General features: G+C 41.4%; 7 protein-coding genes, 1 long non-coding RNA gene and 3 other non-coding genes across 25 annotated transcripts; 4 read left to right on the top strand and 7 right to left on the bottom strand.

The window, feature by feature from the left end:
* Positions 1–6,469: 6,469 nt before the first annotated feature.
* Positions 6,470–67,001, top strand: LAPTM4B (lysosomal protein transmembrane 4 beta). Its single transcript, XM_072034443.1, has 7 exons — positions 6,470–6,712; positions 22,549–22,660; positions 29,914–29,987; positions 30,641–30,763; positions 39,169–39,267; positions 45,726–45,821; positions 64,955–67,001. Exons 1-7 carry the CDS (start codon positions 6,488–6,490, stop codon positions 65,027–65,029), a joined length of 804 nt encoding a protein of 267 aa, XP_071890544.1. The 5' UTR covers positions 6,470–6,487; the 3' UTR covers positions 65,030–67,001.
* Positions 67,002–67,494: 493 nt separating this feature from the next.
* On the top strand, positions 67,495–146,746 carry MATN2 (matrilin 2). Of its 9 annotated transcripts, none has more exons than XM_013106440.5 (27): positions 67,496–67,625; positions 88,287–88,451; positions 100,464–101,033; positions 104,730–104,852; positions 109,274–109,396; positions 114,125–114,247; positions 118,780–118,902; positions 122,736–122,858; positions 125,540–125,662; positions 127,241–127,363; positions 127,516–127,638; positions 127,993–128,115; positions 128,207–128,329; positions 128,540–128,662; positions 133,028–133,150; positions 133,245–133,367; positions 133,458–133,580; positions 133,759–133,881; positions 134,104–134,226; positions 134,368–134,490; positions 134,654–134,776; positions 136,561–136,974; positions 139,665–139,817; positions 143,954–144,025; positions 144,608–144,718; positions 144,964–145,050; positions 146,398–146,746. In XM_013106440.5, the coding sequence occupies exons 1-27, from the start codon at positions 67,511–67,513 to the stop codon at positions 146,448–146,450; spliced, it is 3,954 nt and encodes a 1,317-aa protein (XP_012961894.4). In that variant the 5' UTR covers positions 67,496–67,510; the 3' UTR covers positions 146,451–146,746. The 9 variants fall into 9 exon arrangements, with proteins under 9 accessions (XP_038029984.2, XP_038029986.2, XP_071890546.1 ...); XM_038174061.2 differs by lacking the exon at positions 67,496–67,625 and adding an exon at positions 79,803–79,938; XM_038174063.2 differs by lacking the exon at positions 67,496–67,625 and adding an exon at positions 79,906–80,038.
* On the bottom strand, positions 72,656–80,970 carry LOC106019364 (uncharacterized). 4 transcript variants are annotated; one of them, XR_011807407.1, is made up of 4 exons: positions 80,576–80,970; positions 79,383–79,599; positions 75,139–79,005; positions 72,656–75,048 (listed from the first exon to the last, which is right to left on the bottom strand). It is a non-coding gene; the product is annotated as an uncharacterized lncRNA (long non-coding RNA). The 4 variants fall into 4 exon arrangements; XR_011807408.1 differs by having other exon boundaries at positions 72,656–75,223; positions 78,831–79,005; positions 80,576–80,968; XR_001194120.5 differs by having other exon boundaries at positions 72,656–79,005; positions 80,576–80,968.
* Positions 142,763–142,844, bottom strand: TRNAS-AGA (transfer RNA serine (anticodon AGA)). Its single transcript has one exon. It is a non-coding gene; the product is annotated as a tRNA-Ser (tRNA).
* A 1,115-nt stretch (positions 146,747–147,861) lies between the features above and the next one.
* RPL30 (ribosomal protein L30) lies at positions 147,862–151,349 on the bottom strand. Its single transcript, XM_027452502.3, has 5 exons — positions 151,242–151,349; positions 151,099–151,149; positions 150,165–150,310; positions 149,312–149,442; positions 147,862–148,033 (listed from the first exon to the last, which is right to left on the bottom strand). The coding sequence occupies exons 2-5, from the start codon at positions 151,117–151,119 to the stop codon at positions 147,984–147,986; spliced, it is 348 nt and encodes a 115-aa protein (XP_027308303.1). The 5' UTR covers positions 151,120–151,149; positions 151,242–151,349; the 3' UTR covers positions 147,862–147,983.
* LOC113842986 (small nucleolar RNA SNORA72) lies at positions 148,243–148,377 on the bottom strand. Its single transcript, XR_003495892.2, has one exon. It is a non-coding gene; the product is annotated as a small nucleolar RNA SNORA72 (small nucleolar RNA).
* A 7,146-nt stretch (positions 151,350–158,495) lies between the features above and the next one.
* ERICH5 (glutamate rich 5) lies at positions 158,496–169,696 on the top strand. 2 transcript variants are annotated; one of them, XM_027452504.3, is made up of 4 exons: positions 158,496–158,650; positions 162,042–162,464; positions 164,420–164,536; positions 167,019–169,696. In XM_027452504.3, exons 1-4 carry the CDS (start codon positions 158,581–158,583, stop codon positions 167,039–167,041), a joined length of 633 nt encoding a protein of 210 aa, XP_027308305.1. In that variant the 5' UTR covers positions 158,496–158,580; the 3' UTR covers positions 167,042–169,696. The 2 variants fall into 2 exon arrangements, with proteins under 2 accessions (XP_027308305.1, XP_027308304.1); XM_027452503.3 differs by lacking the exons at positions 164,420–164,536; positions 167,019–169,696 and having other exon boundaries at positions 162,042–162,674.
* Positions 169,697–171,652: 1,956 nt separating this feature from the next.
* RIDA (reactive intermediate imine deaminase A) lies at positions 171,653–178,754 on the bottom strand. Of its 2 annotated transcripts, XM_027452506.3 has the most exons (7): positions 178,613–178,754; positions 175,749–175,854; positions 175,158–175,212; positions 174,290–174,358; positions 172,803–172,858; positions 172,320–172,419; positions 171,653–171,938 (listed from the first exon to the last, which is right to left on the bottom strand). In XM_027452506.3, exons 1-6 carry the CDS (start codon positions 178,675–178,677, stop codon positions 172,351–172,353), a joined length of 420 nt encoding a protein of 139 aa, XP_027308307.3. In that variant the 5' UTR covers positions 178,678–178,754; the 3' UTR covers positions 171,653–171,938; positions 172,320–172,350. The 2 variants fall into 2 exon arrangements, with proteins under 2 accessions (XP_027308307.3, XP_027308306.3); XM_027452505.3 differs by having other exon boundaries at positions 171,653–172,419.
* A 116-nt stretch (positions 178,755–178,870) lies between these two features.
* POP1 (POP1 homolog, ribonuclease P/MRP subunit) lies at positions 178,871–204,160 on the top strand. Its single transcript, XM_027452507.3, has 15 exons — positions 178,871–179,119; positions 181,006–181,188; positions 182,059–182,234; positions 184,778–185,026; positions 185,584–185,671; positions 185,985–186,160; positions 186,780–187,030; positions 187,150–187,243; positions 188,044–188,155; positions 189,124–189,243; positions 196,006–196,121; positions 197,444–197,635; positions 198,586–198,740; positions 199,622–199,963; positions 200,732–204,160. Exons 1-15 carry the CDS (start codon positions 178,882–178,884, stop codon positions 201,423–201,425), a joined length of 3,186 nt encoding a protein of 1,061 aa, XP_027308308.3. The 5' UTR covers positions 178,871–178,881; the 3' UTR covers positions 201,426–204,160.
* Positions 204,161–204,503: 343 nt separating this feature from the next.
* NIPAL2 (NIPA like domain containing 2) lies at positions 204,504–271,775 on the bottom strand. Of its 2 annotated transcripts, XR_011807405.1 has the most exons (12): positions 271,406–271,775; positions 255,482–255,550; positions 253,581–253,752; positions 243,998–244,057; positions 241,872–241,993; positions 236,407–236,503; positions 232,061–232,196; positions 229,604–229,692; positions 227,806–227,869; positions 226,401–226,495; positions 204,842–204,916; positions 204,504–204,636 (listed from the first exon to the last, which is right to left on the bottom strand). XR_011807405.1 is itself a non-coding variant. In XM_005027003.6 (11 exons), the coding sequence occupies exons 1-11, from the start codon at positions 271,481–271,483 to the stop codon at positions 225,981–225,983; spliced, it is 1,077 nt and encodes a 358-aa protein (XP_005027060.1). In that variant the 5' UTR covers positions 271,484–271,773; the 3' UTR covers positions 223,777–225,980. The 2 variants fall into 2 exon arrangements, 1 of the variants encoding a protein (XP_005027060.1); XM_005027003.6 differs by lacking the exons at positions 204,504–204,636; positions 204,842–204,916 and adding an exon at positions 223,777–226,075 and having other exon boundaries at positions 271,406–271,773.
* Positions 271,776–285,700: 13,925 nt separating this feature from the next.
* TRNAA-AGC (transfer RNA alanine (anticodon AGC)) lies at positions 285,701–285,773 on the bottom strand. The gene has a single exon. It is a non-coding gene; the product is annotated as a tRNA-Ala (tRNA).
* Between the last annotated feature and the right edge of the window lie 2,585 nt (positions 285,774–288,358).

Genomic DNA, 288,358 nt, shown 5'->3' with positions numbered 1-288,358 from the left:
ATTTAATTCGACAAAAAAGATTTGGAAGAAACTTTGTTGCAGAGTAGAAGTTACTAGACATTAGGTGCTAAAGGGCTTATATGCCCTGGTAGAGAAAGAGGTGATGAGTTTGAGTTGGATACAAGACATCTGGGCTTATCAAGGGGGTTGATATGGGGTTGAAAACAAGCTTCCAAGATCAGTGGGGGTGTCTCCATTTCTTTCTGTCTTTGGATGAAGACTGGTTTCTTCTGTTATAAATTCCAAGTCAATTTAGCTTGATAAGATTTTTTTATGGGGTCAATAAAAGGCACGTGAACAGCACTGGGTGCACGAGGAGTCTGGGCTCACACACGTTATATCAGGCAGCTGTTTTTTATGCTCCTAGGCTAATACATACATGTATTCATTACTACTTCTAGAAAAGGCAGGGTTATTATAATTAGTTCCCAGAATCCAAACCCTCCCTCTGGCGCGTGCATATCAGTTTCCAGTGGTCCAGCTGGGGCTCTCTTGTGCTGAAGGCTCGTAGTCTTCCTCCCAGGCTTTTTCCTTGTCCTTCTCCTTTGTCCATCTTGGCTGGATGTCCGAGACTTTCGCAGCGTCCCATGCAAGCTTTGTCTTTTAGTCGTCCTTCAGCTTTCCCGTTCTCCTTAATCTCTTGGCTAGATATCAGAGACATGCGTAGTGTCCCATGCAATAGTCACAATAGTTAGGGGTTATTCTGAAACCCCCCAGATATCAGAGACTCAAGGTTTACCCTTCAAGCCCTCTATTGACACAAATTGCTGAAACATTCCTTACACTTCTCAGCGAGCTCTCAGGAGGTGTGGGTACAAGTTACTGGTTTAAAGACAGGGGCAGCTAGATGAGGCTTGAAGGCTTGTGCAAGAGGAGCCAGCACACACTTCTGGCCATATGTTCTGCAAATGGGAGTAGTCCACGTGTGACAAGTGTACCCACAGAGGTGACTGAAGTGGCCATTGAACTGGGTTGGGACAGCCAAGCATTCTGAGCCAGTGAAGGGGAAAAGTCAAAGCTGTTCTTCTCCACTGGGCATGAGATGGGGCACAAGGTTCACTAGCTCTATTCAGCCAAGAGAAATAAAAATATTAGAGAAGTTCACAGACTTCCCCAAGGTAAAAGGAGAGAAAAATTGATGTTCTTTCTTGCTAAAGTACTAACAGCATAAAACCACTGCAGCATGGCAAGGTACAATGTGTAAACATTTCTTTTACATATTATTGTGCTCCATCTTTAGATGTACTTTTCAGACTTTTTTATTTATATTCTTAAATTTTATGTTGTGGTGATTTAACACCATGCCACTCTCTCGCTCCTCCTCCTCAACAGATCAGGGAGAAAACAGGATAAAAAGAGGTTCATGAGTTGAGATAAGGGCAGGGTGATTGCTCACCTACCACAGAGGCAAAACAGACTCAGCAAAGAGAGATTAACGTAATTTATTGCGTACTCCCAACTGACTGTAGCAGTGAGAAACTAAAAACAAACTAAAACACTTTCCTCCCATTCACCCTCCTCCCCTCGAGCAGCACACGGGAACGGGAAATGGGGGCTGTGGTCAGTCCCTGATGCTTCATCTCTGCTGCTCCCTCACGGTCCCTCTCTGCCCCTGCTCCATGCAGGGTCCCTCCCACGGGATGCCATCCTTCCCCAACTGAGCCTGAGGGGGCTGCCCAGAGGCAGCAGCTCTTCAAGCACTGCTCCCACATGGCTCCGTCCCACTGGGTCCATCCATCCCCCAGGCAAACTGCTCCAGCACGGGTCCTCCACGGGTGGGGGCAGCTCCCCCCAGACCCCTGCTCCTGCGTGGGCTCCTCTCCACGGGCTGCAGCTCCGGCCCGGGGCCTGCTCCTGCGGGGGCTCTCCATGGGCCGCAGCCTCCTCCAGGCCACATCCACCTGCTCCACCGGTGGCTCCTCCACCCATGGGGGGGCTGCAGCGTGGAGATCTGCTCCATGTGGGACCCATGGGCTGCAGGGGGACAGCCTGCTCCACCAGGGGCCTCTCCACAGGCCGCAGGGGAACTGCTGCTGCGTGCCTGGAGCACCTCCTGCCCTCCTGCAGTGACCTTGGGGGCTGCAGGGCTGGTGCTCACTGCTCTCTCCTTGCTGCTGATGCCCAGCAGGTTTTCTTTTTTTCCCCCTTTCTTCAATCTGTTCTCCCTGAAACACAACCAATGTTGCTCACTAGCTTGGCCCTGGCCAGCAGTGGGTCCCTTTTGGAGCCCCATGGAGGTGGCTCTGGTCTGAGCTTGGGAGACTGCTGGGCTGTGCTCACAGAGCTCAAACCACACCAGGTTGACCCACTTCTTCCTTGGTAGCTGGCATCAGGGGTCTCCCTGCTGGTGAGTGGGTTCTTGTCCACAGGCCAGCTGATGGAGAGTCTGAGTCCACACAGGGAGTAGGTGATTACTTCTTTTATACCTTTTCTCATGCCCCACCTTCAGCCCTTTCGAAACAGTTGAATGTGAATCTGGTGCTGGTGATCAGCTGGTGCTCAGCTCACGCTCCAGGCGGTGTCTAGAACCTCCTTATTCTTAAGATTATTTAACTCTTGCATTCCTTTGTTCCTTTTATCCCCTTTATCTCTGTTTGTGTGAGCCTGCAGTGTCACTGGAGATTTATGGGGGTGGGGGAGACCACCAGGCTTCTGCCTGTCACTGTAGGACTTTGGTCAGCCTACACGGTGCAGTGACATAGCCAGGAATCCTACCCTCTGAGGACACCCCAAAGGTATCTCCTTCTTTATGGCCATGCCACCCCTAGTCCTGCCTTTGCCTGTGCAGTGCACTGTCAGTGTGGCATCCTGTTGGTCAAGGTGGAATCCATGTATCTTATACTGGGGGAGCATGCTGAAGGAACGATGCACAGTAAGCTAAAAATAGTGTCAAATCGGGCTGAAAATTATCTGTGCTCCCATCATACGTACTAAGACTTACAGGTCTTCCAGAAAGAAGAAATGGAGAAACAGAATGGGATGGAAGGTCCTTTAGAGATCTGTCACTGTGAGCCAAAGATTTGTGCAGAAAAATGCCAGAGCTCAACTAATGCTGCTGAGGAACTGGAGCAAGCTATAAGAGATCAATTCTATCTGATGCGTAATTTAACTCCCCAAACAAGGAAATGCCCACACTATGTACTGCTCTTTTCAGGTCTGGATGAAGCCCTATACCTTTAGGATTTATGAACCTATTGGCACCTGCAGCAGTAATTTTCATCTTGCTCATACCGTCTGAATCATTTGCTTGCATTCTAAAATGTAGTAAATGACTTAAACAGCCATTATGCTCTTGTTTTTGTGTTTTGTGGGGACAAGAGATGAAGGTTGTGGTAGGTGCATGTTCTGTTGGTTATGGTGTTAACCCCTGTAGCCTTGTCAAAAGGTAAGTGCATATTCAGTGTGTAACAGGGCTGACCCTTTTCTTGGAGAATTTTTGGGCTCTGGGTTTTCCTGATTTACAAAGGCAACATATCAAAATATTTTAATGATGCATATTTTTTTGTGATTCTGTAATTCTAATTTTAAAACCAGTGACAGAGAGAGAGAAAAAAAAAAAAAAAAACAATAACAACAGGTTAATAAGCTTATTAGCCTATTATTAATTTTTTTGGTACTGGAAAGGGGAAATTTGGCTAGCTATGTGTAAGTGGTTGTACATCAAGCTGTGTTAGTGTGATGTCTCTCTTACATGTCTCTAAAATGTATAGTGAGTTGCAAGGTGTTGGAGACAAATACTGTTCTCACCTTGAATTGTTTTACTCAAACCAGGAGAATGAATGACCTTTTGAACTCATTTTGAATTGCAGCAGCAGTCCTGTTTTATTGCCTGTTGTCTTTTTGTCTTTCTCTGTGAAACAGAGATGGTGTCTGGTATTTATTGGAAGGTGACTTTTTTTTTTTTTTTTGAAAGTGGTGTTTTGTTTTGTTGTTGTTGCTAATTTTTTAAACTTTATTGCATTAATTATTTCTGTATCCCTGGATACTTGAACCATTTACAGCCATCCTGAAATTCAGGCTCTGGACCTGGCCAAACAAGAACTTGAGCAAAATTCCTCTTTAATACAATCAGCCAATTTCCCGATGTTGTCACTGCCCTGTGCTCAAGGACAATACCTAGACCTTGGTTTCTGGACAATATTTAACCCTTTTCTTATCTTGTCTTAAACTGCCAAATACAAAACAATTAACAACCTCTTTGCTCACCCCGGAGCACGGGGCTAATCCTACTGAGCATCATCAGTGCTCCTGAGAACACTCCCTTCAAACACCCCTCTGTGTATGTGCTGCAGGCAGCACCGGGTGCAGCGTGATTGAATTATTCAAGGCCAACTGAACCATGCTCCACCAGCTCTGTGGACTGCGAGCACAGACAGAAGGTCTGCAGCTTCCACGCCACCTGTCCAGAAGCAGATTTGCTCAGGAAAGTAAAAAGTTGGGAGGAGGAGTACCAGCAACTAGTCCTAATGAGTGAAAGAAAAGTGGATTGTTGTGTGTTGGAGCACAGTAAACCTCATGTTGTAACCTGTGTTGCCATGACCCCCACTTTTCCTTCTTTGCATCTGTTTTAATGCAGTTTGCAGCTATGTCCTTGCCACCATGGCTGGTAGCAAGGAGCATGAGATTGGGGTCACTTGGTGGGGTCTCTGCAAGTGCGCCCTGTCAGCTACTGACTAGAGCCAAGGACTATCAGTGCATCAAGGCAGGGACTAGGTCTTCCATCTGCAAAGTGTCTAGGATGCTACAGAAATATAAATAGAAAGGAGCAGATTGGGCTTCATCATGTCTCCAAAACCTGCCTACGATTTGTAGTTCTCTGGACCCCCTAGAGATGATTATAAATGGGGAGTGTGATATAAACCCTGATGTTTCCTGATCTTTCCTATCAGGCTATTTGAATAGAAATTTATAACTGCACAGGAAACTGCTTTGAAGTAATTAATGATCACTTTCTCATTCTTCCTTTTTCTTCAGAGGATATCTGGATTACAGCCATTGACGGGAAACCACGAGAACCCGCTGGCTCCAGCCACTGACACCGCAGGCCCACAGCCCCCCCTCGAATATCCCAGCTCCTCAGGTCCCTTTTGTTTCCCCTTCTTATCAGTCACAAAGTCCAGGGGCCCCTCTCCAAAGCAATGCTGGAGCTCCTCAATGGCCCATCCATTTGTAACTGGAGACTTTGGGTCTTCAGCATTGTCTCTGTTATCCCTTGTCCTCCGGGTTTGTGCCTGGGTGTCCTTGTTTATCACACACCTTTGCTTATTATCCCATTTGCTTTGAAAAGGTCCTTGCTCAGATAACCTTAATGAAGCAAATGCTTTTACCTTCCGCATACTCTCACAAGTCGCATACACAAGATTTTAATCTTTCTAACTTGCATATCTTTACCTTCTGGTATTAAAGACAGAGGTCTGTCAAGGCTGTTCGCAAGACAGAACAGAGCACATTGCTTGGGATTTTTCTCTGGTCTCTTGGATTTTATTTTTTATTTTTATCAATTATGGATGTTTCACTTTAATAGATTTTAGGGTCATCTTTGAATATGAATCTTGAAAATACAGTTTTTAGCTTATGCACATAATATAGTCCGAATTATAAAATCAGTGCCAGGTGGCTTTTCTATTTTTGAATAATAATATTTATGAATAAGTTTTTTTTTTTTTTTTTTGTAAGGACAAGCTAAAAACTGAGGTTATAGAAAATTCCCACTTAAGGGATTTTTAACTTAATTTACTACAGTGGTTTTACAAGTAGGGATGAGGCATAGTTAGAAACGTTCCTCTGTGCCAAGTTAGCTTTTATCTGGGAGTTACTGTTCGGTGCAGATGTATGTATGCAATAAAAAAGGGCCCCAAAGCAACCATATAGGGAAACATCTGAGTACTTTTCAGCGTTATATTTTGATGATAAACTGTGCAATTTGGGAAGTAGCCAAGATAAGATGTCAGCGACTGAATTATTCTCAGGGTCAGGCTAGGCGTGCAAACCTCCTGGCCGAATCTTCTCTATTTCCTCTAGAGAACAAGTCTGAAGAATAAGAATAAGAATAAGAATAAGAATAAGAATAAGAATAAGAATAAGAATAAGAATAAGAATAAGAATAAGAATAAGAATAAGAATAAGAATAAGAATAAGAATAAGAATAAGAATAAGATGATGATGAAGAATAAAAAGCTGTCTGCTAGGTAGGAAGCTCAGCTTCTACCTGCATGGGGGCTGCAGTTTGAGCACCAGAAGGGGGTCCTTTCTCCTGCTGCAGTTCCCCCACCACCAGTGCACCGACTACAGCCAGCAAGAGCGAGGTTGCTGCCACTTTTGTGCCAGTTAAATCTCCACCACAACGCCAACCCCTCGATGGCAGCAGCCATGGGAGCGGGTTAGGAGGACGCCGGGCAAACCCCAGCCGCTCCTGCCTTCACAACCCGGAGCCGATGCTGAGATTTTCCCCATCGTCTCCGGCCCTATCTAGCTGGGAAGGAGGGGGATGTTTCGTGCTGGGTGCCCGGCCAGGGGGGTCCCGCCCGCCGGGAGGGGCCGGCCCGGCCCCGCCTCCGCCCCCGCGGAGCGGTGCGGAGCTGCGCGGAGCCCGGAGGAGCCCGGAGGAGCCGCGGAGATGCTGAGCTCGCCCTGGGCACGCTTCTACTCCAACAGCTGCTGCCTCTGCTGCCATGTCCGCACCGGCACCATCATCCTCGGCGTCTGGTACCTGGTAAGAAGGGGTTTGGGGGGGTCCCGACACGGGCAGGCGCGGCTGAGCCCCGGTGAAGGTCCGGCGCTTCCCCGCCGCTCCTTGGCAGGGCTGGTGGTGGGAATCTGCCGACGGCAGGAGAGGAAATCCGTGGGTATTTAAGGGTCAGCAGGGGTCTCGAGCAAAAAGCAGGTTTGGGGGCGAAGATGCGAGAGGCGAGGGTTTGTCCCGGCTCCCCAAACTTCGGAGCAAGGGTTTGCTGCTCACTGCAGCGCTGGGGCCCCATGGATGCGCTGGGTCTGCCGAGGCTGCTCGGGCTCTGACCACGCTGCACAGAAAATCGTGTGCTCTCAAGATTTTTGAGACGCTGCTTTGCAGAAAGGGCAGGTGCTCTCGTCATTGCTGCTCCGCGTGTGCCAGATAACTGGTGGTCGGATAACTGGTGGTTGGTGGCATCTGAGCCTGGCTGACAGGGGGCTGGAAACTTGCAGGAGCCTCCACCACATATCAGGAAGACTTTTTTCCTCCACCAGGCTGGAGGAGTGAAGAACTGACCCTTGAGGCATAGCCTTAATGGGTCATCTCCCATCCATCCAGAGGCTGTTGGGCACCTGGTGTTGTTGGACACCCAGTTGTCCAGCTAGGGAAAGAGGAGGAGACGTGCCAAGACCCCATCTCCTCTCCCATCAGTGACAATCTTTCCTCAGCCCCTTGGGTAGCAGGGCAGGAAAAGCAGCTTTCCCAGAGCCAGCCCCATAGTTGTGGGGTTTGCAAATGTGTCACAGCAATAAAAAGAGCCGGTTCGTTGTTTTGGGTTATGTGGATGTGTTGCTTCTCAGCCTGTTTTGTCTTCCCAGTCTCTTGGTGCAAGAAACCCTGATGCCAAGGCCACACAGAGCTGTTTGCCAAGGGTCACTGCAGACGGAAGCAGATTAGACCCAGGCTTGTTTGCTAACTGCTGAAATTCCCTTCAGAAGGAAGTGAAAAATGCTCGGCTGTCCTCCATTGTAGGGCAGCTCATTAAATAAATTCAATCAGCGTAATTAAAATGCTAGGTTGACATCTATGTCCCAGAAATCACATAAAATATGATGTCCTATAAAATGCATATTTCACCACTGATAAAATGGTGTTTCAGTTCAGCTATTTCTTGCTCCCCATTTAATAGTTAAATGAAATATCCACAGCCTGTGGTATCCAGAATAACCACAGCATTGAAAAAGATGGCCTTTTTGCCCACCTACAACAGAGTTTCAGTGAGTCTGAATATGACCTGAAAGCTTTTGAACATTTCTTCCAGGATTCTTGTTATTTCTTTCTGCCTTCAGCTGAATGAAGGCTCTTTACATCAGCTCCACAAAGACAGGGATACAGACACTTTAGCTTTTCAGTGGACCTAAAAATATTCAAGGAAGAGGGAATTAAGTGCATTAGCTTAGCTTTAGTTACAAAGAAAAGGCTGAGGGCTTTTTTTTTTTTAGGCTTTACCTACCATGTTACTAACATTTAAATGCCAGTGCCCCAGTTTCACTTAGTACATTTCTGCAAAACCTCTTTAAAAATGTTCTATTCTAAGTATTGATTTTTTTTTTCCTGATTTATACCTCTTCCTATTTTGCTTCCTTCTCTTTTATACATGTTTCAGGGCAGATTCCTAAATGACTTCAAACTGACAACAGCTCATAACATGCCAGTTAACTCGTAACACTGCTTTCTACTCTTTCTCATATATCACACATATTTTTATTTTTAAGGTTGACTATTATGAACAGAAATTTTGCTGAATGTTGATAGTAAATACTAAACCTTTTTGCTAGCTTACCAAGTTAGGAGGTAAATAAAGGCTAGCCGCTTAAGTCAATAAGCCCCTTAAGCCCTTGTTTGTAAGTTCTAGTTTACAAAGTCATATAAGAAAATATCGTTTTATCTCAGATCAGTTGTGTTCTGATACCATATACATAAAAATTGGTGCTGTCCTGCTGGTGATTTTTCCTCTTCATTCATTCTGTGTGGCTGTATTACTCCAAACCACAAATGAGCTATGAGTGTTACCTCAAATAAAAGTTTTTTTTTTTTTTAAAAAAACTCTGATTTTTCACCACACCAGTATGTTTTCTCTATACTGTTTGCCGTTAATCTTTACAGGAAATTACTTGAGAAATAAAATCCCCCTAGAGAAAGAATAGTTTTCTTTTTTCTTTTTGCATATCTTGCTTCTTGTGAAGTGCAAGTCTTACTAATCCCCTGCCTATGAATATAATGATTCTGTATTGCAGAATGAGTTTCTTAAGAAGAAGAAAAAAAATAGTAGCTTGTAAGCTTGGGGAGGTTTTTTAAGTAACATTTTCACATGTTGAACAGGTTTTCAGTTAGGATAATTTCAGGAGGCAGAATTTCTGACTAAATGTGGAAAAAGCCGTGCGTGTCTCTGTGATGATGTTTTAGCTCTTCGGTTTTAATGTTTTAATTGGATGTTTGGGATCCTCCAAATAGTGGAGAGTGAAGGGAGGTGAATGCAGGTGGGGCTGTGGGGTGATCAGAGCACTTTCCTCTGCAGGCAAAGGGCAGGAACAGTGGTCTCATAAAATATCAATAGCTGGGAAATAAATATTTAACTTTGCTTCATTTTAGAATATAATGGATCTCAGAATGCTAATGTTTCTGCAGCTGTTGAGTTTCAGTAGTTTCTTTCTGGTAGAGCCATAGGCACCACATCTAGACTAATGTAATACAGCATTACATGACATTACACTATAGCATGCACCTTAAAATATACCATCAAAAAGCGTACTTCAATGTAAAATGTAACTTGTAAAGGGTGGAGCAGCCAAATATCAATCAGAAGAAAATTCCTGACAGCAATATCTAGTAGGGCTCCAGAGTGGCCTGCACTTCAGGAGCCGATGTGCTGCACTGGGGAGAAAAACTTCAGGCATGCTGTAATGTTGAAGATAAATGTAATGTTCATAAACTGGCAATAATATGGCTGGCTGGAGGGTAATATTTATTCAGAAACCTGGGGACCAGTTCAGTTCAGCTGGTTATTGATCTTTGTCTCTCACCCCAGTGGCATGGACTTTACACCTCTTTGTGTTATACCAAACACGAAATCTGAGGCCATAAGTAATAAAGCAGGAGACTTTGGGGCACAAAAGTCTTAAAAGTGTCATATATGTAGGGGAAAAAAAAGGAAGGACAATGAGAATGAAAAGCTGGCATTTTTGTTAGCTCCAAGTGATCCAGTGGGTAGCGGTGAGTCAGAGTAATATCCTCTTTGGTAACAGCACTTGTAAACACAGCATGTTGTCTTCCCGAGTAAATGCACTCCCCTTTCTTTATCTAAAAAACAAAGAAGAAACAGCGTCTGATGTGCTGACAGTGTCACAGAAGGGTTTTCCATTAGCTCGACACATGGCAGCAGGGGCTTTGTTTACACCCCGCGGCTCCGTCAGCACCATCTGGGACAGCAGCAATTATTTTCCATTGACTTGCGCGGGGCAAAGATGAAACTTTCATCTTTCTGGAAAAAAATAATCCGGGAGGGGTGGGGGTCAGGGGAACACGAGGAGAAGGAGCTTCGCCTCTGTGGATGCAGGGCAGCCGGGACCCCACAACCACCACGGGAGCTGTCCGGCACGGCCCGTGCTGAAGCTCTGCTCCGTTTCCTCAACCCAGGGCCCTGCGAGGGAGCCTAAAAATAAAAAACTAATGGAAGAGCAAGAGCCTTTTATGACTGCCAGTTATTCAGATTGCTGAGGCACTCTCTGAAGGACATGTGGTACGAACATAAATAGAGCAAGCCTAAGTTTTGAGCCGGGGTGGCTTCGACGTTCAAGCTATTTGTGGAAAGCTCAGGACGGATTGCTAGTCGTGATGTTTCAGTGCTGGATTTTTCTGAGTGGATGGTTGAAAACTTGAACGGTTTCTGTCAGCATTCCAGTTGTTTTTAATGAAGGGATAGAGTCCTAATGGATGAAAAAATGTATTGGTAGTATCCTTTCTATATGGTAAAGCAAAAGAGAAGTACTGCTTACTATAGTCTCATTGTGCAATGGATTTACAGGATGATCACTCTGCTGAGATCAGTAGAGTGCTCTTGGCCTGATGTCAAAAAGAGATTCAAGGTCTATGTTTTGTGACTGGGCCATGCTTATTGCCTTGTCTTTTCCAAGGCCTGTGCAAAACAGCATGTATGGCGATGTGCTTAAATACCCATTAGAAGATTACTGAAATCTTGGCAGGGAGCAGAGATCAGCACTGGCTGTTCATGTAAACAAAATATACCCACACTGAGGTTCTTCTAACCTGCTCTATCCTCACTCCTGTAACCTTTAGACTGTCTAGGACTGCTCACATCACCAAGGGTAAGTGTGGGTCACCTGAATGGTGTGAAAAAGTCTTTTCAAGGAAGGCAGAAGAAATTTAAAAAAAAAAAAAAAAAAAAAGAAAAAGTTATAATTTTCAAACCTGTGACAATTGGGAGATTTTGAAAAATGAAAAAAAAAAAAAAAAGAATTGTGAAAAGGGGAAAATTGCACGTTCAACTTCTCCTTGAGCTCCCCCAGGGACAGTGACTCCACCACCTCCCTGGGCAGGGGACTGCCTGACTGCTCTTTCTGAGAAGAAATTTCTCCTAATTTCCAACCTGAATTTAGATTTCTTTGTTTTTATACGGAATGAAATTGGCTAAGAATACAGTTTCCCCAATTTTATGTGCACACAAATGGTCATACTGAACTCCCTGTTCCTTCAGACCAGCCAGGGATGTCACTTTCCATGTTGTGGCAGTGTGATGTAGCTGGGCTGTTGGGTCGGGTTATCCTGCAGGCACTGCTAGTCCCTCTTCTACCTCCTCTAACAATACAGTACTGGTGGTGCTATCTTGCAGAATGGGGCTCGCTGTGGGTTCACCAGGTGATTACACCTCAGTGGCTCAGGCCTGGGCAGTGCATTCACAGGGAAGACATGGGTGGTGCCAGTGACATGGCTAATTCCCGTCCCTTAGCAGGAGATGCAGCGTCAGCAGCAGATGAGGGTTCTCCACCATCAGGCGAAGGGGTCAGCACATAATCTGAAATGACTCGAGCTGCCTGATTCTTGTAGTGGAAATAGCTGCAGTGACTGAATATTTATGCTCCAAGTTCCATGCCTACAAAATTATTGTTATCTTTTTTATTGTTTGTGCTTTCTTTCATAAAATGAGATCTTGGAGGGTGAAAAATATTCACAAGTAACTCTTGGAGCCTTTCTGCTTTGAAAAAAATAAAATTAAAAAAAAAATGAGTGCTACTTTCAAAGATTTCTACATATCATTGATGTACATGTTGAATACCCAACTGGCACTGGAATCAGAGTGGGATCAGGGTATTTACTTTTAGAGTGATTCAAGTCTATTTCATTATCTTCTTCAAGATGAGCAGGGAATATATTAATGATCCTGCACATAAATGCCTACTCAGGACCTGCATGGTACATTCATAAGAAAATATATGTCTGCATTTTAGATATGATAAAACAAAGAATAAAGATCAGCACTGGTCATTAGACAAACAAGATGCATCTGCTCTGGAGAACCTTCTAAATAACTACATTCTGATTGTAACTTGTATAAAGAAACAGTTTAGAATTATGTAATAGCTAATTGGCAGCTTCATGAAAGGCTTCTGGCGAAGTCCTTAAATAAATTCTTCCCACCATGCACAAACCTAGGCTGGTTTCTACTGTACAGGTCTTTATCCCATTTCCTTATCCCTTCTCAGGCCAATTCATTCCTTGGGACTCCTTCAATTAAAATACTGAATGAAGTGCCATGTGGGAGAAATTTAAATTGTACAATCAACAAGACAACTTGAAAAGACCCTAACCACTCACCTATGGGTGGTGGAATTAATGCATGAAGAGGACAGAAAGTTTATCCGAAACAAAAAATAAAAGGGTGGATTCATAGGTACCTGGCATCTAACACTACCTGTGCTTTCTGTCCTGAGTGAAAATCTCCAGGTTTGCTTGTTTGTTATAATGCATAGAGGAGCTGAAGCAGCATTTTGGCAGTCCTCCCCAGACTTTGTCACGTATCAGCATGTTGATTAATGTTTCTGTTTTAAAAACTTTTTAAAGCATTGGACAGCTAAAATCCCTTGTAAGTATCTTTTGGACAGCCCGTGCATTTACCGAACCCAAGGATTTCTAAACACTTCTTTAAGCAATAATCACATTGTGTATGCAGGTTTCCTTATATCCCCAGATGCCATGCTGGGATTTTTCACAGAGTATGAATTATTGCAACTAGAGTTGGTAATCTGCATCAGCTGTCCAGAATAATGACACATTTGTCTTTTCCAATTAACATAGCTATCAATTCAGAAAATGCAAACTTTTGTAAAATGCATTTTTTTTAGTAAGGCTTTCAATTGGGTGATAAATTCACTGAGATTACAAGGAACAGTTTTCTCCTTCCCATGAGAAAATGGACAGTCGAAAGAAGAGCAGAGATTAGATAAATGCTTGTTACTAGAAAGAAACACATTAAGAGTACAGTACACTATATTTACTTTCTTTTTAAAGATGGCATTCAAAAATCATGAACATATTTACAGAAAGGAGAGAAGGTATTGCATTAATCAAGTAAAAGTTGTTTAGCAGTTCCGTTGACAGTTAATGTATATTTCCTGTTGAGCCAGACATTAAGCTTTGTAAACTGATGATTGATTAGAGTGACGTCATTGAAAATGCAATTAGTCTTATATATTCCTGGACATATGGAACGGATGTTACAAAATAGGCAGGAATTAATCTCCTCTATTGCCTTCTTCCTCTCTCATTTTATTGTGAGGCTCATGACTTGACTATAAAGCTACGGATATTCAAAGTGGCCAAAACCTGAAAATGCATGCAAGTTTCTCTGGTGTAAGGCAGCTGAGCTTGAGGCTTAAAGGCCCATATCTCTGGACAGCAGAACAGGAAGGGAAGAGCAATGCTCATTACTGAAGGTACAAGAGTACTCCTCATCCATCTGAGGCATTGTCTCTGCCAGCAAGGCATCACTAAAGAAATAATTTGGCCTTGAGCCTAGTGCAATGTTCTGGACCTCCTGTGGATCTGCTCTCATTCGTGTGTCTGCAGTCAGCTCCGACTCCGGTGATCTTCGTCCTCTGGCTTAGAGAGCTTTTTAAAGTGCTGTGGCTGCTTTTCACTTCACTTCTGGCTTGTGCTGAGCATGGTCTTGTTCTGTCAGGAGATACTTTAAGTAGTTAATTCAGACAGGACAAATGCTTTTGGCAGAAGCACAGATTTGCAGGAAATTTTTACCTTGCAGAGGTGCATTTTCCAGCTGTGAAACAGCTGGGCCCAGGCAGATTGGATAAATGTAATCAAGTTGTTTACTACTTCAGTAATTATCTGTAGTGTACCATCCTTTGTGGTGTGCCTACTTCTTTTTTACACAACTAAATTGCTGCCTGGCTTGCAGACTGATGTGAGGATGCAGTGTGCTACCTGACAGCCCTTTTCCATTGCATGGTCTCTGTGGAAATTGCCTGTGGTGACTACGTAAGAATAATTGATCAAAGCTTTGGTGATTTTTTTGTTAGGTTGTTTGTTAAATAAGCAGGTGCGTGTGGCTTGCTGTCAGAAGCTGGGACACTCCTCTCACAATTGCAGTAGCTCATGCCCAGAGAGGCTGGAGGTCGGTCTGGGCACAGATGTCACCATGAGCTGGCATGGATAAGGTACTCCAGCTGCTAGCCAGGGTCTGTTGCCTCTGGCAATCCAGCCTTCTCATTTCCAGCTGCTGTGACTTGGTCATCCTCTGTCAAGAGTCCAAATTAAGGTTCAGACTCATGGGAGGTTCCCTAAATCACCCCAATGCTGACATTTGAGCAGGACCACCCTCAACCTTTCACAGTTTTATTTCCAAATCTGTGTTTGGAAGTCAAGGATGACTACAGAAACCAAACATATCCCAACTGACTATTTGAAACTCTTTTTCTAACAAAGTTTTAATGCATGCCAACTCATTTCTGGCTCTCCACAGCATCCTGAGCCAAGGTGTGTTTTAGTACAAATTGTGAGTTGTTCAGGCAATGTTGTAACCAGAACATTGCTATATGATTAAATTTCCCCCAGGCTGGGCAGAAGACTTCAGCAATCATTTTCAGGACCTTGATCAGATATAGTTTCAACTTTCTTTAAATGCAATGCAAAAGTAACAAAGAATCCACCAATAAATTTGAATGCAAATATCCCATTCCTCTAAACCACAATAGGACTAAGATTAAGTATATAACAAATTAAACTCTATCTCTAGGGAGGCAGAAGTCTCTAGTGTGCATCCTGTACTGCCTGTCCATCTATTTTTTCTTTTGTACATTTAGTCATTACCATATTTCATTAGTGACAGGCCTCTTGTGGTTTGGGTTTTTGGACTGTTTAAAGGCTGGCAGCCAGCAGCAGTTGAGTCATTTGTATAGAAGGGTGCTGATAAATTATGCTGGACTTCCTCTATCAATTTAATCAGCATAGACTTTAAAGTTCAATGCTTAGTGTCATTATAATAATCAAAGTTGAGATTGCATATAAAGTCTGATTAAAATATTTTATGCACCTTTCTGTTATATGCTGTCTATAATGGGCAATCTGTATTATGCTAATCTGAGCCTTCCTGGATCATTCTTTGAATTCTCATGAGTAATAAGAAAAAACAAGCAAAAAGAATTGCAGACTCTCTGCTGTCTTTTCCACATTGATGAACAACTTAGTTGATACTTCTGGTTTGACTAATGTTCTCCCTATTCCAGTGCAGTGTTTCAGGTAGCAGCCAGAAACCTGTGCTTTAAGAAACCACACAGGGAATTTAGAAAGAATTACTTGTGCAGGGAAGACATTTTCGTTTATTCCCCTACTATTTTTAAGTTAGGGCAATAACCTGAAGCGTGAGGGTTTATTTTATTTTATTATTTTTTTTTAATGTCTTGAAATATGACTGAACACATGCACTTCCTGAATAAACATCTCAACCTTTCTGTATTCCTCCTTCTAGTTTCAGTAGTAATGTCTGTGAATCGATATCACCGGTGAAAGGGATGAAGGATTTCCCTTTAACCCAACTTCACTTGGCCATCTTTGTTTCCCTTCAGGCTGTTACTCTTTTTGTGGGGTGAAAAGCTAGCCAAGTGTGACTGGGTTTCCTTCCTTGAACCGTTCATTATTTCACGCATCACTTGCAGCTTGTCCCTAGCCACATCACTGGAGAGTACATACATTTTAAATAGCATGAAGCAGAAGGCTTACAGAGTGGAAAAAAGAGCGAGAAGTATCTGCTCAGACAGCCAGAACTGTCCTGATCCTTCCTTTCCTAAGAGTTCAGGCCACCGCATGACGTGTGCTTAGACATGTGCTCAGACGTAGCTCCTGGCTTCTCTCTGCCCTGAGGGGGAAGATGATTGAATTGGTGCCATGAGATCTGTAATGAAACTTGGGCACATACCAACACACTTCTCGTCTTCTCACGTCATTTGCCTGCTTTCCACAGCAGTCAGACAGCTGTAAAAACTTAATTTCTAAAATTGCCTCCTTTTTTCCTCTTTAATCAAAATTCAGAAAAGAAAAACATAAACTTTGCCCAGCGGGGAGAGGATATAAACAGGTAGAAAATTCTGCCTGTAAGGTACTATAGATCATAAACCTTAACTCATCATCAATGCTAAAAAAGAAATTTGTGAAAGGAGCCCCAGATGGCACAAACCTACACCAAAATGTTGTTAAATCCTGAAGGTTTTTTTTTTTCTATTGTTGGATTCTTGTGTCCTCTTGATAAACCAAAGTTTTCCTGGTGATGTCTTTTATGCTAAAAGTAATATGCAACAAAAATGCAAAGAATATGCCCAGTGGGATGGTAAAAGTAGATAGAGAGAATTAAGGCTATTTGAGTTAACTTACCTATACATCTTCCACACATTCTAACTTTCTCTGATGGTAATACTGACTTCAAGTATCCAAGTATTATAAAATATTTACAGACCTGTTGTTAGTTTAGTTTGGAGGAGCAAAAATGTTGTTTCTGTTTCTGTTTTGTTTTTGTTTTTCTCTGGAGAATGAACACCATGGAGTTTTGCTTGAGACTCCCTTCATTTTTATCTAACACGTTTATAATTTCTTACTAGTGAAATTAAGGTAATCAGTGACTTGCTTCAATAATAATTCCGTAGAGAGCAACAAACTAAAACCTACCAGTTTTGTGTGTTTTTAAATGTACTCTAGAATTGTATTTTGAAGTCTTGGCCAGCAATGCCCTTCCGATGGCCCACTGGTCATAGTCCTTATAGAAACGCACTGTTAGTTGCTGCATGGTCACAACCATTTTAGTTTATAAGCACCGCCTTCTCTTTCACCTGGTAGATCACACTGTGTCGGACAGGGGATGTAGAGTAGACTACAACGGTGTTTTTGGTAACTAGCCGCTCAGATCTGTCCCAGCATTATAATTCATTAATACAGATCACAGAAATGTAACACAGGATGATTGTATTTTCCTGAAATCCAATTTTTTGTTATTTTCTACATCATAAAAACAAGGCTTAGCTTTGCAGATTTCTGTTTTTATTCCCTTATCTAAACATATGTTCTTATCCCTGTTAGGGTGGTGTTCACTGCCTTTACAGCCTCTGGAGCTGTAGGGCCCCCAGACAGGGTGCTGGTGCTTCACCAGAGCTGAGTTGCAGGGAATGTGCTGCCCTGGCTCTTCCTGGAGCTCAGCGAGGCTGCGAAAAAGCTCAGAATTAACAGCCTATGGGCATCTTTCACAGCACAGCGTGCAGACTTTTACATGCATGGATTCAGTTAAATTTAATTCTCAATATAAATAAAGCGAGCTTTTTTCTTTTTCCTGTAAATATAAGGAACTCTCTTCACTGCATCAGGAATTCTTGGGAGAAGTCGAGAATATTTGTAGAGCTGACCCTGTAGGGTTCAATAAAAACATCAGTGTGTTTTTAATACAATGTGCCAATTTAAAGTAAGCTTTATATTTCCTCTTCTAAACTCCTTTATCAGAGCAATTTTATTTCAACTCCTGACTGTAAGCTGGAGGAAGGCAAGGAGAAATTTCATTATTGTCACTCCTGACAATTCTGTTAGTATTTACAGGCATCTGTAAGTCACTAGCTTGAATATTGCTCCCTTTGCTTCAGTTAGGTATCAGCAGAAGATCTGCATTAATGGCATGCTTTTGGAGCTACTGGAGATATTTTTATTTTAGGTAAGCAGGGATAGATACCAATGCAAACTGCAGCTCTGTGAAGGGTCTGAAATTATAGCAGTACTCATTTTCTTATCACCTGTTGATACAGTGCTGATACTCAGTGATATACCTGCTCTCTCTCCTCTGCATTTCACCTCCATGGGTCACTGCAGATCACTGCTCATCTCTGGAGCAAATGGTGTGGAAGAAAGGACAACTAACTCACTGACGGCAGAGGTCTCAAAGTGTAGCACATTATATAGGTTCTAAACTCTGCATGCTGTCTGGGGTAAACACGAGGTTGGTTCCTTTCATCCTAAAACATTGCATGTTCCTTGTATCTGTGCTGCCTCACATCAAACACAAGCGGCTGGTTCCTTATCCCTGTACAGATGGGAGCAGTACCATGGCTGGTGGTGCTGGTCCTGATCTCAGCACCTGTTGCCTTGCTCCCTGCTACCTGTCTACACATTCTCTTACACAGTTGTTGCTATTTAAAATCTTCCACTCGTATTTGAAATTGTGTTTAGTTAGAAAAATCCAAGCAATGCTCCAATATTTGAGCTCCATACCTCCTCTAGAACATTTCCTGTTTTCGTTACATATTCTGGAGTCTCTATAAAGCGGAGTATTTTTATTTCCATACATTGAGGAGAAGGAGGAAATATTTAATCTGTTTGCCAGAGCAGCAAGATTTGGAGATTTATTAATTTTTATTTTATTTCTATTATAAGGTAGGAGGACAGTGGGACATTTCTAGGACTTTCTGTGGGAACTTTGTCCAATCTCTTGTTAGGACACCCCAGGTTGCCATCCTGCAGGGGCTGGGCCTGGGGCAGGGCTGGAGATTGGTAACAGGGTCCATCAACAGCCAGTGATGAACCAGGGCCAGTGGCCATCCAGGGAGCCCAACCAGGAGCAAAAGAGAATGAAACAGGGAATGCAGGTTGAGACAAGCTCCAACATACTTTGGAAGGGGTTCACTAAAGCTAGAAAACAGCTCTCCTGTGGTGTTTCTTAGGCAGGGACTGACAGTCCTGGGCTGAGCTGAAATGGGGTCCTCGGTCATGGGCACACATTGGGGCAGGCCCCAGGTGGGGTCATTAGGGCCAGCAAGGCCTGTTGGTGCCTCTGGGGTTCCCCTCCTATAACTCTGAGTAGAACTACGGCCATAACCAGCAGCAGGACCTCGTAGTCATAGCTCTGACTTGATAGTGGGAACTCTTGAATTTTATGCTCACCACCTAACACCAACCACCCTGCTGCGTGATCATCAACATGTTTCTCTTTCTCAGTCCAAAAAAAGGAGGATGATGTTTCATCAAGGGGGCACAGTATTTAGTTGCTGACTGAAACATTGCATAATGAAAATGTTTTCTAAGCATTAATTCATTGTTACATCATTTGTTGTTGAAGGAATTTAAAAAAATATATCAAAGAAATCTTGGCTCTATTGAGAGAGCAGTAAAACAACCTTTGCTTTTCCTATAACTGAGATTTCAACTCTTATAAAAACTGCATATGTCAACAGGGATTCACTTTATGCTCTTTTCCTTGATGATGTGTCCTTAGAAGATGCTACATCAGTAAGTTTTTAGGCACATTAAATTTAAGCAGTAAAGCATTATTCAAAATTCAATGGTTTCTTCACATTTGAAACAAAAGAAAAACCCTAACAAGGTATCCAACTGTGCATACTATTTTCTCCTGAGAAAAAGGTTGAGCAAATAAACACTTGGTGTAATTTATTTTTTTTAACTTTTTGTTGCTAACAGCACATTTGGAAGGGGCTTGGAGATCGTTATGAGGATCTCAAGACAAAAACCTGGTAGGTCAGGAAAGTGATGTACTAAAGAGCCTTGGAGAGATGCCCACTGCCTGCACTAGGCTTTAGATCAGACAAACACATCCTGTGTCTTTATACACAGACTTAACGACTATGCTGACCAACATGTAATCTGAATCTGGATATATCCATATGAAGAAAGTAGACTGCCTAGGTCAGTACTTTATGAATCTTCCTATCTATATCTGTACAAAAGATTAAACTGGCATGCCTTTAAAATAGCAACACTATGCATTTATAGTTTCCGATTGCTTGATTATTTTGAGTACTCTTTTTAAGTAACACTTATTTATTTATTGCTGATAGCTGTCCTCAAGCTTTCCACAGAAGAGTTTAAAGCAGTAACTGGATTGAAATATAAAGTTATATATAATGTTAAAAATTGAGAGGATTTATAGAATATTACTTTGAGTCCTGATGGTCATCTGATCTGCCTTGGAAGCCAAGCCAAGCCTTGAAATACAAGCCAAAACTATGGCAACAGCATTCCCAACACAAAGCTACCTAACTGCTCTGTGAAAAAAATGCAGCAATGAAGATTCCCAAACCCCTCTAGACAATATCCTCTATTGTTCAGCAAGTTGCATAACCTAAATTCCCTTTTCCTGTAATTTAAATTTGTTACTTTACTCATGTCTCAGTGGATCTGAAGGAGTTTATTGCCTCCTTTTCCTTGTCTTTCATATTCAGCATATGAAAGGCTGGGAGTATCTCCCTCCACCTTCTCCTCACTAGACTAAGCAATCCCAGTTTTTTCACTGTCAGTCACACATTCTGGATGTCTGATCACCCTCTGTTCTGTTGTAGGATCCTCCACAGGGTTTTTCTTGGTATGTTTTTGAAGGGCTTTGAACTGTGCCGTTCCTGCAGAGCCCCTGTGGAGGGCATGTAGGAGGTCAATTTGCATCTAATACCCGGGATCTTGCAGCACCTATGGGACAGTGCCAAATCATGTTCAGTTTATTCACGGTCACAGCCAGGACTCCTTTCTGAGGAACTCTCAGTTAGCTCTACTCTTGTTCTTCTGTAAGTGTTTGTCACAGATGAGGTGCTCTGCACCCTATTTGTCCGATTTCTGCCATAGTTGGTCAGTGTCCTTACATCTTGGCATTGGCTGAAATGGAAGAAAGACAATTCACAAGTTACTTGAAATACCAGGTATTTGAACAATACTGGAGAACCCCTAGCCAGTATATCTTCTGTGAGTCCTTGAGAGCTATTTTTCATTCCAACCATCCAGCTGGCTGTGTGCTCACCTCCCTGCACTTTCAACCTGACCAGGTTTTTCTAGCTCACTACTGGGAATCTCATCATGTCAAAAGGCCTGCTAAGGTGCAAGAAGTTACCTGCTCCTTTTCCCCTGCTCACAAAACCCACTTGCCTGTCAGGGAAGGTGAACAGGATGAGATAACGTGGATTGTCCTTGACAAACCCACGGGCATTGTCGCTTATGACCATACAAATTTTAAAGTGCCAACAAGGAGACCTGGGTTTATTTTATTCTCAAATTGCACAGCCTAGCCGGAAATTATTTTTATGACCTTTCTGCTTTGTGAAGGCACAAACTGGACGTGTTCCTTCCCTGTTTTGTAAACTCAATCTATTCTTAACAATTTTTCTCAGAACATTGTTAACAAATCTGATGTCAGCTAAACATAGCAGAATTTGCCCATCAAAAAGCATTTATCTTACCTAAGAAATTCTCTAGCCTGTTCACATCTTATTATAGCTCTTTTTTTACATCTTTTTATTGCTATTAGTAACCTGTGATCAGATTGAGGTGACTTCAAAGTGTGAACCAGGGCAATAAAAATCCATCTTTCCCAGCATATTCTATTATCAGCATTCTTTTCTTCATTTTTCCTGTTGATCAGTTATCTTCTCGCTTCTGTATAATAATCTTTTAGCCAGACGGTGTTATTTCATGCTGAGCAATCTTCTTCTCTGCAATTAGTCTCCTCATCACTTCAAAGAGCTATAAGAATTTTGTTCAGATTTCTTTTAAAGTACAGCTCTTCCCTACCTTTGCATTTCACTCATACCTGGTACCTGACAATCTGCTTCTAAATAATTCCTCAGTCAGTCTTATATTCTTACATTTAATTCACTTATTGAGCTTCATAGACCAAGTCTTACCGGGTGTGAACTTCTCCCTGTGCCACGTGCCACAAAATGTGTTCATCAGGCATTGGGCTCATGGTGCCACCTACTCCCGTCCCCCCAAGGCCTCCTGATTTAGCAGCTCACGTGAATCTTCTCGTTACACACAGCCTCTTCTCAAATTCAGCCTCTTCCAGCAAACGAGCTCTTCTTTGATCATCTAGCACATTAATGGGGCACATCACCAATTCCAGCACTGCCCTGCTAATAATCCTTTGCTGCAGCGCTCATTTGTAGTAATTACAAAGTTACTGCTTTTAATTGATTTGGAGTTTCTTGACAGAAAAAAAAATAATAAATGAAATGGCTGTATTAACATGTTTTGTAATCCAAAAGAACAGAGATAACTTGTCTGATGTTGTGAGAGAGAGTCCGAAGGAAAAGGAGTGATGCACGTTTTGTTTAATTTTCCTGCCACTTGGGAAAGAAATATATCCTGCCCACACAAACCTAGAAGAACTAATTCTGGTGTTAGTGAAATGCTACAGTTTTGCAGCTGGAAAACAGCCAGTGCCTCAGTCAGCAGCAGAGCCTGCAGTGGGACGTCCTGCCCAGAGTTTTATTACGGATTACTCTCACAGTCTGACCCTTCTCCTTTCTTCTTCTTCTCCACAGATCATCAACTCGGTGGTACTGCTGATTCTGCTGAGCGCCCTGACCGACCCTGACCAGTACCACCTCACCAGTGCCGAATTAGGGGGTGAATTTGAATTTATGGATGATGCCAGTGAGTACAAGCTGCCTAAGCACTAACATTTTTTGCTCCAGCATTCAAGTAGCTGTCCTATTGTTTCAGTAATTATTGTCCTTTAATTATTTATTCCTCTTGGTATCTTACAGATGCATTTTATTGTGAAAGGTGTATTTGTGGCACAGTTCAAGCTGGCTGCCCATTAAGTAGCCTTACCTGTTCCCTGTGCTGTTTCCTGCCTTACCAGGGCACAGCCAGCCCCCAGATGCAGACTTTATACCCCAGCACAATGCTGAGAGCCTTGGGGGGGGCTGCAAAATGCAATGAATGCTTGGCCTCTGATGTGGCTGCACACACGTAAGACCATGTGCTGCTGTTTCTGTAACCATCTGAATGCAGTCACTCATGTTGTACATTTACACCCCCACGTGCACACGGCATGACTTGCCCCAGCCTGTAGTGATAGATGCAGATATAAGTATTAACAGTACAGTCATAGATGTATAAGGATAACACAGGGCTGTTATCTCTCACCAAAGGCCATAGTAATCTTCAATGCCATTTATTTCTCCTGCAAAAGCCTCCTGCCCTTTACAAATGCTTCTTTCTTCCATAGCAGTTTTATTTCCAGGGCAATGATTTGGTGGCGTTTGGTCTGCTTGTTTGTTTTAACTGTTTGAGCAGTATCTAGAAAATTTTCCCTTGTATATGGTTCTGATAAAAAATGTCTACGTAATTGTTTTTCTGCTCACAAGATTGCTACGTTCAACATTTCCCACTGCAATCTGAAATAAGGGCTCCCATCAGTCCCACTGGTGCCTTGCTGCTCAGAGCCACACATCTACAGCGAAAGGTTCCAACTCATTCCTGCTGAAGCCAATAAAAATATCAGCAGGAAAAGGAGTAGCTCCACGCATGAGAAAAATAATTATGACCATGGTGTATCAGAGCTGCTGGGTTATTTGTTAAGGGATGCTTATTTCCACAAGTTCCTTACTGCAAATATGCCTCAAAGGCTTACATTTAGTAACAGGGGGCAATTGCTACTTTATTGTGTCTTCACTGACAAAACACCAACAACTTTGGACTAAAAATCTTTTTATATAACTGGATTTAAGGAAGTAGGGACCGTCATACATACAGATGGGCTCCTAGCTGATTCTGACATATTAAAACTGACTGCCGTGTCCTAATTCTCAGAGATTAACCTTGGTAATGACTGTCTGTCAGTGTGGTTTTATATAGCCGACATCAGAGGCCTGCCAGTGCCCAAGGCTTTAAAATAGTAATTCTGTTTTGTAATGCAATAGCTGTCAGATCAAGTACATTGGGGATTTCCATCTACACTTGAAAATTGTATTTTCTCTATTTTTTATTCAGGTTTCTGAAGTGAGCCCTGAAAGGCTGTAAAAGGATGGCTTGTGGGCCAGGCAACTTCATTTCCATTCGGTAGAGGGAACATTTCTCAAGCAGTTAAATTATGAACGAACATGTGAATTAAGGTCTCCTTTTATTCTTTGACTCCCTCTAGCTTAATGCCTTACCGAGTAAGGCAGCTGAATCAGGCTGCTGACTTTTATAGTCGTTGGAAATAGCTGGCATGAGAGATTTTTTTTATTTTTATTTTTTTAATATGACTATATTTGTTCAAATCAGAGGAAACATTTTCTTGTGAGGTAAAACATAAAACAAACTTTCACATGTTCTTCCCTTGTCCCAGTTTTGTTTGTCTATTTTTCAGTATATATTTCCTAGGCTAGGAAATATATGCTGAAAATTTCAGCATGTGCTGAAATTCTTAGATGTGAAAGCATGCATACAAAATGCAGTAAGATACTTTGACTTTTACACTAATAAATGTCCCAAAGTTATCTGCACTTGCAGCCCAGAAAGCCAACCATGTCCTGGGCTGTATCACAAGCAATGTGGCCAGCAGGGCAAGGGAGGAGATTGTCCCCCTCAGCTCTGCTCTTGTGAGACCCCACCTGGAGCCCTGCGTTCAGCTCTGGGGCCCCAGCACAAGGACATGGACATACTAGAATGAGTCCAGAGAAGGGCCATGAAGATATCAAGGGGCTGGAGCCTCTCCTGTGCAGACAGGCTGAGGGAGCTGGGGGTGTTTGGCCTGGAGAAGAGAAGGCCCCGGGCAGAGCTTACAGCGGCCTGCCAGTGCCTAAAGGGGGCTGCAGGAAAGCTGGGGAGGGACTCTGTGTCAGGGGGTGTAGGGGTAGGGCAAGGGGGAATGGCTTTAAACTGAAAGAGGGGAGAGTTAGATTAGGCCTCAGGAGAAATTCTTCACTCAGAGGGTGGTGAGGCCCTGGCACAGGCTGCCCAGAGATGCTGTGGATGCCCCATCCCTGGAGGTGCTCAAGGCCAGGCTGGATGGGGCTTTGGGCAACCTGGGTTGGTGGGAGGTGTCCCTGCCCATGGTGGGGGGCTGGAAACGGATTGTCTTTAAGGTCCCTTCCAACCCAAACCATTCTGTGATTCTGTGCTTGTACTGACAAATAATAATGATATTAGTAACTTTTATTCTCTGCTACTTTGGTTGCCCCTATCAATAGCAATCAAAAGAAAAAGAAAAGAAAAACAAACAAAGAAACAAAACAAACAAAACAAAAAAAAAAAGCAGATTTTGTATGTAAAATTGTCACTCCTTTTCCCTCCCTCCTCAAATAGACTTGTTGGTCAAACCTCTGCAAATAGTAGCTGGAAACAAACTTTTCAGCTGAGTCACAGTAGTGAAGGTAAGGCTCACCTGACATTGATGACAGATTTTCCCTTGGCTCCAGAGAAACCAGGATTTTGTATTCATATTTCTTTATGACTGTGCTAAGGCCTGCTTTATGGACAATTTTCAGTTTTCTATTCCAGCAGTGTCACAGCTGTCTGTCACACTTAGAGCCAGAGCCAGTCAACTGGGAAAGATTTGAAAATGCCAGTGCAGCACCAGTTCTTATGCAAATCAAATGGCCGCCTACCCTTAACTTCAGGGTTTAGGCTGCAGCACGGTTCCCAGGGCATTGCCAGAGGCTCTGCACCAAGTGGTCGATTAAGCAGAGGAAGTATCTACCTGAGCACTTGGAAAAAGCTGTAGGGCAGAGCTTTTTCTTTCTATTCTAGAAAGGGAAACAAAGGGGGAAAAAGCATCTGCCAGGACTTGCCTTGTGGCAGATGGATGTGCTGGGTGACAGGGGCGTGTGGCTTGGCTGCCGCCCCGAGGTGTGCATCTGGGAACCGGCACTGCTCTGGGCTTCCTCTTTGCTGGCTGCTCAGCTAAGCCCTTTCAGCCTCATCTTTCTTTCCATTATTTCCTCAGGACCTGGGGGAGTTTATGAACTTGAAGCTGGACTGGGAAAAATAAGAAAGAAACATGTGAGCTGCTCAGTGCAATGCTTTTGCTGGTAAAAGCATGATGATGCCTGTATGGGAGATGGAAAAGCCCTATAAGTCACTCTGGCTTCCCAGAGGGTTTCACCTGAGACTCCTGCTCAACTTTTACAATTGTGCAGGCTATGATATTGATGTGTTAAAGCCCAAATGAGCAAGGAGTGTTGCTTGTTCTCATTTACTGCCCTCATGGTGTCACAGGTGTGTGTGATCCTTCCTAACCCATATGACAGCCAGGACTGAAATCCTGCCGATGCCCTCTGGGAACCCATGGGAACTTTGACACTGGTGTCAGCAAATCAGGCCAAAATCAGCTGATATTCCTGTCCAGGATGTGCAGATGGGGTGAGGGGTGTCTGTACAGGGTTGAGTGGAACGGTGGGCAGGCTGGTGGGATGGTCTCCTTGCAGAACGTGACTTGCACCCCAGGGTGCAAAAAGATTTAATTCAGGTAGATGTATTTTTATAAGGAAACCTATAGATAGAAGACTTGGACTTCAGCTGGGAGAGTACAATGGAGCATGTACCCTTCCTGCCCCTCTGCATCAATATCACTGGTGTAGCATGAGCCCCATGTCACAGGGAGGGGAAAAAACAAGATCCTTGCCCCAGCACAGCATATTTGGGGCTACATCTTACCCTCTGAAGTAAATGAGCTGGGCTCAAAGGTGCAGAATGCTCTTTTCTTCTCTCTTTCCTTCTCACTGACCTCCTTCTTTTTCTGGAAAGAAAATGTCACTGATGCAGGGGTTGGACCCCAGGAGCAATGCTGGGAGCAGGGGCACAGAGCTCCCACAGGCGGGCTGGAGGAGGCAGAGAGGCAGTAATTCTCAGCAGGCTGTAACAAGGCCAGGCTGCCAGATAAATAAGGCTGGGAGGGCAGACAGAACTGCCTGGGGATCGTAGGCTGCTGCTCAGCATCTTCTTGGTTCCTCCAGGGCGGGCAGGGGAGGAGCTGGAGGATGGGAGGTCATGGCCTTGCTGCGGCTCCTCGCTGTCTCCCTGTGAAGTTTTCACAGGCAGAAAGATGTCTCCCCACAAGGCTCAAGAGAGAAAAATCCAACTTGGTTTCTTTAAAACCAAACAGAAAGCTCAAGAAGCCACGTAGAGCAGCAGGCTATGCAAACACCTCGGTGGTGCAGGTATAGCTCATCTAGTGAGTGCCACGGGATGTGCAGCGTGGCTGGGGAACAAATCACATGCCTCTGCTGGCGTCTCATTCAGCGCGCTACATATCTGGTTTCACTCTCATTAATTGAAGCTGACACAGCCCAAAAGGCCCAGTGAAGCCTTAAATGAGGAAGGATGAACTTGGGCCAACAAAGGCTTGGCACGGCCACGCACAGCTCAAGTGGCACCAGGGACCAGGCTCGCTGGGCTCTGGCCATGAACCAGAGCTGCCAGGATCACCAGCACAGCCAGGCCCTAACTGCTGCGTCTGCTGCGAGCAGCAATGACAGCAACTTCCCCTTGAGACAGGGAATAGGGACTGGGATTATGAATGAGCAGAATAAATAAGAACGCAGTGCCTTCAAACTGATGGCTAAAGTGAAAATATCGATCCAAGAGGCTCTTTTTCAAGAGGTTCAATTGAGGCTGGTGGCTACAGGCGGCCGTTCCCACGTCTCGCCTTTCTTTCATAATCTTGATTGCACCGGGAGTGCTCAACATCATTGTGATTTCACAGGAGGTATGGGGGGCAGTCAAAATAAAAACCACACAAATAAGAGCATACAAACAGACTGCAGTAACTGCTGTTAGCACAGGTTCATTTTTGTGCGTGCTTCTGTCTTGAGGACAGAATACCAACCACCTGCAACAGGTATAGCACGGGCCTTAACTCCTAAAAAGCTGGAATCTGCTCGTGGTAGTGTAGCTCAGGTGTCCAAGATGGATATATGAGATGAGTATCAGGAGAAGAAGGTGCCTCTGAAGATCAATTTGGGTTGAAGGGCAATTTGGGAAGCACTGAGATGTCATTCCCTTCTACATTACAGACGGGGAGCCTGTGTGCCCTCCCCGTGGCGTCCACAAGCCAGCATGTGTGAAGCTTTGGGTAGGAAGCACCATGAGTAAGGAAATGGGGACTCCAGGCCCTTGTCACACTACAGGGGCTTAAAAGTGCCCAGGAAAGAGGCTCCATCCATTAAATCAGGAAGCAGCCTGCCGTAGGGTCTCTTCTGCTGCACTGGAGTCCCTGTCCAGATCAGACCCCTTCAGGGACCTTCCTGCAGGCTCCTGGACACCTTTGCAGGGCCACATTTGGATGCAGACAGGGTGGTGAGGGACTGTCCCTTGCTGTGGGATGCTCTTCAGAAAGTGCTAGAGTGTCATGGCAACGCTGTGGTCAAATGGAGGCATCTTCATACTTCAAACGCCTCCAAAGTCAGGCAGTGAGCAGCCTGAACACAGCATTTCTGTGTCTCAAGTCCCCCAAATACCTCACGGAGGCAGGCAGTTTCCATGCACATGGTAACAGCACTGTGAGCAGCAGGTATCTCACGAATACTCGCAGAGCTGGGACCTCTACAAGTCATGTCCTAAATACCTTGCCTCCTCTCTCTTCTTTGTGCTTAGCTTCTGAAGAGCAGTAACAATGTTCAGTTGTGCTCCCAGACCTACTGTCAGGGCAGGGTCAGAAATACAGCCTCTCACTTCTTGCATCCTAAGGCCGGTGATTATATCTAGGGAGGTGTATAGGAAAAGACCAAACATACATGATTTTTACCCCCCAGGATCTCCTTCCAGCTGTCTGTGGCTTAGAAACTTCTTAAATCTAATGAAAAGTTAATTGAAAGCTCAGCAGCAATATAAGAAAAAAGACAGGAGTCCTGTAAATACTCCAATCAAATCTGTAAAGAATATTTTACTTCCTTTATTACTTCACCTTTACTGACAGTTATACTTCATTAATAAATCCTGTATCTCTGTACTATTCCTGGTTGAAATGAAAGTTCGGAGTACATTATTTCTGTTGTAAGATACCCCTACTTGCCTTGTCTATTTCTGCTTTTAAAAAATGTATTTCTGCTTCTCCAAAGTGTTTGTAAAGATGTGAGCAATGATACATGGCAGCTGTTACTGCAAAAACAAGCCACAGTATTCATTCTGTCCTTTCTTATTTTTTTTTTTTTTACAGACCCATGGGAGCTTGGTTATTCTTTAGGTTAGTTGCAGAGTAGGTGTGGCAATAATGAGAAGATCCTGATCTCCCCAAGGTTAATTTAAACTTATCTATCTAGTTCAATGCAGACATCCTTTCCAAGGCTGTAAACTTTTGTAGTCTGGGAGGCATGTCTGCAACCATGGGCGAAGATGTGACTGTGGTTCCTGCTGACTCACACAAGACAGATAGCCTTCAGCTGCCTGTCCTGATACCAAAAGCCGTCTCACAGCAGGCAGAGCAGGGTACAGGATGTAAAGGTACCCGAGGGGCTGGTATCAGCCAGGCATCCGGCTCCTGCTGAGCTCCATGTGTCTGGCAAGCTCAGATTTATCTCCAATGGTCACATTTTGATTTCAGCACCGACTCTTTCTGACTACGGACGTCATCGTCACAGGCAAAATATAGTCTTCTAGCCATTCTTTCCCGGTTGTTTGAAAATCCTTCAGGAAAAAAAAAAAGGAACAATTCACGGCATCTTCCCAGCCTTATCAGGGCTGCGTAGGCTTGTGCAGTGTAACCACTGCCTTAGCTTCTCATAATTTGGAGATTTCCCACAGGAGCCAGAGATTTCCTCCAGCAATGGCTGCGTGATGCACCTGGCTCATCCCCACCCACCCACGCTTCCCATCCTGCCCTTTGGGATGCTCAGCACTAAGCAGATGGCAAAATAACTGAACCAAGCTCTGATTTTTTCCTGCAATCACTTATTTGTGTTTCTTTTTTTTTTTTTCAGATATGTGCATTGCCACAGCAATTTCTCTTCTAATGATTCTGATTTGTGCAATGGCTACGTATGGCGCATATAAGGTAATTCATTACATTCCGTAAAGATGTGAAGCAAGCAAACTATACAACTCTGGAAATAAAATGAAGAAAGTTGCTTTCTAACGATTTTGTGTTTATCTGAAAACTGAGGGGAAAAAAAAAAAAAACACAAAACAAAACAAGAAAACAAAACAAAGAGGTGGCAGAGCTGGTTGTCTAGATGAGTGCTATGGCACAGCCCCACGCTGGAGGCTGCTCAGATGTGTTTGCTCTCTGTACTTTCAAACAGGAGTAAGCTCTGGGTGAACTGTAAATTCAGGGAACTGAATCTTGTTCCTACCAAATTTAATGGATTTTTTTTCCATTCCCTCCCACATGAGTGGTTTATCCCAATATTAATCCTATTTATTTGGGAAAAAAAAAAGTCTCATGTGGTTTTTAAATGTCTCAGTATAATGAGCTGCGGGGCTTGCACCACACACACTGCAGCAGCTCAGCAGCCAAGCTGGCTTGGCCAATCTTTTTGGCTGAATGTTGTATTTCTTTTAGCCTATTTTACAAGTTATTTCTTCTTACAGCTTCATGAAATGTAACATTGCATTCTGTCAAATATTCCTTAGGTTTCAGTGCAGAAAGATATATAACCTCCCATTTTAGCTTGTGGTTGATGTGTTTTTATTTTATTTCCTTTCTAGCAACATGCGGCTTGGATCATCCCTTTCTTCTGTTACCAGATCTTTGACTTTGCTCTCAACACATTGGTTGCCATCAGTGTACTTGTCTATCCCAGCACAATTCAGGACTACCTCCGCCAGCTGGTAAATTACCTGACTTTCACAAATCTTTTGGGGCGTTGGGGAGAACCGTGCAAGGTGCCCGGCTTGTCCCTTATTTCTAGTCAGTGGTTTACTGTTGACTTCCTATGCAGTCCTTGAACAGTCATCTCAGTTTGAGCTCGCTCATCTATATTCCACACCCTTGTGAGCTGCATTGCTAACTTACATTGCTTACACTACAGTATCTGTGCAGATACTGTAATTACACAGATACTGGAGTTTTGTGATGCTGTGGAAGCTCTCAGCACCATTTCATTAGGAATGAGGATGATAGTGCAAGAGAGAGATCCTAAGAGATTGCTTTTGGATTCAGAGTTACTGCGTTCATATCCAGTGACTTATTTTTGTTGCTATACCAAGGATGTTTTGTTGCTCCTTTGAATTTATGTGGTGGCTTTAACACCGATTTCTTTAGACAGGAGTTAGATTCAAGGTAGGTTTGTTTTTGCTAGAAAATATTATCAATCTGTCTCATCTTTGGGACAATTAGAGGCTCCCTTCTTGACAGGTTCTACTGTGGCCAAACATCCATAATCAGTACTGTGTGAGCTACAGTATGCGACTGCAGCCACCTACAGTGAAGACAAGCAAATCTTTCATCTCTGGTCCTGGGCTGTGTTTGGATGGGTTCAGATGGAGTTGCAGAGCTCTGGGACAACTTAACGCTGTGGCTGTCTCTGAAAACCTGCCTTGAGAACTTGAATGCAGATTAGTTTGGCTGTGAACTTTGTTATGTGGATGGAAAACCACCTAGGGCATTATAAATAACAGGTAATGAGCAACAGCAGGCAGATAAGTGGCTGCACAAATCTCTGGGAAGAGGCAATGTGTCAAGCCAGCGGGATGCATCAGGGGCCTGTTATCCTTCACCTTACTTAACACCCGCCCACAGTCACAGCTGGTGCTGCACTGGAAGAGAAGCAGAGGAACAATTCAAAAGGTACTCAGAGATAAGGGTGGAAAAGAACAAATAAAGGCTGGAGCCCTCCTCTTCACCCTTTTCCTGCAGCCTCTCACCATGGGTTGGTGCCAGCCCCCCTCCTGTGGCAGCACGAGGACCAGCTGCAGCTCTGGAGCTCACGCTCCCCATCCCAGGGGGCTCACTGTCACCAGTTTTTTTTAATCTTGGTCCTTGAAGGAAAACATGAGGGGGAAAGCAGCAGTCTGGGGCTGGGAGCTGCATGCTGAAGAGCTCTTGTTCTTGTTGGTGCCACATTTGGAGCCAGCTTACCAGGAAGGCAAAGGATGCCCAATTCCCTCAAAATGTCTGCTAAGACATCACTGCTTTTGGCCCTTCCATAGCCAAAATACAAAGAGCAGACCTTGGAGGACACTGGAAATTGTGTAGCAAAGCTCTTTGTGAGCCACATTCTTGTTTTGACCTACATTTCTAACAGCAACTCCAAGGTGTTATCAATAACTCCAGGAAGGACATGTTTTTCCCTCCCGGTCAGTGTAGCCACCATCTGCCTCACACGTATATTTGGGTTTTCTTCCATGATGCTTTTCCTGTGGTACGCTGAGGCATGGTGCTGACTTCAAGAAAGCTGGAGATTTAATGTCCTTATAAGAATTTTCCACGCTGTTGAGATGTTTTATTTCTGGCTAGCTCAAATTAGTGAAACCTTCATTAGAAGTTACCGGAGGTAAAAAAAAAAAATAACTAACAACCTCAGAGAAAAAACTATAACTGCAAAAAGGCCAAAAGACTACTTACAAGTATATTAGAAATGAAAAAGAAAAACTTCTAATGCAAGGAGAGGCCATTTGTTGGGCAGAGGTGATAAATATACTGATGCAAAGAAGGCAGGAGTGTTCACCAGCTATTTCTGCTCTGCATTTGGAAACAAGCAGTAGAACATGTTTATGTAGCTGGGGTTTTGGAAGTACTTTCTATTCGCTGACAGTCAAGAAACATATTAAAGAGTTTTCACTCTGAGCACACCGTTTTAAAATGAGCAAGCCCAGATAATGTGCACTCTGGAGTGTTAAAATGTCTGATTGCACAGATCCTTTCTTGCTGTTGTAAATCATCTTCTACGTGGGTAATGAAATTGCACAAGGCTTCATGAGCGCTAAACTGTCTGTGCTCAGAAGGGCAAGGGGGATTTTCAGGATAATTATAGGCTGATTAGCCTGACATTGCTACCAAGTGGAGTAACAGAAATGCTGAGATGAGAGTCAATTGACAAAGGATTAGGACAGAGAAATATGATTAATGACTGCCAGCATGGTTTCACAGCAAATCAGTCCTGCAGGGAAACTCATTTTCTGTCTCTGACAAGATTACGGACTTCGTCAATAAAACTGGGCAGGGGCACAGTAGACCTTTGTAAGACATTTGACTTCACAGCACGATACTCAGAACATCAGCGAAGCACTAGATCAATAAAGGATGTAACAAATGCATTAGATCACGTTAGACGGCAGATGGAATAGGTTTGTGGTGCCCAAGAGGCCATTCACAAAGGTAGTGCCAGCCTTGGGAGAGCTTCCCTAGGTCACTGTCCAAAGGGACCAAGTCCTCTAGAGGAAGGTTGAGAGCAGGAGCCTAATCTAGTACTGCTGTGACATCCTCTGAAAGACCGTACCCTGCATTGCCCAAAGTGAGCACATCTCTGCATTTCCCAGAGTCAGTACTTGTGGCTTTTCCCAGCAAAATCACTTCTAGTAAAACCTGTGGCTGACACAGAGACTGATGGAGATGTAAATAACATTATGGACAGAACCATTACTCAGAGTGAGCCACATTGATTAAGAAGCTGAGTTCATTCACCAACCTGTGTTACATTGCTAAATGTGAATAAATATTAAAAATAAAAATAAAAAAAATACAGATGAGCTTATACCATGGCAACTGCAACTAGAATGCAGTGACTTTGTAAGCAGCCTGGGGGGAACTAAGTGACAAAACAAGAGTTCACTTTTTTTTTCTTTTTTTTTTTTTCTGCTTGCAAATACTATTCATGAGATTTGTGGGCAGAAGAAAATAGAGCAAAGAATAGTAAGATAGGAGGCTCTCCTTCTCTGTTGATCACGTAGGTTGTGTCTATCTACTTCTGGTGTCTCCGACTTAAAAGTCAAAGTATATGCAGAGAAGCTCCTCTGTAAATCATATAAAAGCTAGATAAATTGTAGTATGATGACAGATAATCAAATTTCCTGCTTAGTTTGTCAAGGAAGGAGACCAAGAGGTGACGCCATCATGGTTTTTGTATGCATAGCATCTAGGTTTAAAGGCTGTTTAAATTAGATGAGAGGTGTAATGATAATGGGTAGCTAAAAGTTATTCCAGGTAAAGTTCACTAAGAAGCAAGATGTTTCTATTATACCATTTACAGCCTTGTAATCTTCCTTGTCTGGGCTGTGGTCCCTAGAAGAAGTAGCTCAGCAGGAATCCCTGGGACCCCCACACAGGAGCCCACGTCAGCTGGCAAAAGGTTGTCACGTTTGGTTCAGAGCAAATACTCTCTAAGTAGGAAAAAACAGAAACAATGGATGAAATTCGTGTCTGCTGGTATCTGATATTCAGAGATGCTGAGATGCTCTTGCAATGTAAAGGATTTAGGGGCAGAACAAGATGAAACTAAAAATAAACTTCTCCAGTTTTTAACAATAATATCACCAATGTAGCCATACAGCCCAGGTACTGCTATGCAGGCTTGCGCCCATGGACGTGTTCCCTTACCTTTAAATGATGTTCATGGTAGATATGATAAATACCACATTAAGAACAAGATTGCAGTTAATACCCGTGTCCCCACAGGTGAGATATGAGTCATGCCAATTGGGTGTGATTGCTCCTGATGATTTATAAATCAGCCCTAGGGACATCTTGCCCTCATTCCCTTTGCAGGGGGCCTGCCAAGCAAGGCAGAAAGTAAGGGAGTGAATTGTGTTTCTTCCTGGCATTCTCAGTTTTTGTGCTTCTAAAACTGCTTTAAATATGGGGTTTGGTGTTTTAGGGAGAACAGCTCCATAAGGGAAATGAAAAATCCCAAACATTCTTCAAATTCATTATTGAATATCTGGAAGAGCATATACCTCAGGTAATGGAATGTATTTGGCAGTCACAGAAGAATATGATTTCCTTACCAAAAGGTCAAAACCCAATATTTTTAATCACTTCTACTTCTCTATGCTAGTACCTGGAATTATTTTATCTATTCAGTTTGGTGCAGATCTGGCAGATTTAAGTCCGCCAATGGTGAGTTGCAAGCTGCTATAAAACCCTCTAAGTACTTTTAGGCAAATAGGATTCTATCAATAGGATAGGCAGAGCCCTAGCTAAAAGTGTTGCAACTCCAAAACACTGAGCATGGTGTTCACAAGCTGTTTTGTAACGTCAGCCTACGCTGACTGCTTCTTTCAGAGTTGCTAAGTGTCTTTAGAAACTTTGCATTGCCATTTAGTACCCAGCTGCACACAGATGTGTCCCTAAAATCCCATACACTGCAAGAGCATCTCAGCACAAAGGGTCATGTAAAGTAAGTAGATGTTACAAATCTGTCATTTGAAACGTTGCAGGGAGATGACGTGTCATAAAACTTTCTGAAGGTTATGTTGAACGTCTTGGTCATTATCACTGTCACTAGGGAAAAAAAAATCTTCACATAGAGCAAATGTTGCATGTATAAAAAAAAAAATCTTCTTGGTTCTTGGAGCAGCAGGGGTCTGAAGTAGTTTGACCTAAACCGCATTTGATTTCTTTACCCCAAATAACACTTTGATGTATGTGCTTTCTAAAACCTTAAAATTAAACACTTCATCTTCTGTCATCTGATAACAGTATACATAATGAATTGAACCAGAGGTGCAGAACAGGCTAGTCTGCAACTGAGTTACGCAATACTGTTTTTTTTTTTTGTCAAAGTACAGAGCTTTCTCAGGTCATCTAAAGAAAATTTCTAAGTATATTAAATAGCTGCGATGCTGCTGTCTACCAGCTCGTTGTGCCAGTCGCGCTGTGCCAGTCCTAGAGGTGAGGTCTAGAGAATGTAAAAGATTAAAACTAAAAAACTGATTCCTATAAACTAAAGCTTAAAAAGCGAATATTCTTTCTGACATTTTAATGACATTTCATAATTCCAAAGAAGTACAATTAACTTCCTAGCAGGGTTTTAAAAATTCTACAGATGCATTCCTGTTTTATTTCAATTCTGTAAGATCTAATTTCAGAGTATTGTAACTGTTGAACAAGAACCCACACCATCATATGAAGTGGATTATTTTGTGGTCCCAGAGGAAGGAAAGCACGGGTGGTTGTACAAGAGGGAACAAGAAGGAGCTTCAGGCTTGGGCTTTCTGTTGTTGTGCATTTGTACAATGTCAGTACTATATACTTACCATGCAAGATTAAGATTCTTTTGAAGTCTCTAATAGAGCTTTGCTACATATAAGCAGTAATTATTTTTAATTGAAAATTTAAGGGCATATTACCATGCATGCAGTGCACTCAGTGTCCACGACAAGGTTATGAATGACACTTTAATTAAGACTTCAGCATGCCAGTGCCACACCACTACAAGTACTTCTTGTCTGTGCATGAAATTTCACAACATCTTCCCGCAAAATCCCTCCTGCATTTCCAGTGACGGGCTGGATTTTTTCCCACCCAGCCATATTTCTGTCTGAGCCTCATCAGACCTTGCACAACATTTGACGCTGAGCTTTTCCCAGAAGTTATGGCACTCGTGCGTTTGCCAAACCTTTGGCCTGACCCTGGTGTTCAGGACCATCCCTGCGGCAGGCTTCCAGCTCCTGGTTTCCCCCATGGGTGACAAACCCCTTGCACGGGAACAGAATTTGTCTCTTCCCACTTTGTACAGCCACATCAGTGTTTGAGCTCATCACTTTTTGCATCAGCAGAGGGCAATGGGTGTTTGGTTCATTTGAGCCACTCTTGGCACTTGGTTACGGTGGGAATGAAGGAGACTTTCCCAGCACAGACCAACTCCGCAGCAGTACCTGCAATGGGCAGCCAAGACACTTCCCGTAATTTTTTCCTGCTTCTCTGCAAAATGAAGGTTTCATAAACTGTTTTTCCTACTGCACTGAGGGTGTTTGTAGTTGTGAGTCAAGATCAGGCGGCTTGTTGGCCAGCCTGGGCAAGCCAGCATTAAATATCTTCTGGCTGGCAGGTGCAACCAGCCTGGTTACCAAACAAAGTGAACTTCTTCCACGTTGACCCACAGCCCTGGGCCATCCATCACAGCTTCAGAAGCCTTTTGTCCCACACAGCAAGCAGGGAAGCCCCAGGAGGGGCCTGCTTTGGTTTTCACACAGCATGCTAAGATCTCCCAGGCACCACTTGGTGGGGACAGCCACCACATGGGGCTTGCTCCCACCTCACATCTCTCTAGGAAGGAAACTCCAAAACCTGAGCGTGGAGGACAGAAACCACAGAATGTGCTCCTCACGTACTCTCCCAGCTTGTTGCTTTCAGTGCTGATGAGGCCCTTTCACTTGAAGTACTGCTGACGTAAGGGATGTGCTGCTCCCAGACTTGGCCAGGTCTCTTGGCTCCAACAGATGTTCCTGCTCTTCAAGGTTGCAGGAACTTCCTTGGTCATTTTCCCACCCTCCTCTTGCCCCCATGCAAATCCCAGTTGCTTTGATGTTTGGAAACAGGCCATCAGGTTATGACCAAAACCCCAGCATACTGTTGTCTAGTCTTTGACTAGCGATTGGTTCCCCAAAACCAAGCTAGGAAGTTCCTATTACACTCATGAATTGGTTTGACTAGTTTTTAATGGTAGATCAGTACTAAAAGATAACCTATTTGGGCAGTTTTACTGGGACTGACCCTAACTGACTGGGCTTTCTAACCAAGCCAATGGCCTCACTCCTGCAAGCAGTAGGGTGGGGCTGTGGTCGTAGTACTTAAATGTTCTGTATATAAGGGGTTTGATTTTGCTTTGCAATGCATCTTTTCTTGGCATACACTCTTGCTTTCTTGGTCTCTGAGTGACCGTATCCACTATATTTAGCAATAACCTTGTGTGAAAAAAAAAAAAAAAAAAAGAAGTAACTCGTTAAATTATAGCAAGTTGGTTTCCTACAAAAGCTGTGCGTCGACAAAGAAGATAACACGATAAAAACCTCAGCCATGAAATTCAGTACATTAACAGAAACGTTGCTGTCAAGAAGCGGAAAATGTGCTTATGTAACCGTTATCTGCATCGGCTACAGCTGCAGCTGATGTTAACCACCCCGAACAGTTCATGGAAGCACTACATTAAGAGCTGTTCTCGCCAGCGGCTGTCCAAAAGGAGAATTTCCTGAAGCACTGCTCAGACTTCTGGTGTAAGGGGCATCAAGGGGTTACGCTGGGTTTTCACCACTGTTGCCAAGAGTACAGTTGTAGCTTGGGCTGTTTAATTGTCCTGACAGGGATTCAGAGCTGGCCTGCTTAAGTAATTAGACCTGTAAGGAAAAAGGGGGTTGTACGTGGAAGGAGCTAATGCATGCAGTTATAGTGAGCTGCTGCTGCTGCAGTGGAGCTATCGTGTGTGAAGAGCAGCTCTGTCTGCAAAGAATGGTTTCTTCCATCTGGAACAGGAACCCTGGTGCTGCCATGTTTCAAAACAATTCATTTTAAAGGGTGTTTTTTAAGCGATACTAGATATAGCAAAACATTTTTAGAGGTTGTTTTCAAGCCACTGATCCTGAAGTGTCCCACAATCCTAAATCGCTGCTCTAAAAAGATGAACGTTGTCACCTCGATTTCACATACAAGAAAACAGAAGGGCCTGGAGCACATTCAGATTCAGTCATGACTTTGCTCCCCTGGAAGGCCCAAGCCTTGGGGAACAGCAGCACTAACAAGTGGCCCTGGGAGAACTAGTCCAAATGTAGCCAAAAGAAGATGGATTTGAATACAGCCAATGTCTTTTAATCAAATATTTAGGTGAAAGGATCGTGCTGTCTGGACTTTTCCTCTTTGATTCTTGGAAGGAGCTACCACTGGTCATTGGCAGCCATGGCTAGAGTACTGTATCTTGTAAGATAGCGACCACTTCACAGGACCAGAATTTTCCTGCCTTTGCCCAAGAAGGCACGTTTCCTGCTGCAAAGCCCCCAGAGGGATGCCCCTTGTCAATCTGTGTCTGTTACAAAACCAGCATGCACAAAGGGAAAGAAAACCCACCACACATATAGAGCAAAAGCAAACCCCTCGGCCCTCTGGGGAACATTTGGCAGGCTGAGCCTTTGTAGCACATGTTCCAGACAAATTTACTGAAATTGGTTATTGGTGCAGAGAGCTCCCAATTTAGTAGATCACAGCAAGTTTTTTAAGCTATTAATTATAGACTGCACTAATTGAGTGGCTCTTAAATGACTCGTGAGATTAACTTGCAGTGTTTTGCTTATTTTTGCTTGTGCAGCCCAGCAATTTTCCCTACAAGGAAGAGATCATGTCTGTGAACCCCACATGTCTGGTTGTGATTATACTCCTTTTCATAAGCATCATTTTGGCTTTTAAGGTAAGTCCATTACTTGTATACCATCTACTTCTGGTCATGGGTGAAATGCTCCCTCTGGGAGTCCTGGCCCCAGAATACACATAGGGAGCTACTGACCAGGCAGTCTGACAGCTGCACAAAGCAAAGTGGTAGGTATTGTGGAAAAAAACGAAAACAAAAACAAACACCCCCTGAGAAGTGTAGGGACAAGAGCAAAGGTCTTCTTGTACATTGTAGCTGGGAAATAGAGGATTGTTGTGTTTTAACCTGGCCGGCAGCTTAACACCACACAGCTGTTCGCTCACCCTCCCCCCTCCCTCTCTGGGATGGGGGAGAGAAACGGAAAGTGAAGCCCGTGAGTTGAGATAAAGACAGTTTAATAAGACAGGAAAATAATAATAACAAAAAAAAATAATAACAATAATAATAGCAATGATGATAATAGTACTACTACTAATAATGTGTACAAACAAGTGATGCACAATGCAATTGCTCACCACCCGCTGACCGATGCCCAGCCTAACCCCGAGCAGTCCGGCCCCCTCCCCCCGGCTAGCCACCCCTATATATTGTTTAGCATGACGTCAGATGGTATGGAATACCCCTTTGGCTAGTTTGGGTCACCTGTCCTGGGTCTGTCCCCTCCCAGCTCTTACTGCACCCCCAGCCTGCCCGTTGGCAGGACAGAGCAAAAGGCTGAGATGTCCTTGGCTTGGTATAAGCACTGCTCTGCAACAATTAAAACATCGGGGTGTCATCAGCACCCTTCTCATCCTAAGCCAAAACATAGCATTCTACCAGCTACTAGGAAGAAAATTAACTCTGTTCTAACTGAAACCAGGACAAGGATAAAGGTAAATAAATTTTTACAAAAAAACCCCATGCTGTCCATTCACAAAAGATCTGGGGAAGGGAATGAAGATCTAGCGACAAAGGGAATGAAGATCTAGCGACAACATTTTTTGCAACGTCACCCAGAATAGGGAAGCAATTAGCTGAGAAGGCTTTGTAGAAAGGTCTCATGTCTCTGAGTTACTGAGCAATAAAACAGTAGAGAAACCCAATGGTGATATATTCTAATTGATGGGCAGAGAGAAAATACAATCCTGTTTCACAGACACTGCAGACAACTCTGAACTAAGCATGAGCACCTGAAAAGGAGTCTTGTAGATGTAATAGCACAGGTCCATGGAAGTACTAGTTTACTTCTCAGTTCTGGTCAAACAATTAAATCAAATAATAAGAATATTAGATTTTAATAAAATATCATATATATAAAACCTGAAATAAAGAAATAAATAGGAAAAAAAAATAAAAGAAAGAAAAAAAGAAGTCTAAGGGTTTCTGTGCCATTTCTGATGTCTGCCACACACTGGCATCTTGAAGCACACATTCACTTCTGGGTGTCCTATCTCAAAAAGAATGCTGTAGAGCTACAGAACCAGCAGACACAGAAGGAAAGTGATCTGAAGGATGGAAGAGCTCTCATACAAGGAGAAGTTAAATAGATCCAAGCAGACCCTCCTGGGAGTGCCAGCACAGAGGACTGTCACATGGAGCAGAAAAAGGAAACGGGGAGTAATTATTTAATTGCTGTTGGTTTGGTGTCAGAATAGCTCTTGCTCTTCCTCTGCAGAGCAGCTACACATTAGGTTAGAGACATCCTGAAGAGCCAGGACAGGATGTTGCTTCTATACAGCACAAACAGGGAAGGTTATTGTGACCAAAAAAAAGGTGGATTAGTTATTAGATTATAGAAGCTGTTTCTAAATTGGAAGGAAAAGATAAGATATTTTAAGGTGCAGTTGGAAGTGATACTCTTTTTCTTTTTTTTTTTTTTTTTTTTTGATTTAGAAATATAATCTAGCCTTCTGGCTTTGTCCATTTATATGTTCACAGCAATAGAGGTTTGTGGTGTTTTTTTTTTCACCTTTGAATATAATAAATGTGTAGGTCTGCCAGGTGACACAAGCAACATGCTTTTTAAATCTCTTGGATGCAAACATCACCTTGCTTTTATCCCAGGTAGGTCAGGTGTTTCATTGAAGAAGTATGACAAAGATGTCTCAAGTTTATAAAATAAATGGAACAAAAATCGGAGTGGCAAAAAATACTTACTACATAAAAAAAGAAATCTCAGAAATTAATAGTGCAAAATAATCATTCTATTTTAAAGCTGCTACCCATATTTTTCCAAGAATATATGTGACTAGTTAGATTGAAGTATTAGTTAATGTTCCATTCTTGTATTCATTCGAGTTCTTTACAGCCAGGGTTATTACAGACTATTGCTTTTCTTAATGTTCATTCTAGCAACACATTATTGTGCAAATGAGTCACAAAAATATGACTCACACAGAAACACATGCTAAATTCCAGTTAGCGTTTTAATTTGGATTTCTTGTGTTTCCAGAAGAGCTGCTATGCAGATTTTTGGAGTCTGCTACATGAAAAGAAAGCTGGACGCTATGACACGCATCACACTTTATCACTGATAGACTTAACAGATGGCACCAGGTTTATATACCGAAAAGGTGCTGTGCATAAAAATATGCCTGAGCTCCCTCTCCCTCTGGAATAGAGGGAAACCAAAACATTGTAGCCTAGGAAAAGCTACAGTAGGAAAAGCTGCGTTCATCTGGTCGGAAACATGAAACAGAATCACATAATTTGTCAGAAACATTTGGCATCAGGACCCTTTTATTGTGGGTGCAGCTACATGCAAATGAAAACACTATTGAGCAGAAATTGAAATACGGATGTGTCAGACGGAGGTACTGTGCTTTGTACATGAGACTGTGAAAAGCAGGGGACAAAGGAGGGCAGTAAGAATGAATGAAAGCCAACCATACACCAGCACTTGTCTTTATAGCCCTCAGGATGCACTTGGATCCCAAGCAGCTAATAGATATTTCAGGTGGATGGATGGATGCATGGACAGATACTTCATGCCAAGTGAGAGTCTTTTTCAGAGTAGACCAAAATGTGTTATATCGCTTACCCTGTTTGTCTAGAAGCTGAACCAGGGCTACATACCATGAAACATAGGTGTTTCCTATCTGGCTGAGGAAGGACACCCAGCAGCATAACTGAATGTACTCAGCACTTCAAATGGCACAAAGTCAACGTGGTGGCTTTTGAATCGTGCCCTTCTCCGCAGCTGCTTTGGGGAACGGAGCCTTGCTTTCCTCTGGCGAGCCCCAACTGCTGTCACAGTTACTCTGAGGTTGAGGCCTCAGAACAGGAACAGGACCATTTCTGGTGGTGCTCAGCAGATGGGATAAGGTGGTGCTCACCCCGTTTTGTGCTCACCAGGACAGACCCAGTGTCTCAGCCCAGCGGATGCTCCCAGCAGGGCTAAGCCATATGAGCCTTCTTATACTCACAAGATGCACATTCAAATGTGCTGGTAAGATGGATTTAATTGCAGATTTGATCAGTACAGCAGCCCAGTGTGCCCCCTCCTGCAGCACTATGTGTGAAATACACGTAGCCAACCACTCTGGCGTTAGCATTGCTCTGAAGTCTTCATATATATTGCAGCTTGAGCAGAAATCTCGTGCAGCTAAACATCTGTATGGGAAAAAAAAAAACAAAAAAAAACAAAAAAAAAAACACTGTCAGAGACAGATTTATAAAGTTTTGACAGTTTCAGTTCCTTTTGAGCTAGTGTCATTTGTCACCATACAAATGGAGGGACTGAAAGCTGGCAGGAAGAGGTGCGGTGCCTGTTTCCCTGCTCAGCCCTTCTGGCGTCCTCATCCTCCAAGTGGTGGTGGCATCACCGTGCTCCTCTGGAATGGGGGCTGCTGCCCCAAAAGGAGTCTGTCAGCAGCCTGTGTTGTGCTGTGCGAAAATACCTCTCAGGGTGCATTGGGCTTTTACAAAGGGCCGACTATCGCCAACTCTAAGGTGTGTGCTGACTGGAGGCCTCTTCACCCCAGGGGGCTGGAGCAGACCACCCCTCTGAGAAACAGCTCATGTATCCAGGTGGGCTGGGAGGCAGAGAGGCTGTGTGTGCACATCGTGGGGTTAAAATGGGGTTTATTCAGCACACGTAGCAGAAGGAGAGAATTCAAAGATAAATCAGGTAGCTTCTCCCTGACAAGGCTGCTTTATCTGAAACGGGGCTTCCCTCATTTTGAATTTGAACAGATGAGCATAAAGATTGGTTTGCAAACAGGTGGCCTTGCTGTGCACGGGTTTCTTATGAAGATGGTCTGTGTCCCCAAAAGAGCGTCCTGCATTCAGTACTTTGCTCTGTGCAGGCTCACACCTTTCTCAGTGCCTGGCATCTGAGTGTCAAAAGCTACTCAGCTACTTATTACCATTTATTATTAACAACAGTGTCACTGTTACTCAATTCTGGGAAAAAGAAAAAGAAGATGTAGTTCTTCACTTACACGCCTCTACACTGGTTCCAGTAACCTGTGTCAGGTTCACATAGCCCACGGCTCGGGGTGCAGAGCCAGCCTGCCCTGCCCTTAGCACTCAGCTCGCTCCAGACTTCTGTCATCCTCCCCATTTGGTAGTAGAAAGTATTGTCAAAGCCCGTGACACCTCCATGTCATCCAGGATCTGTCATTAAGAAGAGGAAGAAAACTTACTGGATTTCAGCCAGCTTGGCTTGGGTAGGAAAAAAAAACCGCTCTTCCTGATCTGCAGGCAAGCAATCTGTGAGTCATGTGGTGTCCTGAGAAACACAGCTCCTGTGTGACAGCTCTGGGGAGAGAGGAAGCACAGGGCAGCTGAAGAGGATAAGAGGCTTTTGGAAGGTCATCAGTGCAAGTGAGTCACAAAAATATGACTCACTCCGAGAGATACACATGCAAATCCAATCAGCGCTGGCAGTTCAATTTGCACACAGTAGGTTTGTGGAAGGACTGCTTTGCAGAGCCCGCTGAGTAAAAATATAATCTGGGTGCTATCAAATCATGTTGTTCACCTCATCACTGTCGTGTGTGGCTGTGTGGGAAGCAGAAAGCTCCACAGGGAGCTGCTTAGTCCCACCAGCCTTGTCAGTGGCATGCTGAGGATCTGAGTCCTGCTCCTCCATGTGTTCTTGCCTCCTGTCTTCCATCCAGTCACTTTGCTCCTTGCTGCTGGCCAGACTGGAACCTCTCCTGCTGGCAGAGGAGATGTGAGCATTTTGCCTAACCAGTTATAAAAGAAGTGCAGACTCCTAGCTCTTTGCCAGGCAGACTCCTAGCTCTTTGCTATCTGGAGCCAAGTGAGCTCCAGGAAAAAAAATCACTGAGAAGTTTATGGTCCTGCGGTACGAATATTGCTGCAATAACATTTTTTTTTCCTTTATACTGAAAAAAAAAATATATATTTGCAATAAGGATTAAAAGGATAGAAGTAATTTCAGATTTCAGTAAAAACTTGTACACTGGCAGTTTTCTCTGGTCAGGCAAGAATAGGAAGACCACAGACTATTCCGGTCATATGGAATACGTTGATTTAATCTCAGATGAAGTGAAAAGGAGTATTGAAACCATGCATGTGATGAATGGAGTCATCACATAGTCACCAGCTAGGCTTCCAACCACAGGACACGGAGGGGTTCCTGTAATTTTCTTGATGATATTTCAGTCACCAGCTTGCTTGTGCTCTTTCTACTGGGGTTTGCTTCAGCTTTCTGAAGACCACTGCCACTCTGTGATAACACTTAAACAGCCTTACCACGGAGGAATCTAGACCGAGTTTCTGTTTATTTTTTCTATTGTACCTGAGGCATTCTGCATCTGCAACACCTTCTCTGTTTTGTCATGATCTGACTTGTATGCTTCATTTTACATTGTAAACCTCACCCCTGCTGGTGTGCAACATCCTATGCAGAGCAGCGAGGTGTCTGACTGAACTCACATCTCTCTGTATTTAGAGAGGCATGAGAAGGAAAGCTTGCATATATGACCTGCTCATTTAAGTAAAAGAGGGGTTAAAAGGTATCGGATCACTTACAGAATCCCTGCACAAACTTATAGTCACTGCAGCAAGCAAAGTGACTGTCCCAAGCTTCTCCCAGGCTCATATTCATATTTATATTAGTATTTATTTTTTCAAATACCCTGGTTTGTGTACAGAGCCCTGAAGAGCATGAGTCACTCCGCACTACTCTGCCTGCTCTTTCTACTCCTTTGTTCCTTCTATCACAAGACTGAGGCGAGCACAAAATTTACAAGGTGTCGTGGAAAGGTTCCTTTATGTTATGGCTTTTCATAAAGGCACAGAACAAAAAGATAGGAGGCTGAACTTTCTTAGCAAAAGAAAGTTTGATAATCATACATATTTTTTTCCTAGTAATTAGCTTGTTTATTTGTTTTCATGGAGCTTGAAGTATTTATGCTCCCCTTCTGTTCTCAATGTTAAGCCAAAGCTCTCAACCAGTCCAGGTTCACGAATTTGCACAAACCTACGGCAGGAAATTTTGTATGGCTTATCTGCTGCACATAATGATAACTGCCTTCTCTTTGCAGGGTTACTTGATAAGCTGCGTGTGGAACTGTTACCGATACATTAACGGCAGGAACAACTCTGATGTGTTGGTGTACATTACCACCAATGACACTGCGGTAAGGACGTTAGACCACAGAGAAAATGTTTGTCTAATATTGTGCTAATATCTCTATTTTCTATTAATTTCTGATTCCTTATTTAGCCATCTTCATTTCTTTGAGGGTCCTCATCTGCTGGTTATGTTTAGACTTGAGTTTTACTGACTTGGGGTGCTGTTGTTGCAAAAAGTACTGGTTTTATTTTATGCACAGTCTGCTAAAGAATCTGTGTTAGGCATAAACTACAGCTGATCTCATGGGCCCAGGAATGCCCCCAGCCCTGAACTCTCCAGCTGTGTGATAATCTCATGTTAAGACGTGAGATGGCAAAGCCCCCACAGTTGTGTGGGATGAAATGGGTCATTTAGCCTGGAAGGCCACACCATGGGATGCCACAGCTGGAACTGTGATCAGTTCAGGAACTGATTAGGACCCAGAGATGCCATGCTCTACACCTGCTGTGAAATGTGAATTTAGCTATAGAAGCTGTGATTTAGGGCACTCATCACTCAGTGTAGTGCTTTGCACCATCACAGAGAGGATGTAAAAAGCAACACAGGTTCAGTGATTCATCTCCCAGCGCACAATGGTTTTGTAAAGTAAGGAGACAACAAAACAAAAAGCAACATGGAAAGAGCTAGTTCTGCTTGCAGTGATGTCTGTGGAGCTGACCCACACTGAGGGCAGTGTGCCAAATCAGTCCGTGGGTGACACCACTGGTTTATGGAACGAGTTTATGTAAATTTGATCTTTACATAATTTATATAACTGAATGGCAGCTGCATGATCGTGGTTCTTGGGATCATCTAAAATTTCAGGACTGCCTTCCTCAGGTTTTCCAGAAGTGTGGGTGGTCTCCACATGCTGAGACATTAGATCAACAACTTAAAACCATGAGAATGAGGGACTCCTGTGTGGATTCAAGGGCTAGAAAACTGCTTTCATGTGAAAGCTGTAATTCTCACATGATCACTTGTTTTCAGCATCTGTAGTTCTAAGAGAAGCATAGGAAGTTTTACAGGCTACAATCAGAACTGGTAATCAGGAAATTTAAGTATAAAAATACGGGTTTATTGAAAGCTAAGACATATATGTGTATTTTTTCACATACTTTATTTACAGGAATCTACTTTGAGTAAAAGCAGGAGTTTTATGTGAAATAATTTTGATAGCTCTTTTGTTCAGCCTGTAGGTCATTGTAACCCATCTTCAACCATTGCTAACTACACAAACCACAGCACTGGCAGGCTCAGCAGTGGGAGAATGTCAGCTGAGCTATCAAGGAAACTAAATTTACCAAGGCTTTTTAAATCCTGTGTTAAAAACACATGCTCCACTGCTTCCTTTACAAGGCAGAAGACTTTGGTTTTCACACATGCATGGCTATGAGAACTTATCTCAGTACTTTTGTGTTCACTATAAAATTATGTGTTTAATTACCAAAGTAATCTAAGCTGCCTCCTCATCTTTAAATTTCTTGTGAGTGTTTCTGTGGGGAAAGGAAGCCCATTTACCCTGTTTTACATATGGCATATGCTTGCATTGAGTTCAGTTTAACTTTGCTTATCTTGATCTTACAAGATAGCTACAGCACAGGCAGGTTTTGAGAAAGGCTGCGTGTCCCTGGCTAGCGCCCTGACCATTGGACTTGTCTTCCTTCCCCAGTATTTACATTCTCTTCATGTGAACATAGCCAGAATCTGTTGCTTTCAGCTACAACGTATATGTTGTTCATTCCTTATAAGTTCAATGGAATGATGTTAGGTCAGGTCCTGTAGAAAGTGCTGTGTGGGAATTTCTCCACTAACCATCTTCTTCACCACAAAATTCTGGTTCAGGAGTACAGAAAGGCTCAGGAGCAATGCCACTGGAGAAGAGTTTCTCAGGCCCTGCCAGAGAGGCAGGAAGGGAGAGTCACTAACAGCCTGGTTTTTGAACTCATTACTTGGGATGGAGGCAAGCCTCATGCAAAGCCATTTCTGACGGCTTCTCTCCAACAAGGATGAGTTCCTTTACCTCCAGGTGATGCAGTAACTCTCCACCTCTTGCACATCTTTCCCTGACTAACTCCATGGACGCCTGCCAGTGCCCTGCACTTAGGGATGTGATGGAGGAGCTGATGTACTACTGAGCAGCCCTTCTTTCTTATGCTCAGTGTTAAGCTTCAGCAAGGAACAACAGAGTTTGTAGAGTTAAATATTCATCCTCTTCCATTTTGAAACAAAAGATTGTTTTTCCTTCCCTTCACCCCACAATCTGAGGACTGAAAAAGATTTTTTTTCTTTTGATGCATAGGCTGAAAGAGATCATCAAAAATTCTTTTTCACATAATTTTTAAAAAGTGAACTCAACACAATTGGAAAAAAATGGTTTGAAAACAAAGTGTGGAAGAATAGGGCTTAGAAAGTTGAGTGCTGAGGACCTTTGAGAGTTTAGGATTCTTGAAAAAGCCTCATAAAAATTTGAAATGTTTTGATAGGTCACTGCTGTCTGCTGAATTGTATAACATTCCCTCAACACTCAAGTGTATTTATGTATGAAACGACGGGTTTGATGATAGGAAACTTCTTTTGGCAAGGCCCTTTACCCCAACGTGCTTTTCAATTACAGACTACAAGTTTCTGAAAAAATGTGGGTCAATCTCTGCCCTCTACTTCAAAAGAAATGTATAACTTTTAGAATCAAACCTGCTTCCTGAATTCCAGCAGAGCCGTAGGTCCTTGCTGTAGGGCAGATTCTTGTATTCAGGGATTTTTTTTTTTATATATACTTGTCACTAGCACTAGCTAAAAGAATAGCAATCCATACAAATGGAAGTAAAAATCTGAACTTAAGTATGGGACTAGGCATAATAGCTACATTTTAATGTAACAAGGTTTAAATATGTCCTGATATTTCTAAAATCTAGAGATCAGGTGCCAGCTATTATTTCCTAATATCCCCTGTGCTATATACAAGGTATAAGTAACGCCTCTTATCTTTATGCTGCACCCAAGATTATTTTTAAAGTTATTAAGTTTTCAATTGCTAGACACGGCATTACCAAAAATATTTGGTACTTTATTCAGACCAACTGTATGAGGTTCAACAGGACCAAGTGCCAAATCCTGCACTTGGGGCACAACAACCCCATCCAACACTCCAGGCTAGGGTAGAATGGCTGGAAAGATGTGCAGAGGAAAAGGATCTGGGGGTGTTGGTCAGTATCTGGCTGAATATGAGCCAGGAGTGTGCTCAGGTGGCCAAGAAGGCCAACAACATCCTGGCTTGTGCCAGGAATAGTGTGGCCACTAGGACTAGGGAAGTGATTGTCCCTTTGTACTCGGCTCTGGTGAGGCCGCACCTCGAGTACTGTGTTCAGTTTTGGGCCCCTCAGCACAAGAAGGACATTGATGTGCTGGGGCATGTCCACAGAAGGACAAGAAAGCTGGTGAAGGGTCTAGAGAACAAGTCTTTTGAGGAGCAGCTGAGGGAACTGGGGTTGTTTAGCTTGGAGAAAAAGAGGCTCAGGGGAGACCTTACTGTATTTTACAATTACTTTAAAGGAGGTTGTAGTGAGGTGGCGTTCAGGCTCTTCTCCCAAGCACCGACTGATAACATGAGGAAAATTGGACTCAAGTTGAGACAGGGGAGGCTTAGCTTGGGTATTAGGAGAAATTTTTTCACTGCAAGGATTGTGTGGCATTGAAACAGGCTGCCCAGGGTAGTGGTTGAGTCACTGTCCCTGGAGGTCTTCGAGAAAAGTGTAGATGTAGAACTTAGTGGCATGGTTTAGTGGTGGATTTCAGTACTAGGTTAAAGGTTGGACCAAATAATTTTAGAGGTCTCTTCCAACCTGAACAATTCTATGATTCTATTTAATATGGAGTTTAGATATAGACTGGAGTATGGGTTTGTTTACTGTGAAATTTAAAAGATCTGGCTTATGTGTTAGCATGATTAGAAATTCAAAATCTCCCTGCAGTTACATAAATACATGTATGTTCAATGAAGCTAAGAAATTTACTGCTACGAACATTATATTACTTTGTCTTACAACTAATTTGGTTGAGCTGTCTTTGAAAAATATGTTAAAATTGACATGTACCTTATTTCTGTTGTTATTTGCACTCAGGAAAAATAAGTGTCAGTAAGAGATCAATAACAAATCATCAGCAAACTCATCCTTGCATTCAAAATTCAATGCACCAACAGGATTTATCCTGAAAATGGAAGAAAAATGGATAAACCCATGTTCTCTAATAACTACAATTACAGAAAATTAAATTGCCATAGAAAATCACTTGAATTACATTTGTGTTATGATTGCTTGATGACTGCTGTGTGCCACATTTCGAAGGGACACCCATGCCTGTTGCAAGAGAAGACACTTCAGCTATTATATTTATTCTTATTTATTCTCTGGTCTATTAAAATCTTGGCAAAATCAAATTCTTCAATGTTCTATTGGCAGATAAATATGAATTTACTTATAGCTTCATAAAGATAATTATTTTCCCTCTTCTGATGTTTGAACAGGGAGTTGCCTGTTCTACTGGCTTGAAAATATATCTAAATTCCAATTTAAATGGAAATGTAAAATTAATGACTGAGATTTTACTGAGAAAAACAATCAAATCCATACTAGCTGGGATATCATGATACAAGAGGTAAAAAGGGTCCATAGTTACTTTCTGGCTGCACCAGCTGTGAACCCCACTGAGATGATTGGATTACAGGTCCCGTTCTTACAAAAGGAGGAAACATCTTTATTATAAAGCAACAGTATTTTGTTCAAAAGAGTAAGAATCTGTGATTTTATTTAAGTGGCTCTCCAATCCAGCAAGTTGTTCTGAAAATAATAACCGGATTATCTTTTGTTTTACTGCATTTCTTAATTTACCAGTGGCAAAACACATAAGCACACCTGCATATCGCATCCAAACGTGGTTAGAAGAATGGACAATTCCTTAAGCACAGTAGAGTGGGTTTGTTTCTTGTTACTTACTTGCTCCTTGGCTCTGTGTGTTTGGAAGTCCTTGATGGGTCTCACAATGAGTTACTTCATTTCTATCTAAGAGCAAGCCCATCAAGAATCTGAATTCATGTTGAGAGTGTATAGGTCTCAACAGCAATACTCCTTCATCTTCTTGGCTGGCCTTATGGTGGAAAGCTACAGGTGTTACCTTCCAAGAGACAAGCTTTTGGCTTGTCTGCCCTCACACAGAGGTGCTCTGCCAGTCCTGGTCACCAGCACTCCCATGCATATGCTGTACCTTCTTCTCTGACAATCCTCCAGAGATCCCCACTGCAGGAATACTTTATTTTTTAAAATATTCAGTTGTCTCCCTCTCTTCCTACTTATTGTCTAATTCTCGCTCCACTAAAAAACATAAGAATAACTTCAGTGTGGACTAATTTGGTGGGAAAATTCACAGCGCAGAAATTTCCAGTTAGTTTTCCCTGATCAAACTGTTTCTTATAAATAACACTCATAGATCTGAACTGTAAGTAACCTGATAGCTATAGTTATTAGCTACCAGATAATCTGATTTTTGTCACTCAGTGTAAGTGGTTTAAGCTGTAATTTTTGCAAGCGTGCCATCTGGAACAAACGAGCGTCCTCCCTGCTGCTGGCTGTAAATGGGATGCTCACATTACCCCTGTGAGGTGAGACATCCTCCTTCTGTGGCCTTCTAAGTTCAACACCAGAGCTGTGTACCCAGCTTGGCTCCATGAACAGTGTGTGTTATGGGGTGGGGGCACCAGCTGGTGCCGGGCTGGGGAACAGCCAGGACCCCAGGCAAAGGGAAGACATGACCCTGTTATGTGCCAGGGGTTGGTAATGGCAGGACCTGGAGATCCAGCTGTGTACCTTAGTCACAGCAGCCTCAGGGTTGCTCGAGAATATGTTATCATCTCACCCCCCTAAGCTTTATTCCAGTACTGTAAGAGATTTTGGCATGGCAGTAAGGTGGCTCCCACGCAACGAACCATAATAACCTGAAGGTTGCTTTTTCTACTTTCCCAATCTGGGATTGCTTTTTCCTGCCAACTGCTTCGAGCACTCCATGGATGAAGATCAGTTTTCTACACTGATTTAAACTGTGACTGCAGTGCCATGGAAATGACTGTCCAATTTGGAAAAACTGCCAAGTTATGAGTGTGGAGGATTACCCAAAGTTAGACATTTTGTTCTCCATAGGAGGAATGGCTCCTTTGTGCTCTTGGACAACTGGGGAATTCCATTATTTTATTTTTAACACTCACCATAGCCAATCAGTGGAAGCCAATCTGGTCATGCTGCCAGCGAGGATAAAATGTAAAGCCGTAAATCTCTCCTCAAATTGGGATTTAGATTCTTATGTACTTTATCAAATTGCTTTAAGGATCCTATCTGACATACGTTTATCTGCAACGGTTAATAAGTTACTTGGTAAGTTATTCATTTTTGGTTTTGTCTTCAGCACAGATACATTCCTTTTGTGGACATGACATCAACCAAGCAGTCTGAAATTAATCTGCCAACACTATTCTTTTGTTTGTTCTCCCTTTCCCAGAGCAACAGGGACCCATTTGAGAAGTGTAGAGTTAGGTCTTTCATTCCTGCTGGATGATTCCTCTGAGCAGGGGCAGGAATATTCTTTGGTGAGGCTGGAAGAGCCATTCTTTGTGTTACTGTCTTATTCTGCACATGTGGAAGGTGATTAGTTTGTGTACAGAAGGAGAGAAGGATCCTTAGACTCTTTCCAATTAAACAGACAGAAGTGTGAGGTGGAGTCCAGAGGCAGACAAACTGTGCCCAAGAGTTCTTGTTTCTGATAGGCTCTTTGGAGCCTCTGATTTCCAAATACTGAGCCAGTTTTGAGAGAGTACGTGTCTGAGTTCAAGGTGCCTTTGAGAAAATTCCTGCTTTAAAGGTATTTTCCATAATGCAGCATAAAATTCCTAGAAACTTGGCAATGCTCACCAAGGAGTTGGTCTTGCACGGTGGTTTGTATGCATACCGTTATGGCTGGGCCACTACATCAGAGGCATCTTTTTCCACTGAGTAGTAACCATGAGCATACTTTGAAGTGAGCACACACCACAAATGAATACCGCTGCCGTGACTCACTCTCTGAGCCCTTCTCGGAGCCTTCAGCTGCGTGCAGGCAGAGGAGCTCCCACCTTCCCTGGTGGAAACTGTCTGATAAAGCCTGCAAGAGGGAAAGCAGGTAAAAAAAACAGGAGGCAGAGAAAAGGAAGAAGAAGCAGAGGCAGGAAAAAAACACACAATATATAAACAGAACTACCGAGCACTTGAAATAAAGGTGGTAATTAGCTACGTGTAATAGTCGGCATGAGATCTGGAAGTATCATTTAAGGGCTGGATCTGTTTCTCTTCAGAATGGCTCTTATACGCTCGAATGGTGTGTTCCCACAGCAAAGTCTTTAATCAGAGAATCTTCAAAGGGCTCGAGTCCCACGTGGATGCCAGCATTCATGTCTCTCTCATGTGTGCGTGCACTTCCTCTTCTAATTGATTCCGAATTGCAGGAAAGTATCCTAACAGTCTGCTTCTGCCAACAAACATCTATACAGCTACTCCAGCACTTCACTTTCTACCTGCAGTGAAGTCTCATCCTTTGTCAGTTGTCCTTTAATCTTAATGAGGAGATTGTGTTGCTTTTTCTATTTCAACCTTTCCCATCTTTTTATCATCTATACGCAGCTCTTTCTTCCACTGCTTCCTTGTTTATGCAAGGATTTTCTCTTAAATTCCAGCATTCCCTGAGGTTGAAATTGGTTCATGCTGCCTGCTTGCTCTGTTTCTTAGGGCTACTTGCTAATCACACTTTTTGTTACAGGTCTCACCTATTACTGGCTGATGTTAGAAGCCAGCTGTGCTGCTCAGACAGGCTATTAATGGTGTCAATTTTGGTGCAAATGCCCTTTAAAGATTAAAAATAAGGCTTACAGAACATTTTCAATTGCCATTACAGTCATTACACTTACACTTACATTTACATTTACATTTACTTAGAAGTCGAATTACAAATCAAAATGCATGTTTATCTATTTTCCCCAGTGTAATTTAAAAATAAATAAATAAATAGATATCTGCTGTTTGCAACTCAAACACTGGAATTACTCTAACACATGAAAATCAGTAAGATGTTTGATACAGAAAGAGATAAATCTGTTTTCACTGTTCATAATTAAATTTGAAAAGACATAACATAGAGATGTGTAATTTGAATCTTTCAAATCTTTTTCAATTCACTAATTAGGAGTGTTGCAATGTAGGAAAAAATACAGAGTGTTTATGAAGTTGCAGAGTTTCTTTACAGACCCTTTTTTTTCCTAACAGGCTCAATTCATTACCATCTGGCGGCTGCTGTTTTGTGGGCTTGAAAAAATGAGTTGACATCCTAGGTATAATTCTGAGGATATGTATCAGTGCGGCTAAAGCCGATGACAGCTTAAATCCTTATTGCCAAGGATATACGGGTGTACAAGCTGAGCCCTGTGTGAGTTTTCCAGGACAGGCTCGAGTTGTAGTTACACTGTGCAATGAAGCAGGGGGGAAGCCTGAATCCACCCCAGCAGTATTGTTCAGACCGGGAAGTGCAGCAGGAGGCAAGATGCCAAGACAACAGCAGTTAACTCTGATGTGGCTCTCTAGCCACTGGCCCATGCTGGAAGCCCTGCTCCTCTGCTAAGCTGCCTTTCATCTTTAAAGCTAGCTCAGCCTTTGCATCACACCCCCTTGCACGGTGCGAGTCAGGTCATAGCCAAGTGGAGGAGCAGCTCTTTGCACGTCCCAGATATTTTAGCCCTGAGCCTCTGTGCCAAAACTCACCCATCACCCTAAGCTGTGTAGATACAGAAATAACATCCTCTGAAACTTGGGTGGGAGGGAGCTGCCGTCGCCGGCAGTTCAGTAGGTGGCATTGTTCTCCTAGAGATTGCGCTGAGGCGACGCTCCGCACCGTATCACGGAGGAGTACACGCAGCTGCGGCTGTTTTGCCGAGGGTGTGACAACAATCCAGAAGGCTGACTTCCTGCAGTTGTTAGCTTCTGGTGATTTCTGGACCGTTCTTCCAGTCTGCCTTCGTTTTCCGTAAAGGCGATAGCTTCCAGTAGAGCAACTGCTTTCTTCCCAAGCCTCCCTCAGGACTCTTTATGGACGTAGGACTTCCTCCACTGCAGCCTGCCCTGGGCTGCACAGCGCTTACAGTCTCAGTCCTTTGTCTTATGAGCAGTGAGAAAAGCAAGGTCTGCTTTAATTGAACTCCGTGACAAACCCTCCTTAACTCTGGAAAGAACAAGGCTGAGCTGTCAGTCGTGTGCCAAATTTAGATGTGAAAAAAATCATGAGAGCTTCTGTTTGACAGGTGCTTTACAAATGTGATTTACTAACATTAACAGATTTCCACATAAACATACAGCTTTTCCCTCAAGCTGTCAGTTCATCACCTTTCATGACACCAGTGCTTTGTAGTTTTAACACAGCATTACAATAATTCTGTTATAAACAAGGGAAACATTCAGCTTTCACTAGGAAGTGCCTACATGCACTGTGCAATATATAAATATATATACATATTTTAATAAAAATAGTAATTAGTGAAAAATAATTGTGGAAGACAAAAGTAGGCATCTCAAAGTCCCATGTCTTACTGCCCCCAGATGTTATGATGAGATTTCTACCCCACATTTTACAATTGGCCCATCTCTCTGTTGTGGTGCCAAAGACCAGTGTTCAATCACCCCACGTCCCTGGGCAGATAGGGAGGGAAACATGGTCCACCTGGTGAGATGGAGATAAAATGGAAGCCTTTCCAGCAGTATCTGTAATGCAAGAATATCTCCCACGAGATCACCATGCCTATTAAACAATTTGGCTGCCCTGTGTGAGCTATTTATAGGTTCCCATCTTCTTAACTCTTGAGTGGAAGCAAAATGTAATCATAAGAGGAGACAAGGTTGGAGATGCATGTGAGTAATTAAAAAGTCCATCAAAAGATTAGTGTGCTCTCACAGCCTCTGCACTCAGGACGACACACCAACCATTTGGTACACAGAGTTGTAATATGCTTCTCCAAGTCATCAGCACTGGTGACATGCAGTCAAGTACCCCTTAGGAATCATAAATTCATCCAGCAAATGCTCATTTTGAAAGCATGAAGGATGTGCTCTGTCCGCACAAGATCATGATGCACGGCAGGAGGTGCAGCAGAAGAGGGCTGGCCAATATGTAGGAAAGGCTTTTGTGGCCTGAGGTGAACTATCACTCCGTGTCTTTGAATGGGGAGGGTAATTACACCATTATTCTGGATGACTTTTATGAGGTTGCACACGATGAAAAAAAGACAATAGTTTCCTCAATCCAATTTTCTTCCCACGCAAGAGCAATCACAATCTGTCCCTAAATTTTGCTGTGTCCTAGTAATATATACATTTATTCATCTATCTGTAGCGCTGGAAACATTGTGCTGCTTCATTACCGAAATCCATAAACTCATGTAAAGTAGCAAAACAGTGTCTTAGAGAGCTGGTGGCTTGGAGTAAATAAGCAGTTTTGGGAAAGGAAAAAAAAAATAAATAAACACCACAAAACAACATACCAGCTCTAACTCTGTACAGATGATTTTTCAGCATTGAGGCCTACTTTTTGTCTGAATGGGATTATGAATTATCTCAGAGCTATTTTGCTTCCAGTTAGTCCATCTGTAATCATTCTAGTGTGGTTTCTAATGGAAATGCACACATATAAACATACAAACTTCCTGTCCATGTCGAGAGGAAGGTTTCCTGGGATTTATTTAACAAATAACGAATCATGAAATGCTTAAACAAATCGTAATTAACTAGCACATTTGGGGCAAACTTTTCAAGCAAATGCAGCTGTAAATAAAGCAAAGAAAAACATTTCCCATTTGATATTAAATATTATTTGGCTCTGACATAAAGCTCTGGCCCTATATCCAGGGCTTTTTAAACTGGGGATAGGGGAAGGAGAAGAAGGCAGATGGGAAGCTTTTTTGTAAGCATAGCTCTCATAACTTTTTTAAAAACAGTTCCTTCGATTGCACTCATGTGACCAGGGCAGCCATTTACACTGTAAACAGGCACCTTTAAAGCAGATATTTCTAAGCAGCAGAGAAAAAGAATTGCTTCCACAGGGCTGTTGATCTCATCTGGAAGAACACAGCTAACACGGGTCAAGTGGGAGAAAGTGCCTGGTCCTGTCTTGAGCACGGAGAAAGCTTCTTTCAGGTGGAGGTCAGCTCCCTCCTCAGCACCCCTCCTGCTTCTCTATCTTGCCTGGTCTTGACCTTGCCAGCCATGACCTGTCCATATATGCCTGCACTGCTCCGTCTTCATTTTTTACTGTTACCTCTTGCACTTCTCTTCCTTCAATATCCACCACTAATTGCTGTGGTCTGCATGGACCCCTCACCTCATCCAGCAGAGCTGTCCATACATGTACATGCACAGCTGCAGCTAAAAATGCTAAGCCCTACTTCTTTCTCCAGTGCTTACCCTGTATGAAACATTTAATAACTGCTTCTTGCCTTAGAATTATCCGTATTTTTCGTATTTTTCCTGGTTCTCCACTCTGAGGAAAAAGCTCTTCACCAGAAGGCTGCCAGTCTTTTCATACAGTCAATGTAAAGTGTGTTTTCATGCTCATGGGTTAAAAGGCTTTTCTCTGAATTCTTAGCAGATTTAGTTTTAATACTTCCTGATTCAGTCAATCTCTCTCTCTTGACAACCTCAGTGTGTGTAATCCATTGTTCCTCCAGGCCAAATTGTCCATCCAGTTATATTTTCACCCCAATCTGCTAGGTATGCTAATAATCACCCTAAAAGCTCATGTTACCTCGTTTTAATTTTACATTTTCTTCTGTCATACTCAAAAACAAAGCAAGGAGACAAACAAAAAGCACACATTGCCAATTTGACAGGAAAACATTGCCAAGAGAGAATCATTCTCATCCTTTTCTGTGTGCAGAGTGAAGCAATAGGAAATGCAGAATCTGCTTTCCCCAGGTGACCTTCATAATATTTGTCTCCAACATGAGGAGAGGGCTGTTGGGATTGTCTTGAACTGGACAGGTCATGTCAGCAGCCTTCCCTTCAGAGCTGTTTGTAGGCTGTCTGCTCACTCCACTGCAGCTGAACGTGGTTTAGGTTGCGGTTAATGGCTTCTCACGGCACCGCAGCTGTGGAAGGAAATCCCTCTCCCCTTGGCCGGGTGAATGACAGGAGAGCAGAGACGTGAGCATGGAGTTAGACAATGTGATTGCACACCGTGAAACCCACTGTGGACCACAGAACAGTAACACCTGTACATTTATCAATGCCCTGCATCCGTCGGTACAAGTAGGTGCTGGGTCTCAAGCTGGGATTACTGAGATGAAAGGAACCCAGAGCAGAGGATTTTTGCAACTAGGCTTGTGTGGCTGGAGGCTTCATATTGCAATCAAGCTGTCCCTGAACCTGATGTATCAGCCCTGTGCAACACCAAGGAGAAATTTTATCCTGAATTTGGAAAGGAAGAGGAAATAAAAAGGCTAGCCACAGTAGGAAGGGAGACCTTCAGTAACTCTTTATTTCAGCCCGCGGCTGTGCCAGCACTCCTCCCGTCAGCACACCGGCACTGCATGTTGGGCACAAGTTCCCGGACAAGGAAATTCCTGTGGTTCAGCACTTTTACCCATGACTTGGTCCAGCAACACTCTGGTGATTCCTGCCTTGGCTCTGCCATACTCTCCATCATTTTGTGGTTACTCTCCCTCCCTTTTTAAGTAAACAGAGAGAAAGGCCTGTACCCATTGACACTCTGTACATCAGCTGCGTGAGAGAAAAGCTCCTTTTGCCCTCTTTTTCCTCTCTGTGTATGTGCATGGGCCTCCTGTAGGGATTCTTGTTAATGGTCTGGGTGTCTGGGATGCAAATGTCACTTCTGCAGGAGACTGAGAAGTGCTGCACACATAGCTGTGGTGGAGAGTGTGGGGTAAACATTTCCAGGCATAGGTCAAATATCTAGCAAATATACATTTAGTTTGTAAGTATTTCCACAATTTAGTCCATGTTTCATACAGTCATATGCAAGTTTCACCCAAGAGAGTTTTAAATCTGTCTTTAGGTCTGGAACACTTTTCAGGATGTTTCAAATAATGTGCCTGTTTTACAAATGTGAAATCCTTCTGCAACCAAGTCAAACAAATTGCTAAAACTCAAAATGTCAGAGACAGGACCAGGACTGAATTGCAGTAGTGATGACCCTAATCCTACTCAACCATTGTCATCTGTCCCTCTTTATATATCGTGTATTGATGTAGTGTGAACTCATTTGGTGTGAAAATCTGGAGCTTTTATTGAAAAAACTCTCAGGTGGTGTTTGCTGCGACCCTCTGCAACGTGTTCACATTGCTCCATGAACTCTCACAGTAAAGCTGGAAGTTGCTGCACCATGGAAATGCTCTCCCAGGTTATAGAGAGCTGGAAGATGATCACTTGTTTATGAAGTGCTAGAGTTCAAGCACGTATTCCTCCCAAATTCATGAAGTGACACACTGTGTTTCACAGCAGAGTTGCAATACAGAGCATTCATAAGGCTGATCCCAGAACAAGCCCCTCACTTCAAGAAGCTGGGATGGGTCTTGTTCATGGCTGAAGAGTTCTCAAATGCTAGGCAGCAGCTTGATCCTCTGTATTTCATACATAAAAAAATGAATTTAAATTATTTTACAGTAAATCTGTGTGGTTTTTTTTGGTGTTTGGTTGGTTGGTTGGTTGGTTTACAATTTTTTTATACAACGTGATTGATGCTTAGGACTTTTTTTTTTCCCCTTTTTTATTTTTTTCTGAATCTATTCTATAATTTATAATCCTGGCTTTACAGACAGGAGATTGAAGGGCTGATGCATCTCCAAGCTAAAGACTGAGAGAACATCTTGAATGCTGACTACCACCATCAGCACTTACCATAGACATTTTTAATCTATAGCTTTTTTGGGTATTATCAAGTACATTTCTGTGCTAGGAATTGTCATAAAAATGAAGTGTTTCAGAGCTGTCTCTAACAATGTTTGTTTCTAACAAGACATCAACAAGGTATTTTGCCATGGGAACTCACAAAAGCCTCACATAGCTGCTGCCAGCCAAAATATTGTTCAAACCAGAAGCTGTTTTGTGACAATTGTATGATTCCACTCAGTGAAGAGTACAAATGGCTGTGGGAAAATGTTATTCAAAGCTCCCTCTGAAGACCCAGCAAGACTGCTGTTAAGTTCAGTGAGTTATGGGTCAGATCCTCAAGAATGCAGAAATAATCAATTCATCAAATATTTAAGTTTACTCACACAGGACTAAGTACATTTTGTCCTGTAGAAATGTACTAGACACCAAACATATCTAAGATCTCGAGTTCAAACAGGAATACATGCAGCAATATGAGAGAACTTGCACATATCCTGAAGAAAGAAAAATTTCTACTAGAAATTCAGCTAAATGGGGAAACAGCTGGAAAAATATAGAAGGATTATTGAAACAATGCAATTCCCTCCCCCTCCCCCAAACAAAACAAAACAAAACAAACCTTTGGGCCAAGATTAATTCTGAACTATTTGAATATACAAGTATTTGCCTGTGTTTCTTTTTAGGCATATTTCTAAGCAATAACTTTATGAACTTCCACTCAAAAACAGGTTAACCAGAATGTAAAAAATAAGAAATGACATATGCTTATACTAACTGAATATGTTATAGCCAGTGGGAAACTTCTATGGTAATTATTTCTTCCGGAGAAGGTCATTCTTTATCTTGCACTTTAAAATAGAGAGAAGCTTATGTAATACAATTATCCAAATAAGTTGGATGACACCAGCTAAGTCAGGACCAGGATTTCTTATGGGTCAGTTCTGGATTATTTCTGTGTATTATACAAGACTGCTTATCACAAAATGATTAAATGGTATTGGGAGCAAAGCCCAGCATCCAGGACTCTCTGTCCCACTTAAGCACTAACTGTGGGGTTATGGAGCCACACTTTCTCTTATTTTCTTTCCCTCCCGATGGATTATTGCACACTTGGCCTTGCTATGACAACAGAAGGGTGGAAAATGGCCTTCCAGCCTACCTGATAACCTTCTGTCTGAGGCATTCATACAAGAGATGGGCACTTTGGGTTTGAACTGTCTTGGTTTGGGAGCCCCTAGACTACTGATCTCACAGTCTCTGGGCAATGCTTTTTATCACTAAACATTATACAAACAGCAAGTAATGTCAGCTCCTTTTTTTGGATGCGTGTTAAAGGATGATATTACAATCATTCATGGTTTTTAGATACCATTATAAGGATTGTGAAAGAATTTAGGTACTTCTGTCCTTTGGATTTTAGGCATCCTGTAGGACTGGACCCTAATTTTCCAAACGTGCTAGCTGGTCTAGCCATAAAACCCCAGAATTTTGCTTCACAGAAATCACTGGGTTCCGTAAAATGGGGGCCCTTTGTCTTTACTCTTTGTAATAACTTTCAAGTGACAATCTCAAACGCTCTGTGAGCATTAGTTCCAGAGCATCCAGGGGAACAAACGTGCATTTTTCTCAATTCACAACAAACAAACAAGGAAATGCTCTAATGTAGTGCCCAGGAAGCAAAATGCTTCAGTTGTTTTAGTGCATATTCTGCCTTGAGGATACCATGGACCTAAAATATTTTTGACATTCAGTAATTATTCTAGACTGCATCCATTCTATTTAGGTTCTCAGATAAAACTGAGTAGTGAGTTTCTGTCTACTTTTCCAGCTTCTGAATTCACCCTTTGGCTCAGTGACTGGTTTCCATTTTAAGTCTCTAGAGAACTTAATGTTTTTCCAGAATAATTAAGCAGTTTTATGTCCAAGGAACTTATCTGCTTCCATTAAACTATGCTGAGATTTAAAATTAAGACGATAGATGAGAAAAATACCATCATCCAGATTTTCATCTCAGCCACTTTGGTATAAATTCATCCATAAAAATTCTAATGGAATTCTCTTTTTCTTGAGATTTTTGTAGGTGGTTAACTGTTTTAACATAAAACAGTTAAAAGCTGAGATAATTCAGCTCTTATCTTTCTCCCTTTGTCCAAAATATACTTAACTGAAAGGACAGAAAAAAATTTAAGGGAAGTAATGGCCTGAAACTATTCCTGTCAAAAACAATGAAAAGGTACTCTTACAGGCAGAGTTGCAAGATTTGTAATTATAGTGTTTTAAGAGTTATTAAAATTGTCTTGGAAGATGAATGATGACTATTTATACTTACAGTTGACAACTGATTAAGTAACAGTAAAAAAAAACACACGTTGACTGAAAGATAACCAGTCCATATTTTCTATGTCTAACTCAAACACTGCTAAACAAAGGTAGTAATTTTGAATACTGCTTATTCTGCACTCATTGTTTTATACAGCTCACAATTCTGTTCCTGTCAAGGAAATGGATGATGAGGGTACTCCAATATTTAAACACAAAAATGAGTGGGGAGTAAGCCTGTAAACTCATCGCTGATGGAACTATTCACCAGCAATAATAACCCTTGACAGCAATAAAGTGACCCTAGACCTTACAGAAATTTGAAAACACACTTTAACCTTTTACCGTAGACAATTTATTGTGAAACTAATGGGCCTCTTTGTTGACCTCCCCAATTCATACCTCATGCACCTTGAATTTTCCAACAGAAGTCCATATGCCTTAGCATATCATCAATGGCTTCTCCAAAATGTCTCCTCTAGGCATTCCTATCTTCTTGTGGAACTGTTGGGAAGTCAGAAAGCATTTTCTGAGGCTCCTTGGGGTCACTGACTTGATGATTTTGGGGTCCATGGAGCAAAGCAGAGCATTCACCTCCCCAGAGCATGGTAAGAGCCTCACGAGGAGGCTCTTCTCCTACCTGAAGGATTTCGTTTCACACAAGAGTGAAGGCAGCCAAGAACCTCACTCGTATCAGCAAATCCTTCAGGAGACCTGTTGCAAATGACAGTAACCACAGTGCTGAAGTAGTAAGACTGATGTAACCACAGTAGTTTTAGGATTCATTGATCTAAAAGAGAGAGGATCAGAGCACAGGGAGAGGTACTGTTCTTTATTAATCAACAGGTAAACTTGGGAAATGGACAGCTTTTTGGATTGAGTCTGCTGTCATTTCACGTTATGCCTGATGAAATGGACTCTAAACCTGAAAGGAATAGACAACAGTTTGGGGCTGAGCATTATGAGAATGTGAAAAGAAAGCTAAATCATCACAAAGTGAACTTAATTCATTTTAGGTTATTGGTGGATTAGATTTAATTACTAATTATATTGTTTCATATACAACTAAAGAATGTGTTTCAATATGTTTGAGAAACTAGTGTTTTTTTCAGAAACACGAGGATTTTACTAGGGATCCTAGAAAACTATTAAACTAATGACTGGCACCAAGGATAGGATCTCAGTTTTAATGTTCTTCACAGTTTAAATGTTCTAGCAAAGTGATTTACTGAGGTTACATTGTAACTCATATTTATGATTTTTTTTATCACAACATTTATATGAAGTTCTATATGCTGTACTGATTTCAATAGATAAGTATTCTGCCTTAAGTTGTTCACCCTTAATTGTTGACACCATTTATTAAATACTTATTAAATGCTTTCTAAGACAGAGCTTTTTAGATTTTGTCATGGATGCATGCATCATATATTACATTTACAAGCTCAAACGTATGGTATTCATAAGGAGCAACAACTCCAACAATTTCCTTTTCTAAATGATGAAACTTTTTTGATTAAGGGCTGAAGATGCGAAGGTATCTGTTTTGTAATCCAACAAACATGTGCACAAATGTACTTGAACACACAGTGCATGTTTGTAAACTCACATAAGGACAACGTGAATCACCCTTGGAACCATCCTACAAAGGACTGATCCAAAGCCTATTTAAATCTATAGAAAGATTGCCACTGACTTTATTGTGTTGTGGCTGAGGCCCAAAATAGATGAACATGGATGTTTCTTTACAGAAAATATATTATCAACTTCTTTAAAAACTGGTGAAATCCTCTCATGGCAAAACTCCCATCAATTTTAATGGTGTCAGGGTTTTCCCTGTGCATGTTTAGACATTCAGCTTCATGTGCCCTTTAATGACCAAGAAGTGATGCTGATATATCTGGAAATTCCATTGTGAATAATTGATTTTCAGCTGCATAAAGTACCTCTGCCAATGCACCACAGCTGATATTTTTACACGCTATTGATAGATTTTAGGGAATGCACACTCATTTTTCATTTAGACATCCATTTCACTCTCAGTCCCTGCTGGGATTCACAGACCAAGTGCTCTTTCACCTTTTCACATGCAAGCTACTTAATGTCAGTGCTGGTGACTTTAAAAAATGGCATGATAGCTAGCATGCTGGCTTAAAGAACAAGAAACTTTAGTTCAAATCCCTCTGCCCTGTGTGGCCTGAACTTACGCCTCCCATGCCCTAGGAAGCTGTCAGGCCTCCCATGAATGGGGATGATATATGATTAAAGCTGTCCTAATTTCTATCAGATGTTTAAGTATTTACTGAAGAGCTTATGGTAATGTATGTCTTCCCTCTCACAGCTGAGAGCCCCTAAAGCACAAAACTGGAGATTTATTTAGACGTTGGTAATTTGTTCTCAATTTTCTTTCCTTCTGCCCACCCCAAAACAACTCTTAGCTCTTCCAGTGAGACTTCAGAAAGAGAGGTCTGGGGGACATTCCTCACTCTGGTTTAGCAGCCTGAGCACTCCTCCAGGAGACATTGTTTAAGCACTGTAGACAGAGGACAGCTGTGGAATAAGCAGCTACTGTCACCACCATATTGAAGAAATTCAGGTACCAGCAAGCAGTGGCCTTTGGCTGAAATCAATCTGTCACTGGAGTCAATAAGAATGAGAAGAAATATTTTCCTTCATTATGAAAACCGACACATAAATTGAAAAGGAGGAACTTTAAACTAATACTGTTTCATTTTCTAACTAATCAGCTCCTGATGACTCTTTTTTTGTTATTTTTTAGCACAAGGCCTTTTTTTCCATTTTTTTTTTCCCCTGTAATTTTTATCAGCTGGCTTCTTTTTAGAAAATATAACTTTTTTTTTTTCCTTTCCTGCAGGTGCTGTTGCCACCATATGATGATCCTGTGAACGGAGCTGCTAAAGATCCACCACCACCTTATGTGTCAGCATAAGTGAGAGCGTGCTGTGTACCTAGGGAGGATAGCTTTACTTTTCAGACACTGGAGCAATAGTTTGATAATTTCACTTCCAGGCTATAACCTCTATGGGTTATATGTTGCTGTTCTGCTGACATATTGAAACCTAAATTGTATGATTAAAATTCTGTAGATAGTTTTAATAATTTGCTGCAACCACAGTAGTGTGCTGAACTAGTTTCAGAACAATTCTGGGTAGCGATAAGGTTACAGTAGTTGCTGAGTAGCTTTGTCCACCACGCCTGACATGCAGTGCTACAGGATGGAGAACGTGGCATTCTCAATCATGCTCAGAGTGTGATGCCCTTTTTTTTTTTTTTATTTAATTTATAAAACTTCCAAAGCATTACAAATGTGTTTCTCAGATGCCCACTTCGACCTTCAGAATACAGACCAAGTCCAAGAAGTGACATTCAGCTTCATTCCTGTTCTGCGAAAATCTATGAGTAAGCATGCTTACTCATATGAAAAGTGATGATTGCAAGAAGGATGAAAGTTATGTACTATTCTCATCAACCTGGCTAGTGAGAAACCAATTTAATGGGGAAAAATAAGTATGGAAATTCAGAGTGGACAAAAGCACTCTGTGATGTGTAACAAGCCAGAACCTGTGGTCTACAAGGACTCAGTCCCAGCCTGTAACCATTCTAATGGTCAAAAAAACACCCAAAACAACAACTTCTTACCAACTTCTGGTAATTTTCTTTTCCTGCCCGTACGCCATTTTCCTCTCCAGAAACTTCTCAAGTAGCATTTTGAGGTCAAAAACTGCCTGTTTTTAAAGTCCCATGGTTAGGTGGCAAAGCTGCATCTTTCACACTCGATATGCAAATGTTTTCCCATTGGAATGTGCCTGTAAATATCGCAGTGTTTTGCTGGGTGTGAAGTAAATTATGCAGATTCCAAGATACATGTTCCCAGCCTGTGGGAAACTTATGCATGCACCTTCCTGGAGCATTAGCAGATACCTTTAGCGTGTTTCGTATACGTCAGCGTGAGGATTTCAGATTCCTTTTATAACCAAACTGGTTATGCTGAGAATCTTCCTCATGGGACTCATCCATCCACGAATGCTTGCGTGAGGTATTTTTTTTTCTTCCCCAGAGAAGTGCCTCCTGCACACGTAACTTTTTGTTGCTGACGAAGATTCTACTTTTAACTGAAAAGGACGAGGAAATATAATGTCTATCTCTACCTCTCACCGCTCCCCCCCTGTGGTGCCTCCTCTGCATTTGGGGTGATTAAGCAGGCTGAAGCAAGGCTGATGCCACTGCACAGAGGAAAATTGCAGTGCAGAGCTGAGGGATGGTTCGGAGGGGCACTAGAAGCACCCATCCCTCCTGTGGCTAGCTGGCACGTGAGCCCACACCCTTCCCAAGGAGGATGCCTGTTCTCACCTGCAGTGCATTGGCTCTATCCTGCAGACCGAAGAAGAGTGGAGCTTTTCCTGCCTTTTTCTGGAAAAGACCTTTTCAGGGGAACACAGGACTGACAACTTCTTTTCACAGAGGTTCTCACCGTGACCTGTCCTTGCAGAGGCCATGGAAGGAAGGGTAACACGCTCTTTCTGCCTGTCTTTTCCACACCCCTGAGAAAAAGCAGGTCCTAAGCTGCCTCTTGGCATCTTACTTTGTGGTTCATTCACTCTGAGTTCAAACTAAGCAATGCTTTTGACTGAACCAACCCTGAAGTCCATCCATTGATCCCTGTCACAGTCCTACTGCTTCCTTCAGAATAACTCCATGTATAATGATCTCATTGCAGTTGTCTTTGGGAATTAATCTGAATTTAGGGGGTTGGGCTGGTGGGGCTTCTGAGCTTCGTTTTCTTTCATTCTTGACAGATTTGTGAAGGATTTTAAATAGTCATCTGTTTGAGAAAAGCTGGTTGTAAATACATCGCATCTGTGTATACAAACTTCTCTACAATAAAGGGTGTTTCCTCAAAACTGTGGAAATCTTTTTTTGCTGGTCTCCCAAGCACAAACCTACATTGATTCCTTTCCAGTCAATCTGACACGGCAGGATTTTCTCTGTAAATCAAGTAAGCAGCAGTTTTTCATCCAACTTTCCATCCATATTGTGTAAGAGGAGAAAAGAATAGTAAAATTATCAGATAATTTATTGTACAATAAAAACAAGAAATAATTGAAGTTTCTATTTTGTTGTCCAGAACTGCAGACAGTTTCCCAGGTCTGATGAAGTGTGTGATGCAGAACAGGGATGTACTGAGCTCTACTGAAAGCTATGGCTTCTTTTTTTCCACCTCATTACAAGGGATAACGTTGTGCTAATTCACATGAAATTTCTGTAGACTTTAGCTTGTCCAACTAAGAATTCTCTACGCATACCATACGTGCGTAAGTGTGACTGTATGTGTGCTCCTGCCAGTTCTCCTTGTGTCTTGGAGCTGGGCCAGTTTGAGTTAAAGGAGGCAGGGTTGTGGAGGGGGCAGATAATGCAACCTATGTTCAGCTCTGCTGATGTACCAGAAGACCCATGGGGGAAGACGAGTTGCCCTGCTCTCAAGGAGGCCAGATTCTCTGGATCACATGAAAAGAAAGAACCCCAGAGTAAGTTTTTTTTTTTTTGTCCTCAGTTGTTGAATTCATTCTCTATTTCTGTGTCTAATCCTGGGGAATTCACACTACAGCTTTTCTGTAATTCATTTTTATTACTCAGTCATCTGTGACACACAAAGCCATTAAAAACCTGGCTTGTTAAGTTGTTGGGAGCTTTGGGGACTGCTTGCTTTTTTCACTATTCCTTGCAGTTTTCCATGTCTCCTAGCTATTAGGAGTGTGTACTTAGTCAAATTCGCTCCTGTTTTCTTATCTTAAATTCTGTCATGGCAGTTTATACTAATAATATCTGGTAACTTGAGGAGTGGAAAGAAAATATTTTCAGGTATGTTCATATGGCACATCATAAATATGGAGTCAAGGTCAGCAAATAGCAATCTAAACCTTGACGGTACAAGAAATGTAAGTAGATATTTTGCTAAGATTTTGTGTTTTTGTTGTTGTTGTTGTCTTTTTTTTTTTTTATGTTTGTTTGTTTGTTTGTTTATTTTAATATTAGTTGTAAGGCATTTTAGGCTTCACCAAGCCAACACACGCTAAAGCACAAATCCCATTGTTCTCATCTGTGCCTGATGCTCTTATTCCTGATGGAACAATGTAGCTTCCCTTTCTCAAATACACATCCATGCATCACGCTGCAGAAAGTAAAGAGGCATTCAAGAAGAGATCTATTATGCATGTAGCAGGGCTGGCTACTTGGCTTAGAGGAGAAGCTTGCTAGCTAGCAGTGTGGCACTTGTAAGTACATGAAATTTTCTAAAACAATTATTAACTATTATTTTAGTTGCTAGTCTGTCTGTATTTCTTTGGGAAAGCCCCTGGTCTCTAAACACAGCCCAGACTTGATATTTTACCAAAGGCCACATCAGATGAATTCATGGCCAAGAAAAGCTTGGCAAGGAAACAGAGGGAAAAATAATGTACGTCCTTTAAGCAACACAGAGAGACAGGTGTCATTGCGTTGAGAGGTTCACCACTAAAAAACTGGTTGGTTTATGTGCTCTCTTTCTCCCATGTTATGGTCAGGAGGAAATATTGCTCCTGTAACCTGTTACATTATCTGTAATGCCAGGTGTGATTCAGATTTTCATCACTGGAGTGGATGATGCCTTGATTCCTACCAAACTGTCTGGTTTGACAGGACTCTGAGCATATAGTGGCTGCTTTTTCCAGAGCTAACTCATATCCTTGCCATTTATATGTCTATACTGGGTATACTAGGTGCAGAATTTGCTATCAGGTACCACAAAAAGGTATTTCATGAAAAATTTTGGTGCCTGTGGCTATGGAGATGTTCCAGCACACTCTCAGTTCCCAGCTCTGAGAAACCCCAAACAGCAGCCATAGCTATCTAAAGGGAGGCTTGGCTCTGATAAATCGGGATTAGAGTTCTTTCAGGGAAGGACTCTGGTATTTGTAAATGATGGCTCCACACCCATGGATTTGACCCAAAATGGTTCTGCAACGTGGCCAGTTTTTCAGCTGAATAGCTCAGCAGGGTGTGGAAGCCAGATCTGTGACCTTCTGCCTGCATCCTCCGTCTACCTCCAGCAGGATACGAAGCAACAGGAGTGAAAACCCCCTTGTCACTCCGCCAGCAGATATCAAGTCATTTCAAAGCAAAAAGGCAGTCCTTCAAATATACCCTAGACAATGATCTACTGTGGTAGCTTATTTTAAATGAAGAGTTTATGTGAAATTCAATACAGTAAATCATTTTGTTTTCTTTCAGTTTATTCAAACCTTGCTGATAGAAGGGCTTTCAGACAGTCATGAAACATCTTTGTCCTCTGTAGCCAAAGCTGGACTTAAGCAATTGGCCTGAGCTGGGGACACCGGGTCAATTGGAAGGCAGAATAAACAGCAAGGAGATGAATCAGGCATGTAGCAGGGCTGGCTACTTGGCTTCATGGAGAAGCTTGCTGGCCAGCAGGGAGAGGAGCTGTGAAGCTACTCTAAGAGAGGGAGCTGCAGCATAGTAGAGGCTTTGCAGCCATTCCAGGTCTTCTGCTTGCTCTTCCAGGTCAGCGTGACCAGGAATATCAGGGACGAGCAATGTGCAGCTTTTTAGCCCCGAATTTGGGCACCATTCCAGTAGTTAAGTGCATCCTGCTAATAACTCTTAACACAATTCTGCTTTCATGTAGACTATTTCTGAGTATACAAATACTTTTTTTTTGGGGGGGGTGGGGGGGTGGGGCAGAGGTGAGAGATTTTTTGGAGCTTTCTTTTACTTCATCATCAGGAACTCTGGGGAGTTGATTGCCTGCAATTTTGAAATTGGTTCCCCCTCCGAAGTGCCCCATTTCAAGTCCATTAGCGACAGCAGGGGAGAGGAGGTGATTGGAGCCAGAGGTCCAAAACTGGTAGACTCTTAGCATCAAATCCTCTTAGCACATTCAGTGTCAGGATGAGCTCTCAAATACCGACACCGTCCTAATAAGACAGCTGTGTTCTACTTTATGGATAGCAGATCTTTTGGGCTCCTCCCTGAGCCAGGGGCAAGCACAAACAGATGCCTCATCTCTTATGGAGAAAAGGTGACTGGCCAGACAACTACTTTTACATTTTGCATATCACCCATACACCAGTCTAAGACAGGTGGGACACTGGGAAATTGATGCTATTTGTGTTAATGGGGTTATTCTCAGCAGTAACAGGTGCACCCACCTGAGGACAAGAAGGGCAATAGAAGTACTGGAACAAAGGTGAGAGCTGGCAATTAGTTGCCCATATTTATCATTTGCGCGTTCCTGAATTCTTCTCCTCACCAAATCATTAGAAAATTGGAATTGGTTTCATTTCCTTCATTGTACTGGAGCCAAAGATGAAATTAACTTTATCAGTTGCACAGGCCAGCTTAAATTTCCTGCTATTGTGTGATCCTGCTTCTTTGCTTTTCATAAAGAAAAAGCAACTAAAGCAGCTCAAAATGCTTTTAATGAAGCAAACTAGTTGATACAGCAGTTTGTTGTTCTTTTTCCCCCCAAATAAAGGGGAAAAGGAAATGTTTTCCTTTTAACTAGAGAGAAAGTATCTGTGGCCAAAATTTCATCTTATGAAAGCTGGTTGGTTTGCACTTTAAAAGTATATCTTCTATGTGTTGTTTTTTGTTTGTTTGTTTGTTTGTTTGTTTTCCCATTTTATTTTGGTTTGCTTTGTTGTGTTTTACCTTGTGAATTACCAACAACAACAAACAAAATAAGCCCATAGCACAGCACAATACATAATAGATGGTTATCTTCTGGTTGCTTTTTCCTCTCTTTACAATTCCATTTTTCAACCTGGATATAAAGCTCTGATCCAGCATTTTGCAAAAATAAAGTACAATAAAATTGATGCATCATTATGCTGAACAGACACTATGAGTACCCCAGGGATCTAGAAAAGTAGACCCAGAGAAACATGGAGCTCAGAAAAAGAAAAACGTGACTGTTACCGCTGGGCAGCCACATTTAGGTAAGTGCTATATCTAGTCCGTAGAGCCACCTTGTCTGTGGCCACTTGTGAGAGGTTACTGGGGCAGCAGAGCCCACAGGTGTTGAGCTGGGACCAGTTTATCTTGCACAAGTACCCTGAGGATGGCATACAAATGCTGGTGTCTGAGAAAAGCAGGGAGGTGAATGTGTCTGAGGAAGTACAGCTTCACCTTCACCAGGTGGAATCTCAAGCTGGGAGAGTTTTGAGATACGATCCTTGATCATGTGTTTGTGATGCACGTGTACATCCTACACACGATGTCTTTTCAGTACATTTTTAGTTCATAGCTAGCATTTCTACATTATGCTTGACACAGATAACAAAGTCTGTAATTAATTCTACTTTGCTTTTGAAGCAGAATGAGTTTATTAATTTTATTGTGAGTCTGTGACTTTTCTCTTTGGGTTGGATTGGATTTGGGTTGGATTCTGTTTACTACCCAACAAGGTGTACTACAACTACAAGCTATACTAAGAGGTTACTACAGATCTTCTCATAGCTTTTATTTCACTGTAATTTTGCTCTGCTGCCTTTTTCTGTGAAATTCCATCCTACATTTGGATAGATTTTCCAGGTATTTGGGGGTAGGGAGGTTGAGGACTTTTTTTTACATCACTTAGAAAACATAACATTATTTAAGATATGCTATAGCTACAACTGTATAGTAGTATTTCCAAGAAAACTTTCATCTTCTGTGCTTTCACCACAACAAAGTTTTCTTTCTCTTCAGTCTTTAAAAGCACAGTGGTCCTGTGCATAGCCAAAATATTGGCAAATGCCACCATTGCCAGTGGTGGTACTCAAAAAGTATGTTTTGGAGAGTTCCTGAATTGGAATTTTTAGTCTTCAGGTACAATGGGAGATTCATCATACATAACTATAACCTAGAGGGCTGAATACAGTCCTTGGGGATTTTTTCAGGTCATCTCCTACCTAAATTTGTCTATAATTTTGTGATCTAGTGCACAAAAAAATAATAAATAAATAAAAATAAAATAAAATAAAAAAACTTGAACACAGAACTGCTTGTGGAAACAGACATTGTCAAACTACCCACACTATTTTTTTCCTTTTTTTTTTTTGTTTTTCTTTCCCCCCCCCCCTTTTTTTTTTAATGGGTTATGAAATGGATCAATATGGGTTTGAGGGCAAACATTACACACTTGGGCATTTCTTAGACACTTTACTTGACACAATATAATATTTTGACCAGGGAACTAGAATGATATAGCAACAGCATTGCACATATGCAATAGATTGCAAAACAGCTGATAAATCTCAGCTGTAAGTAAGCAAAGAATTCTCAGCGAGTGAGTGTTTCAAGAGAAATTCTGCAGGGATCAGTTTTTGACTCCACCGTGTTTAAAATTCTTAATCTGTGACTTTAAAGAGCATACATCATCAATAAAAAGACCAGATTATATTTTGCCTATATCTTAAGCCTGTAAGTAATTGAAGCAGAATGTTTAAAAAAATAATAATAGAATGGGTTAGCAAAGAGCTGAAGGAGCCACTAGAAAATATGCCATCAAGCGAAAAACTCAGGAAATGCAATGTCTTTAATAACTCAGATTTAAGAGGTGACTTAAGGACACCATATAAGTAAGTGCATAGGGGACAAAACTTTAATAAGAGAGTCTTAAATGTAACCAACAAAAGTGTAACAGAACCCAATGGCAGAAACCTGCAGATAGAAAAATCAGACTAGAAACAAGCTGGCTTTCTGCTATCCTACACCTTATCCTTCATATTTGATAATGTTTTGTAAGGACTTTTTTTACTTGTTAGCAAATTTTTTTTTTTTTTTTGAGTAATAAAGGAATGTTCTCGCAAGGCAATTCATAAATTAATTCAGGAATGAACTAATGCAGAGAAATTTGGTCTCTTTTGGTGTGTAGGAGGTTTAAGCAAGAACTTGGATGTTTTATTCCAAAACTGATGTCTAGACGTGTTCAGTGGCTGCGTACCCTTACAAATATTTAAATTTGCTGGATGTTTTGCTGTTCCCTTGCTGTCTGCAGTGCTGCATGGTGCGCTGGGTTTTCTGCAGGCTGTGGAGCCAGCATTCACCTCCTGCCTAAGCCTCAAGGGGATCCAGATAAGGAAAAAGGACTGATAATTGTGTTTAACTCACCACTGGTTTGGACAGGGACGAGTGTACAAGCTCCTGTATAAGCTCCCCAAAGCCATTCAGCCACCTGAGTCCCACGTGTGCTCTTCCAACACACCCAGCACAAAGAAATCTGCTCCCCACAAAATGCAAAATGCAAAAGTGGCTTCTAGTTCATTAGCCCAAGGTACAGGTGGAACTTGGCTATTGCTAAAAACTGCTGTTTACATGGAGGCTTGGATCTTCTGCCCTGGAAACACATCTGGAAAGTGAGCAAAGGGTGACAAGTGCAAGGACTTTCAGAGAGCAGGGTAGACCTCTGGTCCTCTTCTGGCAAGGAGCACAGGACCAGCCCTGACAGCAGACACCTTCCTTCTCTCCTCTTACCATGGAACAGGTTTGGTAGCACCTATGTTTCCTCATGCACTCTATAAAGCACCGAGTTATCCAGTGGCTGTTGCCACAAAACTATGTGTTGCAGGGCCAAAGTTTCAGGCCTAAAATCTGTCTTAAGATGATGACTGTTTTTAAGAAACCACCAAAACATCTGAACACATTTGTCTTGAAGACTGAGCAATCTCTTTTGAATCTAAGTTCAGCACAAGCTTTGATACCTCCTGAATGAGGCCCTGTGGACATACCTTCATCTTCTCAAGATGGTTGACAAATCACACTTAACTGGGGATCAGCGTCATAGCAGTACCACAGCTGCAAGATGTTTTCAGTCTGCAATGTTTAATTGACACCAGAGTGATTGATAATAGCCATAGTTCTCTGTATCAATTAATTACAAGACAGTCTGCTTCATTTTTATATTCTATGATAACAGAATATTATATGGTTTAATATTGTCAATTAATTTTATTAAAGATGAAATCAGGGCAAATCTCAATGACAATGGCAATAACAGGTCAGCCAGGCTGGTATTTCTTCTGCAAATGATGCTACAAAAGCACCCAGGGGTAAGGCTGGATTGGCAACTCTTTATTTGCTTGGCACCTAAATCATCACAATTTAAATGTTGTTGACATTTTCTTTTTCTCATCGTGGAACTACAAAGATCTATACAAACACTGCTAAGAGCCAGATGGCTTCAATTCTGCCAAGGTTGTAGTTTGGATGAAACTCAGGTGCCTGTTTTGAGCATAACACAAATATTACCTAATATTCCCAAAGAACCTTATTATTTTGCTTACGGTCCAGAAACTGCTGTAAACAGGTGAAAAAAAAAAAAAAAAAAAAAAAAAGTTGGATTTTTTTCATTGTGCAGGGAGCAACTTAGAGGTAGCAACTTGCATGTTTTCTGGATCATGTTGTAGCCCAAGTTTGGCTTCTTGTGTATGGTGATCTCAATTTTGTCTAAGAGCTGAGTAAGCAAATACTCAATTTGTCTCTGAAGAAGACTTTTTTTTTTTTAATGGCTGAATTTGGGGCTGTGAATTTAATGGCTGTGCACATGTTGAAAGTTACAGCAAAAGTAAAATGTGTGAATATAGTTGGCAGAGTGGCAGTCCTGGGGCAATGTTTCAGCCAGTTAAAGTAGGTGAGCACTTTCTGCAGTTGAATACAATTTTCCTGAGGATAATGAGGAAAGGACTTAGCCTACATATGACAAATATTTGCTTTTCAAGTGCCAGCTGCAAGAGCTCTCACTTTCTTCCATAACATTTGAGGGAAACAAATGGATTTTCCAGGAGAATTTCAGTAGGAAAAACTTTGGTGACTACGATATCTGAGCTTCAAGAAACAAAACTTTTGCCTTTTGCCCAGTCCTCTGAGCCACTGCAGGAGACTTCAGTTGCTTGCATTTGCCATCTGTGGCACCTAGAAAGACAAAAGCTTCAGACTGCTATGGTGGGGAGAGATAGGAAAGAAAAACCAAAGTGTATAACGTCTGGCCAGTGGGTTACTTGCCTTTCTCAGATGACTTAAGAATATGAAATGATTCTTAGAACTACGTACAGAGCCAGACAAGATCCTAATCCTCAAGCATCTGGACCTAAAACACAGCAAAGTAAACACAGAAGTGTGGGAGAGAAGTAAATTCATGTTCTCTACAAATTCATACTCCTTCACACACGTTGATCCATGTCACTCTCCCTGGTTTTAAATATATATAAAATGAAGTTGATAGAACAGAACCATGCATCACTGACCCATTGCTAACTCTCAGATGAGTCTTTTTGACCAAAAGTGTGAAATGAACATTTTGTCAATGCATCTGTGTTTGAATCTGTACTGAATTTGTTGTTAACCAGCAGCACATTCCTGGAATTATGGGAAGCATCAGCTGAATGGAAAGGACCCACGTAAGGAAACAGTATGGATTTTCAAAAAACATCTTTCATCCTTTCTTTTTAGAGACTACATAATGTACAAATAAGAATCACACAAGCATCAAGGAGAAAGCTACCTGTGGATGCTCAAAAAAACCCACCAGATGCTCAAAACAGCAAAGAAGTTAAGTACACACCATAGCAAAATGATTTTTTTTTTTGAATGATGAAATTTAGCATGTTATTTAACTACACCTTCAAGATAACAGATTAAATATAGCCTTGAACCCTATATCCTTGTCTTTTATTTTGACAACTACTGGCTAATGTACCTGCTCTACATGACAGAGGTTATAATTTTAAAAGCCATGTAAGCCTAAAAAAAACCCACAAAACAAAACAAAACCCAAACCTGCCTTGTCTTTATTTAGGAGAAGTAGTAGAGAAGGGAAAGGATGAATACAGTTTTACTTTTGAGCTGTTGTAGAAATTTGAAAATCCCATTGTAACTAACACAACCTTAAGTTGCATGTTTTTTAAGATACTAATTACCAGCAGAGCCAGCATTTCAGGAATCAGTGCAAACCACTTAATTTCAGTGAGCACTGGTCCCAGGAAAGAGCATCTCTTCTAATTATATAATTAAGCCTGGTGCTTCCATTGATGGACTTCAGTTTGCATATGCATTGTGAACTGTTCTTGATTAATTGCAGTGCAGCATGGCTTATAAACCCTGTTAGCTACTCGTATGTATACATTACAACATTTCCAATCACAGAACTGTCAGGAATAAACTTTTGAAGTGACTTAAAAAATCTGCTTTGATTTCACTACAGATTAATACGGATACTCAGTAGCACAACAGCTTTATTAGCTCACTTATGAGCATTTTGGACCTTGCGTGTCAATAAATAAACCACTGAGTTCCTCTGCTGACAAAAGCCATAGACTTTTTTTTTTTTTTTGCACTGACAACCATTTTAATGTATTTATTTCAACCTTTTTTACCAAGGTCTAAATATTTTCTTGTTTGTGATAGAAAGTATCAAAACCGTTATCTAGTTATTTGAGAACTAGATATCTTGCTAAAAACTTTGCTGTTTATAAATATTATATTATAGCCAACATAGCCAACAGCAGGATAATAAGCAGGAATGGCAGCAAAGGAGACATGAACTCTAAAACATGTTCACGTCAAAGGGAGCAGACCATCTCCATCCAAATAATGCTACAGTTTTCATACCAAATTTTCTTAACAATCCTAAAGAGTCAGGAATGGTGCCCAAGGAAAAGCAATCCTTACCTAGGATGCACTTAATTTCAACAAATGCAATCTTAGCTTTTATTCTGACCCAAGTAGTACTAAAGATCTTAGAGGACAACATAAATAAATAAATAAATAAATAAATAAGCAATGATTAATTAAAAATGTTGCAAAACATGGGCTAGTGATAAATGCAAGACTGGTTTCTCAACATTAGGCTGCGCTCATCTAACCTGCTTTTTTTTTTTTTTTTTTTGGCAAAGGAAACCTAGTAGACCTAATCTGTCTGCAGTTCAGAAAAGCATTCCCACAGGGGAAATTACTAGTTTAAATAGGAGCTAGGAGGAGGACTGTGAGCTAAGTGTGGACCTAGCTAATGACAATAGGAAAATGGGATGCAAGAGTGTTCAGAGGGGGAAGGTAAAGAAGAGTTATTAGTGATATCTAAAAGATCAGTTTAAAAATCGTGTTAACATTCAACTTTTTCACTTGTGAAATTGGCAGTCAAAAGTGGAAGTTTTCTAATAAAACATGAGAGAGTCAATAGACCTTGCAAATGGAATGGAAAAGGAGGATCTCATTTGGAAAGGACTGAATGATCTTAAGAAAGAAAGAAAGAACTAATAGAGAGATGAAATGCCATGGTATAAAATGAAAGATCATATATTAGCTAGGATTCATCCATTGGAAAACAGGTGCAGCTGCATATTTTAAGGATACAAGGATGACCGTCTGCCAGCAGTGGTAATGCAGCCAATTAAAATGATAATGAAATCCTAGACCACATCAGGCAAAGTACTTCCAGTAAATAGAAGTGTTGTGGTGAGAGTTCACGTGGTGTATCGTGTTCAGTTCTGTCACACGCATTCACAGGAACCAGCTCAGCACATGCACAGTGAAATCTTGCTTGGTTAGTGAGACAAGGAGAAAGGCTGAGAGAGAAAATGATTGCTGTCACTACATAAGCTAGCTAGGAAAGCCTTGGAGAAGAAAAAAGAGCTGTTCAGGATGAAAGACAACATTGGTACTGGAAAATAAGTATTAAATGGTCGTGAGTACTTTTAGGCTAGACATCCATTGAAAGTGTCCAACTATCAGAAAGAGGAAGGTCTGGAAGAGTCCTGTAACAGCCGGCACAAAACTAGTTCCCTACTGTTTTTAATAATTCCCTATTCATCCGCTTCTAAGATGGAACTTACTTTCTGGAATGATTTACATTATGTCATGGCATGTGATAACTAGAAAGCAGACTACATCACTGGGAGTTTCTTCCAGACTGAGAACTATCCTTACAGATACTGAGAGAAGCCAGGAAAGGGAAGAGGAGACTTAGAAACCCTCTAATATCTCATTGGCAATCTTCAAGCAGCTTAATAATTGCTGCAGATCAAAGCATAACTTAATAAGAGCTTTTTTTCCAGGTTTTTCTAACATTGTACCTGCCAGCTTTGCTCTGCCTATCTTCCAAAAAGTTGACAGACTGAGCAATGTCTCTCCCAGAAAAAGAAGTAACACAAGTGGGAGTGGAGGGCAGTAGCTCAAGAAAAGACAAGTAGTGAAGAGACAGAGAGAATCTGCAATGTGGAAATACAGAGAATTTTGGATACCTTATTAAATAAATGAAATAGTTGATCAACAAAGTCAAATGAAAATCTAGAGAATAAAATGCCTTTTTATATGGAGCAGGGACCATGGAGACATTCTTGCTCATGGCAGAGAGAAAAATAAGGGTTGCAAAAGTCTCTGATTCTGGGAGTGGGATATTTTGGAGTGTCAGCCCTCAAAACACAGACATAAAACACAAGAGCTGTTTGAGGAACTGGGATAGGGAGATGCAAGAAGTCTCTGGCATACGCCATGAGCCTGACTACACACGTGGTGGAAGGTGTGACCTGCACAACCCCAACAGAGGCCACGTAACTGCCCCATGCCAGGCTCATTCATCAAGCTGCCTTTCCAGCAAAGGTCTCCCTGTCTTCTAAGCTCTCTCTTACAGAACAAATCGATGCCTAAGCATGCAGACTCACTGCTTTCATACCCCTGCCCATCTTCTCCAGCGGTGATACCTTGTGTGTGTTCAATCTGCCAAGAGCAGCAGGCTGCACAGCGTCTGCAAATAGCTAGTGCTGGGATTTCTTCTGTGCAAATTGGAGCTGAAGCTGCCAAGCTGAGCCTCTGCATGCTCAAGTCATCTTCTCATCACGACTCTTGCTCTCCTGCTTCGTGTCTTTCTCTGGCAACCTGGTAAATCAAGCCACAGCACAATAAAATCTTTGGGATACAGATTGTGTATTTTGAGCCTACAGAGCATTAATTGGCACTCTGGCTGGGGCTTCTTCCTATGCTGCATTACAAAGGATGAAACAGAACATGCAAACTGTTCTGCACCTGGCTTCGCTGAGTTTGTTGTAATGTCTATCCACAGGACTGTTAGTTTAGCTGTCTTTTTATTTTTGCTTTTGCCTTTCTTCTAGCTACAGGAAAGATTCAGGAGGCAGTGCTCAGCAGGAAAGATGGGGTGAATCTGGCTCCTCTCGGTTTGAGATATGCTCATCATTTACACCTCCCTTTTCGGGGATTAGATTTCGTATGCAATTATTGTGCCTTGCCAAACTCACCAAAATTAGCCCAGCTGATTTCCAAAGTTTGTTCACCTCCTGAGCAGCACTGGGAGGTACAACCCGTCTCTCTTTGACCTGCCTGGCGCCCCACGCAGCGTGCATTCTTGTAACGTGGATTTGCAGGGCTGAGAGGTTTCAGAGCATCTTGTTGGAAGCAGCGAACCCGGTTCATCTTTGTTGTGCTTGCTTTCGCTGTTTTCGCTTGTCTGTTAACCTGAAAAAAAAAAATAAAAAAAAAAAGAAGAAGTAACAGTTGCTTTGGAACAAAGCTGGATTTTTTTGTTCTTCACGCATAATAAAGCTGTGTTGATGTAAAACCCATGCTTTGCTGTTTCCACCTGGACTCCTGACCGTGCAGCTGCAGGAACAGCTAGGCAATGCCCGTTCCCTGTTCCCGACCCCATTACCCCACCACCTCCCGCAGCCTTTCCCCCGACGGGGCTGCCACCAGCTCGCGGTGGAGACACGGCATGATTCACCAGGGACTGTTTGCCTTGGCCCCGGAGGCCCTCCGTGCGGGGAATGGGATTTCCATTCCCCAGCTTTTCCCTCGGTAGGCGTCCCTGGAAAGGAGCACGGCCCCGGCTCTCCTCTGCCGCCGGCTTCGCGTCCCCCTTGCTGCGGGGAGAGCCCCCGGGACGGGGCAGGGACAGGTCTGAGAGAGGAGGAGGACGGAGGGAGGGGGACGGGGACGAGGTGCAGGGGGGGCTCGGGGCTGAGATTTCAACCGGTGGGGAGGGACGGAGGGAGGGAGAGGGGCCGGCAGCCCGTGTCCGTGAGGGGACGGGCGGCGAGGAGCGGGTCCCGGCTGCTGTGAGGACCGCGTCCCTTCGGGTGCAGGCTGAGGACAGCGGCTCCCCGGCCCCCCGCGGCTGCCTCCCGGAGAAAAGGCGGCCGGGGCGGGTCGGGCAGCGAGCCTGGTTCCTCCCGAGGGGCCACCCCTCCGCCGGACACCGCTCGGGGCTGCCCGGGGCCGTGGCGAGGAGGAGGAGGAGGCGCTGCCCTGCTCGCAGCCGCCCCGAGGAGCGGCCCCGGCAGCCCCCCAGGTAAGGGCGGAGGGGCCGGGACCCCCGGGGTGGGCAGAGGGAGGGCGAGGAGAGGGGTCCCGGCTGGGGAGGGAGCGGGCAGCGGGGTCCCGCCGGGGGGATTCGCCCGGTTTTAAGCTCGGTGAGGAATTGGGGGCGCTTTACCTGGAAGGGCTGATGAAGGAGAGATCTCGCAGGTGCCCCCCCGGCTTCCCCCAGGACGGGGCTCGGCCTCCGGGGTGGGGAAGGGGCGAGGGGCAGCGTGCTGAGGGTCGTGTGCCTGCTCCGGGAACCCGGCCTAGGTGGTGCTCCTAATCCTATAAAAAATCGCTGGGGCACCCCTAATGACCACCCAGTCCTGCTTCCGAGCGCAGTACTTGCAGGGGTTGACCGACCCGTGCCATTACGCTCAGCAGCGGGGTGGAGTTGGCTCAGAAGGAAGATTGCAACCCCCTGGTTAATCTAAGGCTTCCTAAGTGCCTGGGGCTGCTTTCTGGGCCATCATTCAGTGACCCTGAGTGAGATCCGAAAAGGGGGCATGCTGCTTTAGGTGTTATAGCTGTGCTGCTGTCAGGAAGCTGGTGACTTCGGAAGGAATTAACATACCGAGTCCCATCAAGAGCTTAATAAACTACACGTTTGTCTTTTTCACAAAATCCTGAAACTTTTGATACAAAATAATGTGTGAATGGTATGCTATTCTTATATCAGCCTTAAGCACCAGCTTTCTCAGCTTTTTCTCATGTACTATATACCAATATCATTATAGGAATATCCATCAAATTAAAGTTGATTTATTTTACATCTTTAGGAAACACAGCACTTAAAATCACACGTGGCTAAGATCCTAAATCCTGCAGATGATATTCACATAGGTTACGTGAGTCTTTCCATTGACTTCTCTGGGATTTCTCACAAACAAACCCCGCACACAGACACACTCTAGTGCTTTTGAGCTGGGACCCAGCTGTAATTGTAAAGATGCTTCAGTCAGTCTGTGCAAACTAGGGAAAGGCTAATCAGCTCTAAATGCTCTCCCATGACTTATAAACTATCTCCATGGGAAGGTAAAGCGCTAACCACTGCTATTTAATTATGATCCGCACATCATTAACAAGCTCTCTTAATACAGTGTACTCATTGTGGGGTTGTGCTTTCTTTATGAGTAAGGGGTTTTATATCCCCAAATTATTGTTTTGCATTGCTGCTGGTACTGGGGTCAGTGTGGGTTTGCGAGTATGTTTTAGAGCTACTGGATATTTTTTGTAAAGAAAAACTTTCTGTTTGCAATTAGGAGCAGTCCATTATGGTTTGTGACTGTACTTCACGGAGGCAAAACTAAGCAGCCCGCATACGTATTATATGTCATATAATATATGCTTGCCTATAATTTCCTTCTCTGAGTTGTAAAAGTGAAATTTCTCAGCTTTGCCATGCTACTCTTCCGCAAACTTAGTGGAAACTCTGATGTCTCGATCCCATTCAGTACCAGAAAGTGCAAATAATCCTGCCCCTAAAGAACAAGATAATGAAAAGGTCTGTTGTCCAACTGGCAACTGAAGAAAACTGTAACATGGAGATTGATGCTGTCATAAAGCAAGAATTCCCACTGCTAAGGCTTGCCGTCTGACCACTGGAAACTATGCAGAGTAAACCATACTATGGGTGCACTGTTCTACAACATCGCTCTTAATTTTTATATGGCAAGCCTCTGAAATGATTGAAATGATTGCCAGCTTCTGCTCCAAGCAGGGGTTGAACCTGATGACCTCCAGAGGTCCCTTCTTACCTCAGTTTGTCTGTGATTCTGTGATTTTGTAGTTATTAGTTCTACCACAGGGTTAGCGGGAAGTCTATATGTGGTTTAGATGAATGAGTTAAAAATAAGATCTCCGAATGTTCCTTATTTTGTTAGTAGAAAATTAAATTATACCTGTAGCACATGTACTCTAAGCCCTTCAGATAATCAAGTCCATTGTGCAGAAGTCCTAATACGATATTTATACTTCACAACAAAATGTAACACATACTTAGTATATTGCTCTTTGCTTTTTCTGATAAGCTGTGTGTTTTGGTGTGTATACTCATCATATGTGTGTGTTTCTGCCCTCCATGCTTGAACAGGCAAGCTGTTCTCCCCCCATCCACAGCACTTCTCTGCCTGCTGCCAGAATGTGGCTGCCCTTATATATTCTATATTCTGTAGCATCTTCAGCCACGCTGCATATGGGAACTCAAGCACAGTGCAAGGTTTGTGGCAGTAGCTGGCTGACCACCTCCTGTCATTCACCTCCCTTCTAGGAACTGCTCTGGAACGTGTTTTGGGTCTTCCCATTTCTGTTTTGATACGTAAGTTTATTACCCTGCCGTGATTTATTTTATTAACTCGGGACATAACCTGGGTGTGAGCATTTGCAGCAGCAGTCAGAATAATTAGGTGCACAACTTCTGGTTCTTAACCCATTGAAATCTTGGATTGCTCTTACTGTCTGGACACTCGTTAGCTTAGATTGGCAAGGGACTGTTTGGTGTTGCTGAGTCAGCAATTAGTTTCATTCTGTGGCGGCTTGCAGTGCTGTTATGGAAGGTCTTTGCATTTGGGTTGTCTGTCTCAGAACACACCCAAATCACTAATTGGCTTTTAGATAATGGTTTTCCCAAGTTGTTCTCATGCTTCTGACAGCACAAATGACCAAAGTTAGCCCCTTAGAAGGAGCTCCTGAATGTGTTAACGAGGGAGTGCTGCTCTGCCACTCTCCAGGACTTGGTTCCATCCTAGGTAGGTTCATGCACTCTTCTGCAGGTAGTGCCTGCCATCAGGACTGGGGAACAGACGAGGAATTTACAGATGTGGAGCTCCTGCAACCTTGTTCCCTCTCAGTGGTTCAACTGTATTAGTAACTTGTGGTTGACAGCCATGGTTTTAGGGAAGTTGTACCCATGCTGTTCTCCTGAGCCTAATGAAGACCTGTGTGTGCAATAAGGACTCATAAAAGATCCATTTCATCTGGGGGAACAGCATTATGTAGAGTGCTCCTTTGTAAGGACGAAGGCAAGATGGTGCTCCTTGCTGATGTGCTAAATATCCTCCTGATTGTGTCTGGCTGCAACCCACAACACCTGCATAGCTAGGGACAGATATTTTCCAGTGCTGGACTCTGAGGAACTCCACAGCTATTTTTCAGAACTGAAAAGTGCCTGCATCAGCAATCTGGTCCAGAAAGATGGAGGAAATTATTAATACACTGTGTCCTGACACCCATGCCACACACAGTGATTTCAGTGAGTAATGGACCAGTAATGCATGTGCTGGCTTGTGGTAGTGGAATACCCTGGAACACGTTCTAACTGATAGTTAACGGGGCCCTAAAGTGCCTGCAGTCCTAGTTTTTATCTTATTATTATTATTATTTTAATTTCGGAGGTGGTAGAAATGAGGTATTTTGTGTCTTGCATGCAATAGGGGTTGATTGGTTTTCCAAGTAACTCGCAGTGCTTGTTGACCTGATTTTATTGACTTACATTGATCGGTTGCAGGTTCTTTAACTTCAGGAAAAGCTTTTGGATTTAACCACAGTTTGCTCTTATCTTAAAAATGGGTGGATGATAAGGAGTGCTGAAAGGACTTCAGAATGTTCTTGCTTTTATGTGTTTGTGATCTTTATAACAAGAATACTGAAGTCAGATATGCAGGCAGCTTTATGGAGGCAAATGTCTGTCTTTTAACTATCAGAAAAGGAAAGCTGAAGGCAGCCTGTAGCAGTCATAACTGCTGTCGGTGGTGCTTTTTTTGTCCTTTTCCTTCCCATATATGATGAGAAACTATATAGGGTTCAAGAGAGAAGATGTTATCCACAGTTACTAAGGGTGTTGAAGTCCCACATGACTGCTGCAAATTGCCCCTTCTGTGCACAGAGTTGATTTCGGTAGCAGCTGGAGAGTGGGTAGGGCAGGGGCTTGTGGGGTTAGAGTGATTTAGCCTTGGAAAGGAACTTGTCCCACACAAGAAGGAAGGAGACCACCCAGAAGAACTGGAGGTGGAACATCTTACTATCCAGGTTTCCCGATTTCTTTTTGGACACGAGCTGCCCAGCAAGGACCTGAATGAAAAAGCAGTGGCCTTCAAAGCCAATAGAAAGTTTTCCTAATTACTGTGTGAAAGAAATTTCCCTATAATGGAGTAAGAGATGGAAGAACTCGGACTTTAGCACGAGTCACAGAGCATCTCTCCTCCCTTGACATTGTCTATGAGTTATCACAGGAAAGAGGACAGATCTTAAAAACATGCACCGTGCGATGGAGAAGCTCATTGATTTATCACCACTGGCTCTGAATATCCAGTAGAGCCTCTACTCAAAACGCAGCCATTAATCCCTTGTGACAAGACTTCCATGGAAACATATTTTAAAGGATAGAAACAGGCATGTGGTGTTTGAATATTGTCCAATGGAGGAAGTATGTATTTTAAAGATGAAGTCACGATTTAATTTTTTCAATATTCTTACACTGTAATTCGTGAAAGTTGAAAATGCATTAGAGGGCTTAAAAAATATCTGGTGCTCAGCCTGGGTGAGCCGTGTCTTGCCACACCTTCTCCTGGTGCCTTTGGCTTTCGAGGTGTTTGGGATGGTTGTGGTCTGCCCCGCTGAGCTGTCTCCTGATAGCACAGTCATGAATACTCCTGCTGTAGCAGCCGGAATTTAAGGGCTTGAAACATATTTTCCAGAGAGCCACTGAAATTTGGTGTTTGTAACTTTGGGAACACGCTCTTAGCTTGGTAGAGCAAGGGTTAGCCAGCAATGTGATGCTACAGAGAGCTGTGCCAGCAGCCTGGCTTAGCCTGCTGGGAAAATGAGGTGTTAAATACCAAGTGTGGTACAATAAACACTATCCAGCTTCACCAGTGAAGACAGCAGACCTTGCAGAAGACCCAAAAAATAAACAGAGAACCGTGGGAGGGCTGTACACATGGAAGCTGTGTAACCACAGTGCAGGCTGGTCATGCGAAAACGCAAGCAGCAGTGGGCACAAATATGTACCTGGAACTAGAGCAAAGCACCCGAGACTGAAGTGCCATCACCTCAAGGAAGAGGTCCAGAAGTTTTCAGTTCAGATTCAAGGTGGCAGGAGAAGAGCACAGGCTTGGATCGGTGGTGCCTTCTATCACGTATACTTATATACTCTCACGTATACTTTATATACTATACTTTACACACATATCCTATATAGCTTTTGGATTTGGGAACTCATTGGTTTTTCCTCATTGAAAATTGATGCAATTTCCCTTTGATTTTATTTTAAATTATCCTTGTACATCAAAACTTGGAGATGAGGCTAATAAATCTCTCCTCTTTTAAGCACTGTACACTAAACAGTAGTGTAAAATGCTTGTGAGGGTACAAGTACTTTGATAATAGGGCATTTATTGTTGGAACTGTAAGTAGGCTTATTTTCCAATTATCAGACTGGTAAAGGTATTGAGATCTAAGGAGCTGTGTTTTCTGAAGTAAAATGAAACACTATGAAGCAGGAGAAGCTATGCTAAGCTTGAATAAAAAGATCTCCAGAAAACTAGGTACTGTTATTCAGTTCCTCCATCTCTTTAGTACCCTTTACTTGTCACCACTGACTTGTAAAATCATGCAGAATTGAACCTTTTTTTTTTTTAATACATCTCATAATTCAGTGAAAGCTAATGAATGATCACTTAGGAATTTTGGTTTGTCTGGTCAGCTAATCGTATGATATTTGCATGCTTTATAAACATTTTCCTAGTAGAATTCAAATATTTAGAACCACAGCAAACACTTGGTTTTTCTGATTTCTGAAGTCGCTTGTGGGCAGCGTTGATCCTAGTGAAGTTGTCACCAAATATAAAAGATTGCTGTGAAGGTATAAACTATGGTAAGGGGCAGATTGTAGGAGAGTTAGGTTGGAGGTACTTTGCAGAGCTGGGGGGGTGGTCCTTAATTCTTTGTCACAGTTTTCTTTGGTCACAGGACAGTTCAGTGATGCTCTCTGAAGGTGCTCCGCCACAGCACTCTTGGTTCTCTGCTAATGCACCATCAGGAACAGGTGAAATGGCTTTTCTTACAGAACTAACATGTCCTTGAGGTTCGTTTACCTACTGGTCCTAACCACCAGGCCAGAAGGAAGGATGCCCCCTTGCAGAGCCCCGTGTTTGTTGCTGATGGCCTTGAGAAGTGAGAAGACAACCTGGGAGCAGCTTTTAGCAGTGACAACCGTTGCATCCAGCAAAATAAGGTCCCGTTTTCAGCAGTGCATGCTGTTTACAGAGTCCATCTGTTTCTGACTAGAGCACTGGAACTGCTCTACCCATAATACCATCCAGCTGTCCATGCTGCTGGGGCTCCAAACTCTTACTGCTTAGTGGCAACTATTTACATAAACTCTGCCCTATTTTGAATGTTCTTAAATCATATGTTACTGAGTGATATTAAACATGTAAACGTGGTTGGGCAAAAGCCCCGTTCATTTTGCCCTATGGCATGTACACCAGAACATTGTGTTCGTATTTGGGGGTGCCAAGTAGGAAACACAAAAGGAAAAATAGATTGGTACACAGAAAATAGTACCATGTGTATACGGTTGTGTGGGAAAGACTTAAGAAAAATTGATAAAAATGTCTTTATTAGAGAGAAAATATTTCCATAGAATTTTGTATTCTACTAGTGGGTGCCTCATGGTGGTGAAAAAATGTAATTCTCTTGCTGAAGCTGGGCATTGAGTTGTCTTCTGTTATAGATCTGTGGCTCTGTGTAACTATGCTTTTCAGGCTTAGGACCCTATTAAAATTGTTTTCATTATTTTAGTTATTTAGCCAAAAATTTGCACTGCTTGTGAGGTTGCCACTGCTTCAGGTAGAACAGTCCTGTTTTTGTTGTGAAAGTGGGTAGCTTTATCCATCTCTTGCATCATCTTTTGACCAAGCTTCATCATATCGCCTGTTCTAAGGCTGAGCTTAGCTCCTGCGAAATGCTCTTTTCACAAGACATACCAATGAAGATTAAAAAATTAAAACGAAAATAGTTTTGGGGGAAGGTAGAAGGAATAGACATCTGAAAATGTCACCTGCAGGGGACATGGCCAGAAGATGGGTCTTCAGCATCTCAGCTTTCTGTTAGTGGACAGAGTCAGCCATGGCTTTTGATGGTGCCTTAAGAAACTCCTGGATATGAATCATCTCTTAGTAGAGGGATTTTGCTGGTTAATTTTCTCTTTGGTTTGAAAAAATCTTCTTAACTTGAGGAAAGCTCATTGCTAATCTTCAGAAGTCATCTTCTTGAGTAAACAAGGTTCATTCTGCACTTTTACCTTCATGCTAACAATCAAGAACAGACTTTTGAAAGAGAAGCATGAGCTGTTTCCAGTTCACATTCACAGTTACTGTTTCTGGAGTATATTAATTTCTCTTGTCTTATTCTCCAAAATTTTCTGAAGCAAGTATCTGTCAGACCACAAGAACCATTAAACATCTGAAAAAATGCACACTACATGGACTGCTGAGTAGAATAATGAAAATTTATTTGAGTCCTCATATCCATTTGTGGTAACAAGCTCACTGAGAGTTTCTTTCTTGTTTTAAAAATAATTGGTTTTTGCAGATACATCTAGGAGTTGATAGATTTACAATTTTAGCTACAAACTTCAACTAACAATACCCAAGAAGACTACGCAGGGTCTGCTAACTGCTACTTTATTATATAGATCTTCTTTCTTGAAGGTGTAGGCATACCAGTATATCAACGTGTTGGTGTGCGATGGGTTGGAAGCAACACAACTGGGTGGTTGACGTGGTTGTAGTGTATCTTTTCATGTAATCACAGAGCTCATCTCCTTCCCTCCTTTATTGCAGTTTTGCATCCTGGAATGTCCCTCTACTTCTTGAAAATGCAGAAAATGGTTGCATGCTTCTTCTTGCTGTTTGGGCACATGCTGCTTTCCACTGGCTCTGTCATGGCAAAAGATCTCCCCGGAGGACATTTCACCCGAAGGGATGTTAACTCTCAATCTCTACTAGGTAAGTTACAAAAAGAACAAACCAAAGCAAAATAACAACCACCACTAAAAGCCATCCCAAGTATAAAGATAATAAAGATAAAAGGCATGAGCATTGGCCAAACCTTGGCTGAGTTAGTTTGTAACAGTTTTCAGGCAGGAATATGAGTTGACCTAGCAGCTCTTGAAAGAAGGTGTTTACTTTTGGAATATTAGATCTACTTTATATATAAATGCTGTGAAATAAATATTTGCTACAGGACTCTTATACTGGAAAAAAAAAGACTTATTCTCAGTGTTTAGAGAAAATATGTTTTGGTGCATGGAGGTTTTGTCAAAGCTTTTTTTTTTTTTTTTTAACCATGCAAGCAACCTTTAGCTTTTTATATGTGCTTTGGGTAAGGGTGACTGAACTAAAATCATTAGCTATTGAAATGGGGCTTCTCGTTACATTACCTGATGTTAATCCTTTCATTCTGTCAAGTTGACTTTATTTATAATGAGTAGGTCATTTTTCCTGTTTTGCTAAAAATCTGAGGACAGAATTTCGCATTTAGCTTGTTTCTGTCATATTTTAAAACATAGTTTCATCTCTCTCATTGATCGTTGCCAGTTCCCTTTCTTACTGTCTCTCTCAGAAGTAATGGATGTGGTCTTGAGATGCTTGGGGTTCAGCAACTGGAGGCTGAAAACCACAGCTGTAGAGACCTAGTCCATCCGAAGGCATGGATGTGGAACAGCAAGGAGAAACACTCCCATTCACGCGTTATTCAACAAGACTTTTAACCTTTCTAAGATCTTAAACTCTAAAATGAGATTAAATAGTAGTCTCTCCTGAAACTTTAGAGTCTCCAGCAAATATGTTATGTTATTATTTCAATAAATGAACTGTCTTCCTACAAAATGAATGCAATAGTAAGGTGCAATGTGGAGAAACTAACAGGTGTCATGTTTCTCAGCTTGCCTTTTCTTTTCTGTGTTTTTTTTTTTTTTTTTTTTTTAATTCTTTTATAGTCTCTTTTCCATATTTTAAATGATAGAAAATCCATTAAAAGTATTAGCACCAGATATGAAGTCAAAATGTACAGATTAAATTATTTCTTTCTTATTTCAAAAGCCGAGCAATTCTGTGGCCACTGCATTTGGAAATTCCTGTATTCCTCTTCAGTTTGGCATGTGCAGGATGCAAACAGTATTGGCAGCTCTGGCTGAAAGAACCTTTTTGAGACATTAAATGATGCAAGAAACTTGGGACACTCTCTGGTCCAGCCCATAAAACTACGTGGCAGTTTGGAGTCAGCCTCTTGGACCTTGCATTCTATTACAATAAATTAGGTCACCTGCTTCAAATTCTGCAGTTGCATATGAGCAGTGGCACAGTTAAAACGTGCCTCTCTGCAAAGAACAGAATGTGTAAAATGCATGCCATTCTGCTCGAAAGCTGCACTGTTCTTTAAATGACATGAGAAAGAGCTGGGCCAAATCGTGATCTCAGTGGCATCAGTTTTATTGACTTAATAAAATCACTCAGACTTAGAGCAATTTAACAGGGATTAGAAGCTGTTCCATTCTATATAATATATATGTTACAAATAGTGGCAATGACAGTTGCTGCTGTTGTGGAAAGACATGGTTGGCAGGCAAAAATGAGCAAAGAACCAACAGATATATGGAAAAGCAATACAAGTTAAGCAGTTTTTGTTGGGTGGAGGTCTGTTCCTAGGACAAAAATGAAGGATTATGTGTTGTTAGTATTCGTAGCATCAAAATAATTTTATTCTTTTATTTTTTTCTCTATTTTACCAATTTTTTAGACAAAAGTGCACTGCCGTGACAGGTATTTACTGGTAAAATACAAGCAGTGGCTATGTGCAAAAGAAAAATTCCTTGCTGCAGGAAACTGGCAATATAAATAAGCAAAATGGAACAAATGAAAAATCCTGTGGTATTATCCAAATAGAGATACAAATACTTTGGGATCCGGCTTCAGGGGGATTTAGTTTTTTGGCAGCCATACACTCATCCTTCATTGATTTTTTAATTATCTTGTTAGCACTAATAGAGTATAGGAAGGAAATTCTAAGGAAGCTTTCAGAAGGAATGAGCTATGTCTTTTCTGTTTTTCTTATCCCCAGTCTTTCTGCTAAACCTCAGTGTGTGTTGTTTTAATTTCGTAGAACTTTGCTTAGCTTCTGATTGTTTAGAATTATTACTATCATTAATAATTTCCATTAAAATCTGATATCTTGTGTGCAATTGAACACAAAGCTTTTGGAAATCAGTGTGGCCTTTGAGAGCCAAACTGCTTTGAGTGGATTTGACTTTTTGCACTTCTCTTTCCTTAAACCCTGAAACAAACTCCTGAGTATTTAAAACCTGTCAACTATGCTGATTTGGTTGACTCCATGAACATTTTCCTAAATCATCCTTGAAGCATATTAGTTGTGGAACGTGAGTAGTTTGTTTAGAGGTAGAAAATATTTGTCTATTTCTCATATTCATGGAACATGTATTACATTGTTGGAAAGTAATGTATTATTGTAGGTATATTTATGTTTGGAGTGGAGTGGTCTCCTGAAAGACCACGTGAAATAACAGAAAGAGATGGGATGGCCTGTGGAAATCTTTTTTTCTGAAGCAGAGGGCAGTCCCCTCTCCTTTTAAATGACAAACAAACTAAAATTTACCTTCTCTTTCCTCTTATCAATAATTTGATCCTGAGTATTGGATCTTTTGGCTTATCCTGATACCTCAAAGGAAATTAATCTTTTTGCTTCAGAATCTTCTCTTTTAAGGGTTTTACAAGAGCTCTGAAGAGTTTTTACTTAGCTGTCTGACGAAATCATTGTTCCTGCTGAGTGCAGCTGTTTTGTTAGATTACACACAGATCAGTGAAAGCACAGTTTGCCAAGTTAGTGTTGCTTTTTGGATACTAAAGAAAAGCAGTGATGGAAATATAGTTGGCTACATGTTTTTAAATATAAAATTAAGTCTATTACGTTGGCTAATTTCCTTCAGGTATAACTGAGATGGACTTCTGCACTTAAATGGATAGACTGGCCAAGCTCTGTATCAGTTGCCCAGAGAGGTGATCTCAGTACTGGGATTTCAAGGCTGTGGTCCAAAATCCACAGCACCTTTCAGCAGTTTCCAGGTTCAGAAGTTGCACATACCCAGTCCTTGCAAAATGCAGCCTTTTTTTTTGTGCTTGATGTTGTGCATTAGGGGAAGATGAGGAAGGGGAGAAACATAGTACTGTGTTTTAGGCATTTATTGTAAAACAAAGCAAAACAAAATTTCAAAACTGTGTAAAGCCCACAAGTTTTTGGGGGGTTGGCTTTTTTTTGTGTGAGCTCTGTTCTTGTAAATTGGGCGTATATTTCATGTCACATCAGGGGCATATTTCTTTGGAGAGCTTTGAAGTCGATGCATGGGAATAATTGAATAAGCTGTGGATTAATATTATAAGCAATGACATCCCATCTGTTCCTTAGAAATATAAAATGTGCACCTATCTGTTTTTGAAAATAACAACTTAAGTGAACGAAAAAACTAATCTAGGGAGCATTTCTTTAGATTTTACATGATAGTAGAAGAAAGAAACTATGGGAGATTTACTATACTGCACAAAATTGAAACAAAGGGAGGGGAAAGGAGGCCAAGAGGGAAATGTTCTTGGCCCTTGTTCAGTAGAAACTGCGGCTAAACTCAAGTGTCCTTGTCTGTGTTGAATTATATTTTGCTGCAAAATATATAATGATTTATCTCTTGGTTGTATGTATAGGGTTCCACTAATAAAATGAGGGGAAATAATTTGAAGTACACATGGCTGACTGAATTTATGAATCACTGCTAGTCTCTTAAAATTATTCCAAACATTCTTATATCCAGCCCAGTTCATAAGCTTGTTTGTATGTAACTTCAGGGTTCGAGAGCATTATCCAGTTAACTTTTCTGGGTTAAATTTTAGCCACAAATGAGAAGGAAAAATACATGACGGAAGTGTGTACAGTCTGTAAGACTTCTGTGGAATACAGAAAAGATTTCTGTGTAGTTTTGATTGAGTTTATTGGACATTTATACCCTCAGTGCTGGCCAGAGGTCTCTAAATCCTGCTAATGTGGACTGCTGAACCACGTGATAGCAGCTGTAAGAATCTCATTCACAGCCTTAACATATTCGTGTAATTTCTTCACATAAATGCAACCCTGCCAAGTTCTTTGGTCCTCAAAGACATTAAGCAGGGTCATTGCAACTGAAGTCTGCTTTACAATTGAAGCTAGGATTGTGCCATGATAACTGTAGCATGTTTGTGACATGCTATGATGATATTATATCTGGGAAGATCAAAACTATTCCTGGTTATAGATAAAGGCAGGAAGAGGTTGTGAATTACATCTTCTGAGTTATCACATATTTAGTTAAAATGTAACTGAAATCCTTTTCTAATTAAAAGGTAACTAAACTTTTATAAGTATATAAGGTAATCAAATACACGCAGTTCAGATTCTTGCTAATCAAATCATAAAATTGCCATTTAAATATAGGCATGTTATTTGTAAAGTGAGAGCAAAGCATTTTATAGTCTGCAAAATCACTTGTTTCTTCCTTCTGAGTAGTGTAGGTACAATCAGTGTGCTGGAGTGGAGTATTAGCAACTGCTTGCTTTACGTTCCAGCAGCTGGGAGGTCTGCTGAGGCTTCAAACTTCAGCTTTCATCTTAACATCTCAGCTGTCAGCCTCTTCCCAGCAATATCTGGTATCTGTTATCTACCTGGTCTGAAGCAGCAGCAGGAGTTTCACTTGCCCAGACCCCTCCACTCTTTTAGGCTCCTGTGTTTTGTTGGCAGTGAAAGGCCCTCTCCTCTCCCTGTGGCTCTCAGGCTTTGTGGTCTGCCTTGTGGCTGTGCCTCCCAAAACCCAAATAGGAGTCTGGGGAAGCAACAAGAGAGTGGTGACCATATCCCTGCCCAGGCAGTTGTTCTTGTGGAATCTGTTAGCCCTAAAACAGCCCAACTAATGAGCCTTGTGGGCTAGCTGGGGCTGTAACAAGCTTCAGGGATTTGTGTCCTGAGTCCGCTCATGTGCAGCCAGCTGTTAGGGCGATCAGAAAGCCCGGGTGCTGATTCGTGTTAGCAATTCTTAGCCACATAACAATGTTGTGCTTGCCAACTCTTGTGTTTGGATTTCATAGTTAATTTTTAAGTCATAACATAGCATTCAATTTTCAGCCATTTAAAGAGCAATTCAGTAATTAATTTTGTATGTGATATTGGATTTCTAGTAGCACAAGGAATTTTCAAATTTTTCTGCAATCATTATGTATTGCATAAGTATAATGTGTAAGATTTCCTATGTATAATTATTACCTCAAAGCCTTTGTGTTTCTCACTTTTTTTTTTTATCTCCTTCATTCTTCCTGTCATCTCTTTTTGTTTCATTTTCTTATGCTCTTATCTTTTTTCCATTTTTTCCCTTTTCCCTTTTTTCTTCTCCTTTTTTTTTTTTAAGTGATTTTTAAGTTTTCCACATGGAGGAAAGAATATCTGTTGCTACAGAAAAAAAACTGAGTCATGTACCAAGCTGCAAATGCTCTTTGTATTTCTGAAATTTTGTTACAACCCCCGCAACTTACTGTGAAAAGCCACTTCTGTTTGAAAAAAGAGTTTGTCCTGAGAGTAATTTGCAGAGTAAAATTACAAACTCCATTTTAATATGTATATTCTCAAAGAGCTCAAAGCCTCCTTTGCATATTTTATCTGGAAGGGAGATCAGGCCAAAAAAAGAACTCAGAATGTTCAAAAGTGTGGTGTTTTTGGCTTCAGTGTGAGTACTTCAGCTTAATAATTAAAACAAATAAAGAAACACAACAAAGCCCACATATGTACAAAATTAACTTGAAAATCCTGGAAACAGCATTTGCATAACCTAAGGGATAGCTCATTTTATAGGCGTGTGTGGGTAACCAGACGGTATTGTGGCTGAAGAGGGGGATTTGTTCTTAAAAATGCTTTGAAAGCTGGAGAGGTCCTTATTTAAGTACTGCTGAAGTGGTAGGACTAATGGTTTGCCAGTGGGTATGATGCCCTATGCATTTTTGGGGGTAGTGGGAGATGCTATACGGCAGTGTCCCATGGTGCTGTTTCTGAAGCTATTCTGGAAGAGCCTAGTACTTAAACTGTTACCAATGGATAGAAATACGTGGTTTCGAGTCAGCTGATCAATGAGTAATGTCGAGGTTGCTAACAGCTTTCCATATAAACAAAGACACAAGTGGCTTAAAAAAAGTATGGATAGGAGTTTTTAAAACATTATGCTAATGTCCTGAAAGGAGGACAGCACAAACTCATTAGTCAACTCTTTTCACTGAATTTTCGACACTGCTACTAACAGCTATTTACTTGTTCTGTCTGTTCCGTCTGTAGTAATTTCTGTGTCCCTTGAGTGGCATCCAAGGTAGCTGAGCCAAGACAGAAGTTTCAGATCTTCAAGGAGAAAGATATGAAGATCTCCTATAAAGCTACCTTTTTTGTGTTGGTTATGACGGATTTGTTGTTTCACAGATGTGCAGGAAACAATGGTCACAGGCAGAGTAAATGCCCCCAGGTTGTCTGGGAGAACTGGATTAAAAGTGGCATTACCTCTGTGTACCACAAGGCTTCTCCATCATGTCTCAGAAGATAAATTCCTCATCTTTTATGTGTACAAGCTACATGCAGCTGAGAGTATACAACATCTGATTCTGGTAGGATGCAGTGGGTAGATGTTGATACTGTTAGGATTGACATAGGGATACCAAGATATTTCATTTCTCTGTCCTGGTGTTCCCCTGCTGCAAGGGAAAGCAACCCCAGTTCTCTGTCCCTGGTCTTTCTGGCTATGACATCAGGGAACCAACGATTTCCATCTCAGAAACTATAAAATCTGGAAGAAGAACTGAGAAACTTGAGAACATCCCCACAACATACTATATTTTCATACCAGAGACAGCACCAGTCTCAGTAAAGAAATTGGGATAAATTAGGAGTCAACTTGGGACTTGAGTTAAAGAGACTTCACACTGATAATGACCTCGTTACTCTGGAAAAGATGACAGGGAAGTAACAGAAAAAGTGAGGTGAAATGAGAGCAAAGTAACGCACCCTTCTCCTGTGACTGGTAGTGGAGCACTTGCATGTGGAAGGAAATGGAAATGTGTGGACAAGAGCCTACTGCCGTACAGTTGTCCCAGAAGTTTTGGAAGTTCTGAAAAAATTTTGTCAGAGGCAACAAAGAGATTTCTGGAGGCTATGTTCCATTTAGAGAGTGTTCCCAGATGAAGAAATTTGTAAGGAGGAGTGGGTGAGCTGCCAAACTCATAATGAATCTTTGGGTTGGGGCCAGAGGCCAGTGAGTTTGGGAAACATCTCAGAGTAAGGATGGGGCCAAGGAGTATGGGGGCAGGTCTTGGACCCATGGTCTGTCCCACAGCTGGGAAGAGGTGGAGTCACCTGCAGGACCAAGTGCAGCACATACGTGTGCCAGGTAAGGGGTACCGAGCAGTCCCCAACACCTACTTCAGGAGCTAGGGATGGTTGTATCTGAAATCCACCAAAACACCCTTTTCCCCGTCTTTCAATTAGAATGAGAAAAGAGGTGGAAGTAAGCTTGCAGAAGGTATCTCACTAGAGCCAAGAAGTGCTTGGAATTATTGCTATTTTTCATTTATTCCTGGCAACAGCCACAAAATGTGTTTTCCAAACAGGAACAATGTCACATTTACTGCTGTGTGCTTCATGCTTGAGTTTTGCTAAGGAAGCTACTGCACTTTCCTAGAAGGTGTATGTAGAGCCTTTCTTCCCATTAGAGTGTCTTACTCCTGGTATATGTGTGAAAGAATTGCAAATTTGAGTATAGTGTGCTTGCTCAATTGTAACAAGGAGACAGTCAAACCTTCTGATTGAACTGAGAAATCTTTTGGAAATATCTGTACCTGTCAAACCCTGTCAAATTAACTTTCTGGCTGGATACTCAGCCAGGGAAAACCACAATTCTGGAACTTTAAGAAGAAATAATTGATACCATCAGGTTCACACATTTTGCAACAAATTTGGTACCAAGGTTTGTAAAGAAAGAAATTGTAAAGAAAAGAAAAGCAAATAAGGTTGAGGGAAAATGAAATAATAAAATGACAAAGAAAGAAATGAAATTTAGAAAGAAATTTTATAATGTGCTAGCTGGGAGAACAGTCTTCTCCTGATATTTAATTGAGTGAAGACTTTGGTTCTGTTATTCAGATAAAGATAAAAATCTAAAAATAAACCTTGTTGTTACTGGCAATCTCACACAACATGTAATTTTTTGTATCTACATCAAAGTGAGCTAAGAAACACAAGCTATTGAACCTTAAAGTTGTCACTAATGCATTGCTTGCTCAGGCAATAATTTGTCTATGATCTCATTTTTTCTTAGCTGATCTCATCCTTCCTTTTGCTTAAATTGTCTTAGTCTATAGCAAAAGTCTTAATGGAACTGGTATTTACTTGTTATAAATTGCATTTTCAGTGTCTAAATGTCTTAATACTGGTGTAGTATTTACCAAATAGAGTAATTAAGGAATTGTAAAAATGTAGGACAACAACAGAAAATAAATAACTTCATTCTAAACAATCTTTTCAAGGCAGACAGCTTGCAAAAACTGTTGAAAAAAATTATCATCTAAAACTTGGAGCCTTTGAGTGTGTTCAGCTTGAATAACCCAAAATGGAAATGTTTGAGGATACCGATAAATTAAATAATGTCAAGGGACATTTTTGGGCATTGGGACTCCACCATTATTATTGTTAAATTGCTAGAGCTGTCTCTGGCCCATGTTGATTAGCACTCCCCAAGCAACTTCTGTGCATGATGCAGAGGACATGGGGGGCAGGGATTATTCCCGGTAGGCTGTTTGCATGTCGCCACTCTGTTTTAGTAGGAAGGTGAATTTAATGCTGTGAATGTGGACCAGCTATCTGGGCTATCGATTACTGAAAGTAACTTCATAAAACTTTAGAAATGTGAGATACTCCTTTAAGGTGTATTTTATGCATCTATCTAACTGGATCCCAGCTGGATTCTTCCAGGGAGAGCCAAAATCTCCTTGTGTTGTTAATTTTGCAGAGGTGGCATCACAGTAACTGTCATTTCTAGAGAAACTGGGTATTGAGCACAGAAGGACAACATGTTTACTCTTGACCTGACCTTTCCTTTCCTGGCTTTGTCTTTCCTTGTCTTGCCTTGCCTTAGGGTAATATATCTCACATTTTGAGGCTTCTTTTTATAACTTCTGTGTTGGCAATACAAAAACTGTGCTGACTTAGATATAGGTTTCTGGATGAGTAGCTCTTCTCAATGAATGTGTCACTTCTCATAAGAATTGTAGAAGGGAGTTGCTTTGTGGTTTGAAGACGTTTGCCAAACTTCTGAGAAAGTTCTCTGTTTAAACATAAGAGCTGGTAGGAGGAAGAGATTACAGTTTGCAGGGCAAGTGCAAAACCATGGAGCTGCTAAAAAGGCGTCATTGAAAGTTTATCTGAGGGGATGAGTGTTCAGATCTGTTAGCCATTACTGATTGCCACTCCTCAAAATACCACCCAGCTGGAGTTCTACTTACTAAAAGAGTTATACTTAATATTTCATGGAACCCAGCTCAGCTCAATCAACATTAATAATTACAAGTTTATTAAAAATCTCCAGAAGACAAAGACTTTAAACATATATATATATTTGAAATGTTTGACATTTCTATAGATAGATTTTTTTCTATTGAAAGTGGTTTTGAAATATACTATATTACATCCTTCTGCATTACTAATTTAGCACAATGGGGGGTATTTCTGGTAGTACTATTTACTAATGCTCTCCAGGTTTCTTCCCATTTCCATTCATTCCTGACTTCAAAATAAGGAACTGAGTCTCTTCAGACTGAGATCGGAATCTATACATTCAAATTAAAATCCACCCTGAAATTCAAAAGAATTCAACAGCAAGGCTTGTGTTTTGAAATAGCAGTCACTTTGTCCTTCTCCGTCCTTTGTCAATGCCTTCATAGGCACACACACATTCTTGGCCTTCTTTCTGAATCTTTCTTTCCCCTTGCCCTGCTCCCACAAGTCTTATCTTGGTGTTATCTTTGTATTATAACTGTGCTGGAATACCCCACATTAGTAAAAATAATAATTAGATATGCCATTGATCGAATAAGTTGGAAAACTGTTAATGTGTCAGGATATATGTGTTCCATCAGAACTCGGATTTTTATTTTTCTGCTCAGCTTGGCTTGCATTCAACACTCTCTGATTTTGAAAGAATAAGCAACTCGAGCATATTCCTACACTTCTGAATAAAGCCACACTGTAGACTGCAGAGAAATAAATCCAGGCAGTCATTTTTATGTCATCAAAGACCATTTTCATTCTGTGCCCACAAATGTTCTTGGTAATCTATGAAAGAGGCTTCTGAGTTAACAAGTGAGAATAGGCATCTTTCTCACCCCTTTCGTTGGCAGCAATGCATGGTTAGCATTCATCAGCAGTCACAATTGAGCCCGTGTAAAGGCTTGTGGAGAGGCAGATGTTGTTCCAATTGAGTCTTTGATTGGCCCACTTGTACTTCTGCCGTATGACACGGCCTTTAATTATACAATCAAATAACTACTTTTTCCACAGGGCATCTGCCTCACTCAGCACACAAGATGGGTAAGAGTGTTCTGGGAATTGAATTGGGTTTGGCAGGGAGGGATGCTCCTGGTTAAGGGCACCTCAGCTTAGTGAGGTGAGGATGCTACTGCAGTTTGGTGAGCTTTCTCGCTACCTGTAGTCTTTCTATTAAACCTCAATTCATTTCATATCACCAGCATCCCAGGAAGACTTTTAAAGTCCTATTAAATTTCTACCCTACCCAGCCTCCAGTGGCAAGGCTCATAGCTCGTGTCCCTCTGCTTCCCACAAGCCTGCCATGTGCTGGTTTTCTGTATAGGAAAAGCCAGTGAACAGCCAGTCCTTGTCCATTCCCACCCTATAACTCACATACGTCAGCAACAGATGCTGAGTAGAAGCCAGAGGGTGTACCCAGGGCCTTGGGAAGCTCGTGGCATGCCCAGAAGGGGCAGCCTTTGCTTCTGCTGTTACCCACGATAGCTTTGTCTGTCTGTCTGTGCCGTTGTCATAGACATACCCTGTGGTATTCCAGCTTCAGTGGCTCTTGGAAAAAAAGGCTGTGTTGATGACTGAAACAGACAATTTCAGGAAGTGTACGAGCGGTCTTTTTTTCCAAGTCGAACGCCATTGTAGAAAACTGGATTTTGTCTCTGGTGCAGCCACAGAATTTCAGTGTGATGCTGAGCTAGTCCAATAGACTCGACTTTTCCCAGATGGCCATTAATTATGTGTTTGAAATCATGGGGTTTGATTTGCAGAAGTGCTGAGCACTCACAGCTGCAGTTGACGTCATTGAGAGCTGTACTTTGTACATGCAAAGCGCTCTTTAGTGCCAAGTTCCCTGAAAAATCAGCCCCTCCACGTCTTGGATCAGTCACTCCAATTAACAGATGCTTTTGACCTGGATTTCTCTGTGTCTGTTTCTTTGTTTCTAACGAAGAACTAATACCACCTTGTGTCATTCGAGTGCTGTCCCGTTAGGATTTCTCAGTTCTTAGGCCCTACAACAGCCATCATCAACGTGCAGCCCACTACAGTAATAACTATGTAATTCAGAGAGGGTTTCCATCCTGCGTGGGGTATGAGGCCAAAGTCTCAACAGTGCCCATTCTGAGCACTGATCTCATGAAAAAAAAAACAACTGATCAAATAACAGGCGGCTACTGTTATTCACCAGAGACCAAATTCAGATTGCCCAAGTAGCTTTAGTTCTGGCATCTCCTATTTTTCCTGTATTTTGCCAACACTTATCAGGGTATTTGTTTAGACAGCATGTTTGACATTTCAGGTCAAGCTAATCTGATCTGCATTTCAGAATTCTTGTAAAGAATTGTTGTTTTTATTTTGCCCTCTAGAAAATACTTGTAACAGAAAACGTCTGGATCTTGTCTTCATCATTGACAGTTCTCGCAGCGTACGTCCTTACGACTTCGAAAAAGTGAAGGAGTTCATTTTAACCATCTTGCAGTTCCTGGACATCAGTCCCGATGCCACCCGAGTGGGCCTGATTCAGTACGGCAGCACTGTCAAACATGAGTTCTCTCTGAAGACGTTCAGGAGGAAGCAGGAGATTGAGAGAGCAGTCAGGAGAATGATGCACCTGGCGACTGGCACCATGACTGGGCTGGCTATTCAGTACGCCGTCAACATCGCGTTTTCAGAGTCTGAAGGGGCTCGACCTCTGAGCCAGAACGTGCCTCGCATTATCATGATAGTGACAGATGGGCGACCGCAAGATCCAGTGGCAGAGATTGCTGCGAAAGCTCGCAACTCAGGAATCCTGATTTTTGCCATTGGAGTGGGAAGAGTGGACATGAACACGCTGAAGTCCATTGGGAGTGAACCGCATGAAGAGCACGTATTTCTGGTTGCTAATTTCAGTCAGATTGAAACACTGACCTCCGCCTTCCAGACAAAACTTTGTGGTAAGTCCTAAATATGTAGGTTTGAATGCACAGATGAAAGTAAAACACGGAGGAAAAAAAAAAAAAGTCATGCATTGTCATTTTTTTTTCCTGTGGAACCTATTCTGTTAGAATGTATTTGCTGAAAAAAGGGAGGGTATCTAGACAACATTCAGAACAACAATCATACATATGGGGAAAAGCTAATTCTACTGCAAGTGCCATAAAATGTGATGTAATTCCTAATGGTCATAAGCAGAGAGGCAAACACACATACCATGATTTTCCTATTCGTTGCATAACAGCAGTTAGTTTACAATCCTCTGCTATTTGAGCGTTAGATAAGTTGTTTCATCTATCGATTTTAAATGTGATTTCACTTAGTATTGAAAATTCAAGCTGATAAATGTCTTTTGGTTATTTAAAAATATATATATAAATAATAATAAAAACCTGGGGAGTTCATGCTATTCCTCTTCTAGAGCTTACATATATACAAACAGTTATCTCTGAGCATGCCTTGTCACTAAAAGCGAGAGACAGAAATATGATAGCACTTGTATTCCACCCGTTTTAAATACAGAAAGTTAGGAAAAGCCTTTGTCATGATATTATTCATTCATACCATAAAGTAAATAATATTTTAATAGGTATTAATTTACAATAGAGAAATCACTTCCATCAGTAATTCCATGATACACAATTACCTTTTACAAATATTTTGGCATGTATAATTAATTTTATTCCAATCTGTGTACTTAATATAATGGCATGAAACCGAGGCATTTTCAGCAGAGTCCAGGGAAAGAATGCATGGTGAGACTGAATGCTCACTCATCTCTTATGACGCTTTTGCCAGGAAAGAACTGAGGCTTATTGTCAGGATAGGCTGGAGAATTTTCCTTACTTGGTCTTTTCCAAAACTGTTTCAAAGAGCAATAGAGCTCCAGATGAACTGCATCAGCACAGAACAACATCACAGACATTCATCAGATAATAGATTTTTTCCTGTTTCTTCCTTGCCGTGGTATTAGCTGGCATAGTAAAATACATTTAAAAACCAAGAAAGAGTAAACTAAGCATGAGAGTTTCAATGGAATGAACAGCAAATGCTACAAAACTCCATTTTATGGGATTTTTAATAGCATTTTAGAAATGAATCCAGTACAAGTACTACTTAATCTTTGTCTGACTAGGCTGTACCCAGTAAATGTATTAAAGTTTTATAGTTCATCTTTAATCCAAATACACATGATCCTCAATAAAACCATCCCCCTGCAGATGGAGGAGTATGGAGGCGACAAGGATTGCTGCTGCCTCCTTTACTCAGTGAATGCCTCCACACCATTTGCTGTTTCAGGAGCTGAAGGTGAGATCCAAAAAAAAAAAAAAAAAACACCAAAAAAAAATACACTTAAAAACCCAGGCCAGATTCAACACAGAACTTAATGTGCTAGCATCCTGTGGATTTCATCTTAAGGAACTAAACATCAGATAGGATCCTTAATGTCTGTTTGAGCGTGGGCTGTGAAGCAGCATTCGTCTGTCTACATTTCAAGAGACAATCTAGACATCTCATAGCGTGGAGCACCTAGGTTTCTCCTGGGAAATGGGGTTAGCTTTTAAAAGTTCTCCCTAGAGGGGTTATCATTGTAGCTGAGTCAAACCTCTGGATGCTTTGATTCTTTCCTAGAGCCATCAAGGCACCCCTCTCTGGTCAAGTCTCCTGGCACGCAGTCTCCTAGGCTTCGTGCCTTGGGAAGAGAACTTGACTCCTGATTAGTCTTTGGGTCTAGATCACCCTTGTGTCTGTGGGAATGTGCCTTCATGGTTCCCATGAAGATAAGAGAAGAATTTGTCCAAGTGATGAAGCTCAGTGGACAAAATAAAAAGTAAACTGAATTAACCACTGTTTCCCCATGGATAGCAAAGATGTCCCAGACCTTAGCAATCAAATTCTTAGAAGAATCCATTTCAGCTGACTGGGTTTCATGCCCTGCTAAGTCAGACTGCAGTTGCTGCCTCTGGCTCCTAAAGATTCAGTGGTGTCAGACACAGCAGTTGAGGCCTGGGGCCCAGGGGCCTCTTTTTATTACCTTGCAGGAAGGTAAAGGAGAAGGAAGCAGTATCTTGGGAAATCAGAGGCATGGGGAATGAGACAAAAGATGGAAACTCAGAAGGGAAACAGAAGAGGGGACAGAATCCAGGAACGGAGATGGAGAATGAATAAGAGAAGAGTGAGAAAGAGACAGAAGTCAGGCTGGAGCCATCAGGAGCAAACAGTCCATATTGTTCTCCTGAAAAGCAGATAGTGTTGTTATCCCCATTTGACACTGGAGGAATGGAGGCACAGAAACATGGCTAAAACTGTCAGGATCATCCACTGACTTTAAATCTTTGACTTAGTACATTCAATGGTCTGATTTTCTGCAGCATTTAGCATTTTAACATAATGGGATATATGCTTCGGATATACCCTTCACTCACAGCTGAGAGAGGCCCCAGCAGCTCTGTTTTTACACGGATACTTGAGGAGTTTTTACTTGAGGAGTTTTGTTATGGCAGGATATGAAGAATTCAAAAAAGCTGTTTGGGAGGTTTGGCAATTGTGGTGGTTTGTTTATTAGTAATAAATGTATAACTCTGCCAACCATTCTAAAGAGTGGATACATAGTATGTATCTCAAAAAACACTTTTTTTTTTTTTCATATGTTCCACACGTACCACATGTTATTTTTTAGGCTTCTGCTGTAGCTGCTATATTGCCATTGAATATCTATTCCATAAATTTTGATGTTTGTCAACCTAGCACAATAAGGAGCACATCAATCCTTGTTATTGAGCAGAATATATTATTTTCCTCACATTGTTCTCTGAGAAGTAATTCACCTGCTCATTATAGGAATGACATACGAGCAGTGCTCTAGTGGAAGGAAAACAGCAATGAGATTTAGTAATTCCCCAAGAAGTGCTGATATGGGGGAAAATAGTTAAGTAATGAATTTGACAGAATAAGCTCGCTATTCTTTTTATTTTTTCTTCTTCTTCCTAAGTCTGTTGCATTTTATTACTTGCTATTAGAGACATAACATACAAACAGATAAAAAAAAAAATAGAGTCAGGAAGAGTTATACTCTAGCATGTAGCTGAGCTCAGCTCCTCCTTACTGAGTCTTGGAGATGCTTTACCTCGTCATAGTCATACATTGCCCATATGCTCCTCAAAATTAATAACTAAGCAAGCAAGATTCTTCATTAAGCTGTTTTCCAGTCATTATTCTTTAGTATTGTGCTGTGGGGTTATTTTCTTAATTCAGGAAATTAAATGTTCTCTAGAACAGTTTGTACTTAAATTACAGTTATTTTCTAAATTTGAATGTGGTAGGTTTGTTTCATTGTTTTCAGGGAACCACCAAGTAATCAGTGTTTCCAGATACTGTTTTGTAACTTTTTTGTTTGTTTATATCTCCATTCCACATGTAATTTCATGTCCAAAAACATGCCACCAACATCAGCTAGACAGCTAATATATAAATTCCTATTTTTATTAGGACTAGACATATAGTACTATTTGGCAAACCTACACTCAAATGTAAGCTTAAGCCTCCATTTTTGTGTTGACTGTTGAAATTTAATTCGAAATTTTTAAGTAGCTTTTGAAACCATATATTATTTAGTTGTGACAAGCAATTAATAACCTCTTACTTCTTTCTTTCAGTTCCCCATATGTGCAGTATAGTTGAACATCGCTGTGATCACTTCTGCATAAACACCCCCGGCTCCTATGAATGCAGATGTAAACAAGGATACATCCTGAATGCTGACCAGAAAACTTGCAGCAGTATGTTCTCTTTTTAACTTTTCTCTTTCATGCTCCCAAAAAGCACTTAACATTCCATGCTCTTTGAGCTGTGCTCATAAAAAAGGACTGAGCTCAGTATGTAATTAATGCTTATCATGGCAAAGAGTCTAAAAATGTGAAGTTGTACTTTTTTTTTTTTTTTTTTTGGTAAATGAAATTTTCATAAGCCTTTATGAAATACAAGCTAATTTTTATACATGACTCTGCAGTAGTAAACTGTAACTACATGAAGTTGCTTTTGAAATTTATTGGTGCAATAAGGTCAAGAATGAAACAGCCAAAGAAAGAAGTTTCATCATCCCACATAAGTGAGTCAAACTAATTTAGTAACCTGTCTAGATAGCAACCAATACTGAGTGGTACAGAAAGGTGGAATAAACCCCATCCTAGAGAACTGGGAAATAACTTGACATTCTGGAAAATTCTTCCTAACTTCTGCTTGAAGTCTAGCCTTAAGACCTTTAAAAAAAGTTTCAAAAGTCTTGCTTATGCTCTCATTTCCTTCTTTAAAAAGATCAAGTTTTTTCGAGTTTAAGTAATTGGCTTTAACTATAGTTTATAGTAACAAACTGTACTTCAGTTTAATTCTGATCTTTGTAAGCAGTATTTCTTTTCTCCATTTTGACTTGCTTCCTAGTAATTAACAGCAGACTACATAAGATGGGTGTGCCAAATTTATTTCTGTACGCACCATTATTTTAAAGCAATTGTGGGATACTGTGTTTTACCACTTGGGGAAAATACACTTGCTAAAAATGCAGTTTCTTACCCCACAACACTCCATGGATTCAAGCCAAATTTGCCAAACTGATTTTAGCCAGAAGAATAATTTTGGAAAATGGTTTTTTTCAAAAAGCTGAAGGAAACTGTCATGGTAAGAGCATCGTGTGTCTCCATCATAATAGATAATTCAGAAGTGAGGTGAAGGGTGCAGGCTCAAATCCTGTTCTTGTGTTTGGAACTCACATGTTCAGCATCTTAAATAATCAGCTAGTTTGTGATTATTTTTTTTTTCTTTTTTTTTTTTTCCTCCCTTGTTTAGTGTTGTATTTTACATCAAATACTTAATGACAACTGAAACAATGGGAGTATGTCAGTATCTGGGAGGACTCTGCTGCTTGAAGATTAGAGTCCTTACTTCTGCAACAGGACACAGTTTCAGCCAGAGCCTTGGCAAATAGAAATGAGGACAAAAGGATGTCAGCACTGGAGTGATGTGGGCATTTTTGTCAGTGTGTGGGAGTGTGTTCAGACCCCTTGAGCCCAATAGGAAACTGCTTTTGAATTGTTCACCTCCCATGCTGTTGAGTTATGGGATGAGCTAGATTTAAAAATCTTTGTTTTCATTGCCTTTCGCACCAGCATCCCTTTGTCATATGCATGTGAATTACAGAGGAATGTTTAGTATTAAATTTAACACTTTATTCCAGTTTTTGTTTTTTCCTCAAGAAGAAAAAAAAACACAATCTGAAATGTATTCTAATTATTTATTACTTGGCTTAGCAGCTAAGCCAAGGCAAGAACAGTGACAAGAACAACTCTTAACACAGCCTATTCTCTATGCTTCTGCACATTTCTTGTAGCTCTCCCAAAAAAAGGGTGGTCAGAATCCCAAATGAGGCCTCCAACTGTAATCACATTTCAGTAATATTCCCTAACCTCTTCTTTCCATTATTTCCCTTTTGAAATTATTCTCATTTTAAACTTTTGTATCCTGTAAACCTTTCTTTTAAACCTTCCTCCTGCCTTTGATTTTCTTGTACCAAAGAATTTTTAAGGAAAAATTCTTCTGCTTTCAATTTTCTTAAATTTATTTTAAATACAAATTTTCTCTTTTTCTGAATTTTCGCTTATTTCATTTTTCCCATCCTCACCCCTAACATCACTTTGGACAATTGAATTTCAAGAATAATACTGGGGAAAAAAAAAAATCAATTAGATTTAACTAATGGAGAAAAATTGTGAGAATTTTAATTGTAAATATGAAAAAATGTTTCTTTATTGTGTCTTCTGGTTTGTTGTGTTATATTTCCATAGTTTTTATCAGCCAGTAGTTTAGCTTTTTGTTCACTGCACTGCTTCATGTTACAGATTAATTTCCAAGACAGTTTTGGAATTGTGCGTGGTTTTCCTACTGGTGACCCATGCACAGTAGCCCTTGAAGTGTTACTTTGTGCGGTTTTTCAAATTCTACTGTTTCATTACTCTACTTTTTTTTTTTTTAAGTTACAACTCAGTCTTACATTAGTTTTCTCTGGCTACCTATCACACATGATAGGATAAGGTATCCTATCATGTATGGTAGGATATCACGTACTTGTTCTGAGTAGGTTTGAGTTTCCTAAATGTAGAAAGGATGAGTCATTCAATGTGTTTGTAGCCTACTTCTAATGGATATTTTTCCATGTCACCAAACTGTAAGCTAATTTTAGCAATAGTACTGGAAATCTAATATTGAGAGCCATCAAACTGACCATAAATGTTCTAGGATGCTGCAGATCATTGGTAAAGGAGGGAGATGATGTGGTAGCAGTCTACCAAGGTCAAACCATTATTTCTGAAAAGTCCCCAGAGAGGTAACAGCATTCATGAGCAAAGGGGAATGAAGCTGGACAAACTGGACAGCTTATTTCTAGAGGGAAGCTGGAGAATGCTGATAGAAAAACTCCCAGTCTGTGACCATTTTAGTGACTTTCATTGGCTGCATTGGATTTTTTACCCATGCAAAGAGGCAGCATGTTCCTCACTGGACCTCTAAGTAAAATAAATCTTCATTATGTTTATGTTTAGTGCAGTACATGGTCAACATACAACAGATGTATTTATCTAACTTCTGGATGCACTTGTCAACTTGTTCATGAACAAATAGTTTCCTTACATATACATGTTATCACTTGCTAAATTAAGCAGTACATAAAAGATGAATGTTATGGCACTAAAGATATACTCCTTTCATTTTTCTGAACCTTTTTTTTTTTTTAATGTTGTGAAAGTACAGCATATCAGTATTCAGTTCTTAAAAGCCCTTAACCAAATGGCTTAAATCAGCAATGAATTAGCAAGTTTGCTTCAGGCTGGAAAAGGGTGCATTTGTCTTTTGAATGGATGGTAGTTTTGTTCCATAATGCATTTCAGTGTTGCACTGAAGGAGAAAAAAAAATGATATCTTGGTGATTTGTTGCCTTCCACATGAAAATCAAAATAAATAAATAAATAAATAAATATATGAAGCAACTCAACCATCTTCCAAAACAAAGCCAGGAAAAAAGTATTCCTTTGTTCAACTTAAAATAGGCTTTATTTATGTCATTTAGCTGGCTTTGCATCCATGCAAAGGATGGAAATCATTAACGTGGCTTTATATCCATGCAAAGGATGAAAACCTACTATTGCTCCTTTTACCACTCTCATCTAAATTGTCTAGAGAAGAGTGGTTGTGTCAGATAATGGCTGTTCTTTACTCATTACACTGTTTGTGTTATTTAATCTCTTTCATTCTTCTCTAGATATACTCAAATCTTATACTAGTACACAAAGTAGTACAAAAGAGCAAATGTGGCTGAAAAAATTATTGGTAGAGTTTATCTTGGAACAAGAAAGTTAAACGACTGTTTATGCTGTTCATCATGCCGCATGATATGAAGCAGAGCACTATAAAAGAAATTTCATATTTGCTTGGCTAGTTTCCTTAAATGTGTTCCAAAAGCCTTTTTTTGCAGCTGTAAATGATAATTATGTGTTGAGCAGTCTCCGGGCCTGATCCTGAACAACTCAAAGTACTCTGTTTTTCAGAGGTTTCACTGACGAAATTTGGGGTTCTCAGAAAGCTTCAGTCTATTGTTAAGAAAGCCAAATGTGCTTCGTTAGACCAGGAACTGAACTGACCTCATTTGCTGTAGAAATTTTTCCCAAGAGATTTTTTGCTTGGGAGGGGTAACTTGCTATGGTATGTTGCACAAAACTGAAAAATGATAAAACTCGGAAATGAAAGGCTTTTGGTGCCCTGTTTTCCTTTTCTTTCCCTTTCTATCCTCATCATAATTTATTAGGGTTGACTGTACACAAATTAAAAAAAAAAAAAAAAGAAAAAAAAAAAGAAAAAAAAAGAAGTACACCCATTAAATTTTTCAGATAAATATTCAGTCAAGCAAATCCACTAGGCACTGGTGTCCCAGTAACTGTTGTTGCTTTCAGCTGAAGGAGTGAACTCCTCAGATTTGAGTTGTTGTTGCTGTTATAAAAGTTTCACTATGTGATAGAATATCAGCACGTTCTGTGTTAAAATGAGCTCAACTCTAAAGAGCTGTTCATAGATTCCTGAAATTTATTTCCAATATGTAGTCTACCTGTACAGTATAGAAGGGCAAAGAACTTCATATCCGCGCAATTATGTCTTGTAGCTCAGGACCTTTGTGCTGTGGAGAAACATGCCTGTGAGCAGATTTGTGTGAACACGCCTGGGTCTTACGTCTGTCAGTGTTACGAAGGGTATGAACTTGATGCAAATGGAAAGAACTGCATTGGTGAGTATGAGTTTAGCATTTGACACAAACCAAAGGAAAATTAAATGTAAATTAATGTCCAGTTTGGCCATAAACAACAATGGGAAAGCTGTCTTCTTCTACATGAGGGGTAGGAAAAATACATATTGGCATGTATGTAGGCCTTTATTCATAAAAATGGTGACTGGGAAAAATTGTTCCAACTAATTTCACACAGAAAAATAACATCGCTATCTTGAAACTAAGCATCTAGTGTTTTATTTTAGATCCATGCAGGTGGCCAGCATGGTACTGGCATGTTATATATGGCCATTCAAAAACAAACAAAAGCAGACAAACTTGGTAGTTCCTTTTCAGACAGAAATTAGACAAAGAAAACATGGGAGTGGACAATTTATAACAATTTCTCACTTGGTTTTGTGGTTATGCCAAGAGAATTTTCAAACTCTTTGAAAAGATGGCTTTAAGGAATGGTTGGTCCCCATTAAAAGAACCCACCCAATATGTGTCTTTAACTTTTACTATGGGTAGTACAGAAGCAAACATCAGGTCTAAGACAGCTCAAAACTGCAAGCATGGAAACACAGTACAACAATTTTTGGACAAAAACATACTTCCCTTTCTATTAGCATATAAGTATCTCACTTTTTACTTCTTCTCCATTTATACACAGTAAATATTTTTAAAATGATTCTGGTTCATTAGGCTATTGCCCTTCTTATAAATGTTTAATCCCATACTACATTTCAGGAAAATGTTGTCTTCTGGAATTCACCACAAACATAATATAACCTGTCTCTTATTACCTTCACAGTTATTATATTGCAGAATAATCCTATTTTGAGGTGCAAAATAGATGACAGTTTATGGAACTGAGCATTCTGCTTATAGTTTCTCATGGGACACACAAATGAGGTTTTGAGTTTTTTTAGACTTGGAATAATAAATGCATTTTTAAAGAACAGTGACACTGTACTTCTCTCCAGAAATGTTTACCATACATGTAGCCTCTTGATCCTCATAGGAGTGTTTACAATCCTTAACGTAATTTAGGATCAGCATAATTTGGGCACTAACATATCCCTTTAAGAACCTGCTTTCCGAAATTGAATTGTTTTGAAAATGTAGCTAAAGATGGTTACTTAAGCAAGAAGGCGTTTTAGATGATATAGCCCAAATTTCTACATCTAACACTCCACAGAATTTCATCCAGTAACCTTAACCTAATCCTCATGACCTTCACAGTCAGACTTTTCTCTGCTATTGATATGGTTGTATCCAGAAAGAGAAAATCGATGACTTCTCTTAGCAGGTTTTTGCATCCCTAATTCTTTTTTACCATATATTTAATCTGAGATATTCATACCTAGTGTCATCAGCTGTTACTGCTGTTTTGTTACATTCTCCTCCTCATTTCTGAAGGGCTAATTTCTCTAGTTAAGAATCAAAGGCAATGCTAATTGCTTTATTGACACACCTGTCAGCCGGTTACCTGGATGGCAATAATTAAATAAAAGCTCACAACCAGCAGCTTACAATGCATTAATTTAACGTGACTATTGAATAGTGAAGTAGCCTGAGTGTTTGCAACACACTGGTTATGAACAGATTTTCAGATTAAACAATACTTGAAGCTATCTATACAGTGATAATTATGAGCGCTACCATTTTGCCTTTTTAAACAGCTTTTCATGTTAACTGTCTGCCTTTCATATGAACAAAATCCTGCCAGTTATAAGTTTGGTGGCATTGAGCCCTTCTTTCAACATTATGCTGCCAAACACACAGCCCTCTCAATCTTGGTCCCGCTCTCCCCATCTTCTTGGTGTTGCTGGCCATGGTGCCTTCTCTTCCCTGGCACTGGTGCTGAGCTGCCTCCATACTGCTGCAGCTGTTGGGTGTGGGCTCTTTTCTCCTGGCAGTGATTTGGCTGCTGGCACCTGTCTGCAATCCTGGTACTGCTGCATTTTTTGGCTGTTTTCTGCTTTTTAACAAGCCTTCCATAAAACTTCTCTTCTCCTACCCCACACTGTTTTTCATTCTCCTTATGCCTTTACTTATTCTGCCACGTTTTCTTCCTAGGCTTTCTTCTACCCTTCTCCTTAATTTAATCATTTCTCCTAAAAAAAATGAAAAAATATATAAATATCGTAGTAGTAAACCAGCAATATTAGAGAAAGGTAACCTGCGCTGCTGACAGATCTGAGAGGGAAACATGAGCACCTAGGGTGTGAAACTGGTACATAGATGTAAAAGATACCTCTCATCACTTAGCAACTAATTCCAAGGAAGAAAAACATGGTGGAACAAACAGGGAGATGACAACTGAATTCATTGCTTGCTTGCTTAAAAATATCATTAATTCAGAATTAATTAGAAGAGTTTCATATTGAAATAGGCATGGGCTAAAATTTAAAGTTCACATTCTGGTGTCTATCCCATGACTCTTGTGACAATAAGGAAGTATAAAAATAATAAAACTTAACATAAATGAAGAAAATATTATTTTGCTTTGGTCTTATACAGATGTTATGTATTTTCTGCAGGATTGCAGTGTTTCAGTATAAGAAATGTAGATTTATCATTCTTTTCAGTCGTTTCAGGAAGATTTAAGTCCTCCAGCAACTTACTTGCTGATTGACATGCTGTTGACAACTTTCCCATCTAAGAAAGTACCACCAAAATGAAACGTGAAGCTGAAAGTGAAATTAAATTGTAGGTAGATTACTAATGCCAGTCTGCAAGGATAAGCCTGCATGGAATAAGCGACTGGGGGAGGGAGTGGAAATAAATAATACATATCTCCAAAAGCAACTGTCAAGAGAATATTCTGACTTCCTAACTGTCAGTGGAAAAGCGCTATTTAAATTGATATGCTCATTATTGGTAGAGGGCAACAGACCTACTTCTATGAGTAAGAGGTTCCCAGAATTAATATATGTGAAGCAAAGCAAGCCTGGTAAAATCAGTGTCTTGTATGAATTATTTATTTTGAGGTGTTTCTTTTTTTTTTTTTTCCCTTTTGTGCCCACAGTACATTACCAGCTGCACAGGCCTAAGAAGGCACAGTCCTTCCCCAGAAGAGATTGTCATCTGAAAGTGCTTGGGGTGATAGTTACTCAGATGTTGATAGTAAAGCATTCTAAGACCTGTCGAACCATTCAGTTGTCTCTCAACTTCATAATAATTAGTTGGGCAGTTACAGATGTTGTGGTAGAAGTGCATGTTCATTAGGGTTTAAATGTAGAGAAGGTGACTTTATGGAGGGATTTAAATAGGCTGTTTCCCAGGTATGACGCTGTATAGAAAGAAATTGTATATTCTTTGACTTATTTATTACGGTGTATTTAAAAACACTTGAAAATGTGCATGTGGTTAGAACTAATTTAAGGGGAAAGCTGACTAATTATATGACACATTATATCCTTGAAAAATATATTCAGCAAATACATTTTTATATGAAGCTATTCAGTGTGGAAACAGGAAAGTACTTGCCAGGAAAATGGTCTCACATGGTAGACAGTAAGTAATCTAATTTGACTTCATTCAACACATTTATTCCTAAGAATAAATCTTTCTAAAAAAGCTCTTTCAAGGTCACTAAATGGATTATCGGCTTCCCTGACCAGACTTTGACTAAATAGCTTAGCACACCTGAGTGTGCATTATTTGCAAAGGGAAGGCTATTAAAGAAAAAAAAAATGTTTTAATTAAAACAAACTTACAACCTCTTAAAAACAGTTTGGGAGTATCCACAATATAGAGCAATAAAAAAAAAATAGTTGGCAAAGATGGGGAAGCTGTCTCATTAAATGTCTGTAAAGCTGGGCACATTGCTGTCTTCTGCAGAATGAATTAGGTAAACTTGTCTAATGTGGGCCTGGAAGCTTTTGGGGGTTAGAACACCTGCCTTGTGACTTGTCTTTGATTTCTTCTAGGGCTTTCTGTGTAAAGAAACAGATCAAACTGCAAAGAAATAAAATGATATAATTTATTTCACTCCTTTAGCACTTGTAAATGGGCTTGTCTCAGTAAACTCTGAAGTGTAATATTATTACCTTTTTGGTAATCTATCTTGCAAATACGGATTTGTGTAATAGGTGACCAGACTTATGAAATACGTGACTAGACTAACTATGATGTTTGATTTCTCTCACACAAAAGGCATTATATAAGCAAAATATCAGTGGTGAAAATCAGCTGAAGCTGTCAGATTTCATAGCTGCACTTGATTTCTACAGGATGATTCTGGAGCAAGGTAGAGGGGATAAATGTACCGTGACAGCCTTCAGTGTAGGAGGTATTGCCATAGGTTTCCTATGCATTTGGGCTACTGGAACAAGTAATGATAACTCATACAGCTGAGGGAATTAAGGAAAAGCAGAACAGTTCCAGGACTGGACTGGGAGAGACAGAAGACAAAACTAAATCAAATAAATTTTGATTTGCCCTGGTCTCTGAACAGAGTTGCTGACTGAGTCATGGTTTCTGGATCGGAGAAAACACATTCAGAAGGTTCCTGACAATAAGGGAGTTGATAAATGTTCACAGGGTAGGAGAAACAATCCGGGACTCAAATGAATCTGATGTACCAACTAGTAATTACACTGCTTTTTGCAGAAAGGTTCTTCAGGAGAAAAATTATGTCAGCTTTCCCTTTTTTTCTTGTAACTACTGTGTGTAATCTCTATGTGTAATAGTTCTAATTTTGTTTTTCTGATTATATATGTTGCTCTTGTTCTTTTGCAGTTGTAGACTACTGTGCTGTGGATAACCAGGGTTGCCAACATGAATGTGTTAACACTGAGGACTCCTATTACTGTAGATGCTACCCAGGGTTCATTTTAAACCCAGACAAAAGAACTTGCAGAAGTAAGTAGCGATAAGCTTTAATTATGCACAGTATGTACTCTTTCTGTCCAGTTCTCAGCAGTAATTCTCCCACTGTGCCTGGGAACACTGAATAATATGTTAGGTATAGAAAATGTTGGAGTGCCCTTGAATCCAAAGGTCATAAAAGCAATGAGAGTTGTTTTTGGAGGTAGTTTGGATTTTAGGGAGAGAGAAAGTAGGTAGAAGGGCCCCTTCTATAAACAGGAAGCATTTAACATGAGACCAGGCTCCTTTTTCAATAGTAAAAGCCAAAAGCTTTGTCTTGCATATTCTCTTTAATTATCCAGATATTTCATTTAGAATATCATCCCCCTAGCTGGATAAACAAATTGGTTTGTACATGACAATTTATAATCATCTTGGTTTGTAAGACAACCTGAAATTAAACAGAGTGAGTAGTTCCACAATCAGAGGAAACACTGCAGCCTATTTTGCTATGGATTTTCCTCAATAGAGAGTTCTTTGATACTTGTGCCAAAGCTCTGGGAAGATCAGTAGCCTCTATAAAGTTTCGATGTTTCCACCAGCTTATAATAACTTCAGAGGTTTCCTTGTTTGTCAAACTTGATTGACACTGAACTAACAAGTTCAAAAGTTACCAGAGCTGGGGGGGATATAAAGCGGAAGAGAACTAACAGACCAGAAAATACTCTTGCTAAAGCTTCCCTTAATTGGGAAAATAAGCTAAAACCTCTGTAGTATGTAATGTCATAACTCACTTCAGGAAATGTGAAGGGAAAACTTTAATGTATGCTCCTGGTTACCTTCTTTCATAAATGCAGACCTTGGTAATGAAACTTTAGTGTTACAGCTGTAAGCAGACAAAACTCTTTAGTTTTTAGGTGAGTGAAACTGCTGATGCCATTGATGAATATAGTCCATATTGTCTAATAAAGTGAACAAACATTATTTCTGTAGCACTGCATTTCTGTGTTTTTTAAAGGCTTGGGGGCATTTCAACATTTATTGAAAGAGATGAAGTTAACCTATTGACTACAGTGCATATTATGCTTGTTATGTCACTTAATTTTAACATTTAGAAAGAAAGCATCTAATTCAGACTGCACATCTGACCTTATGATCCAGGGAAAGAGACATACCCCCAAGCAGTTCTTCTTGCTGAACTTCAGAAGACTTCTGTTTGTCCAGTTGTGAAGTTTATCAAGGTTCCTCTTTACTGCTGTTTACTTTCAGACAATGTCCCTAATTTAACGTTACCCACAGACTTGCTGAAAGTATACGGATGGAGTATTGCAATGGATGGCTACAAACCATTCAGAAAGCATAGGCTAGGAAGGAGAGGCAGGAGGCTAGCCCTCTATGTTAAGGGAGTGTTTTGATTGTCTACAGCTGAAAAATGGTAATGACAGGGTTGAGTGTTAATGGGTAAGAATCAAAGGGAAGGCCAATGAGCCAGATGTCATAGTGGGAGTCTGCTCTAAACTGTCCAACCAAGCTGAAGAGGCAGACACAATGTTCTATAAGCAACTGGGAGGATTCTCTTAGTTGCTAGTGCTTGTTACTGTGGGGAGCTTCAACTTATCGGAAGTCTTCTTGAAATCCAAGGCAGCAGAGAGGAAGCAGTCTTAAGAGTGTGTGGAAGATAACTTCCTGACATGGTTGGCAGTGAGCCAACAAGCACCCCGCTGGATCTTTTGCTTGTTAACCGAGAAGGACTTGTTGGTGATGTGAAGGTTGGAGGCCATCCTGAGCTTATATCCAAGATGATCATGAATTAGTAGAGTTTTCAATTCTTGCAAAAGTAAGGAAGAAGGTTATCAGAACTGCCACCCTGGGCTTCCAGAAGGCAGACTTTGGCCTTTTAAGGCAGTCCTGAAGGGCAAAGGAGTCCAAGAAGGCTGGACACTCTTCAAGAAGGTAATGTTGAAAGCACAGGAGCAGGCTGTCCCCACATGCTGAAAGATGTGCTGGTACAGAAGAAAATTTTCTGGCCGAAGAGAGCTGTGGCTAGAGCTCAGGAAGAAAAAGAGGGTTTATGACCTTTGGAAGAAGGGGCGGGCCACTCAGGAGGACTACAACGATATCATGAGGCTGTGCAGGGAGAAAACTAGAAGAGCCAAAGCCCAGTTTGAGCTCAGTCTGGCTACTGCTGTTAAAGACAATAAAAACGTTGTTATAAACATATAAATAAGAAAAGGGAGGACTCAGAAGAATCTCCATTCTTTATTGGGTATGGAAGGTGAAACATAGTGACAAGAGATGTGGAAAAGGCTGAGGTACTTAATGCCTTCTTCTGCGAGACCAGTTGTTCTCTGGGTACCCAGTTCCCTGAGCTAGTAGGTAGGGACAGGGAGCAGAATGAAGTTCTCATCATCCAGGAAGAAATTGTTAGTAACCTGCTGAACCATGTAGACATAGACAAGTCAATGGGACCAGATGGGATCCACCCGAGGGTACGGCGGGAGCTGGTGGGAGTGCTCACCAAGCTGCTTTCCATCATTTATCAGCAGTCCTGGATATCAGGGGAGGTCCCAGTCAACTGGGGGCTAGCAAATGTAATGTCCATCTACAAAAAGGGTTGGAAGGAGGATCCAGGAAAATACAGGCCTGTCAGTCTACCCCTGGTGGCAGAGAAGCTCCTGGAGCAGATTATCCTGAATGCCATCACAGCACTACCAGGGCAACTAGGAGATCAGGGCCAGTCAGCGTGGGTCTATCAAAGGCAGGTCCTGCTTAACAAATCTGATCTCTCTCTACAGCAATGTGACATGCTCAGCGGATGAGGGAAAAGCTGTGGTCTTTCTGGCTGGATTTCAGTAAGGCTAGATTTCAGTAAGGCTTTTGATACCATTTTCTACAGCTCAAACACTTGCTAAGCCACTTTACCTTACACTTGACATCTTCTGAGCCTTGCTAATAAAATAAATCATAAAGAAAAGAACAGGGCAGATTTTGATGCTAACGAAGTTGAGACATGAGAGCTCTTCAGAGCAAAAGTGTGTTCTTGTTCCCATATGTTATGAATCACACTGCCTTTGAGTTCACATAAACAACATGAAGGAACAAACTTCAGAACATGGGATTTAAAATGTTTGTAAATTAAAACTTTTAGCATACATTTCTACATGTTTGGCTTATGTACTGAATCTCAGTGACAGTTGCCAGCTAGCCAAGACTCACACCCATGCCAGACCAGATCACTGTATCAGTAAGCAGGCCTGGGCCAAGGGCTCCAGTTTCCAAGATCTTGTGATTATCAAAGAACTGTGGCTTTCTGCTCAAGAACAGAAAGTAAGCTTCAATGCTCAAGGCTATAAATAAGAAAAAAAAAAAAAGGTTTGAAAATGTAAATGTTATCAGTACAGTCTTACATGTCTTACATGTAAGACAGTTTTGCATGTCTTACAAATTTTCTCTGGGAATTACTCCAAATTTCTCAGAATGAAATAAAAGGAAAATGGCTCATTAGGGGAATCCTGCCAACACCAGCAGAGTTCTCTACGTGTGGCAGAAAGAGAAGAGGGCAGTAAATTTAGATCGTCAGTGAGGAAGGTAGAGGTAATTCCCAGATGCTGAGTTAACTGTTAAGAGGACTTTTGCCCCTATTGCAGCTTGGTCTATTATTAGTGAAGGTTTTCATCACATATAAAGGCCCGATTGCATTAGGTTACCACATATACTAGAAAAGAACAGTTCCTGTTTCAGGAAGTTAATTATCTCTTGCAATAATAATTAACCACTGAATTTTGGTTTTCAGGTTGTTTAATGAAGTGTTCAAAAGTGCCGGATGTTATTAAAAATGTAGCTTATTTGATTTCTGACGCATCTATCTATTTTTAGCGGTGACGAAGGATTAAGACTGTTCTTTCCCTACAATAAATTAGTTAAGTCCACTAGTATAAAGCTAAGTGATGGCCAGACATCGCATCTAAGTGAATGTCAGGTTCTTTGACTTAATTCATAGTGGTTAGCGCTACAGGGTAAATATCCCAGTGCTTACTGCAGAATTATTTTCCCTTCTAAGGTACTTTGTACAAAAGTAACAGCTGTTTCTAGAGTTTGCTCATCTTTCCTTTGATGAGCATTTTAAATGGAAGAGCCATGTAGCAAGCGCTCAAGGCTTTTAAAAACACTGATGCTCTTGATGACCTGGTTGTCCCGCTTTGATCTAATGAATAGCATTCAGAAGCTTGGTTGTGTTTTTATTACAGATCATATCAAACTTGCTCTGAGTAAAATAAATAGGCAATTTTGGTGCGGCAGTGTATAGCTGTGAAATGTTGAGAAATATTTAAGGTTCTAACTTCTGTACTGCACGTAGTACATGTCTTCTCCAAGAATTCATTAAGAATACATATCAGGTCTACCTTAGTATAACAGATTATTTGTCAGAAAGGTAAATCTTATTTTCACAGTTTGAAACAATATGGTAAAAGTTCTAAATGGTACACAAGGAAAAAAAAATAAAGAAAAGAAAATGACATAATTTTTTTTTTCTAGCTTATATCTGAGGAATTATATTTCTCACTGACGCAATTTTTTCCATTTAGGACCAGACTATTGTGCTCTTCAGGACCATGGCTGTGAACAGGAATGTGTTAATACAGATGATTCCTATTTTTGTCAATGCCAAGAAGGGTTTAGACTTAATCCAGATAAGAAAACATGCAAAAGTGAGTAATCCTTTGGACATAATGAAGTTCATCTGCTTTTATTTCTTAAACCAGCTGTGAATGATTTCCTTTCTGAAAGGATGAAAGTTTTCTCTATTATAAAGGTTGAAACAAATCTTTCTTTATAAACTTGAATTTTAACTGACACTGTCATACTGGAAAAATATATAGTTTGCTGTTTCATAGACTAGCTTGTATATTACGCATTTTTAAGAGATTCGGGAAAACTTAAGGCATAATACAGAAACCACAGTGGCTTAAAACCAAAAAGTTTGTTTCTTATTTTATGACTTTCTGACATTGTCCTTTAGTTGCACATTTTTTTTTTCTTTTTTAATTTTTACCTTGCTTTGCTGCTAAAGTTGCATTAGCCAAGGACAGATGTATTTCATTAGCTTTGAGAAAGTAATGGATTGGTAATGTAGTTATGAGAAGCAACTTAAAATCACACATGAAACCCATACAGTTTCCTTCAAACTGTATCAACAGCCTCAGCAATGTTAGGGTTCCAAACCAGTTGTACCTATTATTTCCTTCACAAAGCCTTTTGTGTTACAGCTCTTCCTGAGTTGGGGTCCAGAAACTCAGCAAATTTTCAGTGTAATTCTGTTAATAAAGAACTATCTTGACATGGTGACTCAGTTCTAGTGGGGGAGGAGTTGTGCTGATACTTTATGAGTAGGAATATTGATTAAAGCAACATAATTATATTTCTAGACCCTCATAAAATTTATCTGTTTTTACAACTATGTCTTCTTTCAGTCTTAAAGATGTTTTCTCATCAAGCATCATTATGTACACAGTGCTGCTTTTACAGCAATCCATACTACCCTGGCTTTTATTATCTGTATCATACTTTAATACATTCAGGGTTTTATAGAATGGATGTACCTTGGTGAGCATAGAAGTAAAAGAACTATATTGCCTGGAATACTTATTGCCAAGGATTTAATTAAGAATTAAAGACAAACCATAACTCTCATTTCGGATACTTTTCCTTAACCTTAGGGGACTCTGGATTTGGCTGTAAATCTGGTGACATTTTCAGGATTGAAGCTCCCATTCCAAAACTTGTTATATCTCATGTGAGATAAACTTGTAAAGTAAAGTAGAACATTTGCATATATGCCCTCTTTATAAATCAGGAAGAATACTGGTGACCAGCGCCAGGCATTCCTCCTCCACCATGGACCATGATTCGTAAATTGTAATGACTACAGGAGTGGGGGTATGGAGTCAAAGTGCAGACTTGCTAGCCAAGTATTTGCAGTCAACTCACAGATCCACGGCTCACTATCAGATGTGCAGTTTCAAAAGCTGTCCAAAGCATAGAATCTGGTACCATTTAACAAAAGTGAGTTTTTCTAAGCTGTTTGACTTCAGAAACCCTCACGACTGGCTTGAATTCTTTAGTGTTTTTCTCTCTACAGAAGTAAACTTCTGTGCTTTTGGTCAGCATGACTGTGAACATGAATGCGTTAATATGGAAGAGTCACTTGTGTGCAAATGTCATCCTGGATACACCCTACAACATGATGGCAATACGTGCAGAAATTAGTATCTCATGAACAGCAGCAACTAGTTACTGCAGTGGGGTGAGGTGTGAACAGAATGAGAAAATGCTCCTGAGTCCCTTCTGAGATCTTTTTGAGCTATGCAAACCTATGTTTCTGTAAAGTCAACCCCAAGCCAGCCCTAGTGAAGTCATGCTATAGCAAGATCCCAGATTGAATATGGAACTAAAGCATCATCTTCTCCAATACAAATAACTGGGAAAAGGTGTTCAGCCATGGTGTCAAACACAACGGCAGAGCTTACTCTGGAACATCTGTATCATTACTATGTGCTATTTAACTGCAGCACGCTTGAAACTAATGTATGCTGATATGTGGAGATGTGCAGAAATCTCCCCCTGCTATATGTTTGCACTTTCATCAATCTGTTTAATAAAGTGTCCTCTGCTAACAAGAATGCTACTAAAGGAGGGACCAGTGTTGCACCAGAAGACACCAACAGTACTGCCTACTTGCTGTCGCCTAGTTTTCAGAATATACTGTTGTTGTTTTTTTTTCCAGAGAACTATTTTTCTCATAATCTAAAATATTGGTATCATTTTTGCCTGATGTACTTATGATAAATTTTGCCAAAGGAACACTCTGTCACTGAAATCAAAAATAGTTTATAGGCTAGGGAGTAATTATTTTTAAATAAACTATGTGTGATAAAGCCATATTTAAAGACACTTGGATGTGTTGCAAGAACTTTTTAACAATTATGTTTTAGGCTATCACAAGTTGAATATCTAAAAATAAATATTTCCCAAGACACTATTTAAAAAAAAAAAAAATACAGACCTTTCCCCTTTTCCCTCCCCTTCCCTTCCTTTAAAAAAAAAAAAAAAAAAAAAGTAATGAAGCAAATATGATGAACAAATTTACAGTTATATTATTTCTTATAGCCTGGAAATTAGCTGCTTTGTGAGTACTCCACTGCTTGAGAGCATGTGTTAAAAGATTCTGCGCTAGAACCCAAAGTATTTAAATGTTAAAATTCACATTATTGTGGATATTTGTATTGTAAAAGATGGTGCCAAGATGCTACAGATGCATTTTTTCACAAACTCTTTTTTTTATTATTATTATTTTCTCCTTTTTTCCACATTTTTTTGTGCTCTGAGAAGTTACACAAGCCTCTTCATGGTGATGTAAACCCTTGGAATAAGGAGACCGTTCCAGCTGGAACTTGCTTCAGCTAGTAAAAACCTACACCTCAGCTTCACTTGTCCAAGCCAATGTTACCTCTCCTTGTATATAATGGTAAATCTGGACTGACTCCTGCAAACTCTTTGCCTAGTTAAATAAACTAATAAACAGCAATATTTAAAACTAAGTAATTTTATGTTAAGTATAGGATTTTTTTTTTTTAATATAGACAGCTACAGACGTGCCTGTTCACATCTGTAAATGATTTGCAAATAGAGACATGAGACTGTTTGTGTCTGAGGAAACTCCACTACTTTTGATCAAGTTAAGCTAAAGTGATTTGGGCCTATATAACTAAAAATAGCCATTAGCAAGACATGAATAAAATGTTATGAGAAAGTTCAGTATAAAGCTTTTTTCCTAAAATGTGCTTTTTCTATACTTACAGCGTCAGCAGATTACATAGTACATTTGCAAGTGCACGTATCTCACTCTAAAGCTTTGCTGTCTGTTCAGTGGACCAGTTTCATACAAGAGTCAATAAATATTCCATTTTATCTGACTTGGAATCAGAATACAAATAGGAAAACAAAGTAAATGGAACAAGTTAAGACACTCCCATACTCATGATTTGTATCTTTTCTCCACTAGGCTTGAACTGCGGTAACCTGTTGGCAGGATAGTGTTAATTTGTGATTGCTCATTTGTTGAAAAAGAATTTACTGTTTATGAAATAACCTGGAAGCTATAATTTCTTTTACAAGAGTTACTAGTATTTCTACTTCTCTCTGAGAAAATTTTATGGTGAACAAAAGAGTCTTGCCTTTTAAACAAAGAAAGCATGATCCTGTGGGTAATACAAGGCAGGACACTGCCTCCATTTCCCTTCATGACATTTGGCAAGCACTTTATCAGGTTTGTTGTCTGCTGTGTGGGGTTGCTTTATTAATTTCACTTAGGTTTTGTTAATTAACTCAGGTTGTTCAAATAGGTGGGAATGCTGCATAAATAAAAAGCTGTACTGATCTTTTCCCCTTGCTCTGCCGAGGCATTTTGCACAAACTACAATGTCATAATGTATGTACCTAAAACTCCAATGTGCTTTCTTCAATTATTAACACAAATCAATAGGAGTGGATCACTGTGCTGAAAGCAATCATGGCTGCGAGCATCTGTGCTTAAATACTGATGATTCCTACGTCTGTCAGTGCTTTGAAGGATTTGTCATTAATGAGGACCTAAAAACCTGCACACGTAAGTCTTCTGAGAACATACTTTATCTCAGCTCACCTGGGAAAGGTTTCTGTTTTCATACAGGGAAGAGGACACACCTTCAGGGGAGGGAAGTGATACCATCTAGAGGGACATCAACAGTCTCAAGAGGTGGGCCTCTGTCAGCCTCATGAAGTTCAACAAGGCCAAGCACAAGATTCGACACCTGGGTCAGGGCAATCCCAAACTTGAACACAGACTGGGTGATGAGCTAAGATAGCAGCCCTGTGGAGAAGGATATGGGAGTACTGGTGGATGAAAAGATCAACGTGAGCTGGGAATGTGTGCTTGCAGCCTAGAAGGCCAACCATATCCTGGGCAGTGTAGCAGCAGGACAAGGGGTAACAGTTTTAAAACTAAAAGAGGTTAGATATAGATTAGACCTTGGCAAGAAATTCTTCATTCAGAGGGTGGTGAGGCACTGGCACAGGCTGCCCAGAGAAGCTGTGGGTGCCCCATCCCTGGAGGTGCTCAAGGCCAGGCTGGATGGGGCTTTGGGCAACCTGGTGTAGTGGGAGGTGTCCCTGCCCATGGTAGGGGTGTTGGAATTAGATGAGCTTTAAGGTCCCTTCCAACCCAACCCATTCCGTGATTCTATGATTCCATTTATTCTCACAGACTGAATTTCAAAAACACCTTAATAATGTTTTGAAAGCAGAGACAGAGAGAAAAAGGACTTGGAAAAAGGCACTTGTCAACATTACTGTAAATTCTAGTGTTTTCAGCAAGTTTTGGAAGAAACACCCCCAGTGGTTGAGGACAGTTTTCCAGTCACATGACACGTGTCTGACTGACATTTTAAGATTTGTGTTCCCCAGGCAAACTGCATCATCTGATCTGGGGCAGAAGTGTGAATCCCATAGAGCTTTACTGCTCACATGGGAGCCCTTAATAAGCAAACAAAAGTTGTCCTGACAGCTCTCCACCCTTTATAAATCTAATGATCACTGAGAATCATTGCAGTTTCACAAATGGCCATATTGCCTCCTTTACTGGAAAAAAATACATAAAAAGAAAAAAAAATATTAAAAAAAAATTAAAAGGGCCAGGAAGAAAGGAATGTGATTATATTTTGCCTGGTTACTTTTCCTGGACCCGCCGTCTTTGATGAGAGAGTTTTGGCCACCTTTTCTGCAGATTGCAGAGGTACATTGTTTTTCAAGCTTGTTGAATGTTGGAGTAGCTCCAGACTTAGCTCCTTTACTTGCACTTGGGCAAAACAGTTTTAACAGAAATCAAAATGATACAAAAATAATCTTGGATACAAAGATAATCTTGGGAAAAGTGAGGCAAATCTGCAAAGGCAAACTGCCTTTGTCTTTAACCTTATCTTTGTCTCTGTACTATCCTTTTTAGCCCCACTTTAGCAGATTTTGCTTCTGTCACTGCAAGAATCAAAAAAGGGACAGTAATGCAAAATTAGTACTCTTGTATATACAATAGAGGTTGGGGTGTGCTAGAAACAATTTATCTGAAAATTCATCTAAAAGAACCCCTGGAAATTCAGAAACAGCCAAACTATGTTTTTAATAGTTTTATCAACTTGCAAATGGAAAAACCCTTTTCCTTTGTAGTAAAAAGAGGTGTTTTATTTCACTCAGTCATTTTCCTCCAGGCTGTAGTTCGAGACTCATCAGCAGCATTAAAACTGTGCTGTGGTTTCTGGAATCCCTCCATGCAATAAAACTGAGAGATTTTGAATGGTGGTTCTTCTTGCCAGTGTATCCCTTCCCTCTTATTTATTTAGGAATAAGATTTGTCCTATTCCTGAGCTCCAGATGAGTTGCTGAGACACTGTGGGTTTTTTAGACTCCCATGAAAATAGTTTTGGCACTTGGGATGTCTTGAATGAGTGGCTTAGTGGGATTAGCATTTAACATATACCACTCCTAATGGAAAAACATCGGGGACATGACAACACTGGTGTCATATATAGAGGCACAGTTGTCTTAAGACAGCTAGGAGATCACCTGAGTGGTAAATAGATTTCTGCTTTGACAGCTTTGTACAAAACAATGAGTGGCACTGTGTGTGTCGCCTATAAAGAGTGAGTGCTGCCTGCAGATTCCTGGGGGTATTGTGTCTTTGTACTACGCAGAAGAAACACTCAGGAAATTTGAGATGAAAAAATGGACCACATTGATTGATTGTTCTTGTCATTTTCAATTCTTTGCAAAAGCTTGGATAGCCTAAGCTAAAGACCACTAAGGTCCCAGAGAGGTTTTCTGCTTGCTGCCACAGCAGCTAGGTCAGGCACACAAACAAGTCTGGGGAATGCCACGTTTACATCAGATCATTTAGAAACCATCTCTAAAGAGTGTCCTCAAGGTAGCTTTTCTGTCTTTTCCACTGTCTTTTATAAAATCATTGTTAAAGTGCTGTTTTATCTTTTTTTCCTAAAATTCAGCTTGTGAGTACTAAGACATGGACTCTCTTGAGTTATGCTAAACATTCTCAACCCTGCTTACAGCAGGCAATGCAAAGCCTTCTTAAATTATATTGAAGCTCTATGCATATTATTGGATAAGGAACAGGATTGTTGCTTAAGTGATTCAATGAGTGTATATTTACTTGCTTATATGCAATGCAAATACTAAGAATGAAAATAATCCTTTAATTAATTATTAATTAATTTTTTAAAATAACGTTCATTGCTCCTGCAGGAGTTGACTATTGTGCTCTGAGTGATCATGGCTGTGAACATTTGTGTATAAATGGTGACAGATCTTATACTTGTCAGTGTTTTGAAGGATACAGGCTTCGGAATGATGGGAAAACATGCAAACGTAAGTTATTATTCAGCAAGTCAGTGCTAGATTTTTATTTCACACACAGAAAAAAAATATGTAGGGTAGGATTTGATTGCCTAAACATGGCTTTCATTTATGTCATTTTAAATGCTCCAGTATCACAAAAGTTCACAGTTACCCTTTTGGTGTCCTATTTGCCAGCAGTATGTCAATATCTTGGATACTCTAGGGCATCTAAAGGGGCACTGGGTAGAAACTTTTAGGCACCTGACTGACTCCCTGAATGCCTGGGACATACAGAAAGTAGCTCTGATGCTGGTCTGTCATGGATCCAAAATTATTTTACCCCAACTTACATCCTTATATCAGAGAACTGTAATTTTCTTCTCAAATCAAGGCAAAAATATATAGCATTTCAAAAGATTTCTACAGCACAAAGAAGCCTGCAATACTAATGGAATGTTCATTTTCCCCCAACGTGGTATAAGGGTCATTGCAAAAGAGATATCGTAATTGCATTATACATTTGGCTACGTTACGCAGTTCTGAAGAGTGACAGATATAAAAAGGAATTGAAAATTTCTCTCCAGTATAAGAGCACACACTAAGGGATCAAAGAAGAATTGTGGATAAGTCCTTGGAAAACACAGAGGCATGAAATACTTCATAACTCTAAACCAAATCATATCCAACGATCTCATCAACATCTGCTGTTATAAAATATGTACAAAAAAAAAAAATAAAATTAAAAGTCATCCAGACACTGACATGACAAATGAAATTCTCCATATTACCAGTTTGTATTACACATACCACATCAACAACCTACTTTGTTAGTCCATGCAAAGAGACAAATTTTACCTGTCTCAAAAAGTACTGACACCTTAACCTTGCAAAAAGCTAAAAGCAAGTGCAATTTTGTCTTCATGCAATAGTCTTGGCAAGAAAATAAAGGGTGGGGAGAAGAAAGTGTAAGTCAGAAAGATGTTAGTTTATCCAATGTTAATAAATAGACAATTTCATTTTATTTTGAAATATAAGTTGTAACTAAATCACCTATCAGGAAAGCCCACTGAACATCAGCTTACCCAACTATAGCTGGCAATTTTCAAGAATGCCACAGCAGGATTATACAGTTGGTCTTTCTCATTACATTTAAACACTACGTAAACTGAGCTTTTGTAATTCTTGTTTACAGAAAATTGACAAACACCATCTGAACTTAACCACAGGGAAAGACAGCATAACTACTACAGGTTTGAGCAGGTTTATTACTGAAGATAAAATGATGGTCATGGAAAGATGTTTCTCACCAGAAAGTTTACTTGAAATGTGGATGTGGGATTTAGGTGCCTTTGGAAATCTCTGTGGGTTACTAATCTTCATGCTGGGGACACATGAAATTATACAAACTCTGGAACCAAAACAGCGCACTTTTTCCTAGTAATAAGGTTATAAAATTGTACAACAAAGAGGTACCTTTAGAAATTGACAGTAGGTGCTATAAATGATTTGCAGAGTTGAGTCAGGAATACCAGCAAGAACAAGAATATTCAGTAACTGAACATCCTGTCCTTAACTAACACAATTCTTCATCTTTTAAATTACTCTCAGGTAAAAACATCTGTAAATCAGTCAACCATGGCTGTGAGCATGTTTGTGTTAGTGCTGACAATTCCTACACCTGCAAGTGTCGTGAGGGATACATACTGAGAGAAGATGGGAAAACATGCAGAAGTGAGTAACCAATATATATTGAACATTTTTGCATGTGCATTAGGCAAGAAAAGAAAGGAGTTTATCACTTCTCACTAGAAAACATCATTTTGATACCTACATTTTTAATGTGTTTTCATTCAAAACTATATTTATATCTGAATCATTCCCAGGACAGGACATCTGCAAATCAGTCAGCCATGGCTGTGAGCATATTTGTGTTAACAAAGATGACTCTTATGCTTGTGAGTGTCATGAGGGCTTCCTACTGAGAGAAGATGGGAAAACATGCAGAAGTAAGTACTCTGGTAATTACTGGTAGACTCCTTTCTACAGAACGTAGATCTCTGGAAGTGTTTTAACAAAAAGCACTTTTGTAGTTTATTCATGATGCACTATTGTTATACCTGCCAGAAGCTTGTAAGAGACTCAGTGGACAGAAATAATGTATTTTAGTAGCTAAACTGATATGACTGTAGACAAAAAAGACCCATAATTTTTCAGGTACCAAGAGTTAGAAGTGTTAGCTGCCTAAATTTTTGTCCATTTCTTCCAATGATCTCAGTAGACCTAATAAAAGCTATTACTTCTCCCTGCATAATATATTCATTGTAGATGTGCTTTAACCAAAAACCGTCAACTATTCTCAGATAAAGACATTTGCAGCTCAGTTGCCCATGGCTGTGAACATGTTTGTGTTAATGCTGATGAGTCATACATCTGCCAGTGTTATGAGGGATTTGCATTAAGGGAAGATGGAAAAACATGTAGAAGTAAGTATCCTTATCTTTAATAGAAATTTTCCTTAAAATCTGTGCATTTGTAGACATGTTTTAAAGTCTGGCACCATTCTTTTTTTTCCAGATAAAGATGTTTGCAATTCTGTTGACCATGGCTGTGAGCACGTTTGTGTGAACACTGATAATTCGTACATTTGCCAGTGCTATGAGGGTTTTGTATTGAGGGAAGATGAGAAAACATGTAAAAGTAAGTTACTTGATGTTAATGTATTTTTTACACTCAGGGGTATACTGGAGAAGCAAGTTGTGCTAGAGGTAGGTCTTATTTATAATTTTACCTGACAAAAAGGAGGATAAATTCTTTATTTTACTAGGAGTTTTTTACTGTTAGCATTTATATTTTTGGAAATGTACTCATTTATTAAACTGTAGTAAATAAAATCTAAATTATTCCTAGGTAAGGACATCTGCAGATCAGTCAATCATGGCTGTGAACATCTTTGTGTTAATAATGACGACTCATACACTTGCCAATGTCATGACGGATTTGTACTGAGGCAAGATGGGAAAACATGCCGAAGTAAGTAGCTTATGAATAAAAGGAGAAAATTCATTTCCCTTTTACTTGGAAATTATTAAGTGATTCATAGTGGTCAGAGCAGAATACTGTCCTTTATAGATCATAAGATTTTTAGAAATTAATTATTGTTTGAACTAAATCCGTATTTCAGAAAATCAGCCAGTTTTAAGTCTGAATGTGGCTTTTAAAATGTGAACCTAATTTCTGGACTATGCCAAAATTTAATCTTGAGCATAGGATGTTGCTACATTTTACTTTGATGAGTTGAACTTCTAATTGCCACTGTGTTGTTCTGTGTATACTCATGTGGACCATAATTTAACCTGTTCCTTAGCTTAACCTCTTATCATGGTCTTTAGTACATGACAAGCAGATGAAACTCCTTCAAACTCTTTATATGTTTTCCAATCTTTTCATAAATCTCTTCTTGCTTTCCTAAAGCCTTTTTTATGTATCAGCATCCTTGCGGGGACACCACAGTGGTACAAAGTCTTACAATACAAGGTACAGTAGGGTCCAGGGTATAAGAACTATATCCCTGATTCTGTTTTGAATCTACCCTTTTTTTTTTATGACCAAAGATAACGTTAGTCTCTGACCATACAACTCTGCTAAAGCTCATGTGTAGCCAGTTATCTACCATGATCATAGCTACATAAGACTCTCAGTCATACAAGTGTCCCACATCCCGTGGGAAGTACGGCCTTCATTTTTTTTTTTTTCTAAATATGTTAAGTCTAATTCTGGCTATTTAAAAATATATACGGCTTGTTGTTACTCAGCCTGCAAAAAGATTCCTGTCTCTTTATATCAGCAGCTGCTCTATTTTTATTTGCAATTGCTTCAACTTTGGAATAACCTACAAACTTTGTCAGTGATTATTTTACATTTTCTTTAAGATTGTTCATTAAAATGTTAAATAGCACAGAGGAGGGCAAATTCTTAGAAAGAAAGCCACTTGACGATTCCCCATTTACAATTTTTCCTGAAGACCTCCCTAGCCACTGTTATAATAATAATTATAATTATTATTATAATTATTATTACCCATATAATGTTGATTTTCTAGTTATTTTTGTTTTGTTTTCTTAATCAAATTAAATACCAAGGCTGATACTGTCCTGGATTCTCCATTGTATGAGTAACCTGAGCTTTACAAAACAGTCTCATAGTCAATTTTAAAAGATACTTATTTACTTTTCCCACATCTATTTTTCCATAATACCAACTAGACTAATTTTCTTTCTTTGATTTTCTCTAAATCAAGGTCAACATTATCTTTTCCATTGTTTTAATGCAGATCAGTGTCAAGCTGACAGGCTTACAGTGAATTAGTTACCCTTTTCAAATGCTGTGTGTGTATGCACAGGGAATGGAAACTCCTCGGTGTTTTGGGGTATTCCCTGGAGTTCTGGGAGGTAATGAAAAAATAATGCTAGGCATCCAATGTGGTGTTCAGCCAGCTCTGTTACACCTCTTGGCAAGTGATCTGGAGTTACTACTGTTTCTTCAGTAGGTGCTGTGTGACTTACTACTCAGCTCACGAAACATCATTCAAACAATATTATCAGTAGCCTATTTCATAAGTCCCAGTTTGGATATACTAAATATTTTTTACCTTTTCTGCATTAAGATTGACAGTTCTATTATTTCTGTCTACTAATTAACAATATTCTGTTAAATTTGTTTTCTTTTGTTTTCAAATAACCTTTAAATAACTTACTCATACTGCCCTTCATTATGTTGGTCATGCACTCTCTTTTCCTTTATCTTATTATTTCCATGTTCTTCTTTTAATTTCACAGGTTTTCATTTTCAGTAAATAATGTGAATTTTCCTTTCATTCATTATTCATATCTTATAGCTGTTTTCTGTTTCAATTTCTAACGGAGGTTGGTTTCTAACTACCCTAGTACTTTTGTTTTGATGATGTGACTAAGGTTTTTTTGGAGGTGTCTAGTTAAGGTTATCTAAAATAACCTTAAATGGTGCAGTCATCCTTACTTTTTTTTTTTTTCTTCCATCACAAAATCCTTTGGCTCATAATTGCTTTCAGCTATGTAAAATTTATCCTTCTGAAGTAATAGCTGTTTGTTGCTGGCTTGTATTTCATTCTGTTTGAAAACAACAAATACTGCACACAGCTGTGCATAAGCTGACGCTAACTGATGCTAATTTTGACTTCCATAACCATTTCTTCTTTACCTGCTAGAACAGGATCTAGTCTAGATTATGTCTTGAATGTTGTTGAGTTAGAAGATTGTCCTCTGTAGTATTTTTGGGAATTTTTGTGTTGGCAGCATGAAACCTCCAGGTAATGTGCCTCAGGCTGAAGTCCTTGTGAAAATATAAATGTCTTCTCTACACATTGAACTTACTTGCTCTGCTAATTGCTAAGAACCAAGAGAAGCCAGCTGATGTAATCTGGATTTTGGCAAAGCTTTCAATACAGTTTTTCACATTATCCTTCTGGACAATATATCCAGCATACAGCTAGACAAATAAATAGTACAATGGGTGAACAGTTGGCTGAAGGGTCAGTCTCAAAAGGTGATAGTGAATGGGGTTACATCAAACTGGCAGCGAGTCAATAGCGAGGGTCCACTGGGCTGCGTTTTACGGCCAGTTCTCTTCATTGTGTTTCTAAGTGATCTGGATACAGGATTTGAATGCATACTAAGTAATGTTGCAGGTCACACTACATTAGCAGGAGATTGTGGTGGGCTAGGCAGTTACTAACATGAAATTTAACAATAGTTAAGTGCTCGATTCTGCACCTGGGATAGGGCAACCCTAGCTGTATGTACAGACTGCGAGATGAAAGTCTGGAGAGCCGCCCTGAGGAAAGGGATCTGAGGGGTTTTGGTCAACAGCAAGTTGAACGTGAGCCAGCAGTGTGCTCTGGCAGCAAAAAGGGCCAACCATACCTTGGGAAGCATCGAGCATGGCAATGCTAGCCAGTTGAGGAAAGGGATTGTCTCACTTTGATCTGCAATGACGTGGCCTCACCTCAATTACTGTGTGCAGTTTTAGGTGCCACAATGTAAGAAGGACATAAAACTATCAGAGAGTGGCCAAAGGAGGACAATAAAGATGGTGAGGGTTCTAGAGGGCAAGACGTGCAAGGAGCGGCTGAGGTTCCTTGGTGTGCTCAGCCCCGAGCAGAGCAGGCTGAGGGGAGGCCTCATGGCGGCCTGCAGCTCCCTCACGAGGGGAGCGGAGGGGCAGGCGCTGAGCTCTGCTCTCTGGGGACAGCGACAGGACCCGAGGGAACGGCATGGAGCTGGGACAGGGGAGGGTCAGGCTGGGGGTTAGGGAAAGGGTCTGCACCCAGAGGGTGGTCGGGCACTGGGACAGGCTCCACAGGGCAGTCATCATGGCACTGAGCCTGCTGGAGTTCAAGAAGAGTTTGGACAACGTTCTCAGACACACAGCCTGATTTTTGGGTTGTCCTGTGTGGAGCCAGGAGTTGGACCCAGTGATCGATGTGGTTTCCTTCCAACTTAGGATATTCTATGGTTCTGTGATTCTGACCAATCTGAACTTTGCTGTCAGAGGTATCCACTGTTATATTTCCTATGTAAAAGTAGTTCTGCATTAGCAACTGGGAATATATATATATATATATATGTATGTATATATACATATATATATACATACATATATATATATATAATATATATATGTATGTGTATATATGTATATATATATATAATAATATATATATTGTTGTTGTTGTTGCAGTGAAAAAGCAACAGGGAATGCTGATAGATGGCTTGACTTCCTCCTGTACTTTCTCCTCCTCTATCCTTCTTGAAGAGGTTATGACCAACTGGTTTTAACACTGCACTCATACAAATTCCCCTATCAGCTTTCAGCATTTTATTTATCCTCTTAAACGAGTAGTTCCTAGTCTCCTGGATTTTGCTTATGCAGTTTTTTGGCATTGATGTAAGAGTCCCAAAGAATTGTTTTGCTTTGTGTCCTGTGGTGTTTTGCTTAATTTTCTTTTCACTAGCATGAATTTATGCTAAATGACTATGCTAAATTACTCCTTCCTTTTTCTCTTACTGCTGTCAGTGTAGCATCCTCCTCCTTAATCTGGTCAGATTAATCCTAAAATAATTCATTGCCAGTGGGAGACCATCCAAACTGTGCAGTTCTTTCTGCTCAGATAGTAAAGAACTCATGCCTCATGTGAGCTAAACTGCTAATCATTCAACTAGCCAGAAATTTGCTTTCAGCATGCATGCTTCCATATTTCTTTGCTCATGGGATTACCCATACAGTCTTTATATTTATGTACATATATATAAAAAAAGTTTAACTAGCAAATCACATTAAATATTATCTGACTATTGCTAGGCAAGGATATTTGCAAATCAGTCAACCATGGCTGTGAACATGCCTGTGTTAATGCTGGTGATACATTTATTTGTAAGTGTCGGGAGGGATTCCTGCTACGAGAAGATGGAAAAACGTGCAGAAGTAAGTAGTCTGATATTTATCAGCATACTTTTTATCTGCAGTTCATGCTTGTGTGGAAACATATTAACTAGCAAGAGCTGTCATCTGTTCTCAGATAAAAATCTTTGCAAAGCAATCGACCATGGCTGTGAACATGTTTGTGTTAATACTGATGATTCCTATATCTGCAAATGCCATGATGGGTTCCTGCTGAGAGAAGATGGGAAAACCTGCAAAAGTAAGTAGCATGATAACTTAATTTGATGAATTACACATATAATCAAGACCCCTGCTGATACATGTTAACTACCAACTCTCTTGTTTGCAGACAAGGATGTTTGCAATTCAATCAACCATGGCTGTGAACAAGTTTGTGTGAATACTGAAGACTCCTACATCTGCAGATGTCATGAAAATTTCATACTGAAGGAAGACGGAAGGACATGTAGATGTGAGTAGCCTGAGTCATAAGAGTATGTTTTATTTTCTTGAGGCATTTAAGTGTTGTGCCTGTGAGTGTTTCCACATGTGTATGTTTATTAGTGATTTCTAACTACTTAAGCTACTTATTAAAGATGTTATCTCTTCCTAAAGAATCTCATCTAACAAACTCCATCCATTCTCCTCAGATAAAGATGTTTGCAAATCAGTTGACCATGGCTGTGAACATATTTGTGTTAATACTGATGATTCCTATATCTGTGAGTGCCACGAGGACTTCGTACTGAAGGAAGATGGGAAAACTTGTAAAAGTAAGTTGTTTAATCTTCATTATGTATTTTCTGATCCATTCATGAAGCATATCATGTAGTGTGTTCTTTGTGTCTTTAACATGCAATTAACTTCATAAAATAGCATACAATCAGCTTCATGGAAATGAGCTTTGTCATGGAAGATTATTGCTCTAATTTTTATATTTTGTGAAAGTTATTTACCTGAATAACTGTGCTAAATATTATTTTCATTATTCCCAGGTAAAAATATCTGCAAAACAGTCAACCATGGTTGTGAACATGTTTGTGTTCCAACTGGTGATTCATACGTGTGTCAGTGCCACAAAGGGTTTATACTGAGGAGAGACAGGAAAACATGCAGGAGTGAGTAGCTGGAACTTTTATGGGGAATGTGTTCTTTCAGTCATAAAAGTGATGACAGCCTAAATTTTTCTCAAAATTGTTTTATGCCAGTTTTGCTTTTGACAGCAGATTTAATAATGAAATTCTCTTAACAATTCTCAGATAAAGACCTGTGTAAGTCCATTGACCATGGCTGTGAACATGTGTGCATTAATAATAATAATTCATACAGCTGTCAGTGCCATGAGGGTTTTGTCCTGCGGCAAGATGGAAAAACATGTCGAAGTAAGTAACTGAATAAGTCTATCAGACACTTCTCCAGCATTACCACATAAAAAACTGAAAGAAGTCCTACTTCTTTGTCATATGTTCTTCAAATGACATTTGAAACGTTTGAATTTATAAATATGTTAAATAGAATACATATAAATATTTCAATTTTTCATAGGCAAAGATGTCTGCAAATCAGTTGCCCATGGTTGTGAACATATTTGTGTTAATAATGATGATTCATACAGCTGCAAATGTCAGGATGGATATGTACTGAAAGAAGATCAGAAAACATGCAGAAGTAGGTACATTTTATTCAGAAAGACTTTGTTTCTTTGATTTTTAAAATTTCTTGACCTCACTTCAAATGCCTCACTTCAAAACTGATGTATTGTTTGAAAGCCCAAACCATATGTGAGTGTGATGGAATGTCTTGAACAATTTAGCTTGATGTTCTTGTAAGCAAAAAAATAACAGAATGAATGGTTGTTTTAATACAGTATCAAATACAATAATAATCCCTTCCAAACATCAGGAAAAAAGTCAGAACAAAATCTTATTATCAAGGAATGTGTACTTTAAACAGATTCATATACTGTGGAGCTTTTATCTTTATATACTAAATTGTAAAATATCGTTAATTCTATTTTCTTATCTTATAACATGACACCCTTGGAACATGATATGCATTTATCTCATCACCCTTCTAATTTCTGGAGGAGAAACTCATCTACTTGAGCTCAGTAAAAATATTTATTCTGCAAAAATGGATGCCTTACTTGAGGAGAGTATTATTACCAAAAGAATGGTAATATGTTCATGGCTGATCTCAATCATAATTAAAACAGTTCACCATGAACTGTTGCCCTTTCTTGACATATGCAGTGATATTGAGGTGGTTTTGATATTTAGTGAATTTCCATTGCTTTAGTAAGTGACACATTTTTTCCTCAGATGACTGCAGAAAGGAATTCTTGGACACCGGTTCTAAAAAGGAGCTATTGTCCAGGAAGAAACATCCAAATGTTAAAACTGAAAATTCCATATCCCTGCTGACTTGCTAACAGACAGCTTCAGTAATTGCTGCAGTCAAAGCAGGGTGCTTACAGCTGCTTTCATTTTTGCAAGTGCACTTGACCAAGTATGAGAATTCCAAGTTTGTCAGTATCTCCTGGATTGTCTCGCAGCTTCAGTGGGTAAAACAGAAAACGTTAATTTCAGCAATAAATAAGGCTTCTAATTACAAGATTTTAAGAAAGTTACAAGCAAAACAATGTATATAAACCATTCTGATCCAACATTATCAGCTAGGCACCCTTCTAGCATTTACTGTCTCCCCTATAATTTTTTAGCTGTTTGCCAGTAGAGGCTTAAATTTGAGCTATAAAAACACAGGCATCGTCTGAATTTTTCCCTAGACATGAACCTCATCCCAAGCTGTACCTAACCCTTCTCTTTCAGCCTTCCCCAGCTCTTCAGCTCTTACCTCATTCTTTCCTGCAACTCTAAACACAACTTCTAAATTTTCAACTTATATGCAAGTATAGCTTCAGCAACTCATCTCTTTGTACCACCTTTATGTTTTTGCTACTTCTGCAGTACAAATACAGCTTCAGTGATTCTCTTCCATTTATTTCAGTGTTGGTCATCTACACAAAGGTAAAGTTAGCCTACAGGCCCATCCCTAGAAGAAAATGGTCAAAACTGTTTCTATATCCTAGCTATGTTCTTCAGTTACAGTTTTCCCTACTTAACAATCATTCTTAAAATTTGCTTAAAAATCTAATTTACTGCAAAGTTTTAAACATTTGAAGTATTATTAAGAGTCATAGTATTCTACAAAGCAGCACATATTGATAGATATTCATCGTGATTATATTTTTATTATAAACTACAGTCATGGGCACACTCTTACCTTTTGATATGAACTGTCTACAACATCTCTAGAATCACTGGCAAGATTGTCTGAGCCAGGGTCAAGGTACTCTATATGATACCTGAGTTCATATAGTCCGTATGTGTCTAGGTCCTATTTTCAGCTTTGTCGACTTGTTCATGATCTAAACACTGCTGCTTATTTCACAGGATGCACCGAAGGCCCAGTTGACCTGGTGTTTGTGATTGATGGATCGAAAAGTCTCGGAGAGGATAATTTTGAAATTGTGAAACAATTTGTCTCAGGAATATTGGACACGCTTGAGATTTCACCCAAAGCAGCTCGAGTTGGTTTGCTTCAGTATTCCAGTGAAGTCCGCACAGAGTTTACATTAAGGCAGTTCAGCTCAGCCAAAGACATGAAGAAAGCTGTATCACAAATGAAATATATGGGGCGAGGTTCCATGACAGGACTGGCTCTGAAGCAAATGTTTCAGAGAAGCTTCACAGAAACAGAAGGCGCCAGACCATTTTCAGCAAATGTCCCTCGAATCGCTATTGTATTTACGGATGGACGAGCCCAAGATGAAGTCTCTGGGTGGGCTGCTAGAGCAAAGCAAACTGGTGAGTGGAAGTGTCTTTGATTCTTTCTTAAAGGCAAATATTGTGATAAAGAGGATGTAGAATCATAGAGAATCAGAGAGTAGTGATAGTATAGGGATAGCATTGAGCATCACTTGCTTTGTATATTTTATTATTGTTGTTGTTGTTATTATTTTTCTTCCTTTTCTGTCCTATTAAACTATCTTATCTCAACCCACAAACTTTTACTTTTTTCCTCCCAGTTCTCTCCCCCATACTCCGCTGTGTGTGCCAAACATCTGTGTGGTACCTAGCTGCCTGCTGGACTAAACCACAATGATGCTGCACATATTTTTTCTGGTTTTGTTTTATTGACTTGATATGACGGTCATGGTGATGTATGAGTAGTGTAGCCCTGGTCAGGACTGGACTTCTTTGTGCGAAGAAAAGGATATGAATAGAATATGCGCTAGCAAGGCTGCTGCTACAATGAAATATAAACCAAGTGCTTTTAAAAAATTAAAAAGAAAGATTTATACACTAAATAGTGAGGTCTGGGTAAGTAACTGGAGAATTTACAGGACTGAAGGAAAATAGTACTAAGCCAACCTTGCTTACTTACTGAATGAAACCCCAGCTCCAGACTGTTTATACTGATATTTGTAGCACTACAAGCCAAATCCATCCCTTGTGTAATTGCAGTGTAGGCAATGTAGTAATGTTGAACATAAAATTGGCCTTGAATGCTTTATCACTGATATCTCCAAGTCTTTAAAAAGCAACAGACTTCAGCATGACTGGTTCATTCATTAAATTGAATAAGCTTCTGGTGAATGTTTTGCTTTCCTGGCTGAAGTGCAATTGTAGGCAGATTCATGACAAAAAGTAAGGAGATGCTCGAGCAAAATATTGAAGAGTTGGAAAATGCATATTTTATGATGTTATCAGGCCCAGGATTCTTCATCAATAAGGCTAAAGTTACAATTCAGTGAGTATGTAGCTGTTACTCTTCAGTGATAATAGAGAGACACCAAACCTTCTTATCTTAAGTTTTATCTGAAACTTAACAACTGAGAAGTCACTGTTTGCTCTTGGAACTTGCAAAAGAGATTGAAATACTATGAAGCTAATTGCTCTATTATGAATCAGAAAATCAATACTAGCTGTGGACAATTTCTATGCCAGAAATAATGTAGAGAAATGTTGTGTCAAGTGATAGGTTTGCAAGAATAAAGAAATCTGTGGTTAGTTGCTGAAAAAGGGGATATTGAAGATCACCATGTTTTCTACTCGTTGCTTGTCTTTCCGATTAGAGGGCTGTGAACCACTTCCTCCCACCCAGCTATCAGAGTCTTTTTCACTCTTTTCTTTTCTCCCTAGCATGTCTGCAGGGGAGATGCCTGTATGAAGCATCCCTGCTGTGAGGGCCTTTCTCTCCTAGACCCTCAGGATTCCTTTCCCATGTTCTTACCCTCATGGGTTTGGGTACCTTTGCTGTGCCTCCCAGCCCATCCCTTAGAATGAAAGCATCTAGTATCGTTTTGCTCTGAGGATTCCAGTGAAAAAACAATTCATATATTTTTAAAAAATTACTGGCATCTTTCAAGAGTCTGACCCATTTGCTGACAGATAACAGGTTTCCCCACCAGCTCAGCAAGTGCCTTTATCACATGCACCCTGCCTGCACAGACACACACAGACCAGGAACTCTCAGTACAACTGGGAGGCTGACTTGTATGATTCACAGAACCACAGAGTGGTTGAGGTTGGAAAGGACTTCTGGAGGTCATCCCGTCCAACCCCAGAGCCAGCTGCCCAGGACCATGTCCTGATTGTTTTTGAAAATCTCCTAGGAGGTAGACCCCTCTGTGGACAACCTGTGCCTGTTCTCCATCACCTGCAGAGTGAAAAACTGTTTCCTGATGGTCAGAGGGAAGCTCTGAAGCTCAGTTTCAGTTTATGCCCATGCCCTCTTCTCTTGTCACTAGAACCACTGAAAAGAGCCTGGCCCCATCTTCTTTGCATCCTCCCTTTGGATATTTAGAGGCATTGATGAGATCTCCCCCAAGCTTTCTCTTCTGTAGGCTGACCAGTCCCAGCTTGCTCAGCGTTTCTGTATAAGAGATGTGCCAGCGCCTTCATCTTCTTGGCCCTTTGTTGGACTCTCTCTAGCATGCCCAGGTCTCTGTTGTACCAGGGAGCCCAGAACTGGACACAGTACTTCAGGTGTGGCCTCATATTCCTCTAGATAGGAATATGGCCCTTGGGTGAGTCAGCCAGCCCTGCCAGTTTTGTGTTCTCTGCAAACCTGCTGAAGGTATGTGCTGCCTTATCATCCAGCTCCTTAATGAAGATGTTGAACAGGGCCCAGTGTTGACCCCTGAGGTATACCACTAGTTAGTGGCTTCCATCTAATTCTCTTGGATGTTTTACAGTGCTCTTTATGGGTTCATTTACTGTTAGCAGTGGCCAACCAACCCTCATCTCTTTATCTTAAAAAACATCTACCTGTTAAATGACAGCAGAGCAATTTCTGCACATCTTTTAAATAACTGAAGCATATTAAGCCTGTTCAAACACATTTTTGAAGATATACAGCATATAATATATACATTTCTTGTGCTCTCCCGCTCTCTCTCTAAAATGACTAATGCTCACGTTTTCCTTTCATGGAGGAGCAGGGGTTTAGAAATGCCGATATAATAATTATATGCACTTTCTTTTGAACCTAGGTATAATTATCTATGCCATTGGAATAGGAAAAGCAATTGAGGAAGAACTGCTGGAAATTGCTTCTCAGCCATCATATAAGCATCTCTTCTACGCTGAGGATTTCACAGCTTTGGAGGACATAAGTGAAGAGCTGAAAGTCCAAATCTGTGAAGGTAACAGTATTCCACTTTGAGCTAAAAGAGGAATGAATGCTTATAGATCTATTTTGCAGGCCTGAAGTAACAAGTAGTTTTATTCATGGTGACCTCTGTCATAGTAGGTCATTGGTGTCAGACCTTGCAAGGCTCAAGGTAATTCTTCTGCTCTTTAAAATGTGAGGAATATATATGCCTAATCTATCACCAGGTAAAGGTATAGAATAATTTCATTTTCTCTATTTTCATAATGCTTGTATAAAATGTATGCTTCTGTGCTTAGAAGGATCAATTGCTTTCTTTTTGTTACACTGAAGTCAGCCATGCACTGAACCCCACCCTGCTGAAGCAGCATGATCTAGTTCATTAGGAATGTGGGAAAATAATAATGGATTTATAGAGCCTAATGAGACTTGTAAATTGCTCTTAAGATCAGTAGCAAAAGAAAAAAAAAAAAACAAAACAACAAAAAACAAACTCAGCAAAACAAATTATCAAGATCTGTTGTGCATATTTATAGAACATTAAAAACAGTTCACTGAATATATATTCAAAGCTACGAAGAGTGGATCTCAGTTGCACGTAAGCTCCAAGTTTTGCTTCACAAATGTGGAAGATTTGCTGCAGAAAGCACCCTTCCTCATTCTGGCACAAAGAGCCTCAATCTAAACATTCCCAGCTGACGTTTTGCAAGGTACAGGGGGAATGTGAGCTGGGATGGAAGCTGTTCAGCTAGAGGAAGGACAGTATGTTTCTCCCACTCACACGTTCCCAGGACTCAGCATTATTTAGAACATTCAAATTTATACCTGAAGCAAAATCCAGAAGCATCACTGTAAATAAAATTGAGCACAACACTAGAATTGTACAGGATGGTTTAATTTTCAGTACTTCTGTTTTTTTGTTTGTTTGTTTGTTTTTCTTGAAATTAAATGCAAACAGGTTTTACTTTGTTCTTTAGCTTTATTGTGTAAAATTCACTGGCAAGCAGTGGTGCGTTTCTTCCTCACACAGATGTCAGGGAAGAATCTGAAAAAAAGAATGTGAGAACGTTTCCTAGTTTGTATATTTTGTGCTTCTCATTGTCATATGAATCTTCTAGCTCCATCTTTCTGAAATTCAAAATACTGTGATAGCATAAACCCAAGTCTGTTCATTAACCTTCTTACCAGGCAGATAATCTACTGATGACAGCATGTCATCTTAAAAGCTTGGGGAGACGCCAAGGCCAAAATTAGCTGGCAACTGGTATAATAATTCTCACTCATTAGCAAACCCCAGAGCTCAGTGATGGAAATGCATCCTTCAGGTACCCACAGCAGTGTTCAGCAGCCATTTTTTTTAAATATATTTGCCATCAGATGAAAAATAAGTAAATTCTGCCCCTCTGTGGCAGTTTCTAAACTGCACCTTTAGTAACTGGTTAGAGGTGGTGCCTCACAGCTTCTGTCCTCTTCCTCTCTCACCTCTAGGCAGTGCCTCAGCTGTTTGTTTGTTTTCCTGGACACTCCAGGAATTTGCTCATCAGCTGTTGCTCATCAACTCATACCACCAGAAATTCTGCCTCCATGCCTCTTACACAAGCTGAAAGTTTATTTTTCCTTTCAGTTTTTCCTCTCAGCCTATTTTTTTTTCCTCCTCCTTTCCAACCGCAGTAATTTCATTTTGACTCTAGCCTTGGTCCTCAGCTGACGACTTTAAGGCACCAGCCTGAGGGCAGGGATGAGCTCTCTGAACTTCATGCAGCTCAGATGTGGACTCCACTGACAAAGCCTCTTATCCCCAGTCCCAGCTGTGGATGTGCTGCATGTGTACAAGTTAAAAACAGAAGTCATCCAAATCTCTTTAGGGATAAGGCTTTTTCCTTTTATTCTGCAAGAAAACCATCAGCTCTGTCAACAGTTGCTGATTACTATTAATTATTCTTGATGACTAGTAATTTGGAAAAAAAAAAAAAAAAGTGCTTTTCTCTTATGCTTCTTACTAAGAGGAACTCACTTGGAGGGTTCTCATTCATTGCCTTGGTTAATATTAATTTCTCAAGCACTAACAAGGCTACAGCGATGTCATATTTAATAGGCACTCATCACGATGGCCTCCACCCTTGTTCCGAGCACGTGCATTACGAGAGCCTTTAATTACAAGGCTACATGTATTTTTGTCACAAGGCCCCCCCAGCCCCGATCAGATGGCACCTGTTGGTTAACACTCTGTTCTTCCAAATTGCAGATCGTTATCGCTGCTGCAAATAGTCACACTGCCTTTGAAGATACATCCTCAGAGGCTTTTTTCTAATGTAATATTTAGATTTTGTTCCAAAACAGAGCATTAAAAACAAACACCTAACTTTAGTGTGGCTTCCCCAGCAAATTTGAGTATTTATGCTGACTGCACTGACTTTATCGAAGAACTTAGAAAGAAACTAGCAGCCTCTGTACTTCTCTGATTTGACAGAGGTGGTGAGATCAGAAATGTTTGGGTCCAAACCAGTCTCTGAAGCTTGAATGGGAGTTTCTGAAGTGCTCAACTACCCTCCCAAACTGGAAGTCCTCCTGCCCCACCAACATATCTCTCAGTCTTGTTTCTTCTCTATCCCTTGCATGTGAATCCTCAACTCTATGTCAGCCCAGTGGCGAGATCTCAAACTTTTCACGTCAGTCCTTCTACCCTTCCTAGATAGTCTCATTAGCCTACAGATCTTCAAGCACTTCTAGAGGGATTTCACAGCATTGAAGGGGTTGGAAGAGACCTCCAGAGATCATCAGGTCTAGTCCCCCTGCCAAAGCAGGTTCCCTAGAGCAGGCTGCCCAGGTAGGCGTCCAGATGGGCCTTGAATATCTCCAGAGAAGACCTCCCTGGGCAGCCTGTCCCAGAGCTCCATCACCCTCACCGTGAAGTTCTTCCTCACATTGGTGCCAAGCTTCCTGCGATCCATAAAATTGCAGAGCCTCTTCAGCTCCGGCCGTAGTCGGCAGGATTCGAACCTGCGCGGGGAAACCCCAATGGATTTCTAGTCCATCGCCTTAACCACTCGGCCACGACTACACACAATTTACTACTTAGTGTCAACTACTCAAGGCTCACCTTACCTGTTTTGTCCCACCTACAGGGGGAATTTCACCATCCTTGTTCCTAGGTGCTTATTATTTTACAAGACACCTCACCTAGTTTGTTTCCTCCTTCTTTTGTGATCTCATCCCACACCTCTCTGGACTCAGATCTAAGCTCTGAGTGTTTCCTCCACCAACAGGCCCCCAGTCATGCTTTCTGATGTACCTAAGTGCTGTAGTTCTGCCTGCTGAACTCTGGTCTTGCTCCACCACTCATCTCTGTTGATGCCCTGTTCCTTGTGCTCAGCATTCAGCCCTACCCCAGCTGCGTCATCTGCTTCCCAGTGCGACTTAGTACATCTGCATATTGTGTATCCATTAAAATTCACAATTACTTGAAAGCAAAGTATTAATTTTCTAGAAGAGAACTCACTCCTAAGAATCAAAAGCTGTCTCTCCATTACCCTCTAGCGGCAGGAAGCAGGTAGTGTGCAGAACAACCCATGAGATGGTTATACCTGTAGGTGTAAAGTAAGGGGTTTTGAAATACGTTTCCATTTCTCTAAAGACACCCTTTGACTAAAAATTGGGTATACGGAGTCTGAAATAAATTCCTACAGTCTAAAGTCTATGCTTGATGAGCTATAAGCTTGTACTTCTGCTAATAACTAGTGTACTAAAGAAATTCAATTACACCCTTCATACCAAACACTCCCAAACTCCCTGATCCACATTTCCCATTATGGAGAAAACCGAAGGAGAATGAGACATCTTCCTTCTGCAAGCAGTTTTTATTCTTACTCAGTTCACCCCAAAAGGGCCCATAGATTACAGTGAAACACACAAGAATTTTCACTAAAGGACACAAATTGCTGGAATTTCAAATTGCTTTACCATCATTAAGTATTTGTAAAGCACTTCCAGTTTTGGAGGAGTTCTGGTGGTCAAGATGAAGGGTCAGTCCTGGTATTGTATCACACTGGACTTCTTCCAGCCTGCACAAGTGTGATGTATTCTCAATGTATGGTGAGAGAGAGACAAGTAACATCTCCATTTCTGGGGAATTTTTATTTCTTCTTTTGTGACCTCTCTTCTTTCTGCCAGCCATGAAAAATTCAGCTCACCAGCAAGATCCGTCATCTGGAAGGCTTCGTAAGACTGGTCCCCAGTCTTCAGGTTGGCTGTTTTGACTCAAGTGCCCTGCTGTCTCCCCGAATCGCTGCTAAATTAGCTGCCTTCTCTATGGCTGCTTCTGCAGAGAACCCTAACAGTTCACCTACAGGGGAATTGTTCACTCATTTCCCACCCTAACCCCCTTAAAACTACCCTCTTTTCTGCAGTTCACATCTGCTTTTAGTACAGAAAATTTGAGACCCACCGTAACAGAGGCATGGCTGCATGCTCCCTTTTTACACCATCCAAATGAATTTCTTCTTCAAGGGGAAACTTGTATTCCAACACTCTGCTTGATTTTTAAAGCATGTTCAGCTTTCAATCACTTCTGTTTCTCACAGGAACCTTCACAACTCCCTTTCCGTTCTGCAACCCACATCTTAAATCATGTATACAGTAAATACAGCCTAACAGCTTGGTTCCTTCACCTCTTTGTATCGCTAGTCCTCTCCATGAATGATCCTCACTGCAGTCAGTGAGATTACTCACTAATTAAGGAGAACTCTGTGCATGTGAGTAGCAAAAATTATGCATAATTACATGCAGTGGGTTTCATTTTTAGACTTTTGGGGGGGTTTCCTGCAGGACCTGAATCATCCACAATAACCATCACAGATGTCCTTGCCTGCCCCAATCTTGCAATACACCATAAGTATCATTTTGAAGACAGTCACACTCACTCCACAAGAACAACAGGTAATTAGGTTACCTTTGTTTAGATAATCCAGACTGCTCTTTCATTATCTAGGCTAAGACGTGCTGTGTACTATTTACCAGTATACAAACTCTGCCCCATAGCATTCCTTTGGATGTTGACCTGTTTTCAGAACAGGGAGCTGTATTAAACCTGCTCTGCATTTAAAATTTTTTGTCTTTCTCTCCCTCAGTCCATTGGATTTATTCAGCATTTAAGTCTATGCTTGCCTGTTTCTGTTTTTCAGCAAAAGACAAAGACCAATGCAAATGTGAAAACCTTGTGACATTCCAGAACTACGCAACCAGTGAAGTAAGAAAACTCACACAGCGATATATCCTTTCTTAGATGTAAATCAAGAGGGATGGGTTAAAAGAAATTATAACTAGCAAGCATAAGCTGCCTTAGTGGCACAGGTCACTCTACTGAAATGAAAAGCTGAACTACTTCACAGACACTGTTAATCTCCAAGAAGCAAGGCTCCTAAGACTTGAAACCTGTTTCTCCTTCATAGAAGGGATCAAATTATTAATATGGATCTTTTAATAATCTGTAACAATTACCACCTTCAGGATCAGCAAAGAAAGCACTGGTTAAAGTCAAGACCAATACTCTGCTTTGGTTTACTTCTTCAGATGTTAACAACATTCAGTAACAACAGGAACCATGAGATATTTCCCTTCGTAGCTGCTAGGTGAAGCACCAGAGGCAGGAAGGTGCGTAAGGTAAGATTCCCAGTGAAGAGGAAGGAGACGACATGGGGTCTATTATTTTTGCATGAACAAATATGCACACAGAAAAAGAAGTGTAGATTGATAGATTCAAATTCCCAAAATTAAGCTTCACTACGAGGTTGCAATGCTACACTGAAATGCTGAAACTGCCTAACTTGCCTGCCAAGAACTCCACTATCAGGTGTGTGAGATGAGTGCTGCTCTTAAGCCAGCTCAGCCATCAACCACAGAAGCATTCATCCTGTGTCCCCTAATTTCCATCAGTAGTGTTCTTTGCAAGTCTGTCAGATTCCCCAAAATACAGATTTCAGCAACTGATAGACAATCAAATCACAGAGTGCTCTACAGTATGTTTGTCCACCAAGCCCGATTTAGTAGGTTCTCAAGAGTACCCCTACCAGCTCCGGCCTTATGTTGAGCTATTTTGTGCATCTCACCAGCCAGCCCCACTGTTATTTCCCATCTTCCCAAGAACCCTTTATTGGTAAGGCATCACATTTTGCTCATTTCATTAATTTTAAATAATTCCGTAAAGCAGAATTATTTCATAAAGGGGGGAGGGGTTGTGAATCTGTCACAGTGGCCAGGTAAACACCACACCTTCCCCTTCCCCCAATTCCCACTAGGACAGGGAAGAGGAAAGGAGGAATTAAAGCAAGAAAACTTGCAAGTCATCATAAAAAGAATTGTTCAAGAAGTGGAAGGACCAAGAAAACAAGTAATGCAAAGACAATTGCTTACCACCTCCCACGAACAGACTGATACCCAGCCATTTCCCAAGCAAAAGGTGACTAACCTTCCTAAACCCTCCTGATTTCCAGTTTTATTCCATGCTATGTGATGTCATGCTCCACAATACCTGACTGATTAGACAGCTGATGTTATTATTATTATTTTTTTTTAAATACTGCATATCATCATTAGCTCTTTCCTTAACTTTTGCCTACTGGAAGAAATGACAAAGAGAATGGAAGACTTGGAAAACAGGCTAAAATACTGACCAAAGCATCAAGTGTACACTACACTGTATATTTATACATACAAAGTTGGGAGAGCTATTTTGTTAAATCAGTTTAAAGTAAAGTAACAAACCCATGTCTCAAGTTAAATAAGAGTATTTTGGACTCCTGCATCTGTAATACTGTGTGTTCTGTCTTGCATTGATTGCAGATAAGAAATTTTTTTAAAAAGTTTTATATATAAACAATTTAGTAACTAGCAAAAAATCTAATTCAGTAGAACTAAACTGAAATAAGCTATGCAAAACATTAAAATGCTGTTATTTTTGATGTGAAACCTCCACGCTTTGAAGTATTTTTAAGGTATGAATTTATTTGGGTTGCTTTTCTGTTACTTCCCTCCTCCACTCACTCTGCTCCTATTTTGAGCACACTGACTGTGCGCCTACGTGTAGCTATATGTACGTGCATGTGTAAGAACAGAACAGTGGGATGGCATTCGCAGCAGTTAGATTTCAAACATTCTTTCCAACAAGTGCAGACTACTGAAATCGGTTGGAAATAATGAATTTATATTGTCTGTGTTGAAAATGTGATGAATGTAAATGAGCAAAGCAGGGAGTCTGCTGGCTCTCTTCTGCTACACTTTTACATTGACAGCATCACCAGAACCATTTCTTGAACTGACCTAAATCTGCGGTTTAATAGGTACAAACACCAGCAATTCCTTCTTTGCTTTGACACATTGTTTTGGCTCTTTACTGTCTGCAACCTGAAGTACACAACTTGATCTGTTCTGCTACAAAACCAAAGTAGTTGCAGCAAAATTAGATTAAATCATTGCAGACAAACTAATAAGTATGCACATGTACAAAGCAACAAGCTTTAAAAGGTGTTCTGTGTTTTAGCATTCTTTGGCAGATAGAATGCAAGTTTTGTGAGACTGCTGGTACATACTGACTGTTGTTAAATGTTCCTTTCACTGAATGTCAGGAAAGTGCCAACACCCCATTTATTAGTCACTAATACTAAGGAACATCATGCAACTGTGATCTCACACAAAAAAAAGGATAAATCCAGAAAATGCCAACATCCTAAACAGTAACACATGTACATATTTAGGAATGAATACACAGTAATTTGTATCAGTAGTTTGTGACTGATAAGGTGAAAAAAAAATACTAAAATTTATTCACACTTTTTAGTAAAGCCATTGGGATCCCCTAGCAACATCCCAAATTTGCTACTGTGCCTCACATGATGGCTTGTTTTCCCATTAGCACCCCAAAACCCAAAACCTAAGGGAGTCACAGCCTGTTGGGATTTGACACCATGCTTACTGTGGTCAACTCCTACTCCACTTACCTTCTGAAGAGCCCCAACTCATACAGAAAGCAACAGGCAAGTTTTGTTCCGCCAATGTTACTTCTAACAGAACAAAAAACACGGTGGTGATAAAGAATCTTCGTTTATATAGTTTGTTCCCTAAAACCAAAAACGTATAATACAATACAAGTTTTTCTTAAAACAGATCTGTGACCAGTTTTATTGTAGAAAGAACACCATTACAGCATTTACTTCTCACTGGTTTGTTCTGGCATGCTTCTAATGATGTCAGAGTCACCTGTAAAACAAAAATACATCGTTACAAGAAGACCTACAGAAAGATCCATTTCCAGAAATAAGCAAAAAAAGAAAAGTAAAGATTCTACAAACAAAATGTAGAAACAATGTGGAGATAGTATTTATAAAAAAGTAATGCTGATGGTTGATAAAAGTATTTTTAACTGCATTTTTGCTAATTGATACGCAGTATGGTTATGATAATTATATACTTGTCACTAGCATTTACAAAGCCAGTACTAGAGCGACAATCTAGTCCTGGAGGACACAATGCACAGCTTTAATATAGCGAATGTCTAGCCTCCCCTGATCACGAGAATATCAGGACAGCGAGAATATTCGCATTGCACTACACAGAAGGAAGTTTCAGGTGCAGTTCTTTATCTTACAGTTAGCTTAACATAAAGGTCTTAATATATGTCAGCCAAAAAAATAAACCTAAATGCAGTGTTTTAAAAACAAAAGTTTTACCTATTATTTTTATACAAACAAGCTAACTAAAGGTTTCTAAAGAAACAGTGAACTCAAACTGATGTCACTTGGGGAACATTTGATCAAAGTTAAAAATCATTAAATCCGTATGTATGCATTCAATTAAGATACCTTCCATTGTTCTGTTTGACCAAGAGTTAATTAGATTCTTCTCTAGAAGGCTCAGGAAATAAGATAGGAAGTCCCCTAATTAGCAGACTCTACAAGGAACTTGAACAACTCTGAACAAAGAGTGCTACCAAGCCATAGCAATTACACACCAATTTACAGTTTTATCACTTAATATGATTTTCAGCTCTGGTACCGGACTAGTATCCACTTGCATGTTGCTTTTTCTTTTATAGTTCACCCTGGGAAACAAGGCAACTCATAACCCAGCAATTTGTTTTGCTGAGATCCTTTGTCTTGGATTAACGAAGTTCAAATCCAATTGATACAGAGAACAGGTGACACAAGCTCATGTCCTAGCAGTGGTCTTAGGCACACGTCCCATTAAGTTGCTTCCCAGCCACTGAAAGAAACCTCATTTACAGTGACAGGTAAGCTCCCAAGGTTTAACAGTGAACGGAGCTATATGCAAATGTAAGGAAGAGCAACTAAGTTCTAAGAACCTAGGACTCTATAAACAGAATACTAGGCAGAAGAAATTGAGAATGAAGCCCAATGGAAGTTACAACAAAGCTACATCACACCTGCGTGTTACATACTAGTGAGTAGCAGTGCTTGGAGAACGAAGGAACCACTGATACACACCCGTCTGGGTCATTATACAGCAGCAGACACGTACCTGGGTCAATGATGGCCAGCGTGCACACTCTGTAGTATTTGCCACAGGCTGTACCCAACTCAATGTTGTTGCCGCTGTAATGGTGGACACCGGTCTTTGCGAGCATAGCGTAGTACTCAATCTCTGATTTTCTGAGATTCAAAAACTTGGTATTAAAGCACTGACAAACAATTCTGATCAGCCATAATACACCAGAAGCAGGGCTAACTCCAACTGCACTTAAACCCTACAGTTTTCCTTCCCTCCCAGAAAAAATCATCTTCTTGAAAGCAAATGTAACAGTGCCCTATGTTAATTCTGCATCTACACTTTCTTTAACCTGTCAGATACTCCTTAATGACAAAAAAAGGCCCCAAAAATTCAACAAGGAACATGTCAGGAGATGGAAACCACTAAAGACTTTGTTCTCAAAAGAATTATTTCTACGGCCAGGAGCTTAAAGTTGTAACTTAACTTTGACAGCATTTTTTTTATGCTTCAAATATATTTTAAATCAGTGTCAACTACCAGTTTTTCCTACCTGTAAAATTATTTCCCAATATATTACTTTGAAAAAGCAGGGACTGGGTCACACTACACTTTCAGTGAACGCTATCACGGTGTGAAAAAACTTACAGTATATTCTCTAATGTGAACTCTTGGTATTAGAAACCTAAAAAACAACTGGGAAGAATTTTACTGCGTCCAGACCTGAAATTTGTATACACCAAACAACCCACCATGTTTAATTCATAGCAGCAAGGAACAGGCCAACAAGCTACTCTGTATTACCAATTCACATGAAGCACATGCTGTATTTATACAAAGCACTTGCCTTAGTTTAAAAAAAGTAATAATTCACACATCTGCTTACCTCAAAGCTGGGCAGTTGTTGGCGAGGATGACCAGCTTGGCTTTGCCCTGCCGGATCATTTTCAGAGTCTGTTTGTAGCCTAGCACATATTTACCACTTTTCATAACCAGCTGAAGCCTAGAGTTTATGGACTCCAGGGACTTTTTCTAAAGAAAAAAAAAAAGCACAAAGCTTTATCATATGCTACTTTGCCTTTCACAAAACGACATAAGACTTAAGGTGAAGAAATTTTAACTACCAGCAATCTTTTCATTATATATTATTTGGAACGTGGAATAAAGAGCCAGCACAGTATATGATTGTGGGTAAGAAGGATGCTTGCCCAACTTTATCAAAGTACCTCTTACCAGTTACACAGGAAGAAAGCATTACTGGTGCTGCCTACGTTAATCAACTGCATCGTGGTGTAAGCAACGTGCCTTTGCAAAGCTCAGCCAAGTTGAATCGATATCCATACCACCTCCACCCTGCAAAGCTGAGCTAGGCTCGGCGTGTGGCACTTCCCAGGGCACGTGTTGACAGCATTGAGCAGACAGGCAAAGCCAAGCAACCGCATGCTAAACGAGCAGCCCCCCCAACAGGAGAACGTGGTGCTCATGCAACAGCGAATGCCACCACCTATGAAGAAACCCGCATTTGCTAGAATAGACTTGAAATCATAGAAAAAAGATAGCAGAAACACAAAGTTTGAGCTCCACAGCCCTACCACCCACACCAGGACCACAGCACCAGCTCCCCTTTCCTCCCCATAGCACAGGGGCCCTGTGAGCAACCTGGGATGCCCTGGGAGGGGGGGGGGGGAACCGAGCCTACAAGAACCGGCCTCAGGCCGTGCCCCCAAGAGGCCCCCAAAGTCCCCTCAGAACCCCCCCGAGTCCCCTCAGAGGCCCGGCCGCCGCCTCACGCGGCCACGCGGCGGCCGGCCGCCACTCACCGTCTTCTTGGCGGCCACCATGTCGCTGGCTGGCGTCGGCTGGGGGGGGAACTGGAACACACAGAGGCCGACCGGGGGTCGGGTTAGCGCCCGTTAGCGGCCCCCCGAGCCCCCCCGCGCCGCCCGGCCCCGGCCCCACTCACCGCTGAGGCGCCGCCAAGATGGCCGCCGAGAGCCAAAGGAAGGAGCCGCGGCACGCGCCGCCTCTCCCCGCCGCGCCAACTCTCGCGAGAGGCGCGAACGCCCGACAGCCCCGCCCCGGCCCCGCCCGACGGCTGTCAATCATCCCCCCGCGCGGCTCCCATTGGCTTAGAGCGGTCAGGGGGCGGGGAGAGGGGGAGGGGACGTGAGGGGGATACTCTGGGAAATGGCGGCCGCGCCTCAGCGGCCCGTGGTGGAGGTTCTGCACGCTCGCTCTCCTCATCGTGTCCCTCATCCCCAGCGCCTTACGGTGCCCTGTGCTTTACGGAGCGATTTTAAACGCCTCTGTTTTTACCCTCGCAGTCTCCGGGAGGCTTCATGCGCCGCTCAAGGAGGCACAGTGCAGAGGAGAGGCCCAGGCGGCCTGCGTTTCCCTGTGAGGAAGGGGAAGGGACAGTGTGGGCTTTGGAAACAACTCTTTGAAAATACCTTTCTGAGCACGCACTACTGGAGAATACAGCTGGGATGTGAGAAAGTTACAGCTGTCACAGCGTTGTCTGTAGGTTCGTGCCCAGTACAACCTACCAATAAGCACACAGAGTCAGAATCCACACAAAGGTCTTTTACTTAAAAGCTTTGGGACTACAGCAGGTCCCGTGGCGCTGCCTGGCATGGGATGATCGTAGAATCATAGAATCATTAGGGTTGGAAAAGACCTCCAAGATCATCTGGTCCAACCATCACCCTACCACCAATGTCACCCACTGAACCATGTCCCCAAGCACCACGTCCAACCTCTCCTTGACACCCCCAAGGGACAGTGACTCCATGATAGATTATCACCCCACAGATTTCCTTCTTCCTTACATTTCAAATACCAGCAAGCCACCGCGCACTGTAGCACCAAAAATATTTAAACAAGGCCATCAGTTTTATAAGATGTTCCAGAGTAGCATAGAAAGTGGGGAGAAGCAGGCAGCATGGGTTCAGGTGATGCCTGCCTGGACACTGTGGGGACTGAGGGAGCTGGGGTGTTATTTTGGGGTGTTCCCTTGTGAAACCCTGCAGCAGCTGAGAGGCCCAGTCTGTCACAGAGGGCTGGCCCAGGACGCTCAGGGATGAGCCCAAGTCTCTGTACTCTCCACAGCACTTTGTCTAGGAGCAGATGCTTTCTCTGTCCAGTCTGACACCTTCCATACCAATGCTCACTGCATTTCAACAGCACCCTAAGGACTGATGGTATACCGGAGAAGGCATCCACCATCACGGATCTTTGGCACCTCTGCATGCCCAACCCATCTCTGATGCAGAGGTGATACTGGCTATGCTACCTCTAAATCTACAGATCAGCTGAATCATGCCTCGTCCACATTCAACCCTCTTCAAAATTATACCGTTCGCTGATAGGAACATCAGGACAGGGAAGTCTGCTTGCAGTACAGTAGCTCTTCTGCTGGTATGACTTCATACACCTAGGACATACTGCATCATGTTCGTCTCAACGTATGTTTTATGGTGAAATTACAAAACTAGCATAAAATCATTTATAGATTTGCCTAGGTTGGCATAAGCATGGGAGAGCACTGTATTTGTTGGCTTTTGGAAGTTTGATGCCTTTGTCAATGTGGGTTATGTAGCAACATACTGAAAAGCAAAGCCAAAACATACTGGAATCAGTTACAGTAGGATGCTTATGTGAATATACTTTATTTTGATTAAGAAAGGAATTAATTTCTGGAAATATATTGAATGCTTTTCTACTGGCATGAATGCCTTCACACAAGTTTTTTTTTTTTTTTTTGGTATATAGTCACACAGCTTATCAAATATTTACAAAAATAAAACCTTTTCAGTGGGAAGCAGCCTTTGGTCAAAATGCACACCATCATCCCAATCCTGTGTAGAAACTAGGTGACAACTTCAATTTTTAGCAGACCAGTTTAAGAACCTAGATAAAAATCCAACCTGCTAACATTAAGATGAAAATGAAATAAAGGTATATAAGGGGAAAAAATCACCAAATTCAGCTGACCTTAAATTTAACAACAGAAACTCAAATATTGGTCTACCACTAGTTGAAAAGTCCTATGGGAATAATTACTAGATTAAGCACATATAAATAGTATATGTACTATTTAAGTCATAATAAAAAAAATACATTTTGATGGCTTCCCGTAATCCAATTTCACTTTTTGAAACAAGTTCATTTTTAGCCCTTTACAGAGCATAATTAAACTAATCTTGAAGCATATTTCTAACTTTTATTTGGCAGCTGTGTCTCATTCTTTTCTTGTTCCTCTAATTCTTTGTGTCCCAACACTCAGGTGCACTGCTGTTATTCCTACAGCCTAGTTGTACCTTCTCTTAATTCTTTAAATTTTTACCTAGTTGTCTGTGGTCATCTCAAATATTCTTCTTGCAATTTGAAATTACTCACAAGTGACTGTAAAACTCAGTGGGCCTAGTGAATTCCTCAGTGCAGTTGTTTGAGTATGCCAAGTCTTAATGGTATCTTGCAAAATCTGGGAGTCCTGCACAGCTCCTGAAGAGGGAGCTGTTTGTAAGGGTACTCTCTGCAACCTCAGCTCAAATAAGGAGAAAACGTAGTACTTCCCTTAAAAGCTTGTAAACTAGTTCTTTCCAGTGATATGTTTTTACAGAAAACAAACAAAGAAATGCCTTTCTGAAAGAACTTTCTGTCAGAAACCAGTCACTGGGACCCAAACTGTGACACTAATTCTGGATATGGGGGGAAATAGAGTCAGAAATAGGCCTTTGCACTTGTCCCTCACACCCCAAATCTCCCTTCTGTGGTCATACAGGCATCTTCTGAGAGTCTGTGGTTCATAAAATGTCTCTCATAAAGGCAAAGGGCTGTCTCAAGTCAGATGAAGTCAACACTAGTAGTAAGAGAAGGCTTTGGCCCCTTGAAAATTCCTTAAACAATATTACATGGCCACTAAAAATCAGTCAGCAGCTTGAGTGCATGTGCGTTTACGCTGCACTGTTCCGGAATCAAAGCATGGGGAGGGCACTGAGGCTGCATTTGGCACACAGGCCAAGTGCTGTTCCCTCTGCAAGGGTGCTGTGCTTCCCTCCATGATTAGGCCATGTTACAGCAGAAATAAAAGAAGGTGACAGAAGTAGCAGATGCCACCATTTCCAACAACAACAACAACAAGTTTCAAGGTGAAGAGAACCAGGGAGCAGCTGCCAATGTCAGGAAAAACATCATTACTTCTCCCATCAAGGTCTTCCTGCCCTAAAGGAGCCATCACAGAGACATCCATCCCTCCTGCTTGCCCCAGTGGCCAAGCTGGGCCAGAAAGATCAACTTCTTCAGGGGTGAAGCTGGTCTTTTTTTATGGTGAGGGTGACAGAGCACTGCAATATGCTGCCCAGGGGGGTTGTGGAGTCTCCTTCTCTGGAGACTTTGTAAACCTGCCTGGATGTGTTCCTGTGTGACCTGATGTAGGTGTTCCTGCTCCAGCAGGAGGATTGGACAAGATGATCTTTCAAGGTCCCTTCCAATCCCTAATTCTCTGTGATTCTGTGGTTCTGTGAGGTCTCTCACCACCTTCCTCTTGTGTGTATGTAATCAGGTTCTGTAAGAAGACACCAGTTAAAGGTATTTGGAGGCATAAATTAGGAGCATGAAAGACATAGGAGAGAAGTTGCTGGTGGAACACTGGCATAGCTAAAAAAATGAAGAGGAGCTTCATCATTCGTGACCTGGAGGAAAATGCAACAAACTCAGCATGTGAGAAATCCTAAGTGATCTAGAAGATGAAAAATGTGCAAGATCATTAAAACAAAACAAACAAAAAAAAAACACAACTAATTTCCTTTGAGTCTGGACACGCGATCACAAATTACTGAGTCATGGCGGGATTGACAGTCTAATTGTCCTGCTTTGGCTGGGATCATAATTTCATAATACATCAGCTTCAGTAGAGATGGCAGCTAAAGGAGTTCCCACCCTGAGCCTTTTTTTTTTTTTTCCAGAGTTGTTTTTTACTTGAGCCAGTGATTCATTTCATAATGCCATCTCAGCTGTACTGACACAGGCCATGGGATGACAGGTCCTGCTGTGGGTGGGAATGAGCTGGGACCTGGGGAGGAGAGAGGCAAAAGGCAAGGCAAGAAGCTCCTTAGGCTGCATCACCGACGGCCAAAACTATGGCATAAGCAGAATGTGTACAGGCTTGAGGAAAGCCAGGCAAGTAAACAGCTTTTGCTTCACAGTGGGGGCTGGCTAGGATCATGGATGTGGTCTCTTGCAAGTTCAGCTGCAAGCAGTAGGTACTGACTGTACTCTGCAAAGGCACATGCATTTCTGCAGAGAAATCCCAAAGCAACTTTCTCCCCACGCTGTAGAACTTCAGACATTGTCCCTTCAAATGCAACAGTAATAACACCATCGTTGGCTTACTAACAGAGGAGTCTCCCTCCCTGATCACCTAAAAATTACATGTAATCCTATGACAGTAAGAAGAAAAGAAAAGTGCACTAATTATGTATGCTATTGCAGACGATGTATGATCAAGTGGGAGGAAGTAATGGAAAGAACTTACGTGAATGAAGAAAGATAGATACTGAAGTCTGAAAAACAAGTGGTACAAGGATACTATTTGGCATAGCCTGGGATGGATCATTCTGTTAAATCCTCTGAACTCTGTTTTTTATAAAGCTGAACCGGCAGTGCTGCTGATCTTTAGAGAAAGCGTGCATCTCCCTAACAGCCTGGGACTCGTGTGGCCTCTGCAGACATTCAGCACTGAAGGACTGAAGCTGTACCCCTGCTTGCCCCCGTTCCCTGCACTTGAGCTGGGAATGGGTAGAGCTCACAACTTACTGCTTGTCAGAGCTGCTGGGTGACTGATGGGATCGACCTTTTACCAGCAAAGAACTTGGAAATTTTGTGTGATGCAATTTAGGGGTGGGCTTTGAAGTCATAACCTCTTCTAAAACCCACCACAAGGCTGAGGCTGTGTATCTTTAGCTGTGCTTCAAGTGCCAGAAGTCACATTCCAGCCCTGAAAGACAAGATCCAATTCGAAAAAGGAGATTGACCATTTGAAAAGCTAGGCCCACCCCTTTATTTCACCAATATGACTAACACATACTATTTTGATAGGATACAATATATAATTTCATAATAATGTATACAATAAAAATGCAACATACGCAAAACCATAATCCTTTCTTATACTTCAGTCCCATTAAATTCTCTGCACAATTATGTAACAACTTTGTGTGAACACCTGCATCCATTATTTTCTCTTTTTGCACTTGTCAGGGCTATTAAAAGTGACAGACCGTGTTCTCTGACAATAATCACATTTACAGCAAATGCAAACATGTTCATTCAATTTTCACAGGGTCGTGCACTGAACTATCCCCTTCATTGTCAGGCAAACAAACACAGCTCTTCGTTTCAGACCATTGGGAATTTGGAACCCAAGTAATGTATGGGTCTCTTGAATCAGCATTCAAATCTCTTCCCAGCCATCCTTCCATTCCAATGACTTTACTTTGAGGAAGGAAGGAAGGAAGGAAGGAAGGAAGGAAGGAAGGAAGGAAGGAAGGAAGGAAGGAAGGAAGGAAGGAAGGAAGGAAGGAAGGAAGGAAGGAAGGAAGGAAGGAAGGAAGGAAGGAAGGAAGGAAGGAAGGAAGGAAATGAGCTTTTGGTAAGTAAAAAGATGCTAAGCAGTGCACGCATGTGTGTATACATGTATATAGCTACATACATATATAAATATATTCATATATATATGTATAGCTATCTTGGAGTGCCAGTACAAGAAGATATTTACCCTTTCTAAGGGCCAAAGTGTTCAGAAATCCAGAGATACAGATTTCTAAAAATAGTAGGTAGTCTGATAAGAAGACCTTCAGATTCTCTTTTTTCCTAGAAAGCACGAGGTACGTCTTAGAAGCTAAGTTTCGAGGTCATTGCCATCCCAGGCAAAATAAAAAGCTGTGTTTCAGAAGGCAGTTTCCTGCAGGTCACAAATCATCATCACAGAGCAGCTGTAAATGGAGCTACACAGATGTGCCTCAGTGGAAAATTTGGCCTGAATTGTCTAGCACAATAAACTCTAGGATATTTTATTCTGTAAAGAATAGCCAAAGAATTGAGAAAAGGAGTCATAGTTTAAAAAAGAATACTCCATATTAATATCACACTTTGAAAAGTCTACTGTGATATGGTAAGTCCCAGGCTGTGGGTATATATTTTCAGGGATCAGAAAGTAGACATAAATTTACTAGTTGGAGTAGGACTCTTGTCCAAAATATTCAAAATTATGAACAGCCAGTGAGATCCAGAATGAGCTAAAGGAATTTGACCATGTGGCACTGATCTGTGGAACTTAAAAGTTGCCAGGGCCTTACAAAGGTTGCTTATGGAAGTGCATTTTTACCTGAGTAAATAGAACATAGGTATTCCTTGCTTTGCCTCTGGAGATATGGCTATCACTGAACGCTCACAGTTTACCTTTTATTTTAATTTCCCTGTATATATTTCAGAATAAAATAAAATGTTTTCCTTTATAAAAATGACTCATTCAAGATGATTGTTTGGTTTGTGTAGTGCTAATGGTAATTTTCTGGCTATTTGGCTACTGCGCTCCTTTAGGGAAGCACCAGGGTGGTTCAGGTTAGAGATGGCAGGAAACCTGTGCAGAGGCGCCCTGTCCAGGGGAGAGCTGTGAAGCATTTCCGTCTGCCAACATCATGCTGGGTCACTCGCAGTGATATTTTTGGGACTGCCCAGAGGCTGTGGTGTCTCCTCCTTGGAGCCCTTCAGCAGCCGCCTGGACGTGGTGCTGGGCACCCTGCTCTGGGTGTCCCTGCTTGGGCACGGGTGGCACCGGGTGGCTCCAGAGGGCCCTGCTGGCCTCAGCATCTCTGGGATCATTGATTCACAGATCAGCATGGTCTCTGTCTGTCTGATATCCTTATAAAGACCCTGGACCCTCCTACCTGGCAGATGGGTCCCCATATGGGTCTGCTAGCCCGGCTCAAAGTGTGCCAGCAAGTTTTAGAGACGCAGGATTAAATTCACCAGACTTCCAGCTGCTGTCACTCAGGAAAAATCGCTAAGGGAAGGAATCCCTGCGCTTAAACCTCTCTGCTATTCCCAGCATTTCATCCACAGCCCCTAGAGGAACTGCTGCAAGCCCACAAGTCCCAGCCACCTCCTCACCCCCCCCCGGCTCCATCTCGCTGCTCTGCCCAGCGGCAATTTCAGCCCCTCCTCGCCCTGTCCCCCCCCCGCCCCAGCACCCAGCCCCAGCACCGCCCGCCCCCTTGGAGCTGGGAAGAGGCTCCAGCGCCATGGGCTGCTCCAGCAGCGCCCGCAGCCGGCCCCAAGAGCACCCCACTGGCACCGGGGAGCCTCTGCGGGGTGAGCTGGGCTAGGGGACAAGGTGGGGGGCAATAGGGGCAAGGGGCATGGGGGTGTCGGTCTCTGGGGCACGGGATGCTCACCGTTTCCCACAGGTGCTGCGGAAAACCCGAGGGGCTCTTAAGAGCTCAAGAGCCCCTCAGGTTTTCCATAACACCTTACAAAAATTCCATAATCCCTCACAAATCCCATGCTTGGGATCTCTCCCACCCCCCTTATAATAATAAGGGGGTTGGGGAGCTCTCACTGTAAGAACCCAAACACTGCAGGTAGCGATGCCGAGCTCTCCAAAAGGGTACGTCCTGGGGATGCACACAGGTTGTTTGCTTTTCATTTTGCTGCGTTTCTTTCCCGTATTCTCGAGTTTATCCTTCTGTTACTGTTATTCTGTCTGCAGCATCCAAGTTTTCCGTGTGTATTTATTTTCTGTTTCTTGCCTCGCAATATTATGGTTTGTTGTGATTGCAGGGGTGCTAGCAGGTTGCATGGGGCGAGTGCTGTGTGTGCCACTATAGAGACAGCATACAGGCAGCCTTATGGAAAATATCATCAGAAATCTTTTCATATTGTACCTGCTGTCTTGTTCACCTGGTCAATGTACTGAATTCCTCTGCCTTTTTGTCCTCTAGCTGAAAGATGTTAATGCTTTGTGCAGGAATGCTGAAAGGCTCAGGGAAATAACTGAAGTTATTTGTTCTGAGTACCTCAAGAATTCTGTCTAAAGTCTTTTTCATGTTAGTATAATAATTTAAAGTCCTGAATACATAAGCTAATGTCATGATAATGTGTAATTAATTGTAATTACATCTGAAATACTTCAATTATTTGGACTCTTATTACCAGCCAGATATGTTAGTTGTTTTCTAATTTAATTTAGTGGGAGAAGAGAATTTGAAATAAACTTCTCTGAATGTGCCAGTGGAAAAAATGTATTTCGTTTAATTCCATTGATGTATAACTCAGAAAAATTTGAGGCTCTTTCAAAAGGAAAGAAAGAAGGCAAAGGTAAAATATTGTACCTGCGGTTCACTTAAATTCAATGTGCTTTTCACTGCTCCTCCAGCTGAAATTGCCTATCAGGGAAAATAAAAATTATAAATTATGAACAAAACAAAAACGATAGTTTATAAACAAAACAATAAGGCATCCTAAGAATGCTGACTGCCACACAATTTTCATTCCTGTTGCAGATGAAGGTATTGAACAGATTACCAGGGGGGTTCATTTTTTCCGTATTAGAGAATTCTTTGCATTTAATTGAGAGCAGAAGAATGCTTCAAGGCTTTCCAGCAGTGCAAGTTTCACATTGCATGGGAGTATTTTATAATACAATTTATAAAAAATGTCTTGATGAAGAGAGGACCAGCTGATGTTTATAGGAGCTGCAGGAAATTCCCAGTAATTTTTTACTGTTTTTGTGGAGTTAAGTTTCTGTTACTGGTAGAAACAGCAGTTTTCATGTCTCATTTATTTCTGTCTGTGGGTTTTCTATGATCCCTGTCCACCTGTAGTAAGCAAAATGAAGGCATGAGAAGTGTATAAAGGGATAAAAAATAACACGTGAAAAGATCAAGCCTCTTGTCTGTTGGCATAGGTAGTTGCTGCTTAGGGTAGCCAATGTAAGACTCTTCGAGGTGTGTGGCTCTGACAAGATGCTGGGGACCCAGAAGCTGTCGGGACTTGAACAGTGGATGGACACTTGTGCTCTCACTGATCCCTTTGGAAAATATGGGCCATAAGCCTAAAATCACCAGAACTCTGTGCACAGAAGGAGCCTTTCTTGTGAAACACTGCGAGCAGGCTCTTGCCAAGTTTAAGGTTTATTTACTGTTACTTTGACTAGCTATCTGTTTGCAGAAAGTGATTCCACATTGACTTTCATGTTAGGGAAAGTTGTACCTAGCAGATAAGGTGTGATAGAGATCTTGAGAAGGTAAACGGGGTAACACATTTGCTGTATCCTGTATCACAAGAGCTGTGTCATTTGATGAAATTACTCATAGCAGGCTTAAAAAGAGCAGCAATGTGCTTTGTGAAACCCTCTACCCACGGAGAAAGGACGCTGACTTACGCAGTTCATCCTACCTCCTTTTCTTTGTGTTGTGTTATACATAACCGTACCTCTACATAGCCACAAATCCGAGGTGTGTAAATGGGCCTTTCATTGACTTTGTGTTCTTCTTGTGCCTTTAAGAGGTGTTGAAAACCCTGTCTACTCCTTTCTTTAAACCACAACCTCAAATTCTTAGAATTTTCACATTTTTTGTTCTTAAAATATTACTGGGTGGAAAAAATCACACGGAGGAGTTAAGCTGACAGGTTGAGCTATTGTGTGATCGTGCTGTAACACGCGTAATCCCCATGCAATATTATAAGCAGACCATAACACAGCACATTGCAATACACTAATAACATTTCCAACAAACACATCGAAGACCTGGGGTTCTACCCTGTGGCTGTCAGCCTTGCTGACACCCAGCTGGCACACAGATTAATTACATTGCCAGTAATGAGGACTAAGACCACAAAAGCAGCTCAGCGCCTGCTCCCTTCTGACTGCTGCTGTAGGTGCTAAATGGTCAGAAAAGGACATCTGAAGTCACCTGTCTCTGAGGGAGTGCGAGGCTCTGAATTTTGAGTGGAGGGAGATGGCTGGACCCAGCTGGAGCTGCTGTTGGCGACTTGCTCCTTGCCAGTGTCCTACCTGATTTGCTTGAATGCCTCCAAAAAAATGAGATGTATTACATTTTTCTTCACTGTGTTTGCCTGTGTATAAGAAAAAACATACAGTTCTGCTCGGTCTTTGATACTACAATAACGATTTTCCCCCAAAATGCAATTCATCCAGATCTTGCAATTATTACCTAAACAAATTTTGTGCATGACCTCCCAGTGTTTCCATCCTGACATTCCTTCTGACAAGGTCAAGTACAAGCTCGTGTCAAACTGAATTTAATCAGAAAGGGATTAAATCAGTCTGATAGGTAGGTATAGCTCAATTTGTGTCTTCAACTTTCATCCTTAAATGCCTGTCAGAGTAATTTCACCATGTCTTTGTTCATAAATTTTGTCTGCCAGAAAGGCCCATTGCTTTAAGTGAGTTGATGAGAGATGAAAGGAGCGGAAGTTTTCTTGAGGTGAGCCTTCCTGTTGTCGAATGGTTTGTTGGACAAAGGAATATAAATAGTAACTTAATATTAAACAAACAAACAAACAGAGTCATCCTGCAGGAGCAGCAGCCCGGGTGAGCAAGTATTGTCTGTAGGTGTGAGCTCTTTGACAGGTACTGCTTGTGTGGCCCAGTCCCCGCTGAGTCTAGGCCTTATCTAACCTAAATGGCCACTCATCCATTATCTGTAACTCACTTTCTTTTCCTTGCTGTGTCTAACAGCATCACCAGGTGAGAACACCCCAACCGCAGACGACTACGAGACCATAGCTGACCAAACCCAGCTGGGCCTGGCAGAGGTGGTGAGTCTCGCCTCTGAGGAGACCAACCCAGGCGAGTGCCTGCCAGGGGACAAAGATGAGGCTGTGAGCCCAGCTGAGGAGGAGAAGATCAGTTCGGTTCAGGACAGGGAGGAGCCGGAGGGCACAGAGCCGCTGCCTGTGGGGTCGGAGGAGAGCTCTGAGCTGCCGTCTGTGTGGCGAGAGGAGAGCACAGAGCCTTCACCACCACCAACGCCGGCAGAAGATGCTGGGTCACCGCCGCCAGACCCGTCGGAGGACAGTGGGCTGGTAGAGGGCAGTGACAGCTCTGTAGTGGAAATCGTCAACAAAGTGCATGTTACTGAAGAGGACCACTTCATTGAGGGTAATATTTGTGCTTTTGTAAATCCGGGAGACCAAATTCTGCCTCCAGAGACACATCAGGGGGGTCCTTTGAATTTAGGGAGAGCCTCACGTGAGCTTCTGAAGTCAGAATTTGGCCCACAGAGTCTGTACGATGTAGAGCATAATAAGGCACGGGTGGGGAAGCCTCAGACTCACAAGTCCAAGCTGTAATAAATTCAATCAGCATTTACAGCCATTCTCTCTGCTATTTCATTTCACAACCTTTGTGTTCTTAGCGGGTAAGATGCCCCACCATATCCCTCTTTCAATGTTGTGTTTCTGTGTAGCTCAGACACAATGCTTTGTATTTGCAGAGTCCAAAGGCTCTATTCCTTAGCTACCTGGGTTAACTCTAAAGCAACGTCCCTGTGCACATGAAGTTGGGGGCTGGATGTCTATCTGTAGAGGAAAAAGCAGTTCTTAGATGCACCCTTGGCATATCCAGTCTGTCCTAAACAAGCTACTAAACAAGCAGAATAGAGACAACGTTGGAGGGACATGGGGCTGGGCTTTCAAAAGCCCCTTGGAGATGACCAGCTTGGGACAAAGGCTGCGTGCCTGAGGCAGAAGGGATCTCCACTGCACCAGGCAGCTGTCAGAGGGACCTTTAGCGGGAGCTATGCCCATTGCCAAAGATTGCAGGCTGTACTCTGCTTTGGGTTAATGCCCCCAGGACGTGTGTCTCTGTCTGTACATGCAGAAGGTGAACACCTCACAGGAGGAATCAGCTTTCTCCTAAATGGTACAAAGCAGCTCACTGAGGAATTGGATACTTCCTTGGGGAGCAGTTCTTCAGGGAATAAGCAGGTGAAGCACATGAGAGGCATTTGTCTGCAAGGAAATGAGATATCAGCAGCCTTCTTCACTCCACATTTGCCCTGAAGAAGTCCAAAATGCAGAAGGACTTCTCTATGGGATGCCCAGAAGCCATTGCATTCACTGCCTCTTAGCCCTGTGGCTTTGCTGTGCACACACATGAAATGGCTACATAAATCCGATTCCCAGTAGCTGAAGATGGGCATTGGCTTGTCCTCTCCCGTGTCTCTTTGTAAAAGAATTTTGAGGTTCTCTTCTAGATAAAATGGAGATCTATCACTTGGAATAAAGTCTTGTTTTATACAAGCAGTAAATGACTAGATGCTCACCTCCAAAACACAGAGTCACACCTGGCTGAAAACTCCAGTGTCCATTAATCACCATCTATAAGCTTTGTGGTGCAGCACTGGGGGCAGAACAGCACCCCCTGAATGATGTAGTGGGATCTCCTTTACATGAAATCATGCTCACAACTGGACTGGTGATAAGTTATTGGGTTTTGTCCACTGAGCTTTCCATGCTGCTTGAAGGGCGAGCAAGCAATGTTTTGGGGAAAAGAGTTTTCCTCTTATTTGTACTAAGGTAGAAGTAATATTCCAGTGTCTTAACTTGCGTACATTTTCTTCCCATGAGGTACGTGATAAAGAAGGAACTTTTCTTTTTTTATGCTGTGGTGCATAAGGACTTTTGTTTTCCTTTAGTAGCTAAGTGAGTAGATTAATTATGTAGTAGCTTCCCCGCTGCACAGTTTGAGCCAGCATGGCATGTTACTGTTTTGTTCCAACTGCAAATAAAACTGCACACATGTTAAAAAAATCCATTACCTAGGAAAATTAATTTGAATAGTCATCATGCTTATGATGTATATTGAATAGAGTGTCAAGGGCACTTTATTAAAGTGTCAGGAGGATTTCACAGGCATGAGGCATGTGTGTACCTGGATGATGGGAAACGATGGGGAGCATCCTGGTTGATCCGTTCAGCTGATACCTCCACACTGTGCCCTTGTAAAGGGCACTGGAGAGCTGAAGGAGCAAAATCAGGTGTGCAGGAAGGAGCTGGGGCCTGTGGTGCTTTTTCAGTGGATCCTAATTTGATCTCCATGGTTACTGTTCCCAGGTGAGACGGGAGAACAGGTGGAAACTGAGCTGCTCAGTGAGATAGTAAGTGGAGGGCCTGAAACAAAAGAAGAAGAAACAGGAGAAGCTGTGGATGGTGCAGCAGCAACAGAGATAGGTATGTTGACAGAGGAGGGAAGGACTGCATGGGTTATTGCTTAGGAGACAGAAAAGCTCTGCTGTCCTCAGTGGGGTACAGCTGCTGCTTTTTGCAGTTTAAGACAAGAAAGAGGGAGGGACATAAATATTTTTATTAATGTTAAGAGATATTTTTGCTTTTTGCTAAAGACACTACCACTCTTTTCATGGGTCATCATATAATATATGAGTCTTACCAGTGATATATTTTCCCTGTTTGGAAAGAATGCTAGATTGTAGCACACAGTCTTGGAAAACAGAAACCAATGTTAAAATCATGACTCTGCTCATTATTATTTGCCAAGCTTGTTTTTATGGGTTAATGCCTTAACACCGCTGTGCGATTTCCATCCTGTGCTGGACATTCATTTTAGATCCCCTTATTCTCATTACCAGCTGAAATCAGCAGTGTAGCACTGGGGTGAAAGCACGTTGCACAGTAAATGCAGTCACATGGTGGGAAGGAAAAAAAAACGGGCAAATAAATTGCCTTCAGAGAATTACAAAACCAGTTAAGAGAAGAAGGTGAGGGAACCGGACTAAGCCTCCATCAGACTTTGAAATTACATTCACATTTTCATCATCACAGTATTTCTGCAAAAGTTATTTCTCCTTTCTCAATATTCACTGAGTACCCTACACTCAGAAGTGTTGCTGGGCAGGTCCAGAAATGTGCATTTGAAAGCGCTTTGCAGGCCAGCTTCTGTGGCTGGTGGAGAAAGACACATTTGCACCAACTGTAGCAACCCAGCATGTTCCGCTTGCCACGGGATTCAGGAAAACATTTTTCGGCATGAACATCGCAGCCTAGAAGATCAGTAGGTTGCTGGCCAAACAGTTTGGCCCAAGCATACATGCCTTCATGACCTTCTGATTATTCAAGTAGAATTAGATACGTAGTGACTAAAAAATGCACTCACCTCCTTGTTACTTCTCATCTATTTAAAAGTTTATCACTTGTATATTTTTACCTTTTTTTTTTTTTTTTTTTTTTTTTTAAGCTGGACTGTATAAAAAAGCTATTTTTGGCTGTCAGCAGCTATATTGTTGCAGGGTCTTCAATTTTATGCCATATAGCTTTGCCTGTGAAGTCTGTAAAAGTATATTCACTTGAATGTTTTTTTGTATCTTACCACTAAACTTTTGCAAAGGGTCAGAATTCTCTTTCTGTGCTGTTAGTTCAGCAAAGCACTTATTTGTTTCCAGGAAACCTCAGGAAAAACAAACAAACAAACAAACAAACACAAAAACAAACAAACAAAAACAAACAAACAAAAAAACAATTAACAGACTCCTGCTTCTGAAGAGTAAGAGATTTCATCGTGCAATGATTACAGCTTTGATGAAATACTTTCTTTCTGCATTTACCTGCCTTGACAATATTCTCCCCAACAATATTTCTAGAGAAGCAGAAGGAGCAGTCCTGCTCCTATCTCTGTAACACATTTCAGAGGATAGGAGCACACCAGTACAGACAGCTCAGTGAACAGCTGTGAGCGAGCAAAGCAAACATTGTGAAGAATGGAACAGCGAGCCTTTAAATTTGGGATGCTGTTGTGTAAAGGAGCAATTCTTCCATCTTGAAAGGATATTGAAGAACTAAAACAAGGTTCTGGGCAGGGAAGCAGGATTGCTGAAGGGAATGGAAAAAATTCTTGCTCTAAGAGAGATCAAAAGCATTCGAAGTCTTGCCTCTGAGAGGAGATAACTGAAAGGATATGAGTTGATCACAGCACAAAATAAACAGTGCTCTAAAAGTAGCCAAGGCTCCTCTCTGAACAAAGGAATGCTCAGTGACACTATGTGAGTGTTGAGTTCAAAATCACTAAAAGGATTTGCAATATTCATACAAATTGTCAGCCTCTGTGTTGCAGCTGGACCCTTCTTTCCTGTCACCTGCATTTCCCTGCAAAACTCCACCTCCTCTCTGTTCCCTCCCCAGCCTTGTGGCAGGACCACCATCCATTACAAGAACCCCAAGTCCCTTGTTCCCATCCTATCCTTGCAGGGTCTTTGTAAGAAAAACTTGTTCTTATGTTTAAATCTCTTGTTTGAATTTGTGCCCATTGCCTCTTGTTCTTACAAGACTACTTTAAGTTTGATGTCTGTGAGAGCTCTGCTTCTGTGTGAACTATGACTGAAACTATCCAGTGATTTCAAAAACTCTTAAGAGAACAGGCAGCAGGGTGGGCATAAAATCATCCCAGCATAATTGGATTTCACATAACGATGTTAATGCCTAAAAGAGGAAGACTGTGTGAATGGGTTGGGGGAAGAGGAAGCAGCCAGAAGCTACCTGTGGTTGTTTCGAGTCCTTACAGATTTTGGAGAAGAGCAACTAGCTCCTTCATGCTGTGGTACTTCCAGGGAACTTGCATACGGAATTTCTGTAGGATATATTGAATATCAAGACCTATTCTAAAGTAATTATTACGTTATTTTTTTTTTCCCATGTGTTTCAGAAACAGCTAATAACAAGGAATAGAAGCTATGTCTGTAAGAACATCCTCTTCGTGGGCCGGCTCTTCTGTCCACATGGACATTTTTAAATTTTATTAAGTTGGGAAAATAGAGCTTTTGTAGAACACAAACATGAATAAGAGACATCAGAAAAAGTTTTATATAATATATATATTTTTGAAGTCAAGCTGCCAAGGCTTCAAGTATTTGGAATGCCTGAACCCTCACCTCCCTGCCACAGAGTGCCTTCTGTACACTGCTAGCACAGTGGAATAGCTTTCTGACAGGAGTACAATAATTCAGTTTTCAATTAAGAATATGTCCAGGTTCCCATAACCAACTTTAATTCTTTGAAGCCTTCAACCAGCATTATATAGGATGAAGAATATAGCGTAGCATTTCACTTTATTTAATAGTAGTGTAAGTAGGTAGAAATGGAAGTCCTGCTCCTGAGAACTCTTGCACATGCAGGCAATTTCTCTGAGTGCCTGGACTACCAGTTTATGGAGCTGCTGAAGTGTACAGCACACAGAGGACTGGAAACCCCAAATTGCCCATTTACTAAATGCAGAGGCTAGTTTTTTCACAAAATGGAAGATACACAGGGTGCAACATCCAGGAAGCAAGTAGGTGTCTATTGCTAACTCTCCATTTTTAAACACATCTATTGAAAGGGTGGTAGTACAATATATGTAATAACTTCTGCATAACTGGAAGAAAAAAAGGCATTTTAAACTAGGAGTAGGATGTTTTAGTCTTTTAAGTTCTGGCACACTTAAAATATAAATTCACAGCAGTTAAAACACATGGTGACTAATAAGCCATCTTTAGCCACATAGCTCCTAATATACACTTGTGGCTTCTAAAATAGATTTCTGACTAAAACATATAGAAGCCTGTTCCTAAGGGAGAATTCATCTATTAAATTTCCCTGTAGAGCTGTCCTCCAGAAGAAACACGCATTCAGGGACTGTGTTATCTTCCAAAATGCAAAGCAATTATTTTGGAGCTGAAGCAGAATGACAAATCCTTCAGACTTCCTGTGGAGTTGATGAATACAACCGATGTCATGGATCTGACAGAGAGTAGAAATTTGCTCTGACAGTGAATGTTGCAAAGGGACTATATGTCTTTATTGGAGACTGTGTTTACAGGATTCTCTGGCATAAGAAAGCAGACTGTGGAGAAAAGGTCAAGTATTTAAAAGGGGCAAGCACGTTACTATTTTTATTAGCTTTATTGTACAAAAGGACTGCACAAAATGTTTTATCACCAGCAGCAAATTACAAAAATCAACTTTAAGATAAGTGTTATGCTGCACATGCACATCTGACTCTGGATGACTTTGGTTTGTATTAGATAATATTCATCGATAACCCTGGCCTACCAGCTTTTTACTTGAGCTATTTCTTTGCTACATCACTGCATCTAAGGTTTTCTGATTATCAGCAATCTTTTCAGTCTACAGGTATCTTGTCAACTTCACTTAAGGTTGCCTTTCTGCAGGCAGCAGCATAAACTTCTAAAACCAAAACGCATACTGTCTTTTAAAGGATTATTTTATTATGGTAGGTGGATGCTGCAATTTTATTTTTTATTTTTACTAGTCTTCTGTAATAAGAAAGTCAAAACAAGCAGCTGATTCTATTAAAAATCTGTTGACATTAAAGTGGAAATTAAAAATTCTAACAGAGGTAGTCAAACCTTTTGTCCACATCAGAATCACTCTTGCTGCTGCTGTTGTTACAATGAAGATGGGTGACAACATACAACCTTACCTCGCTGTTCAACTTTTTCAAGTCATTAAAAACAATGCTAAGTGGAAATGAGGAGTGTGAGCCAGTTATGACTCAAAAGGTCAGCCCTTCTCTATCATCTTCACTCCTTGCATATTTTGTGATTACAATAAATGAAAGCTATTTTACCTTTTCCTTCCCCAAAGTGCAATATGCTTGATATTGTGTTAAACACGAAATGTTAATTGGATAAATTACCACCAAGTCAGTACTTGAACGCTAAGCTTAAACTGAACCTCTCTGCCTTGAGAAACAGGACAATCACTGTCCCACTGTGGCCTAGTATTTACTGTCTGTGAGCTACCAAAGCACATACCCTGCATAAAGGGACAAAATACAGGCAGTTATTTGCTTCCACAAACCTGTGGATATCACCAAGATCACCAAGGGCAGAAATTGGTCTGTGGATCAAAGAGCTTTCTCATTTAAAGCCTGAGGATGTGCTCTGATGTCTCTCCTTACAAGATATACCTCCAGAGCTAGGACAAGGTACCTTAGTTTTTTTTTAATTTTATTTTAAATAACCAAAATAAAAACCCATTTCCAGCAGTGTCCATCAAAATCTAGATGATTTTCAGTCCTTACCTTCATCCAAGCTAGTAGTTATCCCATGCTGCAGAGTGCTGGGCAGGACCCCTGAAGTAGGAAATTTCCAAGCTAACAAGAAAGTTCTGGTAAGAATTTTGTTTGAATTACCAAAAAACATAGCCCTAGAGAAGGTTAATTTGGGACCCCACTGGCTCTGTGCAGACAAACACACATAGTGTTAGGATCCCAGAAGATACTCAGCAGTCTGCCTTGCTACAGCTGGCTCTTTCACTTAATGCATAACTTCCCTCAGATAAAAACTGCAGCAAGAGTTTTAAATTAAAAACAAAACACAACTTTAAATTAGTCTCTGGTTTAACAGAGAACAGTTTTATTAAAATTATGTACTGAACTTTATTTTTGTGTTGCTTAATCCGTAGACAACATAATCACTAGAAAAAGTCCGAAGTACCTGGTAGAACAAGCAAAATTAAGAACTGCTTTGCTTTTATGAAACCAGAATGGAACCAGAGATTTTTTTTTTTTTAATTATTTTTCCTCTCTAAAGTTACATGTGATTGAAACAAACTTTAAATGGAGAAATTACTGTCACAGGCTGAATGGCAACTTCCTATTTTTCATGCTAGCAGCGCAGTCCCACAAACGAGAAAAACAACCTTTGTTTAACTTAGTTCCACTTTGAACAAGATTTCTTAAATATTTTATACTTTGCTGAACAGGAGATATACACAATACTTGCTTTTCATATTAGAGAATTATGGGGCTTTGCCTTTTTATTTAAAAAATAGAATCAAGAAATATAATTCTTCTTAAAATATTAAAAGTTTTAAACATGTTTGTGGAAAGTTGATTTTATGTTAAGAACTGCTGTTACAGTTTTAAATAAAAGTTTACCTCTGTTATTCAAGATTTTGTGTACCTGAAGGATACATTTAAGTCTGAGACATTCAAGAAGCCATGCAACTGGAGTTCAGCTAAAAGCTAGATGATCTTATAGCTAAAAGTGAATTTTAATTCCTGGCTGTTTGCAGAATTTTCCTTACTTACTGATACAACCATTTTTAATGGAAATGGTGTATTGACTCTTACTAGTTCCATCCAGCGTGCATTTTCTTGGGGTGCTTCACTTACATATCACTCTCAGCGTACACCTTACTGGGGAAAGTAATAGTATATTCACAGCCCTTTGTACCAGACAGCAGCAAGAAAAATAAAAAAAAATAAGAGAAACAATTAACTAACTACATACATACTGCCATCTAGTGTTAGGTTTAAGATTGGCAGAGCAGCAACACAGCACAAGTAAAGCAGGCAGGCATCATAGCAAAGAATGTTGTGAGAGATAATAAGGGATAACTCTTGCTATTACCTAAGACTAAACTTAGATCACGTTCAACACTATTGCAATCTGCTTGTGGAAATAATTCTGCAACAAAAAAAGTTAAAGTACTGATATGTGAGTAAAGTTGTAACAAACACATAAATATAAATTGGGAATCTGTTTAAATAATTTAACCAAATTTAGTAACATTATTCCTAACTGACAAAATGTTGCTTCATTTTCTCTGTTTCTTAGAAAATTGTCAGAAAGTATCTGGTACTAACATGAAAACATCTATTACTGTTTATGCTTAGGTGGGATTGCTTAAGTTAGAGATGTGGAATATAAGAGATAGCAGTAGTATAGCCAAGGAGAGAGAGAAAGAGCAGAACCACAACTAATAGCTTTTATTTGTAAAATTTCTAAAACTTGTAGAAAGTTTATATGCAGAAGAGTCCGGTACTTTTCTAAGGTTATTGCTTGATAATCAGATAGCAAACAATGTATATTCATTTACCCTGAATAAACCAATATTGTGTTTAGATACATGGCTGCAGGGGAAGAGAGGGGACCATCTCTACAATGAGGTAGCTGACTTTTCAAAGCAGTTCTGTAAAAACATGGTATTCATTTCTACTGGCTTAGATAAAAGATGAATGCAGAGGGATGGAGTAACTTATTAACATCACCAGTCTGACTTCCCAGGATTGCTTAAACACCCCACCAAGCAGATGCTTCTGTTCTTGATGACAGAGAGAAAAATGCGAAGAACTGTAATGCCACAGTAGCAGAAAGCTTTCTGTCTTGAAGGATTATTTTTCATCCTTTGCTATTAGGTAATAGGTAATTCAAACCAAAAGAATAGGTTTATAATTTCTTACTGAAGAAGCAAAATCAGGACTTCCTTTGTAATAGAGCATAAAAGCATTATCAGGAAAACAAAAGTTTGTTCCTAGAAAAGACAAGCACATTTTTAAAGATATAATTATCATTTATTGTCATTAAACGGGATATTTTCCCTCTTACAATTGGAATGTCTTCTTTTTTCCACTCACCAGAACATAGTAAAAGTTGAATTAGTATGAGAAAGACTATGAAAAAGGTTGCAGGAATGGATTAATTTGCAGGTGATTTACAACTATGAGGACATTACTTCAGAGAAGCATCATTTTCTTCTTTCTGAAATGAGTATTCACCCTCCTAAGAAATCACTTCTTTATGAAGAAAATGTGAGCAAGTTCCAACACTAATCTATTCTGTAAAGAAAGCGTTTAAGATACTTTAGAAGTTAATACAACAGAATTCTCCAAAACACAGAAGTGAAAATGTATACTAATTCAAGTATTCTACTATTTTTCATTTCTGACCTTTTTCTTATTTAAAATAATTACTAAAAACCTACTGTTACAAGTCATTAGTTTTCCATGTCCAGATCACCCACAGCGTAACTGTCATACATCCATCTAAAATGAGTACTTTAGTATCTGAATACCTTGTCACCATCACAACATAAGGCCCCTGCTCTACAACCAGGCTCAATGGATTTTAGCAGTGCTTCCATGTGTTTCTGGGTAAGCTTGTATTTTATACAAGCTTGTATTTTATAGACCACAAGGCCACAATCTGGAAGAAAGCACCTGTCCTAGGTGTAGGATACTCAGCCTTTCCTTATAGAGAGGCTGAAACATCCTGGATGGGTCCTTGGATGGCAATCGCTTCAATCTCAACTCGGGCACCCTGTGAGACAGCAATAAAGAAACATATTAGGAATTTAAAGTACCTATTTTACAAAGCAATTGGATATATAACATGACCTGATAAGAACAAAGAGCGACATTTTAAGGGGATTATATTTCTGGCAGTGGTATTACTGATTTAGCAATGTTAACATTGAAAATTCACTTTACTCTTCCTTACATACCAGAAAACCTTACTTCTACAGTTGTAGCCATCTTCCATTACAGAGCAAGGTATCTCATTTCAGAACTCTTGTATGGGGGAATAAGACCAGCATACTTAAAATACTATTTTAATCAATAAAATAATCATAATTGAAGCTATTACAGAAGAAGGAAAGTTGCCATAACGTTTCAGAAGCAAGTACTTAAAATGACACTTACTTTTGGCAAAGCAGCAACTTGATAGGCTGCTCTGGCTGGGAAATTGGACTTGAAAACTGTAATTGAAAACAAAACCATTCACTAATCATTTAACTTTGCTTGATAAACCACACGGTTTTAAGTCATCTGTATAAAATGCAGTCACTAGAATGGTTTCAGGTTCAATTAGACAAGACAGATAAGCTTCTGTCCCAGCTTTCTTCTCCACCCACATCCTCTTTTTTTTTTTATTTATTATATCACTGACTGTTCTAGTATCTCAAAAAGCTACTGTTCATCATCAAGAAGGCAGCTTCAATTGTGATCTAGTGGACAGAGATAACTTGCACTCTGCTGACACTGCATGGGTTTGACACCAACTTGTCTGAAACAGCAATATTGAACCAGAATGGTGATCAGCCCGTGCAAAGACTGGAGAATGGGAGAGGGCTCTTTCACAGACAGAGGAAGAAGGAGAAACAGTGGCAGGAGTCATGAGCAAAGATCCCAGATTTGTGTAGAATTACTAGGGGTAAACCTTGCTCATATCAAAGGAAGGCAGAAAAGATAGGCCCTGACCTAGTCCTCCATTCCCAATTAGGCCCGGAGCTCAAGCATACTAAAATAACAGGAAGAAAAGGCTATCAGTCAAGATATGAGCTGAATTTGCATAATTAAATATAAGTTTTTCTAGTGAGAGTTAATGCTAGGCTCAGAAATGGCACTTCCATGCTCCTGCACTAACAAAGTTAATAACTCACATCAAAGAACAGCAACAACAGCTTTCCTGAACAACAGGTAGGAGGTCTGTTTGGCAACAAGTAGCTAAGTATCCAGCTGGTCTGTTTTTCCTCCACTTAAACACACACAATTCCATCTTGAAATACAGAAGACTGTACCGATTGCTCATGAATAAAAGACTTTATTCAGGACCAGATGTTACTATCTAATTAAAATCCAAACCGACATAAATAAGGAACTTATGTGCAGAGCCTCCCAAATTCTTCTGCACAACATGGCTCACAAATCACCTACTTCAGCTTAGATTCAGTTTGTTTAACCCAGCACTATTCTTGTATTCCACAGTGCAGAAGGGTGACTCATCCTCATAAGCAAGCTTTGTCCCATAACAATAGCACAGAAATTATTAAAAGATAGAGATTTTAAAGAAATAAAAATATACAACCTGAAATTAAGCATTTTAAGGCTGCCTACAACAGAATTATATTAGGAAAAAAAGACTATCTATCAAAGCAAAAAGAAGATTAACTTGTAGGGTTGATTTTCATATGAAAAGTTAGTGGGATGGTAGGACATAAGTCCATATGAAATTCATCTGTACTTGTTTGGGTGTTTGCAAGTAAATTGCTTTGATTTAATGTTGTATTTCTCATGAAATCTCAAAGAATGTGGAACTAAATCATCTGAGTCATTAAAACACCGCTTACAGCAAGTGTAATTAGTTCTACAAGCCATACTGGTAAAACAAACAAAAAAATTCTACTTACATTGTTTGTAAATATTGTTAATATCATTGAAGTCCTTCATGTCTGCCATCAAAACTGTAGTCTTCACAACTAGAAATTACATAACTGCAGTTATTTTGTGAGTTTCTTGCTTTTATTCCATGAATGTACCTCAAATACTATAAACATTTTGAAAAGTTTTCCAAACAGATATTGACCATTAGAGCTACAACCTACAGAAATACCTAAAAAAAAAAGATCTTAATAACTAGTACATAAAACTCTAAGGAATTAGATATTCCTGACCTGTTTTGAAAGTATCCGTTTTAAATTTCATTATAAGCCCAATTCTAAGAAGCACTGAACTGATGAAGCAGGTTGATTTAAGAAAGCTATTGTAAGCCAACTGTTGGAAAAAAAAAATATATAGCTGCTGCCAAAAAGAGTCCATAAAATGTCTGAAGATACAGTCTATGCTAGAATTTTTTTACTCATGACTGCCTAAGCCAATATTAATCCTGGTTTGGCTCCACTATTAGAATCTGCTTCAAAAGAAAATGTAATGAAAGTGCCTAGAACACAAACACCACAGACATAGACCTGCTTTTACCAGAAGTAATGTCTAGGACATTTAAAATGCCTGCAGTCAACTGCAGCTCTATCTACACCTGAGCTTCTTCAATTAGCATTAAAAAAAGTTAGTATTATGGTCAGAAACTCTGGGGAAAGGTAGTGTCCCATTGATACCCATCACATAAAGACTTGCACGTTGATTTTTTTCCCTTTATAGCTATTTATAACAACTGCATATTTAGCAAAAAGCTTTATTTTATTTTAGAGGTCACTTTTTTTTTTTTTTAAGTTGATGTGAAAATAATGACTTGTTTGCCATCCTCATAACAGCACCTACCATTGCCATAATCACAGCCTGCAGCTTTCAGGATTTCTCCCATGTTCTTTAGAGCCTAATGAGAAACGAGATAAAAATATTTAAATATCAGCAAGGTTGTATTTAGGTAAATATGTAAACATGAGTTGTAATCTAGCTACAGATCCATGTGTAGTTCATCCAGCAAGCCGTCAACAGTCATCAGTGGGTAAGAAAAAAAACTGAAATAGATTAAAAAGTAAATTAATGAAAGGGAACGTCTAATAAACCCCCATCCATTCATTACATGCGAATGCAGGATGCAGCTCAATCTCATCCTAACTACTCACACAGCTTCTTTGCTGCTGGGGGAACAAATCTTCCCCCCACTCAAGCCACTGGGGTCAAACCTTTGTTCAAAACATTGATTCTTTCCTACTTGAAATACAGAGTCCTCCCTTGACTTCCAAGTTGCTTGGATGGAAAACGACAAGGATGAAATTACTTCTTACTTTTACCTCACCTTGGAGGATGTGCAATGTGCTCTCTAATACTCCTCAATTTCTCATCAGTCTACATTTAAAAAAGCACAGGCCAACTCCATTAAAAGTTTATTGCCAGAACACATCTTACCTGCTTAGCTTCTTCCTTTGCACCTCCGGAGACTAGCTGCCCACTGGAAGGCTCTATACCAATCTGTCCTGCAATGTACATGGTCCGGTCTACAAGCACCGCTTGGCTGAAAACAGAAGAGACATTTTACATTGAAAGCTTCCCCACCAAAAACGTTTAACTATTCAAAAGCACTCCCTTGTAAGCACATTTCACATTTTCTTCAGTCATTTGTAATATCTTGGAAATGTACGTTATCAGAGAACCATCTAGGTTGGAAAAGATCTTCAAAAATATCAAGTCTGACCTGCTGAGTTCCATCACTAAACCACACTGCTTGGTGCCACAGGTTACGCGTGCACAAGTTTAGACAAACTGTGTGTACAATCTGTGAGAGTTTGGTTCAGCTGGGACTGAACCACCCATGGAAGACAGCATAGCTCTGTCTTTGAGCTAACAAACCCTGGTTCTCAGGAAAGGATGAGTGCCCAATACTAACACAGCACTGCAGAAAAATGGGGGGAGGCAGAGTATCTCTATCCCAAAGAGCAATCCCTCTCCTTTGCACCACATAACCTGGGTGACCCCTTGGCTGGGTTAGCTCAGAAGACTGCAGAATTCGAGCTGTTTGCTAACCATTTCTATGTAAACATCAGGTATGAAGTCGAGTTAGCAATTATTAACATCTTTAATTACCACAAAATTAAGAGATTAAAACAAAGACTTAAACCATCAATTAGTCAAGAGACAGAGTTTACATCCCTCCAGCTGATAGCTAAAAATATTTCATAAAGAAATTAAAGAAAGGGTCTTCTCAAAACATTTATGGTGTGTCAACACCATTTTTCTTATCTCTTCCCATTCCACAAGAAAATTTGTTGTTCTAACAGCTGAACAAGCCCCTGAAGTTACACAAACTGGAGATAGGCACCTCCCTGAACTACCTAAATTAGCAGCTTAGCTTCCCTTTTATGTCAGTGGAGAAAGAAAGCCATTCTTTCAGTTTTTACTACATCTCTTAATTGCTCAATCCATTGACTTTACATGGGCCTAACCTAATTTAGGGACTCAGTAAAATGATTACGGTTAAGCAATCTGAACAATGCCATCACTCCCATCTTCCCCGTCCAGGTAAAAACCCCTGTCCCACATTCTCCTACAATTCCATTACGGAAAAAAAGCCTGTAATTCATCCGATGGAGTAACATATCTTACATGGTGATTATTCTCTGCCATCAGCAACTACCTAAACTGAGATAAGACAGAATTATACCATTTAAAGAAAAACTAGCAAAAGAAATAGTTTTCCAGCTGATGCAGCCTAGATAGGAAAAGTGTGCATGAGCACAACACAGATTCTTCTTTAACTGTTTTCTTTCTCAGCACATTGCGCTTTGTTGGAGGAACAGGCCCTCAGACCACAAGCTCGTGCTTCTGTTTCCTGTGTGGAGAACCACACAACAAGCAGATATTAGCTCTCTGGAAAAAAAAAAAAAAAGAATAATCTTTTTTGCTTATTATAAAGCAAATGACACCACAAAACATTTATCCTAACTGGCCTTCGGACAATCCCAAATCATGATTAACTGCAAAAAAAAAAAAAAAAAAAAAAAAAAAGCATGCTGAAGCCTTCCAATACCACTGCCAGACCAGGAGCAACCTTACTGAGTCCTCTGCTCCTCAACTTTCACTTCCCTTCTGCACTTAACTCTGTTCACTGACACCAGTAACAATTCACAAAAAAAAAAGGCAAAAATTCATGTTGTCTTTACCCAAAGGGTTGTAGATTAATATAAGAATAGTATCTCTGCTGCCTAATAAAGGGAGTTCAAAATATGTAGAAGTAGCACCCTGAAGGGCTGCAGCAGAACCAGGAACACAACCCATAGACCCCAAACCTTCCCTCTCTATTAAGCCCTCCTTCTCCTGTTCCCATGCTCAGTGCAGAGACACAGCAGTTTTTTCTTGTGCAATTTTTGCTCGCTGGACTTTGAAAAGTTGACTGCAACTCGATTAACTAAGTTAGTGATAAACTTACTGATGTTAGACCCACCATACCAGTAGCAGGCTGCATAGTAAGAAGCATTTCAGCAAGAACTGCCAACAAGCACAGAACACAGGAGTGCAGTTAATCCACAGCAGAAGTCGAGGGCTATGTTAAAGGCTAAGCCAGTGTGTGTGTGTGTAGCTGAGGAGCTGCTCTCCCTGTCCCAGGTGCTCTGTAGGAGCGATGCCGAGCCCCTGGCTGCCCTCCACCAGAAGTTAACCTTTAGGTCGTGGGGCTCTCTCTGCCTCTACCCTTGGTACTTTTCCATCTTTACAATTCCTATCAGGAACATCCAGCTTGAGGTTCAGAGCGTTCATTTTCACAGGAACGGAGACAGATAATGCTTTTGGAGGCATCAGGATGCTACAAGGAGTTTTAAAACCTCAGGAGCCTGTGTTTAAATGGGAAACAGCCTAACATGCCCTGAATGCGTGACTAGGAACCCTTAGAAAACACCAGTAAAAACCCCTCAGTACTTTAGACGTAAGTCTACAGGAATAAATTTTCAGATTTAAGCAGCAAAGACAAACCTTTTTGGGGGATTATTTTTAAAATTTATGAACTTTGCTCCCCCGGTGCCTCCCGGGCGGACATTTTAGGGAGCCCGCGGGCGGGCTGAAGCTCCCGGTGCCATCCCAGACCCACTCCCCTTGGGGGTCACGGGACCCCACCTGCCCCACCACTCCCAGGGACAGGTCCACCCACCCCAAAACCACGCTATAAACCCCTTATAACACCCAAAAACACCCCACAGCCTCCCAGCCTCCCCACAACCACCCCCAAAACCACCCCACAGCCTCCCACGGGGCAAAGCCCGCTACCCCCAGCCGGGGCACACCTGTAGGGCCCCATCGCAGCGGGAGCCTTGGCAGTACTGATTATTTTCTTCACCAGACTCGCCATGGCTGCCCCTTCCCCGTCCCTCTCCTCAGCCACCTCCTGACCCCCCCCCCCCTCCTTTTACCCTCCCCTCCCCTCCCCTCCCCTCCCCTCCCCTCCCCTCCCCTCCCCTCCCCTCCCCTCCCCTCCCCGCAGCCCGCCCCGCGCCGCAGGGGCTTCTGGGAGATGTAGTCCGGGGAGGGGGGGGGGGGCTGTGGCGCGGCGCGCATGCGCACTCGCCAGGCGGCGTGTGGTGAGGCGAGGCGGCGGCGTGCGGCGGGGCCGGCACCGGGTGTTGTCTTCCCCCCCCCTCGCTCCGTGTGTGTCCTCTCAGCCCCCGCGGCCATGTCCGGTTCGAGGGAGAAGAAGCGGGCCAAGAAGATGAGGAACCAGCCGGTCAGCGTCACCATGCCCGCCGAGCCGGGGCCTGTGCCCGCCGGCGGCCCCAGGCCCTGCCCGCCCTCAGGTACGGCCCCCTCAGGGTCCCCTCAGGATCCCCTTAGGGCCCCCTCAGTGTCCCCTCAGTGTCCTCTCAGGGGGACACCTGCCCGCTGCCCCCTGGTCTGCGTGTGTCACCTCACAGCCTGGACCACGTGCCTCAGTCATGCTTAAATTTTTTTTTATTTTAACCTATGTTATTTTGGGGAAAAAAAGACAAAAAGTGCAGCATTCGGAGGTTGAGGCGTTGCCTCTCTGTTTTGGGGTGAAAAAATGATGTTTAAGTGCATATCGAGGGGATGGTGCTGAGGCAGACAGGATGATGCAGCAAATTACGGCCAGCCCTGGCTGAGGGGTTTGCAGTGTTGTTAAAGCAGTGCTATCAGATTAAGCGCTGCTTTCTGCCTTACTCTTTTAGCAGGGAACTTGAAAGATTATATGGTTATAATCTTCAGTCCTGCTGAAGAGCATGCACATAGCATTATTCTGCAGTGTTAGTGAGTATCTCGGTTTTATGGAGCTAGTTCTGTAGAAACAAAGAAAAAAATACAGAAGAGTTCTAAAACTATGAGTCTATGTAATTCCTGAAATCATCTGATTTTTCCTTGGGTGTTAAATCAGTCACTACCTTTTGAAACACTCTTCTTCCATCTTATTAACATACTCAGTGTCTCCATTTTTAGGCTAACTTAACGGTGGAAGTTTGTGATATGAGTGTGTTTGTGATACGAGTTAGTTGCCATTCATCTCTCTTTCAGTTGATTTGTGCTGTAGGTCTCCACAAATTTGCTGACTCCAGCCTCCATCCCTCTCTCCCAGCTACTTCCTTCCCACCCTCACCTCACTGTCTGAATCGTGCTGCTCCCAGCCACGTGGCAAACTCCCAATAGGGAATTATTCCACATGAGAACTTATTTTCTTTCTATCCCAAAGTGTATATATGTGTGTATATATATATATATATATATATATATATTCCATTTGAATTGCTGTGCTGCTGTATAACATGTGGTTGCTTCTTAGCTGGTCACAGGAGCCGGAACAGCATTGTTGCAGAACGTGAAATTTCAGCTTCACGATTGCTTGAAACAGAAGAGGGAGGTTCCTTGCTGCTCTAAGCTCATTTAAATTGAAGCTACTGGAGGTGTATCTGTTTCTGGCTGTGTCTTCCTCATGCCAGTAGCAGAATTTATGGGACAATACGTTAAAGTTGTTTAAGAAGCTCATCAACCTGAAAACTGTTCTTTTTTTTCAATCTCCTGCCTTTTCCCCCTGACACACAGGGTGATTGTCAGTGGAGGGGCTCCCTGAACTGTACAGCCCTGCGTTCCTACTAGTACATGACTTGGTGCAGTGATTTATTTGATTTTGATGTTGATTTAGATGCCTGTACCAGAAAAATGTACACTGTAACTTACTGCATCAACATAACTGTATCTATCATGCTGAATTTATTTACTGCTGTAATGGAAATACATGCATGAGACTTTCTTAAGCTAGAAGATACTAGACAAAAATACATATGATTATGGGTAAAATATTACCTTTGCTGGTGTCATACTAAAACCCTTACTAGAAAAAAATAAGAATTGCTACTGATGCAGTTAGTATAGGCTGATTTTGATCAGGTCTTTCGTATTAGGCCTGATGGAGTATTGGAGGTGAAGTCTGTGTTGGGTACCATTCTTAAAATGTGTAAAAGCTCCTGAATCTTTTGCGGCTCGCTGCTGGGCAGCACAATTTTTTTGTTTCTTCTGATGAAAAAGAACTTAATTCTGTTTCCTCATGGCTTTTTCAGTACACGTTAAATACAGTTGGAGGAATGTGTACTGCAATCTTACTACAAAGGATGGTTTAGCATTTATCTGTTGACTGTGTGTTTCTGTTACCTCTGTTTATTTCTAAACCCTTCAGGAGATTTTCATTCCGAGCAGCAGTATCAACAGCAGAAATTTTCACATCAGTCATCCGGGCCTCCCTACAGGAAAGACCAGTATTTTCCCAGAGAACAAAACAGAGGAGAGCGAGGCAGAGGAAGAGGAGGATGGCAAGGAGGACACCAGAGTGCTTCTGAGGAAATACCTAGATACATAACAGGTTTGTATATACAAAAAAAAGGCCACAATTTCCAGGACAACCTGCTGCTATTTGTCTGCTGTCTGCCTTTGGTTTTGTGAAATAGCAAAACTCAGAACCGATGCTGTGTTTGGTGTGTTCACTTGGACTTCAGTTTTTCCTGATTTTCTCCAAAATACAGATATACTTGTGTACCAGAATGAATGACCAGATGTTGTTCAGTGAGTCCTTTCAGACTTCCAAGTTGAAAAATTGCACTTACTTGTGATGAGGGGTGTGCATTTTGCTTTCTGTTTACCAATAAAATGAGTGCTGACAGTCATCTGTTTTTAATGTAGCCAGTGAAACTGTTTATGCTCACGATGCGAGTTAGAGACAGCTTTTCTTCTAACAGAATATTTGTTTAGGAGAACAAAGAGACAAATTAGTTTTTCAATATGTGGCGGTGTTATGATAATGAATACATTTCTGTAAGAATAAAACAAAATCAACCTCTGGCTCTGTATTTGATCATTTTAAAACAGTATGTAATATGATTACGGCTTCCTGTTTTTCCATGAAGAAGTTTTTACATCTCTTTGAGAACCATCTGAAAACATTGCTACTCTAATCTAGTAAAGAAGTACTTAATACAAGTAAAACTTGCTGGTTACACCACAGCTTTTTAGATTCATTCATGTCCAAGTATGTGCTTAAATAAATATGTAAGCTTCAGAATATCTAAAGAATAGTTATTACTTCAGCAATAGACAGTACGCAGTATTTTCTTTTATTTCAGCAAGTCATCAGATAGATGTAGCAGAAATACTCTGCTGGAGTTCAGGAATTTGTGTAGTGTCACCTTTGATTTTTGCCATTTGTCATGCTCTGATACAGTTCTTTTCATTGCAGTGTCTACCTTTGCTGAAGCTCGTGCTGCTGAGATGAAAGCCATGTTGAAAGCAGTTACGCAGAAGTCTTCAAACTCTCTAGTTTTCCAGACGCTACCTAGGCAGATGCGAAGGCGAGCTATGAGTCACAACATTAAACGCCTACCCAGGAGGCTGCAGGAGATTGCCAGAAAAGAGGTATAAGCATGTTCTGATTGTATTTGATAAACTGTATCATGGGCATAGTTACGGTGTTCAGCTGTACATTTATTAATGTTTAGACCTGAGCTGGTCAGCAAATTTTCTGTAGGTACACAAACTTTGGCTGATACTTGGATCCAAAATGCAGAAACATCTCAGTTTTAGATGGTATCTCAAGTAGATCTCACTAACAACTCGGCTTTGTGATTATTGGACAACTTGAAAAGTTACTGGACTAGTGATAGAACCCTTACTTGCAGGAGGGTTTGTTTGGGCAGTGAATCTAGGCCCCAGAGTCCTGAATAACACCTGCCTAGCTTGCACCCCACCACTGCTTTGAGCTGTGACCCTGCTGGACTCAAACCAGCACAGCTCATTCCTGCAGTTGTTCTATTTTACAGCTCAGACATTCGCTGGAGTAGTTGGCAGCTGTGTGCAGCTTCAGACCTGCTAATGAGTATTCCTGGTTGCTCATGAAACTCATTTTGGAGCAGTATCTCAGCATTTAGTCAGAATGCTCCCGTGTAGCTACTTGCTCCTAATCCAGTATGGTGTTCATATGTATTTTAAAAAAAGGTATAAGTCTGACTCTCTCTGATGTTTTTCACTGATCACTATACTTCCTCTGGACGCTTCTTAAAATGATGAGTTTGCTTGGTAAGTTTTCTATGTGTTAAGGTTGAGACCTTACCCCTTCCTCCTGAGTTCCTGAAGATTCATGATTCAGAAATTGCTTTAAGTACTTCTGCTCATGTTCCTTAGGGTGTGGTTTATTAGATCTTCATAACCTGCATCTCTTTTTTTTTTATTGCTCTGGTTGGCATTCTTTTTGCTTTGTTAGTCATGATGAGATTTTATGCAGTTTGGCATAAGCAGCATGGGCTGCTTTGTGTGGTTACATGCTCTGTCCTTGTTAATCTAGATTTCTTTCATGTTTATATTTGGTTCTTTTGTGTCCTAATTCATTAACTCATTTCACGTGGAAGCATTTCTAACTTCTCTGTATATACTCACTGTTACCCATCCTTATTTTCACTTGTATGATTCATGGATTTTTGAGGTCATGCATCTGCATTTCTTCTATATTCTATCTCTTCAGGTCTTTTGGCATAGTTTGTGTGCTTAAACAGTTTTTTTTGTTTCATGATTTCTTGGAGCTTCTGTGTCTTCTGAGCCATTTCCCTTTCTAAAGGTTCTGCCTATTAGTTTTCATTGCTTGAAGTCTGCATCTTCAAAGTTACTGTTCTGATTCTGCAGCACTTCCTTTGTTTCCTTAGATCCTTTAACGTGACCACTTTCATACAAAAACTTACCTCGACTATCTCTTACCTCTTCACAAGCTTGAAGACATACATTTTTTGTCTATGGTACCACATCACTTTTTCCTCTAGCTGTCTTTCTGAACAAATCAGTTATTTATTATTGGCCCAGTGGCTTCTATTGCCTTTTGTGCAGGCAGTCAGATGAGTCTGATCATGACTTGGAACTTGTTTTATTCTTCTGTGCCTTTCTGTCTTGACATCGTGGGTCATGTCAGTGTTTCCTCTGCTCAGGGCAGTGACTTTCTAGTATTCTCTTTTCTCTGCTGTTACCCTTAAAACCAGTGGTCTGCCATCAACCATTTCTTGGCAAATGCACAGTGGACATCCTAAGAAGCATTTATTTATTTATTTAGATTAATTTAATTAATCTAATAATTAATTAGTTTATTTGTTTGTTTGTTTATTTATTTATTTATTTATTTTTTGCCCTGTAGTCCCTATTTCTTTCTGCCACTTCTCTTCACGTTTGAGAGGCAAGCCTTCCTCTTCAGCCATGCATTCGCTCTTAGTGATTCTGTTCTTGACTGGGTTGTTATCAGCAATTTAGTTTGATGTTACCAAGGGCCTTTCCTTGTTTGCTTTTACACATTGTAGAGACTCTGAGTATCCTCAGGTCCTACCTGCCAGTATTTGAGTCTATACTGCTTCTGTACAAGCTCAGATTTTGAGGTTTTCCAAGTATCATGTTCTTTTGTTCACGTGGATATAATGATGTTGGCAAAAAAATTCATGCAGGAAGTAGCAGAATCACAGAACGGTTTGGGTTGGAAGAGACCTGAAGGATCATTTAATTCCAACCCCCTGCCATGGGCAGGGACACCTCCCACCAGCCCAGGTTGCCCAAAGCCCCATCCAGCCTGGCCTTGAGCACCTCCAGGGATGGGGCATCCACAGCTTCTCTGGGCAGCCTGTGCCAGGGCCTCACCACCCAAGAGATCTTCCTGTTCATGTGTAAGTTTCTGAATGTCTGGGGATTTTGATTTAACTGTGGGTTCAAGTCAAACTTTGATGTTCTCATATGGATGGGGCTTGAATATAAAATTTCCATCTGTTAGTTATCCTCAAATGAGAAGGTAGAATTATGGAGAAATAACATCAGGATAAAGTATTGCTTAGATTGTGGTAGTGCTTCCTGTATCTTTGTATATGTTAACCTTTATCTTCAACAGAAGTTTGTCCTTTTGAGATTTACTTTGATGTCCTCTCTTTTAAAAACAGGCGGAGAAGGCTGTACATCAGAAAAAAGAACAGTCGAAGACTAAATGTCGCAAAGCTAGAAGGCGCCACGTGAATTTGGTAGCAGAGTTTAATCGCAGGCAAAGAAAGAATATTTGGCTGGAAACGCATATTTGGCATGCAAAGAGATTTCATATGGTAAAAAAATGGGGATACTGCTTAGGAAACAGCCCTACAGAGAAGTGCTACAGGGCTTGCTACCGAGCCATGACAAATCACTGCCTTCTTCAGGTACCACGTTTGCATCTGTTTTCTTTATTATTTTGCCAAGTTGAAGTAATCAACTGTTCTGTTACGAGTGTTTCTGTCTCTTTGAAGTAATGTTATGTCAGCTGTTAATAACTGCTAGCTATGAACTGAATAATTTCATAACTGCAATTAAAGGTGGAGAGCATCAAAGAGACCAAGGTGAGCCTATAGAAGAGTCTTATGTATTAAAAAGGTAACTATGACTGAAATACTCCATTTTCAACCATAAAAGCTTAGAAATTAAATGAATCCCTGTATCGCCTTCCTGAGAAGGGTGCTGTTGAAGACAGATGCTTTATTGTGTGACCTTTTTGATCCCTTGGTTCAAGGGGAAGGTTGGTCCTTGAATGAGAAATGCCAGACAGCTGTCCTTTGACTATCAGTGTTAAGTTAGAAAGGAAAATGTTTTCTCGTTGACTCAAATTTTAGTGAATGAAAAAATACAACTGCAGTGTAAATCATAATGCTCTATCTGATCTTTCCTTGCTGGCTTCACTTTCAAGAGTTATTCTCACTTCACTACTATCCTGTTGTTTCAGGATTTATCATATTATTGTTGCCTGGAGTTGACTGGTAAAGAGAATGAGCTTCTGAAGCAACTTGCGCGAATATGTAGTGTTGACACAGGTAAAATTTAACTCGTTTGAAATAAAGTTAAGATTCTGAACAGACTAAAGTTTGACTTATGCTTTTTCCTTCTTAATGTACTAGCAATCTGAGAAGTAATAAGCGTTGTTACCTAGTTGTGATTTTTTGGTTGAAAAACCTGATTAAAATGTCCTCTCCTAGGACCATAATTTCTTATTTTCATTTGCCTTTTAATAAACTTATTATTATTGTCTTCTTTATTTGGTACTGTCCTAACAGCCAGATTGAACTTCCTTTTTTGTTTCTTAAATAAGAGGTTGCTTTGTTTTTCATTAAGTATCTTCTTCTTCAGGATTAACATTTAGAGTGGCACGTTGTCTGTCTGGAAGATTCCAGGGTTCCCTGAATCTTTACCGAGCAGATCGCTATCCTGAGGATGCGCTTGGTCCTGTTACATTTATTTGGAAACCCAGGGATGGATCTGAAAAAAGACAATTATGGATCTGGATGCATCCAGCTCTCAAACAGGTATTTTGTTTTTCAGAGTTGAACTTCAATTTGTTTGTGCATTGCCTATTCCTTATGCTGGTGATACTTCCTGAAAGGTGCAGAAGAGAGAGATGGAATTAAAAATTATGAATCAAAAATTACAGCACTGTTTCCACTCTGACTATATTTGTGTTCTGTAACTTCTTACAAAGACAGTGTGGGAGGTTCATGCCTCTGAGTTGTTGTTTTTTTTTTTTTTTTGTTGTTGTTGTTGTGAGCTTGTTCAGGGTTTTCTAGTGATCCTTTTTGGGGTATGTTCACAATGTGCTGTTGCTTGATTTGCTTCCTTCCCACTGCCACCCATGACAGGCTGTTTGGTTGCTGTCATCACAGGTAATCATAATCTGCTTCTTAGCTATGACCTTCAGTAAATCAACTATACATTTGCACTTTTTCTCCCATTAATTTGAGTGACAATTTTCTAGCAACAATATTACGTACAGCACTTGATAGTAAGGCATGGACTTAAGCAGAACGAAGATCATTCCCTTAAATCTTTATAAGAAAATAAAATGCTAGAATGTAATTCTTAAAATTGTGTTTAAGCTTTGTAATGCCCTGCTCATCCTCCTAATCCAAACTTTTGACTTTTCTTTAGGACATACTGAACGAGTTAAAAGAAATTTTTCAGTGTTCAGAGCCTGAAAAAGTCTATATCCCTGAGCCAGCTACAACATCAGCTCAAGAGGAAGAACAAATGGATGTCGTTCTGAGCCTTGGCAAAAAAAGAAAGAAAGAGGATAAAGAAGGAGAAAAAGCTGTGCCAGTGAAAAAAATAATTGGTGATGGCACTAGAGATCCATTGCAGTCCTACTCATGGATCTCGCAAACTACTGGTGTTGTGATCAGGTTTGTTCACAGAAACTGTTACCTATACCCAGTTGATAGATGTATTATAGCTTAACAGAATACTGGGGGAAAAAGCGTTCTGTACAAGTGTACACTCAGGTGAAACTTCCCTCTTTCAGTGATCGAACTATGGAGATTCTGAGATACCGACTGATCGGCCCGCTGTCACACTGTGTCCTTACAGAGACCCTGAAAGCTGCTTCGCTCCAAACAGTAAGGAAAATAGCAAGTTGGATACTGCTGTAGCTTTAATAAAGTTTTTGGGGTGTACAAACTTCTTTTTGCTAGAAAGAATCATAAACTGTCTAGCCTCATACATGTTAGCCTTTAAAATAAGTATTTTTACTCTGTTAGCTTCTCTGTATTGAGCCCCTTGACTGATGCTGATCTGAGGATGAACACTTATATGGATTTCAGGTGTGGGTAGGAGGAACATAGAACTAGAAACAGGAACATAAGACACTATTGAGTGGGCCCTGAAAGTTTAGTAGTGACACACTGTGTTGACAGGTCTAGAATAATTCATGCTCTCCTTGGCAATCTGTAGATCATGTTTCTCAAGCAACAAGCTGGAGCACTCTGTAGGGCAAGACACAAAAAGTATAGAAGACTTGCATTTTAAATCAAATGCATAATTCCTACAGGATTTAGTATCTTGTGCACCTCTTGGCATGTAGCATCACTGTGGTTTCAATGTGGGATTTTTTTTGTCTCTTGCAGCAAACATGAGGAGGCCATGAAATCTCTGGCTTTGTATAAGAAATTACCGACTACAGAGTTAGGAAGGATTGTGGATTGCTTTGTTTACTTTTGGAGCACAGGTTAAATTGAACGTGCTTATTGGAGGGTATTATAAAGTGGAATATAGGAATAAGCTGCATCAGGAAAAAATGATTTTGGTTTGAAACTCGGAAGAAAGTAATCATAGTGATTAAGGCAAACTGGGATTGAATTCATACTGATAGAAAATACGAAATTACTACTTGAGTTAATTAGATGGTGTTGTTTTCCAGGAGATGGCAGATTCAGAATCAGAACTGAATAACTGGTGGGTAGAAAACTGCAAGGACTCTGAAAAAGTATCTCTTCATCAACGTCAAACTGCTATCTTTGAGCTATTAGAAGGTATTTGGGGATGGGTGATATGGGAGGAAGGGAAAACTCTTAGGTTCTAGTGGTCAAAACTGGCATGCTAACAAGCTGGCATAGATTTGGAGAGGCTTTTTTTTTCTTGATCAAGGGAGTGATGCCAGTGAGCATGTACTTAGGTAATTACCCTGGCATGTCAAAGATTTGAGGATAGCTACGCTGATTTTTTTTTTTTTTTTTAAGGGAACATTATGTCCTCTGTGTAGTCCAAACTCTTAAACAAAATAAGTCTTGTTTCTTGTCTCTGTGAACTTATATCCCATCAAAAATTTCAAATTTATTTATGTTGGACTATACCACTCACACATACAAACACTTAAGACAGTAAATTGTAAACTGTCTCCTCAGATAACATGGTAGACTCCTGCTCAAAGTGAAAGCATTTTGTCTTGCTTTGCATGTTTTTGTTCCTAATAAACAGTTGTTTACTTGGCTGAGATGTAAAATACAAAGTAAACAACATCTTAGTTTCTAGCTCTGAAAACAGATAAAGAGCTGGTGGTGTTAGATCTCAAATTATACTCAAGCTCTCCAGTCTGAAGCAGTTAGGCCTCAGATTGGGCAAGATGAGGTAAAACTTAATTACTTTCTTTTTTCCTTTCTCTGGAAGAAAAGTAGAAAAGAAAGGTTTGTTGCTTAGGAGTTGTGCCAAACGTAAAGGATGAATTTGAGTCTGTTAATTGAGCGAGTGACCTCATTTCTATGCTAAGCGTAAGTATAATTGCAGAGTAACTCTTATGCTGCTATTGTTGTCTTTTGTTATTGGACATTGGACAAGCATTGGTGCGTTTTCAAAACATGCTAAATTGAGTACTCTGGCTTGCATCTCTGGCTTCTAGTGGTGTCATATCCCTGCAGGCAAAAACGCACAAAATAACAGTGCAGAAGAAGATTGCAAATTTATTTGCGGTTTCATGGCAATGTTCATCTGTGTATTTTTAAAGGGATAAGTTCACCATCACAAATGCCACCAGGTACAATACTCGGCCTCACTGTTGGGGATCCTCGAGTAAATCTGCCAAAAAAGAAGAGAAAAACCATGCCAGACCCTGAAAAATACCAAGGTAAAATTCCTTGCTTATATTGTGCATGAAACTGCCAAAGGCAAGAGATTCAGTTTCTTTCTACACTTCTGTTTTCATTTACTGTCACATTCTACTGATGTTTTTTTTTTTTCCTTGCTGTTTTCCTCTAGCATTAGCTTTTAGAATGTTTTCTTCCTCTTTCTATATGCCTTGACAGAACAGAAACAGCCTGAAAATAGGTTGCATAGGTTTTAGAACAGCAATTGTGAGGGAGGGATTTGCACCAAAGCTGGTCTTGTGCTCAGTGGAAGCCTCTGTCTGACCATACAGATGATCCAGGTTCGAATCCTGGCAAGGCCAACCAGGTGCTAAAAGATGCTCAGTTTCTGTTCAGTTTTTAGTCTTCCAGGTGTTGTCTCTCTCTCCAAGATACCTGCTGTTTCTGGTTTATAGTCTTTGAATGATGAAATTCGCAAATTCACTAGGGAGGAAAAAAATAAATAAAATGCAAGGTTAGTATTTCAAATGGCCAAGTTGGTAGTCTTCCTTGAAAACAAAAGCTGCATGGGTGACTACGTAGACTTTCATTTCAGTGCTGACTTGCACAATATTTCAGTGCAAAATACAAAATCAGTTGGATTTGAACGTCCTTGAAAAATGTGGGGTTTGTGTACAGTGCTGTGTAGGCATTTACAGTTAGGTTGACGGGGCACAGACTGCCTAACTTAGTATGAGAAACAGAATAGTCAGCTAGCAAACAAGACAAGTGAAGTTTCCAGAGACTTCAAAATACTTTGTTTCCTTGGTGGTGTGTTTACTAGAATAATCTAGCCTTAGCTTTCACTGAAAACCAGGTTGAATGCTGATTTCAGTTACCATCTTTTAGCTGTCTTTTAGCACAATTCTTCCTATTCAGATTTTCTTACATCCTCCTGTTTTAACCTCTGTATGTAGAACAGCCTTTCTCCTGTTTATTAGTTCTGCTTAGCTTCATTCTCATCGTTAATGTTCGTGTTGGAAATGTTGCTGCATGTGTGACCTCTACTTTGGTTCCTTCGTCCTGAGGAGTAAGGTGAGCTATACACCACTTGTTTACGGAGACTTGTTTGAGCTGGTAAAGGAGTTAGTGACTTCAAGAAATAGTCTGCTCCCCTTCATTCTGCTTGTCATTGTCTGTGAAGATGTGATCAAGAAGGCGAGTTCAGTGGAAGGCTTCTAAGGACTGGAAAAGCTACGTAGTAGTTTCTGTCCCACTGCCAGAGATGGTTGTCCCTCAGGAAGCAGGGACATGGTAAAGAGGTAATGATGGAAGGCAGGGAAACAATAGGAAGTAGGTACATACGCCTGTCGTTCTTTGGCTGGCTAGAAATGGCCATCTTCAAAGTCTTTCTACTTATCCTTCAACTTGCAAAAAAAAATCTAAACCACAAACATTCAGAAAATCTGGTGTTGCTTTCTGGTTCCTTTCTGAGGTTTTTTTTTTTTTTTTTTTTTTTTTTTAAATTTTATTTTATCATAAGCTTAAAATAGTATCTGCCCGCTCTGACTCTTATTCAGGTGAGGGAGAAAGCCCTTGATCAGCTAGCAAGAAAAAGTAAACAGTGTGTGATACCTCTTAATTTAGGTCCTGCTAAAGGACTTCATGTTGCACAAATACATTGCTAACCAGATAAGTTAAAAGTAAGCAGAAGAATGAAGGAAGATAAATAATACAGCTGTCTTCTAATCTAAAATCAAAAGGACATCATGGTAAGGGAGCAGAAAGGGAGAGAACAGCCCTGCTACAAGAAGCAGCAGGGAGGGAACAGGAATGGCTGCTGTTCTGTTTCCCACCTGAATACTTCCTAGTGCTGTGTGGGGTGACTTAGAGGGTTATTCACAGTCTGCTGTGTACCCATTACATGTGCAGTGGCTAAATCTTATGGTGTGGTAGTTCATCTCTCCTACCTAGAAACCTCAAGACTGAGGTACAACTGCCACTCTCATACTTATCAATACTTATCAATACTCATTAATACTTATTGCTAAGTATTAGTTGAAAAGAGAGGCCACTGTTACTCTCCAAAGGTTGTTGTTCCTATCCTGACTTGGTAGTTAACTGTGTGACAGCTACCACTGGTGCTATATCTCTGCCTTAATGGGCTTACTTGTTCAAGTAGCTGAGATAAATTACATTTTGAAAAACTTTAGAAAACCTATCCATGTTAGTTTGTTAAACTCAGATACTTTTACAATTTTCTAGTCGGGGAAAGCCTTCACATGCTTTTGATTCTTTGTTTTTTTGAAGAAAAAGTAAAACTGCATCTGCACTGATAAAAGGAAACCTAGGCATAATCAGTTACTGTGCAAAATATGTTTTGTATCTATTCTCTCTCTGCCAGCATTATGCATTCTTCACACTGTTTACTGTTTCAGGACCTGGAACTGTGCAGCTTAGTTTGTGATCTTGTTGGAACATGTGGTCTTGTTGCACGTTTTGTTGCCTTTATCTATCAAATGTATTTGTTCTTTGTTCCTATCAACCTCCTTGCTTACCTGGCTGATTTGCAGGAGTTTACAAATACATTAAATAGATGGAGGAGAATCTATTGAAGGCCATTTGATGCAGAAAGATCGCCTCTAACTTGAATTTTGTAAGCCATAAATGTCTAGAATGACATCACTGCATACTGATCTTAGTGCTGCACTCTTCCCCAGAACCCTGTTATTGTCCACACTTGGAGTCAGATTACTGAAATATCCAGCAAGAATGTCATCAAAAGAAACACATTCCCATGGGTTATTTGAGTTTGATTTACCAGTTTTACCAGCATTTTTTCCAAATGGTTCTGTCCTGCTTACACTGGTTCTTTTGTGAGGAGTGATCCAGGAAGGGATTCTATCCTCCTCTTCAACTTTATGAAGGGCAATTTGTTTAAACAAAAATAATGAGGGAATTTAATCTCGGCACATAGTATATACATTACTACAGCAATGATATTACCAGTGTTTCCACAGTAACACCCACAAAAAAAAAAGTTAGGCTTTTCTTCTAGATAGTTGATCCACCGATGGAAGATGAGGTCTGTAATTCCATTGAAATGGTTTTAATTTGCTCCTTCTGTAAGAGGAAATCTTTTTATGAGCCTTAGAGCTACATAAACTTTCTGAGCCTTGGTTTTGATATAACCTTACTCAGATGTGGTAATGTGGTAAGATGACCTTTATGTAAGAAATGGTACTAGCCATTCGTCTTAATGACATGTCACGTCGACTGGGCAATAAAAAGGAACCCTTGCTATATTCCACACTTTTTTCCCCTTTTTGCTTCCTGGACATTCAAATGCAATTTGGATTGATATTAGGAAGATCAAAATGACACTGCTTATGGTAGCAGATTCTATATTAGTCTTTTGTTCTTCATTGGATAAAAAACAATTGATTTTCTTAGCAAATTCTTACCAATTTAAAGATGCATTATTTATCAGATGTGCAAATAGTTTAGGTAAGTTACAGCCCTCAGCTCTGTTTGTGGATTGTCATACATGAAATCTGTGAAGTGACATGCATCTATCTGTATCCCCTTTATTTTTTTAAATTTTGTTTTCAAAATGCTGTTCTAAGATAATGCCTGTGTAGTCTTCCCCCGGTGGGTAACGTGTTAACCCACGGTAGTTTCAGTCTTTCCCAGTTACTCACACTCGTGAATGCGTATGCATGGGTTCAGGCTGTGTGTTTATACACGGAACTGACCTCATTTCTTTAGGCTGTGGGATAGAGTTTGTGAATAAATCACTTCTCACTGCCTTCTCAGCAGGTTTATGCCTTCTGGAAGTCGAGCCTCCCAGCAAGCGGTCAGTACTTACGTGACCACAAATTAGCATTAGTCTTCTCTCCATTTTAAAGTACTCTTCTGACATTTTGATACACTGCTGCTGTCTTGTCATGGGAGAATACAAATTCTGTTGCTCAACACGGGGTATGGTGGAGCCTCTAAACAGTCAATGAATGAGATGAGTATAAGGAGAATGCATCATGAAAGATAAGTGAGCTAAAGTTACTTTTGCAAAGACAGAGAATGATTCTTTGCCAATCAACACATTCTTGCAGTGGTTTTGGTATCCAGCCCTTTGCTTTGGTTCTCCTGGTACCCCATGCATACGTGCTGTGAAACTCTTCCCTAACAGTACTTTTTTTGCTTCTGCTGATGATTCTCACAGACAGAAAATTTTCAAATAGAAGCACTCTTAACCTTAGGTATGTCTTCTAAGATGGCTAAGGTAATCGGTTACACATGTCAGAACAATAATGTGAACTGAAATAAAACCTTCCTTTCTCTGTCAGTATTGTCTGAGCGCCAACCATAGACATCAGCAGAAGCAGGTAACGTGCTGATTGTCATTGAGCTTTCTGTGCTTAGTAATGCAACTCCCTATTTCCTGTACTAGCTGTAACATCTTCATTAGCTGCTTATTCATCAGTAGGGTTATTTCTCCAAAAATTTTACATTATGGACTGAAGAAAACAGGAAAAAGCGACAGTTTGAATTACAGCATGCTTTGCAGAGAGATGGGATTCTCCAGGTGGAATGGAGAACAAGGTAAAAGAAAGTATGAAGTTAAAAGATTTTAGGGTGGTGAGGAGAATATTGGGTGGAATGTATGGATGTAAAGAGACAGGCATTAAAGGGCTTTTTAATAGAAAAAAAAAAAAGTTATGTACTATAATATACAAATTCTAAGAAACTCCAAGAATATGACAGGGATAGCATTATCTCAGATGTGGTAATAGGAGGCAAAAAATAATTCAGAGAAAGTTACAGTGAAAAATTTACAGTTAAAGGAACTAGAATGTGTTTAAATAATGTAACCTAAAGAGATTCTAATGTTCACAAATACTTTCTGTACAGAAGATGGAAAAGCCCCTTTCCTTATCCTCTATTTGCTTGTAATTACGTGCCCTTCACCTTGGTTATCCCTAAGAGTCAGGAAGAAATTCCCTAGTGCTACTACTCATGTTTTTGCTGTCTTTTTCTCCTTCCTTCAGTTCAGTGATATTTGCTGTGTCTCCAAACAGAACGTGCTTTCCCTCTGGGAACACAGAACCTTTTCAGGTTCCTCCTCAGGTTATTGATTTAGTTTTGGATCACAGAAGAAATTCTTGTGGCTGAATTGGCAAGGACTAAAGATTTTCTTTTTAGTTGTCATCTATAGCATGGTTCTTTCTGTGTTTGGCTTGTTTGTTATAATAAACTGGAAACCTTACAAGATAAAATGTTCTGTTTCCACTAGATCTTGCTGTGCTGTACATTGTTATAGGCTTTCCACTACAAACCTTAATTCTGTGCTGTATAGAGGAGAGGTCTGTGCCCAGTAGGTAAAGAAGAAGATCTGCTGGCCATTCTAAATTAAACAACTATTAGGTGATTGCCTGCTAGTGCAGGCACCTGGAGTGGATGCCCCAAATGACATTTATATTTTGGATCTTTATTTTAAATTACAAACTGTAATAATTTATTTGGAGTCTTTACATTAATTTTGTGAAGATGTCCACAGTAAAGTGCAGAGTCCTTAATTTGAAGGAATGCCACTCTAATCCAATCATTGTTTTAGTATTTCTTCCTCATCATTGTATGTAAATGTTATTTATCATCAAGATGCTTAGCAAGTACCAGGTTAATAGCACCATCAAGCTATCAGGAGTGTTGCCATATTAAAGGTTTCTGTTGATTTTTGCACCTGTTACTACTATGGACACTTTATGTATTTTTTAACAATTATTGCAATTATGTTTGGTAGTATCTATTGTATAGTTAGGACTACTGAACAATCCATATCTTCTGTGCACAAAGTCTTTATCCTCATTAATTGGAAAAATTACCTAAATCGTGTCTTTCAAAAGACTACATTACTTTAAAACAAACAAAAAATGTCTGTTCCTTTAATGTGTAAGACTTTGCAACCTACAAGGTGAGCAGCAATGAGTTTTAATCACATAGCTATTAATAACTCGTTGTGTCATTTGTTGGTAAGGATTATTTTACTCAGAATATGGATTGGCATGCATTGTGTACCATATATGGAATGCTGAATGCTTTTAACCCATAGTTTTTTAACCCATGTTTTTTCTCTATTTTGCTTGGACTGGGGAGTTGAAGCAGAGATAGGTTTAATACCCCCAGTGATGAACTGTTATCATCTTCAGTAGTAGTGCACACAACTGTGGGACTGTGCAGACATGCTCAAAGAAGACATACTCATGCCTTCCTTGAAGTGCAGAGCCTGAAAAGATCCAGGGAGTGGAAAGCTAGTGCTAAATAAGTATTGCATTCTAGTCATATCTGTAAAAATATTGCCTGTATGTACATTTTTTAAAGGTCATCTTCACTTATCCGATAAGTTTGCTTAGGACTTATTTCAGGCTTTGTAACGTTGTTCTTTTTTTTTTTTTTTTTTTTAACCAAACTTGGGTGAACTTCATACTTTTCCTGAAATGCCAAATTCCAGAATATTAAAAGTTGCTTCCTAAGTATGTAACTAACATTGCCAAGTGTGATGTCACTTTTACTAAGAAATGTCTGTCTGTAAGAAAATGCAAGGTTAATTCTTCTAAGACTAACAGGTAGTTTATTTCACGTTCTGTATTTGGAAAAATGTATGCTAAGATATATTCCAGACACTGTGATGATTGTTAACCTTTCAGTAGTGTTTTTTTTTTTTCCCCAGTTTGCTCATTGTACTCATGATACTGGAGTGGTTTTGAAAATCTGAAATTTAAACCACAAAAATGTGAATTTTGCTTGAAGGTTCTCTTCTTTTGTAGATAATGATAAAGTTAGGCAGCTGTACCTGGAGGGTGTACCCGTTGAGTGTGCTCACAGCTTTATCTGGGACCAGGACATCTGTAAGAACGTCACTGAAAATAAAATTTCAGAGCAGGTAACTAACAAGGTGGATTGCCATGGAGAAAATGGTTAACGGTCCACATACGAGACTCCTGAAACTTGTTTAACTCCAAAAGCAGTAGTTTACTAATGTAGTAGTTATCCAACTGCTGAGTTGAACTTTCTGTTCTGTAGCATTTATGTAATGTTCTTCTATAACCATTGTTTGTGATTCACTTAAAAGAAGGCTTTACTGGATTGTCCACAGGACTAAATCATTGTAGGTTTATTTACCAGAAAGATTTGGAACTGGATTTTCCTACATCACCTTAACTCATGTATAGCAGATAAAAGGGATGAAGTGGTACAGAGAGGCTCTGTCAAAGCTAGGTGGATTTTCCTGAAAAAAAAAAGGAAAACGAGACTAAGTAGATCCTTCAGGTCTTGAACTGCAACACACGGTGTTGTGTCATTCTGGGTAATACCTTTGATTTCTAGACAGCTTTAAATGTGCTTTTACAGGTTTGAAACCTTCTATTTTGACATTTCCATTGGCAATGGAGGAGCAACCCACAAGTGAATGGGTGAAAAGGTGATCTAGTCACAAGAGGTGATACATTTTTGGCACCATTATAACCCAAAATAGAAAATGTTCATATGGCAGAAACATCTCTCCAAATTTTCTTGTGTTGCAAATTAGTTTTGTGTTCTTTCAAATTGACCACCACAGTGTAAAAAAGCAAAATGCTTCCAAAAAGTTACATTAGCACATCACAGGATCAGCACAGTCTTTATGGTCTTCCTGCTGTTGTGAACTGTAATGTTTACCTTACAAAAACAGCTGATGCAGAAGGGATGTGTAAAGTTGCAGTCTAGTGTTCTTTTTCTCATAAATACATTCATAATGCTGTACAATGAAATATAACAACCAGTGATTGACAAAGCCTTGGTGCCAGCATGCTTCATGCAAAACCGATTCATGACTAAATGATCTTTTCATCTCCCTAGTTATAGTTCAGATTTTATCTAACTATCGACAGATTTTCTGAAAGCACCAGCTCAGTCTAGTCTTGTGCACAAATCTATAAATATCAAGTTGGACTACTTTTCCTCCTCACCTTTGCTGTATATTTTTGTTCTTGAGTTTCAATACCTGCCATCCATCAAGGAATATGGAAGTTACAAGAGAGGGAAAAAAAGGTTACTTAAATACTTTTTCTAAAGGTATATTTTATGCCTCAGTGATGGTCTGTTCAAATGTGTAGCATGTTTCTAATTTATTTTTCCTCATCATAAGTTATGTCATGTCTGTGTTTCAGAACATTATCTGCAAAAGGAAAAAAGGTTACTAACTTATGGGAAATTTCTCCTCTTCAGGATTTAAACCAAATGAGAGCCCAGTTATTGGTACCTGGATCACAGCTTGATTTGGGTCCTTGTGAGTCTAAGATTCCCATACTGTTGGTGCAACAGCCAGGAAAAATGGCTGGAGAAGATCGACCAGGATGGGGGAGTGGCTGGGATATCTATCTCCCAAAGGGCTGGGGCATGGCTTTCTGGATTCCTTTTGTAAGTTACTTTCCTTGGAAACGGCAAGTAAATATGTCATTTGGTGTTAAATACTGATTTTAGCATTGTATAATCAATTCACTATCACAGGATCAAAATCCCCAGTAGCTTTCTGTATCTTCTGTTGGATATAACTATGCCCACCTGGCAGTCTGAAGCTTGAAGTGTGGGGAGTACGAAAAGAAAGCTAATGCTGTAGCTCTTGGGTTTTGTATTTCCAAGAGCATGTGTCTCTAAAGAGAAATCATTTGATGCCAGCTGCTCGTCCACTTCCAGCTTGGCTATCTCCGCTGTTCTGACAACATTCTGTTTCCTCTGATTTGAGGGGAGCTTGAAACACAAAGTTTAAGTTAGGCTGAATATTTTCCTTGTGCTGTTAGGAGTATCCTACTTTGAAGGTTTAGATGTTTTTTATAGTGCCTTTCTACAGTTAACTGGGCAACGTGTTTGAGTGCTTCACTCCACCCACAGAGTAAAGAATTTCTTCCTGACATCTAATCTAAACCTCGCCTCTTTTAGTTTAAAGCCATTCCTCCTTGTCCTGTCACCATCTTTCAGTGTAAAAAGTCACAATCCATCTTTCTTTATAAGCTTCCTTTAAGTACTGGAAGGCTGCAGTGAGGTCTCCCTGGAGCCTTTTCTTCTTCAGGCTGAACATCTCCAGCTCTCTCAACACTCCTGGCAACATACAAGATCAGAACCTGTGAAATTCTATTTATTTTTGTTGATTGTTTTTCAAAATAATCTTAAAGAGCATGACTAATATTCTTGTTGAAGTCATCGTTTAGAACTATGGAAATCATATTTAAGTTGATTTTTTTTTTCAAAAGGTGAAGCAATACTTTCAATTTTTTAAGGCAGTAGCTTCAGGAGTATTACTGTCTTGTTTCAGTTAGTAACCAGGAATCAATACAAACATGGCTTTTTTGGGGTTTTGGTTTTTATAACAGATATATCGAGGTGTACGAGTTGGTGGCTTGCAAGAGGCTGCAAAGCATTCTGAATATCAAAGAACACCTCACACTCCAAATGATTTCCCAGATTGCCCAGCCGGAATGCAGTTTGCCAAAGAACTGGAAGCTACCCTTCTTGAAAAATTCAAACGGTAATGCTGACTTCAGGATTGATCATGAGAATGGGAAAAGAAGTAATGCTGCTTAAAGTAGTCTCTTAATTATCTGTTGTTGCGTTCATTTAGACTTGGACTTTATGAAGATCTTTTACTAGAGTTTTAAATTCCAGTATTAAAAGAAAAAAATCTAAGCTGTACATAACAGAAAAGTTCTGCTAAACAGGCCATATAAATTAAGTAAAACCTATTTCCAGAGATAGGCTCAGTTACAAGGCTGTAATAAGGCTGCGTAACAACTTATTCCAAGCAACCTTAGCAGCAAATGAGAGGCGAGAGGAGAAAGCAAAGGCAGAACATTAGAGTATTCTGTGGTAAAGAATAAAGTGAACAAAGGAGTGTATTTCAGTGTCAACTTTTTAATACTATGTCAACTTTTAAAATACTATTATAGTATTTAAATACTATTTTTAATACTAGATATTCTGCAGTTTGCCTTTGTTTTTATTACAATAAACACAGAACTCTTAACCATACTTATGGGTCAGCTAGAAGCGCCTTCTGGACAAACTGGTGTCAGCTCTCCTTTGGAGTAGGAAGGAGAAGTAGGAGAAATTCTGAGGTAGGAGAAATTCAGAGGAAATGGTGGTGGTGTCGGTTGTAGTAAGTAGAAGTATCCAGAATGGCAGAGAGGATGTAGAGGGCAGAAACATGACAGTGTTGTCTAGAAGTGTAACTTTAGAGTTATTGGTCAATGAGATTACCAAATGAATGCACAGGCTAGCTTTCTGTTCTAAATACTTGTTTACAAAACACTGTAGAGCATTATGGCAACGTAGGCAATTAGCCTTTTGATGCCCTAATTTGAAATAAGGGCCTAGGAAAGAAATATTCTTACCTACTTGATTTATCATTAGGCGTCCACCTGCAAAAAGAGCAAATTACATCAAGCTGGGCACTCTGTCCCCTTTCATCTGTCCTTGGGAGCAGCTGACGAAGAACTGGGAAGGAAGAATGAACGCTTCAGAAGAATTTATCTGTCCTTCTTCCCCTGATGCTGAGCACTGTGCAACTGAAGGGAATGGCTTCTGTGACCCCGAACCAGAAGTGGTCAAAGAAGCTTCCCCTGAGACTGGTGAGGTAGAGGAGACCATGGAAATCACAAGCTCTGAAGGTGCCGTAAAGAGAGAGGGTGATCCAGGCAGCCAAAACTTTGGTGAGGGAGATGAAACTCTGACAAGAGGCTTTGTTGTTCTCAGGTATGTCAAAATGATACAACCACGCGAGGTGCCATTTCTTTCTTGGGAATAATTGAATTGGGAATAGGAACAGCTCAGCTTTGATTATTAAGTTGAGAGAATTAATTGATCCAAATACAATGAGGAGGAGATTTAGTTTTGCTGAGGACCAGAATTTTGCCATTAAGTGAAGTCCTGCTTTTCTCCAGCAAACACCATGACTAGATGAAGTAAGGAATTATCTTAAATGTCGCAGTGTTGAATTTAACATTTTGGAGTTGACATGCAATGTCTGCTTTTTAAGTTTTAAGTTTTGTGACTTAAAAATTGTTGTATATATGAGGTTGCATACTCTTTTCTAGTGCATCATCTCAGGTGGTTCTTGCACTACTTAAATATCTGCAAAGAAAATAAAATCTCCTGCGTTTCAATGCAACACACGAGGGCAGCAACAGTGTTTGGAAAGTGTCTGACTGCAGGTCTTCCGTTCTTGTGTAGTTACTAAAGGAAGAAAATACTGGCAGTTCAGGACTGAATGTCACTGAAGGTTTTAAGGTATTTGAGATTAAAGCAGGTTTTAACAAGGAACATCTCCTTAAGAAGAAGAATGAATTCCACTAGCCCCTGTTCTTTTTGTGCTGAGTGATACAAACATCAGCTTGGAAGGTTATAGAAAGAAGCCCCAGGGCTTCCTTACTCACGGTCTTGCAAATCAGTGAGTTTCTGGATTTCTGTTGTACTACTTGTTAATAACTATCCTTGATGTTTATTTTTAAAACTTTTTAATAGGAGCAAGAAACTGCTAATGCAGGTAGCAGCCTGGTGCTATCCCACTTCTGGCAAAGATCGTCGAATCCGCCTTATTTCCCGACTTGGACAAAAGGAAATGACTGAAGATGTCTTTTTGCCAATCTTGGTGCGCTATCCCAGGGCTCTCGTATGGGTCAGCTTGTCTCTCTTGAGAAAGGGGAACCCTGAATTACATGCCATGATTTGCATCCCAACGGAAGACGACTTGCTGCATTTAAGCAAAGACAAACTCTTCTGCGGTCCTCAAGAACCCAAGCATCGTGACATATTCAAGCACAGGGTACAGGAGCTAAAAGAGGAGAAAAAGAAAAAGAAGAAGAAGAAGAAGAAGATGGAGAAGGAAGAGGAGAAAGATAATGTGGAGGCTTTAGAAAGTGACTCTCCCAGCGTTCTAGATGAAGAAACAACTGAGGAACATGAAGACCTCATACTTGGTCTTTGGCCAGACACTCTCCCAGATGTTACTTCACACTGCTCCAGAACTCTCCTGGGATATGTCACTCGAGGGGATTTTTCATTGGCTGTAGGCTGTGGAGAAGCCCTGGGTTTTGTTAGCTTGACAGGTTTGCTTTATATGTTACACGGCCAGCCAGCAGATAAAAAAGGGCTTGTTTTGTTAAGAACTCCAGCATCGTTACAGTACAGATTTGCCAGACTTACTATTGAGGTTTAAGTATCATTACAATGCAGCAGAGTGCCAAAAATACCAAAGAATGTCTGCTATGTCTTCTGTGGCCTTTCTGACATGCCTCAAATTTGAGGAGGTGTTTCTGAGTCCCAGAGTCTTGAGGAGTATGAAACAATTGAAAAGCTTTGTGACTTTTATCATGCAAGTAACTGACGCATAAACAGACCAAGTATTACTTCTGATGTCTGCGCTGCTAAGGATTTGTAACAGTAACTTATCAGTTGTAATCTTCTTTATCTCTAAGAAGCACATAGTTCGTTTTTCACCTCAGAGCAGTGGCTGCTGTAACAGTCCTTACACAGAAAATCACAAATTTTTCCTTTTTGTGGTCAGATGGCTGATACGTTGTAACTTTCCCGTTCACTGTTTGCCTACAAGCGAGTGCCACCTGGGCCTGTGTGTATAGCAAGGGGGTTTTACCACTTCCTTGGGTCCGTGGCTACAGTGGAATAGAGCTAAGTAGACAGATCTAGCACAGAAAGCAGGTGAGGTGCTTTGGAAAAGCTCTGCGCTGAAATGAAATGCAAATAAAAGGTTGTCTGTTTGTATAATCTTAAATCATAGTAACCGAATCTCTTAAATGGAAAGCATAATAATTTCTCTCTCAATTTTGAGAGAGAGAACTTTTGAAAAGATAGTAGAAGCCTTTCAGATGTAAATGGCTGTTGGTGGGTCAGCGTACGTTTTCTGTTAATAAGTAGGGATATTTTGGTTCCTTAAAACATGAATTTATTTTTGTATGGAAATGCTAGGACTGAGGTTTTCCTCATTTTACAATAGGGTTTATGGATGTTGGTCAAACAGTCATTAAACCTGTAAAGTGTGCAGGGGGCGGGTAAGGGGAGGAAGGTATTTGATTTGGCTGGGGAAGGGGGGCTAGTTAGTTGGGTTTGTTGTGGGTTGGACTTTTTTTCTTTGTCTAATGATAGCCTTAAACTTCCAGCCCTTCTTGAGTTAAGCAGCTTAATAATGAGTTTACAGTAATACATTGTAGTTTAGTAGAAGCATGATACAAATATATACCAGTTGGTAACGTTTACCCTGAAATGATCATGACAAATAAAAATGTAACCGATTTGTGATTCAGGAATCTTCTGTTCAGCTTGGTTCTTTGAAAAACTAAATACGGATCAGTTAACGCTTTTGTCTCTCTAAGTATCAGCCTGTAACTTAGCTCCTACGCTCACAGCTTCGTTTGAAAGAGTCTGAGGTGAATAAATTAGTCTAGGGTGGAGTTTTTTGTTGGAGGAAGGCTTTAGAGTACCTTAACTCTATGAGCACCCTCCCTTAGTGCACCTGATGAAGTGACCATGGCAGGAACACGCCGAGAAGCTGGTCCAGCACCGTTTTGCTTTGCTTTGCCGGTAGATGGCCCCAGAGGAAAAGGCTTGGGGCTCTGCGGGTCCGGGCTTCACATGCTCGCCATGTGACTCCGAGCTCCGCAGCACGTAGGTATGTGGAAATAAAGAACCCCTTAAACATTACAGTCTGGCTGCTCTGATCAAGTTCTCTCATGGTAATAATCCTGGATTTAATGAACCTTTTGAATTGTGAGCTCAATTGAAATATTTCTAGGATCAGAGTTTCCAGAGCTGTGCTTCATGGGAAGAAAGGAGGGGAGGTGATGTTTATATGGCTATTTCCCCCCTTGCCTCCCCCATCTCCTCAGATACATATTTTCTTGCCTCCCTAGACCTCACTTGTACGTGAGAAAGAATGAGGAGAAGCCCCCCACCCAAGCTATCATTTTTGCTTCTTTTCTGCTTGTAGATCTTTTGTTCACTGAATCTTTTTTTTTTTTCTTTTTTCTTTTAAACATCTGGAGTCTTTTTTCTTTTCCTCCTATTGGTAATTTCTGCCAGGTTTTCATTTTGACACTTCCTGTTACTTTTCTTTGATTTCCATTCTCTCTTTCTGATTTATGATCCTCCTCTCTGCTGAGCCAATGAACAGAAACTGGAATCCAAGTGCATCCTGTTCTGTATATCTTGTAATATTGTTACACAGTTGTTTTCCTTTAAGTCGATGATTTATGCCTCAAGACTTCACTCTCCTTGTAAAATGCTCTGCGAGCCCGATAAGTTAAAAATGCTCAAAACTCGCAGCCAAAGTTTGTCAGAAAAACACTGTGACTTTATGTAGCTGCAAGGAAATTTTTATCTGTGGTTGGGATTTCCAGATTCGGAGTGTCTCAAGGGTGACTTAGTCATAAAAACCGTGTCAACACTGGATAATCAAACTGTGGATAATTAAGCCTGTGTTATCTCTTTGTCAGCTGGACACTACGTCTGTGTTCATCATGTTGAATCAGGTGTAGGTTGTGGCACACATCTGTTCTTAGGCTGTATCTCGTTGCAGTTACTACCCTTTGGTTAATTGCCCCAGAGCATCTGGATCGGCTCCCATGAGCTCTGATACACAGGCATTTTCGGGAACCCAGGAAACTCAAACCCAGTGAAAAAAAAACACAACAAACTCATAAACTGTCCGGCTCCCATGCTGTTCTCCAGATAACTCTCTCAAAATGGATGCCAGCACAAACCCCGAGCTCTCATTCCTGGCTTCCAAGAGCTTTTGGAAGCCGAGGGGAAGCACAGAAGGCAATTCTGGCGTTATCTGTAGCACTGAAGAGCTTGACTGCTACTGCCTGGTTGTGTAGCTTTGCATACCGCTCCCCTAGAGCATCTGAACAAATACTGTGCTCGAGATTCACCTGGCAAAGGGTTTTCTCACAGCCTGGACCAGGGTAGTTGCCCGGTACACGAAGAGAGCCGGCAGGGACTAATGGACCCACCAAGCTGAGTGCCTTGCGACTCTGAGATGCGCATACCTCGCCACTGCAGATCCAGAAAATGAGGCTGCAAAGGAGAGCGGTGATTACTGAGGGGAATGAGGTGCTGTGGGACCGCTGCCAGCCCACCGTGTGTTTGTTAAGGAAGTTCAGAGCAGGTCCAGGGCAATGGGTTTGTTTAGCAGCGTGTAAGGACTGGAAGAAGTTACCTGGCAGAAAGGCAGCTGGGGTTGCTGAAACCAAGCTGGGAAAATAATCGGCAGGGTGACATGATGGAGGTGTAAGCCCTGGGGGCTCGTGGCACACACACGCACAGAGGGTAGTCAGATGCAGCAGCACGGTTTGCTTTCAGTGCTCCAAGTCTGGAAGAGCCAGACATGTCAAACGTGATCCGCTCACGTGTTCCTGTGAGGTAGGTAGAAGGAACAGAGCTGGGGGGAGATAAACTACCAGAGGCACATGGCTGAAGTGCTAAGACTGAGAAAAGCGGAAAAGCAATTGCTTTGTTTTATTTCCCCAAAATAAAATGTTTAAAAAAAAAGAAAAGGCAAAGCCCCACAGTCCCCTGCTTCTAAATGCTCTTCCCAGAGGTCAGCAATCCGAACAGTACCTGCAGTTTACCTCTTGCAAATCCAACTCAGCTGTACTAAAACTCTTCTTCGGGAACGTGGGTCTCATCAAATCCCTGCAAGAGGATTGAAAACTGAAATGAGACGTGCTGAAGCCATTTTGTGGCAGCTTTGAAAGTCAGAACCTACTTGTCCCTGGACAAAATAAGATTAACAAGTTCAAGGTAGTTTGTAAAGAAAGCAGGGTGACAAATAGGATAGACAAAACACAGCTTTCATTTATTGCATCGGGCCTTGTCTTGAAGAAAAACAGTACATTTTGTAGAATGAAGAACGCCTATACAAAATAATGATTAAAAAAAAAAATAAAATTAGGATACTCTTAAGACATGCAAAGCTTGTACTATCATCAGCTCGCCTGACCCATTCTAGCTGTCTTTTGATTCATGGGCTCACTGCAGCACTGCTAATGTGGCAGCCTTGCACGGCTAAGCCAGGTTCTCAACAAACAGAAATCAAAAGATGGCCAGGACAGAGCAAGAATAAAGCAGAGACTGAAAGAGCAGTCTGAATGAAATTTCATGATCCAAATATGTGAGGATTTGCTGTGATTTCTAGAGAGGATGGTGTAATTCATTATTTCAGTTGATGTCAAGAAGCTCAAATAATAGGCGTGATGAGAAAGGCCATTTCTTTCAGCTCAGTCCTTTTTTCAGCATCCTATTTTTTAGCCCACAAACTGCTTTATTTTAAAAACAATGCAACAGTTGTGATGGGTTGGAGGGCTCACGCATCCATAAGCCACTGTGCCCGTTGGGACTCTTTCTCACATTATTTCTGTTAATTTCTAGTTTTGTTCTTTTGTCTCACTGGGTAATACCAGAAATGCCCTTCCTTCACTCTCCTTCTTTCCCTTTTCCCTTCCTCTTCCCCTCTCTTTCCCCTTCTTCTGTCTTTTATTAAAAGCATGAAGCGAAAGCAATTCTAGCAGGCACAACCCATAATATAGAATTTATTATTCAAAAGATAAAAGCTATCTCAGAAATAACCTACAGGATGCATCCTATGCATCCTACTTGTCTACTGTTGTGATCAGTGGTAAATACATATCCTCATCAGAGATTATTATATCACATATATACTTCCCCCAAAAATCTCATTTGAGTTGTAACAGGTGTCATCCAAGGCGGTTTCCCTCATGCTAAATGTGCTCAAAGGCTTTGAATGAGTTGGGTGAGAAAGAAAGATCGCACACAACAGTCTGATGCTCTTCTTTGGCGCTCAACAAATCCAGAATACATGCGGAGAGAAGAAAATTGTAAATATTTGATTAAAAATACACCTTTTGAACTAATATTTAACGCTGATTTTTTTATTAATTTATTTTCTAAGGTGCATGTGGAAGTGGTTTTGATACGGGCCAATAGGGATTAAAGGGTTAACTATAGATCATTTATTTTCCTGTAAGACATTTTGTCTTACAGGAATCAATTGCATCCAGGTTCTCGGGATATTTTTACAGTGCAATAATTCTTGTAAATTTATTGGCAAATATATCAAGGGGGTTCTAACTGATATCACCAAAAAAAAAAAAAAAAAAAAAAAAAAAAAAAATCAAATTAGCTAAGAACTGCAACCAGATTTTTTTTCAAAGGGAAGCAGATGAAAATAACCATTAGTGCGTTAATAAAATAGTAGTCCAGTGAAAGTCTTAAAAGTAAATTAAATGTAGTTTCTGTTAGTCCTTTAAAGATGTTCCCTGAGCTTCTATACTTTGAGGTGTTAATGATTTGTAAGCATTAGAGAAAAATAAAAAAAACACACTAGAGATAGCTTCTATTAGTCCCTTCAAGAATTTACTGTGGGAGGCACACGGTGACATGACTTTTAAACAGCAACTCCAAGTCTATACATTTCTGTAGCTCCTAAAGTGTCACCGTGGCATGGAGGAGGTTTCAGCACCCAAGCTGGATGTTGCCTGATGGTGCATGCAGGTAGCTGGGCACTTGAGCATAATCAAAGAATTTGTATGTGGAGCAAAGCAGCTCTCTGTTGAAAGCTGTGGAAACGCAACCCTGCCGTGCTGATGGCGAAGCTCCTGACTCCTTGGATTTTGGAGAAGTAAGGGTGAGTCTAACAAGTAGTGTGAAGATACCAATTCAGGCATTCTGGATTTATTTGCCAAAAAAGAAGAAAAAAAAATTTTTTTTTTTTTTTTTTTTTTTTTTTTTTAGGTTAGCAGACACGCAGAAGGCTAGTTTAACTCCTTTTTAAGTTGTCCAACACAACCAGAAATAGCCACAAAATAGGAAGCCTGCCCTGCCTGCAGGCTAGTTTCTCACATTCAAGCCATTTTTGCTGTGCAGCCCACTGGTGTGAGGCAGGAACTCACCATTGTCGCCAATTGTTACTGTACAAGTGCTTGCACATGGGTAACCACACGTGCTGCACACGGTAAGAGGCTTTCTAATGAAAGTACATTTAAATCACTTCTTCCCTTGGAGTAGGCAATGCAAATAATTCTTCTCTTTGATTGCCTGAGGAGCAGAAGAGGCTTGACGCAGCTTTAAAATTAAAGCCTCCAAAGCCAGAGATGGTTTTAATCTCCCTTGGTAAAAGCACTGTGGTTTGAAACTTGAGTTTTGTCTTTATTTAGAAAGGTAGTTTGGATAGCATGCTATGTTTTAACTTGTAAAAATGCCGCAAGTTCAGCTGCTGTGAAGGAAGGCATCCTTGCAGCCCGTGGGTGTGCTGTTGAAATAATGGTGCAGATGTAGTAAAACAGATCACAACAGAAAAGCAGTAGTCCCAAGAAAGGCCAGTACAAATAGTGTGCTATCTGATAGCACAGAACATAAAAAACATTAAAATACTGTTGATATCTTTTCTGGGGAAGACGTTCTTCATTTACATTTTTAAACCAGGCACAAAGATGCACCAGGTCCTGTATCCTGGTCTGCCTGCAGTGCCTCAGGCATCCCAGCTCGGGTTTGAAAGGTGGACTCTCATTTTTTTCATTTTTTTCTACTTATTTATTCACAATGCTAGAGAACTTGAATTGTTGAAATTGACAGATATTTTTCTGTTTTAATACAGTATTTCAAACCAGCAGTGTGCAGCTCGCCACAACCCCAAAGCAGACCTCAGCTCATGGGAGATTTGGGTCTGCTGCCCCTGCTCTGGTTGTCCTCAGGTACTTGCTCTAGGTTCTCTGCTGAGTTTCCTCCAGCCATGCAGGCAGTGCTGTCACTGTTCAGTATCGTGTGGGATGGTTTCTTTCTGACAACTTTCCTGTTCCAGTGTAGTGGAGACCACAGCGGAGGGAAAGGCCATGTTTATGCTGTAAAATCCATTTTGGTTCTACTCCGAGTAAATCTTGGCCTTCATTTTGAAATACTGTGTACTTTTTAGTCAGACTTCCTTTTGTAAAAGGCCATCAAAAGCTGAAAGATTACTGTCCCACAGTACGAGGAGGGATGCTGTTAGTCTGGCCAAGTAGCTATCAAAAATATGCAGGAAATACACCATAAATTCATTTTTCTCCAAATGTTTTCTACAGGCAGGATCCCAGGCTATTAGGTTAACTCCAGGGACTACAAAGACAATAACTTGAACTAGAAGTCCCAGGACAGTAGCCAGGTTTCATGTGGTCTTCGGGGACGGGAACAAAAAACCCCACCAAAAATAATAACTTCCCTTTCGCCATTTGAGACGCTGAGCTCCACTGTCAGCTGGATTTCAGAATTTATTAAGAAGCAAGAGAGGTGACCTCCTCTATCTGCAAGGTCATTAAATTGATGACCATTAAAAGCTGATTCTCATCCAGATCCATTTGTAAAATTAATTTACATATTTTCAAGAATGTAAATTAGTCTATGGGGACCCAGGCTTGGAGAAAACATTCAAGTTGCAGTATCTGTTTCCATCTTTTCAGTCCTCAAAATGTTAAGACCAGTGAGTATGGAAACGCATTAAAAACTTCAGCCGATCTCCTGACTGAAGTTCAACTCTCCTTCTCAAACGGGAGCTCAACATAGCTTCTGACCTCGAGGACAGGATATATATTTTATCCCGCATCATAAAATAATCGAAAACCCTTAAAAGAATCCCCCTTTGAACTTTGATTGTCATCATTAAAAATTCATTCCTTTAGGGTATCGCCTATCTTTGCTGATAGACTGCAGTAGGCACGCTTTAACTAACTGGATGTTTTTCTGTACATACCTTTGTTTTTTTATCAGGGTAAAATCATTTCAAGAAGAAAATATGAGGGTGGGAAATGAAAGGCAGACATTTTCCCTGACCCTTTAGACCCTTTACGTATTTTTTCCCCCAGATATGAAGCAATATATCTTAGAGAAAACTCAATGAGATTATGGTTTCACAATAAATTAAAATAATTAATTTAAATTTAAAATGCAAATATTTTGAAAAAAAAAATTCTGTTTCCATTAAATCCAGCTGGTTACACTTCTAAGACCTCGAATATCCTTGGATAAACTTGCTGGATGCTCCTCTTCTCTAAGTCTCTTTTGGGCACCAGCATGTGCTCTGAACTGACTCCTTCCCTCTGAAGAATAAAACCATCCATCTCCATTTCCTGCCACTTCAAATTCAAGCCGGATGCTGAACGACAAAAAATAGCGATTGGCAGAGCTGGGAGAGGGAGCCAGGACTGAGGAGTGCCGGCTCATCCAGCAGAATACGCTCATGTGAAACAATTCCTGGTCCAAGAAAACCAAACCAAAACTCTCACTATAACATCAATCACTGATAGAAACAAAAGCTGTCGTGCTTCTGAGCATACTCCAGCTTAATGAAGGGACAAGCAACTCGAGAAAAAAATGAGGAACCCCCAGCTGTGACAGCACATATGAGCAGCATCTCTTCATGAGGGAAATAAAGCACTGAATTAAAATTTATGGCTTCCCAGTAGCATTACATACCCTGGGAACAGTGAATATTTTGTTCCTTCCCCAAATGACAAGTGTTAAGATCATAAAATCAAACTCAACTGGAGTAGCAAATTGATTCTAGACTATCTGGTTCTTCCAGGCTGTGTCACGCAGAGCAGAGTCAGTGGTTGGTTGCCTAGGGTTGCAAAATATTAGGAATAACACAGTATTTAGTGACTGCTCATTGCAAGCGTGCCTCTGAGAGGGGAGGTGTGTTCATGTGTTACTGTGCTTAGCGCAGCAGAAACCCTAGAATGGAGTCAGTCCTGAATGTTGTGTTTCTAGCCAACTTTCCAACAGCAATGAACTAATAGCATTTCCAAAGGTTAAGGTTTCTGTAACTTTGCCAAATGGTAGGGTCATGCCCTGTTTTTCTGCTATTGCAATTTTCTTCCCTCATTTTTTTTTTTCTCATGACCTTTTCCCCACTATTTGCCACCATCCATTTTGACCCTTTCCCGTATTGCTGCAGACCTTGAACATATTGTGGAAATTATCAGCTTTGTATTCATGTTTTGCTCAGTCTGCAAGTAACTGCTGTAACGAATGTGCCTGAGTCTTAGCTGCTAATCATGCAACAAACAAGGTTGCCTCTTAACTTCAGACATGTGCAAGGTTATTCATATCTCGTGTGTCTTGAAGGCTTAAGTCTGGCTTTCATGGAGTGTTAGCTTGTCAATAGTAAGCACATAAGCAAGTGGAGACATTGCCCTGGTGTTCACCCTTACAATTTCGTGACGCATCCCCCTGCCCCACCTTTTATTTTATGAGACAACGCTATGTTCTTCCTAGAAGAGAGTGTTCCTAGAAACCTTGACTCTTGATAAGGAGATCATCAACACTTTCACTAAACTACAATTTCTAGATGCAGGCGTTCCTGCCCTTTGCTCTGGCCACCTGGTTGTGGCCAAAGACACGATAATGACCAGGTTGCATTGCTGATGTTGCCCGTCTTTTGCAAATTTGGTAGTTCACTGCTGGAAGATATCCAGCACATGATTCTCGGCCCCGGAAATTCTTCTCACTGCATCTGAAACTTTCGTAACTTTTTTTTTCTTTCTTTTTTTTTTTTTTCACAAATGTGGTCTTTTAATCTTCCCCTTGGATGTTGCATGCTATTCCTAGTGCAGCCGATGAGTCACAGTGATGGCTCAGAGGTCTTTCAGGAGATCAGGGTTTTTGTGCCATCTCCTGGCTCAACAAAGCCACGTAGTGGCACATATTGCAGTGTGGAGAAATCAGGCATTTAATAAAATGAGATACTACACTTGATCTGAGCCAAAAGAGAGTAAGAGACACAAATAAGAGATGATCCCTGTACCAAGATGCCACTCTTCTGTGTAAATCCCCCTAAAGAGCAGTAGTGGCCAGCATTTATTGTGTCCTCGTGTTGTTTATTGGAACCTATTATTCCCAGCTTCCCAGAAATAAGCCTTCATAACTATAATTCCACTGTGACTATGTTGTCTGACTACAAGTCCAACTTGCTTCCCTTTTCCTTGGGAGCACAGTGCGTGTTGTGCAGCCCAACAGAACCTGCAGATGGCACCTGCAGAACTTACTCAGGGAGCAGGAGCTGGCCCACACGCTTCAGCCAAGTCCCCATCCACCCCAAACGGATGGACAAACGTGCTGTGGGGAGACTTACAGCACTACTATACCATTTTGAACTCGGCAGGAGCTCTCCCAGCGCATGGGATTTGTCCTTTCCAGCCCTTTGGCTTCCTCGGGCCATTTCTGGAGACAGCAGTTCTGCACGTGGCTGTTTGCTGCACATAAATGCTCCAGGTGCAGGTTTAATGAGTTTGCGAGACAATAACACCCTACTGCACATGCTCATTAGGCGATTTCCAAATCCTTGTAACTGTCAAGTCAACAACAAAAATGTCCTCCGGGACCCAGCCCCGTGCTGCACTCCACGAACATATTTCCATGGCAAGTGTCACTGCCTGAGATTGCCTTTTGCTTTGAAGTCTTGCTTGAAGCATGGGGGAAGGCAAGGAGAAGGTCTTAGTATATTTTTATAATGAGGAAAGGATTTTTTTTTTTTTTCACTTCCCGCTCACTCAGTAATGGCTGAACTTTGCTTCCTTTCTTCTTGTTAAGGAAAGGTGCCAAAATAAACAAAACCACAGAGTTGCAAGCAGCCGCACCGCCTGGAGATCTGGAACCAAGAGGTGGCAGTTTCATAAAGTTTGGGACTGAAAGCAAGGTTGTGATCAAAGCCGTTTTACCACGTCGACCTCTGTTCTCACCCTAGTTTTTCATGGAAGGCATTGCCTAAATAACTGACAAGAAGCCAATGTGAGGAGAAGCAACAGAAGGAGAAGGACGTGTTGGGAGAAAAGGTACATTTCAGATATCGGGAGCTGCCTGCGAGGCGTGAGGTGAGCTGCAGGAGCTCTTCTGCTGCACAGCAGAAACTTGGAGGCCTCAGAGGCGTGGAATGCTCCAGGGAAGACACGACGATGAAGTGCAGGAGAGGAGAAGGAGCTGGGAGCGCTGCTGCGTGGTCATCCACAGGGGTGGAAGGATGAGGGAAGAGCAAGGCAAGAGCAAACCGAGAGGCTGAGGGTGATGGGGGTGAGCTCACGGGGCACCTCGTGTGAGGAGGGGCTTTGACATAGCTGGGTGGAGGGTACCCCTGAGGCCTGGGGAGTGTGTCTCTCAAGGACGTGAGGCTGCACAGGGATGAGATGAAGCAGGTCCCAGCCCACCTCTACCCGGACCGTCTTGGCTCGCCCGTGGCCCCATGTGCACGGCCCACCTACCGCTCCCCAGCACTTGAGCTGCGCGCCCTTGGCGCCTCACTGGGGCCAAATGTTTTTCAACTGCTTTTCAAACTCAGACTTGGGACCTGTATTTTAGCTCTAAGATAAACATTTTGAAAGCTGTCTTCTTTCTCACAATGAAGGCATGAGGTGTTTTTAATTATCTTAGGGAAGCTTTCCTTGGCCAGGCCGATTTGTTCACTGTTTCTCTTGTATAGCTGGTCTGTTTGTCTTGTAGAGCTGGCCTATAAACCAGCTATTAGGAGTTTATTGTATAACATTATCAAGAAAATAATCTTTGAAAAAACATGAAATCACTTGTTACAACCCTTTTTTTCCTTTGCAAATAACTTCATGGGAGCCAAATGAACTCCACAGCTGACCACCCAAACCTGCTGGAGAATGCTTACTCCAAATACAAATTAAAACATGTTTTAGTACAAAAATATTTTAAGTGATGGTTTGGGCAGGGAAAAGAAAGTTCTTACTACAGGGAGATGGATAGCATCATTAGTAAGGGAGAAGGATGAATTCTCTTTTTCTCAGAATTGTATATTTTTGAGTCATCGATGCATGATCTGAGCAGAGACAAGCAAGGCCTGCTCTTTACTAGATTTATGTCTGTTTTGTGCGCGCACATACACACACTTATATAGAGAAAGTGATGGGGAGAGAGAACAGCAGTGATTATTACACCTACTGGTTTTATTATTGGTTTTGCTGTTCAGACTCCTAAACCGTGTGGGTGTTGATGGTTGACTTTTGAAGAGACTTAATGAAGGTTACCATTGGAAATTTTGACATTCATGATGATAAATGCTTTATTCGCCTGGAGGAATTCAGTTATCTTAAACACATAGCCGACTATAACAAAAATTTCATTTTCCCCTTTTATTCTTTGGCATACTCTTGTGTTATCCCTTTTCAGAGCTACTGCCAGTATTTTTCAGATGACTGTAATTTTATTGCTTTCTTACTGACAAGGGGAAAAGAGTTATCTTTCATAAGTGCTCCTCAAAAGGAACAGAAGAGCAAGACCATTGTAGGTGCCGAAAGGAGACTCCTCAATATTTGCATTTTTTTACTATTCAGGAATAGGAAATTTGTCAATGTTGGAGGAGTACTGATTCTAGTCAGACTATCCTTTTATGTCTCTTCCATGAGGCATCTCTCACTCACATACTAAGAAAATGTTCCCAGACTCTCAAAAGGCCAATGAAGGCAATGAAAAAAAAAAGAAACCAACCAACCAACCAAAACCGTTAAAAAGCCTGGCACTTTTTAGGAGTCCGTATCTTTTGTTGCCCACCTACTTCTCTTTCTTGGGATGCTCTTACACTGCTGATTGCTAATGCAACTTTTCACAGAAACTATACTCCCACTTCTTGCACACACTGATCAACAATGAACCAAAGTCAGCCTGAGTGCACAAGGCATTTAATGTATCAGCTCTGACTCTACTCTAGCTCATACTTGTAGCTCAGAAGGCCAACTGCATCCTGAGCTGCACCAAAAGCAGCGTGGCCAGCAGGGTGAGGGAGGTGATTGTTCCCCTCTGCTCTTCTCTTGTGAGACCCCACCTGGAGCCCTGCATTCAGCTCTGGGGCCCCCAGCACAAGAAGGACATGGACCTGTTGGAGTGAGTTCAGAGGAGGGCCACAAAGATGACCAAGGGGCTGGAGCTCCTCTCATGTGAAGACAGGCTGAGGGAGTTGGGGTTATTCAGCCTGAAGAAGAGAAGGCCCTGGGCAGACCATACAGCGACCTTCCAGTGCCTAAAGGGGGTTACAGGAAAGCTGGGGAGGGACTCTTTGTCAGGGGGTGTAGGGATAAGTCAAGGGGGAATGTCTTTAAATTAAGAGGGTAGGTTTAGATTAGACATTAGGAGGAAGGTCTTCACTCAGAGGGTGGTGAGGCCCTGGCACAGGTTGCCAGGGAAGCTGTGGATGCCCCATCCCTGGAGGTGCTCAAGGCCAGGCTGGATGGGGCTTTGGGCAACCTGATCTAGTGGGTGGCATCCTTGCCCAAGGCAGGGGGATTGGAAGTGGATTGTCTTTAAGGTCCCTTCCAACACAAACCATTCTGTGATTCTATAGTTCGTGGGAACACCCAGGAGATCTTCCATCTCAGGCCTTCCACTAATGCTTGCAGAAGAACAGCATGGGTTACATTTGCATTGGGATTTAAATATTCCCTTCACTCTGACAACAATTAGAGCAGTATTTTCTGTTTAGCTGTAAATTAGAGCTATGAATAACAATGGAGAGGTCTAACCACCCCCCTGCTCTCTGAGCAATCCCTCATGAACTCGGCAGCTTTTGGGAACAATGCAGTTCTGCTCTGAGATTTTATTTTGCACAAGTGTCCTTGGGATAGTATTTCTCAACCTGTGCTCTGGGGACCATTCGTGGTCTGAAAGGCTTCAGAAAATGGCTTGTGAGATCACTCTAAAACAAAGCAACTCTCCCCACTATCTCACCCACCCCTAAAATGCCCAAACCCACACACACATGTTGTCACAACATTCAAAGGGTGGCCTAATTTTTAGTTGATTATTCATGAAGACCACTGCATTAAGACTGCTCAGGCAGCCTGCAGCTTAGTCTTTCAAAAAGTCTGGGGATCATTGGATTACAAGGCGTGGAGAAACACTACTTTGAAGAAGCATGTCTACTATTTTATTTGCTTGGGAAGTCTCAAAATATCTGCCTCATACATTGTCTGGACTCTTTAGAATACATCAGGCTTCCATCTTCCACCAGGTACTTAGTGCTCATGAATGAAGCATACTAGATGTGACAGTGCTGTAGTGAAAAACAGCAGTTTTATACGATCTTGCTCCACTCCTGGACACCATCTCCGATGCTGCTGGAGTCCTTACTACCGCTGTTGCAGTAGGCTGGGTTGGCTCTTCCAGTATAAACATTGCTCCTGGAATACCTCAGCTACTGTACAGCCTGGGCTCAAGGGCAAGTCTTTTCCCTTCCCCACAGCTCTGCTATACGGAGAGGAAATGCTTTCTGGTATGCGCAGAGGTTCACATTGCAGCTTTACAGCTGCAAGAAGCCAAGGCCGAGTGTAGCAGCTACATCAGATTATGGAGCGTAAGACTTCCACAGCAGAGTCACCAGTCTGGCTGGAAGCTGTAATTCCAGACACATTTGTACGGTAGATCTAAACCTATTTAATCCTGGGTCCGTGCTGCCTTTTATCTCAGTGAATTGTTTGCGCTGTGGTCACACCCGCTGGCCCTGCCCAGCCACCACCGAGCACCCAACGCACAGGCCGTGAGCAGAGGGACCCGAAAGGATGAAGGGGAGCCTCGACACAGGAGGTGCACATCAAAAGTATGTGCTGAAGGGTCAAACTGGTGTCCTCACTGCTCACTGCTCTGGTGCCTTTGCCTTCTCTGGGGTCACAGGAATGGCCCAAAACCCTGCTATGAAAGGCAAACAGAGGGACTGCAGGGCCAACAGGACTGGTCACTCCAGAGAGATAAGGTTCCTACCAGCCTTGTACTTGCCAACATGTGCTGAAGCAGAGTTACAAGCTTTCTGCAGAGCAGAAACTCTTCCTATCACATTTCAGCACATTCCTGTAGGTTTCTGTTTAGATCATCTCAAACAAGGCTTTACTGCAGTGTGTTGCAGGAGTTACCTTACTTCATCCAACCCCAACTGCAGCCTGGGCCTGCTGGTGGCTCGTTGTGCTTAAAGCCACCACTTAGCTTTATTAATTAATACAGGCTTGAGTTCTTGCCAGCCAGACTTAATGCATACTTTAGCTATGATTTTGTCTTAGCTGATGGTTAATGATGACACATTTTAAATCTGTGATTATTATTATTATTATATTTTACATTAGAAGGATTACTTATGCACAGCAAATAAGTATTTTTTTTTTCTACTCCTGGTGATATTTACTGCACGGTGCACAACTTCTGGCTCTAAGGAAGAAATGGAAAGGTGTGCTCTGAGCACAAAGTGGCATGACATGTTGCACGCCCATGAGCACGTGATAAGGCTGGTATCTCTGAGTTATTAACCTGGCCAAATGTTACATGAGTACCCAGTTAAATAGACTAATCCAGAATGCCTTTTCCTCCAAATGATTTTATTTCAAGAAGGCAAATATCCTGATCTTAGGCACAGCTGGCAGCACTGCTTTGTCCTCCATTATAAGATCATATCTTGAGCTGATTATAAAACTCTGCCAAATTTTTACCTTCTGAGCTGAAATTTTTCAAATGAGGTGAAAGCAGCTGCTGGTGGTTATTTATATTCAGTCAGTTTAACAATACAGTTTAGCTTCTTTAGAGAAAAATGTAGTGAAAGCTGTATATTTTTAACAAAACAACAGCACTGCATCTCTGTTCTTTCTAATGTAGGAGGAAAGACGCATTTTAATTTCCATGCAAGAGTGAAGCACCTTCATTTTGGAGCAGGGGGATACTGTGAAATCTTCACCATGTTGGGAACTCCTCAGTCTGAGGTGGAGAAGCTACAGTCCTTTCCAGGGACGTGTTAGCATTTGGCCACCTCAGTCTCCAGAGGAATTACCCACTGGGTTTGGGGTTGCTTCTCTTCACATATCTCTTTGACACTTAGTGCTACCACAACCAAGAAGATTTGGCCTGTTGTGTCAGTGACGCCGTCCCAGCGATGTGAACCCAGGCAGTCCCAAGACAAGACCCAGCTGCTACATGAAGTGCCACCACAGCACCCTCTGGATGCAGCAGTAGGGGCAGGGCCCAGCAGGAGTCCTCGCCCCCCAGCTGCCCAGATCTTCCAGTTTATGAAGACATGGCTAGCCGTCTCCAGCTCAGATTGGGATAGCATTTCAACCCAGACTTCTAAATTTCATATCAAAGTTTTGACCACTAAGAGGTTCTCTGGAGCAGAGCATACCCTGACCTCTCTTAGGACGTGTTTTTAAGCGCTGTGTCCTTTGAAGCCTTGCCCATCACTGCAACCCAGGGCTGAAGGACACTTTCCCAATGCAGCTGGTGGATGGGGTGACATGAAAGGTTTCTAACCTGCTCCAAGCAGCAGTGGTTAAGCCAATGTGAGGATGCTCAGAGCCCACTGTGTAATATTTGGCTACAGTCTGTCCAGCGTGATGGCAAGCAGCTGGGGGAAAATGCCATTTTTTACTCAGCACAGCCCTTGCAGAATTACAGCTTGCCTGTGCTGCAAGTGTCTAGGTAAAGCATCTGGTAAGCCTGGGGTACTTCTGAGATTCCTGCAAGGACTGATTTCACACGAGTGGGATTCGTGTAAGGCTCAGCTGAGCTCAGTGTCTGCAGCATCAGGTGCTGAACAGGGGATGGGGGGACGACGGTCCTTGGCCAGGTGCCCCAAGACTTCTCTCTCCCCTTTTCCTTCTGTTCCAAAGGTGCTCTTTTTGGGCCCTCAAATAAAGACTTTGCTGACCACAGCTGAAGAACAAGGAGACATGATAAATAGGAAAGTAAGAGCCTATTTATCTCTGGCGCAGCCTGCCCTTTTCTAGTCTGGATGGAAAAGAAGACTAAAGTCCACGGAGCCCTTCAGCGAACAACAACCGGCACGACAACAAACGCAGCGAAAGGGAATGCCAAGGTTGTCATCCCCCATCAGCGGTTTGGATGGATTTCACCCTGGGAGAAGCTTTCAGGAGGCTCGAGGCGGAATCTTGCGCAGGAAACAGGTGGTTTGCTTTACCGAGAGGCATGCGTAATGGTCAGGGAGCTGCGCCGCGCCGCGCCAAGCTACAGCAGATGGGCTGCAGCTCGCTCCGCTCTGCTGAAGGATATTTTTCATGTTATGTGTGGAAAAGAGCAGTAACCCTTGTTTGTTATATGAGGCCTTGTAGGACTTTGTTTGGAAAAAAGCCATTTTGAAGATAAAAAAAAAGCCATTAAAAATGTGAGTCACTGTAATCACATGTGCTCCAGCATGGCCTTTTATTTGCAAAGACTTCACTATAAAATCAGCCTTTTTAAAATTGTATTTATTTATTTATTTTAATGAAGAATTCCACCACAGATTACCTTGGGTTAATTGAGGTGACTTTACTGATTTGTTCATTTTAAATTACTAAAAACCCAAACGAACAAATAAACAAAAGACAACCAAAAATCAAATACCTCAAAACACTGAATTCAAACCATTCACAGTGCAAGGGTATCAGCAAAATAGCTGTGCCTGCTCTGCAGTGTAACACAGGACTAAGTGATAAATCCATCCAAAAATTCTCTCTAACATGAATGCATTTCTTCTCCATACCAAAACCTAGATTTCAAAAAGGGCTGGAGGTGTCCCCTTTCCTGTGCTGGCATCCAGAAGCAGGAGGCACTTAGAGGAGGGACAACTGAAGCCTGAGTGATTGCTGGTTCCCCAAATCAGCCAAAGAAGCTGGGGCTGGCACTCGCCTCCTACTGCCCTTTGGGGTTTGGATGCCCCATTTGGGGTTATCAGGTGCTCACGCCCTCCTCTTGGAGAGGAGATGCCCAAGCTGCTCCTTTCAAAATGCAACCTTGCTTCAAGACTGAGCAGCAAGGGGCAAAGGGGGCCAAAGCCTTTCTGTTGTGTATCACAAATATAAGCACTCACTCTCTCTGGTGAGCTGTCACCATCCTTGAGGCAAGAGCAATTTATCTGGGCAGGGTGTCCCCACATCCAGAGCCTATTTACTTACTGCACCCCAACCCCACGGCAGGGGTTGGATTCAAGGGTCCCTTCCAACCCAAACCATTCAATTTTTCTCCTTCTCTGTGCCACCACAGCTGTGTCCATCCGTTGGCCACTTGGTTTCAGGGTTTCCAGCTGTGCTGAGCCTCCCGGGGACCTCTTTGGACCATCACTGATCTCAGGAATGAGTCAGAAGTCAAATTGCTGAAAACTATCTAGGCTGCTGTATCCCTGGGCATGCAAAACAGCCACTGTTAAATCACAGTGAAAAAATAAAATATTCAGGCACCTCCTGGGAGAGGTGGCAGCTGGGCTGGGCTCAGCTTTGGGAAGAGGGGAAGCCAGGCACCCTGACCACTGCATTTTGGCTCTGGCCCAGCTCTGTGCTACTTCCTCAGCGGTGCTAAGATCAGATTTTTACTCGGTCTTTGGCACTCATAAAGCCAATTTTCGACACTGGAAAAATGGAGATAGAGCAGAAAACCACCACAGAAAGCAACTTGAGGGCTGACCAAAATGTCTGATGGTGAGAGACTTAAAAGGTCTGTCTGTTTGGCTTAGCAAAAAGCCCAAGTCATCTTACTGTATTTTACTAGAGGGACTTACCGAGTGCTTTAAATCACCGGTGAAAGACAAATAGCTGCGAGAGAGATCCAGACACTTTAAAATAGACATAAGGCACAGTTCAAAAGCAAACAATGACTCATTGCTAGTACACATTGCTAATGGCATTGGTGGATCCTCTCCTTTGACTCACAGGAGAGGTCGGTGTGCCTTCTTCTGTAGGTGGGCCAAGGGGCTTACACAGAAGTGCTTGGAGAAGGCTGCCTGGCCGGAGCTGTGCAGGAGGCCAGGAGAGATGACACCAACCTGCCTTCTTGTATCAGCAGCCTGCCCTTAATCATACGGCATCGAATCCTGCCACACATCCATGCTCTCAGGACCCAGCCAGTGTTTTCAGCACATGGCTGTTGGTTAACTGTTAAATATTGTCTGGAAAAAATAAACACATGGGTAACTGTGATGCTTAGTAATATTAAATCATATTCCTCATCTCCTTTGCCTCGTAAAACACAGAGCAGCTGTTCTTGGAAAACAAAGTGGATGCTCCAGTACTTTGTTGTTGTACTCTATTGCTATATGATGCATTACCAGCAGTAACCTTCAGTGACAGGTAAGAACTGCCTAACGAGCAGCCTCTGGGCCATGCAAGCTTTCTCTCTACTTCTGGGCTGAGTGTACCAGAGTTTGTTCAACAGCATAGAGCTCTGGGCCTGGTGCACATGCTATTGAAGCTCAAGAAAAACATTTCTTTTTTCTTTTTCTTTTCTTTTTTTTTCATTTTCTTTTCTTTTTTTTTTTTCTTTTTCTTTTCTTTTTTTTTTTCTTTTTCTTTTCTTTTTTTTTTTTCTTTTTTTTTTTCAAATGGAGAGAAAAGTCCTGATCTTGTGTTAGTGCTGCTTTGGATGTATGCCCACTAGCTATCAAACAGAAGACAAATGACAGTGCTGTTCTTTCAACCCATTTAATTATTCTGGCAAAAGACCTGGCAGCAGGCTCCAAAGATTTCATCTAGGCAAGGCAATGCCTATTCCAAGAGTGGAAATCTCCAACTGGAGATCTGGCAAGTCCATGTTTGTGCTGGAGGCTTAAATCAATCATTTCCATTTTCCCCAGTGTGACCTAGCAAAATACAGAAATTGGCTCCTTCATCAATGGCCACAGGCCACTTTTCATGTTTAAGGTATTAGTGCCGCGGGCTGCAGTGATACATTAACTTCACGTTAAACAGTCCGTGTTTAAGCCACCTGCCTGGTCATTCTTTTACAGTAGCTCTGCTCTGAAAACTGTCAACATTCGCCTTGTTGACACTGTCAACAAGCAGCCCAGGAGGCCACAGTAGCTTACCAGTCTCCTGATTTCGTTCCTCTGTGTCCATGCAAAAGTTTCCTGCCACTTCAGTACATTTCCGATTCTGCTGCACAACACCGTCCCCCCTCATCATTACCTTGTGAAATGACACAAGTTCCCCTGGCACCAATGGCCAAGTCCATCAGCAATCAAAATGTTACTGCAGGTCTTATAATATTAGGTGCACTTTCTCCCTCAAAGGCTTGGGCTAACTTTAGGGTCCTAACTGCAAAACTGGGATGTAGATCAAATAAGAAACCTACTGAGCAGACACCTAACTCTTTACACAGGGTCTCATCTATTGAGCCTGAAGTTCCTGAGGTGACAGTTCTGCTCCTGCAGATACCTAGAACTGACCTTGCATACTTTGGTGGGAATCACGAAGTAAAGGGAATGTAATCCAAATCTGTAGTTTTGCACAATATCCTTGTAGGTATAAACACTTCTTACGTCAAGGGAAACATCCTGACAATACTTTATCTTCTTACTGAGTAAGCCTGTGGTATGTGTCCACCACATAGTCTGATTTCCACACAGTGAGGACCTGGCAAGAGCTCTGCATGGGAGACAGGGCCTGCCAAAGAGGCATCAATAGGATACTCAAGGGGCCCAGACCCTGTAGACTAGCTCAGCATGTTTCAAAAATATGTTTATGTGCAGCTGAAGAAGCCAGATCAGCTACATGTCCTCTGAACAGGTTTAACACATGACAAAAGGACAAAGATCCTTTCTAAACAGTCACGACTGCTTACTGTATAGTGGTGTTATTTGCCAGCGCTGCCCTTCTGTATGTTACAACTGAATGGCTATTACAGCCAGGGAGCTTGGAAGGTGCCTCCGTGCTTCTTCCAGCTCCAAAAAGTTGAAACATCTCCCATCTGCCAAGGGAGTGGCTTATTTTCTCTTTGCTTCTCTAGGCAGAGAATGGCCATCCTTCACTTCCAAATTAAAAAAAAAAAAAAAAGACAAAAAAAACACACCTTAAAAACACATATAAAAATGTATGGAATCACTGTTTATTCACTGATGTCCCTAATTCTGCCCCAGAGCCCAGAAACATTGCAAACACAGGATTTCTCAAGCTCCTGCGAATCCAGAGCTAGGCTTTTCTCTACCTTTTTCTCCTCAAACAACCTCAGGTTGTACAAATTCCAACTTGGCCCTCCAATAATAATTATGGTAATTAGCCTCTATCTCCTTTGGGCCAGTTCCTAACACAGACCAGCTGATTTCTCCAAAAGGGATAAACAAACAAAAAAATTTAAACAAGAAAAAGGCCAAGCCTCAGAGGACAAGCGCAAAAGGGCAAGCTGAAAGACAGCTCTGCCTAATCATTTGCACCCCAGTGTTATCAGAGGTTTCTCTGCAAGCGACCTTTCAAGAAGTGAGTTGGGAGGGAAAAGTGCAAGGGGAGAACATTTTGAGGTCAGAAGTGAGGACATTTGGTCCCAGTCTGTCCTTGCAGCATGGTTTATATGCAAACTGGAGAGAAAAAAAATCAGTCCTAATCACAGGTTGTGTAGATGCATGTCTGTGCTCCTCACCAACTCTAGGCCCCTCCTTGCACCTCAGGCTGCCCATCTGAGTCCCACATGGAGCCACTCAGTGCTTACCACCCACAGCCCTGTGAGTCTGGCCCAGGTCTTTGTGTTTTCACCAAATGTCCAAGTCAGCCTCTGCTCTGGGGCAGCCCAGTTTGATAACTCTCAGAGAGCCAACACAGCAGAAGAAATAAATGAGATGGTTTTTGTGGGGTGCACAGTGAGCCATCAGCTGAGGAGGACCTCACAACCAGGGGGTGAGGTTTTAGCAGCGTTGAACCATCCAAACAGCTCATCAGGTACATGTAACCACACCTTCAAAGCACAGAAACTCAAGCCTCTATGAAGGCTGACCTCCCTTCCTTGGTTTTGGGTGACCAGTGCAAAAGCTGAGGCCATCAGAAGCCGGATGGTAGCGAGGAGCAGGCCCTAAGCCTGCCAGCTGAATGCCAGGCTCCTGCCATTGGCAGATGTATGAATCCAGTCCAAGATTAAACTATTTCTTGCTAGTTGAAAACACTTGGTAAAAAGCATCTTGATATTTTATCACAAAAGAAAATAACTGCCTAGCTGTACTCCAGAGTTCCCATTTCCAGGCCTGTGGCCAGCTAATACTTCATCTTTTACTGCAGCCTGACCAGCAGTGGAACAAGCACAAAGTGAGTCCTGCTGGTTCTGGTCTGTCAGAAATCCCAGGCTGGAGCCAGCTGAGACCACGTGAGATGCTGACTGTCCTGCATGCCTTCCTTCAGCATTATTTCCTCAGATCCCACGGAGCATCTGCTCGAGAAAGCTCAGTCTGCAGGTGCAAGCTTCACAGTTTGTATCTGGCCCATGTATATGATGTCAGGAAAAACACTGCGAGAAAATAGCTCACTGGTAAAGAGAAGGCTTCCAAGGACTTTTCTCTGTTCCAGTGAAACATTTTTTTTTTTTTTAATAAGCATTTGTCTGTGCTGCTTATCACCAAAGTGTCACAAGCAAAATCTGAAAATGGCATTGATTAGAAACTGATTCTTGAAACAAATCATGTCCCTTTCTTTGGAGAGCAGTAATAAATTCTCATCACCACGTTCCTCTGACCCTGTGATATGTTAATTTGTTGGAACATGCTCACATCTCAAAAATTCTGTCAAATCACAAGTTTTAATTGCACATAATTCCTGCCAGTGTTTTGCTCTATAAATTATTTTTAATTACATTCAAGTTCACAGAAAACATTTTAACCCTTCAATTTTTGTATAAACCTATAGGATGAAAGGAAGTGTTGCTTGAGAAGAAATAGGGTAGCTTGAAATAAATAATAACTTTTGCCATAGATTTTTGCATTCCATTTCCTGCTTTGAAAAGAAATTCCTACACCTGATAGACCTTATAATTTCTTTCAGCTCTCCTAAATCATGGAGACGGATTTCAGAAAGAAGCCCAAGGCCAACAATTTAAAAAAGAAACAAAACCAAATCCTTTCTCCCACCACCCCACTTTTATTTCCCAGGTCATGGAATGAAAAACTACAGGCATCCAATTTCCACCTTTAGCACATGGTCTCACTTGAGAATTAGAAAGTGGCTTAAATTTGACTTGCAAGAGGCAAGTGGCATAGAGGGCATACAGACAGGCCCTTATTCCCTGGAGAAAGCATACATAATCAGGTGTGTTTTGCATTTTAAGCTTTAGAAACTTGAACTCAAACTGTAAGAGGGTAAAGGAAGGCCACGGGCAGGCAGCTGGTACAAGCAAGGTGCAGACCCTGAGTCTTGTACTGTGCCAGCTGGAAAAGATCCATGCTGAAAAAACACTTCACAAGTCCCCCAAGCCCTGGCTGCCAGGACATCACTGCACAGGAGAAAATACATCTCTGTGTGCACTTTGCTTGAAGTCAAACTGTCCTGTGGTTCCTTGACTGAACCATTTAAAATACCATTTAAAAATGAAATAATAATAAACTACACTAAACAAAAACAAAACAAAACAAAGAGAGAGCCCGTTTCATCATATCCCACTGAAACAAAATGCACACAGCCTGTGGCCCTTATCCATTACAGCAGATCAATCCAAACACAAAGGAATTATCTTGTCCAAGACTTGAAGGTTTAGTACCAAATGCTTATCAAGAGCACTTTGTTTCTGCAGTGGAGGTGTCTGAGCATTGATGTGCTGGCTGAGGTACATCAGTGTCAGCAGGCAGGGGTGAATGGACCCACAACTAATGCTCAGAAGCAGCTTTTTTTCCAGGAGGCTGGGGCTGAAGGATGTTGTGACCTCCCAGACTCAACCACTTCTGCTATGGTCCCTATCGCTGCCAGCTTTCCAAATGAGTGTAGAGAGAAATTACCATTTAATGAAGGAAAAAATGTGCTGGGACTCTTGTGACCCTGTTTTTTACAGCCTTTCCTCATGCAGGATAACCATTGGTTTAGCAAGGAGGTGGGATTTGCCCTACTTTGCTATTTTAGGAATAATTTTCAAGATGAATCAACAGAGGGAGCCTGGATCCCCCATTTCCTCTACAGAACTTTGCACTTCCTTCATTAAAACCCCCTTTTCCTGAAAACAGTGGCTAAACCTTGGACTAGGGTGTATTAATATATAGTACAGCCCAGTGCACAAGGCATAGGGGGGATGTAAAATGTCACACGAGGTTCCCCAGCTCTGTTTTGGCTGGGCGCCTCACAAATGCGTGCATGTGTGCTTGTGCTCATGTTTGTGACAAATGTTCTTGTCCTTCCCTCTTCTCACACAAGTGTTTATTGCCTTTGAAGGTAAGAGAATGTCTGATGGCAGAAGATAATCATGATTTTCCCTCCGCACATAATAAAAATGTATATACATGTTTAGGCATACTGCATATATGCCTACATTTTGGACTCACGGACAGGAAGGATCAGATTTTTAAAGGTAGTAGACATACAGCAGAACACTTTGAAGTCTCTTATGAAAATCCTCCTCATTTCCCATCTTTGTCTTTAAGCATCTGTGCACATCTGGGGGTTTTCAAAAGCAAATTTTAAAACCCTTTTATGCACCTATTTGCATTTCTAGGCAATTAAAACTCTAAAAATATCCCCAGTCATCACCAAGAGGCATTTATACTATGAGAATATTCAGATTCATTAACGGTTATTTAGTTTTTCTTAAGGCTTGCTTTATCTTCAAACCACATTTGGGACAGCCAGGGGATAAATTAAGTAGGATTAAATAATGCTATGACTCATCAACATGCAGGAATTGAATTCAACGTCGACTCGAATATGTCCAATGAAAAGGTGCTGCTAATTCTTGTTCCAGTGCTGTTCCTCTCATTAAGTGGAAGGTAAGGTGCTTTCTTCTTTCAGCTCTGAGTTTTCACCGAGTCATCTTCATTATTCAAAGTGCCATAGCATGAACTATAAGAATCTGGTTGTATTTTGCCTGTCAATTTTTGTCCTAAGGAAATGGGGTGAGAGAAGGGAAAAACAACAACTCTGTGAAGAATTTTAATAAAACAAATCCCCCACCAATCCATCATTTAAACATTCCTTGCTCCAGTAATCATTGTTTTCATTTGACTGGTTGTAACAATAGCTTGGAAAAACTCTGAAAAATTCTTTGAAAAATCTGTTGGGAACAGGAATAGAAATTAAGGGAACAGTATATTTTTTAAATGCAACTAGAGCACATTTCTGACTCAACTCTCCCAGGTCATTCCATTATCTGATATCTCATTTTTAAACAGAGAGACAGAAAAAAAAAAAAAAAAAGCCCTACTTACCAGGAATACGTCCACAGTCAATATAAGGAACTTGTAAATGCTCCTCTTTTTTATTTCTTGCAATTACAAATACACCAAGGAAAGATAGGAGACACCTGCAAAATAACAGTGGCATCGTATTATTAGAAACAGCTCACTGCATCTGAGATGAGAATCTTTTCCCATGTTTCTTTTTCAAGGACTTCCAAACCCGAGCTGCTCAGTTTTTAAAGAAACTTTCCTTCCTGGCAGCTGTATAAATTCATCTTGGACTCCCTGTCAGACTAGTTTTTGCCTCCTGAAGCTTTACAATCGGTTCCAAAGGCTCCACAGACAAAATTACACTTTCAGTAATGTATACCTAATCAAATGCCTGCGAGTGTGAGACCACAGCCTTTGAATCCCTGAGCAAATCTTCTCAGAACATCTAAACTAGCACTCCAGCACTTGCAATTTCATCAACAACTCAGGCTTGTTGCAGACAATCAACATCTCTGTTGTTTTTCTCGTTCGACTGCATGTCTCAGGGGCAAGCTGTAAGCCAGGAGCAATGAGAAACTGCTACGCTCGGATAAATCTTCTATCCGCTCTGTGCTGGACACACGATCGCTACTTCCTGCCTGCCAAATACCTGGGTTGAATTTGCTCATCTCCATTTTCTGCCACTTTTCCTGCAGCCAAACAGCATCGCAGGTCTGCGCACCTTCCCCTGCCTGACTGCAGAGGATGGAGATGTCTGCAGCTGACAGCCCGAGCTGTTTGACAGCTTGGTGGCAAGACAGGTCCAGCGGTTCTGGGAGGTGCTTTTAACCATCTCATGCCTGTCCTTGAGTAATGTTCACCTGTCCCCTGAATTGTTACTGTGCTGGTGGCCAGCAGATCTCTGCTCTCACAACACTTGGGGCCTTCTTCAAGCATTGGCAGCAGCTTCTTCACATGCTCTGAACCTTTCAGCAGACAGGCTGTGCCTTCCTTGGCACAGCAAGACCCTTGTAAGCGAGCAGCTCCTAGAACTGCCCGTGCCTAATGGCAGCAAAGGGCAGCTGGACACGCACGTGGAAGGTAACAGGGGAGGAGATTCCTTGCAGTTGTATCAGCACCCCCTAACACATGATCTTTGGTAGAGAGCAGTAATTTCTCCTTCCTGCAGGAGGAACACATGCTGCTGGTTTTTCATTCCATCATGGGATTAGTAGTTCATAAGTGTCTCACATTTTTACATAATTTGGATTCAAAACCAGGCCTCCAAACCCCTGAAGCACAGATATTAATCTTCCCTTTAATGTTTTTTTATCCTACTATAATGGCTATTCCATAATATTTTAATAACAAGACAGGTTTCTTCTTACTGAGAAAAGAAGGGGTTCCGCGAGGCAGTGCTGTTGCAGTGGAAGCGTTAGTGCAGATTTTAGGCCGGCACACTTACCCGAACAGAAACATGAACACGCTCAGCAAAGCTGCACTTTGGAATTCCTGATAAAATATGACCCCTGGAATGTGACAGAAACAAGAATTGCAGATCTTGACTGGATTCCAAGTGATATGAATTACAGCTGGGAGGGTCACAAGCAGTGTCATGCTCAAGTGGAGAAAAAAATCCCAAATATGGTATTAATACACGTAGCTGTGGGTTCACGTTATGTGCCCATATTCCATTATCTAGGCTTTCTCGAGATACTGCAAGGGACTGGAGAAGATTTAGTCTATCAGGCTGGAGCATGTGCTGTGTTAGTAACTGCACAGATGCAGGTATTTTTTTGCATTGTCAGCAACAGTTTTTATGCAGGTCAAACTCAAGGTCTTATTCGCAAGCAGAGTCGTACCAGTACAGCTAACAGGTTCTTCATGGATTTAGTTAAGCCACTCCAGCAGACCATGTGGACATCTTAGCTACAATTGGGAACAGGTTTTCGATAACTAGCTCTGTCCCTGATGTTTACACCGAGTTAAAGGCTCCAGCAGCCAAGTTTGCCAAATCTCTCCGGCTGAAGGGATCACTAACTCTTCTGGTCACCCCTCTAACAGGAATTAGCACCTCTGCAGTGGAGGTGACAGAACCAGATGTGTATCTGGATCTCAGCTGCCCCAGTTCACAGCCAAGTATGTTGGCTTTAAACCACTGATGAGCATAGTTTTGCTTAGAAACACCAGAGTGTGAACCAAAGCCACTGAAGCATGACTGTATCTTCAAAGGCTGCAACTGGGGATGGAGGAATCACGAGAGGAGGTATCTTCCACAAACACCCCACCAAGATTCAGCAGAGCTTGTTCTTCTAAGCCCCACGCTGGTTTAACAAACCTGGTGCAAATGCATGTGTATCCAGTCTCAAAGCTATTAAGCCATTCCTGAATAGGTACTTGATCTCTTAAGGAGGCACAAGGCCAAATTCCCCATATGGCTGCAAGAATGCAACCCCCTTTTGGCGAAAGTCTCTTCTCAGTCACAAAGTGTAGGTCTCCTCTAACACAGGTGCCGAGGCAATCTGTGCACGAAGCTAACTCCCCTTCTCATTAATGGCAGCTCTGCATGAGAAACTCCTGCACAGCAATGACAGGAAAGCCCCCAGTGTGTGTTAAAATGAGTCATAAATGTTATAACAACACAATCATTTTGGCTCGTTGCTGATACAGCATCTTAGTCGTCCTCCCTGCTCGTGTTCTTACACTCCGCACCATTTCCAAGATTTGCAGTCCCTCTTTAACAGCACCAAGTTCAGAGTTCTCACCCAGAATAAAATGTTAAATGCTTAAAAGGTCTTTGGAGTCATTTTATTTCCTTCACTTAACCTAGAATTCCACCTTCTGAAACTGAATATACACTAACTACTATGAAACACAGCTGGTTGTCATTTGAGTAGTTTGCCAGGCTGTTAAAATTACTCTACCAGTTCGGATACAGGGAGGCTGGCGTGCACATGGTAAATGCATTTGCTGGATGTCAAGATGAGGCTAAGATAAATGCAGGTAATTCTAGTAAGCCAGCAAGGCATAGCAAGCTGTACATATCAATTCTGGAAATGCTAGAATTTGATGATTTTTATTTTGCTTTGAAAGTTGTGAACTCACTCATTTTTCAGGACTTAAACACCTGTCATTTAGGAAAAACTTTTGGTGAAGACAAACACGAGTGGTTTGCTTTGAGCAGTCCTGTTCAGAGACGGTGATTCTTTGAAAACTTGGTGTGTAGAAAATTATTTTGTATAGACAGAAGGCCGGGAACCAACCTGAAACGATGGCGCTCGTGGTGAAGAGCATGAAATTAATGGGCACGACTGCTGTTGCTTCATACAGATGCATCGCTTGGTTCAAGAACCTGGAAAACAAGCGTTATTGCACCTCATGGCTGTAGGATGTTCATTGCACTTTAAGTAAAGTTAGCCAGTTTCTGTCAGTTCAATAAATGTGACCATTTCTTACCAGGACAGCAAACAGCCCTTGACAGAAGGGTGTGTGTATTGAATTTACTTTCTGGTTTTGACTGCAAAATACAAAAAAAGTAGGGCAAAGCAAGAAGGTTGGAGTGGATTCTTCTGGCTGTAGACTGCCATTGGAGAGACCTTTGAAGCACTGTTGGAAAAATCGTCCTCCACAGATAAGGGAGGAATGCTCGGGTACTGCTGCCGATGGTGTGCCTCAGCTCTTGGAAGCGGTGCTGCCTGCAAGCAGCCAGGGACAAGTCGCTCTAAATTAAACAGGTTGTGTAAGGGTATATTTCCAGTGTGGACATGTGTATGAGTCCTCGTAGGAAATGCTTCACTTAGCTGAAACCCACATTGCTGTTTCGGCTCCATCCAACTTGGCTAAAACACGTATTTGTATGTTTATCCATGCAATCACACCCCAGACACACTCTGTCCTGCCGGGAAAGTCCAGGGAGGTGGCTGCAAACCTTGGGTTGGAAACTCTTGGCCTTCCTCCTAAGAAAGGTGACACAAACCCTCACCAGAAGGGTGAGGCAAGAGTGTGCAGGACCATATGAGCCCAAACTACACACAAACCTGCAGGACTGAAACATTGGGCATGGAGCAGCCCACACAGTCTGCATCAGTGGACCAAAAAGCCAAAGCATTAACCCACTTGTAAGGAGACCAGAGCTATCAGCATTTACCCACGAGGTGATGAATCATGAGGGCGAACTCTCGGATGCACCAACAGATACTCTGTTATAAGAACAGGGAATTTCAAACCGAAAGAGAAAAATCAGGGGTCTGCAGAGTGTATTCAAAATCTATAAAAAGAACCACACTTAAATGTTTCACTGGTACAATATATGTGAACAGTAAAAATCCAAGCTTGGATCTGTTTTAGCCATTAAAGTAATTGCATGGTTATTTTAGCAACTGTTGAACAGTCTCCATGGTGCTTTAAAAATAAAGAAATCCTACATATCCACAGGATAGTCAGGATTTTGAAGTCATTGAAAACACCTCATTATTTTCTCCCATTTGCAACAAACTCGGTCACAGAGACTAAAATAGTGATACCAAGGCCCAGCACTGAATCCAGGAGGATGTAGCAGCCCAGGCTGCTGTAAGCTAACCTGACAGTCAAATAAAATAAGAGAGGAAACAAATAAAATGAAAAAAATTAGACTGACAGTACTGTCTCCATTAGAAAATGTGTCCAACAGAGTGGACAGGAAGAGACATTGACTTCAGGGAATGAAATGGGCACATTTTAATTTTGACCCAGCAAAAGAAAGAATTGGCAAGAAGGAGAGGTTAATTCAGCAGCTTCCTATTTACCGAACTTTTATTTCCTATTTTGAATGCCCTGAGCCATTCTCCCAGGGCAAAGACAAGCTGGATGTAAATCACTCCATTATCTGCTACGGCGGAGTTCCTGAGTCAGCCATGGAGAGTCACTGCACAATAACGCACGGGCTTTCTGATCCCACATGGGAATGGTGTGTTCTGCCACGGGAAAGCTGGGCTGGCTCTTCTACCGGAAAATAATCATGCAAGTAAACACTGGAGCAGTCTAGATGGGATTACTGAATGATGCTATCAGCACCTGAAGCGCAGGGACCAGCATGAAGGGAATGGACTCTCTGTTCAGCTGCAAGTCATATTTTACTGGGCTGCCACCCCCAGCAATCTGCAAAGGCAGCATAAAACAATCACTTAACAGGCCAGAGGCCAGCAGGGAAAACTCCGATGTCCCCCGCTCACCAAAAGCTAACAATTTCCTAAAAAAAATCACATACAGGATAGCAAAGAGCAACATGCAGATTTAACAGAAGACAGTGAGGGTAAACTCTCTTCCAGTCCAATAAGTAACATAAGCTAGGGAAAAGAGGTGCATAATGAGGGTAAACGTGGCCATTTGAGTATTCAACAATGAATATTTCTGAAAGTAACAAAAAAATAAAATAAATCAGGAACATAAATTTCATTTAACGAGTTCAGTACCTGTGCCAAAACAAGAACTACTCTTGGGAAAACCTTGTATAAGGTGATAATGAGAGGAGGTAGCATCTGTGTAATTAATCAATTATAAACTGAGAAATAAAGCCTAAACAAACAATATAATCAGCTGCAGGCAATTCATGCATCTGTAAAGGCTCTGTCAGGAATTTGTTACCCTTAAGTGCAATTTGTATCTGGAGTTAGTATCAGTACTGAACAGCACTGACAGATAAACGGGTACAAAGGTGAGGGGATAAGTAGAAACTCACTTACTTGACTTGGAAAACACAAGAAGTTGCCATTAAAATCAGCATGATATAAAAAACGGGATAAGTGAGCTGCATTTTCCCCTTCACAGACAGCGTTATCATGCTGGCCACAGCCTTTACAGCGATGACAGTGAGCGATGCTGAAAGGGAAAGGGAAAAATTAGCAGGGCAGGATTCACAGCAGTGACCTCAGAGCATCAGTGAGGGCGGTGCCACAGGCCTGATAGCTTAAAAGATGCTGAGGTGGAGTTTGGGCACCTAAAAACAAGTGTGTGATGTTATCAACACTTGCTGTATTGCTTCCTAAACTCAGAGTGACCTTAACTCCGCGTGTGCTGTGCTTTGCAGTTCTTTTAGCACTGCCACCCTGCATCTGTCCCAGGTTTCCCCAGACTGGCTGAGGTTAGAGCCTGATAAAACCTTGCAAGGTGGCACTGTGTATATGTGAGAGAGAAAGAGGCTGAGCTGCGGTCGAGGCAAGAACTGCATCCATTTCCCACTGCTGGGCGCACGCCCGAAATGCTGGGCTACCAGGCAGAGGACTACAACAGCCTCCACATCTCTCAGACACATTTTATTTAGCCCCAGCTGCTAATTTGGAGCCCTCACTGCATTATTCAGCAGAGGTGCTGAGAGGTCTCGTTATCCATGCTGAGCAGCGGGGACACCTAATTGCACCCTGCCTGTGACACCAGCAGCCAAAAATAGCTGCTCACCCTCAGGAGTTCTCTGCTGAGACAGGAGATGGTCAAAGCAGGTCAGAGCCAATTTTTGGGGTCACGTCACCAAGGACCTAACCCTAAGGACCTAAACCCCATAGGTTATACACAGATTCCAGGTAGAAAACAGGGGTATGCACTGCATTTCCAGGACCAGGCTCTTAAGACCATCACTGGATCTAGCCCCCCAAATAATGTGTTTTCAATCCATTTAGTCATTGTCAGTGCATCGCCACAAAAAAGTCCACTATAAAACAAAGCAGACGATGCTTTTGATATGTATGTCACCAGGGCAGAGAAGTTTTGCAGTGCACATCTTTTGGAAAAGGGGCTGACAGCTGAGCTCAGAGTTACTTTAGATTTCCTTTTGGAGAGCGCTCTTGGCTTGTCGAAGCAAAACCAAGTAGGCTGTGATTACTGCAAGGAAAACGTAACAAATTCAAAACAAACTGAAAATGGTTAAGAAGAGTCAGGGTGCAGAGATGACCTTCGAAGGGAGGTAATTCATCGTCAGGAGCACCGTCCCCCAGCTGGGATCCAGTTCCACCCTCTTCCAAAGCTGGGGGGTGTTGGATTTCGGTGTCTGATTCATCCTCCTGTCGCTGCAAAAATTCAGATTGGCAAGGAGAGCTGCGCTGTGCAAAGAGTTCAGGCCAGGGGCTGGGAGAAAAGGTGGGGGAAGAGGAGTGGATTCAGGTCTGGGGTTTTGGTTTCAAGTCTTTTTTCTTACAGCTAGTCCAAAAGTTCAGGAGGAGTTTAAGAGTTACATATAGCTGGTGATGATCCTGCGCCCCATCATGAAACTCACTGCTTTAATGACAACTTTGCACCTAGTGCTTCGCCTCCTGCACGGTAATTGAAATAGGTGGTGTGGTTTACCAAACACAGCAGTAAAAGTGAGCAGAGTAGGTCAAATCCTGGCCTGAACTGGGGCTAATGATATGATAAAAAGTCAAAAAAATACACCCAAGCCCCACCTCCACAAAAAAAAATGATATTTGCACTATGACATGGGATAGTTATTTACTTTAAAAGAATACTTAGAGGTAAAAATCAGTGGTTTGACTTGTCCAACTAAGAGGAAACACTGCTGAAAAATTCTTCCTGATGAAGGGGCAGTTTCTATCCCTTATAGTTAAAAATAAAAATAAAAATCAGAAAAAAAAAAAAAGGATAAGGATTTGTTGGTTTATGTTATTTGTTGTTGTTGTTTTGGTTTTGGTTGTTTGAAATTTGGGATGCTCTTTTAGCTAATGTTGCCCTGGAACAGGTTTCAAAACCTAGGAAATGTTTTTTCTGTCTCTGATAGAACAATCCCCCCAAAGCTAGCGTGACAAATGATGTCACTTTCCAGCTGTTAGAGCAGGAAACTCAGAAATCCCACTTTAATCTGAAATATTTCCCTCCAAACTTATGATAACTCCCAGTATATACATGAGGTAAGATAATTCTCACCAAAGGAACTTGCAGGCTTACAGTAAGCAAAATATTTTCAGGTTCTACAATCACCTCTGTACTTTCTTCAGAATGAAAGCAGCTTTAATATCCACTGAAACACAAATCCTTCTCCTTAAATAAACCTTTCTACATTTTATTTACATCTGTATGAACGCTCCACTGGGAATGTATCTATTCAGATGTTAGAAAAGGAAGAAATCCCCTTCCACAAGCTGCCACTGAGAATATTCTGCAGGGAGGCTCCCACCCTTGTCTGCCTCTCCTGCAGCCAGGCCCTCCAAGGGCAGCGAACGTGTTGGATGGTTTGGAGCCCCCTCTCAGCATCCCATGGCTTTGCTGAGCATGAAGTTAGATACGAAGCAGTGTGGCTTTGCAGGGACTACCAGGCACCAAGACAGCTGCGAGAGCTGGAGCCAGCCACAGTTCTGGATTTCCTGCTCAAGGGAATTGTCAGGATTTCAAAAGTTCCCATGAACCCGGATTTGTTTGTTTGTGTCTTTTCTAATAGAGCAGAAATAATGACACATTTTTCCTGAAGCTGCATATGCTCACCAAAACCTCAGCAGCCACCAGCTGAAGTTGTTGTTTTTGCTTGATTTCAGCCTGACCACCGAGCTGCAGTCAGTGCCTGCTGGGGCATGGCTTTGCAGCTCGGCTGCTGTTCAGCAGCCCCACGTGTCCCTTTGGCACCGGTGGCGTCAGGGCAGGCAGGCTCCACAGCAAAATAAGCACAAGAGGCTTCACAGCGTGAAAGGCCAGGTCTCCTAGACTTGGCCCAGAGAAGCCTTCCTGGTGGGTCTGCCCAAAACTGCATCAGCTGAGTGTGGAAATCCATCCTGAGATCTTCAGGCTCATCGCCCAGCAGCACGGCAGGGCTGGAAACCCTGCGAGCTCTGCCAGAGCTGCCAGGCTCCGTGCTATGAGCTGAGGGCTGGCTGGGCTCTCTCTCTTCTAAACCAAGAGCAGTTAAACAGACTGATGGCTTTTGGGGGCTCTTCAGTCCCTTCCTCATGCAGGGAGCAAGAAAATCCTTCATGGGTCCTGCAGAGCTACTGACCTGAATGTTCTCGGTGCTGGGAAATTTAATGGGTGGACTGTCCCAAAAAGGTAGATCTGAAAGAAAGTCTGAGCTTTTCAGCTGGGTAAGAAAACAGGCAGAGAGCTGGAAGAAGGTGGTTGAGAAACCTGCAAGGGTTTTTCACATTCAGTTAAATCTAAATAGTATAACTGGTAAACTTTATTGAAATTTAGTTGAATCAAAACAATTTGGACCACCTCCACTAGAAAAATGCTCTGGAGGTCTTTGCAGGCTGATACATGCTCCCACTGAGCTCAGTGAAAAGATAACCATTGTCTTCAATGGCACAGATCAAACACCTCTCACTTTAACCAAAAAAGAAAGAAAAAAAAAAAAAAAAAAAGTGGTGTCCCATCAGGGTTTCATAAAGTTTACAAGACAAAGGTGGGAGAAGATATGGGCTCAGCAAATTCTTAATATACACCTGCAAGCAGAACTTTGGAGACAGCCTCCTGACATTTTTCAAAACAGGTTCAAATTTGACTTTATTGATAACTGCCTGGTAAAATGACCTCCCTTGTTTCTCTGGGCATTGATTGTTTTCTGGTGGCACCATGAATCAGAGGGAAAACTTCAGCGACCCACTGAATTTTTGTTGTTCTTCCAGAAAGGTGGTAAAGTATAAATGTTGCATATGCAAACAGGCAGAGATACTTCAAAGAGAAGTTCCCATACAGACACGGGGTATCACTGCATATGCTTACAGTGTGCTTACAAGGTTTTAAACTGCTCTAGTTTACATAACTGATTTTCACAGCTAGGCCTGTTCTACAAAACACTTTCAAACAACCCGCTTCCCTAAGATCTAAAGTCGAAGTGTTAGGTAAAAAAGGTTCAGAGCACCCTTGCACACACCGTATTCATATAAAGAAATCTGTAAAAAGAAATAGCCCCAGCAATAAGCACAGAAACTATGTTCCATAATTGGCTTTTCTCTTCAAAAAGACCACAGCAAAATGATGTGAAATGTTTCAGTGATTCTCCTTCAGCACACTCCTTTGAAGTGGCCCTAATCTAAACTAGCTGGGGGGGACTGAACGACAAGGAATCACCAAGTAACAGACAGGAACATTAAAGTGAATAATGTGCTCTTACCCAGTAGTGCTACCATCATTAACAAAATCATGATGTGCTTCACAGCCTTTCTTTTGTAAAAATAGAGGAGAATGCAGAATGTTATAATTTCTAAAATCTGGAAATAAAAGAGAAGGAAGTTAGAGCTGTAAAACTGTGTAATAAATGCTTCATTCAAAGTCTTTGAAATGTCTCATTTTTGCACTTTGAGCTGTATTTTCTCACTGGTAGCACTGGAAGACTTTTTAAGGTGACAGTAAAGATATCCATGTTCAGTGGAAACATTTTTTACAGAACCTCTGTGTGTATAATTCCTACAGAGTAAGAAATTATAAAGCAAATTCCTCCTGCTTACCTGGAGGAACAGCAGCCCCTCCGCCTAGCTATGGCATTGCTAGCATCACTCCTTGTGACAAGCAAAATTATTTTTGCTACTTTCTTGCCCTTCTCCCCCAGCCTACTCAGGAAAATCCCCCAAAGCACTGTCTTTTTGCTCAGGCTTTCTGCCATACATCACGAGGGAGAAAGCACTTATTTCCCGTGGTGGTTCTCAAATCGCAGGCTACCTGTCAGGAGCCTACCTGGAAAAGCTCAGTGACACACTAGCAGACCACACGGCAGGACATCTGCAGCTGCTGAAGCAGTTTTACGTACGCTGTGCACGGTCCAGACTTGCTCCCTCAATAACATCTGACAGACGGCTGAATTTACTGACTCGCTGTTAACGTGTCTCACTGCATCACCACCTCGGCAGAAGCTCCCTGCTATTATCAGCTGCCCAAGTCACCACTACGCCCTTCTCTGTGCTGAAAGGCTGGGCAGATGAAATGGCTCCGGGGATCAACTCAGCTTCCAGGTCTGCATATCTCAAAAGCATGGGTATTCCCCCTCCAACCCACGGCATAAGGCAGTTGCCCAGATGCCTCTCTTTGCCTAAAGGAAGCAGGGACTGCAAGTCCAGAAAACTCCCGTGAAGCTCAGAGGGTTTTGAATGCTGGGACCTCATGGAAAAAGAGAAGTTTGTTGGTGCACATCGGGAGAAACCGAATGGGGAAAATTAGACAAAAAAAGAGAATGTCATCATTACTGAATCTGGTTATTTTCATTGTTTTACCAGGGAAACAAACCATAGAAAGTCCTCATATCTCGCCCCTTGGTTCTGTCACCAACATGCCATTCTGTGTTTTATAATGTCTCTCCACTCTTCACCCAGCACTAGAATAAAAAAGATCTGGGTGTTGCACTGCTGAAATCTCAACAGAAGCAACTGAGCGGTTCGCAGCAGCGGTTATATAATGCAACATAGCTGATTTCTCATTTTTGGAGAATGAGTGCACTAGGAAAGCAGTCATCAGCTACATTTAGCAACTCAAATTCTTTACCACACTCACACCTCCCCCAGTTTAGTAGTGTACAAAAATACGAACAGAACATAGCTATGCTTTTGATTTGCATAGCTATTCGCTTCTGATTTACCTTCACACTGATCCCTTGCTCCCAAAGGCAGCTGAGAGACAACTGCATCTCAAAACATGACAAATGCAAATTTGGATTTTATTCCAACTTCCTTAAAACAGACAAACAAACAAAAAACACAAACATTTATCACAAAATAAAAACTAAATGATTTATTTTTGTTTGTTTGCTTTTGTAAACTGTTTGGATATAAGAAAACATTTTGCTGCTGGTTAAAAAAAAAAGCATTCCTGGACTAATCATAGCTCAATAATATTTGTAATCTCCTGCTGAGTGCTGTTCTTTCCCTCCAGAGCGACTTCCCTTCCCCTCAGGCTTGCACCCAGAGGTGAAAGGCAGGACATCATGTGGTACAAAAGTCTCACACCAAGCAACTTTGCCAGCCTCTGCATCTTCATTCAACAGCACAACACTGGGTATGTTTGATTTGGGAAACGAGGTAGAAGTCATGTAAGGAACTGCAGGTTTGTGAGTTCATCTTGGCCTCCCTGTGAAAAACTGCAACAGGGCTTTGAGGGAATTCAAGAGGAGAAGTGAAGGTAGCAGATTTGCTGTTTGTGCCCCTGGCAAACACATCTCAGGGCCAGAGGGGAATATCATGTTACCCAGCTGCAGCTACAACAGCCTTCAGATTGCTTCAGTTGCTATTTTGACAGTGAACAATTGCTAACAGAATGGGAGAAAGCTGTGCTAAATAAATATCCCCCACATGGAAAGGAACCCATACTAACCCATACTAAGAAAGAAGCTGCAGAGATGTCCTATGTGTCCTTTTCCATGATGGGCATGTGGGGTGGTGCTCTGGGGACAGGGACCCTGCAAGACCTGCTCCCCTGGTGCTGGTGCAAACCTGAATGTCCACCACCTCCCCCAGCCCAAATCTTCGACAGATAAAGCTCAGGGATCATCGCTAGCCCAAACTGCTCCCTAACACCAGCTGTGGCACTCAGCACCCTCTTCCCCAGCCCCCAGAGTGGCAGGTAGTGCTGAGCACCACCAGTCACAGCTGAAGCAGGTTGCCACTGCTAGCTGCATCCATGTTGGTCCTCACCCTGTCATCAGCTCGTCTCTTGCCAATGCTAGCAAACCCACCAAGAAAACTCCGCTCTTGCACTCTGAGCATAAAATTCAAACAATTTTTTCTCACCTCACGCTGCCCAGAAGCCAAATTTCTCCTCCCACCAACAGGTCACCTTGAATCAGCAGACAAGGGAGGGGACATTGCACTGAAGTGGAGTGTATGGCTCCTGTCAGGACCTCCCGGGGTGTACTGGCTGTTACCTGTGATTGTGTCTTGGGAATTACCCGAAATGGTGTTAGGTCTCATAGCTGATAGCTGTGGTTGTGTTAAATATAGAGACCAGGAAGGGGAAGCGTGTAGATTGTATCAGCTTCATACATTCTGCTCAGAGGAACTGAAGGAACTTGACCTGTTTACAATCATTTTTACCATTATAACTAATCTGTACCGAAGTCTCCTCAAGCCCACATCATCAACATTTTTAGAATTGTGATGTTTTCCATGTTTCTAAGCATTACCAGAAGGCACCAGAACAAATACCACATTGTCTGCCTCGACAGTTTTTCTGGGACATATAGCAATACAGGGACCAATGAACCAGGAGGGTCTTCTAGGCGCTTTGAAGGAAAAGCAGAAATGCTTTGAACCTGATTTTACAGAGATTAAATATTAACAGCCCAGTGTTCGCTACACTACTGTTTAGGGAAGCCTAAGAGCTACATCCATAATTGATGTCTTCTGTAGTGACTCAAAGTGCACATAAACAAACAAAAAAAAAAAAGCAAAAAAAAAAGCAAGCTAGGACAGTGATTCTTGCTCAGACATGAGTATGCTACTGCAAAGCCTCAGAAGGTGACTCAAAGTTGTCTCATGTGGGAACTACAGGCTATTTCTGCAGAACTCCTCTGATGCCAGTGGAGTGCCACATGGGGATGGTTTATCACCCACACAGAACATTTTGTACCACTGGGGCTTTGTATTTCTCAGCAGACCACACTTCAGGGCTACTTTTAGAAAGACTGTTGGACTGCATTATAGTGCTGTGCTGTCTCCTTTCTATATATATTTATACTGGAAACTCTGCAACTTCTGCTGTGCTTTTTTATATGTCGGCAGTCAACCTGTGCTGGAAATTTTACAAACAAATATGAAAGTTGTTCTCTGTCCAAAAAAGCGTGTTTACAGCAGGGTTTGCTTGAACTTCCAGCAGCATCTCAGGCTAATCAGGCTGGTATCTTAGGGTCTCTTGTGGAGCCTTTCACTCCTCCCTTTTCTTTTGACACAAGAAGCTCAAAGCAGATGAATCCAGGGAGCAGAAGGAACAAATCAAGCTTGATTTGTTGTTGAGACAACAAGACTTGCTGTATAGTTGCTCCATTCTTCCCTGTAATCCATGCTGTAGAATTGGATGCTGGTTAAGGCAGGCAAAGGAGAGACGAGGGGAAAGAAAGTCCAAGGGTTACTCATCACCTCCTTATAATTTCTCCTAAGAAGAAGACAGGACAGTCTTCCCAGGCATTCAACTGTGTTCTTCCTGAAACAAAGTCAAAATGTCCTCAGATAGGGAAAAGCTTTTTCAGCTACCTGTTAGCTTTACGAAAATGTGAACACCAGACAGCACAGAAATTTCTGGTGTAGTGGGTGTGGATGAAGAGTTGTCTCCCTCCACCATCTCTACGCAGAAGCATGAAGCAGGAGTTTAAAGTCTAAATGACGGGCTGTTTTGGTACCTACAGGTGGAAGTGGATGGTAGAAGGGTATATTTAGTAGGAAAAAGATAGGGTCCTCCAGCAAGCAGCAACTGAGCCTCCTGTTGCGAACCACCTCCTAAAAGAGTCCCTCTCCCTCTGCTAGCTCCATGGATTTTTCTGAAGCTCTTGCTGAGGCTGAAGATAACCTTACTGAGCACCCCAAAACTTCTGGGCATTGCCTGATTGAAAGTGCGTGCTATGATCTGGGGAGCATGACCATCAATTCTTTCATTGAGCTGGATCGCCAAATTACAGGAGCTTTAAAAATACACAAAAATAGAGCAAGAGGATCAACTTTTGTTTTGTGTTAGCATGTACTTTCTGCTTAATCAGTAGTCTCATGGATAGCTAAGATGCACTGAAAGCCTGCAGGCTGGCTAAAAGATTAAGATCCTTAATCTGTCTACTCAGTGGCTTTCTAACTCAGCTTCCTACTGAGAAAAACCTGTGTGCTAATAATCTAACCCACGTGAGGCAATGTATTGGGAAAAAAGTAACCACTTCTGAAACTCCCATATTGCATCTTCTGCATTCAGCTGGAGGAACAAATTTTCAGCATTCCAGAGGGGAAGAGAGGGAGAAATTCCTCCTACTCACTCTTGTCTTGCTCCTGATGTTAATTAGATACATCAAAGAAGATTAATGGAATTTGAAGTTTGTATATGGATACTTTAATCAAAATGGTATTTTTGTGTTTAAATTCAAACTCAGGTTCAGATTAACCTGAGTGGCAGTGAAGCAGTCCATCTCTCCACATTTCAGCTCCGTACAAAACTCCTTTTGGGCAGCCTCAGCAATGTGGGGATAAAACAGAGTGATATGATAGAATAAAGCAGGATCAAGAGGATACATAACCTAATTTTCAAACGCAGAATTTCATCAAATTCCAGGAAAGCACTGTAACTAATGTGTATATGCAGCCAGTGTGGCATGAACACACACATAGGAAATATAAGCAGTGCCAATATTTAGGTTTTCCCTCAAGCCCACTAAAAAAAATAAAATCTTTCTTTCTCATCAGTTCTGCACAACTGTGACTTTCCCCTGGCTCCAAAGACATCTTTTGGTTCATCAGCTTGGCAACTAGGACGATGACCCAAAGACTTGCTCTCTCTCCTATGATAACCACACAGGGAACAATGTGTGTATCTTCAGCAGCAGTTTTTCTGCCACTAATTCTTAATGCTGCAAAAAAATCACAGTTCTTCTTGTTTAAGAAGTGTGAACCAAATACTCACCACATATACCAAGAAAGGCCAGCTTACTAAGTTATTCTGTACTCGTCTTGCTGTGAGCTCTTGGGGTACATTTGGAGCGAATGTCACCAACAAGTACGTCCCTGCTACTGCCAGCGTTCCTCCTTTAAAGAAAAAGGAACATTATGTTGGTAATACACATAATCATGGTCATCTCTCTCAAGATCACTTGGAAATAGCTTCCAGAAGAAAATTGGAGTCCATTTAATCAGATCTGAGCTTAGGTATTTGGACTGCCTGGCATTTGTAGGTCCTATCTATTATAATTTTTAATAAAGACCCAACATATCTGGTATAGTTTTTATTAAAGACCCTAAGGATTCTGGAAATATGAAAAAAGCTGTCAGTAAAGCCTCATGGATTAGGGTTCCAATGCAGCAACACATTTTCCAATATGCTCAATTCTAATACCAAGTGCATGACAAAAGAAAATCTATCCTTTGTATTTCTCACGGACACAAGGCCGGTCACATAAACTTCTCCTAAACTGAAAGGACAAGTTGCTTACCGAGGCAGACAGCTAGATCATTAACCAACAAAATATTCACTGCTCTCCTGAAGTCACTGTGGTCACAGAGGTCTGCACCAGCTACAGACCTGCCCTGGAAACATGAAGTGCAACAGATATGTTCCAGTCCAATGCTTATGTGAAACTGTCACGAAGCCAACATCTTGGCCACTCCCTGATGCAGTTGCAGACCTATGAACTGATTTATAAAAAGCTGATCTGCAAAAAAACTGTTCAGCCATTGGGTTGCTGGGGCCCCTTTTCAAGGTCGAACTTACATTATTGTGCTTTTAATAAAAATCTGGAAGTTCTGCTTTGTGGACAGCCAGCTGACAAACACAGATGTTCATTGAGGTATCTAGATAGAAGTGAGCTGATCCTGAGCTCATAAGCTGTATTGGATTAAGGAAGATATTAGATAATCAATTTTTTTTTCAACTAATCTTTAAAATTCTTGGCAAACCTATAGATTGGTATGGAATACAATGCTCAGGAATACAAAACAAAGCACATCCGGAGGACTTTGCTGGCACTGCTATTGCACACAGTTTCTTTGGAAAAGCAGAACTGTTCTATATTTATGTGCTTGCAAAAACATCACCATATTTCCCATCATACAGCTCATTCCTATGGAATGTAGCAACATTGTTAAATCCTTCTTGCAAAGTCTAACTCACAGAAATAAAATAAATCAGTGCTGAACGCTACTTAAAGAAACACACAATGTATAAGGCCATAAGGGAAACATGATCAGGTTGGGGGGGGAGGTATTTTGAATGTAGCAGCTGAGTTGGCAAACCTGGATCCCAAACCTAAATAAATATTATAGAGTATTCTTGGAACAATACTGAACAAATCTCTCCAAAACATTCATGAGAACAGCTGGGATGTCCTTGTTATAGTATGGACAAACAAGCCTAGATGCTAGGAACCCCACAGTAACACCAGCTGCCCCATGACCACATCAGGTGCATTGTCCCTGTCGAGATGGCTTGGTGTAAGACCTTGAAATCTGCTTGTCTCTCGCTATTACAAGCAGGGCAGTTTTGATATGCAAAAAAATCTTGGACACGCACAAAAAGTTGACATGCTTTTGCAATGAAGACCATGTTTCCCAACAAAACTCTTGACAACATGATTATTTGCTCTTTGAAGTGATAAAATTAATACCAAAAGGGAAGTTGTCACTTTTAATTGGGCTTGAATTTTTGTGCAATGTCTATGCAGTAAGAAAAAAAAATCTTGTATTTGAATGAATAACTCAATAGTATCATTGCTTTTATTAGAATTGTGTCGTACTCATAAAGATAATACTAAATACAACCTCAGAGGCAAAAGCAGACAATGAAAATAAATTTGAGCAAAAGGACACATAAGGAATGAATTATGGTTATAGGAGCAGAGGATTTGGGAGTGCAGTCTTTTTCACATGCATTGAAGATTCTCCCTCTTTTTGTCACCTCTTCCCAAATTTGTAAGTATCTGCCTCGAAACACTTGCTTGGTGAAGTGGGAGTGTGAAGGTGGGGGGCTGCGTGAGAGTTACAGCTTGCTAAGCATATGGCAACACACATGTCCATATTAGCAAACGCTTTACTTACCCAATATATCAGCAGCCCTCACGGTCTGCTTTAGGAATAAGACAGAAATAACTGCGGTACCTAGAAGAGAATTATAAAGACTTTTTTTTTTTTCTTTCTTTTTTTTTTTTTTTTAATATATGATAGAATATATCAAGTGCTATAGCAAAAACTGCCCTGGGCCAAGTATAAATATATCTTGAGGCTGTTGTTGTTGCACCATACCATGATATAAACAGACAAGAGTCCATTCCAGCAACCAACCAACACTCCGTTTTTGTAAGATTTTAAACACATCCAGCAGGCTTTTAGATGGTTGCAGGGATGCAATACCCTCCCCATCTCCCACACAGGCACTGCATAAACTGCCCTCATTCAGTCATACTGGGAAGTGTCAGGAAACAGGCACTGAGTGGCCCTACTGCTCCTCTCCCTCTTTTATCATCAGCTTACTGCATGGACTTGCTTAAAACAATTTTCACCACAGAGAAGCAGAATTTCTGCTTCTCTTGACTTCAGTGGATTAGAGGCTTACAAGTGAAGTAGCAGCAGTACAACTGAGAGGAAGAAAGCCACTGCAAAAACTTCATATTTGTAATGAACTAAGAGACTGGTCTTGATGTCTGCAAACAAGCAGGTGGGGGAGCTAGCACATATGCCCTACAGGAGTGCTGCTCATGGTCTTCTAGAGTGACTTCTAATGAAGAGGGGGAAAAATGGAAGTGGGCCCTGGAAATGACCTTTAGGGTCCTGGCATCCCTTTCCATTGCCCAGGTCCCACATCTCCCTGGTGCCTGCTCCCGGCCCTGTCTCTTCTTGGTGGGTGGGTGAGCAGCAGCACAGTGATCACGACAGGGTTTCTGGTAAGCAGCTCAGTGTGGATACATGCTAGAGAAAGAAGAAGGGGTTTGGACTTAAGATGGGTGAGACTGTCAGCCACCTGCGAGAGGTGGCTCTCTTCCAGCAGGCAACGTTAGAGCATCTACCTCTAAGGACAGACAACAGAGGCTGAAGAGTTCCTGTCCAGAAGAGATGAGGAAAGGCCTTTGGGAGAGGTGTGTTAGTAATATCAGATTCATTTAGAAACCTCTCAGAGAATGACTGTGCTCAGGAGGGACTCTGAAAGGGTACATTGAACCTAAATCATGGGAAGCTGTTACAGGAGCTCCGTTCCTGCCTACAGCATGAAATTACTGGTTTATTCTTGAAATAAGAGATTTTTTCTTCACCATCTCCACTTCATTACCTCTGTTGTTCTGATGCAAAAATTAATCTGTTGTTAGCTACTAGATGTACTCTAGATATATAAAAAGAGGTTCAGAACAAGAGGTAAACAGAACTGGAATTCAACATCATGTTGGTAGAAAATCAGATAAAGTGTAAGTCATAAATTTAAACTGCATGAAGAGTGATGGAGACCTAAGTAAATGAGTAAGAGTGATACAAGAATCTCTATCTGAGAGCACCTCACTGAAAGTAAGCTACCTGACATGGTTTCCTTTATTCGGTGTTTCAGTGGTAACTTTCCTGGAGAAAAGACACTGGTTTCCAGGCAACACTGGCAATGCCAGAGCTACCTAGGTTCAGAAAAGAAAGAGGATAAAAGCCAGGAAAGAAGCAGCAGCAACCCAAGTTAGTGCAGAAATTAATTACTGCTCTGTCTCCTTGCTGTCAGAGCTCTCCCGAACCACATCTCAGACCACCCCTGCAGGCAGCCACTGCAACAGCAAAGACCTGTTGCTTAATGACCTGAGTGATTTCTTTTTTTTTTTTTTCCCCTTCTTTTTTTTTTTTCTTTTTTGTTGACTGCCCCATTGTCTGGGCTCTCAGTGCGTTCAGTGGAGATCTACTAAATGCAATTTAAAGCTCAGTTCCAGTACTGGCATCCAATTCGGGGTGAGATGAGTTATGCCCCAAATTCCACTGCCTGCTTCTCTGGAGATGGCAGCCTGGGGAGATCACAAGCTCTCAGGCTGGCAGTGGGCACAGGCAGGCACTGGAACACATCCAGATAATGAAACTTGTCACTCAGTCTGTCATCCGCTTTAATAATGCATTCAGATGCTGCAAGCTCTTTCTCCAGAGATAGCTGGTAATGCACAAGAGATCATGAGCTTAACAGAATATATGCATAATTAATGCACTTTACGATGTGTGGTATGTAGAGGAACCTAAAAAAAGAAGAGGTTTTGAGGACATACATTAGGCCATCTGGGATGGGAGGAATTGGCAAAACCTGCAGTAGGAGGGGAGGTGCAACTGGGAGAGGAGGAGAGCAAAACCCAGGGTAGCGACTGAACTAAAAAGGCAACTGTCCCTGTGGGTAAGCCACCAAAGCTTCATATGCATCCAAGTCAAGCAGAAAAGCAAAGTGGTATATCCAAGCAAAGAAGCAGAGAACGGTTATGCAGAGTGGCTGAGTTGCTGGAGGACATGCATGAGTCTGATCAGCATCTGGCAAGTTCTGGCTACTACATTCAGGACTGAATTCCAAGCAAGCAACATGAGCACAGCCAAAATAGCACTTTGTTATTATACACTGCCTAACGCATTATTTAAATTTTATTTTTATTTTGTCGTTTTATGGGTTTTAAGCTCTGTGAGTGTGACTTTTAAACAACCTTTTATGTTCTCCAGTTGGCAGTGTGGGTTGGAGCCAGGTTAGATCAAACAAACCGAGGGCAGATTGTTCCAGCACAGGCAGCGACTCGCTAGAAACAATGGGCTAGAGGAGAAGGGGTGTGAAAGGAACCCGTGAGCCCCAGGAGCTTGGGGAGAAATGTACAGGCCTCACAGCTGCTCTGCCCCTCTTCTTGAATTCCTCTGGGCTCCATTTCACAGTCTCAGGTACATTGTGCTGCTTAAGACATCAGCTTCTCAAGCCAATATGTTGGTTGACAAACACATTGATTGTCCTGACTGTCTCCTCTGTGCCTGGTGGCCTCCAAGCTGCCCCGATGTGCCTGAATCCTTGGCAGAAGAGTGAGTGGGCAGCCAGAGGCCACAGCTAAGCCCACCAGATCTACAAGTTAACACCTTTCCTACTACCCAGACCCCATCTTCCCTTTCCTGTGCCAGGGTTCTCTTGTTCCCCCTCTGTCACAGGAGCTGTGGGCATCCTTTTCCCCTTTATACTGATGCGGGAAGTAAATCACTGTACATTATGTTCAACCGTATGAATGAATAGACCAAGGAAGTTGGGCAACTGCTGTGCTGAAAAGTATTAATATGTCTTTGCAACTCTTCATTTGTTTGCCTGCTTTTCTTTAAAAAAAAAACAAGGCTATAGACAGTCACAGAGAACGAGATCCATGTCAGTGAGGAATAGGCTCTGATTTTTTTTAATTGGTCATCAATTGAATTCAACAATGCAGAAAGGCAAACAAAAAAAAACTGTGTCAGAGCATAAGCTGGCAACAGCTTGGCAACACAACAAGCAATTTATCATTGTTCTACACTCTCATTGTTTTTGAATGGCTGGTTTTAGCAATACTACACATGTACAACACTAAGCCTAAAGGATCAGCCTGTAAGTCGTTGAAGCAAAGACTGCGTCCTTCTTTGTCTGAGGCCATTTGTATGCTTTCAGCTGAATCAGAATATTTTTAGCCTATTAACTAATTATTGAGGCAAAATTTTCAAAACCAGGCACAGATTTTAGTCCTGCTGAAAGCAGTGGCAGCTAGCCTGCTAGACCAAGAGAAGGGCAGAAAAATCTGGGAGGTGTTCTGTTAAGGACTGAACATTACAGATTCAGGCCTGGGCAAAGAAGGACCATACAAATGAAAATACATCCTAATGAAGTCTTTAAGTTATTTTCTTGGTTTGATTGCATTGTGTTTACATCAATATCCACAAATCGAGAAGTAAATAGGTTGCTAAAATATCTGTATCTTTATAGTTTAACCTTTCTGAAGGCTCATGAAGCTCTTCAATTTGGAAATATGGAATTAATATTTCAAATGAAAAATAAATTAAAAAAAATTATCATGATAAAAACTATTGGGTAGAAAATGGGAAAAAAATGGGTTTGTTCAGGAGCTTAATCATTATATTGAAACAACCTTGCCTTTTCACACATCTGCATAAAATGGTCTGTTTTGTATTCATTGTCTGTAACTACAGCACGTGAATTTCAATTTAATTTAAAAAAAAAAAAAAAAAAGAAAAGTATAGGAAACATCCATTTTCTGCATGATATGCAATTAAATGCCTTAAGGGAGAGGTGTAATGGTGCTACACATAAATTAGTCAGATGCTGATTCTCCTAGGAGAGTGATAGCGTGAGATTATCTCCATATGCAGGTTTTCTCCAGCAGAAACATAAATAAAGAATAGCATGATATGTGGGTTCTGCCAGTAGCAGACACTGAAGGGTGAGAATCCAGCTCACAAAACAACTCCTCTGCCTCCTAGACATGAAATCTGTGCTTAGGCTTTTTTTCTTGTTTGTTTGTTTGCTTGTTTTAAGAAAAGAATAATATACAAGAATAGAAGTTAAAGACAGAAAATACATACTGATCCTTAGAGTGTATTTTTTGCATTTTCTCCAGTCCAAAAAAGTGTTTATTACTTATTTTTTCCACCTGAAACTATTTCACAAATATTTCATAATTATATACATATAGTATGTATATATATATATGAAATATTTATATAATATTTCATTATTAAATTGTTTTCCTGGTACTGAACCCATTTATGAATCTCATCTTTTCACCTTTGTTTCATAACTGTCCATAACTTTAAATGCTAGCATATTTGTAATGTTCATTTTTTTTCCATTTCAAGTCTTAGATTAGCTTTGTGTACTAGTTTAAATAGATTAGTACTGTCCTTATAAATACACAGACTACCTATGCTGCTTCTGTCTTGTCAATAGCCACACAAAATGAATATTAGCCTCTAATATTCATTTGTTTAAGCTTGACTGATTGGTAGCAAAGCTAAAATCACATCAATTTGTTAAAGGCTCTCAAAACCATCCATTTTGCAGAACTCTTTTCTACTCATTTCACTAACAGTCTGCATAAAATACCAAAGGAGGAGCATGATTTGAAGATTTGTTTACTGTTTGCACCTCTCTCAGTTTGTGAAATAGGGAAAACATTTCACTTTGAGTCCAAGCGTTTACACAGTTTTATGCAATTTAAGGGTCTGCCTCCATCTTATGAAGCAGTTTAAGTTCACCCAGCTAATTTCACACAATTGCTGAGGAGTGCTCACTCTGTGAGCATGCTGTTGCTGCTGGGGAAGGTCACATTTTAAAATGTGACCTTAAATTATGCTTTATATAGATGGACCCTCAGTCCTGTCTAGCTTCTGAGCTGAAGAAATTCAAGACCTTCCCCATAGAGAAGCAGTAGGAGATGTTTTACTCCATTCGAGCTAGTGTAGCATGCCACACAGTCAGGAAGATCTGGAGAGAAGATGAAGCAGGTAGTACATTTGATCACTGTATCATGGTTTACATTTAATCGTTGATTACATTTGCTCAGAGCTTTGTGCCAGAGGAGGAGTAACACAAATCTGAAGAAATCAAAAGAATATCTGCATATATAGCTTGGGTTAAACAGAGCACTAACTCTGCCCAAGACATATAGGAACAAATCCATCACAGCTAAATGATCACTCAAGCCTATTCTTAGTTTATATTGTAGATATTTTCTCCTATGAAGACAGGCTGAAGAAGGGTCCAGGTAGACCTTTAGGCCTTCCAGTGCCAAAAGGGGGCCTACAGGAAAGCTGGGGAGGGACTCTGGGTAAGGGGGTGTAGTGGTGGGACAAGGGCAAATGGCTTTAAAATAAAAGAGGGGAGATGATTAGATTAGATTAGATATTAGGAAGAAATTATTCACTCAAAGGGTGGTGAGGCCGTGGCACAGGCTGCCCAGAGAAGCTGTGGATGCCCCATCCCTGGAGGTGCTCAAGGCCAGGCTGGATGGGGCTTTGGGCAGCCTGGGCTGGTGGGAGGTGGCCCTGCACATGGCAGGGGGCAGGAACTGGATGGACTTTAAGATCCCTTCCAACCCAAACCATTCTGTGATTCTGTGATATGAATGGCATACTAAATAAAAAAATAATAATAAATTACAGAATTTAGTCAGTTGGTGCATGACATCTTGGTAGCTATTCTGCGCGCTGAACATCTAACATTTCTAACATGATTAAATATCACTACTACAAAAGTGGTGGACAGGACACTAAATGTTCCACCCCATCCCCACTGTCAATATCCTAATAAAGAAGCAAGCAAAATGTCAGAGGAATTGCTCAAGAGAGATACCATTAAGGCAAGCTTAATTCTGGAATCTGGATTACAGAACATACACGCTGCAGAGGGAAGAAAGGACCCTGGAAATCCTTTTGTTGTATCTTCTAGACAAGTACAAATAGAGCACTTTAAAGAATAGTCTGGTGAATGTTTCCCAGTCCTCATTAACAAGAGTTCGCAAAATCCCACGGTCTTGGACCACAAAGGTGTTATGTTACAGTGAGTGGGAGAAATCCATTTCTATAAGAATATCTGAGAATCTTTTCCCTAAAGCACCATCAGAGATATCAGTTTTCAAAGTCTAAAGCAATATCTTGCCCCACAGCTACATAGAAGGAGCATACCAAAAATGTAAAGGGATCTCAACACTGTCAGTCTAAGTGAGTTGAATGCAAAAAAAAATCTCTAGAGAATGAGGAAAACTGCATAAGAACCCATCTCTGATACCACTGGCCTCTCCTCATCCAACCCCCTCTAAGTTATTTCTGCAAGCAAAAGCAAGAGAATGAGCAAAAAACCACAGGAGTCTAAAATTACCCAAGCTACATGTAAAACATGATTTTTAATTTTTAAGTATAAAAAGCTTTTTAATGATCACATCAAACATGTATTACTTCTCCATTTTTAAATTAAAAATTTACCAATTTTTCCTCTTGAAGAAAACAACTGCTGTCTTCTCAAACTATTTAAAACCCTGAACAGATGTAGAGCTTGCATCATTGCAACCACACACAGAAATACTTCCACTGTGTAAGAAGAAAAATATAGTCTTTGTAGCTTAATTCTAAGAAAAAAGAAAAATCTGCTGGTGTCATGCCAACTCATGGTCTGTGGTGATGGATTCTTTCTAAAGCATCCATCAGAAGCACCCAGCTCAATAGGACAAAGCAAAAACTTTTCACTATTTAATTGATACCGGATTAAACACAAAATTCAGTTGGATGCAGTTAAATGTGGTAGCAGAGCATAATAGATGTTGGCTCCATCTATTTTAAGACCCAGGATGCTTCTTATTTCAGAGGTCTGGAGATACATGATGGGTACAGCCCAAATCTGTTTTGGAGAGACTGTATTGTGCCTTATCCTCTCCCCACACCCTGGTTTCCAAGCAAAGAAAACTTTACATGTAGACCCAGAGTCACAAAGAGCTTCGGAGAGTCCCCTTGATGACTGGGCATAGCACAAAGCACACCTCCCCTCTGCATGGCCACAGGTACTGAGTACCCAACATCAGCGATGGGGCCAGCTCTAACCATCTGAGATGTGCTGACACCAAACTCAGAAAAAAAAAAAAAAGTGTTTATATGAAGGGTAGACTCAAGGTTCAAACACAAATTTGGAGTTTGTTAACAAGTGCTTAATTTCTTCATTTTGAAAAATAACTTATGAAAAGTTGCACATTCGACAATACCTCAGAAGAGCAGCCAACTAGACTGTGCAAAGTCCACTGTCCCCCACCTGAAAGATGTCACAGCTTAATGAAATAATATTTCTTGATGTTTGAAACTGGAAGACCTGCTGCCAAACCATCCTCTGCACAGTTGTTAGCAGCTGAACTGCATGTGTCTTGGTCAGTTTGTCATTGTCCTAAATGACGAACCATTAAAATTAAAAGGATGTGCTCTCTCTCTCTCTAGCTCTAATTTCAGAAGACAGGGAAGTATCTAGGGGGTAGGAAGTGTTACTAGGAAGTTATTGTTGTAATTGGCTGTCTACATCATTTTTACTTTCCCTTCCTTAAGGGAATGTTTGCTAGACTAAACACAATTTTAGATATCTCTTGTTTGGGCTATGAAAGGGAAACTGACAATTGATATGTGGGAATGGAAAATAAGATATTGAAGTGTTTTCTGGGGTCTTCCAGGATAAGCATTATGGGGTCAGTTTAAAAAAAAAAAAAAAGTGGCTGAGAGTTTTGATAAAATATAACAGTAAGGAAAATGGCTTCTTGATACTTGTTGTAAGGAGAAATGGAGAATGAAGGAAACATATGCAATGTTCCTTCACATATTGCAAAGGTAAGGAAGAAGGAATCTGCCCAGATAAAAATCATCTTAAATATGACCTTTTCTTTGTAGTAGCTTAATAACCAACGTAATTTTTTGACTTCCCAATGCTTTTCATTTCTTCCTGCTAGATGTATATACATTTGCATTTTCCTCAATTTGGGCAACAAATTAGATCAAGTCCCCTTATGTTCAGAAACATCTGGAAATGTCTACAATTGTTAAAGATAAAACTACTGCCACCAAAATCACACTGGGATATGTCATGTTAATTTACATTTTCATCTCAGGTAATATCTCATTCCTTTCCTTGAGAAAGCTTTCCTACAATGGTGAACTACAGCAGTTTTATATCTCATTCTGCAAAATTCTGCAATAGTTTAACATTAAAGGTTACAGTAAATTGCCTGCAGTTTCCTTCCCCCACTACTTTATTGCTAAATTGCACCCACATATGTTTGGCTGCCTCCTTCCAATACAGCCAGACAGTCCACAGGGAAGATAATTCATCTTTTCTACCTCCCCATGCAGAATCGCTCACCACAGTGTTGCTTCCAAGCCTGAAACTGGTAGCTAGACACAGACCATGAAATGTTATCACTTGTCAATAGCAAGCAAATGAGCTCCAGCATGTGCGGAGCTGTTGTGATATCTCAACCCTGGATGTTTCAGCTGTGGATGTGAAGCAACTTGACCAAGGGATACAGCTGCACCTTGTATTCTGGTTTTCATACACTCTATATATTGCCCTGTCCACTCTGCTCTGCATTAGCACAACATGATAGCATCTTTTAAAACGTACATTTCTTTATCAAAGAATCAAGACATCTCATACACAAGATAATACCCAAATACCTTAACTACAAAAAAACAAACAATCATGAAGTAAAGAGTAAGATTGCATCAAATGAGCCCTAAGGATAGGAATAATTCTGCTAAAGGTCAATTAATCTGCACATGAAGAAACAAATGAACAGCTTTGATAATGTCCACAAATAAGCTAAACCACTACAGGAAATTTCTAGTCCCTTTTGGTCCCACTCTGCCAGCTCGACTGGCAGGGATTAGCACAGCACAGAGTGACAGAGTCCACAAAGACAAAACCATAGAAGAAGAAAAAATATTAGAAGAGTCTCCAAGTTAAGTAGAGGGTTTGTGTTAAACTGTCAGCTCGTGTAATTATATGAATCATTTCTTTTCAAACCACAACATTAACATCTTCCCCTCGCATTCCTGCTGTGGTTCCCCTGGTATTATTCCTCCAGTCACAAATAAGCATTCAATTAAAGTATGTACCCAAACAAAACATGGCAAACCATCTCACCTATGACAGATACACATCCTAGTGGAGCGACAAGGGCAATGGGGGCAAATCCGTAGGCTGTGAAATTGCCCACCTCTCCAAGCCCCAGGAGGATAATTCCACACCACCACAGCTTGCTCGTGTAGTAGGGCTTCGGCTCTGTTTGGCAAGCTAGTCGGAGATGAGCACATTTCTAGAAAATTAATTATTAGGAACAGGCATGAAAAGAAAGGCTCCCATTGTGTTCTTACGTATAATAAAAGTGGAGTAATTAAGGGGGCTGTCAACTTCAAATTCCAGGTGCGTCAAAGTTTTCTTTTTAAACATGCCTTTCAGCTTGCTGTTGCAGACAGACGGCTTTGTGTTAACTCAATGCTGCTTCAGATGTGTGCTTTTTCAGCCGTGGTGGAAATGACTGAAAAATTAGACCTCTGAATAAATCTGAAAAAGATTAAGTGAATACTAGCTAGTACTTCCTAGCTATCCCTGCACGCCTCTGTTCTTCTCTCAAAGCACAGCTCAGTAGGTTGTGCTGTGAATCTGGAAACACTCAGAGGGAAGAGATGGGCCATAATGAGAATGGTGGCAACAAACTGGGAGAAGGGGACTGGACTCCACGGTGTTCCTGCCCCTGATACGTATCATAGCCAGAAATACAATTTCAGGATGAAAAAGGCAGTACTTAACCACATATGTTGTAGGGAGATCTTTAAATTCAAAAGGGAGAATTTAGGATTTGGCTACAATCTCTTGTTTGATCTTGGAAGAAGAGCTCAGGTAAAGCATTATTTTCAGAAGGAAAAAAAGCTGTGTCAACAGGTTTAATATATACTTAAGTAGTATTTCATCAACACTTCTAGTGGCATGGAGAAGGTATCATTTATGCATGTCACAATTGCTTTCCCTCTGGCTGTACAGAAAGAACCTGTATATAATGGGATAATTTGACTTTGATCACGGTGGACTTCTGAAACAGTGTCCAGGCATTCACCGTCAGGAAGGTGTCATTATAGGGAAGGATGCAATGTTCTGCACTAGCTCTGCAGAATATAATTTCCTTTCTCAGATTTCTTACCAGCCCCTCTGCACAGACAAATGAGTCAAAAAAAGTTGGAAACCAAATGACACAGCTATTATTGTATAAATGGCTGTAAAATACATGTTTTACTCCACCATCTGATACACGATTTTGGAAGTGCCACTGCAGAGTCACAAGGAAGTTGTAAATCATTGTCCTCAGGCTTCCATTCTACTCTGTAAGTTATGCTGGAGAATATGGGCCAAAGAGTAATGTCTGTGATATACCATCGTCTCAGTCATTTCCCTCAGAGAGACAAAGCAGAACATTATTGCAGCTTCATGCTGTGGAACATGCTCGGGGGTTGAAATACTAGAAAGAAGTTTAGCCCTTGAAAGAAAATGGGGAGCATAATGAAATCAAACTTCCCTGATCCACAAACCAACAATTTGCGGTGACATCCAGCATTTTGTGTCTCTATAAACAAATAAAAAGCAAACAAGTTTATGCTTATGGGCATTTAATTACATTAATCACCCCATTAAGTTACCCCCAAGATTTTTTAGTCACTTCCACTTTAGATTTGGACATACTGAGACATGTTCACATGATGTCCAGTGGGACTATATGTAGGTCACAGCTGGTACTTACTTATGGCACATTATAAGGAAGAGAAGGAGGAGTTATGAATTTTTATTGTGTTCCCATATGAGAATCACAGCAAAGAACAGCCTGAGAACTATCATCTTGCTGAAAACTACTGCACAACACTAGTTAAAGAAAGAGTGGGAATGTTTATTAAATGTAACACAATTTGTATTTTGAACTTCAGCATAAAAACAAATTATAAAAAAGTTATATGCCAAATGTAAACGACAGAAAATAAAGACCAATAATTTCATACCTGTATACTCAAAGAGACACTGATCAAAAAATTTGAAGCAGCAGCAAGTAGAACTCCCAAGAGCTGAGTCTGCAAGATCACAAAACAAAGAAATACAAAAATACTTAGTAGTTTAAGAAAAAACATACAACAGTGTTTTTTCTGATAGCACATTTTAATGGAATCAAAACCAAGTCATTGAACTTTTCGGTCACTGAGTTCACACTGCACTGAGCAAACTGATAAAAAAATCTCTCTGCATAGTGGGCTATAAGAATAATGAAGCTGGTGCATTTTGCCTAAGGCTTAAGTAGTAAACAAGTGGGAACTGAAAGGGCATCCCACTGCAGGAGGTGGATTGCTGGCCTTTGGTAGAATACATCCTCAAGTCTTGCAAAAGACTTAAATAGACAGGTCACAGCTGAACACTACACACATGTATTCTTCTTTTCAATAAATTAATAAATAAATAAATGAAGACCTGTTTTCTTACAGAATCCAGAAGGAAAACCAACAGCAATCAAACTGTTCATATTGGAACACAGTTATTTTATGTGTTAACATATCCACTATTTGACAGGGCAGCTAGAAGCACAGGTCTCCTGACAGTCTCCTTAATGTATTGTGTTATTTCACCAAATTCTTTTCTAATCAGCCTGTCTAATTTTCAGTAAGATTTGCAAACTTTCTATGAAGCTGAGCAATTAAAAACATTCAAATGGGACTCATTCTGGAGAGCAGCCACTGAAAGACGCCGTCTCAGCAAGTTTAAATAACATGTACAAGGAAGAGCTCCCCATTGACATTCAAAATGTTGTAACCTCTGTGCATTGTCCTAAGCGTATTCACCCATCCAAAGCCACCGGTTTAGTGCCATGAGAAGCCCCATTAGCTTGTAGAGAAGAACTCTACTACCAGTGGGCTTTTACAAACAAGGTCAGGGTAACATAACCCAGCACAACTATTGCTTGCAAGCTGTAAAGCAGCATCCAACCAGGCTCACAGTTTCAGCTGTTATGACTCTTCTTCTGTCAGGCCCCTGGGGACCTAGGAACAGGCAGTGCCTACCAGAGGCAGAGAAATGTTGACCTCAATATTTATAGAGGTTTATAAATATGTGGTCCAGAAAGGCCTTGAAGACGACAGTAGGGGAGATTATTGGTATGACTAGATAATTCCCAGATGAGGAAAGAGCATCTCCAAAAGTGTGAAGAAACAGCAGCCTTCTCACAAAAGGTCTAAAAATGGATGATAATCTTAAGAGGCACAGCTGAATCCAACTGTCTTCATCTGCATGCAGCTGCAGTGGCTCAGATTCAGGAGAAGCAGACCACAGAATCACACAGGGTGAAATGTTTGGCAGATTGCTGTGTCTCACCAAAATGAGACTGGCAGGAACAAGAGGATGCAGAGAGGGGAAGGCAAGAGGGCTCCCTTCACTCACACACCCACTGTGCTAAGTAATAGCACCAATGCCACAACCTGTATGTAAGAAGCATTCAATAACAAGCTTAACTCCAGAGTTTTGCCCAGACCATCTGGTGCTTGGCCACTACAGGTCCTTCCCATCTTCATCCTCTCCTCCAGATCCCAGTATGCCCCAGTGGATGCTCCAGCAGCAGCACACCCTGGGCTCTCATGTGTGTTGTGTTTTTCATGCTCTGGGAACACCCTTCAGAGTGGAGTGCATGACAAGACATCTAAGCACACCTTGGCATGGATGTCTCTACTGATATCAAGAACTAACTACTACAGGGACATGAGCAGCATTGCAGCCTCCTTACCCACTGGGGAACTGCTACCAGATAGTCCCCACTCGTAGAAGCAGAGTGGCAGATTTTCCTCCCCCGGGTTTTGATGCTGGTGCTACTATACCTTGTGCAAAGTTTGACCACTTCACAAGGGGATTATTTGGCTCCCCTCATCATCCTGCACAAACAACGATTTCAATAAAACAGCAGTTAAATCAAAATTGTTCTCTTGCTCCCAAAAACTTATTCTTTTTAAATGACATGTTCGTTTTGTGAGTGGGTGGAGAGGTGACCTTGTCAGCCTCATCATGAAGGGTTTAAGAAAAAGGAGACAGCAGGGAACAGAGAAACAGGAACTGCCACCTCATTTAATCCATCATTTTGTTGCTTTCACATAAGTAATTTTAATATATCCCCCTCAGTCCCAGCAGAGAACCAGGTCTCTCCGCGACTTTTTCCATTTCAGCAGACAACCCTGCTCCTACAGCTGCATCTCTGGGCACCTACTTGCATCTCCTTAGACAGGAGCCCTAACTCTTAAAGGCAGTCAGTGGTCCCCATGCATGGCACACATAAGTCATGGTAGCAAGGGATGAGCCAAGCTGTCAGTGAAAAAGAAGATGGGTGGAAATAGGGAGGGCTCCAAGCTTGATCTGCATGGATGGGCAAAACAACATCCCCACGTGTGGTCTGACATCCATCCCTAACGCAGTTGCTGAAAACCCAGGTGCAAGGCACCCTGTGGAATGGCTGTGATGGCCCATAATAATTCTCATAAATGTCCCTTTCTCTTGATGTAAAACCTGGATACAGCTGGTGGGCAGAAGGTGAAACTGTGTTCAATCTTTAATTAAAAAAAAAAGTGTAAAATTAAACCCACTGCTGAGCATTACTGGTGTCCCCTCCAGAACTGACTGCTTTCATACCTCAGTGGTTGCCTCATTAGCTACATGAGAGCTTTGCTTTGTTAGGTGTATGTGAGCTTTGCTTTTCGACACACAAGATCTCACCTGATGATCACCCCCATGTCTCAACAGAAAACTTCTCCTAAAAGTCATTGTTCTTTTTGCACGTTCCAGAAATTGTCAGGAACAGAAAGCAGCTCAAAAATTTAGGTCTTCTCAGTCTCCTAATTTTCTGGGAAATACTAAGTATGTGACCATAGTTTCAGGACTTACTTATGAAGTACTGGGATCAGCATTTCTCTCAGCATTCCCCATGACATGTCCCAGGAGCCAGTAGTGTCAGAGGCTCCCCACAGGGGTGATCAGGGAAGAGCATCCCATCCCATTCCATCCGAGTCAGGGACACCAGGCACTGGTCACCTCCCTGGGTGGGGATGGGATGAGGCCAGGCCGGGACCTGGGCCCACAGGTGGGCCTGGCTCAGCAGGGCCCATGGCTGAGCAGGGCAGGGCTGTGGGGACCTGGCCTTGCTGTGGCCTTGCTGACATAGGGTCCTGGTCCATAGCCCAGGTTAGGGATCCAGGGGAAAAAACAGTGCATGTGTATGATCAAGGGCAAATTTATGGTCACAGTCTGAGCTCAAAACTTACCCTCCCTGCTCAGGTCATTTTATTGTATTGACCACATGGTTCACCTGAGCATTGCTGTTGGCATATATATGCCGCTGACTGCTCTAGACTGTCATTAGTTAATGAGCTCTGGTTAATAGGGTGATAGTGCTGTTCTTCCAAACTCAGGGGTTGGACAGAGCCCTAAAGATTAAAAGCAGAGTACGGTGCATGAAGGAGGTCAAATATCACATAGATTCCTCCAGGGAGACGAGATGAAAGTATAGTCACACCATGCAGCTATAGCATGGCAAAACTTTCTTGTGCAGGTTCATTCGTATTCAGACGTGTCAGTGTTAAAGAAAACAACAGGGAATAAAAGTTTGGGAAAGAAGAAAATTAGGTTGTAAACGTCACAAATCAAAATGCATCTTAAGCTAGCAGGGTTTTCCTACTGCACGAGAGCTATCATTTACAGCAGTGCTCAAAGCAAGAGAGGAAAAATAGGATACCAAATCTCAGGATAGTAAAACTGGGCATCAATGAAAGAAGATGCCCCACAACAGGAGATAGATTACCCTATCAAACTAAAATGTTTGCTGTATTGCCCCGAAGGCCACCAGAATCCTTCCATTCCTATCTTGTCATATAAAAGGCGTTATCATTTGTGCTGTGTCTGCTATTCAACATCCTTTAGAGGCTAGAGGACTGGTGGAACATCCAGTTTTATAAGTAATAAACATGATACTCTCTGAACACAGAGCTTCCAGTTGTGATATCCAGTTGTGATATCATCCATAGCACTGCAGGGCTTCTCCCACACAAGTCTTGAGATAAACCTTGAAGGAATTCAGTTGCATACACAACTCCAGAGCCATGGTGCTACTTAGCTCAGCTAAGACCTTCTCCAGGAAAAAGACTGAAATACTCAAAACTGTTGGCATAAAACTCAAGTCCCTTCATCTCCAAAACATCAGTCTGAACCTGCAGGCCACTTTGTTGTACCCCAGATTTCAAACTGTTGACACATTCCTCCAATGCTTCCAAATGCATGAGGCTCATCCCAGAAAAATCCTGCCCTTAAATTTGCCAGAAAGTAAAAAATCACTAGAGAAATTTGATTTCCTTCACCATAATTAGGTTTGGAACAAGCCATGAAGGTCACTTGCTGGCTTTGCGGTCCTTTCTAGACAGTCTCCAAGCACACAGACCATGGAGTGAGGCTGTGGATCTGCTGGCATTTCCCTTGGTGGCAAGGCTGCTTTGAGGAATGCCTTTCCCTGGCCCCCCATTCCTAGGTCTCCACTCCTCACTGCCTCATTTGCGTTAAAAAAAAAAACTATTTGTGAGGCTGGGAAGGCACTGTTCCAGGTTTGAAATAACCCTCCCAAAATATACCCCATTAGCATTATGTTCTTTATAAGCCACCTGCCAATGTTTAACACTGAAGGCGGATTAAAATTCACAAGCCACAGCGAGGGTTTTTAAATGGTGACCCTGCGTTGTTTGCCAGGGGTGACAGTAAGGGGACGTGACTGCACAGGAGCCTGCTGCGGGGGTTCGAGAAGTGGCAAGCTTAAGCAAGGTGCCCCCAGCAGTCACCTGGCACCCCCCATGCTGGCTGCATGAGGCTCTCGCACAAGCCCAGGCGTGGGGAAGGGAGGTCTGAACAATCAGACAGAAGGCACCCATTTGCCAGCTGGAGTGGCAACGCATTGCTCTTCAAAATAAATGAGCGGCAGCACGGCATATTGCTGCATACGGCCCTGCTTCGAGCACTCGTGCAGGGCCTGATGCTTATTTATCCTAACGCCTTTCCACATCATTCTGGAAGTGTTTTAAAAGGGTCTTTACATGCAAGGTCTCTCTCTTTTTATTGTCAAAGTAAGGCAAGAGGCTTATGATAAATGAAAGCCAGGCTGAAATCTAAATCTTTGGCACTAATTCTAATAAATTTATCCCTTGCAGAGTAAAATCTGCATTGGAGATTCAGTTATACAGTGAGATGCAATTTACCCATATTACATCTGTGTTTCCTAATGCACATTAAACTGCAGTTTCCAGGCCCATGAAATGAAAACTTCGAAAGATTAACTGAATTTGCATTGAGTAAAAGGTATATGGCCATTACTTATGGGAACTTTCTTTGCTGGTAAATTAAACTGATGAACAGAAAAAAGAAAAAAAAAAAAAAAAAGAAAAAAGTTTCAAATGTATGTTCTCTTCTAACTTACCAAGTCTAGTCTTCCTCATATTATTTCTTTATTTCTGTATTTATTTGTGATCTAAAGGTGTTCTCAACAAATGTAATGACCTATATAGCTTCAAATGCTACATTTGGTTTCCAGTAATTAGGTTTTTAAGAGATTTCAATGGATCCTATAACAAAATAGTCTTTGGGGAAAAATGCCTCCTAATCTTCCTTTTCTGTGTTAAATCTAGAGGAATTTAGAATCCTTAACAAAAACATATTTTTGGAATTTGGAGAAGCTTATCATTTAGCTATTATTATTTATAGAGCTCTGGCTGTATTCAGTGCTTTACAGATGTATAAAGAATATAAGGTCCTTGTTTCAATGGCTTTCACAGTGTAATTCATATATTCACATGGTTCAGGCCCATATGAAGTACTGAAGGAGACTTGAAATAACAGTAAAAGGGTAATTACCAGTGTTGGAACATGTAATGAAAATACATTTGTGTGACATAAAAGACAAAGAACATTGTTGAATACACAGGAAAGAGAGAATTAAAATGTTTGTCACCATTTTTGTTAGGAACAGGAGAAGAGAGAACTTGTAACTAAGACACTTGGTGTAGGTTTTACATGAGTTGCCACACTGAATTCCAGACAAGAGTAAATAAAGTTCCTATCTCACAACTATTACAATGCTCTTGCCTTTACTAGGTTCTATCTTTCATTAGTTTATTAATTTAGGATATTTCTTTTAACAGAAAAGAGATAAACTGTAAAGGCTGGAAGAAGAGCTTGTTAGGGTATCAAAAGGTCTGGGAGCTTGAGAGGATAAAACAACAGCAGAAGTGAGCCCCTTTTGTCCAGCTCTATGTTTCAATAATTTTCATGCATTCTTATTTATATTCCTCAGTCTGATTAATTAATGTCCATAATGGTACCAAACTGAGATGAAGAATATGATTGGTAAAAGTTAATAAAGTCACTTTCAACAATGCTCTCTAAGGCTACATACAAACATAACCATCCACGATAATGTTACAAGCATTATGAGGGGTAATTTCTTTCCTTCTTGAAGAGTTACAATCAAATCGACCATCTCCTAAATTTCAATTTCTTATACCGAGGAATCAAATCTCAGAATTAGAAATAAATGGGAGAATGGGGAAAGCACAGAATGGATTTTTATGCTGTTCTTCAAATGAGTAGCCTAGGATACTGTGCCACATAGTCAGAGAGCATTTCACGTTTTTAATGTTGCCTGTTAGATTGCAAATAAAAGTGTCTCAAATGAATGTATAATAGAGGCTCTAAAAATTTCAGTCATAGCTGGTAATACCTTAATAGAAAGATTTTCTCAAGGACCATCACGTAACATCTCCATGGCAACTATAGACATTACATACCCAGAAAAGCAAGAAAAGGATCGTTAAACTTTTGCCAGTTTCCATGTCCCTCAGGAGAAACAAGGATGCAAGCAAGCACTGATGGACCAGCTTCTCCCACAATAGGGCCAGGTGGCTCAGGGATATTCCTCCATTGCTGCCCAAGAGCAGGCTTTCTAGATATTCCAGTTTTATCCTGTCTAGTTTCTGGTATACAAGTCAAGGTATAAGCCAGACCACTAAAAACCTTGGTATATTAATTCCCAGAAACTATAGCCAGACTTATATTGAGAGGCTGCACTGCTCCTCATGTTGCTCCCCGGATACCTAAATGGAGAGCCAGGGAGGGTGCAGCTCCTTGTTCCAAGGAGACACGAGGTTCATGGGGAGGCGGAGTACGCCAGGTTGTGCTCTGGAAGATGGAACTAGCTCTGCCTGTACTCAGAAAGACTGGCAAGCTCAGAGGAGACCTATCTAAACAACTGAGTAAATTCTGCTGTCAGGCGTTATGTTAGGTTGCAAGACAAGGCAGAGAACACTGTTGGAGAGATGACTCGCTCTGTGTATACACACAAACGTGCCTCTAAATAAAACATACCTAGCTTGTTCCCTTCTGTTATTTTAGTACAAAACTTGCTGGAGTACAAACGAGCTATTTCTAATCCACTTAAATCAGATACACAAAGTCTCAACAGCAACGTAGCCAGCTGAATACATTATTTACCAAACCCGAAAAAGAACTTTTGTATAAAAATCTCCCATTACAATCTGTGAGGAGCAGTGCAACGGCATACCTTTTCCAGCATGCACCTCTCCAGCACCACTTTCCAACGAAGGCAGGCTCATCTTTCAGCCCATCTCAGTTAATCCTGTGTTAGCTGTAACTAACCCTTCGGTTAATGTGCACAGAAAAGTATTCTCCATGTCACAACCTGCATGAACATGATCTGCTGTTGAACCCCATTGTCACACGTGGGTCAGGGGTAAATGTGGGCTGGAGACGAGGACACTTGAAAACAGGAGTAACAAGTGAGGAGAGGAAAAAAGAAGAGATCTGGCTGCATTTAAAATGAAGTTTGATCCATCTGGGAAAAGACTTCCGTGATTATACAGTAGGGAATGGACAGCCCAAAGGCCCTTCCAGTCTGCTGTTCCTGCAGAGGAGGGGTGCTACGCATTAGGTTCTTGCTTTCCTTCTTGCACCTCACGCACTTGGCTCTCCTTGTTTCATTTCCACAAGGAGTGCTAATCATTTACAGATAGCTTGTAATGCAAAAAAACAGGACTGGACTCCAGAAGGCAGAACATTCTGGTTAGCAACATCCTTCATTTAAATATAAACAACTGCTGGATTATCAGCGATGATTTAAAAACAAGAGGTCTTGCACTCACTAAAATATTCACACACATGTATGTGGGTGCATACACACACAAACACAACTGAATGCTTTTAATTTACAGATGCTTCTGGTCAAAACTCTACGATGTAAACCTGGGGATTATGATAATGAATAAACTTTTTAGAGAAATGATCTCATACGCAAATTTCTTGCAGGGGCCTGAGATATAGGCAATGGCCTCATTTTTCCCTCCTGTTTCCATGTGACACATTACAGTTGTGCATTTTGATCTTTTACTTTGAACTGTAACCCAACTTAAATTATTGGGAACCATTTCGTAGTTCCTGATGGGTTGCTGGCATACAGAGCAAGTGTCTAGCTCACAAGAAATCAAAACAGGCATTGCACTGTTGCCTTCTGCTGCAGAAAACAGAAGTCAGTGTAGCTGGATAATCCCTTCTAGGTACTTTTATCATCCTTTTATGTTCTCTGTTGCACTTAAATAAGGAGATAAAAATAATTCGTCTTTACACTTAAATAAGGAGATTCGAAGTATTTTCTCCTAGTTGTTAGTATTCTTTCAGCTTATGTGGATTCTCCAAATATAAAACTTGCTGTTTTTTTTTTTTTCCTGCTATTTAAATATTAACATAGAATATAATAATAAGACAATTTCTTCTTGACAGGGCATAATATAGAGATGGGGCCTATGAAGAAAAAATCTGTCCATTGCCTTTTAGGCAAAAAATAATGAAAGGGTTCTGAGCACCCTTGTCCTAAATCGGATGCTATTAACTTTATGTTCTTGTAAACCACACAATACTCTAGTTTGTCCTAACAGCTTCTGATCTATAGCCAAGTAATGAAGCTAGAGGCCTGGTCAGATAAAAGCTGCTATTCTTTATTTGACTGAAGCTTCCGCAGACACTACAAGCCTTGCTCTCCATCATCTTGACATGATGAGTCATTGCTGCATGATAACATAGACACTGAATGATAATGTTCAAGGTGCTTTAGTCACTGCAGGGAGCAACAGATTGTCACTGAATTAGAGAGAAAAAAAGGCAAAGAGTCATAAGAAGTCAATAAATGCAAGAACCTCATGACAAGTCCAACACAGAAAATTGTACGAGAGACAGAGATATCAAGAAAGAATAGATTAGAGTTATAAAGCAAAGTAAATGGAGTCAGGATCTGTTTACTCCCAAGCTGGAGCCCCAGAAACTTAAAGCAGGTTTTAATTGACAGTTAACTATCTGGGTGCAAGTCTGTTATGTACACAAATCCCACATTTGATTATTTTTCACAGGAACCTCTTTCCAGTGCATATATCTTGGCTGTTGATGGCTTCAAGTGTAATCCATATCTGCTGACAAAATGACTTCATTTTGATGAGGAAAACAGTTACATTATTGAGGATGCCAGCTATAGCTATATTGCAGATTTTAGCTACCATTCAGCTGACTTGATTCAAGGGGATTAAATGTCAACAAGTTAGACTTGCCCACAAGAGGAGATATACTTCTGTGTTACCACTTTGCCTCAGCCAGCAAGAAGTGGCCACGTCCAAGCAGCCAGCATTTTCTTGTCTCTGAGTCAGTGCTTCCAAACACGGAGGATTTTCCTGCAGAAGATGCACTCAGCATGGTGGGCCAGCACCCCATAGGTCTCTGAATCGCAGGGTTGCTTCCGCAGAACACAGCACAGGATACAGAGAGAATTATAGCCCTTCTCTTGGATAGTCACTGAGTGCCTCTTCCAAGTGCTAAATTCCAACAGTCCCATGATTTCTGTCTATCATGGTTCCACAATCTCTCTTGATTTCCCCATTATGGGCAAAACAGTCCATGTCACCAAACAAGGCCAAAGCTTCCAGCCTAGATGACGTAAATCAACCGTGAATGTCATGGAGAAGAACGGAGTTACACTGGTATAACCTCAGTTTAAGCAGCACACATCTGTTTGGTTTGATATTGATTATTTACTCTTGAGCATACTCTGCAAATATCCCTGCCATATTTCTTAAGATCTCTGCTCCAGGCCTGGCGTTGATTCGCACACCAACTGGCTGTCTTTTGAAGCCACTGGCAGTACATTTCAAAGTCCAGATTAGTCACAGAATGAAAAGCATATCTCCCAACTGTTCACATTAACAAATGTCATTCTTCTGGGACAATTCATGGTGACACTATAAACATGAACAAAACAGTTTATACATATCAGCAAAACTCCAAGTGGAATAATCACAGCCTTTGGTTATTAGGTGAGCCAAAGGTCCTCACCTCCCTTATGACTGAAGAGCACATTTTGGTGTTTGCTCATTTTTATAAAGCCTTATTTTTCTGAGTTTGGTCAAATTTCTACTTGAGTCACTGGGATTCTTTTGATTTTTTTTTTTCAAACAGGAGTTAATCAGACCCAGAAGACTGATGAAGACATGTAAGGGTAAGATTCAGATGTCTATTTTTTTTGATGCCCAGAGCAGACTACCATAACATAGGTAGGGGAACATCGTACCTCTGCTTCAAAGAGCAATAAAGTCTTCTTTAAATCACAAAAAGGTAAGGGCCCATACTGTCACACATGAAATTTTATGAAAAGGGGAAGTTTAATTTTAAAAATAAATAAATTGATTAGGATTTTCCTGCCCATTTAGACAGAAAAACTGACTCACCAAGGATTCAAGTGAGCACTAAGGCAAGTGAAACAGCAGAAGCAGATTCAAGATGGGAGCAGCACCATCCCTTCAGGCAGCAGCGATGTCTTAGATCCACAGAGCACCTTCACAAAATCTGACTTGCAGGCTGGTGTTTGCCTGAGCAGCCAGACCTTCACCCTCCCTCACCTTGCAACTCTTAGGCAAGGCTGTGAGACACCAAAATCAACACAAAGGAGCTGTGGACAATTTAACTTTGAGTCCATTATTTGCAGAAAAGTCTACAGGTTGGGGGTGGGCAGGGCAAAGCACTGCACTGAGCCAGACACCTCCAAAGCAGGATAGGGATTGAGACTCATCCCATAGCTGGTGTTTCCTACTCAGTGCTAACAAGGGGAAGAGGAGCACTCACCCTGCTCTGCTGGCTCCAGAGTAAACCCGATTCTGCTGCCCTGAATCACTGTGCTAACGAGCAGTGCCTGTTTTAAGGCTCTGCAACCGGAGGCTGAGTTGGGTATCTGACAGAGCCTGCACTATACCCCAAATCTTTCTGTAAAATAACATTTTGAAGCAGTCCAAAGCAAAACTAATTTCTGCACTAGGCAGAATATGTAAATTTTGCGATTCGAGTTTCTTTGCACTTGTCTTTCTGACAAATGATGAGCCTTTTAATGTTATTATTGCCTCGAAAATTCCAAATTGCCATTCTCAAATGTCCTAAAACAAATTAGCATAACTAAGAAACCTCTATTTAACTCTGTCTCCTCAATCATTAAAAAACACCACAAATGCACATATTCTTCAATGTCCTCAGAAGAAAACAAAGACTCATTTCACCATAACAGGGATGTGAAGGGAAGCATTGAAAAGAGCCTGAGATTTGGGAAAAATAACCCAGTGAGAACCAGGAAACAGGCATGGCTTTGCTCACCATCTCCTGTTGGCTGTCAGGCTAGGAAGCATCCATTTGAGCAGCTGTACCAGCAATGCTGAAGAGATGAAAGCATCCAGAACAGGTGAGGGATGAGCTCTCCCACCGGTGCCATTCACTTTGGGTCTGTCTGCCCTAAACCCAAAACGTGAAGCTGCTGCCCAGCACTGCCATGGTGGGCTTTGGGGGGAAACTGCCTGTAAGGTCCTGGTTCCTTCCAGCCTTGGCAGGGTGGCAGAGGCCTGCCAGAAACACAGAAGTGCAAACTTAGCACTTCTGGGACCCATAGTAGTGCCTGCTGAAAGCCAGATAAGCAGGTCACTCCTCGTGCTGACTGAAAACTGAATGCTACATCCAGTCTTTGGTTATTTTCCCATCCATAGCATCTACTCCAGACATGCTGCCCCATTCCCTACCTCCCCTATATGAAGGCTTAAACAGCCCCATGGCTTGCTCCCACTTTTCCTACAGTGAGCAGAGGAAAAATGTTACATTTTCCTAAGGAATTTGAGAGCTGTAATTACACCAACATGCCTATGGTGCAAGTGCAAGGCAGACAGGCAAAGGGTAAATCTCTCTAGTCATTATTCCCCTTAATTTTGACTAATTAATAAGTTTCCATGCTGCATCTGACCCTGCTTTAACCTGAAGACTACAGCTTTCATAAGCTGCGTGCTCATTTCACACCAGACATGTTGGGATCTCTATCTCTGCAGGGACAGCTGATTTTTGGCAGGGCAGAATGGTTATCCACATGGCAGGAGCACTGCCAGCAACTGGTTGCAATGGTTTTTAATTATAAGTTTTGACTTTTGGATTCCCTATTATTGATTCAAAGAAGAGGTGTATTTGAAAGACCGAACAAAGTCAAAGTAAACTGGGACTGTCTGAAGTCTGAAGCCTGACAGGTAAAGAATAATATGATGAAGCAGAGTCAGTGTTTTGATACTTTTGCTTTCAACAAACAGTTTTAGAATATGGGATGGGGGAAAATCTTTCCACCATAGCCTTCAGAGATGAGTACAGCAGTAGAAAGCAGGGTGAGGGCATGTTTGTTTCTACTCCCCTCATGCTCAGGGACTGGCTCACCGGTTAACCTGAAACAGTTAACATCTGCAGTCCGTCAGGGACCAGGCTGCAGCATGAGGAATCCTACAGAGACTGGGAAAAAGGCATTAAAAAAAAATCAACTACAAAACACTTGAAATTGAAAATAAAAAGAGCAGGGTTTGCATCATTTGCCTTCGACTTGAATAGCCTGATAATGTGTGGTGGTTGCGTCTTGCAGGGGAAAACCACGTCTGGAAATTTCATTGTTCAAGTGCTTTAAGCATCCTGGTGAATGCTTGTAGGACGTGCTCTAACAACTGTTTTCTCTGGTGGAAGTGCCAGCTGAAGAGGCTCTCACTGGTTCTGGGGTGCTTCCTCAGCCAAGGGAAATGAGGAAATAATCTTCAACTCTAGGGTGGCAGCTCCCTCTGGGATCAAACCATGCTTTCACCTTGCTGAGGCCACCAAGTGGCTGTATCAAGCCCACAGCAGCATGGGGTGAGCTGAACACTGAAGATTTCCTCCTTGAACAGAATGAGCTAAAGCCTTAATTGTGGCACTTTACATGAGATCTAGCTTTCATGTATGTGACAGAAGGCAGCACGGAAAGGCCTCACAGCAATGCATTTAATCCTTGGGATTTCTCGTTGCACCTGATGGTAGGCACCACCGCCAGCTGATTCAAGCACACAAGGATTGGGTTTCCTTGCTGCACATACTGGCCACCTGCACAGACAGCCTGCGACAGACGGTGATATATTGTCATGGGACAGGAGGCCACCAATCTGTCTGAAGGAGCTGTCAACGTTTTAAGCCTCAAGGATAGAGCCAAAGTGATTTATTAGCACAAATCATGAAATAAAACAACCTCTCGAGGTGAGTGTCTGGGCAGCCAGTAATAACTCCAAGCTTATTAAGAGACAGGCAAAGGAGGAAAAAGACACAGAAATGAAATTAATTTCCCTCTCAGGCTCAGCTTCCGTAATTAAACCACCACACACAGTGACAACACACAACAGCCATGTGAAATACTGAGTTATGGAGGAAGAATTTCTTCTGAGCTTTCATTGACTGCTTCTACCCAGCTCTTTCCTCCTCCTCTGACAGAAATTCAAACCAATATTAATATTGTAGTTAATAATCTCAACTAATCTTGCAAAATGTTTTTGTCCATAAACAATAGTATTGGAAATAAATAAACAATATTTGAGAAGTGCCGAGGGAAATAAAAAAAGGATTAAACTGAAGCAATTACACACACTTTATGTTAAGCAGAACAAATCCACATGTGGTGGCTTCTTATGTTCATTACTCCAGCAGACTCGAGATATTACAGTAATATTAGTTTGTCAGGAAATACTTCAGGTAACTAAGTACATATTTCATCAGGTTTTACTACATCATTAAACACGTCTATGCTTCACAGCACACAATATGGGGCTGAGGCAGGGAAGGCTGTCAGAGCTGAGCCTTGAATAGCATCAGACAAGCATCGCCCATACTGATGCTAAGGAGAAATCCCACCTCCAACCTTTGCCTCATGACCACACATTCCCCCTGCTAACCTTGTGCCAACAGCTAGGATCAATAGGCTTGATCAGGGATATGACAGGAGAATAACCATGATGATAAATAAAAAGTAATGCCAGCACAAGCAGACATTAAACTGCACAGTCACATGAACACAGGCTCTTTAGCTTCTTCCAGGGAGCTGCATGTTTACAGCCATCATTTAGGGCTGACTGTAGTGCCATGGACTTCCCTAACGTGTTAGAACTGCTAGGCCCGCGTGGATGTTCCTGATGTCCACATGGCACAGAAAACAAACAGCTCCCCTTCAAAACCAAACCAAGTGGACAAAACAGCCACAGGAACAGGGGAAAGGACACAGAGAGCCTCTACCTGCAGACCTGAAACTGGGCTCAAACCACAAACACAGCCAGGACAGTCCATTTGCTAGGAGCGGAGGAAAGAAATGGTTTCTGATATATCCAAATACATAAAATGTGAAAATGAGAGTGCAGAGAAGAAGCTAACTCTTGGGAAGATAAAGGTTGGCAGCAATATACGGCCTGCAGTTACCCTTTGCCTACTCCAAAACCTCAATTCTGCAAGTAAATGGAAGCACAGAAAACCAGAACCAGAAAACTACTATGCTTTAAAAGTAGCAATCCTCACTCAATCATCCCAAAATGCAGAGCAGGGCTAGGATGTTTTGCAAGAAAAGCTATAACCCCATCTTTATGTGCAGGAAGGTGTCTCAATGACAAGGGACCCACGTCACCAGGCTCCCCATCAGCTCTGCAAGCACTCCCAGACACAGGGCCCTAATTCTCAAACCTTCACTAACCCCCTGGCTCTAATTCTTGCCTCCATAAGAGCTCTGGTTCCCAGAAGCATCCCCATCAGCCATCAGGCAGGAGTGCTGCAGCTCCAGGGGCTTAGGCACAGGAATTCAGTTTTCCTTTCCTCTGAGGCTGAGAAATGCCTCCTGCCACCTGGATATCCTGCCAGTAGCACATGCAGAGTCCAGAGGGGAAGGTTTTGGGGACCCTCCCTGAGTTATGACCTGCTACTGGGCTGCTCGCAGAGAAAGGAGAGCAGTTACTCGCAAGCCATTTTATGCACAATTTATGCCAATACTTTGCATCATAAAAAAGTGGTTTGCTTCTTGTGCTGCAGAGAACAAGAATGTTGAGTATCCTGCCATGCCTCCTACTTTGTGAAGCAAAAAAAGCAGGGAAGAGGTAAAGGGTTTAATCAGCCTCCAATTCATTTTTATTGTTAGCAGATGCTTCAACTTGCTAGTTCTCGGAGGCTGCTTCAGTCTCTGCTTTGCCATCGCCCAAATACCAAATACATTGTCAGCACTGACAACTACAGAAACGCTGCTGGCAGACACCAGAGATGCTGTAGCACAGAGCAGCACAGCTCCCGGCCCTGTTAGTGCTCGGACACGGCTGTTTGCAGGGGAAAGCCAAGGAGGCCTGGGATGAAGAAGGAGCAGGTGCCAGCAGCAAAGGGGTGCTGGGAGGGGCTCTTCAGAGGACTGTAGGGAGAAGCTGAAATGATTTCCCTGCTCTCCCTGAGCCCACTTGTTCCTCCTGGTGCTGCAGGGCACTTACCTTGTGCTTGCTGTACCAGGGGCCGGAGAGGGGCCCCTCAAAGAACACATTTTGCTCCGAAACGGGGAGGATGCCCATGTCCCTGCCCTCAGCCCCCTGTCACGCCAGCGGGGACAGGTGGCCGGCAGCAGAGGCGAGCAGGACGAGGACGTGGCACTCGCTTCCTGGTGTGGGTAAGGCTGTGCCTGTGGGTCACCCTGCACCCAGGGGCACGCAGCGTGACCGAGGGCAACAGGAGACCCTCAGCTGGGGAAGATTTACATCAGGGTGCGTAGGAGAGGAAGGGGAATTGGTCAGCAGGTTTTGCTGCTCCTTCCCAGGGCATTCAGGTGCCTTTTTTCTTTTTTTTTTTTAATTTATTTTATTTATTTTCCTCCCTCTCTGACTTCCCCAATGCCCCACCCTGCTCTTAAAAGGCAGCCTGGGAATTTAACTCCTTCAAATCAATGCCTAAATTTCATGACCAAATTGTTCACTCCTCACAGATAGCTTACCAGAGCTGGAAGTTGTTGTTTCCATATTCATATAGTCACTTGCATAAATTCTTATTTCTGTCATGCATTCTTTGCTCGTAGACATTTCCTGAATAGCTTCTTTGCAGAGATTTCAGGCAATGGGTTTGTTTTCAATCTGTGGCTTTATCCATTCATTCAGTTAGTTTTGATTTAATCACTTAAGCTCTCCTGAGGAAAACAACCAGAAAAGCTCCTTAAATGGGAGATTAGGAGCTAGTCAGATAGGAGCTTGGCTGAGTTACACTGGGGGACAGAAATGGGCTTCTAAAGAAACACAGAAAGCAAAAATTAAGCCATCACATCTTCAGGCTCTGGACAGGATAACTTCTTGTTTATCTAGAGAGCTCATGTGATCCTCTACCTTCTATCTGAAGCACTGGGATGTTGGTCAGCTGGACTTGAAAATGTCCAAAGCCCTGAAAATTTCTGTAAGAGACGAGGCTTGGGGGGCAGTTCTTGTACCACCTGCTACAGCAGACAGTTTTGTCCTGCTGTTAGGTAGAAGAAATTGGATTGATTCTTGGTTCCAGTGTGCCTGATGGTCCTACCATCAGCGAGATGCATGAGGAGAGAAGAGAACAAGACAGCAAGCAGCAGAGGAGGCTGGGGAGTGAGCTTCCAGCAGACAAGGAGGTATTATACCTAATGGACATAAGCAGCAGCAAAGTTGACTGCAGAGAGACAAATGAGGATACAGACTCTCAGTATGATTAATTTATTTGAAAATGGAAGGAACATGTAATTACAGGAAAGAAACTGAAGTTAAATCAACGCTCTCCTGCTTTGCTATATAAACAATACCTGTGTTAGCTACAGGGATGTTATTTGGATTCAGCCAGAGGTGAACTGGGATATGGGAGAGGCTGAGGTGGCAAGGTCAGTCATCTTCAGTCAGATGATGATATAACACCCCAAAATAGGAAACTTTGCCTTATAACAAGAAATGTTTTGTTCGTGTGTGTGGTCCAACTTGAAGTACCAGTTTCTCTGATCACAACTCCAGTGAGTCCTCTGTAAATACTGGAGCTAGCTGAAGCCACATATACATAGGTATACTGAAAAAAAAAAAAAAAAAAAGCTCCAATATTTCATGGCTATGTAAATTGCTGCAGACTATTTTTACAGTGTTGCGTAATTATTCTCTGGAGTCTAAGCTTACATTTAAAAAAAAAAAAGTTTCTAGGCAATTTGGGTTATGGTTGCAAAAAAAAATCTAAAAAAAAATCTTTAAAGTGGAACTGGAGTGTAAACTGCCGCAGTGATATTTGCCCAGTCTAGAGAGAGTTGAAACAATAGCTCAGAGGGAAGTGTGAATGGACCCATTCTTCTAACTGGAGCGCTAAACTGGAAGTCTGCTGACAATTTAAGTGTCAACATCAGCTACTTCAAGGCGGATCATTTTAGCAGAAACACCAGGCTAATGTTCTTATTTGTCATCCTCAATTTGCACTTGTTGGATAGCAGATCCTGGGGAGAGGAGGAAAAGCAGCAACTGGTTGTCAAAGGTTGCTGGTCTGAGGAAAGCTCTCCCATTCCTCCATCACCTACAGTCACATCTGCTCCAGCATGAAATGGGGAGAAAAGAGGCTGGCACTTCCCCAGGCCAGGGTCTGAAACCTTCTCTGATGGCCACGAGCCACAGTGGTCCCCACCAGGCTGGCAGTGACCTATGCAGTATGGTCCTCCACTGCCAAAAAATGCACAAACTGGTAAGAGATCGAAAAGGAATCCGAGGGGAGTGGGAGGAAGGGAGCAGCCCAAAATATCTCTTGGGGATAGTTTTCGTTGTTTTGCTTCATTCTCGTTGGGTCGCTGCCTAAAATACAAATGTGACTGTGGTTTTCTCTTGCATAAGAAAGCTATTGGAACAGGTTTTCTGTAATGCTGTCTACGTGGAGCCCTTGTTGAATTGCTTTTGAAATTGATCTAGCAGTGATGGATCGCTGTTCTGCACTGGGTCCAGACATGCCCACTCTGTCTAAACACTCCAGGGGCCCTTATGGCATGCTTTATTTATTAAAATCTCAGATTGTCTTGCATATATAAGAGCTCAAAGTTACTCAGATGAATTCAACCTTTCTTTACGTTTTAAGCCAGCCCTAATAGGAAAGTAAACAGCATTTTAGAAGCTATTTCTGCTCAGTTACAACCGTCCATTAGTAAAACCAACTCAGTATGTGCATAGGTCCCTGTACTTGTGCATTGCAGATTTCAGGCTGCAAGTGATACTGAAGTGATGGGCATAAAGGTCTTAAATCCCTTGGAACCAATGCTCAAGGTAGTCTGAGGAAATGTTGCATGGGGTGGAAGCAGAAGACAGGATCTGTGGGATGTTGTGACTGAGAGCATCATTTCCAGCCTTCAGTAGAGCTCAGCTGTGCTCCAAGCTTCTGCTCAGAGTTGAATTCTCTTTGAGAGTCCTTCCATGCAGGTGTCTCCTCTGCCAGGTGAGCAGCTAGAATAAACTAGAGCCACTTCGATGCCACACACAAAAAATATGAGTTGGTTTCAGTGGGCTCCACAATATGTTAACAAGACAGCACAGCCGTGATCTGGCCTTGGAGTGAGACAGGGTCATAGCACCAGGGATAATGCACCATGTGTGATCTCCTGCATGTGTATCTTCAGGTTTTGTCCTGATTTTGTGGGGAATTTGGGGTAACTCAAGAAATACCTCAGGGAAAATATCTTTAGAAAGGTGGCCTGGCTTGCTATTGCTGTCTCTGTCTTTACCCCAGGCAAAGGCAAAGAGCAGTACAGGTTTGTGTCTGGGTGGTGACTAATCTGCATCAAATCAAGCCAGGAGTGAACCACAACTTTCACCGGCTCTCTCCACAGCAGACCTGTGAAGATGGAATAGATGCTGCCTGAGTTGGTAGCATTGCTACACAAACTCAAGGATTTTTAAACCCAGCCATGTGCAGGACGGCAGTCTTTGACAGCTCCCATTCTGTTGCCAGTCATTTTGGGGTAGGAGAGAAAGGGTTGCACAGCCTGGGAAATGACATTCAATTTCTCTGTTGACTCTCACCAACCACTTGGGTTACTTCCGAGCAATGAGCACTTCTAAGTGCAAGAGACTGTTGTGGGTTTTAGTTGCACGACTTTGCTTCCTTGGATGCTGTATTTCTACCTGATATTCCTTGGCCAACCATGGGTCTCTGTTACCAGAAGATGGTGTTACCCTGTTGGGTCACAAGGCTAGTCAGACTGCAGTGGCTTGAGGTTTGTTGACCTCAAGTCCAGGCGATCTGGGGAGGTCTTGATTCCTGCATCTCCCAGAACTTTGGCTTGTCTGATACTGGGACCACATGAACCAACAGGGCCATCATGCTTCGGTTTCCTACCTCTGGTTGCCTTAGGCTCTTTCGGTCATCCATGGCTAACTTGACCTGACACCTGGGTCATTTCAGGCACGCAGTGCACTTGGGTGTCTGAAGAGCTTTTGCAAGAAAGCTTACACTTCATCACTGTAGATGAACTACATTCTTAGCTAAAAAGAGAACACATCCTTCACTGTTGGGTTTTGGTCATAGCTACAAAGACTCCTTAAGCCAGAAAATGATAGAGCTTATGGTTTCTTCCTCTGTCAAATAGGAAAGCAGCCCTTCCTCCAGGGTACGTCGGTGTTCCTACACCCATCCGCTCTCCACTGTGAAGACAGAGCCCTAATGATGGGAAGTTCACTTCTGGGATGGGTGGTCTCAGCTGGGTAAAAAAGGAGAAAGTCTAGCCCTTGGCTTTGACCTGCTCTCAGAGGACATGGCTATCAGCAGAAAATGTATTAAACTTGTTCAGGATAATCAGAAATGTTTCTGAGTCAATTGTCCACCAGAAGGTTTTTGCTGGGTCAGTTAGTGTGTGTAAGGTGGTACCTGGAGACCTGAGCCTGTGAGCTGGGGTATCTGCCCAGTGCAGGTACATGGTGCAGTGTTAGCGTAGGACATCTTCAGTAAAATGTGGGCAGAGAGTCCACCGATTTTTACAAGCATCTTTCATCCCCAGCACCTTTACAAGTCCACAGTGTGAGTATGTCCCACTCCAGATGTTCTCAATTACTGGAAGTTACTTTCCATCCTGAAGTCTACAAATGTACGAAAAACAGGAGTCCTGGAATCAAGATGTACATTACAGACCTTGGAGAAGGCTTTTGTCCTTCCTTTCTGGATGGTGGATCAGTGGGAGATTTGTAGACTTTAGACATTTTCATTTTTGCCTTTTAAACCCTACCAATTTAGGCTTAATCCTGATCCTTTTAAAATCAATGGCAAAGTTCCCACTGACTTCAAAAGACATGGCCTGAGCACTCAAATACTTTAAAGAACAATTTAAAACAAACAAACCTAAGATGTATAAGAACTGCATTTTCTCTCTCTATTAGGCATGCAACTTATTTTCTCCAAATGTAAACGTTACCTGGAGAGCTAAGCAGTGATGTGTTTTTTATTATTTCTTTAGGAGGCTACAGTACCCAAAGTATATTCCATACATACTTCTTCATTTAGGAGCCAAACATAGCTATGTAAAGTGAGCAGCTTGTTTACAGTAGGCCCTTATGGCTTGCTATCAAATTAGTGGCAAATCAGGACTGTAGTAAACAGAGGTCAAAGATCAAACCCACAATTTCACATAAAATTCCAGACCATGTACACAAAATTTAAAATGCAAAATCTTCAAATCACAAGACCATCAACTGCTCTTAAAACTAATCAAAAGCAGGATAAGGACTGGAGGAAATGAAATTTAAACATGATTTTAATCCAAATTTTAATGGAACAGCTACATCGTGGATATCTTTTAAACCATGACAGCTGACTCCATGCTACTTATTCTCACTTGCCATGAAACAAGGTTTTGGTACATCTCACTCACTCTTCATACATGTTGTTTGCTTCTTTTTCTCCAATTTGAAATAAAGATAAAATATGTGAGAAGTGTTTCTGCCTAAGAGCTTACAGTGTCTGTTCCTGCTCATGCCCATGGTAGTTTTGCATCACTCGGTTTTAGTGCAGTGGTTCTCCATGTTCAGAAATGGCATGATGCCATTTGCTCCATTTTGTGCTGGAATGACTGTGCCTGAAGGCGAGCAGGTCCCATGCTGGTGCTGCCTTCCTCACCGGGTGGCCAGTGCCCACGTAAGTTTCTCACAAGAAATCCAGGACCATGCCCGTCCTGTAGGTGTGCACGGGACTAATCCCCAACCTGAAACCATCTGAGAGGAATCCTTGCTTTCCTGACCCAACTGAATGAAAATAAGAATGCGCACTCTTTCAAGCCAAAACTTATTTGTTTAATGAAGATTTGGTTACTGAATGCCACCAGATGTCAGCATACACTATATGATTGAAAGCAAGTGTCTAAGACCTCTTAGAAAGGAGCAGTGATAAAACAGCCTTCTGTCTCGTGAAAATGATGTACTGGGTGTACAGCTTTGCTGTGGGGAAAATAATGGCTGGGATTAGCTGGAAGAGGTTGTCTGGGAGGTTTTGCTTGAGGATCTGCTCGATTCTTCCTTCCTTAGGGGGTGCCCACCTGCCCCACAGAGCAGGGTGTTGGTCCTGTCTTCCCTCACCCCTTCTCCCCAGCTGCGGGCCTACGACAGGTTAGTCCCGTCTTCAGGCCCATCCACCACCTACAACTCCTCCCAGGGTTTCCCAGCACAGCTCCAAAAACCTGCATTTTCCTCAGATCCAGGGCAAAGGGAGGAACTTGCTGTGGATCCAGAAAATTGGTTTTTGTACCCATTGTGAAGATTCACCTCAGCCCTGAATACCACATCAGTATCTGTGCTGTCCCTGTAGGAACACAAGAGCCCACCAAGGAGGTGGGAACAGAGAGTGACAAGTGACAGCTTAGGGAAAAAAATAGGAGTAGCAGGAAAATTGTGCTGAGATTTTTTTCCCCTGACATACTCTTTCCAACTCTGGCAAGTGCCAGTAAACCAAAGCTGTCCTCTGCATCATCTGGTTTAATGCCTGAGCAGAACAAGTTATGCTAGGTTTAGACTCTAATTTTTGTATATGAGGGCTTTATTTTCTCCTACTGAAATCAACAACAAAGCTCTTCAGAGTAAGGGCGAACCCTCGGGAGCCTTCAGCCACACTTCTTCTGTGTCTTTTTCTTGCCTGTCTTATGACAAGACCTGTAATAAAAACAAATGTGCCCAGTCTACGCACTGATGACTTGACGATTTAGATTTCTATGCATTTTTTTAATGAAGATGTACAGAGCTGAAGCTATTCTTCTGCCACTTTAGATTTTGCCCTCACTCTGCCATTGACCACACACATCCCAAGCAGTCAGAGCACTGATCTATCCGAATGCACAAGTCCAGATAATGTAGCCCAGGGGGCAGCCGAGCAAGTTTCATCTGGACTTGGCAGTCATAATGCCATACAGCTGGGCTTCCCAGGACATCGCCTCGTATTCTCTCTCTTGGAGATACAATTTAGTTGTGAGGATTTTCCTGTGTTTGGCTGATTTTCTGGGTGTGCAGCAGCTTCAGCTGAAGGTCCAGTACAAAAACCCCAAGAGCATTGGCACCCCTCCAGACTTTGCAGCCGTGGCTACCGTGCTGCAGCAGATAAATCCCGATGCAGGCATGTGCTGTTGTCACCATGCACCACCACAGCAGGTTTGGAGCTTTGGGGCAGCTTAGAGGTTGCACGTTTGTAGGGAAGACACAAAAAGCACGGTGCTTCTGGACACTATCACCGCTGTTGCCTACGTGCTGTTCAGCTGCTTTGCTCCTGCTCAGTCTGGTGCATCCCAGAAGCATCAGATGTCCGTAGCAGAGGCATGTGTATGCAGACCATCTGTGCAGCAAGCTCACTGCACGTGTGCAGGCATTTACATCATGGATGCTCAAGCAGTCCAAGGGCAAAAGATCCATCAGGTCTTTCAGTCTCACCCACAGCATGAGCTAGAGCAATGCGAGGATGGCTCTGTTCACATCAAGTCTCACCTGAAGAGGGACATGTCCTGCATACGTCTTATGTTGGTGGCCTCGCAGTAAGGCTAGGGGACATGTAGTCATGAGATTGCCTGTGAGAGCCTCAGCGACTGTTTAAACAGGCTCTAGCTATGGCCTGGGGAATTCCCCCACCTTTGGAGGGGATCAGGCAGGCACCTCGCTTCAAATCAGCAGAATATCCTTAAACAGGATTTGGGTGCCTATGTGCCTTTGAAGATTTGACCTGTGCCTTGGTAACCTTATTCCACTGAATAGCCCATTGACTTCAGAGGAAGGAAACTGCATATTATAAAATCTGTATTCCAAAACCACAGTGAAACCAGCCCTGGAGCCAGATACTTTATATATTATAGCCTTGACAACACTTACATATGGTGGCAGTGAACTGAAACACAGTATGATAAGGTCTGATCTGGATTGGATATATCTGGGGGAAAAAAAAAAAAAAAAGCAATTTAAAAATAAAAATTATAGCATTTTGGTAAATCCATAAAATCCCTGCAATATTAAAGATAAAAAACTAGACTAACCTGAGGCAACCTCCAGGAGAACTGGATAGAGAAAGCACTGGTTTCTTCCCTCCAAGAAGTAAATTGTTAACATGAATATCACATATGTATGTACGTGTGTGAGTGTGCTGGGAGCACGGGAAGAGTTCAAATATGTTTAAAAACGAGTCAATTGATATTGCAAAGCTTGTATATACACAATATTGCTCGTTAAAATATTTGGGGAATTGGAAACAAGCTTTCTTCATAATACAAAGAACAAAATCATTTTATGCCTTTGCATTTTAAATTAAGATTCAATAAGTTGATTTCCTTAGAAGTTCTGATTTCATAAATGTACCATTTTGCCTTGTAAAATTAGATAAGATGTCCCGATTATAAAATAGATTTTTTACATGCCAATGATCAAAGTCCAATGTTTTTTACATTAACTATAGAAATACTCACTGGAGTGTTTTGGAAATGCTGCTTTAATCCTTGTAAAACCATCCAAGCAAACAAAACCTGTACACATCCTCAGAGATGTGGATAAACTCAGATTATTTGGACAGCACAACATTAAATAACAATAAATCACGAGCATGGTGATAGATTTCTTTCTCAGAGAGCATCCTCACCGAGGTGTGTCGACACAGATGTTTCCTGAAAAAGCAAGTAGAGATCCCCGATGCATTTGCTGCAGAAGTGTAGATGTTTACTTTGGTGAAGTTTACACCAGGTGTAAGCAAACAGGGCTGTCAGATGTTGCAGGGGTATCTAGGGCTGGGGGGGCTACATTTTTTCCAGGCAAATGATGGATTTTAAGTACTGCACAGAAGAAGAAACTAACTGCATTAGTGCAGAAAATATATATTTTGCCTGGGATTTGGGGTTTCTGTAGACCTAGACAGTTTTATTAAAATATGTATTCACATTCTTAAAAAACAACTTATATAGAAAGTACCTCCATCAGGGCTGCTGTATGAGATTTATCTTCTTTGGGGGAAAGCATTTCTTTTCTTGCCAGAAATACAGGCCTTTATTTAGAGCCTGTAGAGCATTCCTCCTTGTATTTATTACATTTTTACTATATTATAATAATTTTAAGATGAGCAGATCTTTTTTCTTTTTTTTCACCTCAGTCTCTGTGACAGTGTCCCTTTTTCAATGTAGTCATGAGGAACTGATCTTTCTTTTGAAAATAACTTTTTTTTATTATTATTAGAAAGCCATTTGTGATACAGAGTTTACAGACTGTTTATGATAGTTTTGAACATGATGGAAAGAAATAAAGGACAGTATAAATTGAAATCAAGCTGTACCAGACAAGGAAATGCATTATATAAGGAAAAGATTTACAGGATTTCAATCAAGAGTGGCTTATGTGTGTAACACATGGAGAAGTTTCAGTTTGGTCATTGCAGATCTTCCAATTCCTCATCCAGTCCTTGCACATGTGGAATAAATGGATTCCACCCAAATCTCAAGGCTGCAAGGTTTTCCTTTGCCCTGTAATATACTCTCCTAAGCGGAACAGGTTTTGTGGCTTTCTCCTAAAGGTCGGTGATCCAATCCCGCATGCATGTGTGGGTGGAGAGAGCCCATTTCCAGCCCATGGTGGAGCTGTCTTTTCCAACTATTACCAGAGTTTCTTGCAGAAACCCACTCGTGCCTTTATAAATCAAATGCGGCAATTTCTGTTGTTTAATAAGCACCGTTTCAAGTGTGCACAAATATCTGTACTTATTACCACGATTATCTAGGTCAGTGTTGTATCCACTGGTTTGCTAGCTCAGGACGTGTGTAACTGAGCTGTATGGCAGAAACCTTGGTGATTGGCTTTATAAATAGCTGAGATATACATAGAAACTATAAGCCGCGGGGATTTGAGGGCTCTGACATTTTGAGGAATTTTGATTTTTTTCCCTATTTCCTTGAGGGTGATTTAGATTCTCTGTGAGAAATGGTATTTTAGAGTTTGAAGGCTATAACAGGTTTCCCCTAACTTTTTACATCAGATGCAAGCTGCGTTTGCAATTTGTGTAAGGTCTTGTCTCATCCCCCTGACTTTTCCATTTCTGTATTCCCCTTCAGGATGAATCCTTCATATGAGCACATCCTCCCTTTTCCCCTCTCTCCTGAAACATGGGAACGGTCAGGCAGGGGTTATGCCATTAAGCCTGTGGTGGACTTCTGAGATCACATTTGCTTGACTTGCACAGCTCCTGAGTGTGCTACTTCTGGAAATCTAAATGTAGAGACTGCTAAATAATCCAAATAAAGACTGCTAAATGGAAGAAGAAATAAAAGTATTCTATTTTTTGCTAAAAAGATCACAGGGTTGGCTTGTGAGACAGAAAATCCTGGTGAACAGACAGGCACCAGTGTTGCAGCCCAGCCCAGATACAAGTGTCCATCCCTGGTGGTGGGAGGAAGGGGGATTTGGGGCACGCTGCCTTCCAGCTTCTGCTGCTCTGTCTGCCTGCCACACTGCAGATCTGCACAGCACTGGCAGGGATCAGGGCAGCAGGCTGCTGGGTTTCACCCTAACCTGAGCCGGTTTTGTGGTGCTGCACAGACATTCAGGACAAAGCGGTCTAAAATAACCATCAGCTATTTTTGCCTTACCTACCACTGAAAGTGAATTTCCTACTGTCAGCAGCATTATCACTGAGAGAGCTGCTTGGAAAATGGGTATTTGTTCTTTTGCAATTATACTTTGTTTTTTTAAACTTAATAAAAAGCACGACTCAACCTCAGTTTTCCAAATGAACATTTGAAAATTGTCCTGTAAAGACAGGTTTGTTACCAAAAAAGAAAGAATAAAGAAAAGCAAACTTTTCATTCGAAAATTTTTGATGGAATATATATTTTTCAGGCATTTTAGCTTTTGTAGGTCACTCATCTGCCTCAGGTACGGCTTGCAAGTATTCCCTGTGTCGACATGTCAGTGTTTTTAAGCAGCATGTTGCAAGCATCAAGCTCTTGCATCAAATGACTTCAGTGCTGGTAGCTCAATCTTATGTTGTCTGGAGATATAAATACAGATTCCACTAATCCCACTGTTTTCAGCTAAAAAGGGTGTATTTTGTGTGTGCTATTGCTAATAATTTGCATTCTGGTTGTACCTACAGTTCCCCAGCACGAAGACTCCACCGTACAAACACAACAAGATGCTAATGCTTTCCCCTAATAATTATTATCACATGGGGAAGAACAGCAACTTCTATTTGCTCCGTGCAGTTTGATTCAATGCTCCAAGGTACTGAAAGCAGCTACTTTGAAATCATGTTAGATCTCCGTGTGCGGTCACATTATAGCCAGTTTGTTTGTTTAGGATTCCCCATGTGTAGCACATGGCCTAGTGGTGCATGCTTAGTTTCCAGCACATGCTGGTGCTGCTGAACTGTCAGAGACAAATTCCTTCCTTTGCAAATGCATCATTATCTTTGAAGTGGTTCTTTGTGAGCTTCTTCCCAGCAGAATTGTGTGCGAAACTAACCACAAAGGGAACACCACATAGGAATTGAAAGGAAGGTGTTTTTGAATTAGATAAAGAAAAAAAAAGTTCCTCTAAGAGTTAGCTTAAATATCGTGTCCCTGCAAGGCCTAAGCTCTTACCCACAGTTTCCTATTTATCATGCCAATGGAGAAGAACGATAGACAAAGACTTACAAGAAGCTACTTTTGTAGTTTTTCATTCTGGGTAGTTCGTACAGAGTCCCAGAGTGGCTGAGGCCAGCAGGGCCCTCTGGAGCCACCTGTGCCCCAGCAGGGACACCCAGAGCAGGGTGCCCAGCACCACGTCCAGGCGGCTGCTGAAGGGCTCCAAGGAGGAGACCCCACAGCCTCTGGGCAGCCTGTGCCAGGGCTCAGCAGTGAGCTACAGCAATGCTGTGTGGGGACCTGGCTTTGTAGGAGCTTTGTACACTTCATCTTGAAAATGCTGTCACCTCAAGGCACTCCACCAGATGTTGAGGAATGAAGTCACTCTCTGCTCTCCCCAGGACCTTTAGTGCTGCAGTGTAAAGTGGCAGAGATACGTATGAAGCTAGCCCATGTGTCGTGCTACACTAGGAGAGCCCCTGTGTCCAACGTGGTCTTCCTGCCATCTCAGAAGTCGAGGTCTTCTGCCCCACATTTACCACTTTCCAATGTCTGAAGGTTTTTCATTCCAAAAATGACCCAGATTTCCTCTGCTCATCTCTTCAAAATCTCCAGGCTTTGTCCTTGAACAAAAGTTGATTCTAAAAGTTGAATCTATCTGACTGAAGACTTTTATTTATTTTATTTTATTTTATTTTATTTTATTTTATTTTATTTTATTTTATTTTATTTTATTTTATTTTATTTTATTTTATTTTATTTTATTTTATTTTATTTTATTTTATTTTACCAGGTTACTTTTTCTTTTTACAGTTATCCTTACCTTGATGTAAAAAAATCTCCTGCTTCACCCTATAAATAATGTACACACCACAATACATAAAAACAACATGTTACTTCACCTTTGCCCAAGAATCTGGTGTGTGAAGTCCCACAACCACCACCCCTCACCAAGGCCCTCCTGGGAGTGATGCAGCACATGCACAGGATGCAAGAAGAGAAGTGAACGGGGCCTTTTGCATGGCTTTGGAATGAGTAACCTAACCTAAAATACAACCAACTGTCCTCTGGTGTTTACCTTTCCTAGTCCATAATTAAACCATAGGTTCCCAATTAAATTTGAAATTAGCAGTTCATGTAAGTGCTATTTTTATATTTGCCATAGTTGCCTAATGGCAGGGAGACAATGAGCCCATGTTGTTTTGGAGCAAATGAATCTTAAGTAGTGGAGCCGTGAATCCTGCACAGCATTTTACCACATTTACCATTGCCTAAAAGCACTGACACCCTAATCAGTCACAGAACAGAGCATGCACAGCCTGTTCATCAACACTTTCCTTGGTCGCAGCCTGCCAAAGTTATCAGCAGAAGGTTTTGCTTGCTTCAAGACTGAAAAAAAACACGCCATAAATAAATAAAAATGCATCTAGCTCTCTGAAGGCTATTAAAAAAGAAAAAAAAAAAAAAGAAAGAAAAAAAAAAAAAAGGAAGAAAAAGAAGCTCATAGCCAGCAAACCATACTGAAGAGCATGCCTGCACCATGCTGTCGGGGTGATGCCGTGGGCCGGGGCCAGGCGCTGCCCGAGGAGCTCAGGCTGGGGCAGGATCAGCCCAGCCTGCTGGTGCTCGGCCTCCCAACAGCTGTCTCCCAGGCCTTGTTTATGACGGGAAATTACACTGTGGTAGTCACCAGGAGTCCCGAGCAACATGTTCTGACATGATGTAATTTCCCAGTGTAAACCATCCTGCTGGTGTCTCTTTCCAGTTGCAAGGCCAACAAACAGCACTGACACTGGGCTCAGCTGCTAGCGTTGCAGAAATGTCCAAGAATGCCAGTGCAAGGAGGTTACAAGCTCTTTTCTTTCATACTTCAAATCCAATTTAATGTGACTGTAGGAAGCACAGGTGAGACTTCACACCTGTTGTGCATGTACAGGGATGCATGAACTTAATTCTGGCAGCTTTGAGTGGATTCCTTTAAACACTTTCTCGGCACCAGGGCTGCAGACTGCCCTTTTGGGTGTAGCTGTTAACACTGAAGGACATGTGAGCACCCCTCCCCTCCAAGCAGTCCAGTGTTTTCTACAACTCAAGTCATCCTGGGTGACTTACAGCAGATAAAATTGCTAGTCTAAGCTCTTGATGGGGTTAGGCTACAAAACACATGCACCTGTGTCCCCACAAGCAGGCTGTGGGGATGAAAAACAAGGACCCCTACCAGCAGTATCTCTGCCAGCAGCACAGCTGGACCAGACCCTGGAGAGGACATCTGTCTGTGCTGAAGAGAAGCAACTTGTGCCGGGCACACACAGAGGTGCCAGAGTGAGCAGCAGCAGGGACTGCAGCAGCAGTGTTTGCCTGCACAGTGGATGTGCTCGCACAGTCCCACAGTTTAAGATTTATAACGTGTACATCAACTGATAGTGACGTTCCCCCTGGCCCTCTCACTGACCAGGGGTGCTTAATGATTTCCTACAGGCACACGTGGATACTTCAGAGCCATGAAATCTCAGCTTCAGATACAATTTGACATTTACACATGACAAAAAGTGCTCTCAGGATACTGTGGGGAGGGATGGGAGGGCATAGAAGGAAAGGAACGTCTCAAAAGGCTTCAATATACCCAGCATTGAATCACAGGATGGCTCGGGTTGGAAGGGAACTTAAGGATCATCTAAACTCCAACCCCCTGCCATGGGCAGGGATAAAACACTGGAGAATGCGGGCATCGATCCCGCTACCTCTCGCATGCTAAGCGAGCGCTCTACCACTTGAGCTAATTCCCCCTCTTTTTACCTAATTTCCCCCATCCCACCACACAGATGCACTTTGCAGGAAGAAAAAGGAGATTATGATGATAATCGTAATAATATTTTGCATTTGATGTGTTGCAAGGGCTAAAGCAAGCACAGACCTCTCACGCTGTCAGCAGGGAGACCAAGGAACTTTCTGAACCCTGGGTCTTGCTCGTGACATTTTTCCTTACATGAAGCTCCCTCGGGCACAACAGCTTTACACGTGAGTAAGTAAAAGCAGGAGCTGTTGTGATTCCCTGCTCCTCAAAGCATAGATGAGAATCTATAGTTAAGAGCCTGGTTTAGGAAGCTTTTCTCTCTCCTAGCTAATTGATGGGAAACCAGCATTTTCTGTCAAAATGAAGTCACAGTAACATGGCAAGAAACATTTGCAGAACTGGGCTTTTTCATAGACTCCTCCCAAGCTAGGTGGATCACCGAGCACATCCTCAGGAGATAAGAAATTAATTTATCCTTCTTCTTTTAGAGCTGGCAGGCAGAGTCACAGCAGCCTGAAATGCTGCATCTCCAGGGAGAGCATGGAGCTCGAATACAGCCATGATCTCAGCTGGAGAACGCAGGAAACCTAAATTGCCATCCTGTAGCATAGACAGCAAGCACAGGAGCCACAGGTGGTGTTTTCCTCTCCAAAGGCACGTTGATAGTTCAGAGCTGACAGCAATGATCTCTTTCTTCAGCAGGTATCAGCAGGAGAGAAGGTAAATACACACAGAGGGAAAGTCATCCACCTGCAAAATCCTCAGTGCTTGAATTATGTTTGAAAACCTCTGCACAGAAATGAGTTTCCTCTGCAGAAAGGGCATCTTTTCAACAGCAAAGGCAGTTTTAACACAGCCACTTGCCAGCACACAACCACAATCCACTTAGAGCAGCCAGTCCTGTTATCATGAACCTGAGTCTCTCTGGGTGGCAGCCTTCAAGATACTGATAATTTAGATTAACTAAACACAAATATATTAATAAATGGTAAAATATTGTCTCTGTTTTGCCCCAACAGCAACATGACAATGACAAAAAAGTGCAATTTTTTTGAGAAGAGGGTGGATTTAATACTGAATTTATTTGGGCTTTTGGTGGAAGCTTTTCTTTTAATCAACTGCCATCCCTGAAAGAGAAGGCATTGGGTGCTGAGTGGCCACAAGTGGCACATCAGCATCAAGATCTTCAGCTTGTTTGTGAAATAAACATCAATTTCTCAGAGCTTGGAAATGTAATGGTACGGTAGCAACCCAAATGTCCTGTGTAAAGCCACAGATCTCCTCGGGATTTGCCTGTGTACCCACAGAAACAGCACTAAAACTGCACGACGCTGGAGGCTGTGGTGCCCGGGAACAGCATGCACACTGAAGATGGCAAGAGTTGGCTCGGAGTTAAAACAGTGAATTTATATTTATTTTCTTTTATTGCTTACTCATTTACTAAGAGGGAGAGAATTTGTCACTTGCTCAGTTTTTCCAGCACTGCATCGTCTCTCCCTTCCTCTCTTTCTGCACATTCTTCAGCCGGTTTGTGTAGGACTTATGCGCTCTCTCCTACACCCACTTAACTCCCAAGGTCTCTGAAATGCCTACACCCTTTATATCCACAAGAAAGCTTTTTCTTATAAATGACAGGAGAAGTAGAGACCCCACACACAGCATGGGGGAGGCAGAGGTCACTCCGTCTACAAAGAGCACATCCTTCAGCTGCCTCTACAAAGCCTCCCATTTTACCTCATGCTCCGTGCGGACCAAAGGAGCACTGTTAGTGACAACTGCTCTAAAAACCAAATCAGCCCCCAGGGAGAGCTTGGTGACATCTATGTTGGTCCAGCACCCAGAAGTCTGGCTGCCCCGGGGCTGTGTGCCAGCAACCTGGGAGGGTCGATCCTGAAGCCAAAACCAACACCATTAAAACAAAGCTTTATGTCTTCATTCTCCCAGAGCTGCAGAGCAGCGGAGACAGCCCTTCTCCTCCTCCTTGCTCAGCCTCTTTCCTCCCCGGGTGGCAGGCTGTCTGGCAGTGGCTCTTTCCAGATGTCCCTGCCCACACCAGTATCCTCCTGGCCTGAGGATCTCCTTGGATCCTGTACCAGGATCCAGGCAGAATTTGGTGGCAATAGTGCCTTCCCCCAAGGAAATGAAATCTCCCTCCAGCAATAACTATCACATGCACTCAGAGCCATGGAAAGGGCCATTTTCCCATTAGCAATTCCCATCACTTTTTGGGGTACTCCTGGTATTCTCCATGATAGGACCTTATTCATTTATGCTTGCTTCTACCTTTACATCGTTTCATTTCCTGCTAGTTTCCCCCTAACAGCCTGCTTTGATTTAACTCCATGTGGCCAGGCAGGATATTATCAGCTGGGAAAATTGAGAGGCTCTTCATATTGATATTGATGTATTGATATTTATGGAGAAAACAAAAGCCATATATATATTTTTTCCTCATTCTTTGCTCAAGCGGTTTCCAAATGGACCTTAACTTATAGCAGTAGCACAGTAAGGAAGGGTCCCAGTGCCAGGAGAGAACAAAGCTGCCCTTTTGCCCTTTCCCTGTCTTTTAGGAAATGG

This window comes from Anas platyrhynchos, chromosome 2, assembly GCF_047663525.1.
Source record: "Anas platyrhynchos isolate ZD024472 breed Pekin duck chromosome 2, IASCAAS_PekinDuck_T2T, whole genome shotgun sequence".
NCBI lineage: Eukaryota > Metazoa > Chordata > Aves > Anseriformes > Anatidae > Anas > Anas platyrhynchos.
The sequence above is the reverse complement of the archived record's forward strand: the minus strand, read 5'-3'. Positions and strand labels throughout refer to the sequence as shown.

Bases quoted from the DNA above. Each gene is read 5' to 3' on its own strand.
- LAPTM4B (XM_072034443.1), top strand. From the start codon at position 6,488: ATGTTTCGTGCTGGGTGCCCGGCCAGGGGGGTCCCGCCCGCCGGGAGG. The intron at 6,713-22,548 runs GTAAGAAGGGGT...TCTTCTCCACAG, and splicing joins TCCTCGGCGTCTGGTACCTG to ATCATCAACTCGGTGGTACT. The intron at 22,661-29,913 runs GTGAGTACAAGC...TTTTTTTTTCAG, and splicing joins TGAATTTATGGATGATGCCA to ATATGTGCATTGCCACAGCA.
- MATN2 (XM_013106440.5), top strand. From the start codon at position 67,511: ATGCAACCTATGTTCAGCTCTGCTGATGTACCAGAAGACCCATGGGGG. The intron at 104,853-109,273 runs GTATGTTCTCTT...TATGTCTTGTAG, and splicing joins TGACCAGAAAACTTGCAGCA to CTCAGGACCTTTGTGCTGTG. The intron at 133,151-133,244 runs GTAAGTAGTCTG...ATCTGTTCTCAG, and splicing joins AGATGGAAAAACGTGCAGAA to ATAAAAATCTTTGCAAAGCA.
- RPL30 (XM_027452502.3), bottom strand. From the start codon at position 151,119: ATGGTGGCCGCCAAGAAGACG. The intron at 150,311-151,098 runs GTGAGTGGCGGC...TTTTTTCTTTAG, and splicing joins TGGTGGCCGCCAAGAAGACG to AAAAAGTCCCTGGAGTCCAT. The intron at 148,034-149,311 runs GTACGTGTCTGC...TTTGTTTTACAG, and splicing joins GCTGGCCATCATTGACCCAG to GTGACTCTGACATCATTAGA.
- ERICH5 (XM_027452503.3), top strand. From the start codon at position 158,581: ATGGGCTGCTCCAGCAGCGCCCGCAGCCGGCCCCAAGAGCACCCCACT. The intron at 158,651-162,041 runs GTGAGCTGGGCT...TGTGTCTAACAG, and splicing joins CACCGGGGAGCCTCTGCGGG to CATCACCAGGTGAGAACACC.
- RIDA (XM_027452505.3), bottom strand. From the start codon at position 178,677: ATGGCGAGTCTGGTGAAGAAAATAATCAGTACTGCCAAGGCTCCCGCT. The intron at 174,359-175,157 runs GTAGGTGCTGTT...TGTAATTTCTAG, and splicing joins AGGCTGTGATTATGGCAATG to TTGTGAAGACTACAGTTTTG. The intron at 172,420-172,802 runs GTAAGTGTCATT...GCTGTCTCACAG, and splicing joins AAGTTGCTGCTTTGCCAAAA to GGTGCCCGAGTTGAGATTGA.
- POP1 (XM_027452507.3), top strand. From the start codon at position 178,882: ATGCGCACTCGCCAGGCGGCGTGTGGTGAGGCGAGGCGGCGGCGTGCG. The intron at 185,672-185,984 runs GTAAAATTTAAC...CTTCTTCTTCAG, and splicing joins AATATGTAGTGTTGACACAG to GATTAACATTTAGAGTGGCA. The intron at 188,156-189,123 runs GTATTTGGGGAT...GTATTTTTAAAG, and splicing joins TATCTTTGAGCTATTAGAAG to GGATAAGTTCACCATCACAA.
- NIPAL2 (XM_005027003.6), bottom strand. From the start codon at position 271,483: ATGGGCATCCTCCCCGTTTCGGAGCAAAATGTGTTCTTTGAGGGGCCC. The intron at 244,058-253,580 runs GTGAGATGGTTT...ATTCTCTTCTAG, and splicing joins AGGATGTGTATCTGTCATAG to GTACCGCAGTTATTTCTGTC. The intron at 227,870-229,603 runs GTTGGTTCCCGG...GTCACATTCCAG, and splicing joins CACGAGCGCCATCGTTTCAG to GGGTCATATTTTATCAGGAA.